This window comes from Salarias fasciatus, chromosome 23 (genome assembly GCF_902148845.1).
Source record: "Salarias fasciatus chromosome 23, fSalaFa1.1, whole genome shotgun sequence".
In the NCBI taxonomy this organism is placed as follows: Eukaryota; Metazoa; Chordata; class Actinopteri; order Blenniiformes; family Blenniidae; genus Salarias; species Salarias fasciatus.
In genome coordinates this window covers 14,226,813-14,515,170 of record NC_043766.1, presented here as the reverse complement: position 1 = coordinate 14,515,170, position 288,358 = coordinate 14,226,813, and the positions used below count along the sequence as shown (strand labels likewise).

The following is a 288,358-nucleotide window of genomic DNA, read 5'->3' as shown; positions in this document are numbered from 1 at the left end:
GAAACTGCTCCGCAATCTGATAGGCCAGCTCCCTGTATTACAAGAATTGAAAGGTAGAGCGTATGGAAGAGATTCAAACATGAACATCTGCACAAACTCTGGTTCTATTGCTGCAGAGTACGCCAATGTTAAAACTACACAGGAACCTTCAAATAAGCAGTCAATTGAACAGATCTCTCTTTTCTTTTCTTGCTTTTTATTCTTAAAAAGAAAAATTACAACCAGCTACTGTAAAAATATGCTAAATGAACCTTACCACTGGAAGGATGACACTCATCAAATATTTATATGATACTGAAAATAAAGCATGGTTCTCAAATTGCATTACTTTATGATTCTATCGTGCAGTTCCAAAGTACTCCATTTGATAAACACTCACTTACATAGTGAACATCTTTTAATTTTTTTCCTTTGAAAATCAGAATGAACCGTCTAGATGAGTTATATATTGGAAAAACACACTTTATATTTAAACCCTCTCCAGCTGGCTGCCATGACAACACTGACCTGGTAGGAGTGAGCACCAGGCAGAAGATACCATATGGCTCCTCTGACAGTTTTTGCAGCACTGGTAACACAAATGCTGCCGTCTTCCCACTTCCAGTCTTTGCACAGCCCATACAATCCCGACCTGTGTGAAGAAACTATTATTCACTCACTGACGCACAAAAACAACACAAAGGATATGATCCACTTTTACTGCTCTGAAAGCTGATTTATACTGAAAAACAATATTTTTCTGCAGTTCTTTAGGACAGCTTTGCAGACATAATGAAACAAATCCAGGCCTTCTTATAACAAGTCCTGAATACTTTAAAACACGTTGAGTAGAGAGGTAAAATAACTAAGACATGATGAGAGATGCAAAATATCAAGATGTGTGGCGTGATTTGTGTCTCCGTCTTGGAGTAGATTTGCTCCTTTACAGTGAAATTTGGACTTTTATTGAACTATGTCAGATATTTTATATCATCGTAAGATATCTTTTCTGTCAAGGTTCTTAAAGTTTAAAATGTATGTTTTTTCTCGCCTTGGGCAATTTTGCATCAGTTTAGTTCTAATTCTAATTTATTTTTGTGTGTGCCAGCCTCTTTCTCTATGGTATAATTGCATGTTATTTTTAGTTTGCTGATTAGTTTTGATTTATTTCGCATAATTTATGTTTGTCTTTGTGGTTTTCTGGTTGGTAAGAGCTGATGGTTTTGCATTTTCCTTTTGTTACGGGTGTTTTATACTCTTGTGGTTTGTATAATTTCTGTTGATTTATTTGTTTTACCTCGTCGTTTCCTTGCAGAATAGGGTTGTTCGGCACGGTGGCTTCTTTGAGTCCTATTTTGATCTTTGTGTGTCATTTCAGGTAATTTTTGGTCTCGTGTTTGATCCCAAGTTCATTTTATGTGGTTCCTTTACGTTGTTCTGAAGCCATTCTGGTTATGTTTGGAAATGATTTGTTCACAATAAATCAGCATCTAATAGCCGAGAAAGGGCATATCACTGACGCCGGCTATACAGAAAAGGAGTCAGGATTTCTCGGTTTTGTGTCTTTGGTGTCTGATGTTGAACAGCAGAAAGAAAATCAAGCATTTCACCACAGAGCTGCATCTTCAGTCAGGACTGCTGTTCCGGGTAGATCTGAGACAGCCGGTCAGATATTTTTATTCATAGTTTAAAAGCCCGCCGATGTATTTACAGCCGCATATTTGGTGTCTTACCTTCGAGGATGGGTGGCATGCAGTTTTCCTGGACAGGAGTCGGCTTGTTGATTCCCAGCTGTTTACACTGATTTATCAGCCAGTCCGACAAACCCAGGGACGAAAAATCCCCCATTTTAGATATATGCGCACCGCCAAAGCCTCGATGGTAGAATCTGCGTCGGTAACACAACAAATTAAAAGCTAAAACTCTTTTTTTTAAATACTATTTATGTGTGGAGTCGCAGCTCCTCGTGCTCTCAGCGGTCGCACGTCGATTACGTAAGGGTCTTACGTCATCAGTACCGTAAAGAAGGCATGCTGCTCCCTGCTGGTCAAAACCGGGTCATAGCAGGGTCACTGCATGGGCCGAGCGCTCACTTACAAACATCTTCAAATCCTACTTATTTGACTAAATATATATTTAATAATGATATATTAAGGTTTTGAGCCTAAATGCATCAGGGATGTTCTTCTAGAAGATAAAACATTCAGGACCCTGAAGCCCCCATCAGTGCTCCCAAAGTCAGAAGCACACATATTTCAGTTCCTACGTTTTTTACCTGTGGAACATACTTCTTGAACACCAGAGGACTGCTCACGATCCTCACATCTTTTAAATTAAGCCCTAAAACACCATTATTTGTTCAAGCCTTTCATTAAACAGTACATTAATTTAGACCTATTTTATTGCTTTCACCTTGATCAAGTTTTTGCTTTATTTATCTTTTCTTTCCTAATTGCTTTGTTTTAATGTATTCAACAATCTTAATTGCTTAATATAAGAATTCTCAATTCCATTATTTGAACATCTTTTCGTTGTGTCCTTGTAAAACACTGTCAGTTATCTTGTGTGTAAATTATGCAATATAAATTAATTTTCCTCACCTTGCCTTACAAAGGCCTGAAAGGAACATCACATTTTTTAAGCTTTTGATTTTTTTTTTTTTTTTTCACATTTTGGTCATCTTTGTATGAAACTTTGCTTGTTTTGCTTGTACGCTTTGTTTCAGCTGTAAGCTGCAAACCTCAGATTGCAAGTCCACCAATCTTACCTCTAGATCACGACAGCTCCATGTTGTCTGAAAGCCTTTGTATATCCATCCGTCATTTGCAGAGCTTTATCCATCTCAGAGTCACAGGGTGCTTGAGCCAATCAATGCTGAAAGAGGGAAAAAAGCAGGGTACACCTTGGACAGATCATCAGTCCATCTTAGGGGAAAGTCAGAGACAGACAAACATCAACGCATTCTCACCATAGTGAATTTAGGGACATCAATCCATCCATCCGTGTTTGTGTGTGTGTGTGTGTGTGTTTATCACAGTCGATTTACCACAAAACTGCAACTCACTGATTTTTACAGAAGGTTTATCATATCTGTAAGTCGCTTTGCAGTGAGCTGTGCTCATGTGATATTTTATAATGTGTGTGGGTGCACATTTATCTGAATAGTGAGAGGTTGTATAAGGAAGGAGTAATGTCTCACTGTGGAACGGCAGAATGCTTGACTGAGCAGTTTTATTTTTTAGCATTACTTATTCATGTTGCTATCTCAATCCTTCCTGATGTAAAGTCCAGACAATATTCACTGCAAACAAGCTTACTTAAATTTAAAGATGTGCTTCTTCTTAAAGGCAGTGCCTCTGATGCAGACAGCACCTTGGCTGTCTCTCTGTGTATCAGTCAGTAATTGTGAATGTGATTCCGGTGTCTGATTCAGCTTCTGCTTGACTTTTAAACTGTTAAAGGAGGGCATTTCTCCCCCAAGAGGACCCATCTGTGTTGGCACACCAGGTTGCCAAAGGTGATTAATGCCACGTGAGTTAAAGGCAAAAACCTGAAGGTTTAGCTCTGTCTTGCCTTGGCCATCCAGCTGTGCTGCAAACTACCTCAGACCAACAGAGAAGTGCCCTTCTAAATGAGCACAGAGGGTGTTTGCGTGTGAGGCAGAAATGTTATGATTACTGCTACTTCCCTGCAGTACAGAAGAGTTATCAGCTGCATTGCTTTAACAGGCCACTGAGCAGCATGATTAGTGCTCCCATTGCTCTTCCACTACATTTGAGTCTACATTCTCTCATGTTCTTACCATATTCATGCAAATAAATCATACATTTTAAACCAGCTCTGACTCCAAATCAAGGTCTACATAAAATGAACGGATAAACAGTGTCTATCTCTGACCAACTTTTGATTTGTGAATATGGTAATGAAACTCTAATCAGATGAAACAAATGGGTAAAATATCTTCCTCTTCACAGGGCTTCACTTTCTTTGAACAGTAAAGAAATCAAAAGCTATTTTAGCACGTTTCTATGAAATATTATTTTATTTGGAATTTGTTAATGCACATTTTGAATCTGCATTTTATTGCTCATTGTTGATGAAAGGTTTAATTTGATTTCAAGAAGGAAATAAATTAAAAATGACAGTCCTGGTAATTATTGGTCTGATGCATCTGCACACAGTGTTTTAGAAAGGGGCTAGTGGAACAATCGGATTATACAAATTATATGGTGATTTTCTCTGTTGATGTGGAGGTGCCCGGCATCTGTGCCTAACATACAAGTCGTCCCTCTCTGTCTCTCCCTCCCTCACAAACACGCACTGCAGGAGGTTTTAGTTTTGAGTGGTGCCAGTCCGTTGGCCATGTCCATATATTATATTTCACATTCTGACATTCAGTAAGAGGGTTGCACCCAGGAGGACCCGCTTTGTGTTTTGCCTCTGTCCGTCAGGTGGCGCTGAAGAGCTCCGGGAGCCCACAGTTACAGAGTTGAATGGGATCCCAGTGAGATCTGCCACTAGGGCGGGAGAGGAGCACAGCAGCACCCCGGTCCTGAAGGAGATCTGAGCCTAATGCTCTCAGCTGTTCGACTTTTAATCGACAGTACTTCTTCTCCCTGGCCGGCAGAGCTGAGCCAAACGTTCGCGGTGCGTAATTACGCACGGAGACGACCGATCCGCGGTGTTGCACGCCTCGCAGACCCGCGGACAAAGGCAGGCAGGCAGGCTGGAGTACAACAACCGACTTGAGCGGAGAGGAGTCCTGCTGGAGGGGAAACTGGGGGAGTCTGGAGTCGGAAGTGATTTTCCTTTTGTTTTTTCTTTTTTTTCTTGGAAATGTAACTTACGCACAGGATTTCAGGGAAGCAAGGAATCGTTTCGGAGACCAGAGGGAACCGGACAAAAGGAGTAAGTTAGAAGAGTCAGTTCCAAAAGCAGCATCTAGATCTTCGGAGCATGGGGTAAGTTGAAGGTGTGTGCCTGAAATGCCATCTCTGCCGTCGGGAATTGTTTGCTAGGGATGGTGACAAACTAACCGAGTTTAAAGTGAACTTTTATTGCCTGTTACGTTTTGTCTCTTCTTTCCCTGAGCATGTGTTTGGTCCCACTCAACTGACTCGTCCCTCATACACCAAATGGTTTTGAACAATCTGTTAGATCATCATGAGTTCACATGTGACTCTGTGATCTTTCTTTCTTTATATCCCTATGGACATCACCGACAGGGGCTTCCTCTGCGTGTGCACGGCACAGCCAGTTGACCTAGATCCATTAAAAGTCTCGAGTCCTTCTGCTAGAAGGTCGAAGTCATTTATTGAAACATCGTGAAAGCATCATGGTGAAACTCTTTGGCTGCAAAACAAGCTCTTTGCCTGATGCCAGTTACTCTTGGAACACATCCAGGATGAATGTCGCAGGAGTTCCCCAGTTAGTCTACTTTGCAAAGCTCCCGGTCTCTCTCTGTCGTATGTTGAATTATACATACACACCTCGACCCTGGTTCCAGCACACCTGGACTCTCGCATTACTACAGGGTTTACTGGCACCCTCCCACGTGGCAATTAAAGTTAGATGGTAGTGTATACCAAGACGACTTTTGCGTGTTTTGCTCATAAATTCAATCTGCATCCGTTATGCTTCATTATTTCCTTCATTTTGCATTTACAGCTTAATTGCTTTAACCATTTTGATATTAGGCAATTAAACCTCAGCTGTTCTCCACCTTATGGTCACCGCATTGCTCCAGAAACTGCATTTATTAGTAATATTTGTGTTCAGTATGATGCGAAATGACAAAATAAACACTCTCTCACTCTCCCTTTTTGTTTTTTCCGATATAAATTGTTCAAGGACTCAGAGTCCTTGCCTATTTCTTGAAGAGAAAAAGCTGTGTGATTACATTTCTCTAGAACCAGTGAGTCTTTCTCTTAACGGTCACAGCTTAAAGCTTTTGTCAACCTTAGAGAAGTTAATGTTGACAACAGTGATGAGCGAAGTTGCTACAATTCAGAATTGATTCAATTTCAATAATCAAGTAATGTAAATGCATGTAGGCTTTGAAATGTACTCAGTGTGAAATTGTTGCTATTTTTGGTAGTTTTGAGTCTTTGGCTGAAAGCTGAAGACAGGCAGTGGAATATTCGTATCCATAAATCTTACCTTACACTCTCTGTCATCATATCAATGATACAGTTTCCACCTCTTTTCTTGGACTTATCTTCTAGTGCGGTTATATGTCCTAAACATATTTGTGTGTTGTGCATGAAATACACAGGTGGAAACACAAAGGGATGTCTTGTCTTTGCAGTATTTCATTTAATTGTCATATCAGTGTTAAAATAAAAGGAGAGAGAGAGAAATAAGTAATTATTAGTGAGTATGGATACTATGAACTTACAGTTAGGTGAAATAGATTTTGTACTGTGTTGCCGCCTCCCACCCCCACATGTGTAGCCAGTCGTTTTCTGTCCTATTTTACATTTAATGGACCATATCAGTCATGCTGTACAGAGCGCCTGCTTGGAAATGTGTTGACAGCCCAGCAGAAGTTTGCAAATTGATGACGCATCCCAGTTGGAGTGGTTTTGTGCCACAATGCCAACATCAAAAGCTAAAAGTAGATGCATTTATTCAGGTGATTTGAGAAACAAACACTCCATAGCCTAAAAGGATTCCTTTGACAGTAGCAGCTGAACCCACACCTGGTCGGGTGCCCTGTGTTTGATCCATTCACACCGGCAAAGCCTGAACCGACCGTCGGCTCTGCTCCGTCCCTCAGTGGGAAACAGATGCGGCAGTTCGCTCACCTGTTCCAAGCGAGAGTGAAGCAGAAGGGCAGGATTAAATCACAGGGCCACTCTGAACACTCGCACAGAAACCTGCACAACTCCTGATAAACACACACAGCTTGCAGCTCTTCTCCCCACTTGAAACGAGGAGGAGGAAAGTCTTGATTAAGTGCCACTTCAGGTCTGTAAACAAAATGAGTGTTAGTCACACACACACACACACACACACACACACACACACACACACACACACACACACACACACACACGTTCCCCTGAAACATTTAACTTGTGCTGAAGTACTTATCTTTATCATCTCTCTCACATAAGTAGAAAACAGTTGTCAAGCACCAAGATACTCAATTTAGGATTGACTTCTCTCTTTCACACCCTGAGGGTAAATACCACACACGATTTGACGTTGGCTGAAGCCACAAATGAACAGTGCTGGCCAGACAACGGTTTTATTTTCACTGTCAAGACAATGTGAATGTAACGGTTAAGAAAAATAATTCAACGTCCACAGCACATCATTCACTCTCTTAACATTGACCAATCAGGTGCTATAAATCCATCCTCCAGGTGTCAGTTTGGTTGACGAAGAGGAGGAGTGTGGAGATGAATGTGCTTTTAGAAAACTTGTGATAGAAAAACAAAAAAGACTTCAACTTTATAGTAAACTACACACCCCGATATTTTTTTTTTATAAAGGTTTTTGGGCCAGAATTTTCCCCATAATTTGTGTTGTCATGATGGATCTATTAAATAAATGCAACTTGTGGTAACATCTGGAGGAGCCTCTGTGCTAAATGCTGTTATCATATAGTAGCTGAGTCTTTTCTGGGTTAGTGAGGTGAAACAAATGTGAGAGGCTATTGCTTTATAATGATGATGATTTTTAGAGTTTGATTAACTCTTGAGTCTTTTTTTTTTTCTGATTGAATTTTGTTCAAATATTTGCTTGATGTGCCATTATTATTATTATATGAAAGATCAGCACCAAAAGAACAAATCCTGAAAAGCTGCACAGGTAAAACATCTCACCTTGTGACTCTTTCTTCTTGTTCTGCTGCAGAGGAGTTGTCTGTGACCTGTAAAATGTACCCGATACACCGAGAGAGGTACAAACACGTTGTCGTCTCTGTGTTGTGGCTCTGCATGATACGGATGGGCGACATTTTCATGGCATTCATCTCTTACCAAATAGTGCTGAGCTTCAGATCATTGTTATTGGTGTCATTCCTCAGCAATACGTGCTGAAATGCTAATGAGTGGAGGCATTTATTCATAATTTATAAGTGGATTTAATGCAATTAATTAGCTGTAAAACAAAGGTAATGTAAGATTATCTTAATATGAATGGAACTGCAAAACTGGCATTGTGAAATTGGTGAGTCTTTCTCTCAATGCATTTGGCACCTGTTCGATACTTAGAAATAAAACATCAGGTATTGATATACTGGGGATCAATCAGCCCATCTCTGATCCATTAATAATTTATTTGACTTTGAAAAAGAAATCCACCCTCATCTCATCCCCATGATTTCAGTTCTTCTCTCAGCATGTGTCGAGGCTGCATCAGACTGCGAGATGTGACTGTGGAGGTTTCATGCTTGTCATGATGTGCAGATGTTGTCAGCACGTTGTCCTGCTCTCGTTGCCATTGCCTGGTGTGTCTTTTTCCGTGTTGTCCTCTTGTGACTCGCTCTCTTTCTGCTGGAATGCTCCATATGCAAGTTGCCATTTAAACTGTTTATTAGAGCATTGTGTTTTACAAATTCTCGGCATGTTTTTGCATGTCAGACCAAAGTGTTCAAAGCAACTACAGCCGCCAGATGCATGCTGAGGTCAGAAATATTGGATTTATCGTGCTTTGGATTTAATGTAAAGCATTGCCAAAGGGAAGGCCACATGGCGCCTATAATGTTATCGTGGTTTAATAATCTCACAGTAATTCACAGTTGGATTATTACACTTAATTTATTGTACCTTTTTTTTGTGTTGCAAAAAAATAACTTTTGCTGTTGCCTGTTGAAATTACACATTTCTGAAGTGCCAGTCTCACTCTCACATTTTATTCTACTGGTGTTGCAGTAAATTTATGTGAAAAACATATTTCACACACATTAATGTGAAGCTCTTACCTAAGAGTCTCTGATTCTGTTTTCCTTAAATTACAAGTCACACATCACGGAGCTGCTCTGAGATATTTGATGATAAACGATCTGTGCGTTCAGTCAATGGGAAAAAAACGGCGAAGCTTAACTGGGATCGACAAACTCCACAGCCAATCAGAGTAGAGGAACATTTGTCCCACTGCTACAAAGGTTTCTTTTACAAGTGCTCAAAACTCGTTATAAAATAAACACAACTATAGTACTTTTACACAACTACAGTACTTTTACAGGTGCTCAAACCCTTTTCACCCAAAATATCTCCATAGAGTTGAGCCACTTGTTTCAGTAGGTTTTTGAGGAGGAGGCTCATCTTCGGGCTGCTGTCAAATTGAATGAACTGGATGGAAAAGTGGATGGGTTTCACAGGGGGAATACCTGAAAATGAAACAGTTAAAGTGAGAGGCTGCAAAAGGAAGTAGAATACTACCGAATGCTAGGCATTTTCAAAATTACAGAGGTTCATTGTTTTGCCACATTTAATCGTAATCTGAGTATCTCGAGTTTGAGATCGAACAAAATTTGTAGTTCATTTAAAAAACAACGGTTTGTTGCATCTTGTTGCATCTTCACCCAACAGTAGCTCAGATGGTAGAGCGGGTCGTCTCATAACCGGAAGGTTGGCGGTTCGATCCCCGCTCCCGCAGGCGTAAAACTGTCGTGTCCTTGGGCAAGACACTTCACCCACCTTGCCTAAGTATGAAAGTTGTGAGAGTGAATGGTTGGTGGTGGTCGGAGGGGCCGATGGCGCAGATTGGCAACCTCGCTTCCGTCAGTCTACCCCAGGGCAGCTGTGGCTACAGCAGTAGCTTACCACCACCCAGTATGGAGTGAATTATTCATTCAATGCAATGTAAAGCGTCTTTGAGTGTCCAGAAAAGCGCTATATAAAACCAATGCATTATTATTATTATTAATTTATGTAATTCTGGTTAGCAAAAGCCACTGGAGAGGGTCTGTTTAGACATACAGCGTTCTCTTGTTTGTCATTTTTTTATTTCATTTGATTTTTCAATTTGCACTGAATGTGTTCACCTGCTGTAACCTATGATAGTCAAACACAACAGCACATAACCCTTTAAAATGCACAAAATGGTTATTTCTGCTGTTTCATTTGAGGAAACATGAAATAAAATGTGTCCTGATGTGTATTTGTCTTTGGGTTATGACTGCTCGGCTGTTTGCTAATTTGTTTCCTGCTGTAGTTTCATGCTGAATTAAATTGGATCTATTCTCTTCTTTCAGAAGCACATGCAGGGGTTGCATTGCATACTTCTGCTCTTGCTTTTCTTATAATATGTTATGCCACAGAGTAGGTCACAGTATGATAATCACGCTACAGAACTGCAATGGGCACACCAAAGAAAGATGTTCTAGCTCAGGAATTAATATAGCTATTCTATTTCCATTCTATTTGTGTGTGGTATCATTACGGTGCTGTGTCCATCTGCAGCCGAGAGGACGTCCGAACTTTGCTTGCAGTATGAACTTCAGCCGTTAATCTGCAGGATAGCGCCTATAAAAATGTGTTGACTGTCTCTGTGTCCTCCCGCCGACCAAGGGGAGAGCAGCTGCCCGGTGGGGAGAGGAGCCTTTTAATTGCGGTTTGGGAGACATGCACAGTTGCATTAATCACCGCTTGCCCGGGCTCGCTCTCTTTCTATCAATTTCATTTCACCTTGTTTTATTGGCATGAAACATGTGTTTAAGCGCGGGTGAGATGTTTGGACGAGTGACTGGCTCTCTCTCTGCCTCTCTCGCTGACCTTCATGCCCTGAATATAGAAAACACCCCAGCCTTGTGTCACCTTCGCAGTTTGTGTCAGCATTGAGTTATCAGTCACACTCCTGCAGGAGTACCTGACCTTCACATAAGTGTGCTGCTCTTGTCCGACACTACCAGAGCTCACAGTGTGGGCATTTTGTCAAGAGATTTTATGGTCGAAGCTGCTCGCTCGATGACTTGATCAAGCACTTTGGATTAAGGGAGATATTCATTAAAGCAATCTTGTAAAGCTTTTCTCACTTTGTGCCAGAGTGGGAAACCCGTCCACTGTTTGTGTGCGGCTGTGGTTTGTGTTTCAGATATAGGGACTTGCTGAGCAGCTGTATGAGTTAGCGCTTCCCCTCGTGCTATTTCGGTGCGTAGTGGTAGCGGGTCGTGTTGCCTGCCCACCAGACACTTTCGCTAGCCTGAGAAAGGTGGACGACACAAGAATGCCAGCTCTCAGAGGTCCGAGGAAGTAGACCCTGAAAAGAGAAGTGCTGTCAGAGGAACAAAGACAAACAGGACAAAAGAAACAGCAAAGTAAAGACACCCTGGAAATCCAGAAGTAGCCAGAGGGTGTAAAGCCACTGCAGACTTGCAGTATAAATGCCCCGACGGTGGAAAACTATGCTTAGCTCACTCTGAGTTTCAGACCTATTTTACATACATGTAGCGATCGGCACAAACTGGTAATTAAATAGTCGAAATTTAGTTTACTTAATTTACTTCAGGACAATGGGATTACTACATAAATAAGCCTGCACATACTGACGCCAGCTTCTTGCCGTCCTTACTATAAATGTAGCTCTTCTCAGTTGGACAATACGTGAATAATTGAATGATTCTGGGAGTTGTAAGTTTTTCATGAGGTTACTGGGAAGCAAACGGTTCTTCTACACATCACTGTGTCCCTCATTCGAAGCTGGATTAGATTTCTTTCTCTGATCGCAGACTGTGAAGTCTTGAGAAATGCAAGACTTCTTTCCTCCTCCTACAGGTGTAGAGGTACAGGTCACAGGTATTTAAACTTCAATTGATGGATGCATTATCAGTTTGAAAATAACACTATTATGACAATTTTTTTATATCTATCCTTTTGTTACATATTGTATATTTGGAAATTTTGAGATTTTTATCTTGCATCTTCTGCGATGTTTGCTCTGGAATGGAGAAGCTCTCAATACCATTGTACATTATATAATGATAAAGAGCTTTTTATTCACATCTAGGTATTTTAAATGAAAATAAAACTTCTGATAATGTCTTTTTTTAATATTTCTAGTCGAAAGTTAGAAAAGAGTGGCAGCTTTATATTGTAAAACAAGAACAAATGAAAAATATAATTCAGAGATTGAACTCCCTCTGAACTAGAATGAAAGTCAAAATTGTGTGGTTGTATTTTGTACTTACAGTAAGTGTATTTGAGGACAGTGCTGTTGTTGAAGGGTTTAGCACTAGGCTTATTTGTAGAAGGGGTCTCTTCCGTCTATATATTTGCCAGAATATGTGTGTGAGTTTGTCTTGTCTGACTTTTCTGCGTTCGGCTTGATGTTCTGGTGACCTGTTCAAATTGCTCCTTGTATTTCATCAGGAGGGAATTGGCTGCGACAGGCTCCAGTTCCCACAATGCTTTCCTAGGCGTAAAAGATGGATGAATGGTTTGTTTGTTTTATTTGTGCAGTACGTGACGGATCTATCTGTTCGAAGAACCTATGAGAGAATACTTTCTGTACAGGCTGCTAGTTTACTGACTTATCCTATTGTATGTTTTAATTTGGATAGATGTTATTTGTGACACACACACAGGATTTGAGTTAAAACAAATTGAATATGGCTTTGAATTGTAGTTAACTTTCTACAAAGCCCCCTGCAGGTGTTTTCACAGTGAGAATATTCCCGGTTTGAGTCCTGTTGGGGAGGCTTTCTGTGCTGAGCTCCCATGATGCTCTCAGACATGTATTTTCTCTGAGTGTACCCGTTTCCTCCCACAGCTCGGACAGCTGGTGACAGTAAAAATTATCTGTAGGAATGAGTGTGTGTGTGTGTGTGGCTGTGTGTCTTTCTGTGTTTGGTGTCTGATGGACTGGGGACCTGACCAGGGTGTGCTTTTCCTTCACCCGTCGTCAGCTGGGATCAGCTGTAGCGCCCTGCCATCCTGAATTTGTAAAGCAGTGTAGAAGGTGGATGGATAGACTGACTGATGGGGCTGCAGACGGTTTGGTCTCAGCTGTGGTTGAGTGAGATCAGGCTGGAATTATTTTTATTTAGGATAAGGATTTAGTATATAGTATTCATATAATTAAGTTGTCAAAGTGTAATTTCATGCTAAATGTCATTTTTACAGAAAAAAAAGGATTTCTCTTGTTATGATGGGGTGAGAAAGAGCCAAAAAATATTTGTTCAAGAGACATTCTCTCCTGAATCTAAATTAAGTACAATGATTTTTTTTTTTTCTTAAATGGATGCAGTATCCTTCCCATAGCTCTGTGTTGCAGTGACAGCTTTTCTTTGGTCCTTTATACCGTGAAACAGCCAATCACCGCAGTCACTGCTGTTCACGCGTATTTTGCCAAAGTTGCCTTAGAAATTAATCTGTTTGTGAACTCTGCCCTGAAGAATTAAAAGCCCTGAAAGAAATCACAGAAAAGCACTGGACAGGGTCACACAGGCCCAACGCCTTCTGCTTTTACAGCAAGATTTCATCTTTCAGGTTTTGGTAGTCAGTTGGTGTACTCCTTCATACAAGGTGTGTAGCTGCACCCATTTTGACCCCAACATACTCTCCTAAATCTCACATGCTTTCTGCTTTTTGTCTGTCCATGTCTTCTAGGTACAATGAGTATGATTTTTGGTGCTGCATTCAGCTCTCTTGCCCTCCCCCCAAGCTATTTACAGCCCACACAGCTTAAAAGCTAGTTTATTGGCAGTCTGGAGAGTAATTTCTCAATGAGCGATTGGCCGGCTTTGACTGCACGGCCGGACGGGAGGCTGCAGCTTGTGTTTTCCAGATCAGAGATTCAGGGTGGTGAATGGGTACTGAGGTTAAGAAGAGAGATGAAGAGAGCAGTGAGAGAGGATTAGAAAGAGATGACTTGGGGCAAAGCACATACAGCAAAGCCTCATGCTGTGTATGTGTGCGTGCGTGTGCGTGTGTGTCTGTATGTCGGGACAACGAGACGCTTCAGTAAGAAAGGCTTTTTAAAATTCAGACTGAATCCCACCCAGTTTGTTCTTCACTCACGGCTAAATGTCAGTCTGGAGAAAAGTGAATGAAAGTGTCTGTATAGATAAGTTTAAAGTTACTCTTATTAATGATAGATGGTCATTTAATTTCATTTAATATGTGTAAACAGGGCTTGACACTGCTGTATTCACAGGCCACTGTGGTAAGTGGACCACACATCAAAGAGACACAGAGAGAAATCAGCAGTTATGTCACAGTCTGGTACTTTTATGAAGTTTCACTCTTCCTGTTGTTCACCTGAAGGCGGCTTTAACTTTGACTTGAAGGCAGCAAAAAGAAGTTTCTCATGGAATAGAGTAATTACACAATGTCGTTCTTATCATTTAGAGGTTTGCTTAAACAAAAAAAAGGTAAAATTAATGTCTGCCCTCAATTAAACTCCTTTTTTTTTTCTTCAGTATTATTGTCAGTTTCCATCTAAGTAAGTTCAAGACTTGAGATTCAGAAAACTTTATCCAAAGCAATGCAGTTCATTTGGAAGCAAATCAAGCTTGCACACACAGTGACCATACTCAGGAAAGGTATCGTGCTGTATGTCAGATGTGATTTTTGTCCCAGTGGAGATAATGAACCATTATCGAGGATGCCTGACCAATAATTTGAAAGCGAGCATGAGCGCTTGGAGGATGAATGCAGTCTAAGTAAAACCTGCTCATTTCCACATAGAACCATCGTGCAAGTCCCTCTGTTTATGGCCTTTTGCTGTAGGCAGCAGTCAAATTTACACACAAAAAAAAATGCTGTTTTAATGTTTCCCCATCACTGAGCGAAATGTACCCGTCCATGTGAATGTGAAGCTAAGGAGGAGCTTGCATACTCAGCAGAAGCCTCTCCAGGAGCCGGGCCGTGGGAGGTGACACGCCGTTTCTTTTGCCCAGGCCACATTTCGTCTGATCTCTCATTGTACATGAGCACCCCTATCCTCAAAATTCATCTGAATCCTTCATGGTGAATTAATTAAAGATGAGGGCTGAGTGTAGCTGATGGCCCGAGGCCTGCGTGCCTCCTCCTCCTCTATCTGGTGTCACTGTTGTGCATTTGAAGGGGATGTAGGGCAGAGTTTGTGGATTAAAGGAAACTTTCAAGTTCACTCAAAAGCTCAGAGCAGCTATTTTGATCTTCTATCCTCTGTGTAAAATACAGGTTATCTTGTTCCGAATTTTCAATTTTTTTTTTTTTTTTTTTGGAGGGGAAGTGAGGCTGGCTGACACTGCATTCCTATGCGAGTCAGAGGTGATGGACTCCCACAACCTACTGCTAAACAATAATAACTCATTTTATTCATCAGCACTTTTTAAGACACATGAAAATATATACTATTACTATATATTATATAAAAATAGTAACGAACATCATTTAGCATGAGCATGCCTGTTTTAAAATTTGAGTTTGAAAATGAATATTAAGTGTTCAGGGAATGAAGTTTGGTGTTGAGTGGGAGTGAGTTCCAGAGGTAAAGCTGAGTGTCATCTGCATAGCAATGACATTGTATATTTTTTATATGGAAAATATGGCCAAGGGGGAGGAGATAGATCATGAAGAGGATGAGACCTGGGCCAGAGCCCTGAGGGACACCAGAGGAGAAAGGAGATGCTGAGAAGTCCAAAGATTTTAACTGAATGAACTGATTGTTGATTGCTCAGTAGTCTGATGGATGCCAGTCAGTTGCAGGATGGATAAGTCTGCAGTCAGCTGCAATCAGGTGGTCAGTAGTGACTTCGATGAGGGATGTTTCTGTGTTGTGATGGGCTCTAAATGTTGAAAAATTATTGTTGGCGAGGTGAAAGTGAATTAGAGATGCTGCTGCTGCAGACTTGTGCAGTGTGCAACTATAAAAATGTGCAGAAGTGAAGATAAAAGTCTCAGAAAGTCCTGAGCAATGCTGCTCAGATTTGAAGTCTGTGAATTCACCCTAGTTTCTCTGCTGTCTCAGATCGGAACTGTCACTTCTGTGTTTCAGGTTTTGTCCATGTGTTTCTTCCTGTTTTTTCCACTTATGAATAAAAAAAAATGTGTGTGTGTGTGTACATACATATATACACATACATGTATGTATGTGTAGCTGTTCTGCTTACATGAAAGTGTAGTTGTGGAATTGGCAGCCTTGACAGAGTTTTCCAATAAAAGACAAAATTTCCCTTGGGTCACTAAAATGTTTCAAAGAAAACTGCTGTTTGCATTTATTCCAAGACAAGCAGTTGGAGCAATTCAAATTACAATACCAATTTTGTGTAATATTGCTTGACTCCTTGCCATTGCTTACAAAATGAGTAATTGCCTTATAAGTTCCCCAAAAAAAGTTGTTGAAATTGTTGGCCTGTTGCTTTGAGTCAAGCCTTTACCATATAGTACAAAACTCTAATGTAGTTTGTTCGTATTATTGACAGAAATACAGCTCTGGGTCCAGTGTCTGTGCTTACCAATGATGTATTGATTAAATTGCTACAAAGCTGATGTGACGGCTCAAAATGTGCAGTGAAAATGTGCAGTTTGACTTACACTGAAAGGTCAAGTATGTCAGTGTGAGATATCTTTTTTCCCTGCAGTCTACGCATACAATTGTCTGAAGCAGAGAAAGCACAGGAAGACAAGACTATAAATTAGATTTTTTTTTTTCTGTTCAAAGCGTCTGTTGAAGGGTTTTAACCTCAAATGGAAAAATAAGTGTTCTTTGCGGCCGTAATAACTCTGTAATTTGATTCACAGCGACCAGTTCTGGGAGGAAGTCATGGTGAAGACACACTTTTGCAAAAAATTTAGGGGGAAAGTTTCCTTAGTTGTGAAATGTCATGAATTTCCTGTGGTGGACGCATTAAAAATGAATGTTTGCTGTTTTGTTTAAACATGAAGAAATTATTTTGAGCGAATAATTACTGTCACTCTCAAAATAAAACAGTTTTTATGTTGGATTTCGAACGAATACTTAATCTTACGGCATTGTTGCCATAATTTCAGATGTACATTGTTATTTTGGGCGGCTGTGACTCGATTGGTAAATTATTCATCTCCTAATTTTAAGGTTGCTGGTTTGATATGCTGGTTTGATTCCTTATCTCTCCTTTTCCTTGAGCAAGACACTGAACCCCAAAGGATTCAGTGCCTTTCATCACATTCACCTCAGTTGGTGTGTGTGTGTGTGTGTGTGTGTGGTTTGCAACATGTTTTTGACCGCTTTGATTACTGATGTGTAATCAGTACACCGCGCTCTTCATTCATGCTCAGATGAGCAGCACGCTGTGTGTGAGTCTGCTGGAGGGGGAGGGAAGGTTGGATGTATGTATGACCTGGAATGGATGCACAATAATTGATCCACATGACACTTGTATTTAGGTCTCACAGCAAGCTATCATCATTGTCGTGCTGCATGATTACAAAGCGGTGGTGGGCACCTTTGTGCTTTTTACACACACAAACGTTGTGCTGTAATATTGTAAATATGCATTCATGAGCACAACTATGATTTACACAGAAGTAAATGTTTTGTGTATATTTACAGAGAGAGAGATTAAAACAACAAACAAAAGAAGCCCAGATGATTTACAGTCACAAGATCGGAGCGCTTCCTTGTTAGTGAGCTGTTAAGGAAGAGGGAACAAAGGGAACTGAAAGCAGAGTATATGACATGCAACAAAATGCTTTATGGAAAACACCCAACCACGAGTCTACCGGCAGTGCTGAGCAACAAGATCTTTACTGTTTTATTTGTGCAATATTTAATGATTTTACATTTTCAACATTTTGCTGCTAATATTTCTTTTGGGTCTGAGTCTGAGAGGGTGTGAAGGACCCTATGTGAATGCAATGATTTGTTATTAGTATCCTTTTGTTTAAGTATTGCTTTCCAAAGTAAACTCCTGCATTTTTGACCAAAACGTGCTTGAACTTGTATGAAATTTTGCAAAAGTAGTGCACAATTTCATCATCACTCCACGTGCCTGGCAAAATGGCTCCATAGCGCCCCCTGCAATTTCAAAAATGTGTAATGTCTACCTATATCTATGAAATCTGGTAGACATATGTGGTACATCGGGCTGTGCAAAAAAGCCTCTTGGACTCATAATGGAAACTCAGCAGGAAGGCTGCTATTTGGCATTATGTGTGAAACAATGGGTGAGACCTAGATACCTGAAATTTGGCCAGTTGTAACAACAGACATTCCTGATGAAAAGTTACAAAATTGCTATTTAGAAGTCGAAGGACGTGACCATGACTGCCCTCTGATGTTTGGCCTTTGGCATCAAACAGGGAGTACTGGCTACCTTTCATGTTCCTGCTCCAATCTTCCTCAAACTTCAAGACAAAACTTCAAAATTATACCAAAAATGACAAAGAAGTGGCTTCCTCTGTTTAGTCAGTGAAATTAGTGTTTAGTCATTTTCATTAATGTCATCTGTCTGCATCGCTAAAACTGTTGATTACTTAATTTAATCTTTTACTCTTTTGTAATGTAAAACTGCAGGAGGCAGTTTGAGCTTGATTATCATAAACAACAATTTCCTGAAGTGAGGAGATGAGCAGGACTTTTGTTTTAATGACGACAGAAATCAAAAGCAGCGGATGAGCTGAAAAATAGACTCAAAGTTTCGGTGTCATTTTCCCAGTAAAAGTTTTCATCTTAAAGTTGGGCAAAGCATTAAGCTGTTGCTGTTTTGGAGCCTGCTCTGTAAATTCAGGCCTTTTATTAGATATGAACGTGGTAGCTTGTCATCTTGTCAGGATAGAGACGTTTGGGTAATAGCGGTTTTCTGGAGCTTTAACTTTTCACTTGTTTATGCCGCGCTCCTTTAATTTATTTATTTTTCTGAATACTACTCAGGCTATCGGATGCAAGCAGCTGTCTCCACCCAGTCGTGAAAAGTTTCACTCTAGCAGCACCTGATTTAATTAAAAGCTGCACAGATTGATGTTAATTGGATCAGGAATGTGTGCAGAACAATCTAATGCACTGAATCTGCTACTTTTCACTGCGCTGCCTAGTTCAGATGAGGCTTCCACGATTTACTGCTGCGCCATGTCTTTGCTCCTCAGGAGGAATTTAATCCAGTCTTAATCTGCTTGTATCATCCAACGTTGACGTGATGCATCCAGTCTGAGCTGATTAGCTTGATGGGCTTTTCAAAGACTGATGTCGGGACGGCCAAATGAATGACGGGATATTAATTTATATGTGATCCGCCGTGATGGCTGGGAGCTAACGTGCAGCCGCTTATCACTCATAGTTAAGATAAAAGATTTGATGGGAGGAAAATCCTGGCAGAAACTTCTTTTTTTTTGTTTGTTTTACTTGCTTGAAGGACTATTGCCCTACTGTCTTTTTTTAACTTTCACTGTTTGCAGCAAAGTCAATCGGTTGCCTTTCTTGAGTGTAATATTTCACTTTCATGGTGCTGCTAATTAGTATGATTTATAACTGATGTTTGGCAAAAAGCATCTTATCTCCTGATGGTGAGTTGTAAAGTACAGCTGCAAACCTCAGATCCTTCCTGAGCATGTTTTTAAAATTACTATTTTGCAAAGTTGTAACCACTGCATCATCCACTGAGGGAACTTTGGTCTGTTTCTGCCAGTACAGTGTACAAAGATCCACATTTACAATTTCCCTCTGGATTTATAAAGTATTCTATTTCTATTCTATTTATATCGGACCATCTAGATTAGAGCAATCCCAGGTTCTGCTAACAAGCAGGGTCAAACCAGACACCCTCTTGCTGTGAGGCCATAGTATAAACCACTGCTGCGTCATCTGGCCCAAGAGTTAAAAGAAATGGGAAAATTTAAAACATATGAGTATTTTACTGAAACTGTTTTTCATGGGAAAACATATTTTCTTAAGTGAAACTCTTTGAAGTGTGCTGCCCTATGAGATACTGTACATGCAAGTTTTAATTTATTGATTCAACAGTGATAAATAAGTTTGATTACCTATGTATGTTTATGTTTGATTTCTGTTGATGGATTGCACAGTGTTATTACCATGTCTGTGCTTGCTGTCTGTATACTTGATAAATTGTTGCTCTGGTGGTTTCGCTCAAAGCCATTTTGCAGAGTAGCAGCTAAATGTGTCAGAAAGGATGAGTCACTTACTGAAATGTTGAGTGTGGGACATTTGCCGCTGCAAAAACTGGAGGTTTTCTAGTTGACTGAAAGAGGCCGTGATAGTCAATAAACGTTAAGGGAGTTTATTTTTTCAAAAAGATGAAGTTTTCTTCTGGCCAAAGGATTTACTGGTACAAGCTTCAGACGAGTGTTGGTTTTCTAAATTTAAGCATATTTTGGATTTTCTGCAGCTTGAAGTGACAGAGACATTTTCCAGGAACTGTGCTTTCCCCTTGAAGAAGCAGGGTGATGCTTTTTAAATAATTTTGCCACTAAGTTTTTGAAACTTCTTTGAGGTTACTGTAAACATTTTGGAAATATATTAAAAAATACCGACAAAATATGTTCTCAAGTAGAAAAATCCTGAAGTCCTCTTTTGTTTATTCTCAGTGGGAAAAAAAAAAAGCTTAAAAAAAATGAGAGGCAGTTCGAGGCCACATTATTACAATCACCTGGAAAGTAAAAACAATCACATGGATTCAGGATGTTTACACAAAGGATTTTTTTTTCATTTGCATTCATCCCTAAAAGGACCTGTATTACTGTCCTATAGGACAAACATGTTATTATAGCAAAACGGGAGAAATTTTAAGCTGTTACGTCAAAAGTTTAATTTGTACTACGTTCCCTCCAGTGTCTTGTTTACGTTCTTCAACAGTTTATAGTAATCATAAAAAAAGCAAAAAAGAAACCTGAAACGATGGCACTCGTGGTATTATGTAGTGCTATGTTTGAAAAGCAGAATTGGGCTGAGGGGGACCAGCGAATGTCTGCTGATATTGAGGGATCATAACGTCTCAGCATCTCTGGGAATGTCTGTTTTCCAATGTCCGGGACGATGTGGATTCCTTCCTGATGGTGGAACAATGGCCCAGCTTGTCACACTCAGTTATTGAGAGGACAGAAGAGCTTAAATGGACTTCCACATTTGATATTTTGAAGATCTTCAAGTAAAGTAGTTCATTGATATTCTGTTGTTTGCACTGAATTCGATTTACATTCTTATCTGTACACAAAAGACGCATCAGACCCGGTATAATGGAGCAATTCATGCCCTCACAGAGATCTTTGTGAAAGGGGAAAAAGGTGGCAGTCAGTCAGCAATAGATTCCACTGAGCCAAACCACCGTAAACTATGTGGATAAAAATTGTATCTAAGGAGTTCTTGTGTTCTCTGACAACAGCTTTGCATAAAATCAATAGTCCTGCTTTCTGTTGGTGTGTCCTGGAGGGAACTATCTTTGAAATCCCTTTTCATTTCAGCAGTGAAACAGTTTTCCAACCTGGGTGAACAATGGTTTAGGAATTAATAGCTTATTTATAAAAGCCAAGAAAAAAAAAAAAAAGGTAAATCCAGTCCTGAAAAAACTTTTTATTCGGGTTTATGATATTTATAAACAAGATGTTTCCTGAAAACACCCATGATTATCCTCAAATGTAAGAAAGTTAAACGCATGTGTCGCTGCAGCTATCTTGGACTTGAATGGTACCTAAATCTGCTTTCTTGGCTCTGCTGCTATTGTGTATTGTTGAGTGTAGCTTCAGCAATCCCTGCTGGAACAATAACAACTATTGTTTGTATGCAAATGTACAGTAATTCCAACCAATCCCAGTGGAAGCGGTTGTTCATATAGCCTACACTGACCTATATAAGTGCTTGTTCCTCAAGCTTAGACAAAGGCCGAGGCCTCCTCCCATTATACATTATCCTCATTAATGTCAGTGTATAATTGTCCTGCTTTGGGAACAGCTCATTGCATACATTGACACCATGCAGACTCTATTAGCAGTGTAATGTTGCATGAATTCACCAAAGCGCTCATGTGGTCCCTCGATGTTCTACGAGCCCCTTATTGCCGTCGGTCCCTGCAGCGACTGTAGTTTGTCTTCAAAGAGAGCGGGACAGCTAATTGGAGCGCTAACAGTTCCGAAACCTTCAGCTTCATTTGCACCAGTAGCTGAATGGAGCATCAATGACCTCAAGGTCTGCTTTTTTTAAACTTTATTTTTAGATAGAACAGATAAAAGACATAATCATTGATGGTTTTCTGTTGCTGTTAATGATGTGTACAGATGTATTGTCCTTTTGGCTTTAATCAGTGTGGTGATGAACAAAGACTTTGTGTATCTTTTCCGTTTTTGTTTGTTTAAAAAGTAGCTGTGTATGCATTTGTATATTGGCGTGCTTCATTACGTTTTCACATGCAGGAGCTCATTAACTCTTATTAATTCAAGTATATTGCTGTATTTTAATTAATCGACACCATGAAATTCGCAGCAAGTCGTGTGTGATGTAATCAGATGGGGATTAATTTAACATTTGCAGAAAACTAGCTTACACAACTTTTATTGAAGTAAAGTATTATGTTTGTTGACAAGCCTGACTCCCATTCAAATTACAAAGGAACATAACCAGATTGACAAAACCTCTGCGCATCTTGATTTTACCAAACCCAATTTTTTTTTTCAAGCGTGTCTCTAAGGCCGAAGAAGACACTCGACATGTGGGGCGAATGCACGCATGCCAGTTCTGAGGCAACACTTGTGCTCCCGGTGTACTTTGGCCACTGCTGTGACTCTACAATCATTCTGGAGACATACAAAAATTTGTTGTCTCTTTTCAAACATGTTGGTTTCACTGAAAATGTGAGACATCATCATCTTTAGTAATCCTGTTTTTATTACCATCTCATTTCACACTTTGTCACATCTCTTTTGGAGCTGTGGGTGTATTAATGAAATTAAAATTGCACACGGAAGTAATAGCAGAAGACCTACAGCCCACAAACACTACTTTGGTGTACTTGATGATCCTGACAGTTTTTCCATATTGGCAGTGATTGTTCATTTCTGTGACTCATATGCAAATAGATCAAGACTGGTACTGCAAATTACAGAGTTAGAAATGTTTGGGATAATTTAGGGAAATTAGCCATTCAAGGCTTGAGTTTTATAATTAAAAAATAGTTGGGTTCAGACTTGAAGTGACAGCCTGACGGGTTTCTTTTTTGTACATTTGAAGCCCTTGAGGTGAGTTTTTCTCCAGAGAACTGGCTCAGCTGGGAGACTCGCATCCAGAACCTTTCATGTTTGACATGACCTGAAACTCACCTCTGTTTGTGTGACAGTGACAAGTTTGACCTGAGCGTGATACTGAATACACACCGAATGATCGATAGCACAATACTTTAACAAATTAGATGTTTTGCAGCAGATGATGAATGCCTGTGCGCGCGTTCACTCTCGTTCCTGCGAAGTGTTTCGTCTTTTCCACTTTCTCTCTGTTTTCTGTTTTCCCAAAACGTTAAGGGAAGTCAGTGTGTCATTGTCAGATGTATTTCTGGAGAACTTGAACCTGATATTTTTGAGCTCAATTGCAAAAACAAAAAGAAAAAAATGCACATCTTTAAAAATGTTGTCTAATTTTTGCCTCTCATTTTATTAAATATGTTGAAGCTAGACTCCAGTATTTAGAGAAATCATCGGCTGGGATATTTCTCCTTTGCCACTGAGAGCGAGTGTCTCTGGAAAATAGTGACTTCCCAATAATAGAAAGTGTCACTACTGCCATCATGAAGATGATAATAACCCACTGTTTTGTAAATGAATATGACAAAAAGTCACCTCAGGTATTTTTTTAATTTATTTTTTGTTCTGTCTTGTCCTTCAAAGGGAGCAGCCCATCTTCAGCGCCAGAGCCCATGTCTTCCAGATCGACCCGGCTACGAAGCGTAACTGGCTGCCGGCCAGCAAGCATGCAGTCACCGTGTCCTTCTTCTACGACGCCAGCCGCAGCGTCTACCGCATCATTAGCGTGGGCGGGACCAAGGTGGGGACGCAACACGTTGACACACACACACACACACATCTGTTAGTGAGATAAAGTTGTGGTGACATGTTTCACGCAAAGATATGATATTACACAGCTGTAGTGGCCATTGTGGGAAATACCCAGAGAGATAAGTGTTCATCAGCGGGTGCTCATGTGTGTATGTGTGTATTTAGGTCTCCATGAGGGAAATCATTCCGTTTTGAAACGGAGACATGGTTTATGATTAGGCTTAAAATAATGTTGGGATTAGTCAAGTGGTAGTTATGAACATGATGAGGCTACAGGTAATGAATATTTAAAATTAGATAAAAACGTGTAAAAAAAAGGTCAATGTCATAGAAACATAACGAGTGCTTGTGTGTGAATTATCATAATCAGGGCAGGACATAAACCCAATTATATACACTGAGCCATAAGGATGCATTTTGCTTTACAGACCAAAAGAAATAAATAATTTTTAGGTTACGTTTACAAAAGAGTTTGACTAAAGGCTAGACACAACAAAACAGGTACTCATTTCTTCTGTAGTGAGTTTACAAAAAGTCTCTCTTTTTTCGTTTATTGATGATTTGACTCATGTTTTGTTTAAATATTGAATTGATTTGTGAGTGTTGATGCAGCTATACACACTTCTAAGATTTGCTACAAATCTAGATTTCTTTACCATATTTAAATTGCAAGAACAAACCAAATGAATACTAAGCCTAATAAAAAGTAAAAAAAAAAGTTCAGTGATCCAAAGATCAGCAACAAATGAATGTTGTGTAATATGAGAGAGTCTTATGCATTATGTAGCTGTATGCTTTGCAGCACTTTGATTTTGTTGTACTCCACTTGTATTACTCCACTTGCTCTCCAAAGAGATTGCACTGCCGCATAACGGTCTTATAAGGCAGTGTATTGTTATTGTTTTGGGGAATAAAATAAAGTCACTTTAAATTGAGGGTTGGGATTGGATTTTGACAAGTCTTTTTTTATGATTACATGAGTTCTTGGCTCACTTTTGTCTTGTGAGATTCCTTACATCAGTGAAAAAAAAAAATAGATGTGTTTTCTGTTTGGCTGCCGTGAGTGAAAATCCATTAGTCAAATGTTCACGCTGTCTGTAGAATATTTATAACACGCCCACGTCAGTAATGCTGCAGCAACATTTAAGCAACTGGAACTCCCAAAACTAACAAGATATACTGTTGAATGAAACTCCCCTCAAAAAATATGCTCTTTGTTATTATAAACCACTCGTGCCAATTTGCCGCACAGAGACTGAGGTTTTTGGAGAAGGGACTAAAGAAATCCTTTGACAACAAATCCATTTTATCAGGTTGTTCACTGGAGAATATTACTGAACAGATCATCGCACACCACAACAAGCTTTTCCACTTAGTTTTCCCACTGTCTCCCGGGTGTTAAGTTATTTTGTCTTTTTTGCTCACGTTCTTCTCCAGCGGTTTCCCATTATAGTGGATGTTTGACTGAGAGCTGTAAAACGTCACATGCTGTAAATCCCCCTTTATTCCAACAGTGTAGTGTTAAAGAATGGCAGCAGGGGTGCCACCACCAAGTACCTTTAAAAACACTCAAGATCACTATAGGCATAACTGGTGCAACAATGTGAAGATGTCGGCACCATTGGATGGGTCCTGGAAGCATGTCGCACTTCCTGCCCATCTACCAGGCGGCGTTATAGAGTTGATGAGAGCTTCACTGTGATCACACAAGTTTCAGTACAATTGAAGCACGAAGAGCAGAGTTCCTGTTTCCAGCAGGTGGCGCGATAGCCGATGGTCATTATAGTCATACTGATGAGATCAGATACAGACTCCGATGCAAAGTGTAAAGTTTGAGGCGGATTGGACCATGTTCAGGGTTTTTACACTGCACTTCTTGTTTCATGGCAAAACGTCAAACTTCTTGGCGTCGCCAGGGCTACACCCTCTAGATTCAAGGTTTTGATATCTTCTGCTCACCAACCTCTTTTCTGTGAACAAGGCAAATCAGAGGTCATTTTCAATTACGCTCTAGGACAAGTTCACTCCAGAAAATGTGTAAATTCCGGCCAAAATCTTCCCATCTTTTTTAAAACAGCCAGTTGCCTTTGAGTTTCCGTGACACACACCCCGGACTTTTTGTGCATCTTGCAGTGTTACATGTGTACTGAATTTCATAGGTGTAGGTGAAACAGGATACTTAATGTTGTAAATTTTGCAGGTGGCGCCATTGAGGCCCTTTGCCAGTCATGTGTTATATGTATCCCAAAATACCTCAATACTCATTGGTTCTTATGTGTTTCATTCAAGTTTGGTAACTTTTCAAGTATGTATAGCCCTCAAAAACGTGTTTGTTTGCTGGGAGAATTTTTCTGAGCTATTCCAAGAAGATCCTTCTTTGGTGTTCTTGGACTCAAATCCTCAAAAAATAAATTTAAGAGTTTGTAACAGATCAACAATATTCAGCATGAATAGCCCTGGTTAATAAGATGTTGGGTGAGAGGGAATCCCTAAGGAAGTGGGACAAGTGGCTGAAGAATTTGGACCCTGCTGTGGTCAGTAACACATTTGTCCTGTTTTCAGTTGTGTCTTAAGGGATAAAATAAATAAATAAATAAATAAATAAAAAACATTTTATTGCTTTTCTTCACTGTGTTGTTAGGCCATCATCAACAGCACCATCACCCCTAACATGACATTCACCAAAACCTCCCAGAAGTTCGGCCAGTGGGCCGACAGCCGGGCCAACACCGTCTACGGCCTGGGCTTTTCCACAGAGCAGCAGCTGCAGCAGGTAACACGGCGGACACACACACACACACACCACACACACACACACACACACACACACACACACACACACACACACACACACACACACACACACACACTGCGGCAAAACTCAAAGAAGGATCTTCAGAGAGCTTGTGGTTCATTACAGAATGAAAGAAAATGATAAAGGGGGGCATGTAGAGGACAGGAAATGGATCAAAGTACTTTTCTCACTTTGATTAGCATGTCTTGTATCTACAACTGAAGCATTTAGAATATATTCATTCACATTTCACTCACAATGTGTCCTAAAGTAATATTTCACCTTTACTGTTGTACATTCATTACACTCTTCCTACCTGTAAGAGAAGCTTTTATTCAACACAAGCCTCAGCAGCACAGTGAGCTTAGAATATTGAATCTAAGATAAACAAGCATTCCAGGGGAGCTTGGTTTGATTAAAACCTGCTTTTGTGCGTTTGTGGTGGAAATTTGTTGACATATTAAAAGCTGTTATAATCATGAGTGAAACAAATTACAACACCCTATTTGTAATTTGGTATTCAAAGATCTGTTAACCTTTTAAACCACTCATCTTGTACAGCTCAGAGATTCAGACCAGGATCCTGTGAGATACAGGATTCTGTTGTATTCATATAATCTCAACACAGTTTGCCTCCAATGAAACCTGAACACACAGTGAACACTATATGCCTGACTGGACCACCCATGCTATGTATACACACCAACACCAGCACAATGCAGCACCCCCGCCCCCCTGTTTTTTTTTTTTTCTTTTTTCTTTTTAATCATGCATCATTTTGCTTTACGGCAGATTGCCATCAGTGTGTGTGAAACAGAAATTAGTTTCTGTGGTTTAAATCCTGCTTGTCTAAAAAAAGTTTTAAACTGTTTAAAGTACCACCGCAATTTAGTTCAGAAAAAAGCTTTTTTTTGAAACATGCAAGTCTTGATCCGTAACTGTCACTGATATGTGCACTCTGCAGCCCATGCCGATTTTTAAAAAAGGACCATTTGAATTCAGAATTAACCTCACTTGAAAATAAGTTTTTTTCTCTGCTTTGGTCAAGACCAGTGAACCTCCACCCAAGACTGAAAGCAATTATAAAACATTACCAGATTTTGTACGGCTGCTCATTGACACAGTGGGGAGCAGTTGTCTAGCCTTGTAGTGAAAATACTCATGATTCAAGTCCGTGCTGTGCTTAAAAGGTTTACTGTGTGAAGTTTGCATGTTCTCCCTGTGCATCGGTTTTCTGGTGATGCTCCGGTTTCCTCCCACAGTCCAAAAATATGCATTTGTGGCTGATGGATGGATCAGTCAATGGATTAATCTGACATCCTATCCCCCGAGAAATAAATTGTTAAGCTACCCCTGCTGCTAGTCTGGATTTGAGAAGCAGCATTACACTGAGGATACATATATGTTAGAAATAAAGAGAGGAGAAGCATCACAGTGCATGTTTCCTGCTGCATTAAGCGAGTAGGTTTTCCTCAGAGGCAGTGAGCATGACTTCCCTCTCTTCTTTTTCTTCTCCTGCAGTTTGCGGAGCAGTTTAAGGAGGTTAAGGAGGCTGCCCGTCTGGCCAGGGAGAAGTCCCAGGAGAGGTTTGAACTGGCCAATCCTGCGCTCAACATCGCTGCTCCACAGGTGAGACATTGCTGCTCTGTTTTATACCCTAATTAAAGAGGTTTCTGTGTGTGTGTGTGTGTGTGTGTGTGTGTGTGTGTGTGTGTGTGTGTGTGTGTGTGTGTGTGTGTGTGTGTGTGTGTGTGTGTGTGTGTGTGTGTGTGTGTGTGTGTGTGTGTGTGTGTGTGTGTGTGTGTGTGTGTGTGTGTGTGTGTGTGTGTGTGTGTGTGACAAAATCTGGAAGTTTTTTTTTTTTTTTCTTTTCATCGTTCTGATCAGGACTGAGGTCACCACAAGATTTTTACCTCAGAAAAAGTGTTAGTTTGTACTGTTTTTATAGCAGTTTTATGAAATTCACATTTTTGTCCTTAATACATTAAGAGTAGTAAATTTTCAATTTGATGCAACAAAAAAATTATGACATGTAAAAGTCAGTATTTTTATTAAATCATTGCAAATCCTTGACTGATTAAAAAAAAAAAAGTGAGAAGGTTGTAGATTTTAGGTTTACTTGCCCTCTCTTTGGGAAACAGTGGTTGCTGTAACGCTGATATGATAACAGAACAGTTTTATTTCTACCAAATACAGCAGCCTTTATTTCTATTTTAATCATATACAATCATAAATTCATCAGGGATTAGATGGATCCCAATCCATTATTCTCCCATCGGTTCAGTCCATTAAAAGATTTCATGCATGACAAATGGAGCTGAGAGGCGAAAAAAGAATGTCTGTGCTGAAGGTGTTTAGAGGGGCGGTAATAGCTTGGACTGAGAGAAGAAAGAGGGATCAGGAGAGTAAGATTGGAGAATAAGGAAAGCAGGAGAGCTGAATCATTTATAATTGAAGGAAATCTGGCTGCTGCTGAAAACACAATGGAAAACTTTTATTCTGCAAAGTTTGGAGATTTCTTAGTGAAGTTTCTGAGTCCAAGGATCAAGCATAGAGAGGAGGGTTTCTACAGAACTTAAAATATATATTTCTTCTTAGAGAGACAAACATTTTGACTTCAGCCCTAAGTTGAAGAAACTAGTACAGAAGATCGATGAACGGTTGGTTTTTTTAAATTACGTTTGTAGTTACTACAAACTATAGGGAGCATGTTTAAGATTTAATTGATTTTATCATCAGGCAGTAGAAATGAATGTTTACACACCTCACAGAGAAGGAGCCCAGACTTACAGCTGTTGCAGCTGCACCGAAGACAACTGCAGAGCAACAAATGCAATTTTTATTGGATGCAGCATTAGAAAACACCCTCGAGTGCAGAATGAATCTCCACACATTTTATACTGTTTTACCAGAAGAAAAAAACAGGGAAATTATTTTTAAGTATATATTTTCCCATACAGATCAAATTTGTTCATAACATAAGATTAAAACGGGTTTGTTTTATTTCTCATTTTATGTGACGTTTACCATGGCTGCATGGCGCTATAGAGGTTTTAGCATTCTTGCCTGAGTTTCTCTCTCTGCGCTGTGATGGACTGGTGACCTGTACAGACTGTGCCTTGCCTTCGCCCATAGTTAGCTGGGATTGGCTCCAGCACCCTGCAACCCCAAGTTTAATAAAACTGGATTAAAGGAGTAAATGGGGTCTTCACAGGCGCATGCCAGACTGTGGTATTCAAACTGTATCGAACATCACAGCACAGCACGTACACATCTTATCAAATGCTTCTCCAAAAGGGGGCGAAGTGCTTCTCTGTGTGTGGCACTGGGTGTGAATGTGGGGCGTGAGAGAATCCTCACTAAAAGCCACTCACCAGGTCTGGGAAACTGCAAAGTCACGCTGCTAACTGCGACCTTAAGCTCTGACAAACTCAGATAAGAGCTGATGGAGTGTCCTATCTGCTTATTTTAGCGAGGCTTAGAGAGAACACTCCAGGATATAACAAAAGTGAACATCCGCCCTGAGAAGGTCACGTAAAAAAGATGTCAGAGAATAAACTGAATGATAAAAATCACACAGTAAGACATTGTTTTAAATGCTTTCGTGGGATTTTTCTAATGAAGGGGTCTTGCTCAACTGTGCAGCAGCGACAGAATCCCCCCCATCAGAATATCAGCTCAAAGTGTGGCTGCATTTTAATTTCAAGCCAGTATTAAGCTGTTCCAGGGGAAGTTGTATGATTATTGAAATTTAAAATTGATTTCCAGAATAGATTTTGTGATTTGGCCCTTTCTCAGAAATACTGAAAAAGATAAATTGTTCACATTCACAAATTTGTAGTTGCTGTCTGCTATTTTGATATTACAGTGAAGCACACAGACAATAACAAAAACGGCAAAGATGGCCTTGCTCAGGGTGCAGTGTCTTTAATTTTCAGTTTGTCATTCTCAACCCCTTTTACATCCACATGGTGTTCTAAAAAGCACTCAAAAAAAAAAAACTCAGTTTGATCAGAAAAATAAATTTGAGAGTGTTTTCATATCTGAGGTTTTTGCTCAAAATGTTGAGCAAAGTCATTTTCAGTTTTTGGTATTGGAGTCTTTGTAATTTCTGTAGTACACTTCAGGAGGTCATGGAAGCAAAACATTTCTCTCCGTGCCTCTAAATAGGCACAATAATAAAGGGAAATACTATTAAAAACTCCCCAAAAAAATCACAAGCAGCCATTAGTACAGCAGATACTCAGGGGAGGAGTCCACATTGCTGCGAGCGCTCGGCCTCAGAGAGAGGAGAAAGGAGCTTCCACAAACCTCTGCAAAAAGTTGCAAACACAGCAGACACTAACAGCACACTCACAGGGGTCCTCCACGGTTCCCCATTACTCATGTCCGTCTCTCGGATGAAGCATAAAACCAGCCAGTGAGAGCTTAGAGGGGTTTCTGTGTTTTAACGGGGCTGCGATTTGTGGTGGTTGAAGTCAAAGCAGTTCCGTAGCTCCCCTCTGTTGATCTCTTTCCACCGCTCATCATTCTGACCTATCAAGCCTGCAGTGAATGCATTTGAGGTATCTGACAGTCTGGAGCTCCAGGAGAGGATGAAATGACTTCCATCTTGACATTTGTTGTTAATCCTACAAAAAAAAGACAATAAAACTGCACAGAAAACACAAGTAACCTGGATGTTAACTATATTATTACTCACATAGCAAACACTTTGTTCAATATTTCAGAGGTCACGCTCAACCAAGTGCACCAAGAGGTCATTTCATAACTTGGCAGCTGCAAAAAAGAAAATAAAAACTCAGTTTAGTTTATTATCTAAATAAAAGAACGTGCTGCATTAATTTTGTTATGTCACTGGAATAGTTCAAGGTTGAATCGGGCCGATGATCCAGACTGATAGGAAATAATCATCCAGTCATTCTGCTCATGCTCTTTGCAGTCCTGCAGGTACATGTGTAGTTTAAACGCTCTGATAATTCAGACCTCGTGCATGTTCGTTATGAAGTTTTTGTTTTGTTGATCTTCAGACTCAAAACACTCGATGTTCGAGAAAAATAATTTAACAACTTTGAGCAGTGGCCGATCTGAGGAACGCGTGAATGTCTGTCAACCTAATACCAACTGGTGTGCCAAATGGCTGCTCGGGATGAGGCGTAATCAGATTTGTCTCACAAAGTCTCTTTCCAATATCAATATCCTCAAGCTGAAGTACTGAGAACAAAACATTTGCAGAAGTGCATACAATCATTCAACTGCAGCAACATGATTAAAAGAGACAGTTTCTACTGTAATGTTAACACAACAATTAATTTCACTTGTAGTGACTTTCACAAAAATTGGGTGTTTATTCAGATCTGCAAATGACAGGATTTCAAATTCAGAATTTTCTCCAAATATGAAATATTTAGTATCAAAGATCCTTTGAGTGAATTCCTGCCGTTGTAATGTAGGCTGGTTAAGCTGAAAGTATAATTAATGTTATAGCTCTATTAGGAGCAAACAGGGAAAATAAACAAGATTGTGGATATTTTTCATGCAAATTTTAAACAATCAAATACCTGTGAACCAGTCTGTAAACAGTTCAGAGAGGAGAGAAGATGAATCTAGCGATGAGCTGTGGTCACATTGCAACTTTTGTGAATCGATTTTATTTGCTGTGATGAGAAGAGAAACAATGCAGAAAGGACAAGCAAAGAACACTGAGATACAGTTCAGTGCAGTTCAAGAAGCTTTGTGAAAAGAGAAAGTAAATTATCGTGTTTGCACATGTTCTCTGTGTCAATATCACAGTTCTGGCACGTTCACCTGCGTGAATTGGAATTCTTGCTTCTGCATGTTACTCTGCCGCCTGGTCAGTTTTTCTGCAGGTTTTACATCATATCGTGCACAGACCATTGCTACAGGAACACCACCATGTCCCTGACATGTAAAAATCCATCCTCTATATTGTTTTATCCCAGTCATTGTTGTGCAGGATGGGAGCTGATCCCAGCTGAATATGGTGAAGGCAGGGTAGACCCCAGACAGGCCGCTCGTTCATCACCGAGCAAACACAGAGAGACAGGCAACCGCACACACTCACATTCACACTGACAGTCAATTTGTACACACCATGAACACCATGCATGTTTTCAGATTGTGACTGGAACCAGAGTGCCCAAAGAAACACAAGAACAAAGCATGAAGTAACAGAAAAGACCCTAAACACACAATCAAACCAGAAGTGTTTTTAGTGAGACTAGGGTGCAAAAACATGTCGCATCTGAGAAAAAGTGGTATGTATAAAATTGCTGAGCAGAGAAAATTATATAACGGGTTAAAGGGTATAAAAACAAAACAATTGGACTCCCAAAGGAGTAAAAACCTACCAACAGCTTTTGTTTGTTTCTTTAATTGTGCTGTGGCTAAACTGTTAATAGAAGATGTAAACTCTTGCATTTGATATCCAGGAGCAAACACAATGCAGGGGTGAAAGGTCAGGGGTCAGTGACATGCCAACAAGTAGAGGTGCTATATGCTGTTGCCATGGCAACGAGAGACTTGCTTCGATTGTAGAATAGGAAAATGAAAGGCTTCATGCGGGAATATGCTGCACTAATTCTTGGACATAAAAGACAACATGGTTAATCAATTTGTAAACCTCACTGACACACACACACACACACACACACACACACACACACACACACACACACACAGATACACATGGACAGAGCTGCAAGGTCACAAGCGAGTGAGCAACCTCCACTGATTCCTGGATAAGACAGCATCCATTGATTTTGTGCCGGGCAATGAAGGCAGAGGTGTTGTTGTCGTTATTATCACATCTCCTCAACCCTGGCTCGCTCCTGCACGCTGTAAAACACACTCTGCTACCGCCTGAGCCCTTGTAATAGCGAAATAATATCCAATCAAAGATCCTGCTGGCTTCGAGTACATGAGCCAGATGCATATTTGATGTACAGCCAAGAATCAAATGACAGCCTGAGCCTGAATGTTCACCACTTAAGAGCTTCATTAGAACTGTCAAGCTTTAATAAACATTTTCCAGTTTTTGAGAACTATTGAACATTTTCTACAAACAGGTGGTCATATTCCACCTGAGAGTTAATCACTTACGCAGCATCAAGGTAGTAAGCAAAATGCAATGCTTCAGTCTACGTAGTGTTGAGCAGAAAACAAAATATTCTGACAAACTTTCAGCTGCTGGTGGTTGATACGCTCATAGAGAGAGCCTGCAGTTTCTCCCCAGTCTGTCAGTAGGTTTTGCAACACCTCCACTTCACTGGTCAGTAACAGTCTACAGTGTTGCAGAGCTGTATCTTGGCAGCCTTGGGCTGTACAGAGCACATATTCTGCCTCTGATATGTGGATGGCAGCAGGGGATCTGCATGCAGTAAAGCTTCAGCTTTCAGGCTTATTTGCAGAGCTCAAAGATAAGATGAAGCAGGAGATTGTGAAGTCGGTGAGATAAGGCTGAAGAATGATAAACAGATCCCACTATAGAGGTATCAAGTGCTGAGAAAATAAACAGACTCGTGCAGCACATTGAAAGCCATGAAAATGTATTTCAGGGTGCTTAATTCAAGGCGACCACAACCACAGTAAAGCCTTTAGCGGTTTCTGTGAGAGGATGTTCTGCACAGCATAACATAATGTAACTTCACTAAGTATTCTCAAATGTGAGGGAGACCATTAGTAGAGAATTAATATGTCAAAATGGAGACTCTCTACAACGTCAACATTTTCCCCTTTACCTTTAATTTCTATGACAACTAAATCAGCAATCAGTTGGTGCAGTTTTTATTTATCTAAATAACAGCTCCCACTCACACTTCAGTCTTTGCCAAATTCATAAACGGTTACTGGCCATCAGTATTTTTTTGGTTAAAATGTATTTTTATTTTTATCTTTATTATTATTATTATTATTATTATTATTATTATTATTATTATTGTTATTGTTTTTGTGGCATTTGTGCACTTAAATTTGTGCTCTATACATAAAATTAAAAAAATCATGCAGGGAAAAGGCATCCTCTTGACTCCCAGATTTTGGCTGCTGCTCTGCCCCCACCTGAAGCTCTCTGGCGCCCCCAAGAGGAAGTGTGCCACCCATTTTTGTAACACCACTATTGGAAAGATAATGCTTTTATGTTATATTTCTGAATTGTATATCACAGACTCACTCAAATAGCTTCATGAGTAGTTGCAAAGTTGCTCTTTGCATTTTTTGTCCCAGAAGACTTTCCATTACCAACGCTGATGGCAGGATTGATTGAATCGGCCTCGAGAGTTCAAATATATTGGATATGTCCTGTCAAACAGCATTCACTCATCTTCTACAGCCAAATCCCCGGAAACAATATGCAAGGTTTTGCGGTTGATGAGTCCATCACAGAGCAGACAGTCTCACAATAAACAGTGTCTGCACTTAGTGTCATATGAATGTTTTTTCTACTGACAAACTGAACCGAATTGGCTGAAGAAAACCCCGGCACAGCCAGGGTAGTCATTCTTCCTCCACATCCAGAAAGGTTTGGTACAGACTTGGCCCAGCATTCTTCTTAACCTTAACTGCCAAGTTTCCCCTGGGTTGAGTTGAGAGGTCACTGTGTGGGACTGCGAGCAGCAGCAGCTCCGAAGTTCAAACCCTGCTCTGTTTTCTCCAGGCAAGACAATGAAATATTTCCTCTTTTAAATAAGGAGTCGGCATTGTGTTTCCTGAGATGCATTTCACTTTGGATGAAGGCATTTTTATGAATAAAACACTTTAATTTAGTTGAGACTCAGTGTGTGTGACTCCTGATGTGTTTGACTTCATCTGAAAGGGCAGCGTGGTTTCCAGAGAGTGAGCGGCTGGGAACCATAGAACTACACAGTGAACGGAAATGAACAAACATTAAGAAATTACCTCCCTGTCAATAAATGAGCTGAAATCACAGCGGGACGCAGGAGCGGTTTCCTCCTCTCACAGAATAACAGCTGCCGTTTGCTTGCACCTGCTGATTGGAGCTTTCTGCCTTCGCAGCCTCCTCCATGCATGATATTTTCTGCAGAGACAGACAGAGAGGCACACTGAAATGCAAAACCATCAATATCTGACAGTGTGTAGTTTACTTGGTAGGACAGATACTTGAAGAGAAGCCTCAGCGTACACCTGAGCGGTATGGACACATGAATAAATGAAGCAGGTTTTTGGTTTCAATGAAACACTGAGAGTAGAAACAGGAGCTTTACAAAGCTAAAAGAGCAAATGGACTGATGCTGTGATAAATAAGTAAACAGCATAGATGTACTTAAGAAAAACAGTGCTGCAGTCATCAAGAGTAAAGCTCTCAGGAAAGCCGTTTAATATTTTAACTATCTGGAAATCCATTGATTGTAAAGAGAGGCTTCCCTCACAACCCTGAACAGTATTTAAGTTGTAGATACGGGGTGGTTAACAGCCCTTGTTGAAATACAACACGTGCAGATGCTCACATTTGCTCACACATTACACATGCTTTTGCTTTATTTTTTTTAAATGTTTAAACTTTTAAATGATGAAGGATGAGAAAACAATTGTAACTGTCTCTTATTTTTGTTGCTAAGCTTATTATTAAGTTTCTCGGCAAAGATCAAACATTACAAGTGAATGGAAAAATTGTCATGAAAATACACAGGATGTTCAAGTTATTCTCATAATTTAATGTCAATGTTTTTCTCTTCTTTTTCTTCCTATGTCTGATGTGTCATGCTACGCGTTGATCCGCCGCAGCTCTCACAGGTGAGTGAATACACTCCACTCACCACCGACGGAAACAAAATACAAAAATAAGTATCTTGCCGAGCGTGAGAGGCCTTGCTTCGTGTTACACAGCATATTGTTCTTAATAATTTATCCAGAGTCTGATCAAAGTTGACTTCACAGCAAATTTAGCCTCAGAACTCAGCCGCTGTTCGCTACAAAAGAGAAAAAGCTTTGTTAAGAACGGCATCAACAACACCAAATGAAATCGATTCTGTATATTTTATTTAGATTGTATAGGAACATTCCGCCACTCCGCTAACTATCATCCTTTGCGTGATCTCCGCAGTCATGTTCCTCACTGATATCGCACGTCTCTATAGGGCAGAAGACTCACAACTCCTTCTAAAAGAGAAATATCTTTTGAACTCAAGCTCATTAGCCATTGGTCGTTCGCAGGTTCTTGTTCCAATGTCTCTGGCTTGTTTCTGCTCGTCCTGTTAGTGAACAACACGCCATAAAAAAAACTGCTGTAAATTTGTAATCCCATTTATGACTTAAACATGATCCACTCTATGAATTATTCAGGGTTACACTCAGCCGATCCGTTGGCTTTGGGGCCAAACTGGAGTTGTATTTGCTTTGATTTTTCCTGCTCTCTGGTTCCTTCCTCTGGACACAGAGCTCATTCCATGAGCCGGCAGAGTCTCTTATTTTCATATCCATCCATAAGAACGGGCCGAGAGCTGTTGGGCTATATATGATAAACCGTTGTCCTCAAGAGAATACAGTCAGACTCACTGAAATTATTAATAAAGGCTCTTTCAGCGGTAAGTGCAGGGTTGTAATGCTTCAACAAGGGACTTGGTCATTCAAGTTCAGGCTCATGTTTCCCTGCAGAAAGAAGAAGAAGAAAAGAGGCAATGGCTGATGCACAAATACTGCTGAGCTAATTCATGAGCATGCTTTTAAAAATGAGACGGAGCGGCCTTTTAGCCCACAGCTTCAGACTGAGGAAAATGGTTCACAAAGCTGTGTGACGAGAAGCTTGAGCCCTTCTCCTGGCAGACGGCAAGAAAAATATAAAAACAGACTGGATAAACCCGGCAGAAGTCAAGCCATCTGTGTGTACTAATACTGAGTTCAAAGTCTTTTTTTTTCACCTGGGAACGGAATAGATATTTAAGTTAAAAATATCCTTTTCAATAGTATTTTTTTTAATATAGGCAATCACTAGTCACTGCTTACTACAATCAGTGACGGCTATAGTGTGAAAAGCCCATCAGTTCTGCTCACAAACACAAAGATAACAGTGAAAGGATAACAGTTTATATCCAGTTCAGTTCCCAGTGCACTTTTTGCAAAGTTAATTCTGTGAATGGAGGAAAGAAACATAACAAAATGTAAAATCTAATAATATAAAAAATACACATGTAATTCATCATGAGATCTTCAAAAGCAGGCATTGATGCTATTGAAAAATGTTGAGTAACATAAAATAGAAACATCCAAATTACATTTTTATGAGAGATAAGAAAAGTGAACACTTGTAAATATTGTAAATATGTTTTAATGGTTAACGACAGTATTGGCCTAGAGAGGTTAAAGCAACAAGGCAGCGCCTTGAAAGTCAGGGTTTGAATTCCATTTGCCTGTGAATCCCTCTGAAAGTTAGATCAGGAAGGGCATCTGCCATAAAACTTGTGCCAAATCAAACATGCAAATCACAATCTGCTGTGGTGACCCTGTAAGCCACCAAAAGATGATCATCAGCATCAACACTTGAAAGCAAACCAAGAGCCTGATGATTAGATCTCTTTTAGCAGTTTGTTCCAAAGACCTTGGAAAATTAATTGAATGGTTTTAATGTGTTGATTTGTTGCTTACTTTACAAGAAATCCAAAAGAATATTGAAAATGAACCTGTTATGGTATAATATAATTGTTTATATAGTTAAGCTATCCTTGTCTTTATATGTTGAGGCTGATAGGACGATAAAGCGAACTAAAGAAATAAAAAAATGTTGGTATGAACATCTGCTGATCCATTACATTTGATTAAACTGCATCTGCAGATGAAGATCAAGTCTGAGCGTTGAAGAAAAACAGCTTCCTTTTATTTACTTGTGTCAACAAATACATGCAATTAACAGTAATTCATTTTGTCAAAGCTTTAGCATTCAAAGATTTGCCTGAGGCAAATTTAAAAAACAACCGAATCCCTGTTTAGTTCTATATTGAGCTGCAGCACTTCCTGGCCTTTGGTACAATGGTTCTCATAGAACTGGTGAGGGTTCGGGTCTCCCCTGGGGGGCACCGGAGAGCTTTGGGGTTACACAGCAAAAGAGGAAAATTTGTGGGTCAGGGGAATACTTTGGCCCAAGTTTTTTTTTGTTTTTTCCTTTTTTCATTTTTGAAAAGAAATTTAAGAGAGGCGTGGAGAGTAAAGGTTTTAGTTTCTATTCATACGCACATTTTTAAAACTAAATGTTTTATAAATGCAGCTTACATTTAGGAATTGTGACACAAAGCATGTGTGGCGGGAGAGGAGAGTCGTGTCATGTGAGTGGGAGCCTTCTTCTGATACTTTGAAAACGCCTGTTCCTGGACAGATGTGTAATGTATGTAATTTCTCAACAGATGGACCCTGCATGGTGATAGCAGCATGTGCGTAATTTGTATGCACATGTAAACACCAGATGAAGCCTTGGAACATGTAGCTGTGTTTCAGTCATTTCCTGTTGATTCAGAGTCCACTCAGATCTCAGAGGCTGCACAAAAACAAGGGAACTGTGCTTCGCTCACGACTGCTCGCTCTGCATGGAGCCTGTTTACAGGAGCCCAGATGGGACATATCAAGCGCTGGCAGGTTGGGCTGCCGATACCTCTGTGTCTTTTCCATTTTATTCTGGAGAGAGGCATTAATGTGGAGATTCTAATAGACCAGTCATCAGGCCTCTAAGACAAAATCACAAAGATCAATTCAATTATTTGTGCGGAGTCTTGTATAAAAACCCCAGTCACTTAATTCTGACCATGGGTATTCGTGCAAATAAATGCCACTTAGTACATCAGCTCTGAAAGAAATCACGCGGTGCAGACAGTGTACTCATTCCACGCTGTGCTCATGTCCTCCAATCAGGCAATTTCCGTTGAAGGACTTCTGTCATCCTGTATGAGACCTGCAGCGCAGCTCTCAAAGACTCTCAGTGAATTCCCAGAGAGTTTTTTTTCCTCTTTATTGGCTTTTGAGAAACACCACTCACAGATTAGCTGCTGATTTCATGTTGCCTGTGGAACAAAGCTCACATCCTGTCTATGTTGCTATCCCCGATTCGCTCCCGTGTTTAGGAGCTGTCGGAGGAACGTCATTCTCCACCACTGCTCACGGTCAACGGGCCTGGAGAAGAAAAGCTGTTTCGCAGCAAGAGCGCTGAAGTGGAACTGACAGTGGAGAAAGAAAGAGTCAAGAAGATGCTGTCTGAAGGGTAATGACTCGCTCTGCTCTGCTGCTTCATAAGGTTGTTTGTGCTCGTGCTCAATCCTGCAAAGTATGGGTTTTTTTTTTAGTGCAATTTGGATAATTGCATCATTTTGTAATCAAAAGCCCAAAAAGTCACAGTGTGAAGCTTCACAGATGATTTTCTTTGTTGTCGATGATTCTTAGGTGTCCTTTAAAAACATCTTTGAGTTTTGTCTCTGTCAGTCAGGTAAACAAACACTTTGAACATTTCACTCTGGTCCAAAGTTGTTGTTGTTTTTTGTTTTTTTTTATATTTGTGCTAATTTGAGCCTGGGCAGTTATGAAAATAGTGAGCTGAGAGCTAATGAGCAGGAGCTGAAATTCTTCCTCTTCTTTCTACTTTTTTCTTTCTTACTGCGTTTACGTTTCATGAAGCGAACGATCAATGAATTATTTACGAATGATGCCTCCTTTATTACTTCAATTTTCTGAGATAATGAAGTCAGTGTTGTGTGCATTCAAATATAACTGAGAGAAGAGTTTTCACTTATGACTTCAGTTATTTTTAAATTTCATCTAGCAAATTTTATTATCAGGAAACTATCCACAGATTGCACAAGTGCTTTTCTAACACTGAGTGAGGAAGATAACATTTTGATTTGATTTGTTGATTTTTCTTTTTTTCCCCCCACAAAAGGATAATCACTACTTTGGAATAAAATATACCTGTTAAAAAGTAACATCATGTTCTGGCTTATAAAATTCTACGACTCTTTTTATTTTATAGTGTCCTTGCAATGTCCAGAGTTTCACTGCTGTCAGATAAAAGAGGCTCTTTGAAGGTTTTGTTGTGGTCCTAAAAACGTTTTTAACTGCTATCTGTGTTTTTATCTTCCTGCGACTTAAACAGCGTTGTCGGCCATTCAGGGTGAATGTGAATTTGTGGACATGCAAAAGAGGAAGGAGACGTCCTAATTTGAATCAGAAGACACTTGGAAAAGTTGCATCTCAGATCACTTTCACGCTTGTTCAGAAACATGTTTCTACATATACATGAGTGGCTTTGTGAAAATGTGTTACTTTTTCTTTTCCTCAGTTCTGTATAGACTCAAGAAAAGATTTCAGAATATAATTCTTCACCTAAGTACAGCGGTTTCAAGCTTTCCATGAAATCAAAACAATTTGATCCGACAAACCGCCAGTCATATTACCTGAGTACATTTAATGGACTGAGGCGCTGAATTCAGATCCTGTTGTGAAAAATGTTTGAACAGTTTTCAGTTTTCTATTTTCATCATATAAGATCTTAGATCTTGTAAGCTTGATAAAATCAGAACAAAAAAATTGAAAAAAAAAAGGGAAAAAATTGTGCTTTTAATTAAAAAAGCTCTCCTTCAAAATGACATGGATTTTAAGTTTATAACCTCATGAACAAAACAAAACAAAAAGAAAAAGAAAAAAACATGACCCCATTGACATGTAAAGTTTTTTCAGTTATAGCTTTGTGGATTTACTCTAAAAACAACTTATCCTGTTATCCATCCAGGAACCTGACCTGGTGCCGACAACGACAACCAAAGTGTTTCTTTCTCTCTTCAGAGCAGCTGCTTGACAAACTAACATCAGAAAGGGAAACAAATTCTTGATACAGACTCATTTTCACTCGGTAATTTCAGGTGTTTTTTTAGGGCATCATCCTAAAAGTAATAAATGATTATTATCAAAACTTTAAAGATGATCAGTTTCTCCTGAAATTATTCACTGGAAGTGATGCAGACATATCCAGACACATGCTATGTCGATAGATTTTAGCAGCGGTCTAATCTTGTTATTGATCTTGGCCCATTCGATATAAGCAGGTGTGATTCTTGAGCCTGTTGACAAAAGCAATAAATTCAGGGACTACGTTGTCAGATTAAAATAGGATGTTTTTAGTCTATAAACTTCAAGAAACATAATATGAATAAATACAATTAAAATGACACGATTTTCAGAAATTAGATTAAAATTTGCAACGAATTTCAAACATAAAGTCTACTGGACACAGACAGCGATATGAATGGACGACAGATTTTGTTTAAACACGGGAAATCATTAGGAACCCCCTGAGTTGATGAATGGACGGCTGAGCTTGGAAAGGTTGCTGCACATGAAAAAATGTCTTTCAGGATGATTGATAAGTGACATAAATATGAAAAGAAGTGGGGCAGATACATCTCAATCATCAGTACATGAGAAAAGTGCAGAGGTGTAAATACATCTGTGTGAAACATGACACACACTAATGTGCATATTCTTGTTAAATAAGTTTACATGTTCTCTGTTTTTTTTTCTTCCTATTTTATTCTTGTATGCTTTCAAGCAGCAAAGTCATAGGGCTTGAGTTAATGGTCTCCATTTGTTTTTGTGGGTAGGGGGTGTGGTCTGGGGTGTTAAATGTTCATACAATTAATTGATATTTATATATAATTGTATTATGTTAATGGAAAAATAATAAAAAAAGAAAAAGTCTCCAAAAAGGAGAAATCAGATGAGAAGGAACAGTGTTGTTCACAGTGGAGGGTTGGAAACGATCAATGTAGGTGGTTTGAAGAAAAAAAAACTAAATTAAAAAACAAATTAAAAGAGGCACAACTGAGGGCAGAGGAAATCCTCTCAACCACCTTCATAATTACGCCCTGAAAAAAAAAAAAAACATCTGAAAAGGATACACCAGCGATAGTGGTAAATATAATAATACATGAAACATGTCCACACACGTCACAGATCCAGCACTCGTACGTGATGCCAGGAATTCCGGTGAATATATATTTTAATGCATTTGATGAATTGAACATTTTTTGTACATCTGAAGGAGTGGTAAACCTTAAACAAGTTTACTCTAGGGCATCACATTACATTAGTCCAGGCCTGGAAAAGAATGTTTTGCTTTCCTGGTGAAATACTGGTTCTGCGCAGCACATTTCTCAGCTTCTCTTCTTTTACAAGCTCCAGGCCAGCTGGATCAGGTGTATTCAGCCAATCACATGTTAACTGGGTCAAGTCAGATCGCTTTTATTTATGTAACCTCAAATCACAAGTTTGCCTCCAAGGCTTTTACAATCTGTGCAACACCTTCTGTCCTTCAGACTGGAGAGACATGTCATGTACGGGAAATATACGCAGAACAGCTCCAGTGGTGTTCAAGTTTGAGGTAACATTTAATTTAGAACAAGCAGCTGACACATGGAGTGCTGATGCCTCAGATCAGAAATATTAAAGCTTCCTTTTAGGAGATGTACATCTGTTGTCATTCCAGTTGAATATCTCAGATGTATAGTCAGTGTTAAGCATGAATTTGAGGTAGCAATTAGAATATTTCAGGGAAAATTAAAAACATTTCTATATTTTAAATGAGTAATATTTCACATTCACAAGCCTGCTAATGTTTTAAAAAAAACAGGCCTTAAAATATTATTTTCAAAAACCTGATGGGAACAAGCTTGAGAACCTGCATCTGATTGTTCTTTTTCTGTTGAGATTTCAGAAGGCAAAACTGGGCATTGGTGTGACAAAAAGTGGTGGAGTGAATGAGAAATAATTGTGGAGAATAAAACCGATCTCAAGTACCGAGCATGAATAATGCACAAGTAAATACGTGCATTTACTTTTGAGCAGCTTCAAAATGTCCTTGGTGAACGGATATAAAGAAGAAGAACAATTGTTGGGGGATACAATGCTATAAATCATGGAAAATATGGAATCAGAGATGGGCATCTGCTGATTTTGCTTTGGGATGGTGAATAGAAATCATTAAGTACTGTATATTTCTTCAGAGAGGAAAAGAACAGTCACTCTTAAGCTTCCTCTCATGTTTCTTTGTCAAAAGCAATCACATTAACTGGCACAGTCACAAAGCTAGAAGAGTTCGTTTTCAGTTCTTAAAAAAAACATAACAGATGATTAACCAGAAAAGCAGTGATGACTCACTCTAAAAGCCTTTTCGCACAAAGCAATAAGTGTGTTCTGCCTTAAAATCAAACCACAGGTGGACGTTTCATTTTAGAGTATGCAGCAGACCTTTCAGAAACATTTTCAGGCTCTTGAGTCATAGTCCAGGCTTTTGACTTTGCCGTTGTTAAATCTGTACGTATACATGCTTTAGTGAGCATGTGGGACCGGAGTGGCACTGTATTTAGTAGCTCATAATTGTCTTCACATTATGGCTGCCATTATTGATCACTCAAGCCACCATTTGAGATCAGGGAGCGGAAAACACAATCCTCGGCTGCTTCACAGCCGATTATCCTAATAATTTTGCTTTATGGTCGTTGTACCCTTACGCAGACTTTTCTCTCTTGTTGCTATGGTGAGCGGTTCTATGGCTGCAGAGCTGGCGTTGTCGTCTTGGTATAGACTCTGCTTCCTAAACTCCGTCTTCTCGGCGGAAAGGTTTCTGGTTTATGAAGCAGCCTTACTGCATCCTGACCTTTTCCTGTTGCACAGGGCCTGATTTATGCTCCCCAAGAGTGAATAAAGCCGAGTATCTCACTGTGCTGATGCATTTATCACATTGTACCCAGTGTGATCATGTTGCAGTGTTTCTGCAGGTTAGATGCTAAATTTTATACAAATAGAAAAAGAAACACTCAAAAACTTAATTTGATGACTAATTAGGGTGTATTATATTGGGAGATTATGCAGTCTGACTATCATGGTAATTATTGCACTTAGCAGTGTACTTTAATGTCAAAGGACAGAGACAACAGTACGCTCCTCTCCAGTAAGTGGAAGTGTTTGTTCAGGGAAGCATTGTGAGGCTCTTCTGAAAGGTTCAAGCAACAGAAAGGGGATGAATCACAATATTTCACCAATAAACTGAAGCTATCCAGAGAGGCACTGACAGTTTGTAAACCTCTCCGACACTCAGTTATACAAAGGCTCCATGTTCAATAGCTTAATTCAAACGGTGGTTGCAACACCACATGAATACGGTTTTTACACTATTTTCCACAGTAGCACAGCGTCTTTGTTGCTGTCCTTATGTGTCATACTAATTTCTATTACAGAAGCAAAACTTAATGGTTTTCCTGTGTGGAGCCCTTCATGTCTTTAGGCTAATTTTTATTTGGTGCCAATGAAAATTCATCGAGCAGCAAACTCAGTTTTTGTTTCAGTGTGTGGAGCGCAAACAAACTACAACAAATATAAAAATCTTTTCAGTGATTTTTTTTTTTTTTTTCTCCCCAACTTTTCCTCAGGTCCATGTGTGAGATAAACTTGGAGGCTGAACTCTTCACTCTGCAGGACAGCAATGCCAAGCTGGTGGCAGCGCTGCAGGAGGCAAACAGCAGCGTGGAACAGTGGAAGAAACAGCTGGCTGAGTATCAGGAGGAGACCGACCGCCTCAGAGACCAGGTGACCACAGCTAGACGCTACTCGGCGAAGCAGCACGGCGTGTTGTCAAAATGTGCTGCGTTACCAGCTTTCACCGTGTCGGTGAATAATGAATGAGGAGGAGATGATTCTATTATGTTCTTGTTTGGTCGGTCACTTCTGTCATGGCTCTCCTCCAAATATTTGTGGTCAGGATTGTCAACAATGAAACAGAGATCAGTGCTGTTGCTATAGATACCTGGCGTTTGTCATGTCTTCATCAGAACTGAGGATCTGATTGAGGATGTCTTCATGTTGTTTTTCTTTAGTGAAAGGCAAATTGTAATCATAAGACTGTCACAGAAATAAATGAGAAGAATAAGTAAAATATGGCATTTCAACAGTTGAAGACTGTTTATAAAGACTTAGTAGGAGTTTCAAATAAAAATCATCCAACTTCCATAGGAAGAATTAAAAATAATTAAAGAAAAAATCGCTACTTGATGGGAGACAAAGTATATGTAACGTGAGAGGTGGGACAAGCAGAGGCGGCCCTCTAATTGAGCTCATCTTCTCTTTCCATAGTGGTCAGGATTGGAAAATTCAGACAGCAACATTGCGATGCCTTTTTTTTCCCCCCATAAATTCATTCATACATAAAGTATCACAATAAAATCCCCTGGAGGACCACAGCAATCTGCAGATGCATTTTTCATCCAGCCCATCCTTTCCTGGGATATTTCTGTTGACAGGATCCCCTGATAATCACAGGGCCCAAATGCAGACATTTCAAATTTAATTTAAAGAGAGAAAAATTATGCCCTTGGTCAGGCTTAACAAAGCCTCCTCAGTGCGACAAATTTAAATGCTGCCGCAACCTGGTCTGCAGCAGAAACCATTATCGTGAGTGACAGAAAGCCAGCCATTTATTTTTAGCTCAAATTGGGCTTTCTTCTGTTTCATCTATCTGCATGAGACCAGGTGAAGGTTACTCCGCTGACTACAAATGCACACATCGAGCTGCATGCACGCTGTAGCAAAGTCAACCAGGTGGCTGTAAGTAGAACAGGCCTCCAGGGTTTGAGGGTTTGGCAGTGGGGTGTTTTTTTTTTTTTTTTTAGGGGGTGGGGAGGGGGCACAGGACACCCTACACTGCCCACCTCCTCTCTTTCCTCCTCTCTCTGTCCTCCTCTCTCTGCCCCACTTAGAGGAAGAAGATAAATCACTGTAGGAGCAGAAGGAGAGAAGTTGGCTGGCTTTCCCTCCCCTGTCACACTGTCAGCTGCAGCCATGTTTGTGTTCATCCACTGCAGAAAGGCTCGGGGTTCATTTTCTGGGTCTCCGCTTTGACTGTGAACTCCGTTCAGGTTTAATAACAGCTGCCAGACCCATCGGCCCATGTACTGAATTAAGCTGCAGCGTATCTGCGATAGTTTGCGTTTTGTTTTGTAGCTTTATCGGCCAAATCTTTGACGTTGTTTCTGTGAAAAGGACAAGGTTTATAAGAAATTGTGAGACTGCAAACAACCTGATGAAAACCAGAGTACATCATGAACAAATGTAGTCAGAAAATTGTCTGTTTGCGGAGTACTAGTTGATAAAATAGTTTTTCACATGATAGCTGTAAGCGCTTGTGAGCGTAGCTTGCTACATGTAGCATTGCTACACAGGTTGTTGTAAAAATACACTATTTTTAGGCACATAATTACTTAGAACAAAAACATTAAAGGTGACCAAGTGGCAGAAAAACTTCAACAAATAAATGAAACCTTCAACATGTGCAAGAATGATTTTGTTGGTGAGTACCATGAATTCAACAAGGAAACAAATCTTTCCGCTCTTCACAGGTTTTACTTTATAGTGTAGACGAGTACACATTTTCAACTAAAGTGAGATTCGTAATGTGTGATTTTGTGTGTTCTTGCTGCTTCAGTTGCCACATATATAACCATTATCATAAGCAGATTTTCCTATTGGGAGATGAAAATCATCCTGGAAACATTTGTTTTGAAAACCTTTTCCATTGTCATCTGGCTTTCTCTGTTCATACATATTTATGTGGAGTTGGTAGAAATGGGGCTGCTGCCTCTGGGGAAAGTGGCTCTCACACAGAGTGGATGATACAAAGAGGCTCAGTCCTCTGGGACGCTGTGGACTTAAACCTTCTCCCCTCAATCTGGGGCTGTTTTCTTAAGATCAGTTTGAATACAGCAAAGACCAGGGTACAATATCTGAAGTACTTCTTTTAAAATGTTTATTGAACAAGTAAATTAGTAGAGGGAAAGAAATGGAAATAAATACTGTCCTGGAAATTTTTTTTTTTTATATAATCATTGCACTGACATTTACATTTCATAATGTCAGCTCCTGCATTCATTTACAGTTGTACTAAATCCACAAAGCTGGGAGCAAGAATGGAAGTAACTGTTCAGGGACGAGATGAGAAGATCAGATAGCGAAGGCCTTATTCTCGTAATACATACACCTGTAAATTAAAATAGGTTTTGCTCCATCAGAAATTGGCTTAATAATACAGAAGAAGAATTTCCAAGTGACTTCTTAATAGTTACTAATGATATTGAAATAAAAAGAGAGGACATATGATCCATAACATCAGTTCAAATGGCTGCAAGGATTAAAAAGTGGGATTTAAAATTATTGGGGTACCTGCTTTGCACTTTGATTATTTTTCACTTGTGTATTGTGGAAAACATTGATATTATAATAATTATTTAAATATATTGAGCGTGTTCATGGTCAAATCATTAGTGTATGAATTTATCTGAATGTACTGGAATGCTGTAAAAAGCTCCTGCCAATCAAGTATTGTCTATTCAAGGACAAGCAGCAACATTTTTGAAGTCTTCAACATATTTAAAAACTAGAAATTTGCTATAATTCAAAATTCAACTAAATTTCATAAGCTGCATGAAAATCAAATCAAACATCACCTGTGTTTTGCGTGTGGGACATGTACATTTAATTTTATCTTCAGCTTATGTGACTTTTCAGTTTTTTCCTCGACTTTTCCTCCTAACTAATTTCATTTGTGCATTTGATATTTTTTCTTAAATTGCAATCTTTTTTTCAGTGCTCTCTTTCCTTTGTGTTGTTAATTTTATATCATAATGTTTAGTGTGTTTGAATATCAGTTTGATCCAGCTTCAGGCATCAGCTTTACCTTTCCTTCTCACAGCATGATTTTTACTGAAATTCTGTGTGCTTCAAATATCGTTTTGTCTGGTTGCTAACATCGGTAATTTAATCTCATGCTGGCCGTGACCTTTCTGTGTGGAGTTTGCATGTTCTCTGTGTGGGTGGGTGGGTTTCCTTCCTCTGAGCTCTCCGCCTTCCTCCCACAATCCAACTGTCCACATGCGAGTGAGGTTAACTGGTGACTCGTACACGTTTTCAATCTTTGTTTGGACTGCAGTTCCGATTTGAAACACAGGGTGTCAATGCTACTGTACTTACTGTGGGATTTCTTCCTAAAGAAGTATGTTCACTTAAAAACTGCAAAAAAACAAAAAAAAAAAAAACTAAATTCATGTCTTCAACCATTTATTTGACATTTACATGAACATTTATTTTATGATTTAATCCACTTCAGGTAAACAAGATTTAAAGAGAAAATTGAACTGTCTTGTGAACATATGCAGACAGGTGTGTCAATTTATAAACTGTATAAAATGATATGCAGCACCATTGTTCAAACAAGGTGGTCTTGTGGCTTCAGGCTTTATAAACACTGGGGACACAGTTAAATCATTTTTCACCTGATTATTGATGCAGCATACGAAACACTGCACTCATCTGATGTTCTGACGTGAGGCTGTCCTGGAGGGGATTGAACCTTTCATAACAATCATCACAACAATCGTAAATTTTATTTGTAAAGCACTTTATATTTCACAGTCTCAAAGTGCTACAATGCACAGACTTAAAACCTTCAGAGTATTTAATTAAAAAGCCTTTTTGAACGGTAGGTTTAACGCTGTCTCTTTTAGTGCTTTGCTCTGACTGAACGAACGCAGTGACGGCTCTTGCAAAGTGAACCCCAAACTTTAAAACCCATCGTGTTCAGACTCCAGATGCTAAACAGTTTGTCCTTGTTTCATCAAACTGTCACTCACACTCAAGTCTTCGACTTTTCTATTAATATGTTAACTGTGGGGAGGAAGTGGGTCAGATTGAGGGAAAAATATTTTTCATCAAAATCTTTTGCAAGGTCACATCCCTCCATCAATCAAAAAATAAAATCTCCAGGGCGAGCGGGTTCAGGACTGTGCCTGCTGGCAGTCAAACCTTTTTTCCACAGAGGCATTGTGAGTGCACATTCTGTTTACACGCTCATGATATGGGAAACTTCCAGTTTAATGAGGACAAAATGAAATCAGATAACCATTAAGGAGAAAGTGGAGATAAAGATTAGGGTTGGGTGAGACTGACTCCTCAGATTAGGCGACAAATTTAGTAATTATGGCTGATTTCACATCAGGCCTGTCTGTATGCAATAGTCAAAAGTGTGTGTGTGTGTGTGTGTGTCTGTGTGTGTCTGTCTGTCTGTGACTGTGTGTGTGTCTGTGTGTGTGTGAAGGGAATGTCCTTGATGAATTTGTTCATCTTCAGGGCAACCAATGCTGCTAAAAACTCAGCAAGCCTCGACTAAATAGTCTTTTGTCAGTTATGAATAGGTGATAATGTGCAGGTGGGATGGTGGTGAACCTCTGTTGCTTCTCCCTTATTTGCATCAATAGCAATTAATCATGTGTGTACTTTGTGCATTTGCCGTTTCAGTTTTGTGTACATGCATACGTGCATGTGTGTGTGCATCTCTGTCCAGTGTCTGAGTTGCTGCATTTGTGTCTATGTAGTACATTTGGGTTTTTTCACTGCCTGTTCTCGGCTCCGGTAAATGGTTCATCATTGTTCTGTGGATTTGAGACCTTTAACGTGTCCATTCGATTTCCACTACAATGAAACACATTCTTCCCACTAACATAATTTTTGCATGCTGTTTCTTTGATACCTTTTGAATATCAAGTTTCTCGTGTTTCGCTATCAGCACGATGATTCAAAAAATGTGTGTGGCACCATGAGACCTACACTGTTCATACTAGTCATATTTCACTGAAAGTGAATCACACAAAAGCTCCGGAGATCAGTTTAATAGAAATATCAAGGGCACTGTTGCAATTTAGTGGTTTTCATATATTTAGTCTGCTGCTAAATTTAATGAAAAAAACCTTCAATTTGAAGCCTTTTGAAAGGAAGTTTTTGAAGTTTTTAAGAGCAGCTCTTTTATATTAGTCTCTATTATATTTTGTTATATTAGTTTTATTAGAATACGAATAATGTTACTATTTTCAATATGATATTTTACATTGTATTATTCCTCTCCATCTTTCACTCAATCTGTTTTTGAAAGACAAATACTAAACCTGTTAAGATAGCGCTTCAATATGTCAGATCTCTGAAGCATACGCAGCTCTAGTGTCATCTCCGAATCATAATTTGATTCCTATCTCTGCTTATGTGTGCTGAAGCAGCCTTTTGCAAAAAACTGAACCTCCGATAGTTCCCAAAATTAAGTGAGTGCCACGTGGGCCAGGCTTCGCCATTTTTATATGAATGAGTGAATGCAGTTATTTCCAGACAGCTGAGAGGCACAGATGCCACGCATCCCAGAACTGGGTAAAATGGTCTAGAAAATGATAGATGGATGAATCTGTAATGCCAGCAATGAACAGTGAATTATAACACTTTTTTTCTTTTCGTTTTTTTTAAATCCTTACTCTTTTCATGTTCATCGGGACTCCCGGTTCGATTCCTGATCCTGACCTGTCCGTGTGTTGTTAATGTTTCAGGTGGCTGAACTGGAGGCCCAGCTGGGGCATCCTGCTGCTGGTCAGGCTGGTAAAGAGGATCTGAGTCGATCAGTGGAGGAGCTGGAAGCCCTGCTGAGCACTAAAGACCAGGCAAGACACAGAGCTCCCACACGGCACTGAGCACACGCTACATTTATTTTGAAGCAAACTTTATCCCAATTTAACCCAAAGAAAAACTACATATGTAGTATATTGCCGGAAAAAATCCTCCAAATATTATGTGATAATTATGCAAAATACAGTAAAAAAAAGTTGAGGTGTCAGCTTCTCTAAATCACGCTTTAGGTTTTGTCATGAATTATTTATAGTTGAGTAATGTTTTTTTCTGCTTTACCCTAAACAATATAACTTGACAAAATGTCAAAAAATACAAACAGAACTGAAGAATTGTTATTTTACAAGACCTGTTTTACACACTTCATTCAAACTGAAGTGTTTCAGTCCACAACCACAGACGAATGTCACAATAGATGTCTTTATGTAGGGATGTCTTTGTAATTCTTTTGTATTTAAATGTATTTTTTCAGGAAATCCACAGTCTACAGAGCAAAAAGACAGATGTGAGTGAGTTAGAGCGGGAGCGAGAGGAGGCTATGCAGAGACTGCAGGTGAGAGAGTAACCATTATTGACAATGTGCTTTTCTTAGAAGTTGTACATGACTGCTCTGAGTTGTCAGATAGTTTGCACAGAACAAGAGCAATGTAGTTTTCACTTTTCAATACATACTTGTGTTATAAGGAAATGTCATTCAGATAGATTTTTGGTTGTTTTAATTTATCAAATTTTAGATTTAGAGCTCTTTATTTACAACACAACTCTAAATTATTTTTATTTTTTGCCAAGTACAATATTTTTGATTGATTGATATGAGTTACTGAGTTACTATTGTTTCTTCATTATGAGAGACTTTTGCTGCTGTTGTTTGCATCCGTGTTGAAGAACAAGGTAACCTTTTTCATTTTAGTTAACTGCTTTGAATTTTAAATTTCATGAAAGTATTTATACACAGTCTTCAGCTGTTGGAAGTGTGAAACAGATCATTTTACTCTCAAGATTATTTATCATTTTAATTTAGTTTGTAATTATCAGGTTTACTCTCCTCTAATTGTCATTTTATCAAAGCTTTTTTTAAGAAAAAATAAAGAGGTGGTCTCTGGCACACACTGGTCTGCTGTTGGTAATGAAATATTGATTTATATTGATAGACTTGATATGATGCATTTTATTAAGTCCCATGTTGAGGTCTCTTGCAGTTTGAAGGATCTAGCTTGTGTCATAAATATAAACTTGACCTACACTTCTTTCAGTAGCAGAAATCTTTATTTACCTGCTTGTCCAACTGGTTAATAATCATTGAATGAGATCCTACAGTTCAAATGTGAAGCGTTGAATCAGTGAAGGTAGGTTGTGGACTTCAAGGAGAAACCAAACTCTTATTAATGCCAGATATTATACCTGATGCATATTGCATAACTTCTATTAGACTATCCATCAGTTATAGCAAGTGTGTCGACTGTGAATTATGTATATCCACATATAACCTTTGTTGTCCTTGTGTTCATTCTATAAAGAATTCATAGGTGTGTTTTGTGTACAAAATTACCAAATAAAATACAAATCTTCTCATTTAAATTTCCCATACAGTTATTTGGAAACAAATAACCCTGAGAAGTGTTTCTGAGAGAATTTTGTTGCCGTCTAAATCCCGCTTAAAAACTAAGCAGCCCTCTCAGTGCAGATGAGATTCTTCATAGTTGAACGTGCCTCCCTCCTGCAGATCTTTAATCCTGCCTCTGCTGCAGTTTCATTGTGTTCTGTTTTACAGTCCGTTTAAAATTTCAGTTTGCAAAACAGAGAAACAGAACCATGCTACGCAGAAAACATGTAGACATGATTTGAAGATCTCATCACTGAACTTGCTTTAGAAAATATGAACATTTGTGGAGAATTCCCTGATTTCGGTGGCTTGAGTATCTTGTGCATTTTTAGCATTGGAATGGAATGGAATGCTCTTTATTGTCATCGCAACAAGTTACAGAAGTTACAAGTTGGATGCATTGGTTGCATTGTGGATGCAGAATTGATCAGTGGGTTATTCGCAGATGTCCTCTCCGTAGTCTTCCACTGACAGTGTTTCAGTTTCTTAAGTTGAACATGGGAAATACATGAAATTTGAAATTTGGCTAGCCATGCTCACCAAGCATTTTGCAAACACGTTCACTCCCCTTAATCGGCTTTATCCAAGCCACACTCACTAGTCACTGGAGTCTTCTGCAGCTGACTTTGAGCAATCTGAAAGTTTCATCCTGATCAGCAAGCCGGCCCATCACCCCACAAACAAACAGAGACAAGCAATAATATGCACCTACAGGCACAATTTCAAACTAACAATTATGTCTTTCAACTGTGGAAGGGGCGAGAAAACCCATCAGGACAAAAAACCATGCATAAACTCTGCCAGTCGGTTCAGACCTGAACTCGATAGCTGTGAGGCCACGGAAATGGACCTAATTGGTTATAATAGCAGATGGAAGTATTTTAATAATTGCTTCTCGTCTGCAGGATGTGGAGAGACGAAACACCGAGCTGGAGGATCGGATTCAGATTGCTGAAAAGACGCTGGCCTCCAACCGAGAGGAGCAGGCACAGGCGGAGAACGAGGTCCGACAAGTCATTGAAGCTCTCGACGACAAAATCTCCGACCTGAACAACCTGAGAGCGAGCCTGGCAAAACTGGTGGATAAGTAGCTGGAGCAGGTGTTGAGGTGCATCTCCATAGCCGGGCCTCATTTCCCCCACGCCGCCTTGGTTTGTCTTCAGCCGATGTAACAATTCTGATATCGAAGCAACGTGGAAGGAAACTCTCTGGAGTTTATGTTAATTTGAAGCTTTATTTTCAGTGAATCTTTGGAGACAATATCATCATACCAACACATACTTACACAAAAGGTTGGGCGAAATCAAAAAAGGCTTAATTTGAGGAACTTTTGAAAGTGATATATTGATTCGTGAAGCTGAACACAGGCGTATAGGAAAAAAAAAATCTTTTGTGATTTGTTGCTCCACCATATATTTCGACAAACTGAGCTTTAAGTTAAATTGTTCTTGTAGAGGAGGACCCTCTTTCTCTGTTTGAAGACAGAGCAATTGAAAGACCCCCTTAAAAAACAGTAAACAGAAGCTACCAGCTTTTCATCTTTCAGTGATCATGAAGTACATATATCTAAGGGTTCTGAAAGGGTGGTGTTATTATTATTTTGACACGAATGATGGTATCGACACTCTGTTAGCAGTTAAGCTATGAATAAATAAATTGCTCGTGTTTCACCACTCTGTTCGTTTTTCTGTAGAGTTTAAATTCTCAACCAGTCAAACTTGTCTGACCACAGACTTTAAAAACTGCTATAAAATTAAGACACATAATTGACCTGTGCTGCTGGAAAGCTGTTGAGAAGTGAACATAAACCAACCAGAGCCAGAGTGAGTTAGAAAATGACTTCATCTTTAATGGATAGAAAAAAACAATAGCAGTAAATAAGTGATTTTTTTTTTCCAGCCCGGTGTCCATCAAACTAAAAGCCAGAAATGTCCATGTAAAAACACTGTTGAAGTAGTAAAGTTTTCAAATTTAAGTTTTTGGAGGTCTACCCCGTCGTGATAATTAAAACATCAAACTACTGCACTTTGTGATCCTTCCTATTTCTTTTCTTCTTCTTTTTTTTTTTTTCTAACACTATGGAGATGCACCCTTTAGGGTCAAGGTCAGGTTAAGGACATATGCAGGCAAAGACCCTGAGTAAAGTCAGCTCCAGATCGCCACCATCACCTGGACTGGCTTCACTCATGCAAGAACACAAACCAACTCAGAGATGCAACAACCTGCTCCCATTCTGTCGTCTGAGAGTTGCCAGTCTACAGTCATTTCTGTTCGGGCCTTAGGAAGACCACTCTTTCTGACCACTTAGTCTATTATTTGTGCTCATGGATAGGTTATTCATCTGTAGGATGGGAAATAAACAACGCATTTCAGACGTAAATGCTGCAAATTTCATCCTGGGGTTGTTGAGTTTGCACTCTCCAATGTTGTCTGATATGCAGGAGAATCAGCAGCGGAGAGAAAATACGCAACATGTCTTTGTGGTTTGTGAATGGAGCTGCTGCTTTTCCATCCTAATGTTGCTGAGATTACACTTAATAATGTTTGTGCCAAGTTTGATTTTGTTTACATTTTGTCATGATTCACACATACAAAAAAAAGCAAAAAAATCCAGCTTGTTATTTGCTTCTTTTTTGGTTAAAAAAAAATAGAAGTAACAACCCAAGAGAGAAGCTGCAGAGCAAAAATCACTACAAGGGCACTGCATGAGCTCTGCAGGGCCCCCGTGTGTGTGTGTGTGTGTGTGTGTGTGTGTGTGTGTGTGTGTGTGTGTGTGTGTGTGTGTGTGTGTGTGTGTGTGTGTGTGTGTGTGTGTGTGTGTGTGTGTGTGTGTGTGTGTGTGTGTGTGTGTGTGTGTGTGTGTGTGTGTGTGTGTGTGTGCGCGCGCGCGCACACTTTTCAAGTTAAAAAGCACAAGTGTGAGGTAGTTCTAGTAAATTGGTACTTAATTGACTTGTCCGCCTGCTTTGTATGTTAAGTTCTAATGCACAATATCTATTGATCTTTGCTTCACGCCCCTTCATGAGTTATTGATTTCTCCATATGACAGTAATTTAGGTACAAATAAGGTGCAGCTCTTTGCAGCTGATGATGCAGTTGCTACCAGAATTGTAATAGCAGTTCAAAATGTGAAATATTGTCATGTAATACACTGCATTATAATGTATTGGCAACTCCATTTATTGCCTTGTAAGGGTTGTAATATGTTTAGCTAATTGTGTTTACATTATATGCATCATATAAACAGCACAAAAAGTAAGATTTGTGTTCGGTAATTTATTCTTCTTTTTTTTTTTTTCAAAAATGCTTCTTGGCAATAATCTCAAATGTTGGATAGGCTGTTTATTTTTTCTTTAAAATGGTGTGACATTTGTGGGATGAGCAGAGCTGAGCATGTGGACACCCATTAAAATGTTCTTAGAAATATTTTCTACTTATTACCAGCTTATTCTGTGACTATATTTTTCCTTGTTTCAGTGGCTTGTATGAATCCTCACTAATGAATAAATAAAAAACAGTTTTCACCTAACCACAAGATCCCTGGTGGTGTGCGGACGAACCCATGCAGTCACATCAGCCTGTCACAAACCGGGGCATTGTAGGGCTTTTGGGCAACAAGCAACCCTTTGGTTGTTTGTGGCCATCCTGCAGGAGGTCAATGAGAAATAAGTAAAAATTTTCTATACATAATTTAATATCAGTGTTTTGCTTGTATGTTGAAGCTATCTATTTATCAATTGATGTTTTGTTTTTGTTGGCCAACAGAGGCTATTGTTACAATACACACCAGTAGGGTCATTTATGGTAAGAAAAACAAATCCCATGTAGAATCTGGAATATTTACAGAGAAACAGGCTTGTGCATACTTCTTCAGAAATTCAAAGGTAATTTTTAACCATTTATTGTTCCCCATAATTGAAATGTAAGCGGGCTTTACTAGTTGGAACACACTGAGAAATGTAAAAGGAACTATAGGTTCTCAGAATAACAAACTACTTTCCAATAAGAAAATTTTATTATATAAAACTGAAGTGAACCTGAGGACTGTCATTTGTAGTCTGTTAAGTTGCTACTCTACAAAGTTAATTGCCAACATCTGGCCAACCTCTTCATCCTCACCTCTTCCACAATAGGATGACGTCCGATTCTTCATCCAGCACTTGTTGCAAGACACATGCAGTTCTTCTTCTCATCCCACAAATGCATGTCCCTTATAGATGTCTTACATTTTAAACTGGAAATAAGTACGTTTTCTCATGCAAATGATATGACCAGACATACCAAGGAATGTCCTACTGTTTCTGCTTTGCTTAGTTGAAGTTTGGGTTACCTTATTTTGAAATTTCAACATAGGCATCCAACTAATTACCCAAGCAGCTTTAACAATATAGTGATGATATTTTAGATTTTGATACTCTCAGAACTCAGCCCCTGTACTGTCTGGTGGTTGACATCAACTGCTACAAGCAAGTATCACTAGGTGAGCAATAACTTTTCTAGCATGAATGCCTGTTAATAGTTAATGCAAGTCATGTGTAGATATCGGAATCTTAGCAAAGTCTGCTGCTTGACATTTTTGTCATGGCTCCACGAGATTACAATAGATCACTAACATTTACTGACCTTGAGGAAAACGGAAGCTTCTCTGCACCAGCTTCACATGGTTGATATCAGGAACACTTTGCTTTACAGTAGTCTTATTCCAGTGTTTGATAACTGCACAATGACAGTGTGAGTGCTGGACCATCCAGAGATGGCCACTTTCTTTCCCCAAGACTGATTTATTGTGCTACATTACAAACTGAAGGCACACATTGTGTTGTAACTGTATGAAGAATGTGAATTTAGCTCGTATTATTGTTCAGCAAAAACAGATTAAACAAGAAATGCACCTCTCATTTCAGACTATTTGTATACATACTGGTGAAATTTGTTTTCTTGCCTTCATTTGTGTTGGGAGGATAATTATTTGCAGCTAGTCACAAGTTTGGACTCAATGCTTTATTTTCCTGTTGAGTTTGTGATAAGCTTCAGTTTTTATTTGGGAATTATCAAAGTAAAATTTGAGAAATCTCAAGTAAAGCAAGAGTAGTCATGAATGACTGAAGGACCTTGCTCATGTCTCAGAAAATTTTAATATCCTTTAAAAGCTTTCCTTACATTTCACTGGAAAAAGGACATCTGTTGTTGCTTGCTGTGAGAAAACAGTACCAAAGATGCACCACCGTCAGGCTGAAACCACATAACTGGAATAAATACCCTGGACAGGATGTCACTATATTTTAATGTCATTTTGTCAATTATATCTGCTCATTCATCAGCATCCAAAACATTCGACCTTTCAGTACCACTCAAAATACCTCAGAATACTTGAGTTTGTTCAGGTTAGTTTCAGTCAAAAATGTAGGTCCTGAGTAAAGGTTGACTGGTGTTTTACAAGAGTTCTTGAATCAGTGGTCAGCAGCTGCTCTTGTGGGGTTTGACAATGTGAGATGAGTTGCTTGTATTTGTATAGAATTGTTTCAAACAATAAAACTCAGTCACACAAAGCCACTGTTTGGTTCTTGTCTAACAATGAAACACTATGGGCTTCTGTTGCTCATTACATTTTTAAAAAAGTTAGATTTAGTAGGAATATTGATGAAAGACCTCAGATATTTAAGTAGCAAATGGCCGTTGTTCCACCTTTTGATATTTTTAAGAAATGTGACTGTACTTCAATGCAACTACAACCTGTCAGTTTAACCAACCAGCTACAAAGGGAGAGAAACTGAAACCAGCAAAGCTGAATCAATTTTGGAGAACAGCTTATTTTCAATTACATGTTTGCTGTGGCATCTTGTAACTTAAAAGGCACATGTCCAAAGCCACCTGATGCCAATTTTTAGTTTTCATTGAGCAACATTTTTCAAACACTAACAAAAAAGATAATCTTGTGCTTTGGGAGCTAAAAGGCTTACCACTCTGTCCTATTAAGAGATTATAAATTAACACCTCACACACACAAAAGACAAGCAGCATGTTTTTCTTACATTTATTTTAACACAACATGACACCAAGTGTCACCCAGCCAAAATGTTTACTTCAGCTTCTTCTTGGGGCGGAGGTTATTGGTGTGGCCACACTTCTTCTTGCGGCAGTTGACAGCACGTGGGTGCAGACGGGCATAGCACCTGCAAAACAAATGTTTGGTTATGAAAGTTAACACAGCACAAATACAACCAATCTTAAAAATTTAAATTCTGAAACTGATTTTAAGAGGCGATGAATCTTGAAAATACTTTATTTTTATGTTGGACATGAGATAAATTATATAAAGGAGGAATAAAAACGATTTAGTTAAATTTAAGTCCAAGCTTGAAAGTGAAGTGTGATTTTGACCACAATCCTCTTTAACCAGACGTTTATTCAAATATGAAAATCATACAGTTCATTATTTGCTTTAACCCCTTGTGGGCAGACCACACTTCCCCTGTGAGCTATCAAAGACGGCCCAAATTTCACGTCATCAGCACAGCTACATCAAACGGTCTCTTTGAATGGACATACTTGCGGCAGATCATCTTGTCGCAGTTGTATTTCTGGGCCAGCTGCCTGAGAGAAGGCTCAATGATGCCACCACGGAGACGCAGCACCAGATGAAGAGTGGACTCTGGTGGCAAGACAAATTATCTCTTTGTTAATATCTAGTCAACATATTCATACTGGAAACACCAGAAGTCTGTTAGTCGAACCTAATTTCTACTCAACATGCTGCACAACGAAGAGCCATTACAACACTGATAGCAAGCAAAAAATACTGCTGAACAAACACATTAATTGGTACAAAACATTAAAAGACTACTAAAGCGTTTGTGAAAAGTATTTATACATATGGAGGTGTCACTCCTTCAATAAAACAACAAATTGTCATCAGTTCTTCAAAAAGTACATCTGACCCCTTAAAATATGCTGCTTACCTTTCTGGATATTGTAGTCGGACAGAGTGCGCCCATCTTCCAGCTGTTTGCCAGCAAAGATCAGACGCTGCTGATCAGGGGGAATTCCTACAAACAAAAAGCCCGTTTTTAATTGTACTAAACCAAAACATGACATATTCTACAAAGTCTTCCGTCTTTACGGATGTGCTGCTCTTAACAAAAGTAAATGTCTTTCTGACTGGCCAAATGATACATTAAGGATCCAGACAAAAGATCAAGTTGTGTAGCTACAGTGACACTAAACACCTTGGCAGCTCTCCAGATTGTTCAATTAATTCGCTTTCCACAAACACCTAAGAATTGCCTCAAAAAAATATGTGACTTAATTTAATTGAAGAACACACAGCAGGTAAGGACAGAGAACGTGAAAGAAATCTAACAGTGAGGCATTAGCGATAAACTTTTGAAATTATAGCCCTAGGGAACAAATACTGTCGTTCCGGTTTAATGCTGCCTCTTACAAGTAAAGACCTTAATTTAACTTTGGCATGAGCGTTCTGATCGAGACGAACATAGTTAAACAGGAACTCGTAGCTAAGGTGAGTTTTGATCGAGTTAATTGTTTTTTGTTTTACGCCAGCAAATACATTCCGAACACAACAGCTTACCTTCCTTGTCCTGGATCTTGGCCTTGACATTTTCGATGGTGTCGCTGGGCTCAACCTCGAGGGTGATGGTTTTCCCCGTCAGAGTCTTCACGAAGATCTGCATTTTTGCAGGCTGGGGATAAGAAAATGGAATTAGCTTCCAGCGGCTAGCGCGCTAACTGACCGCACAACACGCACATCATCAAGTCGAGTCACCGGAACAACCCCCGCCACAGAAACAAAAAAATTCGTAAGTCATACACTGGTTTGGACTGTATTTCCTAAAAATATGTAAAGAGATGACAGTATTTTATACTTGTCGACGGGTAACTTTACAGCGGATAATGCTAAATAGTGGTCTCGGCTCGGGGCCTGGCCACATGCGTGTCTTTAACGCGGCACTACATCGCATTAAACTACTCTTACTGGAACCCAAGTTAGCTACCAACACACGACTGAAACAAGGTGCTGCTACACTACTAACATGCAACAGTTTAACGCGCATATAGGTAGTTGTCTTATTTAATTGAATTAGTTCGGGGTCTGGACGGAGCGCGATACCCACCGTGCTGCTCGCTGAGCCTCAGAGAAAAGAGAACGGAAGACGGTGACGCCATCTGACGTCACTTCCATCCCGCCCAGCATCGAAAAAATGATAAAGTTCAAACACTTTCTCAACCCAACGTTTGATAAGAAAGTATAAGTGAAAATAAGATTTGTTTATCTTCCAAATACCCATTCTTTAACTGTACCCTCTTATTATTTGACCTCGAACAGTGTAAAAAAAACGCTAATAAAAATAAATGAATAAATAAATAAATAAAAAACGCTAATTTAAAACAAATGTGGATAATAAAACTCTGCATGTAATTATAATTTAATTATCCTTTCTCTGACAATGTCTTATTGGGACGATACTTGTCGAATTAGTGAGTCACATTTCCAGTTTTGAGGAGCAGCTAAATAGATGACGAGAACACTTCCCATTCGAAATGGTGCTTGACTGACACCTGCTGTTGAGAAAGTGGCAGCAGCTTAGTTTTTCACTTGGCGTCAAGTGAAGTTCGTCTTGATGTTGAGAGTGGGAGTGAGCTGTATCTTAGGCGTTGGAAGGATGTAAATCTCAGGACACATCAGCAGTAGTGTACTTTTGAATCAGGGTGTTTTGGTCTATCAACATTCGACACCCTCAAAGATGGCCAGCTGCAAGGAGACCAAGGCTGAAGTTGTGCCCCATGCCAAATCATGAGAATTTCCTAGTATTAAATGTCACAACCCACAGGGCTATGCAAAACAGGGGGCATCCTTTTCCCTGACTCAAACTGAAGGACTGAGGTTCTCAAGTGTGGGTTGGGGGATTAGTAAGCTCATCATGTTCGTGATCTCTGAGCTCAACCAGGTCCTTCCCTTTGGTTCATGTCTACTGGCTTCTTCTTTCGGCCACATCAGAGATCACAGATACTATCCGGATTCCAAGATCTTTATGTAGCTTGATGGTGGATAAAGCCAAAAAAACCTCTGTATCCCACTTTAATCAGACAGACTTTTGCATTCCAGCCTCATAGGTTGAGTTCTCATCATTGGTGGAGTTGTTTTCTCTAGCTGAGCCTTCTCCCTGCCAGGCCTTCTCACCTCGTCCTTTATCCTTGCTTGGCAAGGGAGACAGCCTTTGCACCTCTTTGTATGATGTTGTGACCTTATGCCAGATTGAATTATTTTGCTATAAGGCCAAAGCCACCTCTTTCCAGCTGGACATGCCTCACAATGTCAGTGTGCCTCAGGGTTGATGCAGCCTGCTGCACAGCATCAGATGGTATCCATTTCTGTCCAGTTTGAAGTCACCTGAAATCTCACTTTAGAACGCTCATGCTCTTCACTGAGACTCATGAAGGGAAGGTCAAGCATTCTTTTGACCTAGAGACTGATGTTAATGAGACAGAGTGGGACTCCGAGCCATTTTTTCACAAATCATGGTTCATGCCATCTTCTCCACAGTTGCTATTGGGACTCCATTGATTGTTAGTGGCAACATTACCCAAGGGAGAAGTCCATGTTGCAGACACCATAGCTTGAGCTTCCCTGGAAGTTGGGTCTTGTTGATAATTTCCAGACCATTGGTGATATTCTGCCTTTGGTGCTGTACTTGGTCATTCTTATACCATCTACTGAGGCTTTTGACAGGTTACTCAGACACTGTTGGTATTGGCTTGTCATCCTCGGAGGGCTTCCATTTTTTTTTAGCTCTCCCTTATATTGAGATGCTCCATGACTTGTTCAGTTTGATTGCCAGCTGGGCTCACTTGATGTTTTGCAAATAGCCAAATGTTGCATGCTGCGGTTGCAGTCTGAGTGGTCATGTCATCCATTTGTGCTCGGATAGGCGGACGGTGGATCCCATTCTTAGTTTGTTCACCCCCCACCACCCATCTTGAGGCCCTGTTGATAATCTCGATAACCATTGTAAGAGCCACTGTAACATATTCAGTTCGGTGCTTGTTGCATCGTTTAGGTATTGGATTGATCTTATAGTTTAAATGAACATGTAAGTGTGGAGGCAATATTTTATGTTAATCTGGTGTCCTGCCTCTAGCAATCAGCTTGATTCTCCACAGGTTGCTGCTGCCTGCAAGGCCCGCAGAGGGGCAGGCTGAAAGCTTATTTGTTAAGGTGCTGGATTGGAGGAGGAGTTCAGTTGAAAAAAGTTTTTGACCGTGCAGCACGAGCTTGGAAAGAGAGCTTACCTTAAGGTGATTGTGGATTCAGACAAGGGAATATTTTGGATCTGGTAGTGGACCGGAAACATTTTGATTTTTTGTAAAGCCTTAAGTTGTTCGTTTTTGATCTGAATAAACCTTCTGTCAAGCTCAATCATCTCATCTGGATTTCTGGAAGCACGCGTCTAAAAACACGACCCCCTCCCTCTATGTGGCCGTAAACAAGATTTTGGAAAAACCTCAGGGAACGGCCACAACAACCATTGTGGATTTCAAGGTTGAAAATTGTACAGCCTGACATGGTGTGTATTTCTACATGGTGCACAGATGTTGCAAAGTCGGTTGCTGTAAAGCAAATTTACAGGTACAGTAGGGTTTTACTAGAGAAGTGATAGATGATCAAACATGGAAGAAGTTGAAGAGTTCCCAGAGGAGGTCATGGGGAACTGATCCTAAAGGCATTAGCCAGACAAAGAAAGATGACATAGAGGTCCCTTTTGTGACTTGGATTTGGTGCCAGATGATACTGCAATGCTCCAAGCAACCAGAGAACCCAGGAATGACTATGTTCTATGGCTGTATCCACATACTTGTTCTTCTCCAGGTTGGTAAACAGTTTCTGTGTTATCATACTGAAAAAGAATGAAAAAGCCAGATGGGAATCAGGTGCTCCTGCATCAAGAATGATTCTCCGACCCTCCTGCCACTTGCACTGTCCTTGCTCCTGCTCAGTCAGCCTTCCCATCCCTTCCAGGCACGAGTAGTTCCAGAGCTCTGATCCTGGGTGAGAACCAGTTAGACTGCATTCTGGAGGAACTGTTGCGGGTGAGAGCTGCACTTCAGGCTCCGATCCTCCAGGCTCCTGCCTGTAGTCTCCGCCTCTGCCTCCACAGACTCAAACTGGTTCCCGTTCAGTCGATCAGCTTCTCAGCAGCTCTGACGGGGCCTATAGGATTGCTGTTGAAGCCTGCCTTTCAGCGGCTCCAAGGGGGCCCAGGACGATGGCTGCAGCCCATCTTACAGCAGTTCAGAGGGGGTCCCAAACGATGTTGGTTTGCTGCACCCCCTAAGTAAGAGGCCTCTGTTTCATCAGGGTTGCCCCTATATCCAACTTTCGGAGGTGTCCTGTCTTTACAGAAAGAGTCCCACACAAAGCAAACCCTGCAGTGCCTTATATTAAAAATTCACAAACATATGTATCTAGTCTCACAAGATGTATGAATAAGAATTATGCACTAAGTATTACAGAGAGACCTTGTTCTCCTGTGTTAGTTTCTGTGCTATGTTCCTTCATCACATTTCTTCACATCACAGTTAATTTAAGATCAACACTCATTTAATAAATTAAAGCAGTACTGGACAGAGGGCAGAAATTACAGACAATTAGTGTTCATGTACAACTGTAACATGACTGTGCTTGAATTCCATTCAGTTACAACAGATAAAAGTACAGTTGGTGAAAACATGCTTAAGTCCAACTTAACTGTTCTACTTCTTACTTATTGATGCATTAGTTACTTTTAGATTTTGGATATTTTGTTGCACTGTCAATATCAAGTATTTTGACTAAGTTTACTTGGATAAAATATCTACCTTTACCTTTCTCAGCAAAATAATAAACTGTAACAACTACAATAACATCAGTAACAACAAAGCAGAGCTGTTCATACACAGGGCATGCACAATAGCAATTTATGAATTTAATGGACCAAAAAAAGATCACATTGAGTAACGGGTGTTATACTTGAAATGCTATTTACAATAATACACAATTTGTTACTTTCATCATTGCTAAAGATGAAATTCATCTTGTCTGCTTCATCCTTACTTTTTTTGGAGACTATATCCATCCATCCATCCATCCATTTATATTTGCATCTTTAATAATGATTCTTCAGAGAAGTGTTCAAATAATATCTTGTTTTTTGTTATGCTTCTACTTTTTTTGTCTTGTATCATGCCAGCAGGGAGCATTAATTAATCATAGTGTGCTAGATGCCTTGTCATTGCGATTAGGTCTACTGTGGAAATGTCAAATGCAGGTACTAGAAGGAGTTTAGCCGACAGTGTGAGGCAGTTACAGTTTCATCATCACCATATGCCACCAAACAGAGGCTACCATGGTGATACACTGTAACATTCAGCTGTAGCCTGAGACAAAGACAGATTTTTTAAAGAGAAAAGGTAATGCAAGGAGGCCACAGGTGCTATCCAGTATGACTGCAGTTTGTGATGTGGGAAAAGAACCTCTCCATTGCCTCTATCCAGCCAATAGTGGCCACAAAGATGAAAAGAATTCAGAAAGCATAACTAAAGTGTCATTTATCTCTGATCAGAGCTGCCCTCCAGCAGCTTCAAAGTTAAACTTTCACTTGTATCAGTTTTAACAAAATTGAAACATTTTCTGTTAAAGTATGGATTCACATTCAAATGATTTGAATGTTCTCTATTCAAAATCCTTTTAATGTATTGAAAACAGTGAAAGGATCTACGAGAGAACCCTGAAGAATAACATACAGAAAAACTGAAAGTTACTTATTTTTCTCTAGAAGAAGGGGAAAGACATCATAGCAGCATCTGCTCTCCTATCACAACAATGCGATTCAAGAAGCATTTGTCCAGAGCAGTGCAATCTGTGAAAAAAAAGTAGTTCACCTTCAGTTGTTTCTGTAGGTCATGAGCCATTGTGATTTTTGCAGTTGAAAAAAAAAAACAGCTGTGAAATGAGTATGTGTACATATATATATATATATATATATATATATATATATATATATATATATATATATATATATATATATATATATATATATATATATATATATATATATGTGTGTGTGTGTGTGTGTGTGTGTGTGTGTGTGTGTGTGTACACATACTCATTTCACAGCTGTTTTTTTTTTCAACTGCAAAAATCACAATGGCTCATGACCTACAGAAACAACTGAAGGTGAACTACTTTTTTTTCACAGATTGCACTGCTCTGGACAAATGCTTATTTATATATATATATGTATGTATATATATATATATATATATATATATATATATATATATATATATATATATATATATATATATATATATATATATATATATATATATATATATATATTCTGGGGGGAAACTACTATCATTAGATGAATAGATTTGCTGTTCAATGTTGTATAAAGAAGCACTTGAACACTGATATTTTTAATTTATTTAATTTGATAAAGGGCAACAACAAACTGCTCAATGTAAGAGTACCTGCTACTCAATACTGCCACCCAGAGGAAACATATGGCAATGCATATAGTATTAGTTCTGAACTCCAGTCCAGACTAACAGGGAGGGTTGATATGAGGAAATTGGTGCAAAAGTTTTTTCAGTTTAAATATATCAATCACAAATATTCCACTTATACTAAACAGGCCCAGAGGTCAGTTGAGCTGAGAGTAGAAACAGCTTTTGAAGGTTATGGGGTAGATGTGCTGTGTTTACAGGACATTCAGGTGGATGGAAAGTGAGGCTTGGATGTGTTTATGAGCTGTTCTAACATGGAACAGAAAGCAAAGAAAGTGGGCTCAGGATTGCCAAAAAGTATGACCTTGTCAAGAGTGTTTTAAAGGTGAAGAGAATTTTAGATTGTAGTGAATGAGGTCAGTATATAGTGTATGCTCCAAAGACTGGGTCTGAGAAAGTAGAGCAAAACATAAAACAAACAATAACAATACATGTATTCAGGTGCCTCAGCACACAAACAGTGGAAATGTGGAAATGTTTTGTGGAGATGGCAGACCAGCTTTGTCAAAGTTTTCACACAGTTTAAACTCAGACCCTGCATGAAAGTGTGGTGTGGGCAAATTGTGAGTGTCCAGAATAGAGAAGTAATGAACAAATCTTTTTGAAGGTTTGAAACTCTTCTCAATATTCTACTACCTCAAACATGCATTACATTAAACTCTTCTGGTTAGCTGATTTAATGTAGATTATCATCCAAATAAACTTTCTGTGGAAAGACTGTGGAATGAAATCTGAATTGACGAGCATCAGTGTACCTTTTGAAGAATGCTGCTTAAACCAGGTGTATCATCTACTTCAGCGTCTGACTGTGGAGACTGGTCTGGTTTATCTGCCACCCTGCTGTTCACTGTACGGGTGGTCATCTGAAAACACAAGTTTTACATTGACGTTTGAGAATATCAAATTGGAGAAAATAAATGATCAGTTTGATGATAACACTGAAAAACATGCAAACTGTGTGAAAGGGCAAAGTCCTGAAGAGAAAGGTATACCAGTGTAAACCAGGCTGCAGAGAAAAGCATCTAGAGTCATTTTCAAAACATTTTTCCCACCCCAGCCAAGATCTGTCAGATACCTCGATTGTCATTTAACTTACGGGTATGGTCGAAGGAGGAACAGAACATTCAACAGTATTCAAAAAACCATTTCAGAAGACAGCTCACCTAAAACGTAGATCCAATTGGACATCTGCCAATCAAATACTTGCTAATAAAGAATAATTCTATACTACCTGCACTAAAACCTGGCAATACCAACTGTATGCAAACCACACCTCTGTGATTTGCAAGAATTTGCATTTCTCCAGATGGCCTAGCTTCTAGTCACCCTACCTAACACGCAGAACTTGGTAAACAGGAATAAATTGAACAGTGTAAATCAGAACATTGAGGAAATCCAGCATCACTGGAGTGTCAATCCAGAATCAGCTTGTGAGATTAGATACTAGAAGATACTAGACTGATCGGGGCTAGTATGGAAGAAGAACACTTTATATCTGAAGGGGTCATGGAGAAGAACATTTGAGACACCAATACCTCCTTCTCTCTGTCGCAAACCCATAAAGGCAGAGAGAGAGACTTTTTTACACAAAGCACATGTGCTTCCTGGTGTTATTTTCTTTTTACTGAATGTGTGTGCTTGTATTTTTAGTCATAGTATGAATTTAGGTTCATGGAGCTTAAAGACTACAGTCCATTCTATGTATTTATTCTATCCTGTCCCTCCAACTGGAACAGCAGAAAGCCGCCACCTCTGAGCCTGGTTCTGCAAAGGTTCCTTCCTTTTGAAAATTAGTTTTTCTTTTCCACAATCACTTGCTCATGTGGAACTGTTTTTCTCTGTAAAAGTGCCAAGAAATTACTGCGTTGTCCCTTGGCGCTGTATAAATGAAGCTGAATTAAATTGAATTATTCTTATGTTTACACCTTTTATTACCTCAGGAACCATATGAGATAAACAAATTATGTTTGGTGACACATCAGTCACATATTCAGTTGTATTATCGATCTGTGGTCACCATAGATATTTAACAATTAGATTTATTCATTTAAGAAATCACCTCAAAATCAAATTCTAAATGTATTTAGCCTCTGGTCTCTCCCAGACAGTGAAATTCAACACCACTCCTTGAAAAGAACACAATCATGAACACATCACTTGAACTAAAACAAAGACTAAGATTTCGTTCTTCTTTGATGGCTAAAAGAAATGCATTAACTTGATATTTGTTTTCCTGTGTTTACTTAAAGTTAGACCTCTGCAGTCACTTTAACAATAGGATAGCGCAAATATTTTCTGTACAAGTATGAGTTTCGACTCTGTGGAGTCTTTTTTTTTGTTATATTTAGTTATAACTTATATTTAGTGATTTTCAAGATGTTTATGATATGACAATGATAAGACCGGTTTTGCAAACAAAAAGTTTCTAAAGTTTAGATTTAGTTTGTCATACTAAAACATTTGACCGTGCAGGATTACTACTGCAGCAACACATCATCAGTAGAGTAAAACTAACCTGTCTCACGACGGCCTAATCCGAGCTCACGTTCCCTATTAGTGGGTGAACAATCCAACGCTTGGTGAATTCTGCTTCACGATGATAGGAAGAGCCGACATTGAAGGATCAAAAAGCGACGTCGCCACAAGCCAGTTATTTCTGTGGTAACTTTTCTGACACCTCCTACTAAAAATCCCAAAAGTCAGAAGGATCGTGAGGTCAGGCCTTTCACGGTCTGTACTCATACTGAAAATCAAGATCAAACGAGCTTTTGCCCTTCTGCTCTGTCTGATGGTAATACAGTGGAACGACACTCAGCATCAAGCTCTGACACACCTGACCTGCTGACAAAAAGCTACCGCTCCATCAAATCATCATTTCTCAACCACAGCGAAGAGCAGTACTGCAAGAAAGATGGAGAAAGGATCAGATCAGTCAAACAGTTGTCAGGAAACATTTTAGGAGGATGAGGTGATGGACTGGTCTCACACAGCAAATTTTCCAGTGTTGAATTAACTCTGAAAGTGTTAAGAGTGGTCTCATATATACACTGTTGTAGTGTTAAATGTAAGTGTTAAAATATACACTTTAAAGTGTTCATTCTAAGAATTAACACTGTATAGAGTTAAATAGGAACACTGGTCAACAGAGAGGAATATTAATATAACTCTACAGAGTGTCCGCATTAGAAAATTAACACTGGTCAGTGTTGAGATTTTAACACTACAAAAGTGTATATATGAGACCACTCGTTAACACTTTCAGAGTTAATTCAACACTAGAACATTTGCTGTGCAGATCATGGCTCAAGATCATTTTAGCACCACCCATGCCTAAAAGTACATACACGGTTAAACATTTGAGCATGCAGCACCCGCATGGCAACCAGTTTTTGTCTTGTTTTTGTATGGATTTTATGAAAGTTTGTGATTTGGATTGTGTTGCATTGAATTGGATTGTGTAATTGTAGATTCCAAATTAACATGGACCAGTCACATAAATTACATGTTGCAGAAAATGGGTAGAAGTATGGGCATGATTAAACACTGTAGAAAATGGATTCCACAATATTTGGCCGAACAACTAGTTCAGTCATTAGTACTTTCTCAAATGGATTATGCATCTGTTGTGTGGTCAAATACAAGTGAAAATAATTTGCACAGGTTACAAGTTGCCCAGAATAAAGCAGCACGCATTGTGTTGGGTTGCCCTTACAGAACCAGTGTAACATTAATACACAGTGAGCTTGCCTGGTTGATGGTAAAGAGTCAGCTGAAATATCATTTGTTGACACTAATTAGAAATCTTATTATAACCAAAACACCAGAAATTATTTATCGTAAATTATCATTCTTTTCTAATGTTCATAATTATGCAACTCGTCAAAGTAGTAATGTGAGAGGCTTGCTCCCTGTGTGTAGAAGCAGTCAAATGCAGCGCACTGTTGTTTATCGGGCAATGGTTGCATTACCTCTTTTCTTATTGTCGGAAACAAGCAAAATATTATTTCAGAAAAAGTTTAAACTTTTCCTATTTACACAATGATCTGATTAATTTTGTTATTGTTATGTATTTTGCTTAGCGCTACATGTATGTATTTCCATTACATATTTAAAATGAGCTGTATTATGTTTTGTACTTGATGTTTTATGTTTTATATTGTGTGTCCATAGAGTTGGAAAATAATGGGATCAGGATTTACATTGGGCTTTCATATTCTGTGTGTGTGTGTGTGTGTGTGTGTGTGTGTGTGTGTGTGTGTTCTTGTATTTCTATCCTTGTCGGGGCCAAATGTCCCCACAAGGATAGCAAAACGTGGAACGACGTGCCTTGTGGGGACCTTTTTCCGGTCCTAAGTAGGAGAAACAGTGTTTTCTTGACCATGTTGTTGTTACTGAAAAAAGTAAAAGTGCAAAAACATTTCTTTAGGGTTAGGCTTTGTTGTGGTGTGGGTTAGGGTTAGGGTAAGGGTCAGGGTTAGGGGCTAGACATGAATGGGAGTCAATGGACGGTCCCCACAAGGATAGAAATACAAGACTGTGCGTGTGTGTGTGTGTGTGTGTGTGTGTGTGTGTGTGTGTGTGTGTGTGTGTGTGTGTGTGTGTGTGTGTGTGTGTGTGTGCGTGCCTATATTATAATTAAATGTATGTAATGAATTTGAAAAGACCCCAGGAAGAATAGCTACTGAGATTTCAGTGGCTAATGGGGATCTTAATAAATTAAACTAAACTAAACTAAACACGTTACATGTCAGATTTATGTAATTTTGCCTGACGGGACGCACTCGCTGAGATTTTTATTCCTAGCCTGTTTATTTCTGGTTAAATAAGGTTTAATGAGTAAGCCCACAAAACCTTATTGTCAAAAAGGTCTAAATGAAAAATTAAAATGTTTTTTGAATATGCTGCATATTTCACACATCTGATATTTATGCTGGTTCTTGATTATTTTCTCTGAGACTTCATACTCCTTGTCACTGTGTGGCCTTTGCAACCCTTAAAGTACCATGTCTCATGTAATTTTAAAGTAATTCATTGACGAAATGCATCAAATAAAAAAAATTACATGTCAATCATTATCACAAACACTTGACATTGACAAAATCCACTTTACATAACAATTTTGCCAACATTCACAATTTTACTTGTCAAATCCATTTTCAAACTTCTGCATTCATGTCTTTCAAGAGGAAACATACAGCATGTTTCCTTAATGTCACAAGTTTTGACATTATTCTCAGGGTAAAATAAAGCAATCTGAAATTTAAAAAACACTTTTATTTTTACAGTTCAACTATCTTATTAATCAGTCACACAGACTGTCCTCTAAAGATGATTTAAAAAGTAAAACTGAGAACTCTTTGTACAAGTGAACAAATACGGACAAGGTTTGTTGTGTAATTTATTTGTGGACCTTTGGCGTGTCTTCCAGCTCTTTAATTCATTGAATTTTAACAAAATTAATTTCAGCTGTCCAGTATGCATTCAGGAAAAGCCACCATGTCATCTGTCGTATCTTCTCTGTGTGCAATTTATACAAATGTTTACCCTGAGCAGTGTGAAATGTTGAAGCTGTGTGCAAGTTCACATTTAGCGGTCAGGTGGCTTAAACATAAACTCCAAGCCTGGGACACCATCATTAGGTTGTAGAGGCCACCTTGAACTGAACTGCCCTACTTTCGCTTGCTTGTATTGCCAAGTGCCGGAGAAGGTTGGTATCTGTGCTACAAATTTTTTTCATTCATCCTTCAAGCATGAATTACCACAATCCTCCATAAAAACAGTCTATGTTGTAGCAATAACAGCCTTGACCCCAAGACACAGGCTCAGCTGATAAGAGTGTTGGCATCCAGGCAAGCAAATGTAAATAAACTGAATCTGGAGTTCACCAACCTGCTGAAACTGCAGCAGTCTGGGTTTGAGCTGGAATGTGAACAGAGCAACAACTTTGTTAATATTCATTTCATCTACAAAAGACACTATGTATTCATTGTTTATTGCACCTAGAGACAAGAAAATGCATTTGAAGCATACTCTTGAGCCATCTAAAATATAAATAGTTTTGGTCAAGAGATGCCCTTTGGGCTTCCAGTAGATAATAAACAAACTGCTTCCATTAATAAGTAAGCAAGCATTTTATGCACAAAATCATGTTTCTGCTGCACACCAATGACATTGCACATTTAAACAATGCTTTTATTTTTTTTGGGGGGGAGATTTCATTGCATTTTTCATTACAAAGGGTTGGTTGTTGGTTTTGCACCAACTTTTTGAGACAGTGAACTTCATTTAAGATTGAAATATACAAAATATGGCACAACCTGTAGACTGATAAAGTACTTCTACACTGAAACGTTTGTAGTTGCCATTTTTTTTATAGGTTGTTGAGCTATCCCTTCAGTCTGACCTCCTGCAGAAGAGCTGTATAGCCTTAAAAATATGGACAAATACTTGGGTCAAGGAACTTGAAATTTATAGTTGTGACAGGTGCCTACAAAAGTAATAAAAAATAAAATAAATTTATTTACTTTAGCATTGAAATGTAAACCATGATTATTAGTACAAGATCCAATACAGGCATGAACAGGTTGTGTTCATGATGAGATGAGATGAGATGAGATTTACAGTATTGTGCATGTTAAAAAAATAGAAGAAGAAGAAGAAGAAGAAGAAGAAGAAGAAGAAGAAGAAGAAGAACTTTAGTGAATGTAAAACTTCTGTGGGAACAATGACCTCTAGGTAGCCCGGTTCAGGGCGTCGTCTGCTCACTCCCCCTTCTCCTGTGTGATAAAGTAAAGGAGGCGGGCGTCACTCACGTGTGCCCCCCGTCGTTGGGGTAAAAGGCAGAGCCGTTGCGCCTCACGCGCTGCCTGCTGCCTCTGTTTACAAAGGCCGGGCTTTCATTGAGCAAACAGTCGGAGGGACGACGACGCAAAGCCGTTCCGTCTATAAACGACCACAACACAGGTGAGTTAAAGGCTTAAATAGCGACCAAAGCTAAAACGCTGGCCCGGATATTCCATCTCATTGCTTGTTACAGGATTATAGCATGTGTTCATAAACTGGCACACCTGAAAATAAAGTCAAACACATGACTTGCACAGCATGTGGATGCACGTGAAATATCAGCTACATGTACATGCTGTTTTATGTTTATTTTGCTTAGTTTAGTTTTTACTATTATTGTTATTGTTATTGTTATTACATTCTTGGCTGACAGTGGAGAGCCTCTCAGACCCTATGATAACAGCGAAAACTCTTCAAGATCTTTGTCTGGTCAGTTTAACTCACACTTCACATTCAAAGGTCATTGTACAGTACCACATGAAAGAGAGCTGAATAACCCACGTTTGTAATTAAACGCAATAAACTTAAGAAAACCTATAGTGTTTGCATTTTTGCTGTAAAGTGAATAATATGCTTGCATTTGCTCCTTGGTCTTATTGCGTTTCTTCCTGTTCTGTCTTTGTATGCAGCGATGGGCTCCATTAAATCTTTCACCCTGGAGCTGGATGGAGCAGGTCATGCAGTGTTCACCGAAGGGGAGGTGGTGTCCGGTTTAGTGGTCCTGGAGCTTCGCAGGGACACCAGAGTGCAGTCTATGAAGGTGCAGGGCAGAGGGGTGGCTACAGCACACTGGCTGGAGAACCGAGGCATGAACGCTGTTCATAATGACTACACCTCCAAAGTCATCTATTTGAGGAAGAGACAGCATCTCATCAGAGGTTGGTAATAAGAACTGCATATGATAATGGTCTGCTTGAATCATGCATTCAGTGTTTTGGTTTTAATCAAAACTGTTGTAACTGCAGTGTATATCATGTTTGACAATCTATACCACCATCACCACTTTTTCTTTTTTACATTAAGATTTTCAAACAAAATGTAGCTCTTTGCAGCTTTGAAACTACTGTATTATTGCATTGATTTAGCAGATGCAGGTGCTGGTAACCACTCACAAGACTATTTGATTGAGGGAATGTGTTTATCTTTTCACTTACTGCATCTGATTAAAATATACTTCTTTGTGTAGCTTTGTTACTTATACAGAAGCATAGGGACAGTATTTTGGGATGCACTGCAGCTGCAGAATGAAAATGGGTCACTGTTCTGAATGATGTGGTGTTAAACTGCTGATCACCACTTTTGTGTGCCAGCTGGTAGCTATTGTGTCTTGTATTCACTAGAGTTTGCAAAATGAAGTCACTTGGGCAAGACCTGTTGCATGGAAATCTTGGAGAATGATGAAATACATTGACACGAGACAACAACATATTACAATTAAACACAAAAACTTGATAGAAATTAACTTTAGATACATAACATATTGTTACCACTTCAGAAGTCTCAACTTGCAACATGCACATATTCACATCAGTATTAATGGCTGCCATGCAAGGTGCTCACACACCATCAGGTGGGGGGCTTGAGCTAACAGCTGTGGCTTTCAAAGATGAGTCTCTTGTCCTACTGAGCCACAGTGACCCAAGCTGCTTTACTCGGGGCAGTAAACTGAAATTCCTCCAGGGTAATTTTACCAGGGAGAATAGATTTAAGACCCAGGAATATGGGTCACGGCAGTTTAATAAGTCACCTATAGACTCTTTGGTACTGTTAATGTTTCATTGGATCCTTCGAAAACCTTTTTTGATTTGACTGATTTGCAAAAGTTCTTGAAGTTCAAAGCAGTGGAGTTTAAAATGCTGGTTCAATGTTGGTATATTTGTTTCTTTCATCTCAGATTACAAACTGATCTCTTCCAGGTATTTTCTCACCATGAAAACTGCAGATTGCACGTTTAATAGAAAAGCAAGCTGTTATGTATGGGAATATTAGTTTTTAGATAAGCCACACATAGCTTATGCCACAGGACATCAGAGTGGAACTAATAACATTTTTATTATTGTTGAATTCATGTATTTTTTGTGGGGGAAAAAAACGTAATGCACCAATTTACGCTGGCTCCATTTGCATGAGAGTTTTGATTCCCCATTAATTCAGAATATAAATGAAATACTCTTTCAAAAAAAATTAAATGAACTAGTGAACACCTAATTCCAAATGAAAATGACCATTCCAAATTAAACTGCAATTCAAAGTAAGTGGCTAGTTTCTTTTGATTTTAAGTCCAAATTGAATACTTCCTCCATCATGCCTTTTTGTCCAATTTAAATTAATTCTGGTTGTTATGGCCGTACATGTTTCAACGTCTCAGTACATATTTGCAAATGATTAAATTCTAGCTCAGTTTCCAAGTGAATCATGTTGATCTAAACTGGTGGATTGATTCTTGGTCTCATGGTTGTTCTAGCATGTCAGCATCATTTCATTGTATCAGCCATCACATGCAAAATCATCTGTTCAACTGCCTAAACCAGTCAAGAACATATTGCAATACCATCAATACCGTACATGAATCTGAGCGTCAGGGGCCGGACCAGGAGGGTGAGGGGGTTGACCAGTGAAGAAGTGAACTGTGAAAATCCAGCTTTATTTACAGCACTGCAGGCTCCATACAATTTTCCTCTGTTTTTGTTTGTGTTTATATCAAAGTATGTTGAACTCTGATGGATAAAAGTTACTTTTTGTGTGAAAAAGAATAATTACAATTTCCTTGGCAGAATGAGAGTAATATGTGAAACTTGAAGGTTTTTTTAAAATGCTTTTTTTTTTTTTTGCTTCCTCAGTTTCATATACAACATGTTTTCTGTTAGTTAACCCCCCCCCCCTCAAAAAAAAAAAAAGCACAGGAACCCTTGTGAATGAAGGACTGGACTCAGACTGAAAGGTTGAAAGGTACATGAGGGATATTTCAATGTTCTACTGCCTTAATGACAAGATATCTAAACATTTTGACTTGCAGAGCTCACACAATGCCAAACGGATGAAGCATTTTGAGGAAATTTGTTTGAGAAAGAACTTTTGGTTTTGACACCTGAGTGAGCAGTTTTGGAAGAGATATGAGCTTTAACAAGTGAACCGTGTAGTTTTGCTGAACCGTCCAGGTTGTTTTTGACAAAAGCACTAAGAGTGTTGAGAACATCCGATCTGTTTGGAGAAATGAGTCAAAGCTGTTGAAGCAGGGTCTTTGCATTTTGGTGGCACTGACTATTTGTATGGGAAAGAAAACTTTCAAACATGAATGAACAGTTTTGGGAGGGATACGATCTTTTGTAAGTGAACTATGGTGTTGTGAAGAACTGTAAAACTGTTTTGCCAAATGATGAGAGTTTTGAAAATGGAATTTCTGTTTCAGGAAATGACTGGAGAAAAAGTGAAAAGATTAATATAATGAAAAGAGTTTAAGGATGGAAGCATAAAAATGTGTACCTTTTTTTAAGCTGTAGCATCAAAGTTAATCAAGAAAGAAAAAAAGAAAATAGCAGAAACTGAAGTTGTTTTCTTCTGGTAGATGCAATTAGGTCACGTCCACCCTGGCATTGTCAAAAATTTATCTACTGGCCTGGGCTTGTCCCGAAAAGAGAGGTTGTTCTTGTTCACAATTTGAGATTGACATCAGCTGATAAACAAGAACTTGATGTCATTATTGGGGATGTTTGAGACACGGTTGTGTGAGAGTTCCTATCTATGAAACATGTTGACATTTAACAGTACGTTTTTTAAACTTGGGAAGCACATAACAATGACAACTCTGCGTATTGTTGATATGTTGTCTCCTTTGCTCATATTACTGTAATAACAATGATACTAGGCTAGCTCCTTCAAATACTATTCCCATGTAAATGTGAAGGAGAAAATACTTTAATTCCAAATAATACAATTCTGAATAATTACTATAGAATTTAAAAACATCATGTAATCATGGCCAGTGTTAGAATTTCTTTTATCTTTATTTTATTTTTAATGAAATAAATGAAAAGGTTAAGCTGTGTTTCCTCTCTTTGGCTCAACGAACAGTTCAAGAAGTAAAGATATGTAGATAAATAAAGGAGCAAATAAGTTAAGTCAAACAAAAATGTTCAGATGTTTTTGGATTTTTGGATGATAACTTCATTCTTGCAGCACTGAATGATACAAAGCAAACAATGTTAACATCTGACAATTTTTAACTTGGTGACGATATGCTGTGACAATCTTCAGACTTAGCAAACAATTGTAAAAGATATACTTTAAATGTTTTGGCTCAATCATTAATGTACGTATATATTGTTTAAACTATTAGAAATATAAATATGAATCTGCTGTAGAGCTGTGGGCTTTACATGCTTATGTATGTGTATGCTTCAGTGTTATCTTTAGGATCGGTCCATGAAATAAAGGTGCTAAATGCTTTTGCAAGATGTGAATCTGCTGATATACTTCCCACATTCTTTCCAGTGTCACCCCACTCCACCCATCCTTGAAGTGACAGAGCCTGTCTGCTATTATAAATGTTAAAAATTAAACATAAAGTTATGTTGACTTGGAACAGTGGCAGCAGAAAATTAGGTGGACAAAGGAAAAGGGAAAGATGGGGAAAAGAGAGGGTGGGGGTGTATTGGTTAGGGTGTCTGTTTTAAAAAATGCAGGCCACATCACCATGGCAATGGAAAAAACAAGGCATGGCTGACCCTCCCCTTCCCAGCTTCCCTCTATACCAATGCTGCCAGCTGCTGCTTCGTTCATTCAGCAATATTTGGCCATTTTTCTACTTGGCTGTTTGTTCTCAGCAGTAGTATTTATTTATCTATTTATTTATTTTAACCAGTTTTATGGTTTTATTATTGTTCTTTCTTTTTTGCGGGGGTGGGTGCCCTCTGGCTTGTAAAGCTAATGTGGTTGCTGTAGGCTTTAAACCTTGGGGAAAGGTTTGTCTTTCCACAGAAAGACCACTCTTTGTTCAATTTTATTTGCTCTTTGTATTAATATTTGGGCTAGTTGTGTACTCAGCAGCTCACTGGCTAAACCACAAAGGTCACGCAGAATGATGAATGTGTGTACTTCAGTCTGCAGCAGTGGCGAATATGTTTTCAAACACGACCGTGTTAATAAAACAGCCATGTGCACAGAGGACGTGATTATCAGGCCCACCATACTTCGCAGAAACCCTCATCATCCTCTTATCAGTGTGGATGCAGAAAGCAATTGAGCTGCTGGGGCGCTGCTCCGATTTACCAGCAGGTGGCGAGCTGAGCTTTGCCTCATACAGACCAGCATTTCTGGAGGATATTGGAAGTAAACAGAAGAAGGTGATACATTTTCCCAATGTACAAATTCAGCCAAGGCGTTTCATTGACGTTTAAGTTGATAATGCTCTGAGCCCTCCCGTTCCTGTCTTGTTTTGTACACTTTTCAGCATCAGAGTTTTTCTAAAGTTTCACAAACACCTCTAACAAAAGTTCTGGCTGAAGGAGTATCTGATTAAAACTTGAGTTGACCCACTGGTGGCAGCATAGAGCCAATTCTCATCGAGGGTAACAAAGGAGTAAACAACTTTGTTTTTCCCAGAGCAGACTTGTATTTTGCCTGGTGTGTTTGAATGGGAAGTACCTCACCCAGCTTAGAAAAGAAGCAACGATCATTTTATTTGTCGACTGGTGCATAGTTTTGTGGAATCTTTTAGTTCATAAGTTGTTTAATGTCTCGAGAGAATATTAAAAGTGAGTTAAACCTGTGAAGAAAGGTTTATAAACAATTATGCACCATTCAGGTGATGCGGAGATTTCGCCGTGGTATCGCGATGGCGTTACTCCCCTTTTCAGTTGTTTTTCATAAGTTCATTTCTTGGGGTAAAACATTCACACACAGACAAAGCTGCATTTCCATATGTGGCTGAAACTGTGTAACGCAAAGTTCACGGCGACATATAAGCAGCGGAGTAAACAGCTTTATTCCAGAGTGAAACCTATTTTCCCCTGACCTGTGCACGCAGGATCTCTGCCACACCGAAGCATGCTCAGTAAGCCTGTTTTCCTCTAAGAACCTGTAACCATCAATCATCTGCTGTTTTCCTCTGCGCTGTCTCCACACCCAGCATGCGTGTTTATTATGTTGCTTTCAGGTTCAGTCCGGATACTTGAGTGCTGTCGAGAACAACCTCACACCAGAAAACAAAACAAAAATGATACAGTGAGCTGACAAAGTTTAGTTTTGCATAATAAACAGGATGACAGTGTAACCATTATACTATAATGAACCCACGTTTTTATTTGAGTTTTTTTCTTTTAAACTAGACTGTGACACAGTCATCTGGTGTTAATTTGACTCGCCATGTCTTAATATTTTAACATCCAATACTTGGATTTGCCCTTGAGCTTATACACAAGTAAAAGCCCAAGGGCAATGTGAGTAATTAACACAAAAAACACTGAATTGCAGTTTGTTTGTTTTTTTTGGTTGGAATATTGATACTCTTCACTGCTATGAGTACTGTGTCCAGTGTTCAGGTTCAATCCGGTAAACACTTGTTGCAGTTGCGGCTCTCTATCTGTCATCTTTAAAACCTATCTGATAACTTTTGGTGTGTGTGTGTGTGTGTGTGTGTGTGTGTGTGTGTGTGTGTGTGTGTGTGTGTGTGTGTGTGTGTGTGTGTGTTGAATATACGAAAAGCATCACTTCAGTGATATGAAGATGAGTGTTAAAAAGTCGGAGCCGGGGAGGGGTTCCTGAAGGCACCACCCCCCAGCCTTGAAACCTCTCCCGGTTCCTTACATAATAAATTCAGAAGCTCCGCCCACTTTCTCAGCCCAATAACAGGGACTCTCCGTCTACTCTCCATACTTTGAGCTTTAAACTGGTGAGGGAGACGTACCTGCCGCATTGAGATTCTTCTCCATCACTTGTCTACGCACTACGAGAATTAAGGAAACGCTTTGCCTTTGAGAGGACTCTGCCTAAAAACAAAACAGAAAATGATTTTCGACAAGTTGAAAAAGTTTGACATCGTCTTCGACTCCCCGGAGCTGGACTGTCCTCCAGTGTTCAGCAGCGGGGACGTGGTGTCCGGGCGGGTGGTGCTGGAGCTGTGCGGGGAGAGTCGGGTGGACTCTCTCAAGCTTCACGCCGAGGGCTTCGCTAAAGTGCATTGGACTGAGTCCCGGTCGGCAGGCTCCAGCACCGCGTACACCCAGAACTACAGCGACGAAGTGGAGTACCTGAACCGCAGAGAGGTGCTGCTGCAGGCAGGTCAGTCCGCTCTGCAGGCCGGTGATGGGACAGGGGGCTTTGTTTCTGTGAGACCTCCGTCCTTTCATTAACCAGCTCCCGAGCGACTGAAACGATTGTTTTAAAGTGGGACGATTTGTCGGGCTGGTTGTTGGTTTGTTGTTTTGATACAGCACTGGAGACATAGTCGTCCAGATTTATTAACTCAGACCTTAACTTGATTTTGAAAGTAGTCTTTAAGCTGCTTGTTTTTTTCCCTCACATTTGACTGGAACTACTTGTAACCTACAGTTTCATTTTAGAGGCATACATGTAAGTGTTCTAAACTTTATTGCTTCACTTATCTTTTTATATACTTTACCCAAGCATTACCTTGCAAACACCCACTCGTTAATTTACAAAAATGCTCTACAGGGCCCTGTCACTTGAACTTGTTTGGCTTTACCAAATGACAAATTATAATATTAGTTATAAGACTTTTAAACTTGTAAAAATATATGTCAACTCCTTAAGAAAGGGAGGGAAAATGCTATTTACATAGGACATTCCCAGCATCTGCCCCAGGAAACATTACTGACACCCACCTCTCTTCTATGAAGCAATTCCTGGGTTGTTTTTCTCCTCTGGTGTGGGGGAGCCTCAGGTTCTCTGTCTTCATTCATTGGGCAGTGAGCTGTTTTGGTTCTCAAGAGCAGACCGGAAACTCACAGTCAGGGCTTTGTCAATTTCCATCTGCAACTAGCTTTCACTTGGTCATCTGTTTGCAACTAACCTTATACAAACATGGCCCAAAAATGCCTATTGACTAGTTCTGTGGAGTTTGCATAAAATCATGTGCATTAAAAATGCGCTTGACCTACAAAGAAGGTTTGACAGTGTTGCTATTGTTTGGATGAAATTGGAACATCCAGCTCGCTTAAGAGTAACTCAACAAACGAAGTCTGTTAAACACAAACATATGTTAGTGGACCTGTGCAACAGGGGAGTGAGAAAAACAGAGCAGCTGAGACGGGCTCCATAACATCGCTTGAGCAAAACATGTTCTCAGTCAGCACAATGGAGCAGGAGCCGCCCCTCTGAGTAAGCACTGAAGCCATGTGATTGCAAGTGAAAGAGAAGTTTCTACCTGAGCAGCATCCACGTTTGAAAAGTTTATCTCTCCCAAATCAAGACTTGAGATTTGCATGGGTTTTTTAACTTTTTGGCAGGATTTATTGACGGTGTCAATAAATTTGTCAGTTGATCACTCAGTTTGTCAGGTAATCAGTTCACTGACAAATCCACTGTCTCACTGTGTTCCATTCATCGCTTGATATGGCTCCTCTACAGTCTTACGGATTGGGCTTTTTCTCAACTTGATGTGAAAAATAGATAAACATTTAACTAACATTTTTACATTTGTTTCCCTTCTTGTTTCTCAGATAATGGAGAAGTGACTGTCCTTCCAGCAGGCAGACATGAATTTCCCTTCAGCTTTCAGCTGCCAGAAGAGACGCTGGTCACCTCCTTCGAGGGAAAACATGGCAGTATCCGTTACTGGGTCAAAGTGAAGCTGCACAGACCTTGGGCCACTGTTAAGAAAATCAAGAAGGAGTTTACAGTCATTGAGCCCATTGATATCAACACACCTGCTTTGTTGGTGAGAAGCCTAACAGTAATGTTTTGTGACTATTGTACATTTGTCGATGATTTTCAAATGTTTTAAGTTGCGTATCTTATTTGACTTCAATTTATAGGCACCACAGGCTGGTACAAAAGATAAGATGGCACGAGCATGGTACCGCAACTTTGGACAAGTGTCTCTAACTGCAAAGATTGACCGCAAAGGCTACACACCCGGTAAGTGTCCAGTTTCTCTGACTTAATCTCTAAAGACAGTTTGTTTTTCTTTAGTGTTGATGTTATACTGGAAGTGTTTATGTTATACAGGAAGCGTTTGCCATTCTTATCATGTTTTTTTTTTTTTTTTCCTTTTGCAGGTGAGGTGATACCAGTCTTTGCAGAGTTTGACAACTCTACGTCCAGGTCAATTGTGCCCAAAGCATTCATAACTCAGACGCAGACATTCATTGCCCGTGGTACCATGAAGCAGAAGCGCTCAGTTGTGGCCACACTGAATGGCGACTATGTTGGTGCCAGATGTAGAGAGACCTGGCACGGTCGAGCCATCAAAATCCCACCTGTGGGTCCATCCATCCTGCAGTGCCGCATCATTAAAGTAGAGTACACCCTCAAGGTATGTTTAATAAACAGCTACTCCTTTGTCAAGCAACTGGATTATTCATTGATTATTCTCCTTATAACACTGCATCAATAATCACAAATAACAGTAATTGTGACAGAAGTTCTCCTTGCCTTCCACCAGGTTTGTGTTGATGTTCCTGGAACGTCCAAGCTCTGCCTTGAACTCCCTCTTGTCATTGGCACCATCCCTCTACATCCGTTTGGCAGCCGTACCTCCAGCGTCAGCAGCCAGTACAGCGTCAACCTGGAGTGGCTTCGCATGGCCATCCCTGAGCAGCCGGAGCGTAAGTGTCCTCTCACACCGCTTTAAGTGTGAAGTTAACATCTCAACAAGAAACCTCATAAGTATTTTGTCATAAACGTTTCAGAGAGACTGTTTTTGCTATTGATGTTCCTTTGTGTTAGATTTTTGGTTAATTTTGAATTTCTTACTGCTACATTACCAAATAAAACTTTTTGTTTAATAGAAACTCATGACAAATGAAACAGTTGTCCATAGTTCAAAAGCTGTAAAATGTGTTATGTGGGAGGGTAAAGAGTTTTACTGGCACCGGTGACTCAGCTGTTTAGTGTTTGGACCTGTACGGCTCTGCTGATTCGGGCCAGAAATCTAATCCTGCCTGTTTCCCTGCAGCTCCTCCAGAGTACAGCTCTGTGGTGACAGAGGAGGAGGCTGAACAGCGCAACAACGCTATGGTCCCGCAGCCAGCTGAAGACCTGAGTGGGATCATGGAGCGACCCCTCATGGCGTTTGTCCAGGAGTTTCGCTTCCGACCTCCACCAGTTTACAGCGAGGTGAGTCAACAAATACTGGAAACAACCCTTGCTTCTTTCTTCTGATTACTGAGTTTGATTGGCACATCAAACTTCTCTTTTGTTGAGATATTTTTTTAAAAAAACTCTTAAATTACTGGGTTTTTTTTGCTGAAAACGAAAGAATATAACTGAGTTGTATAATAGGATGTACCTAAGAACAAATCATATTAGTTTCTGCTTGGCGAAGGACTGAATTATCTCGTCTCCTCACCTTCATCTCATGTGTTTTTTTTCCTTCCTCTCTACAGATTGACCCCAACCCTCAGCCTCTCAACATCCGACCTCGCTGCATGACGTATTGAACCATGAAGCCTGCCTGAGCGTCAAGCGGATCAATGAAAGAAATGAAGAGATTTGTCTTTTTCTGGATAACATCTCTCTGATAAATAGCACCTGGTTCCGGCCAGTGTTGTTGAGATGGACTGGAGCACCACAGAGAGGCCGGAAGACGGAGCTCACAGGAACTGGATGATAGCGGAGGAGCTGCCATTTAGATTCTAGTTCAGAAAAGTGGACACTTTCCTGTACTGCAGAAACAGAGAGAGAGAAGCAACTTCTCTGCATCAGTTCCTGTCCTCCTCAAGTGATTTTTGGCTCCCACCAAAGCGAGCTGCATATACCTCCCAATCAACAATTCCCTGTCTGGAGAGATTTTTGAAATGTAAGGACTTTGTGACTTACTGCAAGGTGGGGGTTAGGATCACTTGATATTTATCAGGTAGAGAGTAGGAGTTGTACCTGGTATTTAAATGTTAAAAAAAACAAATATATATGCCCTTGACAAGCTGACATGTTCAGAAGAACATTGTCACCTTTGACTGGCATATAGAGAAAAGTGCAATTATTGTCTGCAGTTATCAACTTTCCTTTGTCTGGCAACGGAGTAGATTTTACCAGCCTACATTGTTATGCAATTGTTATAGCTCAACAGCAATGTGCCTGTCATGATTTCTACTGTTACTTAAGCACATACTGTATCTAAAGTTGTCATGGTGGAACAAATGGGTCAAATAAGTTTTTTATGCATGCAGGTAACAATAAGTAAAAGGGAAAACAAGTATGCCTTAACTATCTGCAGTTGAAGATTTCACGAGGGTTTAAAGTCTTCTCTCAGAGAGCTGCATGGAGCTGAATGTATTCTGACAGCAAAAACGGATTGTTTGTGTGGATTAATTCCAAGAGTGGTGTTGTGTTATTTCAAGGCTCAAGGCACTGAAATGTAAGACAGCTGATTTTCACCAAAATGACTAAGTATGTTGCAGTGTGATGATGGAGCTACACAGGCCCCGTGGATCAGCTCTCCCAGCTGATTAAACAAAAGGAGGAGATGACGAGAACCTTTTGAGCCGAATGGACTGATGCTTTCGATAGGGGCCAGGTGCCTTGGTGCTGTGAGGTCAAGCCTTAAAGCTGAAGATGCCACTGAAATGTAGGGACAAAGAACATTCCAATAAAACTGACCTGAGGATAATTTTTTCTCCTCAACTTCCAAAAAATCTTCAGGAGTATCAAAGTCTTCAGGGTCAGATGTGCAACGTTAGTGGCACGCACTGAGAAAAAAAGAAAAGATAAAAAAAGAATGTATTTTTATACAAATGCAGTTGATGATTCACAATCTTGCCAAAGTTTTGTAAATGTCTTTTTCTAATTAAATAAAACAAATGAATGTTATTCTCCTCTCATGTTTCCTTCAAACTTGATAAGCATGCCACCTAAGCATTAATTCATCTATCAGTTTAGCAATTCATACACACACACACACACACACACACACACACACACACACACACACGTACAGTCAATTTAGTGTCATTAGTCTAATCTCAAGTACACAGTACTAAGTTCAACTGTAATTCTCTCCACAACTGATATGTGATCTGTTTTCCATATATCTGTTTGTTACATGAACGACGGTTCTAGATATTCTCGTGCTAATGAGATTTAGAACTGCTTAGTCCAAAACAAGTGTATGTTTTGCTGTTTGAGAATCGGTCTTTGTACAGGTGTAGAACCAGGCAGTTTCTAATCATATTTGCCACTGTGTTGTCCGTAAGCTCCAAGTGTTATGAGGGAAACAAAAGAGGGCCTCTGCAAAGCATATTGCATGCCAGTGGATTGGTCTATTGTGTTTGCAAGTGATAGTCAAAACAATCTCCCTTGATGAGGGCAGGATTCACTGAAAAACAGGCAGAGCTCAGCAGACCCAAACAGCAATTACAGTGCTAGTATCTTGCACTTACACAATAAAGTTGATTTCAATGGTTGATCACAAAAAGGAAAATCAAAATCTAAATGTCACATTGACTGCTACTGATCAGTTTCTCGAGTACTGTCTTGTACTTCCTGAGATGACTATTCAACAAGGATGGGAGGAAAGAAACAGTGAAATGCTCTGCTGCACAAAGCTGCAACCCTTCCTGAACGTCAAGCTGAACAAACTGAGATAATTTAGCAAACTGTGCTGATGCAGAGTGGAGAAGCATGGAGAGTAAAGTATTGGCTTCTGGATAAACATTTAATTCTTGCTTTATAGTACTTATGCTAAGAATTAAGCTGTGTTTCAGTGGAGAAGACCACAGAAGTTACACTGTAGGGACAACCACACCAAGGGGAAATTTAGAGTTACTAATTAACCCCACTTGCATGTTTTTGGATCGTGTGAGGAAACTTGAGTACCCAGAGAAAATCCAGCCACATATACAGGGGGAACATGCAAATTCCACACAGAGTGGCCCAGCCAGCATTTGAACCCAGACCTTCTTACTGTGAAGTGAGAGCGGGAACTACTGCGCCACCTTGTACCCCGAACCCAAATCCCTCACAGTGAACGTATGGGTGCCATTCTGATTGTACCCAGTGTGAGTCTGAGCTTGAGAGTTTATTTCAAAATGAAGTTTGTTCCCTTTGAGAACAAAGGTTTTCCTTCAGGTAGTTCGATTTCCTCACATGCGGGAAAGACCTTCATTCAAGACCAGCATGTGTAGTCCTGGGTACACAACATACAATGTTTTGGCACATTATTTTATCATGAATGCAGACATGTGAACGATTTCAAGCATGTCAGTGAAATAAAAGAGAGGAAACCAAAGAAAATTGAGCTTTTGTACAACATATTCACATGCATTTATATTTCAAATCCAAATTCTTGAACGACTGAAGCTTTCCCTGAACGCTTAATGTAGCATGTGGTCATTTGCGGTGTGAAGTCTGAAAATGAGAACATGAGAGAATGGTCCTCTTTGTTTCTTTCACAGACTGAAAATAGTACTGCAACTCAGCCTTCAACCAAGAGCACATTCTCTGTTAAACGTCGTCAGTCGTTCTCAACTGGTCTGACATTGGGACCCATCATCCCCCTCCACTGATAATACACATTCGAGTCACTGCCACTGGTTAAGGATCAATGTTCTAATGATATGAGGTGCAACATCTGAAGAGAGCAGCTGTGCAATTTTTAACATTGGGAGAAAATCAAATATATTTTTTGTCGTATTGACTTTTTGTCACTAAGTCCATAACTCCTTGACATTAAGATTTCAGGTTTTCACTAACATTAACAACAACACCAACAACAAATCATCGATATTTACAATCAAACAAGACACATGCTATACTTCAGTGTTCCATTTTTACGAACAGGAACATTGCTTTGACTAAATTCAGTGAACTTTTTACATCATTAGTGTAACTGAACATAACATTCGTTGTCATTAAGGAAGTAAAAATTCTGACTTAATTTAGAACAACATAATAAATATAGTTGTTCAGCTTCTCTCAGCATTAAGTAATGGGTGCATTTTTTTTTATCAATCTGAAGTGGGGCAGCACAAATGTCTTCCTACATTAGATGAAAGTCAGATTAAATAAAGCTGAGTGAGTACTGAAATAAGACATTTAACACTGATGTCTTCTGGATGTTGGCTTCAGTGACCTTAAAGTAACCCTGTGTTTTTTTAACTCTTCCAAACACAAAGAACAAAGCTTTAGGATGTTTGACATCACACACACACACACACACACACACACACACACACACACACACACACACACACACACACACACACACACACACACAAACACACACACACACCTGTGTTGTTAAAATCCCGTTAAAAACATATTCATTAGCTAGCTTGTTTACCATACCACACAACAAAGTTGTGAACCATTACCTTTGAGTGATTCAAAATGTAATCATATACCTTCACCAGCCACAGCTTAATCCAAAAGGTTTTACAAAGGAAAATGCTGGTCTCCACTTGGCACATGTGATTATGACAAAGTTGTTTAAAGCAAATGAAATAAACAGTTGCAGCCCAAGAACCTTTTGTTTGGTAAAAGTAGACTCTGGGCACAGTGTTGACCTACTTATTTCAGTTGACTGTTACTGCAGTAAAAGACTGCTTACAAAATTATTTGAATTATTATCACACATCCCGTGTCCTGTATTTTTCATAATTAGAATATAAAAGTGGATTATTGTGCTATTATTACAGTGGATTTATATACAGGATCTATGGTTCCATGAAAGTGAGTAATTGGAAACATTTAATACTTGTGCCTGTGAAATGTAGTGGTGTTGCCTTACAAATAGAAAGCAAGACACTTGTTTGGGAAGTAACTATTGTGCTACTTCAAATAGTCCTCCTCACAAAGTCTCTCTGAATAATGTGCAGTTTGACTTTTTCCCTGCAGTGTTGCTGTGTGTATTAACTGGGCTGTTGTGGGTCACTCTGTTGACTGATTTTCTCAACGATTTAACTGAAGTTACATCATTAGCTAGGGGAAGAAACTAGTCTATAATATAGATATTGGTGAGCTCTAAAAATGATTCATGAAACAATGAAATAGAAGTGATACAGAACAAAATATGTAAATGGAACTAGAAACATGTATGCAGCAACAGACACCCTTAATAAAGATGAGCTTATGTGGATTGTTTTATAGGTATTAGGAGATTAAGGATGCATGCTAACATTAATGTTACTGACAGTTTTCTTGTTACTGACATATTGTTTCATGCTGCTTTAAGGAAGACAGGGCTGTCCTGGAACAGGAACTGTGAAGACGACAGGGTTTTTTTTTATTGCTGAGGCTAACCATTTACTTGGTGATGAGGACAGAAAGAAATGATGACACTGCAGCTCTGCAACTGCTGTCAGAGAGATAGAGACATCAAACACTTAAGTAAACGTACCTTTGTTAGTATTTTCTAAGACGCAACCAGTTATTGATTCATTACTACCAAAAATGTGTTGTAATGTAATGATGAGTTCTTTCTTAACAAAAATTTTGAAACATTGTCCATAATCAGGTAAAAAAAAAAAAAACCAGAAGTGCCTAAAGACCTGTTCTGCATGTCTGACTTAAAATCTAGGCCACAAGACACCTAAAGGCAAGTCTGGAAGTGTGCAGGTCACAATGTGTGAACGTGCCGTGACTATTGCTTCTTTTATGGCACAACTTGATGATCTTCATGAGAAAAATGTATAACAGCAACTGTACATAACTAAGAGAACAAAGAAGAAATCCAAGGCAAAACAGACAATGATGTCTAAATTCAAATACGGGGATATGCTTGACAGTGTTTTGAAAAAAAAAAAAAAAAAAAAAACCCAGACAGAAAAGACTTAAATGTGTTTCAGAAACTTCAATATTTACGATGAGCTGACTTAACAGTTTGGAGGCAGCAATGTACACGTTCACCATCATATATATTATTTATGTTTAACTGAAATCACTTGCTGCTATTCTTACATACTCATTAAAATATAAGTTCCTAAAATGCTCAAAAGTCTGAAAGAGACTGAGAGTGCAGTAAAAAACATTTTCCATGCTGCTGTAACAGACCGGCTGTGTTAGTTTTCTCAGTGGTGGATGCTCTTTTGATACTTGGCAGTGTGGATCATTACTCGACCAGTCAGGGCTGTTTGTTGTTGTGAATGTAACGTGAAACTTCAGTATTCGTAACTCCTTTTTTTTTTTTTTTTGGTTTAGGATTCTACCATTTTTATTAGCAATTTTGATAAATTTAAAGGGATACTTCAACATTTTGGCAAATTGGCCCATTTAGCACAATTCCTTAGTTATTTCAACAGCATACTTACTTTTTTTGTGAGGGCGACCTGTTGTTTATTCAGAGGTGAGTACACAATGGAAGTGGATGGTATTTTTGTTCCCCCTCGTCAAACTCATCAAATACACAATCCAACAACCCCAAAACACTTTGGTGGACACGTTATAATCCGCACATTCACTACGCTGTGGAACACCAACAAATAATATTGTACCGTTATGACACTGAAGCAAATACTGGGAACTACTTTTTCTTTTGAAATCACTACGCCCAGACGCCATATTTAGTAAGTAGTTCCGTCTTAGCAATCTTCGCATAAACAACTCAATCTCGTAATTTTGCATTAATATTTCACAGCTTAGTGAATGGGGGAAAACTGAGACGTGATAAATTATTAAAAGCAGATTCTTGCCAGGCTCAGCATGGCGGAGTAATGACTGCTGCTCTGACTTCACAATAGTCTCAAAGTTAATTTTTTGCTGGGGTCTTTCAGCTTGGAACGTGCACGCTGTTCTTGAGCCTCCTTGAGTTCTTTTTCAGCTACTCCAGCCTCTTGGCACAATCCTAACAACACGTGTTGTTTTATGCAAACGCGCATGTGTGTGTGTGTGTGTGTGTGTGTGTGTGTGTGTGTGTGTGTGTGTGTCACTGTCTTCCTGTGCTGAAAAAGCTATTTGTGCAGCAGAATAGCTGGTGCGAGAGATTCCAGTTCCTGGAATTGTAATTTTGTTGAAGTGGATACTGACGATGCATGATTGAACAGAGTCAACTAATGAGCAAAAGATGTGTTTATTTCATTTTAGGGAGTCCTGTTTCTACTGACAGCAAGTCTTTAAGTTAAACCAGTTATCTGAATCAAAATACACTTTTTCCCACAAGTCATTTTAATGAGGCAAATCTTGTCATTTGAAAACGAACAATACGGTAAATAAAAATATTTTATGTAGTTCTGTTAATCAGCACATAATTGCTCAATAAAACCGACAAAAGCAAACATTAGTGAAATACGAGTTGGCATGCCACGTAGTTGGCATGCCACGTCACAGAGTTAAAAACATTTGCTTTTAATAAAGCTGTTTGGGAAAGTTAGTTTTATAATAAGAGCTCTGTCACAAATTTTAATTTTTTCTATAATAATATTCTGAAAAGCAACTTGATAAAACAATATAGTAATATAGTGATATACTCAGTAGCCCCCCCAAAAAAACAACAACAACAAAAACAACAACAAACAAGCAATCAAAAGAAGAAGAAAAAAACTAAATTAAGCAATTTCTGATGCAGAAAAAAAGCATATAAACAATAAAGTATACTTGTGTAATAAAACAGGTTGGCTTTATTTCTACAAAATTTGCCAGAAAATGACTCACAGAAAAGTAGATGATGCAGCTTTCACATTGTTGAAGAAGGTGATGAGGAAGTGCATCATATGTAGTAAGTCCAAAGACGTCAATTTGTGTTCCTCTTTCTGAGGGTCAAATTGTTTCCCAGCTTCCTGATGCGAAAATCCGCCCTCATGAAGCACATCGAATCATTTCAGGTCGGACAGTTTTTTTAGGAGCGAAATAAAAAGTTCAAAGAACTTATGAAGTTCACATAGTCAAAATCAGTTTTGTTTGTACACCGCAGTCCTACTAAGAGCTCTCCTAATCAATCCAATCCCCCTCAACACACACACACACACACACACACACACACACACACACACACACACACACACACACACACACACACACACACACACACACCTGTGTTGTTAAATTCCCGCTCAGCTGATAAATGGATTGTGAGGGAACAACAACAACAACAACAACAACAACAACACAATTTCACCTTGAAAATCACAGTCAAAATTGAGGCATGTGAAGAATGTTGCAAAACATATGGCATCTGTGACTTCAGACTTTCTTTTGTAACTGAAAATATTGATTCTTTCTTATGCTGACAGTTGTCTTATACAACTAGAATGTATGTGGTTGTTTACAGAAACACCAAAAGTACACTGTGAAATATTAAGTTAAAAACCAATCAAAAGAGATTTGAAAAAATTGTTTAAAATATTCTCAACGATTGAAATCGAAATCATGTTTGACGACTTTCTTTTTCATTTCATAGTAAAAGCAGTGTGTGTTTCTAGGGCACCTTAGCTTTGCAATGAAAAGAATGATGGGTTATGTGGATTGAGGAAGATTGGATTTCCAGTCATTCAAGTCTCACAACTCTGGCTCCATACTGTTCAGTGGAATATGAAAACATCATCGTCCTCTTCATAGGTGATTTCCAACATCTCATTAGCAGCTGATGTTGTTGTTTCCTGAACCATATAATAAATGTGATTCAAAACAGGAGAAATGTGTTATAAAGAGAAATATAAAGACAACAAGGATTCCAAGGATTTTTATCTCAGCTATTGTGTTTCCCCTGTAAGAAAAAATTTAAGTATACACACATTTAAAGTTTAATTAAAGTGCAATATTCATTGGACATGGATATAATCTATTATGTGACTGTATTATTGAAGATTGTTTATGATGCCTTAATAGAAACTTGTAACTTTTGCATGTTCCTCAAATTTACTTTTTTTTTCTTTTTTTGATGATTTCCATGGTGTCATTTGTAACTGTGATGGCTTGTTTTGAGACAGTGAGGTGAACAGAACACCTCACGTCAGTCTTCATCTCAGGTATTTCCTATCCACAGGTAATTGTGCAATGAGAAATGTGAAATAACATAGCGATGTGTCAGACACTTTCGGTATCAGCTGCTTTCATATGCTAATGACACAGAATGAAAAGAAAATCAGAATATGTCTGGGCAAAGACCACACGTTAAAATACCCAGCGGGAAGTAAGTCATCCCGATGGTTTGTCTGTGGGTGTGCGTTTGTGTGTGTGTGTGTGTGTGTGTGTGTGTGTGTGTGTGTGTGTGTGTGTGTGTGTGTGTGTTCTCGTATTTCTATCCTTGTTGGGGCCAAATGTCCCCACAAGGATAGCAAAACGTGAAACGACGTGCCTTGTGGGGACCTTTTTCCGGTCCTAAGTAGGAGAAACAGTGTTTTCTTGACCATGTTGTTGTTACTGAAAAAAGTAAAAGTGCAAAAACATTTCTTTAGGGTTAGGCTTTGTTGTGGTGTGGGTTAGGGTTAGGGTAAGGGTCAGGGTTAGGGGCTAGACATAAATGGGAGTCAATGGACGGTCCCCACAAGGATAGAAATACAAGACTGCGCGTGTGTGTGTGTGTGTGTGCATTTCATTTTTTCTTTACACTCCATTTAGGATCAGTCTTGACCTACATTCTTGACAAAACACAATAGAACGTGTTTTGAGTGGCAGCAGACAAACCAAAACAGAGCAGGATTGATTTTCCTTCAGCTCTGAATGTCTGACTCTGACTGAAACGATCTATTGTCATCTTGTTTGCTTTGATCAACAGGGAAGAAACGCTGACCTCCTATCTCCTGGTTGCAGCAGTTGTCAAATAGTCGGACGTACCAAAATGTTATTATACACGGGATGTGATGCATTAGTGACAGTTTTCACTTGAATCACATCGAATCAGGATACTTTATGTACACATGTTACACCAGTGTCACACAACTAATGCATGAATGCTGAAAATTCCTTGAGAAATTTGTGACATTCCGAGTTTGTTAGAGCCCAGGACTTCCGTCCGTCTCCACCCAGTTCTTTGATTCTATACTTGATATGAAAAATGCCAAAACACCTGACTTCAGGTTAATCTAAGTATAGCCAGATGTAATGTTCAGCGTGCTGAACCTTAGGGAAAAACACACAGGACGGTCCCCTGAGTATTTCGCCCCGAAAGGATCCCAATCATTCATGCAACAGACCTTTTGTTTCATGTTCCTCTGGGCTGGGCCTGCCCCAACAGATAGGTTGGGCTTCATTTGCAACTGGGCAATTTGGTGTTGATGTCAGCTGCCAACCGAGAGCTGATATCATTATCAAGGATATTTGAAACACTAGAGTGGGAGTGTTGGTATCTCTGGAACATGTTGATATGTTTACATGAATTTTAGCAGAACATCTTAAAAACTTGGTGCACTTGTCTCAGGGACAAGTGTCACAACAGCCTGATGTGCAGTTAATATCGCTGTTCCCTTTACGTCATCATGGCAGTGTGGTAATAAAAGTATATATCCAACACATGCATGTTGCATGGTACTTGTTAAAGATTTGTATCACCTCTATGAAAAGAATTTACAAATTTGTTGTGCTTGGAACTGATTTCACATCTCAAAATTGATGTGTGAATGCAGTATAACATTTGCAAGACAATGATGTGAGACAATTTTGATCTTACTAACACTGGGTTTCTGTCTGGTCCAGCATTCATTTTATCATTTGTTGAAAAAAAAAAATACAATAAGAGTTCAAAAAAGTGCTCAAGCTGCTGGATGAAATTCACATTGACAGGCTGAATGCCCCTTTAGTGGGGGAAAAAAAAAGAAAAAAAAGAGAAAGAACTGAGAATAATTTGATACCAGCACAGTGACTGCAGGATTGTTTTTGGATATGCAAAACAAATTGTTGATGTTCAGACTTTTTTAAGAGGACCTGCAAAATAAATAAGAATGGGTCCCTGTCTGAATGGTTTGACATGTTTTGTTTGCTCTTATGAAATTCATTTATAATTTGTTGTCCCTGAAAGAGACACAGAAGCTGTATAGTCACCAGAGTGAGTTTCATTTATAATTTCACACCTAACATCAGTAATGATACCAGGAAACACCAGCATAATTCGATGTACAGTAGCATAGACTTAAAGTGGTCCAATGATGCCTTGTTCTAAAAAACATATTTGCAAGCTGTGATGACCAATTTTACGCACAGCTTTAGCAAACACTGAAACATTGAAATAAATGTCAAACTTTAACATGATCAATTTTAATATTCACAGTTTAGTGTCTAGCTTCCAATCAGTCAATTCGTTACCTGCACAGAGAGAAGTGGATCAGCTTACAACTCCACCATTTACAGACCTCAAGCAAAATCAGAGTAGGTTCAGAGGGTTTAAGAGCAGAGAGCTGCGCATCAGCCTGCTCCCAAAAATATTCTGGAAGGGGAAAAGTACCATGCTGGAAACAAACAACATCCCCAAACAACGTGCTATGAGAGCGACTTTGTTTAAGCCCTCTCAGGCCCCGGGGCCGGACAGAGTGGAGTGAAATCAACTTGTTGCTTTGTGGTGATCATGATCTGTCTCTCTTTGTGTGAGCCCTCTACAAAGCTCTTTGTTTGTGAATCTTCCTCAGTACAAAGGATTCTCCACACTGAGCCAAAAAATGCCTGACGTGATGACTTTCAGCAAATAAATGCCCTATATTTTCATGCGCCATCAGTGCTGGCTGCAGCTGCCTTGTTGTGAAAAGGAGAGGAAAAGACTGATGATAGTCATGTTACACCTGGCATCTGTAAGACTGATAACACTCAGAAAAACTTTACACGCATGTTTTTTTCTACTTTTAGATGAATGGTTGTCCATAATTGAACGTGAGTGTGTGTGGCTGTCCGTTTCTCTGGGCTTGCCATTTAATGGAGTGGTGACCTCTCCAAGGTGTATTCTGCATTCGTCTATAGCTCGCTAGGCTCGGCTCCAGCGCCGCACGAATATGAACTCTATATGTGAAGTAGTGGTTAGCACTCTCACCACACAGCAAGAAGAAATATTCTGAAATAGGGTGAGTTTGCATGTGTTTACTACTCCAAATCTAATGGACTTGATTGATTGATTCCTTTCCTTTTGTAACCTCATTCCTCCTTCTCAGCTGTGAATTTTTTGATGCTTGTCGGAGTTTGTCCCATATATTCCATTTTTCATTGCACAGCAAATACAATTTAAAATACAGTTTTTAGTGACTATCAGCTCATATCTGCTGCCACCATTTCATGCACTGCTGAGTGACATTATTGTTGCCCTTAGAGCAAAAACGGGTGCTTAAAGACTTTATCAAAATTTGGTCCAAAATCTAGTATTTGTGCAAAATGCATGCTTATTGGCATGGGCGTACTTCCACTCTTGTCCTGTGCAGCAGCACATGTGGCCTGTCTGTTTGGTGGAGAGAGCATGAAAAGTGGTGCTCAGGAATGTATTTTTCTTGGAATGAGCACAAGATTAGCACGTACTGTAGCTCTCTCAGAGCTGCACAGGACGAAAACAATGGTGGGGGTAAGCTGGTGAGACGAGTAAGTTTTGACTTGAACGTATTACTCAATCGGCTTGCTTTCCACTTCACAAAGAACACTATGTGCCATAAAAAAAACGCACAAACAAGTCAGATGTAAACACTCCTCAAGTAGGACAAGTGTGTGTGGCAGAGCTGAGTCTGATATGGTGTTGAGATGTATAGAAGCAGGCAGTAACTTGAAGAGAGTTAAGTTAAAGTCGAACCACTCGCCCACACTCCTTTCCATTCTACAGTTGTTTACATTTACAGTTAGACATACACGCTTGATTATTTGTTTGATTTTTATTCTCACGCAACAAAATACTTGTTTGATCAACACTAGTTTGGATTCTATTAAACCAAACTGTTGAATCAACTCATCCTAAACAGCTGCTGAGATGCTCAGCAAGGCATCTAATCAAATTAACACTGTGGAGCTGGCCTCAGTCCCAGAGGGGCCAGGAGGTTTTTGTTTACCCACCATATCCTTGATTTGTTATTACAGTCATGTTGATGTAAGATTATTAATCCGACCACATTTTATTATTTCACGCTGTGAGCATTTGCTTTAACACAGCAGTGACACTGCCAGCTGCTGTTGTGGACAGTCATGGTGGATTGATTTTGATCTTTTTAATGATGGCTTGAGGTAATGTTTAGAGCTTTTAAGTGGATTTATGGGAACAACAAATGAAGTGATTCTGGTAGACATTAGGGCTTTTACTTCAATCAGGGGTAGTATCACAGAAATCAGCGATTCACACTACATCTTTATCATTTCAAAACAAAAAGGAAAAATTAAATCACTTGAAATGTTTTGGTTTGTCTTTTTTGATGAAATCTGAAGCAAGGTGAATCATTACAAAAAAATAAAAGCACAGTTTAGGGTAGCACTTTCAAAAGCAGGTACAGAGTAGTTCAAAAAGCAGATCCATGCTAAAACATAATCTTTCATCAGTCAATACAAGCTGAGCAAAACATTGGAGTAATTTTCAAGTGTATAAATAGAAATAGAATTACTACATTGTTCAGTGGCTCAGATGAAACACAGGGTGTATTGTGACATCCCTGTCATATGTTAGCAGGGCATTAGGGTGAAATGATTTCAAGATAGTGAGGGAGATCAGTGCTAAGTACCTTCTGCTCATTAATTGCACATTACTTGCAAAACACTCCCAACTGGAAACTTCCGAGATTGCACATCAGTGTTATACCATTATGCAGAGGAAAATTCTAACTATCTAATACTAGAAACCCTCATGTGAGAGGATCACGCAGCTTTCGGCCCTGACAGACACTGCCTGCCGAGGCGACTGTCCGGCCCGTCTGACGGACAGGCAAAATGCCGGCCCAACAAAACCCAGTGGCTAAGCTGGGGACCATGGCCAGGCAGGGTTCTGAAAAATCCTGCTGAGGGGTCATTCTGACATCTGGACAGACAGACATGCTGAAAACAATACATCCTCGCAAACACTCCTCCTGCTGTAATTAAAGCGTCTTCATGGAATTCACAGCATAATGCATCATGAAGACAACATGGACCAGGTTTTTCTTTTTGCTTTGTGGAAAACTTCTCAAACGTTTACCCCTTTATAGCAACATTAAAGTTTAATCTAACCCTGCTTTTGAAATGCCTTCACACTTCATGTCATGTTCACGCCAAGCTGCTTGAACAATTCCTCTGACGTTTTGATCCAAAATTCTGTAAAGTGAACCCTTGCTTCAGATACATTGCATGCACAGACAAAATGTAAAATTCCCATTACAACACCTCAAAACATGACTAATTAAATTGTGGCCTTCTAACTCTGTGGTGCAGGTTACTAAATACAGTGTGATTGCATTGTTGTGTGTGAGCAAACACTTTGCAATGATTTCAGATCATGAAATGACACGTGATCCTGGTGCGGAGATCCCGGTTTATCTTCCTAAAGGTACGCTGTGGGTGTGTTTGACAGCTATTTTTCATACTTTCCATCTTGATGCAACATTGACAGTTGTGCTTCTGGCACTTGAAGGCAGTCTGACTATTCCCTCTGGCCCACAGCATCAAGAAAGCATCTTCTGAGGTCTTGTGCTCACTCAATACTCTGCGTGAGAATTGCTGTGGAGCATGATATGATGATCAGCTCATCTGCCACAAACAACTGCACTTTGTTAAAAATCACCAAAATTGTGTCTTAGCCATATCTAGATAGCAATGTACAACCACGTGATTGGCTGATCTGATATTTGCATTAATAAAGCAGTTAATGGGTATCCCCAATGCTGAAGTTGGTGAGCTTTTTTGTGTGTCTGTGTCCATGACACTGTGTTGTTAAACACTGTCAGTCACCTTTTTTGTTTGTTTGGTTCAGATATCTACAGAAAAGGAGATATTCTTCAGTTGGATAACATGTCATGGTTTTGTACTTGAACATTTGCTGCACAGTCACCACATGTTCAAGTGATGCCAGAGTCCATTTATGTGAATTGGTGTAGCAGCTGTTGACATTCCTGTGAGAAATCAAAAACGGGTTCCTGATTTCATGCCCGAACATGCGAGCTATATAGTTTTCTGCCTCGTCTTGTACATTAAGTCTTCTTCGGCTTACTATAGAATTTTTCTCCAGTGTGCCTCAGGTTCTACGAGCCTCTGTAACTGCAAATTTCTCCATGGTGAGATAAATAAAGTCTATTCTATTCTATTCTATTCTATTCTATTCTATTCTATTCTATTCTATTCTATTCTATTCTATTCTATTAACTCTTCATTCAACTGTGTACTGGTTGTAAAACACATCTGGAAAAACAAGACAAGACACTGTTTCTCCGAATCATGTTTTTAATCATTTTCACATCTTAAAGTTCATCCTCCTTTGGCCGTCCCTTGAGAGGAAAGGCTATCCTGGGTTCTGACGTCAGGCTTCATGGGTAAGTAAACAGGGACTAATCGAGGGAAGAGCCTCCGCATAAACAGAGCTGTTGTTGGTGTCATTAAAAATTACAAGGGACAAATATGGACTAAGATCAAGTTTGGGGGTTTTAGAGAAAGATAGAAGAATTTGAACAAGTGCGTTAGTTAAGTATTTTGTTTATTGCTCCACTAAAAATGTATCAGTAGAAAGAAAAATCCTTTCATTTTTAAGCTTGTTCTTTTTTTTTAAGACAACATTGAATCATGTTCAAAAGCACTACATTACAGCAATGCCAGTTGTATTTACTTGCAGCAATTAAATCCTGGCGAGATGCTTTTATGAAACACTTTCACACTGATTCAATAGCATGAAAACTTTTGAAAAAACAAGTCAAAGAAATCAGTATGATTATGACACAGTCACAGCATTTATTGTACATTACTTAATCATGTTATAAAACTAAACATTTACATATATGGGTGATATAGAAAACATGGAAAGAAATAGTGCACTCCCTCCCCTGAGTGTTATGCTCCCTCAAGGAAATTATTTGCAGCACCAAAATTTCCATATGAAAGTCACACTCATTGTAAACAAACTGAAAATTACAAGGTTGGTTGCTATACTTACTTCTAATCTAATGTTTCCACTGGCACATTGTGCAACTCCTTATCAAATTGTGGGTCATTATCAAGAAGTCTTTGGATCAAACATGAGATCATGACTAATTTATCTAATGTTCTAAGTGGCTGATGTCCTAGCCATCCTGTACCTGCAGCAGTAAAACACTAACAACATGTTTTGGGACTATTCAGCAATATAAGTGATAGCTATGCATTCAAACAAATTACTAAGTCATTAGTCAAAAATCTATATTTACTACTGGAATGTGTTTGGACATCCCAGACTCCTGACTCAGTATGTTCATTTGGAGTTGTGAACTTGCCTACATGAGTGTGACTCTGCAGTGAAGTGTTGAGTGTGCAGACATATCAGCAGGTTTTACACTGCAAGCCTGAGGTGTTTGATCAAGCCTTTGTCCACAGTTTAGCCAAGGTGTTTTCTTGACATATAACTCTGCCTTATGGTGACACCCACACTCCGAGCCTCTCTTTGAAGACATGAACGCAAGTGTGACGGCGTGAATCCACCTTAATACAGTTTCTTGCAAAAAAAAAAAAAAAAGATTGATATGACTGTTTACATCTGGTATTAAGGTGCAGTCACTGGTGGAATAATGATTTAAATAAATGAGCTTTCAATAAGGAAAGATCAAGTGGAAAAATAAAGTCGAAGACAAAAGTTCAGCATTTATTGAATTTATTTTGAGGAGAGTCATTGCTGACAGCACCATGAACATGACCAAGAAAACAGTGGCACGATTAAGAACTCCCCGTTGGTGGTTGTGGATGACTGAAGAAAGAATCAACGGACTCTAGGTTTGACCTGACTGCCGACCTGTCCTGACTGCCGTGGGGAAAATGGGGCTTGTAATCAGACATAACACAGAGAGAAACAATACACGAAAACTGAAGGGTTCAGTGGCTCTTGATTTTACCCTTCTAAACTGCAGAAAGACTGTTAGATGAAGTTCAAGGTGATTGATAATGATATTTTATGGCCAGTGGAATGTTGGTGGGATTGATTGATGGGAAAGCAGAAAAGACCTTTGTTTCTGAAAATACTGTGAATTTATTTATGATGACTAAACATCTAAAACATGACATCCATTTAGGCTTTCAAACACTTGAGAAACAGTTGAGGTAAGAAAAGATCCTCTCTTGGTTATATATTTACCATCACTGTTACATTCCAGGCCAAACTGACCTGCTGGCATAGTTAAACAAATTCTGCCAAGCAAAATGTTTTTCTTTCTTTTAGTTTTATTTGCAAAACACATTTGCATAATACTGCTTGGCACATTTTGACAGAGACAAGAAAATTGGAGTTTACATGTTTCTTTTTGAAAATGAAGGTTTTCTTGGGGTACACTTGTGTGTTTAGATTTAGATTATTGGCTTTTCTTTCTCTTTAAAAAACTGTATTTTCATTGTTGTTGGGGATTATTTTACCATTTATGGCTGCTCTATTCTGCCCTTTGCACCATCCAAATTTTATCTTAGCTGCAAATGATGCAAAAAATATTCAACAGTATTAGTGTAGAGAACCTAGAAACCATTTCACTTACCTCTGTTTTTAACACTCACTATCTCAGGTGGTTTCCTCTTTGTGCGAGTCATGAAGCTTATAAACTCAACTGTAGAAAAGCTATAAAGTTGACTGGTCTGTGAAATTTAAACAACCCGTGGAAGGAGGAGAAGCAGAGAGATAAGGGAAGAAAAGAGTGATTTAAATGAGCCCTTTACGACTGCTGAAGCCTTGATGTCAAACACACTGTGTTTTTTATCATTACCAAACCACAAACCCTACTTTTGGTGAAAAGAGACATGCAAGCTGCAGCCCGACTCTGGATCTGGTCTGCAGTTTTATCATGTGAGCGGAGAAGGATGAAAGCAGTTGTTGGTTGTACATTTTGTTCTGCAACCACAGAATTTCAAAAGGAAGTACACAGTCACTTCACGCTGTGCTGCACAAAACTGACAAGAGCTGGCAATGAAAGAGACAGCTCTTTTTAAAAATGAACTTCACATGTATGTTTCTATTCTTAAAAAAGTAACATTTAAAAAAGACATAGAGGGCCTTCTCAACAAGAACTGTATTAAGGTATCCTCACAAATCTAAGCATTTTTATGTGGATTATAGCTGCCAGCCTCCTAAAATAATAAGAAAAACAGGTGTCCTAGAATGAGTGGTTCAGTGTTATTCTCACATGCCACAGCCTGAAGGTATTTGTGGATTACTTAACATCTTATCTTGAACAATCTCTCTGTCTGTCCCACATGCTGTTGGGATCCTCCGACCCTTTGCAGCTCCAGCAAAATTTACTTTATGTGGCTCAGAGATCTCATCCACTGTTTACTTATTTACAGCACCTCAGTACAGATGTGAAACTGAGACTCTGAGCTGAAAAATCCATTCATCAAAACATTAGCAGAGGGAGCCCAAGGAGGCCGATGACACGGCTGTCATGCTGCCCATACCAACTCTGAAGATTTAGTGGGCGCTTTCCATGAAAAACACAAGCTGGAAATAGATCCCAGATGATTTTATTCATAGAAGAACCGTCCTCTGAGTATTTGAATCACTGGCATGGCACATATGTTGCGTGTATATGTGCTTAAATTTAGAAATTATTGTGGGAGGAGATGCAGGAAGGATCCTGCATCATATCAAGCACAGCACAAATACAGTACAGAGTACAAACCTGTATATTTTTCCTTTTGGAGACTGCAGTCATTTGATATTCTTAGATGTGGGAAGCTCCTCATGGTGCTTTGCAAGCTTGACAAAAGTGAAACTGAAGGTATTTTCCATTCTCAATGTTGGCAGTGTATAGCAATAAAATTAGTCTGTGGTCAGAAGTTTCTCTAGGCGAATGGTTTGAGATCAATTGAATTGTGGGACGCCTTATATCCTGAGTCAAAGACACTGTCAGGAGATCTCTTGCTGTACGCAATAAGAGGAAAATAATGTATTTACTTTAAGTCTTTATTGGAACGTCTTGAGACCTGACTCTAAGATACGTCAGTCAGGTTAGGTTTTGATATGTTATCAGTGCTGTAACTCTGAGCACTGTGATAAGGTTAGTTATTGTGTGACTGGTTTAACCAGCACAATCTGAGGCTGTTCTCAGTGTTTTATGATTACTGTTGACAGTAACACATCACAGAAGTGAGGAATTACTTTTGCACCAATACTCGTAGGTAATTGAATACCGTTATTAGTACATCAATAGTTGGGCTAAAGAACTTAAGTTATTGAAGCTCACTTATGTTACTATTTCACTATACTCTTGTTTAGTGGAGGTAGACTCCTTTAATAATGTTAAACTAACTCAGTTTGTCTGACAATATGAAACATGTGAGGCACCATGGAAACAAATAATTCTGTATAGGGGACGTCATGGAAATGTGGTCATTACGGTGTAACGCATATGTAATTACACATTAAAATGCACGTAATTACGCTATAATGAATTAAATGTTAAAATGCATGTAATTACACTGATGCGCATGTAATTACGCTGTAAGATGTATATTATTACGCTGTAAAACGCATGTAATTACGCTTTAATGCATATGTCATTACATGTTAAAATGCATGTAATTATACTGATGCGCATGTAATTACATAGACGCATGTAAATATGCAGATGTATGTAATTGTGTGAATGCTGAAGGCATTCACACGATTACATTCCTCTTCTGACTTTTTCCGCCGTTTTTTGGCACGCTTCTCCTCCTACAAATTTTGTCCGATTTGAACCATTCAGATATCAAAATGTGCAGCTTTTTAAGGACATTCCGGCTATGTTCTGGCTTTTTAATATCTTTTAAACTTTTTGAAATATTTCAACTTTTGTGCAACTTTTTTCCCCATGTTAACGGATGGAGCTTTTTTCAAACTTTGGAACCTTATAACTTCTTCAAATCTTAACCGATTTTCACCATTCAACTTTTAAAATATTCAACTTTTTAAACCCTTTCTTCAACCTTTTTAAACTTGCTCAACTTTGTTCAACTTTTTGAAATATTTCAACTTTTTAAAATTATTTTTAACATGGAAGTGGATGGGAAAACCCTTCAATTGACCTTTGAACTCCTTCAACTTTGACCCCTTACAACTTTGTCATACTTTGACGTAGACAAGTCATTTTACTTGCAAAATGTAGGCATTTTTGTCCTCTATTCAGGTATGTTATATCATGTCCAGATCTTTTACCAAATTTAAACTGTGAGCTTTCAAGTACGGAGAGAATTTCAGCCATATTCGGAGTTTACAATGGGTGTGTATTGGAGAAGCTAGAGTGGGAGAGTGGCAGTTAGAGTGGGGGAAGCTCTCGATTTTGACCAAAAAAAAAATTCTTTTCTCGTCCGTACGGCCACATTTCTGTCTCAATCTGCACAATAACCCCTCAAAACGTAGGCATTTTTGTTATGACCCGTACAATTGAGTCACTTTGTCTCTATCTCAAATGGTTCTCTCTCCAGCTGCATTTGTTTGAGGAGAGTGCAGAATTTTCTCCCATCCGCTCCAATGCATTTTGGAGAGAGATTTTCTCGCTCAAATCCAAAACTTCACTCATGTTCGCACCATCGCCGTGGCTGAATGGATGATCCTACAGACATGATTCCTGCACCATTAAATTCACGAAAGACTTCTGAATCTGATTGTGTGAAAATCTTTTTCAATTTCACCTCTGGGTTCTCGAGGAATGACATTTCCTCAACCATGTGCACTCCATAAGAACTGCTGATTCACTGTCATGGCTGCTGTGCGGCTGGTCTCCATAGCAACAGACACACCTGTTGTGCTGACTGCTGCTTGATTAATCTGGATTTTTCCATTAAGACTGGAGCTCTATTGATCCTCTGTTACTCTGACACTGACTCCACTGCTGTTTACTGCTCTGTTCCACTTTTTCAACTTTAAAGGTATTTTAAAAATTTTCAACTTTTGACTTTTTTTTTAAGTTTTTCAAACTTTTTCAAGTTTTTTCACCTTTTTTCAACTTTTTCAAACTTTTTCAACTTTTTTCAGCTTTTTTAACCTTTTTCAAGTTTTTTCAACTTTTTCAACTTTTTTACACTTTTTGAACCTTTTGAACCTTGTTCAACTTCTTTCAACTTTTTGCAGTGTTTTCAAACTTTGTCAACCTTTTTCAACTTTTTTCTGCTTTTTGCAGCGTTTTGAAACTTTTTCAAAATATTCCAACTTTTTGCAGCGTTTTCAACCTTTTTCTACATGTTTCAACTTTTTGCAGTGTTTTCAACATTTTTCAACCTTAGTCAAGTGTTTTCAACTTTTTGCAGCGTTTTCAACCTTTCTCAACATTTTTCAACTTTTTGCAGCGTTTTCAACATTTTTCAACCTTATTCAACTGTTTTCAACTTTTTGCAGTGTTGTCAAACTTTTTCGTTTTTTCAACTTTTTGCAGCGTTTTCAAACTTTTTCAAGTTTTTTCAACTTTTTGCAGCGTTTTCAACCTTTTTCAACATTTTTGCAGTGTTTTCAAACTTTTGAACCTTTTTCAACGTTTTTCAAGTTTTTGCAGCGTTTTCAAACTTTTTCAGGTTTTTTTCAACTTTTTGCAGTGTTTTCAACCTTTTTCAATGTTTTTCAACTTTTTGCAGCGTTTTCAAACTCGTTCAATTATTTTCAAATCTTTGCAGTGTTTTCAAACTTTGTCAAACTTTTTCAACCTTTTTCAATTATTTTCAAAACTTTTTCAACTTCCTTTTCAACCTTTCTTCTTGAACTTCTTCTGCATTACAGTTTAGCATTTTCATCTCAGCATTCACACTTGCAGTTTCTTCAGGAACTGCAAATTTTTTCTAGTTACAATACTGTTATGCGCATGTAATTACGCTGTTATGCATATGTAATTACGTGTTAAAACGCATGAATTGCACTGATACATATGTAATTATGCAGACGCATGTAATTACGCTGTAATGCATATGTAATTACACGTTAAAACGCATGTAATTGCACTGATGCGCATGTAATTACGCAAACGCATGTAATTACGCTGTAATGCATATGTAATTACACGTTAAAACGCATGTAATTGCACTGATGCGCATGTAATTACGCTGTAATGCATATGTAATTACACGTTAAAACGCATGTAATTACACTGATGAGCATGCAATCACGCAGACGCATGTAATTACGCTGTAATGCATATGTCATTATGCGTTAAAATGCATGTAATTATACTGTAAAGCATATGTAGTTACACGTTAAAATGCATGTAATTTCACTGATGCACATGTAATTACGCTGTAAGATGCTTGTAATTATGCTGTAATGCATATGTTATTACACGTTAAAATGCATGCAATTACGATTTGATGTGCATGTAATTTATACGTTAAAAAGCATGTGATTGCGCTGTGATGCATATGTAATTACATGTTACAATGCATGCAATTACACTGTGATGCACATGTAATTACACTTTAAAACACATAATTACGCTGTAACGCATATGTAATTACACTTTACAATGCATGTAATTACTCTGTATCATGCATGTTATTACAAAGAATATAAAGAAGGAAGGGATGGATTGTATGCCCGTATGCTAAAATGATTAATCCAATTCATCATTGCATCTTATTAGTCTCAGTTAAGGAAGGGTGAAGGCATATTAAACCCCAAAAACAAATGAAGGTCCACATGGGTAATATGGTTAGTCTCTACAACCATGAAATGGAATGAAATGTGATGATTGGATAATAGTGCAGGGAGCTTTTGCACAGATCAAAGTATAAACAAAAAAAAAAACTATTAATAAAATGAACAAGACTATCTCTATGTAAGATGACCAGTCATAATATGTTCAAACACAATGGATCATACTGTTTGTTGCACATTATTTGATTAGGATAAACTCTTCCACATATTCTTTGCAATGTGGGATACAGACCTGACTAGTCCAAATTCACAAAGGAAAAGAAAATGAAGAGTGTGTGCTATTTTCCATGTCTGTCAGATGCCATCCTCATTGTGTTAGATCAGTAGATGTTAATCAGTGTTCACATCATGATTATGCATGTTTTTGTATGTGCTGCCCATACAATTGATCATCCTAGGAAAGAAGTCTGCTACACCTAAATTTTTTGTCGTGTACAGCAGGTGCGTCACAAGGTTTTAAATTCAGGGAGGGCTTAGCCCCCAGGAGATGCACAGGATGTGAGCGAACATAGTACACATGCTCAAAACTCTACAAACAGCTAACAAAGACTGAGAAATTATGCATTATTATTTATGTTTGTTTTCTTAATACAGTACAAATAAAGGTTTGCAGAGTAACAGTGTGTTCACAGCAGCAGTTCTCAAACTGGGGTCCCCTTTACCCCCAGTAGATAGTGAGTCAGAGCTTTGGGGTTTGTCAAAAATCATCAAATTAACTGATAATAAATTAAACACCTTGCGCCAAAAACAAACTAATCACTCCCACCACCGCTATGGACCAATAAAAACTCTGACATCATTGATGCATATCACTTAAAAAATCTGTCATCCATTGTTTGCATCACACACAGCTCCTGCCAGTGACAATGAAAACATATTAAAATAAGCCTCTTCATCAAGTGGTGCTGAGTCTAAACCAGCAGAATGAGAAAATATCATGACCTTTATCTGGATTTTGGTTTCATCTAGATCAGTGACAGAATAATAATAATAATAATAATGCATTGGTTTTATATAGCACTTTTCAGGACACTCAAAGACGCTTTACATTGCATTATTCATTCACACCATACTGGGTGGTGGTAAGCTACTGTTGTAGCCACAGCTGCCCTGGCTGGGGTAGACTGACGGAAGCGAGGCTGCCAATCTGCGCCATCGGCCCCCTCCGACCACCACCAACCATTCACTCTCACAACTTTCATACTAGGCAAGGTGGGTGAAGTGTCTTGCCCAAGGACACAACGACAGTTTTACGCCTGCGGGAGCAGGGATCGAACCGCCAACCATCCGGTTATAAGACGACCTGCTCTACCAACTGAGCTACCAAGCCAAGATGTGAGGAGAGTCTTCAGCTGGTAGCAAATAAAGCCACCGAGTTAAAGCAGCTCCTGATTACCAGGAGCCAGAGTTCAGAGGAAAGAGTGAGGAGAACATTAGCCTGAAAACAGGAATGGTGAATTTACTGTAACTTCAGAAAAAGCTCAGAGAGCTTTTTACTGGATGACTATTACTTTTATGTTTGTCAGTTTTCTGCTAATGATTCAAAGAAGTGGCAATAAGAGTTGAACCACTTCAGAAGGTTTTGAGCTGTTTTTTTTTTTAAACAAACTAGTTTCATTGGTACTGTGTCAGTGTCAATACTGTTAGTAGTAATTTGAAGATGAAGGAAACATGGTGGTATGAAGCTTCAGAACTCCACACTTTATTTACAAGTGCTGCACAGAGCATGTCACTGCACACACTAACTAGTTAACTCCTTAACTTCCTGTAATCCAGGACCCCACTTGGACACGTGAGCTGACCTCTGGCCTGCCTGACTAAAACATAATAATCAAAATTACAGCAGTGGTCCTGTTCTGAAAGCTAGAATAGCTCTAAATGCTATGAAATGGAAAATGTAGCTTAATAAGACTTTGCCTGTGTTTTGCCTGTGTTTAAAATGATAGTAATTATATTGACATTACTCCAATTTAATTTACTTAACTTCATTTCTACTACACAGAACTTAAAAATTTGAGGTCTGAACATTCAAAAAACAGATAATTAATTTGGCATTTGGGGTTACAAACGGCAGATTGTGTTTAATTAACATGAGGATTATGAGGAGTCCTTGAAAAATGGTCTACACCTTATAGACCCTGGTCTATATTGCTAAAGCCATGTTTTTATTTGTCAAAGGAAAAGCTTTTGATTTACTAATAACATGGGACTTTCTACTGTTAGCTGGAGCTAACAGCCATTACTAAAAGCAGTGATCAATACTTACTCCATTGAAAAACTTTCTTTTGTCTTATATCTAATGTTTCATTTGGCTCTGTGTCTTTGAAACTCAGGTCCCTTTTCCCTGAGCTAAACAAACAAACAAACAAACAAAGAAAGCAATGAAAGGATGGATCTCTGACTCAGGAGTGGCTTAAAGGCTTGTCTGTTGAATGCACTTTGTCCCAGTAAGTTAATTAACAGGACGTTGAACTGGTATTGTGAATCGCTGCTGTGAAAGCTTGCAGTATTGTTTTAATCAGATCTGCATCTGTGAACACTCGGCAGTAAAATGACTCCTCATTTGATAAGATTAACCATGATACAGATCCGTGGTGTAATGGCAAACCCATTGTTTCTTAGCATAAACACACAGCTGGGTTTTCACAACAACTCTTTGGCACAGTTCATGTAAATTTATTTTAAGTCCAAGAAATCAATGACCTGTGATTATTTTTATTTTACTCCAGAATTAATGTCACATCATATCTTTTTTGGTTTTTTTCATAACTGAAGAACAAAACAAAAAACCTGCAATGCTTTTCTTCCTGGTTCTCATTGCAGCGCCTGAGTTCATCATGGGTCTGAATTATGCTGTAAGCTATAATTCATAAATACCCTTTCTTCTTTTATTTGAGCTTCGGCCTCACACTGAAGTGGTTCATTTCTGAGCTTCTTTTGTATGGCGTGTGTGGAGCAGTCGGCTCAATAAATAACTGTATTCTTTAGCTTATATCAGTCACAAACCAAGATAACCAGTACTCTGAAGCTTAATTTTAAAAAATTATTGAAGCTGCTTCTGCATGTTAAATAGTTTATGAATATCGTGCAACCTTGCTTTTTTTTCAGTTTTGTGGGAGTCTGTGAGTCTGTTGATCCCTTCCAGAGCTACAGACTAAAGCTGGATTCCAGTACAGATGTTTACCGTGCCTTATTTAGACTAATCTCAAACTTTCACTGCATCACTGTGATGAGGCTTTGTGTGATTTGTTGCCTGATTTGCTGCTGCTCTTCCATTAACTTTTACCTCCTGCCCACATGAGGCCTCGGAGTTGAGGCAGCAGCAACAACAGAGTGTGATGTCAGAATTGGAGGGTGTTTTTGTTCAGCACAGCTCCCCGGAGAGGATACGGTGTCGGAGGTTTGCACAGACGAAAGGGGGTTGTTTTTCGTGGAACCAGTGCAGCGACTTTCACTCAGAGAATGGTACTCAAGGATGTTTGCCTGTTTCTGTTTCAAAACTCTGTTCAGCTTTTGGTGGTAAGAAGAATCATCGGCATTTCGTAGAAAGAGAAAAACATGATGAGTAATGACTGTAGCTGGGGGTTCCAGGGTGGGCAGACAACATATGAGAACAATTTCAACAACAGTCTCAATCATCTTCGTGAATCAGGGAAAATGCCTCTCACGATAGATACACTTATGATTATCAGAGTTTGTGAGAACATTTTTTCATTGAAAATTTCTGGTGATATTTTTTTTGTAGATAAAACAAAAGTTGATTTGAAGGTCCGTAATACTTCCACAGACTAAACAATTGTGTCAGTTCTGTGTTTTTCTCCTCCTGATTCATGCTGGGGTGTGCATTTCTTCGACTAATGCGGCCTCACACTTTTGGAGACTGGATGTGACTTTGTGGAATTATGGCCTCTTTGCTACCGGGGGGACAGGGTTAAACAGAGGACAGTCTCTCTCCTCCCTCATGAACACAATCCACTGGACCACTGCTTCTCTCTGCTCCACCGCCACTCCCACCCACCCCACAGGCTTACAGCAAGCTGCTACTTCAGAGGAAGTCCTGCTGGTCCCATGTCAGAGGGCAGCAAAACATGCTTTTCTCTCAGATGGTGAGCGTGCAGGGATGAATCCGACGCCAAGAAGCTCCTCGTGTTCGTTCGTCTATTCCACCCACACAACTCTCTCATCTATTTGTTTTTCATTGAAAGGAAAACTGAAACCTGTTGAGCTTGTTTTTCCCCTTTTCTTGGCTGTGCGCCCGCTTTTAAGGTCCAGGTGATGATGAGCAGGGAGTCATCTTTCAGCAAAACAAGAGGTGGATCGCAAGGCCAAGGGGAGGAGTGGATAGGAGCAGAGGGAATCCAGCGCATATGATTTTTGATGACTGCAATTATTTTGCACCTTCATCTTTGAAACCGGTCCGACCGTCTGTCAGGATTATAACACATTTGTCTGTGTTTGCCAAACAGCTGTACTGGTGTTTGTCACCTCATGACAAAGAAATCAAATAGAAGTTGGGAACATGCTGTACAAACATCTATCAAGTTCATTGTGCTTAGCATTGGGGAGGGCTTTGTTTCTTTATAGAATATCTTCCTTCACATAAAGTCTTGCAGTTAATTAAAAAGTATCAACATGAAATCTGAAATATAGAAGGAACAGAATCCAAATAATATAATTTCAATGTCACATCTTCCATGAGAGGTACATAATAGAAATGTTCAGTAATTTACTGTCTATTCTCAATACAGATGACAAAAATGAATATACACTATGACGTTTACATGTGGTCAATTTGTTTACCAAGCACACTTAAAAGAGTAATTAATTTCATACACCAACTGAACAAAATTACAGTGTGATTATGATGGTGTTGAATGAGGAATGTATGAAGAGAAATAGGACTGACATGCTTAAGCCACCTCCACAAAACAAAAAGTTGTTTATCAAACAGGATGTCACCCCTCTCACTGTTAGGCTGGTCACCACTTTCATCCTGTCTTTGATATTTGACTTTCTCTTCTGTTTATGCTGCGTTCCTTTCTGTGTGGAGCAACCTTAAAAGGAATTTACCTTAGTGATTCTATTCTATTCTATTCTATTCTATTCTATTCTATTCTATTCTAATTGTAACTGGTTAAATTTGTGTCCTGTGTTGTTTAAACTAAACAGACGTCTCACATTTACTTCAGTAAACCAAACTTGTTGATGACTTTGTTCTCTTCTGTTGTCTCCAGTTGCTGTTCTGCTGTTTTAGCTAGTGTAAGTAGAGTAAATACTGGTGAACATCGGGTTTTGTTGAGCAGACAGCTCTTCCTTACACATGTTTATTCTTACTTAAGGTGAATTTGCCGTGTCATTACAGCTTTCTGTGAAAACTATTCGGTTAGATTACCATTTGTATCAACAGAGGCTGCAGTTGTTGCTGTTTGGCAAAAATGACATGCTTTAACTTGCTTTACTCATCAATTTGAAAAAAATCTTTTGAATAAAATCTAGTGAACGTTTGTTGTCTCTCATTCTACGTTTCTCACTGCTTTGACTCTCTTCAGGCAATAACACTTCTCCTGATAAGAAAGTTTCGGTATAAGTTACAGGAAGATGTTAAAATATTTTTAAGCACAGGCTTTTTCTGAATGATTTTCCCTACAATGCTGTAGGGATTTTTTTTTTTTCTACTTCACCTGGAGGTGGTTTTTCCTCTGCTTGGTTTGACAGTATGTGCTGAAAATGTTCATGGATATTTCTCTGAATGCCAGAGGGGTTTTGTGTGCTGTAAAGATGAAAGCTGAAATGAGAAACAGAATTCTGGCACCAGCTGAAATCAGCACGGCAGATAAGACAAGGGCTTCTCCAAAATATCATGAACCAGTTTTATTAGATGTTTGAAGTGTAATGGAGGGTGTAAATTCAATGTCTCCTTTATTGTCAGCCAGAAAATTCATATGTTACATTGCATTTCCTGTTAGCAGTGTGCGCTGAGGTATTATCGTAAAATGACAAAGAATCAAAAGTCATACATTATTAAACTGTATGGAAAATATTGATAGGATAAGGATTTTTCTTTTTTTTTTCTTGTCGAAAAGCCTGTAGAGTAAATAGCTGAAATGTCACAGCATGTATGTGTCTGGAAGCTCTGTAGGGGATATTTTGGGGAAACACAACTGGGAAAACAGATTCAACCCCTAATGTACCCCTGACACCCATCCACCAGAATCCCATGGGAAACCTCACTGAATCCTCCGCCTCCTCCTTCTCCTCTCTGCTCCAGCAGCCAAAAGCCCAGCTGGAGAGTCAGGAGGTCACTCAGCTGATTTAATCCCTCACCCAGGTCACAAAAACACACAGCACTGGACAAATAACTCCGAAATTTTAACTCAAGAGTTAATATGCTGAAACTCACTGTTTCCAGCGTGAAAATGCTTGTCTTGAAGCAGATGGTAGAAATAAAAGTTCACAGCCACTCTCTCTCTCTCTCTCTCTCTCTCTCTCTCTCTCTCCAATTTGAGCCTTAAATCAAGCTCAGGCTATTCAATCAATCAATCAATCAATCAATCAATCAATCAATCAATCAATTATTGTATTTCAGATTTTAAAACTAATGTCAATAGAAAAATTGTAAGAACAGAGATGTTTGAAAAGGAAAAAGTTGGTGGAAATTAAAATTTTGTCCAACCTTTATTCTCACTTTTCTCCCATCACTCCAACAGTTTTAGAATATAATAACAGCTAGCATGCAACAGTTTTCCTGTTTTTTTATTGTAAAATATGTTATTTTATTAAATATAAACAGATATTTATGATATTCTTTGAACTTTCTTTGGGCCACCATTTCATCTTTGTTCACCCATTTAACTCCTTTACATACATGGAATGGCCTTTTTAGTAATTTAGACTCATTGATCATTGACATTTCAGCCAGATATTGCTGCCACTGAAGCCGACCGCAGCGTTGCAGCATTTACATCTGTCCTGCATTAGATTGCGACTTGAACATGTTCATGTTGTCTATCAAAAGAACGGGAAACATGTTCAGTGCACGCAGCCCCCTTTGCAAAATAGCTGCTAGAGATTACATAAGGCATTTCTAGTCACGCAACGCTATAGCAGAAGACAGCAATTACTTCCTGATGGTGGGGTGACAGTCAAAGAGGGGAGAAGTTGTGGAAAAGAAGAGGGAGGGAGAAAAGCCTCTGAGAAAGATGGGCTGAGATGGATGAACAAGACAAGTAGAAAGGAATTAAATTTGAGTCCAAATAAATTTTAAAACTTAAATATTACTTTCCTATATCTCGTAGGGCAAATATTGCATCAAAATTGACAATTAGTACATCTGTGCTTGCTAGTTTGCTTTTCTGATGACTATGAGGATTGGTACATGTTGTTGTACGCATCTGAGTTACAGTGAGGACTATACCTGAAACCAGTGAAGCATGAGAACGTCTGTGTCACAGAGGGCTTATTGTGTTACCGTATCTCAGATCTGAATTCTCCAAAACTAGCCAGCTGAAGAGAGTGAGTGAGAGAGTGAGTGGCACAGCCTCTCGGATGAAGGACAAAACTGAAAGCAACCAGACGAATCTTGCGGCCTCAGTGAGATCAGTTTGTGCTCATGTGCAGAGCTCTGACGTTTGAATCACCCAAGAGAACAACAGATACTGGGGGGGGGGGGGGCAGTTCGCCAGTCTGTCGCAGGGCGTGCCATGTCCAGTAAGCCTATATTCAGTCTAAATAGATCAAGTAACAACACAATCATTACAACTGCAAAAGAAAGAAATGAAAAAAGGGCAAGTAGTAAATACCATGAAAATCAACCAACATGCATCTGTTCAGGCTGTTTGTCATAACAGAGACACTCAATGGAAATATGTGGATAGTGGACATTACTCAACAAGCCAAAATACATTTACAAAAATAGCTCATACGTCTGAAAAGTGAAAAACAATGATAATAGAGTTATGTGAACAAAACCCACATTGTACTGTTTTACAACAGGAATCAAATGTGAAATGTCTTAAACCTAGCTCTAACTCAGTTAGTTTGGTTCAATTTTCATGAGTTTAATCAATCATTTTTACTATTTTACCTCTCACAATTTGTTGTGGTGGAAGTGAATTATATCTGATCTTAGAGTGACACTGCATGTGTGAATGATCTATTTCAATGTTTGCATCACTTCTGTAAGGTAGATAAGTAGCTAAGAATATGAGTGAGACATATACCGAATGGTGGTTCTTGAATATTTAGATTTAGACTGAGAATCAATTTGTTGATTCCCTGCGGACATCCTGCATTTACCCCAGCAGTGGGCTGCTATGGGGAGGTGCAGCATCCAGGGAGCTGCTGAGGGTCAAAGGCTTTCTTCAGGGACTCACAGTGCTTGTGTGAACCCAAGACTTTCTATCTCGAGGCCACTGCAGCCCACTGTGCTTCATTTTATAGAAGTATTCGATGCTCTTTTTAAAAGGTACATGATGTGTGATGTGGCTTTTGCTACAGTGATGGAGGAGCGGTAGTTCCTGGCTAAAGTCACTTTCACATGTCCTCACATGATGCACATCTTCACAGTCAAATACACACAAATGTACAAGTTCTTAAAATAAACTTGCGCAGCAAACAGGAATGCCCATGCTAACATGCCCCAGTTCAGCAAAACAATTCACCAACACGTGCACACCCAGAAACGGTGCAATGGAACAGGAAGAACGAGCATCAAACATCAGCCCACACATGCACACACACACGCACACGCACATGCACACACACACACACACACACACACACACACACACACACACACACACACACACACACACACACACACACACACACACACACACCAGCTGTCTTGAGGCTGCAGACATTTAAGTGCAATAGCACATGGAGGATGTGCGTGTCTCACCACGCGCCAGTGTATGTGTACACAATTGTTGCACTTTTTTTCCCCTCTATCTCTTTTTTTTTTCTACATGGGCGGTTTCTCTGTATCAACCAGTCTGAACCAGTGTAGGTGAGGATTAATAAGTTTTTGTGCATGTGCTACTATAATGTGCAAGCAGGCACTTATGCATGCGTGTGTGTGTGTGTGTGTGTGTGTGTGTGTGTGTGTGTGGAAAGTTGCTGGCCCAGATAGATATATTTGGAAAAGAGAAGTTCCCTAGTAGCCCAAATGCAAACATACAATATCACTCCCTGAGGTAGAGTGTCGGTGCATTTCTGAGGTTGTCCTGTGAAATGTGCAGAACTGAGCTGATTCACCCTGCTGATACTCCCCTCAACAGCGAGTAACAATAAATCTTTTTTTTTTTTTTCTAATGACATTTGCCAGCTGCAGTTAGCACAATAACAACTCTGACCTCTGTCCCGTTTATTGCAGGCTGACTTTTCTGACTTCAGGAAAAATCTCTCAGACAAGAGCTATACATGACTAGCATGCAAAAACAGCATTACACAGTGACATGGACATTGTGCAGGAAGTTTGCATGTGCTGCCTAATTGTAACACAGTTGCACCCAATGTCTTCTTCCTCCTGTGCAATTACAACTGTTTTAACAGAAGTTAGTTTTCTTTAATATAAGTGCCAACTTTCTATTTGTATGTTTTTTTTCCATGCTTGTGCACACTGTAGGTTTTTATATTGATAAAAACCAGCTATTGCAAGACTTTAAATGACAAATTTAAACATATTCAGGGTTTCACAAAACTCTGGTCAAACTCGCTCTTAGCATCACACAGAACAACAAAAGAGGAAGTGAAACTTAAAACTCTTTGTGTGCGTGTGTGTGTGTGCATGTGTCTGAAGACAGAGACAGCTGGGAACAGCAGGCCCCGCCCACTGCCCAGCTCCCATTGGCTGTGCTGTCGTCATGCACATTTAATAAGAAAACAAGTTGCCATCAGCCAATCAGGGCGAAGCTAGAATTTCCCTGAGCGTGCCAGAGCATCTTATCTGTGGTGACATCATAGGAACCTTTAAACTAAACCACATACCAGGTTTAAATGGTCTGATCAGGAGAGCACACCTCAAAGCGAAACAAAAAACAATCCAGACTGCAGTGTGTTTTCACTGCCAGCAGCCACAGTCTACATCTTACCGGCTTTGACTTTATAACAATGACACCTTGTGGTTCAGCTTACGACTGAGATCACTATCAGAAAGTGTTTCTGTATGGCTGTCATTGGTGTTTCTGGGATCTCACAGAAGAAGCAAGCTCGTAAAAATTCTTTTTTATTGAAGGAAGGTGAGAAAATTATTTTTCCTGTCTAAGGCTGCAATGTTGCTTTTTTAGGAGCAATTTCAGACCATCATAGGCAAGAAAGAAAGGAAAGAAATGTGTGAAATTCCAAACATATATGTATTTGATACATACATACAAACAAACATGAAGTCATCTTGAAAGAAAGTAGATTTGAGGGCCGAGAGGTCTGTTTTAAAAGTTGATTCATTGTGAGAATTGTAGTCGTAATGTTAATAAAATAGCAAAAACAAATGAAACCACTCTGAAATCAGAAGCCTTTGTCAGATAACAGAGAAACCAGATTCAGTGTGCAGAGTACTAGTGAGCAGTTCCTCCAGGTGAGGTGCAGTCTGTTTGTCACCCAGCCACTGGGTGAGAGGTCACTGCCAATAGGTTTTCTGAGAGACATAACTTTTTTCTTTTTGGTTGATAGCTGATAATTGCTTAATAATAATAATAATAATAATAATAATAATAATAATAATAATAATAATAATAATGATAGTAACAAGTAAATTAAAACCACAACAGAGCTAAAAATGTAAAAAGATCAAATGCATCATGGTGCAAAGACAGATTTAAACAGAAGCTTTTTAAGTCTGGATTTGAAGAGGGGCAGAAAGTCAATATTTTAGATGTCAAGTGCGGTGAAGGTCCACAGGAGGATTTTGATCATTATTCTGAATTTGACCGAGCACTAGTGGAACTGTTGGAGGACGGGGGTGATGGGGTGAAATGAGGGCATCCTGGATATGAAGCGGGCAGCAGAGTTCTGGACCAATTGGAGCTTATGGAGGGATTTGTGAGGGACACCAAAGAGAAGTGAGTTACAGTAGTGGATACAGGAGGTGCAGAGGCTGTGGGGACAAGGATAGCAGTGGTGTGAGGGATGAGAGAGGGGCAGGTGATTGGTGTTATGTAAATGGAAATATGCAGACCGAGTAAGGTGACTGATGTGGGAGTGGAAGGAAAGAGAGCTATTAAGGATGACACCCAGACTCCTGACTCAAGGGAAGGGGGACACTGAGGAACCCTCTATAGTGAAGGAGAACCTCTCAACTTTAGACAGGGTGGATTTGGAGCCAGTAAGGAGTAGTTCTGTTTTGTTACTGTTCAATTTGATGAAATTGGAGGTAAATGAGGATTTTATTTCTAAGAGATGGTGGGTGAGGCAGGAGGAGGGGAGAGTGCAGTTGGGCTTAGTGGATAAATAGAGCTGGGTGTCATCCATGAAGCCGTGAAAGTGGATCCTAGATATACAGAAAATATTACCAAGTAGAAAAAGATAGATAATGAGGATGAGGGGCCCCAGGACAGAACCCTGAGGTACACCTGAAGTAACATGGGAGGGCTGTAAAGTGAGGGATTTGAGTTGGATGAAATGAATAAGGCCTGTAACCAGTGAAGGAGACATGAGTAATACCAGTGGAGGAGAGTCTGAAGATGAAGATGGATAGTAGACATGAATCAGAAGCCATGAGGAGGCCATTAGTGATCTTGAGGAGAGCAGTTTCAGTGCTGTGGCGGGAATGAAGCCCATACTGGAACTGTTCACAGCAGCTGTTACAAGAGAGACGTGAATGGAGCTGAGAAGCAACAGTTTTTCTCTAAGATCTTGGAAATGAAGGAAAAATAAAAGATGAAACAAAGGTTATTGAAGTCATCCAAGTCTAGACCAGATTTTTTTCAGGATGGGGCCGATGGATGCAGATTTGAAGAAGGCAGGAACAACTGCAGTATTCTAGTTTGAAGTCGTGGTATACACGTTTAAAGTTGTGACACAACTTATGAACTGTGTGACCACAGTCGCCATCATGCACAGTGCGTCAAGCTCTTGATGGCCTTCAGTCTCTTTCAACAGGTTCCGTCAGTCAAATTAGTTGACATGTATTTTTTAAAAGGAACATGTCAATGGATGATAAATGCCTGCTGAATATAATATACAGATTTCTGCATACTTCAAAGCCATTAAGTGTTAATATGTCAGTGGCAGCTACTTTGAGCTGATGGCAAATCACATGGCTGTGCTTAACTAGATAAATCCAAATATAATAAATAACTTTTGTGTTTGCACCTCTGGAGATATCTGAAAAACATATTTTAGGCATGCTAAATGTGTAATATTATCTTTTGAAATGAGTGAAAAGTTGGGGAAATTGTTTCAGCAGCCAAGAGCATGCAGCATAAAAAAAATATTCAATTCCTCTCTTGCCTGGTGAAAGCAGAAAAGTGTTTCTTGTTATTCTGTGCTCCAGGTAGATGACTCATCTGCATGTATGATGGGAGGCTCTCCTCCCTATCGCTCCAGATTGCATATATAAAAACAGAGATTTCTGCCCTTTATTTGGCCTTCAACTTTCTACTGAACTGACTTTGTGAGGAGAGCACTTTTTCTCGGAATAGACTGTTTGTGTGTCATGTTTATGCTTTCATTTATTTCATTTATTTGATACAGATGTGTAGTGGTAGCATGCTGAAGCAGTTTCCTGCATTTTCTTGACATGTTGCTACTTTCACAACAGATTATCAGTGCAAAAAATTGCATACTGAAATTGAGTACTTAGAAAAAACAATCTGTAAGCTTATTTTGTTTCAACAAATAAATCCATCAGTGTTCCTCAGAGGGGCTTGAAATGTACGTATGCATCAGTAAAATATAAGTAATGAGAACATTTTCACCGGAGCAAAGACACAATGCTTAATACACTTCAAAGCATTCAGAATGAAACAGGTAAGTGAAAAATTTGATGGGCATTTTGATCATTTTCTCTTTTAAAAACAGATTTCTCCCTGTGGTCTATGTAGTAACAGTATGTATTTTAAGGTGAAGCGCAGTGTACCTATTACACAAATCTGTGTTTTCTATAGGTGTGAATGATTGTGTGTGTCTCTCTGTGTTTTCCGCGTATTAAAATAATAAATTTTACAGCGTGTTTTCCTGCCATTCAGTCAGTGTTAAGTGAGGATAGTATCAGTTGCAGTGACTCTGAATCTCCTCCATCCTTGATATTTTTTGATTCATTTTCATTCATTTGGAAAGAGAGTTTGACTTTCACAGACAATACATTTAATAGGCTGCTCTCTTTCCCGAGTAAAGTCACTTTTACCTGTCTTTACATTGTATATTCCTCTGCATAATAAATGTAGGGGTTGTCTCTTCTGGACCACTTTTTTTTTTAAGATGCAATGATGCGTGAATATCTATGTGAACTTTGAAAGACAACAACAGACAGGTGTTAAATTAGGATGTTTCTTGTCCTTTCGGTTTTAATTTGTAGCTTACAGTATGTCTTTCACTTCAGCATTCTTTCCTCCATTGTCTGACTTTTCCACATCTTTTGTGAATCTCCAATAAAAGCCTCCGTTGCAACAGCTGTGTGAGTCATGTTTATTGTGTTGCGATCCTTAAAAAAAAGTTGGGAATAAAAACATTTATATTTACAATTTTATAAATTAACTTAAATAAACAGAAAATTAAAAAAAAAAACTTATTTCAAAATCAGAATCAATGTGAACTAATGATGCATGAAATTCTGCATGGTATTAATTGACTTTGCCAGCTGATCTGCTTTAGGGAAAAAAACAAGAAAAATAAAACTTAAATACGTATGCTCCATGAAAAGAAATAGCTGATGAAAACTGCAATACTTGGAACGACCAAAACATATTGAAAATGACTTTATTACATAATGATGCCTGAAACTTGCTGGACTGAAAATTGTAAACATCACAAAATGTAATTCAAACATATTCATTCATTCACTTTAATTAGTTATAATTTAACTCTCAACTTTTGTTTTGTGAGTGGGGTGTTGGATAAAGAAAATATTCGGTGTTGAACAACAATGAAAGAATAAATTAATTCCATTTCATGGAGAAGGAGAAAAGCTTTTCTGTGGGAAAAAAAGATGAAAAATCAGGAAGTTTCACTTCTATTTCAGGATACAACAACATCTGTGCTAATTTCAGGAAGTGATACCACATTCTCCCTTTGAGAAACAAGGAGAAGGAGTACCTTCAAAGAAAAGGGCATCCTTGAGTGAATATTTAATAGGAAGTTGGCCCACAAGTTGGCAACTCCTCAACAACAGGAAGAGACCTTGAAAGCATTGTGTTCTCTTCCACAGAGACAAAGCCTGAAGTCATTTTTACTTTCCCAAACAGGCTTTCCACTGGCCAGTCTGCCACTTTCACAGTTGGAGACATTTTCCAGGATGAGATGCAGTCAAGAAAAACCAGGGAAGAATTGAAAGGATTTGAGTTTTTCAAGTCACATGGCAACCAAGTGTGTTGTTATTTTCTGCTTTTATTTATTTGTGGATTGGAAAAGTCTCAGAGCAAAGAGTGAGTGGGGAATGAAGGAGGAACATCTGTGTGATTCATGGGTGTTTTCGCAAAGTTATTCCTGGCAGATGTAACAACAAGACAGAACCATTCTTTTAAATGATGTTCAGACTGGACTTGGTTGAAATAAAACTAGGAGGGGACTTGGGATGAAAAGTTAAGAGGGTTTTGAAAGCTTCAGATGAGCTGGAGAGGTTTTAGTTAAATAATGATATTTAGCAGTGTCTATAGCTATGTCAGAATTAGTCAAATTAAGCGATTTTGATGCGTGAATACACTGCCAATGAGATGACGATAAGATGATATGCACTAATCCTGGAGTGTGTGTTTGCACATATGGAAGGAAGGAGTCGGAGGAGGGGGAGGCGGGGAGGGGGTGATGTAGCTCTCAGCACTGGCTCATGCCGGTTCGCACTGCTTCTCACTGGCCAAGCACCACGGCAAGGTTGCGGGGTTAGTGGAGACGCCGCTGGCGTTTGGGTGGAAGTCAGTTGAGGGGGAGAGCTGAAGGGGAGGGGGGCCTTCAGCGTCATGACTGCCCTTTGCAGCATCGGGGGTGTTTGCAGGGGTGCCAACTGAAATATGAGGCAGATATTTACTAGAGGAGAGTGCATGCAGTGGTCATCATCTCTGTGCAGAATGAGGGCTGAGCTGCGCAGCATGTAATGTGAATGCTGGTTTTGACCATGACATCGCCGACAAATGCAATAACGGGAATAAATGCACAAAGAAGCAGACAAGTGTATCTCGATCATGCACCGACACAAAGCCTCCATATTACCGTTTGACCATTGTCAGCGATAACATTCTAGAAGCTGACTTTGATCAAATCTGTTGTGACCTAACTATGTGTGGAAGATTGTGCAAGGAAAAGTTGTTTTTCAGAAAAGGAAAGATTAAATGATGGTCACTATACTGACTCCTGGCTAGACACCGATTTGACATAATTTTCTCTTCAATTAGAGTCTTTCACACCCTCTGTATCTGATATCTGTGCAGTAAACATACAATAAATTACCAGATGACAGGTTTTTTAAAAATATATTACAAAAGGCTCTAAAAATAGTGAGCAGCAATGCAATAAATCTTTCAGTTTCACGAGTGCACGTGTACTGGCTGCAATCCGCTGAATTGACTTTCGAGGAGAGTCAACTGAGGAGGGTCAGTTGCACAGCTGTTTAACTCAAACAGCACTATAAACAGCAGCAGCAGCGCTGTTGTGTAAGGTCAGCCTTCGGGGCAAAAACAGGCTCTGCTATTTTGTTTTCTCAGACTTTCAGGACTCCTCTGCACAGCCCAGAGCTTAAGTTGATTTCAAGTTTAACTTTAGCTTGGTACCACATAAAGAACTAGGCTAGCTTTCTTGTCATGCCCTCAGGATTACCCACTCAAAGATGAGCATGAGCGTCCGCAGCACCGATGACAGTGCAAACAAGGATCCCGCTGCCCCTCCGGGAATGAGAAGGATGTCTCATTATGAGTCCAGGACTCAACAACCCCTCTTCCTACTTCCTACTCCAAACCAGGCGGACAATGAGCGAGTGGCAGCATTTATCAGAGGTTTATCAGACATGACAAAAAAAAATCCAATGGCACTTTGTTTAGGATATCTACAAATAGTCAAAAAGATTAAAGATACAGTTTCATGAATCTTGTAATGTTTCAAGTACCGGTATACTACACTTTGGTCTGTGAAATGCTGAAGCAAATAAAGTCTTTGGAAAGTACAAATCTTTAAATTTTTTTTTTTTTTTTTTTTGTATAAAAAGTTTTAATAGGATGATCTGTACATAAAGCAGAACAAACAGACTGAAATGGCAGCGGCACCACATGTATGTTGGATGTTACAGTGATGCCCTCGGAGCACCTTTCTTCTTCAGGTGTTTATCTTGCTGACCCTTATTGTTGCCTTTTAAGTTAAAGATGGAGCTGAGAAAATTAAACTGTTGATCTAAGAAATCTGAAGGCTGTAAAGACATTAATCATTCAGTTTTCTGACCAACTTATTTCATTTTAACCATCAGACTGTTGTTGAACTGTGCTTGCTCTGGTTCCTCTGCCTCCCTTCCCGGACTAAAATCATGTTTTTACTTGTTCACGTGACAAATTTCAGTCGCACGTTAGAACATTGTTATAAAATAAGTTACACTTACAAAACACAATTGTGCAGGAATAAAAAATAAGAACCAACTCTTTAGAAACTATAAACAAATCTTTAAAATTTAAATCGCAGCTTCCTGGATGATTGAAACAATATGCTCTGTAATCCAAGTAAAGCTTACTTGGGGCAAATATTGTCCATCCGCCACAGCTGAAAATCTGTTGTCGCACCTGGACAGAGATGAGGTAGTACCATTTAGTTTTTCCATTGCATAATGTTCCAGCTGGATTTCAACTATGTTTGTGTGTACACACACACACACACACACACACACACACACACAGTATATATATATATATATATATATATATATATATATATATATATATATATATATATATATATATATATATATATATATACACATATATATGTATGTATAGAGAGAGAGAGAGAGAGAGAGAGAGAGAGAGAGAGAGAGAGAGAGAGAGAGAGAGAGAGAGAGAGAGAGAGAGTAGGCGGATAAATGAACTCTGTAAAACTGAGGAGGTAATAGGGCCTTAGGTCCTGACCAAAGAGACGTGAAGCTTGGCAGCAGTCTTACAGTGTTCCACAGATGAGGAGCATAAAAACTGCTGCTTCTCCTGAGTCTGGGAACACTTTAGTAAAGTTCTTCCTGAGGACCTCAGTAGTCTGGATGTATGGTATTCTAGGAGCAAATTTAAGATGAATTTGGCCTTAAGACCATTCATAGATTTATAGAATGAGATTTTTATTGTCCGACACACAGGCAGAGATTAAAGCAGGTGTGTACTGGGCTCCACCCTGTTTGTGTTGATGAGGACTCTTGATGAGTTGCAGATATCTCACAGATTGGTTTTTTTTTGTTGTTGTTGTTTTTTTTTTTTTTTTTACTGAAACATGTAAAGACACCATTGCACCCTGTTGTCCTCGGTAGGTATCATACTCATGTTTGAGTGAGTTTTCCTGATGGCATAATGCAGGCTGGCACTGTATGGAGATAATTTTGTGTCTTTATTATTCAATCAATCAAAAAAGGTTTTGCAAACAAAAAAGAGAGTTGAGACCAAAAAACATAAAGTTGCAATCAAAAAATAAAAGTTCAATCAAATAGAATAAATCTGAGAACAAAATTATTTAAGTGGCAACCCCACCAAATTTTTTTTGACATCAAAACAGAAAAAAGCTTTGGTTTTGAATTGTGAAGTTTTGCTTGCAAGCTCAAAAGTTTTGGTTTTGAATTAAAAAGTTTTGGTTGCAAATTCAAAAGTTTTGGTTACGAATCCAAAAGTTTTGGTTGCGAATCCAAAAGTTTTGCTTGCGAATCTGACTGAACCCAGTGGGCGGGGCCAACACTAGTGGAAGAGAGAAGAGCTCCTATTGGTCGCTTTGACCTCGCTCCTCCACCGCCTGTCTCCGCGCTGTTGCTGCTGCTTCCGCATTGGTAAAGGCCAGTAGATATTACAGGATTATTGGCAGTTATCCATGCCCAACCATGGGCCGAATTTTGTCCCGGTTTTCTCCTCCCGAATGATGCCAAAGGTCTGATTGTCAGGAGTATGTAAATGAGTTCGGGTCCGATCTTCCTGTAGTGTGCGGTGTGTTCCGAGAGGTTTTTTTTTTTTTTTTTCCAATCGGAGCCGCTCGGGAGGCGTTGGAAGCCGAGATCGTAGATAATGAACATGTTTAATATTTCCGTTCGCAAATCCTGTGGTGTGTGGTGCCCTGCTAGACCATCAGCTCAGAGCCGACCTGTCCACACCCTCAGAATAAAGCTCCCTGATTGGCCGAACAGTTCCGTTTTGCTGAGGTGTTGAAAAAAAAATCCCCTCTCAGCTGTCAGAGCTGGAGACATGAATATATGTCTTTGAAATATATTCACTATATGACAGTGAAACAGAAAAGCTAAGTAGTGCAGAAAACGAGAGGTTATTCCTCAATAACTGTGTCGCTCCTGGATGAACTGTATTTCATTCAGACCCAAACCCAGATCTGGTTCACTCATCTGCAGCTCGCCAGTCCTGCAATAATCCCAATGTTTCAATTCATCTCCATTATTAACCATCACGAAAGAATTGCAAAAACAACTTTCTGAGGACTTGGACGTATAATGAAACTTTTTCCTAATCAATGCATTTTAATTCTGGTCTAAACCATTCAATCTGGGGACAAAAAATGATGATTTTTTTAAAAAGTAGCTTGTCCGTCACAGATTGCGATAACTTATTTCTATACTGTTTCTCTCTGGAGTGAAACGTAAAAAAAAGAAATAAACACACATGAATGAGCTAAATTATTATCAAATACGGGGTACATGATAAGAAAATGATGTCAAACTACATATGTTCCCCTCGTCTATACTGGAACATTTAAACTTTCTGACAGTAAACACTCCGTGCTGCGCGCGAACGGGATGGGGGGGGGGGGGGGGGGGGGGGGGTGCTCTGAAAGAACTGAGCCAATATGAATGAATGACGTGAGGGAATAAGCTCTCCGCTTATTATTAATAGTGGAGATGAATGTAAACACAGGACTGAAGGGAAAACGCTCAAAATCAAGTTTGACTCCGCGAGATTTTGAAGAGCGAGGAGCCGATTCTCTAATGAACAATCTTCTCGTGTGTTCCACAGGACACCACACGCTAGAAGATCAGGAGAGGAAGATCTGGTGCGATCTGTCCTCTGTTGTCTTCCAGTGTGTGGTCTCTGAATCGGGGAAGATTGAAAAAAGCCTGCAATGTCTACTGGCCTTTACCAATGCGGAAGCAGCAGCAACAGCGCGGAGACAGGCGGTGGAGGAGCGAGGTCAAAGCGACCAATAGGAGCTCTTCTCTCTTCCACTAGTGTTGGCCCCGCCCACTGGGTTCAGTCAGATTCGCAAGCAAAACTTTTGGATTCGCAACCAAAACTTTTGGATTCGTAACCAAAACTTTTGAATTTGCAACCAAAACTTTTTAATTCAAAACCAAAACTTTTGAGCTTGCAAGCAAAACTTCACAATTCAAAACCAAAGCTTTTTTCTGTTTTGATGTCAAAAAAAATTTGGTGGGGTTGCCACTTAAATAATTTTGTTCTCAGATTTATTCTATTTGATTGAACTTTTATTTTTTGATTGCAACTTTATGTTTTTTGGTCTCAACTCTCTTTTTTGTTTGCAAAACCTTTTTTGATTGATTGAATAATAAAGACACAAAATTATCTCCATAGCACTGAATCATCTGGACCCTACTTGGAAGAACTCCATCAGGTTTGAAGCATTTCTCAAAAGTCCAAAAGAAGTTGTCAATAACCTTAATGAAGAGGAACATGGTAAAGTAAGCCATGTATTGAGGACCAAAACACAAAATAAAGATTCAATTCCTTTTCCCACGGTTGGAATGGGGCCTGAAATAAAACATTTTATTACTTAACAGTCCTTCAGTTTGTTTCTCCATTAGCAGGGAAAAAAAGGCCCGACCTTTTTCATGGTCTCAGGAACAGTCTTCCTCTGCATTATATCAAAGCAGTCTGGATGAATGACAATGCTCATGGTTCCAGGATGTGCAGACAAAACAGGGAGCAGTGTCGCTGTCAGCTCTGCACTGTTGTGTTAGCCACAGTGCAGTTTTCAGTCTGTTACGTCAGGTGATGAATTTCCCTCTCAGAAGAGAGCCCGCTTTTCTCGGCCACAAAAGAAGTTTGTTGCACTTATCTGTCTCGTGGCCCTGAGTCTCAGTTCTAATTTTGGGACGACTTCTATGAAGTTTGTTTGTCTTTTCTGCATGTTGTGTGGTTAGTATCCCTGAGTTCTGAATGCAGCGATCTGAACTCTCACACATTAAGTGTGAGACACTCACACTTCAGTCCATTCACATGCCCCACGCCACACATGACGTTTCTCACGCAAATAAATCACTTGGCCGTTGTCAGGATTAAAAAAGATAAATAAATAAATGTCGCGACAGTGAAATCGCTAGAGTCTACATTTGACAGCAGCAACACAACACAACTTGTCTTGTGCTGTGCGATAAAGGGGGAATATAGTTTGAGAGAAATTTTTAATAATTTACTGTCTGTATTTCACGTATTCGTGTTTGAAGGACCGTCTGTGTGTGGGTTGGTGATTAAGCAGCAGCCACATTGACACCAGACTACTACTGTGAGGTATTTCATAATTAAGCTCATTAATAATTTTTGTTTGTTCGCTAGTGGAAAACAAAGCACTTTTTTTAAAGCAATTATTTCTTAAATCATTATTTTTTTTGTTAAAGACTGGATAGTGTAGATCAGAATGAAAACATTCGTCTACATCAGTCCCTCTCTGGACTGTTTTCAAAAGCTGAGAACCCCGTTCATGGTCCATCTTAACACACATTTCATACAGAGCCAAGGGATACTAGCTGTTCTGCAGACAAACCTCAGTTGGAGGAATGAGTGTAAGAGGCCTCTTATTTATTTTCTCACTGAGCTGACCTCTTAGTAAAATCAGACCAAAGCCCAGACTGGAATCGATGTTTTTGCTGTTTCAGTAAAAAGGTTGCAGATGTTTGGCTTTTGGAGCCTCAGGAGCTATTTCATTCACTTTCAGACATATGTATGGAATTGTTTCAGTCAGTTCTACAGTGGGATGTTCAACATGTAATCCCACGAAATATAATCCATGCCATGCAATGATTCAACCTTCTTTCTCAAGCTGTTTTATCTTTTCCGCCATTTTGTCACTGTTGCTGTAGCTGGCAGCATTGGCAGCTCTGACGATGTTCTCTGTCTGTGTTTTGGAGAAAAACAAAAATGAGCGACAGCAAAGTGCAGAGCGGAGAGCGAAGAGGACGCATCTGCACAGTGACTGCACACCACTTTTTTTTCTTTTTCACTTAAGTTATAAACACATGTGGCGTTAATATAAACATGTGAGCGGGCCAGAGCATAAAAATAACTTCTACTTTTCAACATAAGGGTCAAAGTTGAGGAGGTGAGATCTCCATGTCTGATCAGCACTACAGGTAGCCTTGTTCCCCAGAACACTCACAAGAATGATCATTGATGCAAAGGAGGATGGAAGAGGACCTGGAGGGCAAAGTGCCTCTGCTGAAACTGAGCCTGAGTCTCCAAACTCCTGTGAAATGTTAACAGCCGCTGGTGAAACACACAGTCACACACCTGAACACACCGTCTGGCGACACAACAACAGTCACACACCTGAACACACCTCCCACCCGCCCAGTCAGTGGATCACCGTGGAAGCACAGAGGAGTGAAACTACAAACCAGTGTGCCACTGGAAGAAAATCTGCAGGCTTGTTAATTAAGGTGGAGTCTTATCTAAAAATCCTCAAATCTCAAGGAGCGCATGTAGAAAAAAAAATCTAATTTTCTCTTGCTTCCCCTCCCCAACACCTCGAGTGAGAAACGTCATGGGGGAAAGCTCTGAAGACAGTGTCAAAACAGGAGAAGCAATATTGCACCATCATAAGACTACGACAGCAATATCATGTACAAGAGATCCGAAACAAACACACAGGAGTTAAGGTGTAATATACACAATCAAAGGTGTGAGCTTGTTGACAATGCATGCCGTGTCCACAACCAGCTACAACTCAGGCTACAACACTGACAAATATTGTTTGCATACACTGGCATACTGTATATAAGGTGCATCTGATAGGTTTAGATATATGTACACATAGCATCACATACTGAAGTATACCCTGTAATGCCACCAGTTTGAAAAGAAATTAGAAGTAGTGTGAACGACTCGGCGCGCCGGCCGTTTTCTGAAGAGGAGAATCGAAGCTGCACTGGAGCGACTGCCCTAACATCACCCAAACGTCTGACTGCCGCCCACCGTAGTGTTCAATACTGCACCAAAAGGTAAAAAAAAGTCGAGGTGAGGCTGTTGATTGGATGCTATGATATGCCGATAGGAAAGTGCCGTTTAGATATTCCTTAAAGGAAAAACAGAAACAGATCGAGCTTGACAGAAGCAGCTGCTCCCAGAAGTCCGCGAATCCACCAGCAGGTCGACGGAATCGCCGTTTTAAAGGCTGAGGTGTGTTTTTGAGGAGAAGTGGAAGGAGACGGACTAAACACATTCAGGAGTGTATTTGGGGCTCCTCATCCTGGCTGGGGTCTACAGGTCGAAGGATGAATGGACAGCCAGTCTGTGGGATGCAGAGACAGGCTGGGCCAGATTTTGAGCCACGATGTCGTAATCCAATTTGATAATCCAAAGACCAGGGCTGGTGGACAGGAGAAGCAAGCTGGGAGCTCTGAGGACAGTGTGGGACAAGGAGGTAAAACCACCTCCACTACTCTGTAACCCTGGCCCTCATATCAGAGTGGAGGAAAGGCTGGAGGCATTCAGAGGTCACTGCCCATTTAGGCAATACATGCCTTCCAAAACAGCTAAATATGGGATAAATAAAAAACTGGGCAACATGTGATGCAAACACCATTGAACATGCAGGTTTACACTTGAAATCCAGTTGAAGGAGCCCCAGAGAAGAATCAGGGGAAAATTAAAATGTTATGTTTCAATGTCATCTAAAACTATTGTTGTATTTATTGGTCTTTCGAAAGCAGTGAAGTGGTGAAACAATTAAAAAAAATGTTTGAATATGCATTTTTTCAGAGAAAAACAAGCGAATTATCCTAATTGAACCACTACCTGTGAGAGGTAAAGAACACCATTGCACTAAATATTGAGAGAATAGTTAGTAATCGAGTTAATAATGACAGACTAACAATGATTTTTAGGATTTTTTTTTGGTTTTGGACATCTTTTGGATAGATAAACATGCACCGGGTCAAATTGACCCGGGAACATCATTGCTGTTCCTAAAAAATGAACATAATGGGAGGGTTAAAACCAAACAAACAAACAAACCAACCAACAAAAGGTGACCAAAATATATTTGAAAGCCAGAGAGAAGGTAATTTTCTCCCTAGTGCTATGAATGAAAATTAACAAAAATAAATAAATAAATAAAACTGATAGTTAATTCTGAGGCCTTTTGGATAAGAAGATTTGTGGTGTTTTTGTTCCCATCGCTCCCTCAAAGCAAGGAGTCTGGGTTTGGATCCCTTCAATGAGAATTTGTTCATGTTCTCCCAGATCATGCATGAGTATGAAGGTACCACAGCTGTCGTCTGCATTTCAGAGACGTAGGTTTGGTTTGATGGCCTACCTGGGATCTGCGTTGCTTTACGGCCTGCATGAAGCCCATGTGAGGCTTGCTTGCATAAAGCGGATGGAAGGAGCGATAGGTGATTTAAAACTGCTCATGCTCTGCACAGCTGGCTTCTGTCACATGCCGTAAAACCTGAGTCAGCACAGACTATTTACTGTCCCTCAGCACAATGGACTGATGACTGCTCTGCATGCAGTCAGGTTCCTGGCAGAGTTATGGGGTGAGGTCAGGGGTCAGGAGTCTGACCTCTCACCTCGTCCTCTCCCATGTTTCAAGCATCCAATCACAGCATCTCTTCCAGTAACCAGGAGACTCACAAACAAGATCTGTCTGGGGCCCTGTTAGGTTCCCTTGTTACAAGCAGTTAGGGACAAACACCAACCAATCAAACTGATACAGAGACAAAGTCGTTGCTGACCAACAAGGTACCTAAAAATTGCATATTCTTTCCACAAACCTCCCAGTGCTAACCTTTTATTTTTACAAACAAGACCAGAGATGCAGTACAGAAGCTGACACACAACAAAGAGCAGCCACCTCTGACCTCTGATGAACTCTTTAAGGTTGGAAGCTGAAAGGATGATCAGCTGCACATCATAGCCTTATATGAAGTTCATGCATGTGTGAGAAATTATCTATCGGTTGGCAAGATGATTTATTTCTATTTGTTGTAATGTGTATATATATTTTTTTAGGAGATACCTCAAAATAGTTGCATACCATACCTGTCATGATGGTTTATGCATAAAAGCATCAGCATAAAACACACACACAACAAATCGCTCATCATTTCATGAAAGTTTGCATATTAATACACATTTACTGTTGATATGCTGTCAGAAAGTTGGGCTTTTCTAACCTGTTCCCACAATGCAAGACTTTCTTCTGAGGTTAGTGAGTAACTTGATTGCCTGTGAGTCTGTGTGGGATTGTTGACACACGATTCATTACTGTCCCAAATGAAGTGTTACCATAACACAAGTCTGTTCGAAGTGTGGATATCGTATCAGTATAAGCCATGCCAGCTATGGTTTTCCTTGGTATTGGATCAGATGGGAGATCTGAAGCATTATCGCTAACAGGCCCTGTTGACTTTTGACTGCATCCAGCCGTTCAGATGATGGCAGGACAGATTCAATTTTATTTACACAGGATATTTTTATGAGCAAGTGTATCGCAACTTGTTTGCAGCATTTGTGTAATACACCTCTCTGAATTAGAAGCCGGGGCAATCTGCCAAAAACTGAGTGCAACCTGCCATTGGGTTATTCCAGTTGCTCTGCAGAGCGAGGATAGGACTGTAATGGCTATTAATAGAATGTGTCTGATCTCCAGCAAAGACTGAACCCAGCGTTAGCCGGTCCAGGAAAGTAAGTTTAGGACTTGGCAGCCTGTTGACTCCAGTAATAGTGTCTCTTGAGCTTTATGAGACACAGACATCAGACATGGTTTTTCTCTCTGTTAGATTTTTAGTTTCATGTCTATTTCATTGAGTCTGTTTTTGTTTGTCTCCCGAATTGACTCTCTACTCAGAAAATTCATTCCCACCACATTTGTACAAATATTTAATTTAATTTGTTTCCTTTATACCCTTTTGAAGCTTTCATAATGCCAAAACAGGAACATCTGTGTCTGTACATTCAGTAATCATTCAGATAAAATGTGATGCGTTTGAGGTGCAGCTGATCAATGACAATATGTTATATTTAAATGACAAGAGTGTGCTTTTAAGCTTCTTACTTATGTCACGTTGCTCATGATGTTGCAAGATTCAATGTGCAGTGTTACCCTACAAAACTGACCTATTCTGCAATCTCCAGGCTCTTTTAAATTTTAGCTGCTTTGTCTTTTGTTGAGAAGGAATGTTGATTTTTGTATTGTCCTTTGAGCACTGCGATGGAATAAAGGGTGACATTTATGACTATAGCAATCCAACTGTTCAGCTTGTTTTTCAGTGTGCTACCCTTGAAGAATACAAGCTCAAAACAAGTAAATTCTACCTGATTTATACTAATTCATTCTTTTCTTTGAGACATTGAGTTAACGAAGCGTGAGAGGAGACAAAATGAAGACAAGACTGCGCAAGATTTTACACCATTAATGTATGGACCTTTAGAAGATTTTATAGCATATTTTTAATCACATTCTAAGCTCAGTTATATTGATGTCTAATTAATTTCTCAAATAGCATTGTCTCAATTAAAATCTTACTGGTTGTTTGTGAATTGTGTGATATGATGTTGAAAAAAAAAAAATCATACCCTTGTTTTCTTTCATGTGTATTTTCTGTTATGACTGGCCCATTCAGGGAAAAACACATTGCTGTAAAAGAATAAATAAATATAAAACTAACATAGCAGATAATTTGTTTCCATAAATCAGAATTTTCCATCTACAGCACTCTCATACAGCTGGAGGAGTGTTATCTGGACATAATGGCTGCATCAAAGGGTTGGGCAGTCCCACCAGAGGCATGTGTAGTGCTTCACTGTCACTCATTTTTATTCTTCCAGGACTCCTCCTGCTCTCTTATGTAACGCAGGGGTACACAGCTGAGCGTCATTTTGAGTCCCAGATCTTACCGACATCCCGACCCCTGCCCTCAGTCTGCTGCAGATCTCTTACACTTCCAAAATGACAACAAGCACATGACAGAGCGTTCAGAAAAAAAAAAAGAAAAAAAACCCAAGCTGGACTGAGTCAGAGGAAAGATGAGGAGGAGGAGGAGGAGGAGGAGGAGGGTTGGTGGGAGGGAAGAGAGGAGGGGTATATAGCTGCGCGAGTCGGCCTGTGCTGGTTCAGACCGGTTCCTACCCTCTTCCCCTTCCACAGCGTTTCTTGACTTCTTTGTGCACTGTACTTTTCTTCATGCTGCCTCTGATTCTCTACTGTTTTTGTCTGCTCATCACTTTTTTTAGTCTCATTCCTCCGTCTTCTTTCTCTTTGACCTAATTTCAGTCTTCCTATTATTTCTCTTCAGGAGGTGACTGGCAACAAAGTTCAGTCAGTAGATGCTTGCATGTAGTTTTACTGGACAACAAATTGTGCTCTTCACATTTTAAAATCCAGACCTGGTGCTGGAGATTTTTGTTTCATAATCCCCCCCCCCCCCCCCATCAGACTCTTTTGGGATCTGATAAACAATTGTGAGAAGGTCAAAAGTATGTGTGCCTTGTGTGTGAAATTGAAGAAGCAGAGTAAATCTGTCACGACAAGTATGACGATAAGTGTCCTGACAGAGAAAACACGAGGAGTCCTCAGTGCGTATGTTTCAACACACATCACAAAGTATCGTCTTACCAAATGTCAAACACAGCTATCAGTTACATCTAAAATGATTTCTTTTTTCCACTGTAGCATTTAAGAAAAACTACATAACTGATAGTCTTTTTGTTTTTGACTGCCAAGTGTTGAGGAGGAGCAGGAAATGGTTAAATCGGCTCCACGAGGCAGCAGATGTCAACTGTGAGAGGCTGAACAAGCTTTCCGGCCCGTCGTCAGTGAGCTCTAACACAAAGCCGCAGTTCACTCATCTGAGATAAAAGACCACTTTCAGACAGTTAAAATCAAGGCGGATTTTAGCGGTTGTAGATTTATTTATTTATTTATTTATTTATTTATTCATTCATTCATTCATTCATTCATTTATATTTCAGTACGGCACATTGTAATATCAAATCATGAGTCTTCTCTATGAGAACTTGCATTTTTAAAGTTTCAGTTTTGAAAAGTGAGGAGAACCAACAGTTACCACTTTGGAAACTTCTAGACCTTTGTCTCTGAAGAAATTAAACCAGACGATGGAACTGAAAATTTCAAAGTCCTCATTTTTCCTGTTACTTTCTGAATGTTCTGCAACCAGTGACTGAAAATGTTGAAAAATAAACCTGTTTTTAACTTTGTTTATGAATGTTATTTCCAGGATCTCATTCTGCAGTCATGTGGACAAAAAAAAAAAAAAAAAAAAAGCTTTGGTAACAGAGATTCATCTGATAACTTGACTTACTAATTAGGGCTTGTTTACAGTCTGTGTAGAGTAACAAGCAGATTCACCACCCTGACAAGCAAACACATCATGTGATTATTTCATTGACTCGCTTCACTTATCACAGCACCAGACGTTCCTATTATAGTACCAGTTATGATGATGGTGTTTTTCTGGCTGCCCTAATAGATACTCTGGTCAGACTTTGGCTGGATTGACTGAACATAGCACTCAAGAACACAGCTGTGAAGCTGGCAGGTCACCCAGGTTTGGACACAGGTGATTATCATCCGGGAGGATTACGTGAAGCCGTTCGTTGCGGTATCACTGAGCGTGAAATTTCAACAGTTGCAAATTGTGTTTTAGAAAATGTATCAGAAACTAGTGCTAAAGCCATTTAAATGAACGTCTACTGTGTGCTTAAACGTTTAGTAAATGTTTACAGTTGATAACGAGAGTAATCCACCTGTCGGTTTTGGTTTGCTTGTAAAAGTACTCTCTGCCTGTTAAAGTCAGATGCGAGTGTGCAACATGGATGTTTTTACAACTAGCTCAGCACACTTTGTTGAGGATGTTGCACATTGTCTTTAAATCTTTTGGCCCAATGTTAAAACAGTCAGCATTAAATGAAGGCTGCAGATGTGATGCTGAAGCAACACTTACGCATTGAGAAGAAATGTGCAAGATCTAATTAACATTTTCTGCACTAACAGCATTTATTGACAAAATTGTAATACTACACACACAGATTGCAACGTTAATAAGATACAAGATGTTTCTGTGAGTGGCAGAAAAAAAAAAACCACAGAATCACTCAATGTCCAGGTGACATTTTAAATAACATTCTCTCACCATAAACATCAATAAAGGTCTTATTGCAACCTGGTAATTTGAACTCTTCACCTGATGGCAGGCTGAAAAAAAAAACTGTTTCTTGGACACCAGAAAGTACATTTGATACACATAAAGAAGAGAACAGAACAAAACCATCAACTATCAGAGAGTTATCTGCTAGAGATATCAGCCTGTCTCTGTGCTGAACAAAAACTACTTAGATAAATGCCCAACAAGTGCAACTGGTGATCACAGAGTTATGATTTAAGTAAACACAGATTGTTCTTTCTTTAAAAAAATGTTCAAAGAAAAACATCTGCTGAAAATAAGTACTTTCTTACTACGATATAGAAACTCAGATACTTTGTCCTGAAAGGGAGAATAAGAACCGTGAACAATTACTTATTTCATTTATGATTTATTTATTTCCTATTTCTTTAGCAGGTGACTTCGGCTCAGGAGGTAGAGTGAGCTGTCTCTCAATTAGAGGGTTGCAGGTTTGATTCCCCATCTTTTGAAGTGTTGAGATACCAAACAACATATATTATTATAATATAGTATTATTACTGTTACTACAATATGAAAGATGTTTGATTTGAAAATCCATGAAAATTATGTAAAAGTGGCCACACTCAGGCCTTCATTAATGGTATGTTAATCAAACTTCAGTCCTAAATGTCTTGTAAGTGGTGTATAATACAAGTTTGCATGTCTTTTCAGTCAGGGGAGTCTAAGTATTACTGTAAAATCATACATTTTGGTTAAAAACCTGACAAACAAACCAAACACCAGGGGAGATTTTGAGATTTTGCTCAAGTTCCAGACCTTATTATTATCATTACTAGTATTACCTGACTTTTTCTATCAAATTCTCAAAAACTTGGTTTTCTAAATCCAAGTTGAACCCAGGAGGAACCCCAGGCTCTTAGCTGGAAATTCAGAAACCTGACAGACAACTCTAGACCTTACATTAAGTAGTGGAGGGATTGACCAGGCATTGAAGCGGTCTATACATGGTACAGTGAACATGATCAGTTCAGAACATCATGTCCTCTCCACCATGGAGCTGTCGAAACCCAAACGTCACATTACCACCTCTGCAGTGGTACAGCAGCAGAGTCTGTGAGCGCTGTATATATTTTTGGAAGAAGCATACATACAAACAAAAAGACAAATTGACTGACTGACTGACTGACTGATCAACCACAATTGTTACTAAAACAGTAACTTAGATGTCTAATTTTGAAGTTCACTGTACCAAAATGAAATTCCACAGCTTCAGTTTTTAGCCTGAAAAACACGTGCAGCAGTCTGAAAAGGATTGTATAACAACAACGCACAAACAAGAAGGCTATCAGAGTACACAATGAAAAACAAAAGAGTGCAATTTGATTTGTATGTGCTGAAGAGAGTGAAATTTAAGCATGTAAGTTTCCTTCTTCGGGAGCCCAGATACCTTATACCTCATATGTGGTCCGGCTCTAAAGAGTGACAACAAAGTCAAACATAACTTGGACAGTTTTATAATATGTTTTGTAAGATGTTATTCTCTAGGCTACTGGAAGTCTTTCCAGCTGAGTGAAAACTGACCGTATGTGTGTCATCCGGCCTGGACGATGAAGGTAATAGCAGTGGGAGGTGAGGGGAGGGATGTTGCCTTTAAAACAGACTGCTGTGTCACACGGCTACATAGTCTGCATAGCTCCCTGTTTAGAACCTTGCCCTCGTTCTCCTCTCTTCCTCCTCCTCCTCCTCCTCCTCCTCCTCCTCCTCCTCCCACCTGCGGCTTTCCACTCCACAGATACCATGTGGGGCTGCTGAGTCAGAGTTGAAGTTGTCCGAACTGTCTGAACTCCCAGGTCCACATGTTAAGAGGAGCTGAGGTGAAACTGTTGACCATCGCTGCATGTTCACTTCTTTATATTAGCAGAGTGAAGGCCATCGTGCCCCCCCCCCCCCCCCATGTCCACTGAACGACAGGTGATTTGACAGGGCTGATTAACTTTAAATTATTTCAGGGAAAAGTTGTTTATACTGTAAGATGTTTTAATTAGAATTAGAAAAACTTAATTTTTCCTTGTCCATCCGTTCATCTTCTAATGCTGCTTTTTCCTGCCCAGGATCACTCAGTGCTGGAAGCCCCTAAATATTAGCCAATATTAGGTTCATTTTACATTATACAACTTGAATTTGGCTGCTCCTCACAGAGGATATAAAACATAAATAAAAAAAATATATATACAAAAGCTATAGATAGCATAATTTATCTAAAGATTCTGAGGAGGTAGAATCACATACGTTTTCTGAACGCCCATTATACACATGTATAAATAAGAGCAGTTTTCAAGTACATTTTAGATCATGAGGTTGGCTTTGCACCAATACTGTAATTTGGTTTGTGGGCGGAAAGCATGCTTTATCTATAGATAGTGTTTTATGTCAAACAAACAACACTCACCTTTAATGACACACAGTCATGACCTCGAGGCAGTGGCAGGTTTTTGATTCGGGAGTTGCCCTCAGATGATTAAGCAGCTCAGACTCTGTCATAACCCCAGACCTCAGGCTTCTTCACCGTTTTGTTATCCAAAGACGAGCAGCTGCCAGTTTTGGATCTCCTTATCTCCCTCCAATCTCTTTATCTGAGAGCAGCTCAAAGCTTCAGGTGAAAATGAAGGGCTCATTATTTTCAGTGACCACGCAAAATCTTGCCAAGGCCACAAGGTCATGAAGATAACATCACTTTGTTGTGAATATGCCTGTTCAGCCACCAGCCGCAGTGCAAAGAGGAAACCTGTGAACAATGATTGCTGTGAAGAAAGCTTTTCTTTATTTTTAAAAGTCATTGTTAAGACAAAAACATGTTTGTTTACTTTTGTTTGGCAAAGGAAGAAATTGCGGAGTAGAAGTCCTGTCATGGTCATTCATGAAATGAAAAAGCACTGGAAGAAAAATAGAAGAAACTTATAGGTCAGTCTTGATTTCAGAGATCACAATATGAATTACACAAACTAATCAAAGTTAAAATTAATGAATTAGAATCGAACAGCAAGAGAACAGACAGAAAGAAATGCTACAGAGAAGTATTTCATTGTTATATCTCTGTATTCATGTAGTACATTTCAAGAGTTCAAGGTTTATAAGTTTCCTCTGACCTGATACAAAGACCGATCAGTCTCAGCATTAGAGGCAGAACTTATTCACAGTTTGTGCAGCTGTGTAGTTTGTGTGTCACTGTAACACAGGTGCATTTATAAACCAACAAATTTATACACAACACGAAACAAAAAGCTGTTTTTTGTTTTTTAAATTTCATGAAGAAATAAAAAACCTTATTCTTATGACTTGAATTAAATACCCCCCCCCCAAAAGAAAAGAAAAGAAAAGAAAAGAAAAGAAAAGAAAAGAAAAGAAAAGAAAAGAAAAGAAAAGAAAAGAAGAGGCTATTCTCTAAGTTATCTTCTAATGAACAGTGGAGTGTACAGACTGGACAGCTCCAATGTGGGAGACCAATTCAGAGACAAAAGTCACTTTTCAAGTATCGGGGTATTTTTACAGGCCTCTATACTGAAGGCAATGCAAATGAAATCAACAAGCTGACTCTTGTTATCTAGGGGTCAAAAATCACCACCGCCTATTAATAATCAATGCTCTGGAATAAATGTTCTCAACTTATTGGAAACCGCTGAGTGATGCAAGCGGCCTGGACTCAATGTTGCAGGACAGGGTTTTGGGCATCATGCATCCTTTTTAAGAGGCGAAAGTTGAGGAACGTGTGGCCACAGGTCGACCCCTGCTGACAGCCAGCAGCTCCAAACTGGAGACCGGCGCGCCCTCTAGTGTAGAAAACCTGATAGAACAACAGAAACTATATCCAAAAAGTGATGCCCAACTTACAAGACCCTGAGTTTCGGGGCAGGAAATTATGACTCATCCAGGTTTTTATGTCTTTAACACAAACTTCTATTTTGACACGCTGGCCAGTGATATTTGGTTTTACACATAACAAATGAAAGTTATAGAGTGTTTCCTGGTGATATTCCCTTCTGGAAGCATGTATAATGTGGACGAAGTGGAATCTGTCTGCTAAACATAACTGATGTGGGACCAAGTTTTTCTATCAGGCAGTTTAGTCTAAAGTTATGCAATAAAAAGGTGAAATCGCCACAGAATACAAAGGCCAAGTATGACTTTATGATTTCAGTTAAAACCAACTCAAATTTGCCTTTTCACAGCAAGTTATGGTGACATAAAGCACACTCTAAAGTACCCACACAATGGCCCCTCCATCTATCCCCCCAGATCTCTCCGAGAAAAAGTAAAAAAAAAAAAAAAAAAAGAGTGAACAGTGAGACAGAAGCAAATTGATGGAGCAGTAAGACAGGGTTCAGTGGAGCAAGAAGCTGTTTTTTATATTGGGGTTTTCATTTCGTCAACATTAAGCTTCCCTCAAAGTCCGAGAGCCAGACGCCCTACAATCACATCATATATGAAAAACCATGAGGTGACCTTGTGTTTACCTGTTTTAGGTTTAACACTGAGGGTCTCTGATGCAGAGAAATTGTTTTTCGAAAAGGGATGAATAAATGATGAAATTGTAATCAATTAACTCGATAGAATTTACTGATCACAAGAGGTCCCTTGCCCTGCGCGTCATGCTGGGAAGGAGGATCCTCATCTCATCCTGGATTTAAGTTTCGTTTCTGCTCCTCATTGCTTCTCTCCATTGCTGCAGCTCGAAGAGAAGGTAAGACTGAAAACGTGTTCATTTGAATTTGTTCTTTTCTGAATCAAGTCGTTCCGTGAATGTTTACGCTGAGAAATTATTGAAAATAAATACATAAACGAGTGAAGATAAGAGAAACGTAAAGTGGGTTACAGTGAGTCATGCAGACCTGCAGGGAAATCGAAACTGTTCTCAGCCAGTAGGACTGATTTCTTTCGCTCTGTTTAGATGTAATCGTTTATTATTTATTTTCTGTGAGTGTTTGCTGAGACAGCAACATTGGGAAGCACTGTTTGTATTTACCTGTTTTATATCACATGGAGCTGAGAGAATAAAGGTGAAATGACACGCTGAGACGCTCTAGAATGTGACTGGAGAGACTTCAGTAACTTCAATAAAATATATTTAAACTGTGTTGAATGGACAACAGTTCACATCACAACAACTTGCTTTGCCTTAACCCAGAGGTGCTCCTTTGAAATCATTTTGAGTCCATTGAGTGTACAGTTGGTTTAATTTGTCTTTAATGTGCGTAATTTGTCACTTCGGGTTTTCTAAATTATTTTTCGGAAAGGCAGTGCAAATTGACTTCTGTCTTTCAAAAGCTAATACTTTTGCACAAGGTCTACACAGTCTATTGCTAATTTGTTGTCATATGGTACTATACCATATTTCAAACATATGGCAGAACAGGAATAAGTTCTGATTCCATGCACTGTGCATACACGCAATGCATTTATTTACTCTTCAGTTAGCATTCATGCTAAATGTAAAGGGCGATTAATAGTGTATAATTCACAAGCATTGTGCTAAAACATTTTTTAATCAACTCACACACACGCACGCACGCACACACGCACACACACACAGACACACACCACTGCATATTGTATGGCTAAAATTATGTAGCATTAGTTTGAATTAATCTTTATATAATTCTGTTTTCATGAAAACCTTGTATTTTTTTTTCTTGTCATGTGTTTGTTCTCTTCTTGTTCCTCAGGCTCAAACACCACTGACCATCACAGGTTTACAGATCAGCAGTCCACGATGAACCCACTGCTAACCAGACGGCAACAGAGAACAATCTGCTCGGACATTGGAAATGTGAAGCTGAAGCTGTTGTATAAGGCCAGCATCCATGGCTTCACTGGTGCAGTCTTCCACCAGAGATGTGACAACCTCTCTCCGACTCTGTCTGTGGGCTACAATAGCTCTGGTCATGTGTTTGGAGGCTACACAGCTCAATCATTCAATCAGTCTGGACAGTACATGCATGATAACACAGCATTTCTGTTCTCCTTCAATGGAAAGTTCTGCAAATATCCAGTCGTTACTCCTGCAAATGCAGTGAAAATGGTTTCTAACAGTGGTCCATATTTTGGAGAGGCGCTGGTTCTCATCTATGGGAATAAACCAGTAGTTTACAGCGCTCCAGGAAATTATTACAACTTCAACGCTGAGGAAATGCATGGTAACAATCTCAACCTGACAGAGTGTGAAGTCTACCAAGTGGAGAGTAAGTTCATCTAAGTGAACAAAGTTCAATTTGTATTGTTGAAAATAAATCCTCTGCTCACCATGCATGTAGCATCACAGTGATTCACAGGATGAGGTGTTGCAAATATATGATTTATTACTTCGAATCTCATTTTCCCAAGCCTGGTAGAATTTCAAACCATGCAGCTACTGTGGGAAGCAATTTGAATAGGAATGTCTCTCCATTGAGTCAGTGAAGGAAAGTATTGAAGTAATTGAAAATAGGTTTTAATTAAGATTTTATTAAAACTTAAATTTAACTTACTTCAATGTCAAAGGACATTTGGTCACCATTCATTAGAGCTATAGGGCTATTGGTGACTTGTTTCGATAATTCTCTACAAAATTCATTTGAAAATACAACTCATAGCAATTCTTTATAGGAATAAAGGATTTATTATCAGTGGTAAATGGGGGTCCTTGTTTTGTTTACATTCACTAACAATGCTGTTTGCTCTTCAACAGAATCTGCAGAACTGGAGAAGCCATGGAGGACTATCGTCTGGGAATCTGAGTAAGATGACGAGAGCTACTTTCTCGTGCATGATGATTTTAAACTTTTTTTTTAAGCAACCATTCTCAAAAGTTAGAAAGAAATATTTGATTGGCATGCTGCTAGGTTGAAGGTTTAATTTGAAGGTTGATGTGGAATATATCAATCCGGTTCCTTCAGCCACCTGCTGAAGAGGTTTTTTTTGTTGGTTTTTATATTGTAGAGAAAGTAAAGTAATCACCTATCACATATGTTTAGGACTCTCTTTAGAAGGACCAGCTCAGATAGGATGAATGATAAACCAACTACCCAGAAACAGTGAAACAAAGGAGGTGGCAGGTGCATTACTCGCTCTCCACTGAAGAACCTGCACAGTGAGATGGGCTTATTTTCTTGTCCCAATTTATGAATATGTTAATAACATAAATGGAATATTTTCTGATGGTTTATGTAGTAGAATAAAATATGAACATCTGATGATTTTATATTTGAAATAAAGCTGCATTTGCAATTTCAATAAAATTAAGGAACTGTGAATGTGAAATTGCTAATCTGTTTACAGGCTTCAAGACTCAATTCTGCAGCACTTCAGAGTTTTTGTGAATTATTTTGTTTCTTATTGATATGTTAAAGGTCTGTGTTTCAAGTTATTCTCTCCATTTTCCATCTTGGCCAGTGAAGGGTAAACTTGTACATTAATCCCTTCATTTGTGCATTATTTTGTCATTCACTGAAACACTTTGTGTAGTTTGTCACAGTTCACTTGCAGTGGTCTGTTTTCAGCTGCTCTCTTTCTGAATGTAATTAATTTAAAATGCTCATCACAGATATCACCACTGTGAAAACATTCTCTCGAGATTCAAAAATGTTAAAGTGTCTTTATTCTTTGTTTCTACAGGAAGCGGAAAGAGCTGATCGAGCGCATTCAAGCTTACAAACCTCTGATCAGCTCCGTTTCCCAGGTTCGGGTTTTGCTCGTGGGACCAGTTGGAGCTGGAAAGTCCAGTTTCTTCAATTCTATCAACTCCGTATTCAAAGGCCATATCACCAGCCAGGCCATATCTGGCTGCGCAGCCACCAGCCTCACCACTCAGGTGAGTGTCTGAGAACTCATGATTTTCATCTCTGGCTGCTGATAAAAAAAAAAAAAATCGTCTTTTTTTTTATGACCTGATGGCATCACTGTGTACCCGACAGTTTCGCTCGTATTCTGTAAAAGCTCACCGTGATGGAAAGCCTCTGCCGATCATCCTGTGTGACACCATGGGACTGGAGGACGCGAAGGGTGCCGGTCTCGACATAGACGACATCATGAGCATTGTTAAAGGGCATCTGCCAAACTTTTATCAGGTACTGCATTTGTTCCATTGAAAATTCAGTTGAATATCTGAAAATATTTCTTTAAATGACTCAAACTTTCTCTTTAAACATGTGACTCAGTTCAACCCCACATCTCCCATGAGCTCAGAGGCGAGCAACTACCGCAAGTCCCCGGAGCTCAAAGACAAGATCCACTGTGTGGTGTATGTCATTGATGCCTCTACGATCTCCATTATGTCCACAATCCTGGAGCTGAAGCTGGATATGATCCGCAGGAAGGTCAACCTCCTTGGTCAGTAGAAATTAAATTCATTGTACCATATGTTCCGCACTATAAGGCGCACCTAAAAGCCTCTAATTTTCTCAAAAACCAACATTGCACCTTATAATCTGGTGCTCCTTTTTTGTGGAAAATACGATAATAAAGACCACCCGGTTGTCAGTCCGTGTTGTTTTGACTACGATTCTCTTAATTTTTTGTGGCCTGATCACATGAGTAAACAACCTCTGCTTGCTTTGATGCTAAGCTAGCCAGTTCAAACACAATGGCAAACATGAAGCGTCAGGCACATTATCCACCTCTAATCTGTCAGTCACAATAGTCACACAATTTGTCCTCCAGTCTCCCAACCGGGAAGCAAGGTGCGTGGCTGCACAGCCAAGCCAGCGGAAGCTCCTTTACGAGCAGCCGCCAGACAAGGGGAGCAGCTGGCCAATGGCCGGCAGCCCGCCCGCCACAACGCTTTGAGCAGCATGCCGGCAGCCCGCCCACTGCGACGTGTTGAGTGGCCGGCTGCCGGCCGACAGCCCTTCGGCCGCGACGCGTTGAGTGGCCTGCTGCGGCTGAGCTGTGGGTGGGGGACTTCACTCAGGAGACCAGCCGGGCTCAACAGCTGACTGGACCCCAGTTTTTAAGAGGGTTGGACCAGTCGTGGCCGCGCGCTGCGCTGCATGTCCGTGAAGACGAGCGGTCCTCAGTCAAACTTGCTTTGACATGTGGCTTTACTCACTATTTAACACATTTCAACCGAGAAAGTAACTACCCAGGTTGCCGATATGTATTTCGCTCATACAGAAAGTGGATGAATTTCTTTTTGCTCCCCTTTTATACTGGAATGGATACGATCGTGATGTTTCCACAATGTTCCTGTTCGGCAGTGTGGGTGCACACATCTTTAAAGTTACCTTTAGTGTGGACAGGGAAATAATAATAAAACTGGCTATTATCTGAGTGTCTGAATGAAAGAAACAATAGTATATGCATCGTTCAATGTGGGGGGGGGGGGGGGGGGGGGCATGGGCAGGTGACACTCATTGAAATGTATTAGTTTAAAAAGAGAGGCGTGGGACGCGAAAAAATTGTGCAAACCGCTGCTCCTGGACATGATTCAATAGATTAATTTACATAACTCATATCACAAATTGCTGTGAGACTGGGTTGTCTATGTGCCTTATAATGTAATGCGCACTATATATTAAAACGTTTTTTAAAAATCCATTCATTGACGGTGTGCCTTATAATCCAGTGCGCCTTATAGTGCATAAAATATTAATTTTCCAGTGTGGGTGAATTCTGTCTGACTTTTAGCAGTCACTAAGGAAAGTACGCTGCATTTTCTTCTTGGGTTTCTCACATTGAAATTTGAAAGTGGAAATAGGAGACTTAATATACACAACTGAACATGGAAAATGCCTGAGAAGTGGTGGGAAGTTTCACTGCCTGCATCAGTGCATGAATCCATTTCCAGCAACAGAGATGTTGAAGACAAATTGTATTCACCCAATGAACAAGTTGTTATCTGGACTGAGAAATGCAGTCATGGAACATTTAAAATCCCTGTACACACAAGAACATGCAAACTCTAAACAAAAATCCATTGGTCTGGAATCAAGCTGTGATGCTCTTGCTGTAATGCGAGAGTGCTGTCCTCTGCTGTGCAGCTCCCTTTATTCTATAATTTTATGTAGTGGTGTCTTCACTGATCAGATTTGCTAAAGGGACATTCAGAACAACTACACACTCATGAAATAATTGTTACTAGACATAACTACAGTTCTACGAGTGTGTGTGTGCCCACCTACAGGCGAGCACACCTATTGTTAACTCCTCTTGGTGCCAGCCAGACACTGAGACAGACCAAAGCAGTTGCCGCGCCAATACTGCCCGTGTGATGGCGCATGCCATGCCCCTCACCAGGGGTATATAAGCCGGGTGAACCCCTCAATCTCCCTTCTTTGAGTCAGCTCAGAGGAGAGAGGCAGTCCAGCTGGGCTTGTAGGTAGGTGGGCATGCACACACTCGAAGAACTGTAGTTACGCCCAGTAACTATTATTTCTACTTCGTGTGATGCTTAGCCCACCTATGGGCTTCGCTATTGGTAACCACCAAGGTGGGGACCGTAGGGATAAATGTACCCCCAGCAGGACAGGCTGACAAGATTGGTGCGGGAATAAAGGAGCAAAGCAGGCCGTATGCCAGGCACCACCCACAGAGCCCCAAGACACTGAAGTCAAGCGCCCTCGCACCGAGGTGTCGACCGTACACATATCAGAAAACAGTCGTGACGTAACGACAACAAAACACACACGCCGGGTAAGGCCTCGACAAAGCCCACCCGGCATGCACCAGGGTCCATTACTGCAGCCTGTATTCCCCGAGGGGAAACAGAGCAGCCAGTGAGACCAACAAGCAGTCTGCTTAAGCGACAGGATCCCTGTCTCCGCTCAAGACTGACAGAGCCACCGAGTTCTTGCACATATCCATGAAATATGACCACACAAAGGTGGACGCCGAAGACCAGGAGGCAGCCTGACAGATGTCACCCACAGTGACCCCTCTGCACAGAGCCACAGATTCGGAGACTCCACGTGTGGAGTGGGCCCCGATCACTGCCGGCGGAGGATGGTTCCGTGCCTTGTAAGCTGCAGCAATAGCACCACCAACCAAGTGGGCAAGGCGCTGGGACGAGAGTGGGGCACCATGCCTCCTGGCCCCAAAACCCCCAAACAGCTGGTCCGTATTACGGAAGCTAGCTGCACCACATAGCAACGCAAGGCCCTGACTGGATACAGTAACCGCAGCCATGCCTCATCCACTGACAAGCCCGGCGGAGTGCAAAGTGCCCTGATCCGGATGACGCGTGACCGAAAGTCCGAAGTAATCACTTTGGGGGGAAAGGTTGGGTTGGGCCAAAGATGAACCAGTCAACCATCCTTGCTGAATGATAAGCAGGAGGAATGGACCAAAAGGGCACACAAATCACCGACTCTTTTGGCCTGAGGCCAAAGCCAAAAGGAGGGCAGCCTTAAAAGACAGAAAGCGGATGTCTGTCTGTTCCAGAGGCTCAAACGGAGGTCCCCCCAGACCCTCCAACACAGTGTGGAGGTCCCATGGGGGAACCACATGCCTAGAGGAAGGCCTCAGCCTGCACGCGCCCCGGAGAAAATGCTTCACCAGCAGATGACTGCGCACTGCGCAGCAGAGGAGCAAGGAGGCGGGTTGGTGGGAAGGTGCACAGGAGGCCCGGAGGCCACGACCTGTGAGCCAAGGCATCCACCCCTGGAGGAGGGTCGCCTGACAACCTGAGCGAGAATCAAAGTGGGCACCGTGCGTTCTCTGCAAGGTCGGCCACGGGGCGGCCGAACTTGTGCCACATCTAGGTGATTATCCGGGGTGACAGGCACCACTCGTCAGACATAGAGACATCTTGTCTGTGCCGACATTGAGCGGAGTGGCCGAGAGTGCTGCCCCAACCCACAAGCGATGCATCCGTGAACACCTCTACATTGTGTGAGACGCAACCCCCTGCTGGAGGTGATCCGGGTTCATCCAGAATGCGAGATCCTCCCATGCCGAGGGCGGAACAGGGACCTTCCTGTGTCTGTCCTTCACCGACAGTAAGCAGAAGCAACTGAACCACCTCTGGAGCCTCTGCATGTGAAGGTGGCCCAGGCACACAACCGGGTGGGCTGCAGCCATCATGCCCAGAACAACCCTCACCTGGTGGACCCACACCAAGGGTGACGTTGTCAGAGTCCGCAGCAGGGACAGAAGGGCCAGTCGTCGATGTAGGTGAGGATTCTCAGACCTTGACGACGGAGGGGCTCCAGCGCAGCCTCAATGCATTTGGAGAAGGTGCGCGGAGTGAGGGAGTAGCCGAAGGGAAGGCGGTTGTACTGAAAGCAATGGTCTCCGATGGTGAACCTGAGAAACTTCCTGTGCCTCAGCAGAATGGGGATGTGGAAATAGGCGTCATTGAGATCGACTGACGTCATCCAATCCCCGGGGCGGATGCTTTCCAGGAGGTGTTTGACCGTCAGCATGCGGAACCTCCTGGTGGTCAAGTATGAGTTGATACGTAGGTCCAAAATAGGTCTCACTCCTCCTGTGTCTTGGGAACCAGGAAATAGGGGGAGTAGAAACCCGTGTGTGCCTCCTCCAGGTCCACCATTGTTATTGCGCCCTGGCGCATGAGTGAGGACACCTCCTCCATGAACGCAGCTGTCCCGGATGGGCAACTGAGCCGCGTGCGGAAGATGCCACAGAATATGGGGGGGAAAGCGCAAACTGCAGGGCGTAACCGCTTCTCAGCATCCTGGACAGCCAGGGTGAAAGTGGGCCTTGCACGTCTCTCCACGTGTGGAAGTGAAGCATTAGGGGCTGCACTGCGTTCACGTCCAGGAACACCGGCCTGCCCGCCGTCTCGGGACAAAGAGGCAGGGTGTCTGGTAGGGGTGTGAATCTTGGACCGACAAAATGGTTCGATTCGATCTCGATTCACAGGCTATGATTCTATTCAAGGGGCGATTCATAAAAGATATTCAGCGATTCGATCTGATCCGATTTGATTCGATTCGATACAAATTGACAATTTACTGTGACTCTCAGGCACTCTGTAACTTAGAGAGAAAAACAGAAATTAAACTTCAAAATAGCTTTTGTTTATTTTTTTGTATTCAGAGTAAACCAAAACAGACTTCAACTACAGTAATTCAACAACTTCAAACTCTGCCTGTACTTAAAATACAATACCAATTAAAAAAAAACGAAGGTATAAAAAAATTGAGAAAAAATAGATTAGTACAAAATAAAATAAATTAAAATAAATAAATAAAAATATAAATAAATAAAATAATGATAAATATAAATAAATAAATAAAAAGTGGCCCGCGAACAATAATATCTGGCCCACCAGATGATTTTAAGAATCTGAGGCACCTGCTTCACAGAGTCAGTAACGCCATCGATTAACTTGTCACGATCCAGCTCCTCCTAACCGTCCTCATTACCTTTGAAACACATTGAAACTCTCTGATTCAGTGAACAACCTGTGGCACCGTGCATCATCGTGCTGTGTTCGGGGACACTTAGTAAAAGCGTCCTGCTGCGAGACGTCGCAGTCAGATGTTAGCTTAGCTGTTAGCCACCGACGAACTAGCTTGATTTAAACGATTGCCTCATGTTCCAACATCAGTCGACGGGACGCATCTCAACTTCTGAGATGGTGGAAAGACGATTTAATTCGGGACAGAACGGGAAAGGTGTTGTTGACGGACAGTTCAGTTCTGACAGGAACGGTGTAGCGGCGACTTGGAGAGAATGAGGGGAAACATTGTTCTGGTATGTTTAAGTTTTGGGTTTAGCGTGGCTGTTTACTATTCTGCTTGTTATTTAATCTTCATCTTGTTGTTTAGTGATCATCGTGTTGCTCTAGGATGCAGCTGGTGATGGTCGCTCAGCTGTGAGGCATTCAGGTTCCAAAGTCACAATCAGGATCTTTTCAGATCAGAGGTCTTTAGATTTGAGACAACTTTGATACTTTAAGAGTAAGCAGTAACATGGTTGCGACATGAGATGCCGTTTTGCGCTGGAGACAGCGTTTATGTATACATACTGGGCACAACATGTAATTGAATGTAAAAAAATCGATGCGCGGGAATAAATCCGGGCCATTGGACCATTCTTAATGCATCTGAACCGATCTCAGCTCCGCGGTCCGATCCAGTCGGATCTTTTATGTTACAAAAAGATAACCAATCAAAAATCGATTATCGTTACACCCCTAGTGTCCGACCAGCCCCTGCCAATACATGGCAGCCGATGTAAACGAAAAAGCCACGATCTTGAGCCGCGTTGACCCAACGGCGCTGTCATCAGACCTGGGCAGCAAGGAAACACCACTAGACTACTCTAATGCGCAGGTATCGTCAGTCATGGACCTGGGGCGGTCAAACTCCCCCCGACTCCTCCGCGAGCCCAGCGGAGGAGGTTCGCTCAGTGCTTCTGGCCTGGGAGCGTGCAAACAGCGCAAGAAGGGGGGCATCACTCATCCCAGCAGAAGCCAGCCTGGGACGCTTGGCAGCATCTCCAGTCGTCCCTCTGTTCTGCGTCCCACAAACGCTACCGATCATACGTGCAACAGCCGGAGCAGATGAAAAGGCGCCCCTGCTGACCTCAATATGCCTCTGCGGCGCTGCAAACGCCGTTGGAGAGAAATGTTCAGCGCTCCAGACTGGTGGTATGTGTGTGTTTGGGTGGGGGGTGTCCAGATCGCGTGAGCGGGGGCCTGTCACATGCCACCACAGCAGAGGTGGTCAGCTGGTCCTCTCTGCCCAGGTGCCGCGGGATCCCAGGGGGTGGATTTCCTTCATTCTTCAAGCCGACTGCCCATGTCATGGCTGGAGGTGGGGAGCGAGTTGCTGCGAGCCTCTGGCCACTGCCTCCAGGCCGTTGATGATGACCTGGATGTCGGGGCCGAAGAGAGACGATGTGGAAAGGATCAGCCCCAATACGCTTCTCTGATCCTGGTCAACGAGGGAGGAGAGGCTGAGCCAGAGGTGTCTCATACCAAGCTGAGCGTTGGCCATGGCATGTCCTCCGTCGATCGCGATGTCCCGGCACATTCTCATCAGGACCTCAGCTGTGTTCTGGACCTCCGAGATGTCCTCCAGTGACAGCTCTGATCGCTCGTGGCAGAGTTTGTCGATGGAGCCTAGGAGGAATCCTGTTAGCCAACGCAAACACATGATTGCCGTTAGCATAACAACGGTCCAGAAAAGTAGCCATGTGCCTGTCTGTCTCAGAGAGCAGCATGGGCTTATCGCCGGGCCAAGGAGTGGAGGTGGGCAGCAGGCAAAGTCTCACGGAGTCCTCGATCGTCGGGACACCTGAGACACAGGCCCATCCATCCATGCAGGAATATTCATGGTAGCCTTTTGCTGGCCCCTTGGTGGCAAGAGGCGCGCCCCATTCACGCTGCACGTTGTCCTGGAATGATGGCACCGCCAGGCAGAGAATCGTAGTCCTGGCCCTGGACCGGGACTGGGACGCCAGCCCCAAGGCGAAGTCACGCGGTGCTGGCTGAGGCAGAAGTGTGGTCTGCAGCGGAGGTGAACAGAGCCGCGAGATGCTCCACCGGTTCGCAGCGGGAGCTCAGGCGGCTGGGCCTAGACATGGTAGACATGGAATCGTCGAGCTGCTCAGATCTCCCAGGAGAGCTCGAGGAGTCACGGTGGCTTCCCTTATCTTCGCTAGCTTCGGCTCACTCGACCAAAGCAAGAGCGGGAGGTAAAGTAGCTTTGTTGTGGCCTGAATCCCCAGATGCGGAAGCGGGAGACACGGCTCCCATGAAGGCAGCCTTGTGCTCGGCTTCTTCCAGCGGGAGAAGGAGGCAGGCTGAGCAGGAAGTGCACTGGGCCTGGTGCTGCCATCCAAGGCAGGTGAAGCAGTGGTCATGTCGGTCCCTCTCGTGCAGCGGCGCGTCGCAGTTGCGGAAGGTGAAGAGCCCGACGCCGGAAGGCGAGTCATCTTGGGCGGTCTTGTCCGTCTTCTCCAGCACGTCTTTGTCTTTATCTTTATCTTGCAACGATCTCATCTCAGGAGCTGAAAAAGAAGGGAGATTGAGGGGTTCACCTGGCTTATATAGCCCTGGTGACGGGTAGAGATGTTCCGATACCATTTTTTGCCTTCTGATACCGATTCCGATACTTTTAACGTGGGTATCGGCCGACATCGAGTACCGATCCGATACCTGTATATTATAAAATAATACCATGACTCGCCTGCATGACTGTCACATGATTATTACTGTGGTAAGGCCTGGCTCAGGTTAAACCCTCTAAAACATGAATCAATACAGCAAATTCAAGCCATTTATTTTTAAATAGAACAGTATAAAAAACAGCAGTGCAAATACAACTGAACTAAATCAATCTAGGAATAATTATTTTCAATAACTTAAACTGCAGCCCCAATATTTTTAAATTAAAGGGAATTCAAATAGAACAATAAAACAGTAGTGCAACAACAACTTAAAGGTGCATTAAGGAGTTTTACAACCTTAAAAATACTTATTTTACACCATAAATATGTCACACATTTTTAATGATGTGTACAATGTGCCCTGACAAGTATCTCTAACAGCATTAAATTGTCACTTGAAAGTTGCAGTGCCGGTCCGGCACCAGAATTTTTTGGGGGAGAATTTAAAAGGAATGACGTAATGCACGCTCCGGCTGGTTAGGTTTCGTTTTGTCCGCCATTACTCCGCCAGATGATTAGTGAGCAACAACTGAGCAGGATCTTCCAGAAAGTAAGAAAAGACCTGCTTCTTGCACTGCCACAACTCCAGCACAGACTCCACCAGGTAAAAGTAACTTAAATTTTACTTGCGCGCTACTAAACGAGTGAGGAAGGAGTTCCCCTCTTTCGTGCACGCGAGCCACAGGGACGAGTTTTTCACTAAGCTGCATTACGCCCAAGGCCTGCAGGGGCGCTGTTTCCAATAAAACGTGCAAACTCCTTAAAGGTGCTGTAGGCAGGATTACCTTCACAAGATGGTGATTTGACCCATCCAAGATGGCGATTTGAAACCCGGAGTCGTGCCCACCTTGGGGTGCCGAGCGGGGCCGGCAGTGTCGCTGCCGTCTGCACCAGCAGGTTGATTCACCTGTGACCTTTTCACGGCGGGCCTGGGGTCAAAGCCTTTTTTTAAGAACTACAGTAGAAACAGACAGTGTCCTCCAGGGAGTTTTGATGATGTTATGTCCGATGAAGCAGGTAAATATGCGGGCCTGGACTTCCTCGTGTGCATTCACGAGAAACAGAGCTTTAAAGCGGTGCCCCCTTGACCAATCAGGATAGAGCCTCAGGGGCTCTTCTGATTGGTCAAAGATACCTGGAGCGGTCGAGATTCCTTTTCAGCTCAGAACAGAGACAGATGGAAACGCTGCGCCCTCGCGGTAGTGCAATTATGCTACACTCCTAAAGGATTATCAATGGATACTCTAACATTTAATCCAAAGAAAACACAGAAAAATTAGCATTGACTAGCAAAATCCTGCCTACAGCACCTTTAATGCACCTTTAAATAAATCTAGAAATATATGTTGTTGCATTTTTAAATTGAAGTGCAGACACAATATTGTAAAATGAAGTCATTTTGATAAAACAGTATAAATAACAGTAGTGCAACAGTAACTTAATAAACAAATCTAGGTTTTTTTTTTAATTCCGGTGCAAACATAGCATAGTAAAATGAACAAGGCATTTAAATAGGACAGTAAAAAAATAGTTCAACAGCAACTTAAAAGATTACTTTCCAAAATGTAATAGTCCAAAACCAACCTCTGAAGTTACATTCAAAAAATAAAAATCCAAAGAGCAGAAGCTGCAGTCTAAACAAAAATATAGGCTTCTTTAACGGGCGCTGTACATCTGTCGCCTGATCCATTCTTCTTCTCAAGAACAGCAAGTTACAGTACAGTGGCACGGCAAAGAACTGTGTCAGAGCTAACGACCAGCAGATGGCGGTAGTGCAACCAAAGGGATGCAAGCTGCCGTAAAACATTACAGAAGAAGAAGTGTCAGCACTAACGGAGCTAACGGTAGCTAACGGAGCTAATGGAGCTGAACAGTAAATACATTACTAATTTAATTAATGACGTGGTATCGGATCGGTGCCTGGACTCCAGTACTCGCTGATACCGATGCCAGCATTTTCGGCAGTATCGGCGCAATTTCCGATACTGGTATCGGAATCGGAACATCTCTAGTGACGAGCATGGCATGCGCCACCACACAGGCAGGATTGGCACGGCAACTGCTTTGATCTGTCTCAGTGTCTGGCTGGCACCAAGAGCCCGCTGATTTGTCCTCATACAAACAGAAACTTGCTTCCTTTACCTCCCGCTTGCAGTCCGCAAAGAAAGCTTTTTATCAGAACAAGATCTGTGCAGCTTCTGATTCCAGAAAAATGTTTATGGCGTTCAATTCCCTGCTTTCTCCTCCAGCTGCTCAGCCGTCCACTGAGCTGACTCCTGATATGTTCGCCTCCTTTTTCACTGAAAAGGTGGCTGCAATCAGCAACCAGTTCTCTGAGCCTGACCAGCCCAGTCAGCTCAAACCCACTACTGCGCCTTCTCTCTGCTCGTTTGCTCCTCTGAGTGAGGATGAGGTCTCCAGACTTCTTCTGAGCTCAAAACCGACAACATGTCCTCTCGATCCAATACCCACCAGCATTCTGCAGACCATCTTGCCCATAATCAAACCTGCAGTCACGCACATTGTCAATTCCTCCCTGGAAACCGGCATTTTTCCTGTTACTTTTAAACAAGCCCGCGTCACCCCACTACTAAAAAAGCCTCATCTCAACCCAGCCCAGGTTGAAAACTACAGGCCAGTCTCACTTCTACCATTCCTGTTGAAAATACTGGAGTGCTCAGTATTTAACCAAGTCTCTGAACACCTGCGGAACAACAACCTACTTGACCCTTTTCAGTCAGGCTTCAGATGCGACCACTCCACCGAGACTGCACTCCTTTCAGTCACAGAATCTCTGCGGCTGGCAAGAGCTGCTGGTCAGTCCTCTGTTCTCCTGCTGCTGGACTTGTCTGCTGCCTTTGACACCATGAACCATCAAATCCTCCTCTCCTCACTCTCTGACCTTGGCATCTCAGGTTCCGTCCTGTTGTGGTTCAAGTCCTACCTCACAGGCAGATCTTTCAGAGTGTCATGGCGAGGGGAGGTGTCAAGGTCACATGGCCTATCAACAGGGGTCCCTCAGGGGTCGGTGCTTGGCCCCTTACTCTTCTCTCTGTACACAACTTCACTTGGTGCAGTGATTCGCTCCCATGGCTTCTCCTACCACTGTTATGCTGACGACACTCAGCTCTTCCTCTCTTTTCCACCTGACGACATGACAGTCTCAGCTCGAATATCAGCATGTCTGGCTGATATCTCCACCTGGATGAAGGAACGCCACCTTCAGCTAAATCTGTCCAAGACTGAACTCATGGTCTTTCCAGCTTGTCCATCTGTCCAGCCTCAGATCAGTGTCCAACTTCACTCGAGCCTACTTGTGCCTACAAACTCAGCCAGAAACCTGGGTGTCATGATTGATGACCAGCTGACCTTTAAGGTTCACGTGGCCTCAGTTTCTCGGTCTTGTCGTTATGCCCTCTACAACATCAGGAAGATCAGACCCTTCCTGACCCAGCAGGCCACACAGCTTCTGGTTCAGGCTCTTGTGATATCACGCATTGACTACTGCAACTCTCTTCTGGCGGGTCTCCCTGCATGTACAGTCAAACCTCTACAGATGATCCAGAATGCAGCAGCACGTCTGGTCTTCAACCAGCCCAAAAGAGCTCATGTCACTCCTCTGTTGATCTACCTTCATTGGCTTCCAGTTGCAGCCAGGATCAAATTCAAATCTCTCCTCCTGGCTTACAAAACGCTAACAAGAACGGCTCCGGCCTACCTGGATTCCCTGATCCAGGTCTACTCTCCTTCACGCCCTCTTCGCTCTGCATGTGAGAGACGTCTGGTGCTTCCAGCCCAGCACGGCTCTAAATCTCTTGCCAGACTCTTCTCCTCTGTTGTTCCCAAATGGTGGAACAAACTACCTAACTCGGTGCGTTCCGCCGAGTCTCTTTCTACTTTCAAGAGACAATTGAAGACTCAATGGGCCATTTTCACAGCTCCACTACTTCCTGAAGTTAACTGTGCACATTCATTTCCTGTCTTGCATTATTGGCCAAAATGATTAATCCAGGTGTGTCTTGTTGCAGCAGTCTAAACCAGACACACCTGGATTAATCAGTTTGGCCAATAATGCAAGACAGGAAATGAATGTGCACAGTTAACTTCAGGAAGTAGTGAAGCTGTGAAAATACCCCATTGTTCAGAGAACACCTAGGGTCCTAATCCGACCCCATGTTCGGGGAAGAATAGATCAGGTGTTCTAAAACCCAGCACTTATGTACCACTGACTAAGTTGACACACACACACAAAAAAAAAGGGGGGTAGTGGCTCCTCTTCTGCAACTTGATGGCAACTCCCTTGACCAATCGCACTTGAAGCAATTGAAGCATTTACTAAGGGTTTCTTTCTTTCTTATGTCTATATTCTTGCTTGTGTTGTACATCACTTTGGACAAAAGCATCTGCTAAATGAAATTGTAGAATTGTAGAATTGTAGAGTTACCAATAGCAAAGCCCGTATGTGGGCTAAGCATCACACGAAGTAGAATCCATATTTTCACAGTCCATGCGAAAGTCACCAGAAATACAGATGTGCTTATTGATGTCTTATATTTGCAGGGATTCCTCAGCTGATTCTACTCACTCAAGTGGATGAAGCCTGTCCTTTGGTGAAAGAGGACGTGAGAAACATTTACAAGAGTGGCTACATCAAGGATTTGGTGAGGAGACTGAACAGCTAACCTTAAATTTTGGATTTAAATGAAACTGAAATCTGCCCTCATCTCACTTTTTGTGATCCAGATGCAAGATATCAGCTCTCAACTCGGTGTGTCCATGTCCTGTATCGTCCCTGTGAAGAACTACAGTGAAGAGTTGGAGTTGGATGTAAACTGCGACATCCTGCTGCTCAGTGCCGTTAATCAGATGCTCTGCTTTGCTGACGACTACTTTGATGAAGTCGGTGACCGGATGAGCAGCCTTCGTACCAAAGTAGAGTAGGCAGAGTTCAGTAAATATGAGGGAAAGAAGGATCCTCACAGGAGATCTCTCTCATCTCTGCTGTACTGTGTTGTCAGTGTTGTGCTGCGACGGCTACAATAATCATACACAAACATTTTAAGCTTAGCTCTTAATGCTGGAAGATGCAACGTCTTCAAATTACTTCTGGGACTTCAAAATGGAGGGGCAGTAGCTATACTCAATAATTTAGACGTTTACACTTGTAGTCCGATTGCCTGATACAGAAAATAATTAAAAATACTACTTTTGGTTAAGTTTTTATGATGCTGTTATTTTGTTATTATGATTATTAAAAACACTTTGGGAAGTAACAAGGTACTTTACTCCACAAAGCATCACTATCATTTAAAGTGGTGGGGGGTAATTTCTTCATTATTTGACAGTAGTGTGGTTTGCAGTGACTCTTCCTGACTGTTAGCAGGTGCAGCGCTCAGACCAAATTTATATTTAGGGACCGAGCCCGAGGGCGAGGTGGCCTCAACTGAGGCCACCTTGCCTGAGGGCAAGGCCTCTATTGTTCTTCGTTCGTTTTTTTCTTATTATTATTATTATTATTATTATTATTATACTCCTGGCGTCTTTAAATGCAATTTTGACCCCCTAAACATGCACGAAAACTCACCAAAGTTGGCAGGCACATCCAGACTCGAAAAAAATTTTATAAAATAAAAAAATTAACCCCGTCTGCTCTCTAGCGCCACCTACAAACTAGCACCTTCAACTAGCACAACCGAGACACAAGAAATTCTGCACCCCTGTCAAGTAGGAATGTCGTAGAGAGATGAAACCAATTGCTGTCATGTTCAACTCATTAAGATCTAAAAATCATCCATTGACACCCTTGACCTAAATCCAACAGGAAGTCCGCCAATTACCTTTCAAAGTAAAAGCTTCACGCAGCTGTTTTACAACACCATTTATTGTAGAGATGTCAGAGTAGTGCGCTCTGATAGAGGAGAAGTGTCTCTACAAAGGATGTGATCAACTTTTTCAAAAGTCACACGGTTTGGATTTTATTAGCCCTTCAAAATAAAACTCACATTTTTGAAAAAAGGGTCGCCATGGCCAATAGGAATGTTTTAGAGAGATCAAACCAATTATTCACACATTCGTCTCGTCGAGGTCTACAAATCTCTCATTGACAAAAAAGACCTAAATCCAACAGGAAGTCCACTATTTCCCTTTCAAAGTAAAAAATCACTCCTCATTTAAAAATTATCTCCTCCGAGACCGTTTGTTGTAGAGACGTCAGAGTGGTGTGAAATAATAGAGGACAAGTTTCTCTTCCGACATTGTTAAAAACTTTTTCAAAAGTCTCATGGTGTGGATGCTGTTAACCCTTAAAGCTAAAAGTCTTAAAATCCACATGAAACACTACAATGGTCACTACTGCCCAAAGAAAAGCCGGAGAGAGATAAAACCAATGGTCATGCGTTAGTCTCACAGAGATCTAAAAATGACCAATTGACACCGAAAACCAAAATCCAACAGGAAGTCCGTTATTTCCCTTTCAAAATAAAAGTCACATTTTTAATAAAGCGGTCGCTACTGCCTGTAGGAATGTCGTAGAGAGATCAAACCAATTGCTCATATGTTTGTCTTATCAAGATCTAAAAATCATCCATTGACATGCATTACCTAAATCCTACAGGAAGTCCGCTATTTCCCTTTCAAAGTAAAAATCACTTCTCATTTAAAAATTATCTGGTCCGAGACCGTTTGTCGTAGAGACGTCAAAGTAATGCGGCCTGATAGAGGAGAAGTTTCTCTACAAAAGATGTGAACAACTTTTTCAAAAGTCACACAATGTGGATTTTATCAGCCCTTCAAAATAAAAGTACCATTTTTCAAGAAATGGTCGCTACGGCCCACAGGAATGTCGTAGAGAGATAAAACCAATTGTTCACGCGTTCGTCTCGGTGAGATCTAAAAATCTCCCATTGACACCATTCACCTAAATCCAACAGGAAGTCCGCTATTTCGCCTTTCAAAGTAAAAATCACTCCTCATTTAAAAATTATCTCCTCCGAGACCGCTTGTTGTAGAGACATCAGAGTGGCGCCAAATAATAGAGGACAAGTTTCTCTTTCGACGATGTTCAAAACTTTTTCAAAAGTCTCACGGTGTGGATGCTGTTAACCCTTAAAGTTTGAAGTCTGAAAACGCACTTCAAACACTACAGTGAACACTGTGAAACGCACGAATGTCGCAGAGAAATAAAATTAACATGGATGAATTCGTCTCATCGAGATCTACAATTTACCCAGAGATATACCCATACCTAAATCTAACCTCTTGACCTACTTAAGCCATATATGGGCATAGCAGCTGGCCCCACTGATCTGGGACCTGCTGTAAAACATTCTGCATGTTGTACCTGCTTTCCACAGTAGATGGCGCACCGTGACCACAAATCACACATGACTGAAGCAACAGTGCCCCTGCAGCAGCAAGCCACTGAGGAAGCAACACTTGAAACACATTGGAATGGTCCAAACAGCTGTCACCCTGCAGAAATATCACCTGAAACACACCATACACCTGAAATCAGTCTTTAACAGGTAACAACAGGTAAGAACAGGTAATAACAGCTTCATAATTTCGGGGTAAACAGTATTAGTGGAAGCATGTACTTCGTTTCTAAAACTATAAGGTCAAAATTCCTTCAAAATAAAAGCCCGTTCACAACAGACAATGAGGTCAAGTCATGAAAATGGATGTTTATGGAGGAGCAAGATGGATATATTGGTGTCAGCTAAACTGGCGCACACATGACTATCAAAATAAAAGCCTCACAGCCCTTCAAAATAAAAGTCACTTTTTTTTAAAATGACATTTTTAACAAAGCAGCTTCCTAATTTCAGGTTAAACAGTATTAGTGGAAGCATGTACTACGTTTCCAAAATAGAAAGTCATAATTCCTTCAAAATAAAAGCCCATTTACAACATAATGAGGTGAAGTCATGTAAATGGATGTTTGTGAAGGAGCAATAGGATATATTGGTGTTTGCTAAAGTGGAGCACACATGACTATCAAAATAAAAGCCTCACACCCCTTCAAAATAAAAGTCACCTTTTTTGCAAAAAATGACATTTTTAACAAAGCAGCTTCATAATTTCGGTTTACACATTGTAAGTGGAAGCATGTACTACGTTTCCAAAATACAAGCCCAAAATTCCTTCAAAATAAAAGCTGATTTACAACAGAAAATGACGTCAAGTCATGAAAATGGTTGTTTATGGAGGAGCAAGGTTCCCAGTGACTTGGACTTCGGTCATCAAGGTACAAGGACGACCTCAGTCGGGCCACCTTGCCAGAGGGCGAGGTCCCGTCCAATGCCGCTTGCGGCTTTTAATTACAGGTGTTTTCTTTTTAAGTTTCATGTTTTTAGTTTTGCTCTTTGCGGAAGGTTAATGAGGCACAATGTGTGTTTGTTCTTTGCTTTCTGGTATTCTCCATTGACCCACTTAATCGCTTGAAATTAAAACTGAATACCTGTAAAGTAAATGTTATTGGATGATAACACTGAAAACGTAATTCTGAATCTTGATTTCCACTAATGACTTTCTGTACATGCTACAAACTGGAATCATTAAACATTTCTATTGTACAAGGCGTTGATGAATAAAAGCTCTCAGTGTGTGAACAAAGAAAAAAGCTGAATTTTATTAATGCAGTTCAAACAGTTACTGTACAGGAAACGTTGAAGTCAGACTGGCGGAGAAGCAGCCCCTCTCTTGTGTCTTGGACGCAAATAGAGGCTTTTGGCAGGTTCGATTGGCACCAGAGTCAGCACACTACACAACGTTCATAACCCCTTTCGGACGCTACGATTTCAATAGACTTCCTTTTGGAATAGCCTCAGCCCCAGAGCCCTTTCAGCGGAAAATGTCATTGATCTTAAACGGGTTGCCAGGAGTGGTTTGTCATATGGATGACATCCTCATTTGGGGACAGTACCAGCAAGAGCACAACACGAAACTTCACACTGTGCTAAACAAACTACAAGAGGCCAGTGTCACATTAAGCATGGAAAAATGTGAACTGAGCAAGCAAGAGGTAAAGTTCTTCGGACACGTTTTGTCTGCAGAGGGAGTCCAACCTGACCCGGACAAAATCAGAGCTGTCAAAGAGATGAAAGAGCTGTCAAACATCAGTGAAGTAGGCAGCTTTTTAGGGATGGTCAACCAGTTAGGTAAATTCATTCCTGGACTGGCTGAAAAAGACAAGCCCCTAAGAGACTTGCTGTCAAAGAAGAATCAGTGGGTTTGGAGTCATGCGCAACAAAAAGCATTTGATCAGCTGAAAAGTGAACTGATTTCAACACCTGTTCTCACACTCTATGACCCAAACAATGAACTGAAACTGTCAGCGGATGCCTCATCTTTTGGACTTGGAGCAGTCCTTTTTCAAAAAGAGGGTGAGCAGTGGAGACCTGTGGCATACGCGTCACGCTCTTTGACGGAGACAGGGCAGAGGTATGCACAGGTGGAGAAAGAGACGCTTGTATTAACGTGGGGATGCGAAAGATTTAAAGAGTCTCTCATCGGGAGACATTTCTCATAGGCTACGTTCAGACTGCAGGGCTTATAGTCAGGACCGAAAATTGAAAAAGCCCCTTAGAAAACAACATGGTAGGCATTTTTGAGGAAAAGCATTTTAAGCATTGTTTTTACATGATTTTTTAGTGCTGAATCCATTTCTGCCGGTTGCCCAGCTGTAAAAGTTACTGTTTAGTCATAATTATTGATTAATTAGTATAATGAATATATTAATCGCCCAAAGTTAGAAATTGCTATTAATTTCCTATTTGTTAATATTATACATATGATTGCTTGGTATCATTGTAAAGAGGACCTTCTAGCCTTTAATTTAAGCCCATATTTGCATTTTTTTGACAAACACAGAGGTCACATGAGCTCTTTAAACTATAAATTACACACATTTTCCCACAATTTTCGCATAAACTATATAGTTTATTTTATCCCTGTGGGATCAAGGGATATCACGGACCCAGAAGCCAACAATCTCAATACTAAATACAGGAAATGTATGATATTTCTTTGTGAGAGGCTATTGTGAGCCTTAAAATAGCAGTAACCGGCTCAGGCCCATTCACCTCCATTCATTCTTTGCACCAGTATTATGTAAACAAAAAAACCCACACCAATTGTTTAGATGTAATGATACTATTAGTAATATTAATGCAATGACAATCAAAGGCCAAGTAGACATTTTCCATCCTTGTAATCAGTAAAATTCACTGAAGATGGCAACTAATTACAAATATAAATAGTAATGATTAAATCAAAACGGCATTACAGGTTCTTTGTGATCATATTTTTTTTCCTTAAGTGCATTACATATTCATGCAAGCGTCACTTGACTTTCGGCACTGACAGGATGCAGTGCATGGGTTTGGCTTACAGTTGCACCGGGCTGTCTTCCATCCAGTTGTGCAGCCACAGGTCACTAGCTCCTCACAGCATCTGGAACTGCAGGCAACGACATGAGTTCAGGAACAAGCACGTTGTTCTCCATCTTCCATCCCATATTTTCAGGGGGTGGCAGCACCAGGTACTGCAAGTGGGCCTGTCACCAAGCCAAAGTCTGGAAGTGAACATGATGGATGTGAAATTTCAGAGCGTCTCTGGTGGGTGGCAGTCTCTCTATGGTCATGCCTTTAACAAACAGGCCCAAACGGACTTCATTGATGTTGTTTGTGTTGTTTGCATCATATAATTTACAGAAAAACATTTCTGCATCCATGACGGTGGAGTCAATAAGCTCAGGACCTTCACCAAGCCCCTTGAGTAGATGGCTGTGCTGTCTAAATACATTCTGGCAGGTCTTCTTCGTGTGTCCTGAAATGTATGATGTTGAGTCACTCCCACTGAGTGCATGGAAACCTGGAAGTGGCTCAAGAACCTCTTCATCCATCTGCAGCTTTTCTACAACTGCACGGATGGGGATGTACTTTCTGTCCTTTGCTGTCCCTGCTTTCATCCAGATTTGTTGGCATGGCATTCTGTGGAAGTAGGCGGTCAGCAGAATCAAGACATCGGAGTCTCTCTCACAGTTGGAGTTGAACTTCTCAGCATTGGGGTTGGAGTTTTTCCACATCTGTTATAGAAAGTTCCTTTATACGATCAATTGCTGGATGGTTGTCTCTATCACAAAGTTTGTGTCGTGCCTGTGCAGCACCTTTTATTGTGTTAAACCCCTGCTGTCCTCCTTTTGATAACTTTTCATTTTTTGTCTCCTGACAGATGAGACATTCTTCTAGAGCTAGAGAGTGGCCAGTCTCCTTCAGAGTGCCAGCAGCTCCATGATCACCCTGAAACAGAAATTATAGTGCTTATTTAGCCAGCTTGTTAATGTCTTCTTCTTCTTAGTGCTCCAGCGAGGGTCATGGTATCCCGTCCCGGTGCGTTGAGCTGACCAGATGAACTAGATTTTTCCAGTGCTGGCGGTCCTGTGCCAGCTGCTCTGCATCCTCCACAGCAGCTCCGTGTTGTTGGAGGTTGCCCGCAACAACGTCGAGCCATCGGGTGCAGGGTTTCCCTTGTGGTCGTCTCCAGCCTGAGGCCTCTGAGTCAAACTGGAGAATGGCTCGTGTCGGATGTTCTGGGAGTAGACGAAGGCCCATGGCCCAGCCAGCGGGTGCGGCTTTGTGCGACCAAGGAAGATGCTCGGGGCTGGCCTGTGCGGGCTCTAAGCAGAAACTCGCTGGGGCCACCTGATGTTCTCCATGGTTCTAAGAGCCCTGCTATCAAAGCCATCGATTCTGAGGCCAGACTGTCATTCAGGGGCCACGTTTCTGAGCCATATAGCAGGATGGAGAGGACAGCTAATTTGTAAATCCGGAGCTTCGTTGTGCGTGAGATGGTCTGGTACCGCCAGAGTGGTTTCCAGAGGGACTGCAGAGCAGGTGCTGCCAGGGCTCGTCTGCGGTCAGTCTCTGGTTGTAGATCCCCGCTGTCTGTCACCATGGACCCCAGATACACAAAGTTCTTGACAGGCTCTACATTGTCGCTCCCAATTTGCATGGGAGGTGGATTCACCTCGCTAGCTATCTTTAATCAATGGAATTCACTGATTTCAAATAACTTAGTTGATTTACATAAACACATTCATCAAATAAAAAACAAGTGTTAGTTACCTAAGATGGATACCAACAAAGTAATGAAAGCTGTCAGCATGCATGTTGGACTCTTGTCTGCAGTAACTCCCTAGTCGGGTTCCAGGCTCACAGTAATCCCCCAGATTGTAATAATATGGTGATGTTATACATTTTCTGAAACTCCATTGGCAAGTCAGTATTTCAGTATCTGTTTTTTGTGTCTCTGGTATTCCTAGGTACCACAGGGCTAAAACTAAGAAAATAATTTGGGCGGAATTTGTGAAAACAAATATGTTCTTTGTGGTTTGAGGAGCTTGAGTGACCAGCATGTGTGCCAGGAAGGTTGATAATTGGATTTAAATGAAAGCTAAAAATGTCCTCTTTAAAATAACACCAAACACAACATTATTGAACATTGGGAAGTGCCCTAACTATGAGCCTAAGCCAGGATAGGCAACGGTGTCTAACACCCAAATTACCATGGAAGGGGGATAACTAGGAGGAGGAAATATAGAAAATCAGGGGCCTTATTTGAAGGGCAACCAGTGGATTCTTGTTTGGGACACCTTGAACTTTCAAAAAATGCTGGTTGCCCACTTTTCCTCAAAAATGCCTACAGGGTCACATGATTCTGAATTTACAGCCCAGTCTATTAATGCTCAATTCGGAATTTTTTGTGAAATCAGATTTTTTGGCGAGTTCGTTCACATTTACAATAAAATGCGACTTGTATGTGATCTCCCGTCTGAACTTAAATAAAACCCAAAAGTGTACCGCATACGCAGAAGAGGACATAACGACGTCTTGCAGCGAGCGCTTCAGTGTTTGCGGAACCCACAACAGCATACAGAATCTGTAGCTTTTCAAGTGTTGATTAGTTATTTAAGAACTGATCAAACACCCATTTTCAAATTGAACATTGAGCAATCATTTCAGCGCAGCGCTTCTAATCAATTGCGCCGGGCTCCTTCTGTGTGTGTGTGTGTGTGTGTGTGTGTGTGTGTGTGTGTGTGTGTGTGTGTGTGTGTGTGTGTGTGTGTGTGTGTGTGAGAGAGAGAGAGAGAGAGAGAGAGAGCACACGTGAAGTCTCTGCAAAGAATACACTGCTTTTTTGCAGGTATTACGGTAATTACCCTGCTCACATGAGCAAACAACCCCTGCTTTCTAAGCTGCTATGCTAGCCAGTTCAAACAGAATGGTAAACATGAAGCTTCAGGCACATTCTCTGCCTCCAACCTGTCAGTCACCTTAATCACACAATTGTTCTCCACTCTCCCAGCCGCGGAGCACGGCCCACGGCTGCACAGCCGGTTGACGTGGGAAGTGGCTGGGTGCCAGGCGGCAGCCTGCATGCCGCAACTCCAAGAACAGCTGGTGTTGTGCCGAGTTCTGCATGCCTGCCGAGATCTGCATCCCCTGCTTAACAGCAGTTTAGGGGGGGATGCATTATTCGGCATGACACATTTTGTCTGTGCCGAGATTTGCATCCCCTGGTTTTCTGGGGCCAAATAAGTTCCACGTTTACATAATTCACATGGTTTGGTAAACGTGAAACTTTTTTGCCCCCCTCAAAAAAAAAAAAAAAAAAAAGAACAAAAAAAAGGACATGCAAATCTCGACAGAGATGAAGTGTGTCCTGCCGAACAATGCATCCCGCTCTTAATAAATGCTATGGACATTTTTAGATCAGACACAAAACACGTTACAGATTCGGGTCAAACAGAATGGTAAACATGAAGCTTCAGGCACATTCTCCGCCTCCAACCTGTCAGTCACCTTAATCACACAATTGTTCTCCACTCTCCCAGCCGCGGAGCACGGCCCACGGCTGCACAGCCGGTTGACGTGGGAAGTGGCTGGGTGCCAGGCGGCAGCCTGCATGCCGCAACTCCAAGAACGGCTGGTGTTGTGCCGAGTTCTGCATGCCTGCCGAGATCTGCATCCCCTGCTTAACAGCAGTTTAGGGGGGGATGCATTATTCGGCATGACACATTTTGTCTGTGCCGAGATTTGCATCCCCTGGTTTTCTGGGGCCAAATAAGTTCCACGTTTACATAATTCACATGGTTTGGTAAACGTGAAACTTATTTGTCCCCCTCAAAAAAAAAAAAAAAAAAAGAACAAAAAAAAGAGAAATACATATTGGCAGTCTAGGTGGTTACATTCTCAGTTGAAATGTGTGAGTAAAGTGACATATCAGAGCGAGTTTGACTGAGGATCGCTCCTCTTCACGGATATGCAGCTCAGAGCGGCCACGACTGGTCTAACTCGCTTGGTCACCGGGGTTCAGCCAGCTGCGGTCTCCTGAGTGAAGTGCCCCACCGACAGCTCAGCCGCAGCCGGCCAGCCGCCGGCCGTTCTCGGAGTGGCAGCATGCATTACGATTGGTCAGAGTTTTTACTGTCCTTTGGCCGCTACAGTTGTCAGATTTTTTCCACACCTTTTTCCGTCCACATAATGTATTGACTTCTCCCAGGGGGCAAGGAGCATTTCACTCAGTATGAATAAAAGTGCTTTTGGACAACATCGTCTACCCTAGCTTTAAAGGGACTTAAGGCAAGATTTGTGAAAAACTACACATGCATTTCCACTTTATTCAATGCTAATGGGTCGTGAAGCATTAAAAACCTAATATAACAGGCCAATCCGCGTATCTGTCTGCTGCCTTATCCAGGCTGTGTGCCAAATAATTTGTTGCTGTTCGGGGTCCGAATTTCCCGCGCAATCGTGGGGGTGTGACGTAAATTGACGCTGTATGCGCGTTGCCGAACAGGAAGAACATGGCCGCCGTGGACACGGACTCAAACACTGCTGGGATCAGGGGCGGGCAGTGTTGCCGACTTGGTGACTTTCTCACTAAATCTGGCAACTTTCCAAAGCCTCTTTTCAACTTTTTTTTTTGTCAAAAGTAACTAGCGACAAATTTAGCTGCTTTTTCTGGTGCTCTTTGTGACAGGACGTCTCCGCTGTCCTCAGCAAGCAGCGGGTGCTGTGTGAGCCCCTCCCCGTCCCAAAGCACTCACAGGCGGCCAGTCTCAGCAGCGCTCCCTGCCGAGTTGGGGCCGATTGGGTAAACGGCCCGGAGCTGCTCCACGGCGGCGACGGGAGAGCTCCAGCAGCCGCGGCCTGCTTCACGCGCCTCCGTGGTTATGCGGCGGGTCCCCGCGCGCTCCGCGGCCGGCACAGAGCGCGTCTCCGCCCGGGAGCGGAGATCCGGAGCTGCCGCGCCGCGGCTTGCTCCACGGAGGCGCGTGAAGCAGGCCGCGGCTTCCACGGGCCGAGTGGAGCTGCCCCACGGAGGCTGACGGGAGAGCTCCGGATCTCTGCTCCCGGGCGGAGACGCGCTCCGTGCCGGCCACGGAGCGCGCAGGGACCCGCCGCATAAACACGGAGGCGGAGAGGAGCTCCGCGACGGGTTTAAAAATGAATCGTTAGATTAATCAATGCATAGAAGAACTATTTCCTAGATTAATCGATTACAAAAGTAATCGTTTAACGCAGCCCTATTATCAGCGTTATCTCGTGAGTCAAAAACATAAATAAATAAAAACATGACCGAAGCCGGGCAGGCACGCGAATAAATATTGGATATGCGTTTGATTCATGGAGGGAACTTCAGCTGCATTTGGGAGTGAAAATAGATGCTTACAAAAATAACATAATATGCGCTGTGGTCCTGCAGTAATCCGCGACGTAGTAAACAGCATGAGCATCCCTGGTGCAGTGCTGTGAATATGGACATTCTGTAAAATGTTTGTGCGCGCTCCCGTGCTGCCTTGGCTGGTGGCTGCAGTTCCCCACAGCACCTATCGCGGCAGCACTGAGGTAAATTTTGAAAAGTTGCCTTAAGTCCCTTTAAATGTTCTGAAGTTCTACAAATGTGTCGCTTGTATACTGGTGCCTAAGAACACGACAGAGACCAGTTAGGGGGAGCGCGAGAGCAACAGTTGCATAGTCCTGCTCAAAACACCACTCCCAGCTGATCACTAGTCAGCTGCACACTCTATGGGAGGCAGAGAGAGAGCGAGAGAGAGAGCGAGAGAGAGAGCGAGAGAGAGAGGGAGAGAGAGAGGGAGAGCAAGGGAAAGAATCTCTTTACTGCCACAATTTCATCAGCATTGAGCTTCCTCAAAGTTAGAGCCAGACAGCACCCTACAATCACATTCTATATGAAAAATCATGAGGTGACCTTGTGTTTAGAGATCTACCTGTTTTAGGTTAATGCTGAGGGTCCCTGAAATTGTTTTTCGTAAAGGGATGAATAAGTGATGAAATTATAATCAGTTAACTTGACAGAATTTGCTGATCACAAGAGGTCCCTTGCCCTGCACTGCATCAGGATGGGAGGGAGGATCCTCACCTCATCCTGGATTTAAGTTTCGTTTCTGCTCCTCATTGCTTCTCTCCATTGCTGCAGCTCGAAGAGAAGGTAAGACAGAAAACGTGTGTTAATTTGAATCTGTTCTTTTCTGAATCAAGTCGTTCGGTGAAGTTTTACGAAGAGAAATTATTGAAAATAAATACATAAACGAGTGAAGATAAGAGGAACGTAAAGTGGGTTACAGTGAGTCATGCAGACCTGAAGGGAAATCGAAACTGTTCTCAGCCAGTAGGACTGACTTGTTTCGCTCTTATTAGATGTAATCGTTCATTATTTATTTTCTGTGTGTTTACTGAGACAGCAATATTTGGAAGCACTGTTTGTATTTACCTGTTTTATATCGCATGGAGACCAGCTGAGAGAATAAAGGTGAAATGACACGCTGAGACGCTGTAGAATGTGCCTGTAGAAACTTCAGTAACTTCAATAAAATATATTTAAACTGTGTAGGATTGACAACAGTTTACATCACAGCAACTTGAATTGGCTTAACCCGGAGGTGCTCCTTTGAAATTAGTCCAGTGAGTGTACAGTTGGTTTAATTTATCTTTAATGTGCGTAATTTGTCACTTTGGATTTCCTTAATTATTTTCCGGAAAAACAGTGCAAAGTGACTTCTGTCTTTTGAAAGCTAATATGGGAATCTATCAAATACTTTTGCACTAGGTCTATTGCAAATTTGTTATCATATCTCAAACATATGGCTGAAATAGGAATGAGTTCTGATTCCATGCACTGTGCATACACGCAGTGTATTTATTTACTCTTCAGTTGGCATCCATGCTAAATGTAAAGGGCGATTAATAGTGTATAAATCGCAAGCATTGTGCTAAAACATTTCTTAATCAACTTAGTAGATGTGAGAAGCACACACGCGCGCGCACGCACACACACACACACACACACACACACACACACACACACACACACACACACACACACAAACATCACTAGTCACTAATGCGTATTGTATGGCAAAAAATATGTAGCATTAGTTATTATTATTAAATTATTATTTATAATTCTGTTTTCCTGAAAACCCTGTATTTTTTTTTCTTGTCATGTCTTTGTTCTCTTCTTGTTCCTCAGGCTCAAACACCACTGACCATCACAGGTTTACAGATCAGCAGTCCACGATGAACCCACTGCTAACCAGACAGCAACAGAGAACAATCTGCTCGGACATAGGAAATGTGAAGCTGAAGCTGTTGTATAAGGCCAGCATCCATGGCTTCACTGTTGCAGTCTTCCACCAGAGATGCGACAACCACTCTCCGACTCTGTCTGTGGGCTACAATAGCTCTGGTCATGTGTTTGGAGGCTACACAGTTCAATCATTCAATCAGTCTGGACAGTACATGCATGATAACACAGCATTTCTGTTCTCCTTCAATGGAAAGTTCTGCAAATATCCAGTCGTTACTCCTGCATATGCAGTGAGAATGGTTTCTAACAGTGGTCCATATTTTGGAGAGGCGCTGGCTCTCATCAGTGGGAATCAAAAAGTAGTTTACAGTGCTCCAGGAAATTATTACAACTTCAACGCTGAGGAAATGCATGGTAACAATCTCAACCTGACAGAGTGTGAAGTCTACCAAGTGGAGGGTAAGTTCATCTAAGTGAACAAAGTTCAATTTGTATTGTTGAAAATAAATCCTCTGCTCACCATGCATGTAGCATCACAGTGATTCACAGGATGAGGTGTTGCAAATATATGATTTATTACTTAGAATCTCATTATTTCAAGCCTGGTAGAATTTCCAACCATGCAGCTACTGTGAGAAGCAATTCGAATAGGAATGTCTCTCCATTGAGTCAGTGAAGGAAAGTATTGAAGTAACTGAAAATAGGTTTAAATTAAGATTTTATTAAAACTTAAATTTAACTTACTTCAATGTCAAGGGACATTTGGTCACCATTCATTAGAGCTATAGGGCTATTGGTGACTTGTTTCGATAATTCTCTGCAAAATTCATTTGAAAATATAACTCATAGCAATTCTTTATAGGAATAAAGGATTTATTATCAGTGGTAAATGGGGGTCCTTGTTTTGTTTACGTTCACTAACAATGCTGTTTGCTCTTCAACAGAATCTGCAGAACTGGAGAAGCCATGGAGGACTATCGTCTGGGAATCTGAGTAAGATGACGAGAGCTACTTTCTCATGCATGATGATTTTAAACTTTTTTTTTAAGCAACCATCCTCAAAAGTTACAAAGAAATGTTTGGTTGGCATGCTGCTAGGTTGAAGGTTTAATTTGAAGGTTGATGTGGAATATATCAATCTGGTTCCTTCAGCCACCTGCTGAAGAGTTTTTTTTTGTTGGTTTTTATATTGTAGAGAAAGTAAAGTAATCACCTATCACATATGTTTAGGACTCTCTTTAGAAGGACCAGCTCAGATAGGATGAATGATAAACCAACTACCCAGAAACAGTGAAACAAAGGAGGTGGCAGGTGCATTACTCGCTCTCCACTGAAGAACCTGCACAGTGAGATGATCTTATTTTCTTGTCCCAATTTATGAATATGTTAATAACATAAATGGAATATTTTCTGATGGTTTATGTAGTAGAATAAAATATGAACATCTGATGATTTTATATTTGAAATAAAGCTGCATTTGCAATTTCAATAAAATTAAGGAACTGTGAATGTGAAATTGCTAATCTGTTTACAGGCTTCAAGACTCAATTCTGCAGAACTTCAGAGTTTTTGTGAATTATTTTGTTTCTTATTGACATGTTAAAGGTCTGTGTTTGGCCAGTGAAGGGTAAACTTGTATACTAATCCCTTCATTGTTGCATTATTCTTGTACATTAATCCCCTCATTTGTGCATTATTTTGTTATTCACTGAAACACTTTGTGTAGTTTGTCACAGTTCACTTGCAGTGGTCAGTTTTCAGCTGCTCTCTTTCTGAACGTAATTAATTAAAATGCTCATCACAGATATCACCACTGTGAAAACATTCTCTCGAGATTCAAAAATGTTAAAGTGTCTTTATTCTTTGTTTCTACAGGAAACGGAAAGAGCTGATGGAGGGCATTAAAGCTTACAAACCTCTGATCAGCTCCGTTTCCCAGGTTCGGGTTTTGCTCGTGGGACCAGTTGGAGCTGGAAAGTCCAGTTTCTTCAACTCGATCAACTCCGTATTCAAAGGCCATGTCACCAGCCAGGCCATAGCTGGCTGCGCAGCCACCAGCCTCACCACTCAGGTGAGTGTCTGAGAACTCACGATTTTCATCTCTGGTTGCTGATAAAAAAAAATCCTCTTTTTTTTTTATGACCTGACGGCATCACTGTGTACCCGACAGTTTCGCTCGTATTCTGTAAAAGCTCACCGTGATGGAAAGCCTCTGCCGATCATCCTGTGTGACACCATGGGACTGGAGGACGCGAAGGGTGCCGGTCTCGACATAGACGACATCATGAGCATTGTTAAAGGGCATCTGCCAAACTTTTATCAGGTACTGCATTTGTTCCATTAAAAATTTAGTTGAATATCTGAAAATATTTCTTTAAATGACTCAAACTTTCTCTTTAAACATGTGACTCAGTTCAACCCCACAACTCCCATGAGTTCAGAGGCGAGCAACTACCGCAAGTCCCCGGAGCTCAAAGACAAGATCCACTGCGTGGTGTATGTCATTGATGCCTCTAAGATCTCCATTATGTCCACAAACCTGGAGGAGAAGCTGGATGTGATCCGCAGGAAGGTCAACCTCCTTGGTCAGTAGAAATGAGTCCAAATTCACTGTATTTATTCTTTAGCATGGGTGTGTTCTATCTGACTTTTAGCAGTCAGTGAGGGAAGTACAGCATATTTCCCTCTTGGGTTTCTCACATTGACATTTGAAAATGGCCATCAGGAGACTTAACATACACAACTGAACATGGAAAATATCTGAGAAGTGGTGGGAAGTTGCACTGCCTGCATCAGTGCATGGATCGGTTTCCAGCAATATTATTCACCCAATGAACAAGTTGTTATCTGGACTGAGAAATGCAATCACGGCACATTTAAAATCCCCGTACACACAAGAACATGCAAACTCCAAACAAAAATCCATTGGTCTGGAATCAAGCTGTGATGGAGAGCGCTGTCCTCTGCTGTGCAGCTCCCTTTATGATGTCTTCACTGATCAGATTTGCTAAAGGGACATTCAGAACAGCTACACACTCATGAATCCATATTTTCACAGTCCATGCGAAAGTCACCAGAAATACAGATGTGCTTATTGATGTCTTATATTTGCAGGGATTCCTCAGCTGATTCTACTCACTCAAGTGGATGAAGCCTGTCCTTTGGTGAAAGAGGACGTGAGAAACATTTACAAGAGTGGCTACATCAAGGATTTGGTGAGGAGACTGAACAGCTAACCTTAAATTTTGGATTTAAACAAAACTGAAATCTGCCCTCATCTCACTTTTTGTGATCCAGATTCAAGATATCAGCTCTCGACTTGGCGTGCCCATGTCCTGTATCGTCCCTGTGAAGAACTACAGTGAAGAGTTGGAGTTGGATGTAAACTGCGACATCCTGCTGCTCAGTGCCGTTATTCAGATGCTTCGCTTTGCTGATGACTACTTTGATGAAGTCGGTGACCGGTTGAGCAGCCTTCAAACCAAAGTAGAGTAGGCAGAGTTCCGCAGTAAATATGAGGGAAAGAAGGATCCTCACAGGAGATCTCTCTCATCTCTGCTGTGCTGTGTTGTCAGTGTTGTGCTGCGACGGCTACAATAATCATACACAAACATTTTAAGCTTAGCTCTTAATGCTGGAAGATGCAACGTCTTCAAATTACTTCTGGAAGTTAAAAATGGAGGAGCAAAAGCTATGCTCAAATATTTAGACAATGTTTACACTTGTAGTCCGATTGCCTGATACAGAACATAACTGAAAATACTACTTTTGGTTAAGTTTTTATGATGCTGTTATTTTGTTATTATGATTATTAAAAACACTTTGGGAAGTAACAAGGTACTTTACTCCACAAAGCATCACTATCATTTAAAGTGGTGGGGGGTAATTTCTTCATTTTTTGACAGTAGTGTGGTTTGCAGTGACTCTTCCTGACTGTTAGCAGGTGCAGCGCTCAGACCAAATTTATATTCATTACAGGTGTTTTCTTTTTCAGTTTCATGTTTTTATTTTTGCTCTTTGCGGAAGGTTAATGAGGCACAAGGTGTTAATAGAAAGTATTGTTTTATCTGTTTGTTCTTTGCTTTCTGGTATTCTCCATTGACCCACTTAATCGCTTGAAATTAAGACTGAATACCTGTAAAGTAAATGTTATTGGATGATAACACTGAAAACGTAATTCGGAATCTTGATTTCTACCAGTGACTTTCTGTACATGCTACAAACTGGAACCATTAAACATTTGTATTGTACAAGATGTCGATGAATAAAAGCTCTCAGTGTGTGAACAAAGAGAAAAGCTGAATTTTATTAATGCAGCTCAAACAGTTACTGTACAGGAAACAGTGTTGAAGTCAGACTGGCGGAGAAGCAGCCCCTCTCTGTGTTACTGGACGGGTGTGACAGCAAACTGTAAACTACACAACACATAACGCCTGTAATCGGACTCAACGACTGCTTTTAAAACAAATTAGATTTGAGTTTCAGTGGATTATAAACTGGCAGCTGTTTTCTCACCAACAATAATCATCAATTACAAAATACCTTTTAAACAAACAGCTTTCAAATAGTGTTTTAAATGTCAACATTGTGTTAGTGCACGTAATAGACAGGGTGCTCTTTCGAACCTGTCTGCAGTGACCATCGTACTTGCTTCATAATTCTTCTTCTCTCAGACTGACCAATATGAATAATAACCAACAGTCAAACAGGGATACGGCCAGAAGATGCAGAGACACTGCTCCTTTCTGTTGGATCTATGAAGTTTCTCCAGTTCTTGACGTCTTTACTGGTGAGCTCCAGGAGGAAATGTGTGACATGCTGAAAAATATTCAGCAGATGTGTCGGGTATTGGGGCCATTCGTGGGCTCTGCGGAGGGGGAGTAGGAGGGGTAGGAGGAGTAGGAGGAGGGTCTTATGGCACAGCTGAAGCTCTCTGACAGTTCAGGTTGATATCTGTCCTCTCAGCCGACAGCTTCAGTCATCAACAGAAAAGGCAGCCGTGTGAAGAGGAAACATCTCAACTCTAGCAGGAGTTACAGCGCAGAACACTTTCTCTCTCACTCTCTTTCTCTCTCACACAAACACACACACAGACGACAGGTTCGAGTCCAAAGGCTAACTTGAGTGTCAGCCAGCACGAGGGAGGAAGTGGTTCCGTGCTGCATCCATCTGCCTGTTAGCACAGGGCTAACGTGCTCATGCTACAGCAACACAGAAACCCTTTATAGGCTGAACAAATCAACCTTAACTGCAACGAGCAGTATCTACCAAGTACAAAAAAATATGCACAATGTTAGCAAACCTTTTTTTCTTTTCTTATAAAATAAAACACCGCCTAATCCATTGAGAGTTTTTTTTTTAATCTTCAGTACAGTTTCCTGCTCATCTTACTTAAATATTTTTGTTTTTGAGGGCAAGCCCGTGCAACAACTGGGGACTGATAACTTCTCAAACCGATGTGAACATGAAGTTACAGTGAATATTACCAGTATGATTCAGAAGTTTGAATATCATGTTATCAAATTAGAGCTGCTTAATGTGACACAGGTGGTTAAAAAAAGACGATTTTTAGACAAAAAGGGAAAGTGGGTTTTGGCACAGTCCTTCAAATGGCTTTAAGACTGTTTGGCAATTATGGAACAATCCTGAAGCTCAATGAAATGATTAATGTTTAAATTGGGACAAAAAAATTACATTTACTTCATGGCCTCTGCTGTCTTATAAAGTGCAATTGTCAACTTGAATGTGCTGAGTCAACATGTTTTGCGGATGTGGGTGTTGCTGTGCCCTGCATAATTTCACATGATGGAGATGCGTGCACTCCATTTTCTCTGTGTTCATTTTTATTCAACTCGGCGGAAGAATCAACAATTTACAATGGCCTTTCTTTCAGAGCGGAAAAACCCACTAATGGTATTTTTCAATGAAACATCTGCGACTAAAACAAGGAGTTCAATACAAACAAATCTACTAAGAAACTAATAAAAGTTTAAAAGAAGCTTTTTTTATAACTTGAATATATTAAAACATGTTGAGTCTTGAAATGCTCATGAGGACAGGCGTTATATTATTTGTAAGTGGTTGATATAAAATTAAGCATATCAAAAATCAAAATAAATGGAAGAGACACAGATAACTAGCACAGCTGTGCTTGGGTCTTTTCTGATCAAAGATAAACAGATCAATGGATGTATGATCAATCATCATGAGCAGGAAACGGGATTTGAACAACAGGTCACTGCGGGCCGTCACTTTGGCTTCTCAGCTTTTGGACTCGACCTCATCGATAACACACTGTGCTTCGGGCGCCTTCGACGGAGGCGACATTAACTTTCCAAACAGTAGAAAAAACTTTTACGAACTCTTCCTTGTGTTTTTTTTTCCATTTGCTTAAAGAACTATACAAGGTTATTTAATTAAAAAAACAAAACAAAAATTGGTATATATAATATGACATTATTGTTTACATTATATTACTATAAAGAAATACAACTTTTAATTTAAAATTGTGTGCCATATTCCTTTTTCAGGTTGTCTGGAATCACCAGCAATGTAGAGGGTTTGTGTAGTTTGCTAAATTTCCAAAACAGCAAAGATATGTTACCATTGTCAGGTAGTTTTGCCACTTTCATTAAGAAAGACAACGTCCTAATTGTCAGACTGAGTGCAGGCTCACCGTTAAATCAGGAAACAAAATGACACACTGATAACTGTTTGGATATCTCTGCAGTGGCAACAGTTATCCACATGAGGGAGGTATTTGGCCCATGAGACAAATTCAGTCAGGTATGTTGAGTGAGCTGCGACTGCCGAACTTCACATGAGGCCTCAGCGAAGCTTCGCCCTCACCTGACTCATCATCTGTGAAGCAGCAAGGGCTAAGGTAAGTTCACTCAAAGCCAGGCGGCCATTTCTCCTCATCATCTTTTCAGCTTGTTTGAAGTTCGTGAAGCCTGTGAGCTTTGCTGTCTCACCTGTTGGAAAAACAAGATCACATTTCTCCGCCACTTGCTTGTTCAGCTCGTGTTTCTCATGCATGCACCCTGCAGGGGAAACATAAAGAGTGGCGGGGGGCGGGGGAAGGGGCGGGGCAGGGCGGGGGGAATCGTCTAGGCGGGCCCATCCTTCGGAGAGGACGGGGTCTGTGATGATGAGCTGGAGGACGAGGACGCAGAGCTCTTCAGAGAACCCAGAGTCTTGCTGAGCCAGGAGTTCTTGGCGGCCTGGATCTCGTTCATCAGGACTCCTCGCTGATGCTCCAGCTCCTGCAGAGAAACAAGGCCGGCAGGCCGCCACCATGAGGACGAATGAAGAGGAGGTGAGCTTTTCTCAGCACTTTCCATGGTGTCCAAGCTGATACAACTGAATATGCTTAACAGACAAACTAAGTAATAACTTAACACAGTAAATCCAAGACAATAAAAAAAGGTTTTAGAAATCATTATTCAAATTCAATTAAATATATTACAGAAATATATTGAACAGTACCAATAAATTTAAAAACAAATATTTAAAGATACTTGACCAAGCAGCTGTTTTTAGTATTTTTTTCTGTTTTTAGTTTATTTTATTTCTTTATTTTTTTCTCTGAAGTAGTTTTAATCACTGCTGAGATATATTTTGGCCTTCACGGAAAATATCAGAATGCTTGAATCAAAAGGGGCAAAATCCTCCCTGTCTATTCAAGGCAGGAAGTAAAAGAATAAATGAGACATTATTTTTCCATTTGCCTTGGTGAAATATGAGAATGGATATGCCTGTGCAATTACGCCGTGTTGCGAAGAGGGATTATTCCTGTCGTTGGTTTGTTTCCTGTGAGGAGGCGCTGCTGACCTGGATGCGACACTTGGCCTCCACCAGCTGTAGTTTGGTCTGTGCCAGCTCCAGCTCCAGCTGTCTCAGCTGCTCCTTCAGTCCGTCCTTCTCCTCGTCCAGCGGCTCTGTGGACGTCCTGTTGCTGCCGGGGGATGAAGCCTGGAGAGAGCCCAGCGTGCTGAACAGATCCTTGCAGTGGTCGCAGCCCATGATTTTATTCTGCAAAACCAGAGAAATCGCAAAGTCATTCAGCTGCAGGAAACACGATGCAGGTCCACCCTCCACACAGCTCTGAGAAACGTAAGTTGTTCTTTGACAACCGGGTTACAAGTGTCTCTCTGATCAGGAAGGAATGCACTAGTACTGCCGAGTTGTCCAACGGTTTGGTAAATCCTTCTATGTTTTCGTACCACCTCAGCACATTAATCAACAAATGTATATCAGGTTATTAGGAGCCCTAAAGGTCTCAAGAACTGATTTGTATTTTTTTCACCTTCTAAAACTAAAGATACAGCCATACGGGGTTAGGAGCATTCATCTCATATTTAGAAGGTTGATCCTGAAATGAATTTATTTATTTTTATCTCCCTTTCTTTTACTCTATTCTGGTGTCCTGTAATGACACTAAATTTCAAGTAAATGTTTGAGAGGGTTTAATTAATTCCTAAATTATACTGAAGTGTCCTTTTCGAGAATTTCATCTGCTAAAACATCTAATATCTATATAACATGATGGTGTAACCAAGAGATTCGGAATCAATGGCTGTTTCTTGTCAGTTTATCTAACACAATGAAAGCAGGGGCACGAGTCTACGTGATGATTTTAAATGAACATAAAGGCAATCAGTCAATCAATCAATAAAATATGGCAGGAGTGTGTATAAGAATATGAAGCAGAAAAACATATTTTGGAAGGAAAAGAGACAGTCCTTTCTTCATCCCCAAACTGATACTTGACCTTGCCCAGAAAACATGATTCCTGGCTAAACAATGTCAATTCAAGATTTTGTGTGATATCATATAAAAAACAACGCATCTGATGTAACTGCAAAAGAAAAGCTTCGATCACTGAAGCAACACTTTGTGCTTCCTGTTAGAAATCTGGATGGCTGCTGCTTGCTGTGCATTTGGAGTGAAGTCTCACCCTGACAATGTCGAGCTCTTCTTTAGTCGCTGCCTGCTGTTTTTCCAGCCTGGTACTCAGCTGGGAGCAGATCTGAAGCACATAGAGAGGAAGAACCGTTACATGTGACTTGACAGGCTTTATTTCTCAGAAGACGTAATTTAACTCAGATAGCAGGAATTGACCAGCAGATGGGAGCAAACATCCCAAAAAAGCACCAAGTTATTTTTTCTTAGAGTCTTTGCTGTCGACTTCCTGTGGTCTGAGAGCTTCTACCTGCACCTTTCTGCTGAGAAAAGCTGTGGTGGAGATATTTCTGACGACAAACTGGAAAAATGTGCATTAAATGTGAACTTTTCTAGGATGTACTAGTATTTTTTCCACCAGAACTGAAAACAGAGTGAAATATTTGAAGCTCACAGTATTGATCTACTGGGATGCTTTCATTACACTGGTCCTGGCCGACTGCAGCAGATTCTGCTACTCGTGGCCCCTTTACTGTGACGAGATCGACACCCCTGCTCAAAACTAAGAGAAATATCAACAACCGACCTGTTTGTATTCTGCGATGATCGCTGTGGTTTTCTTGATCTCCATCTCTGCTTTCTCCAGCTCCCTCCTGAACACTTCCTTCAGCTGGGGAAGCCAGAACAAGATTACAAAGTGATAAATGACAATAAATCTATTTGATTTTCCAAAACAGCAAACATTACACTTGATCGAGCACGGCATGGTCCCATCATAAGCAACAGGCTTCATTTTTGCGGTCAGAATTGATGATTAATTGTGAGGGCGGCGCAAGCGTCCAACTACTAGTACTGAATTTTTTTACAGCAAGCTGGATTTGATAGTTGGCTGGGCACGTGCACTTATGATGTATTTGAGCTCTTGCTATTTGGATGGTGGGTTGCCAAAATATTCAGGCTAATTACCTTGATTGTGGGATGGATGGTGGTACAGCGGTTAGCATGCTTCCTAGTGAAAATATCTTGGCTTGATTCTCTCCGGGTGTGTGATCCTAGCATTTGAATTGCTGACTCTTAAAGCTTGTTGGTGTGGCTGTGTGTGTGGACAATATGTCTGTCTTTCCGTGTTACCTCTGTCTTTGATTTACAACCTCCCCAGAATGTACCCTATTCTATGCACAGAGTTACCTGGAAAGGCTCCATCATCACAACCAAAAACTTGAATAGAAAATTATATTCCAAAAAGTGTCACATGCATTTCACTTTGCATCTAATTGAAAGAAGTTCAGACATGCAGGGGTGAGCAGGAGTCGGATGCTACCTGAGCAGTCTCCTCCTCCTGCCGCCTCTTTTCTTCCTCTGTTTCCACCAGGCGCTGCTTGGTGGTCAGCAGCTCTTTGTTCAGCACATCGGCCTTGTCTTCAGCCTGAGCATTCGAACACACAGAGATAATTTCATCCCGAATTTAGAACGACTGCACAAAAAATACCACAGTGCACAAACATTCAGCCCGTACATGAGATGCCTCCATTGTTGCAGCAGTCAGGATACATGACATTCACTGCAGCAGCTGCTCAGTGGTTTGATATCAGCAAAGGTGCAGATGTGTTTTTTCTGCTTGCGACTGATTTTTTTCTCTCTTCATTTCACCTGTGTCATTATTTTTAACAACTAACAGTTTGCACAGGAAAAGCTGGTAGTTGCACATTTTGAGAATACCGAGAATACAAGGAGAGCATATTAATCTTCTGACTGTGTATCTTTGTTTCATAACAACCAGTGCAGCTGAGCATCATGCTGAATTACCTGGTCCAAGTCATTCCGCAGAGCGATCTTACTGGTGACCAGCTCATGTGCCAAGTCGTCATTTTCCTGCTCCAGTCTCATACTGGCTTCCTGAAGACGACGGTTCTCCCTCTGCAAACATAACACAAACAGAAAGATTTTGTGAAGTCTGGAGGGCCAGTGCAGTTTTACAGATTTATCAAAATCACACATCCAGGAATGTAATCAAATGAAAAATGAGAGGGAAATTTTGATATAAAATGATTATACAGCTGTTATTTTGTTTTTTAATCAAAAAAAAAAAAAAAAAAAAAAAAAAAACTTAACATTTCACAATGCAGCTCCACTGGCCCTGCGCACAAACCTCACACACTGGTTCCTGGCCTGACCTGAAACATTGCCTGCTCTGAGGTTTTCGAAATTAGATTTGCCCATGTCAGCTGGAAGTATAATAAGACACTTTCTACGATCTCGAACCGACCTGGACAACCTCCCATTGCTTTTAATTTGAAGGCTTTTTCTTTTCCATGTCGCTGAGAGTGCATGTGCACACCGGGCGTCGGTATAATCCTCTAACAATTCAGAGCTCTGGGCCCTCCCTGCCTCAGGTTTTCACTAGAGACACTGGGAAATGACCTCGCCTATATATATATGTGTGTGTGTGTGTGTGTGTGTGTGTGTGTGTGTGTGTGTGTGTGTGTGTGTGTGTGTGTGTGTGCGCACGTACACACACGTACGCACACACACTCACACACACACAGACCTCCAGGTCCCCTCTGCCCACCATGAGTAGAGTCTCATGACTGTTAGTATAAACAGTCTCACATGACGACCGAGCCTCCTCGGTGTCGCCAGGCTCTGATCAGTCATCTGACTCTGATATCTCGCTCCTTTAACAATGTTTACTATTTCTCCCATCGATACAGTCATGTATTTTATATCCTGGTTGACATGCGTACATGGAAAGGTTTGTGGATAATCAGCCTGAACTGGTGTAGTGCACAGTCTTTCTGACACTCATTGAAAAAGCTGTTGGAAAATGTCTCACGCTGATGAGTCCATCAGTCATTTAATGCCAGCTTGAATTTTTCATATTAAAATTAAATGAACTTTTAACCAACATCACAGATGTAAGCTTTTATTTGGCTGGAACAACGAAGAGAAAACTCACAGTATCTTTGCTGGTGCGAAATCTCCTCAGTTTCAGCTCTTTGTACATGGTTTTTTAGACAAATTGAACATTGAAGTTGCTACACAAGTTACATCAAAACCCCTAGCTACTCAGCTCAACATGCTAAACTCATATTAGTGTAAATTAAGAAATGAATTTTCAATTTTCAGAAAAGCTCAAAATAGACATTAGCACAAGAATGTGTACATTAACCCTGGTTTAGGAATGGTCATAGGAGCCGAGGCAGCTTACCGAGCTCCCGCCAACAGTCACAACAACGTCTTCATACTGAGCTTCCAGTCGCACAGACTGAGCTTCCAACACATGATCCTGACACGAGTTTCCTCTCTCTGTCCGAAACTTCCCAGCCTCCCCTCTATCTCTCCCTCCCTGCCTATCATGTCTTTTCCTTTGTTAATGCCACCCTCCCCCCCCACAAAAAAAAGTAATAAAAAATAAAAAAAACATGAGTTGAAATAAAAAAAAACTAAATCAAAACTTAACAGTCGTACGGCCAGAAACACTGGGGACAGATTTTACACAAAAGAAGGACATGCGGTGAACACGCAAGACGCAGATAAAACTGCACAAACGGCAACTAAATAAGCCAGGCACATGAAACCATACAAAACTGATGCAATAAATAAAGTCAAACCACACAACATGCAAATGTGCAGCTACAACCCGTAAAAGCAGCAGCATTCCCGTTTTTCGTCGTCTTGCTCTGTAGCACTGTAGTTTCCACTGTTTACAGAGGAGCTGGCTCGTTTCCAGCATCTTATCTACAATAAATGTCTTCCTTCCTTTTCTCTAAAACTCATACACCCACAACTAACATTCTGCCTTCAGGGAAAAACAGCCATATGTGTTGGCTACTGGGATTGTCTGAGAGGCACTTACTACACAGATATTATTATACATTTTATTCACAAATTTTCTCAACAGTTTTAGTCTGTTTGAGGACATTGAGAAGCTTATCCATCATATTCTATTGTATTCTATTCTATTATATCCATTTGGCCCACATACACCTCTTCTGCTGACAATTAACTAAAACAAAAAGCCAGGGTGAACAAAAATCTCCGAATTAGTCAGGGATCTTACTGGTGTTACAGGAAAGCTTTATGTGCCTGTTAAATTCTCTTTAAACTGAGAGAGCCATTGATAACAGTAGTATTTTTCAATTCAAAGAGGTGTTGGGGGAAGGGGAGTTAGGAATACATACCGCATATCGTACCATTTGATGTTCATCAGTACAACTGTTCTGTCATGGATGTTGACTTTACAGAGGTAAAAAAGTTCAGTTCTATTTCAGATGATCAGAGAGATTTTTAATGAACTCCATGTTCACTTTTGAGGCTGCCGCTTGTAATACAGTTGAACTGGAATATTAGTGCAGCTAATGTCATACAGGAGAGGGGCTGAATACAGACAAAATAAAATTAAATTTATTATATTAAAACTGCACAATCCTTAATTTTGAGGTTGTATATTTAGTGGTGTCGGCCTCAATTTGCATATTTTAAGGTAACAATATGACAAAAACAGCCACTTTAACATAATTTTCCTAAATTTGTTGTCATATTATATAAATATATCTCATATTTCACCGCGGTGCAGCTCAAATCCTGCCTTGCTTTTCAATCAGTTCATTTCTTATTGAATGAATGAGTGTCCAACCTATTCGACAGCAAACAGAAGCAACTGCACGTCTTTTGATTCCTCTTTGTTCAGTCATTCTCTTTAAATGATTTTAGCAAATCATTCTGACAGGTTTTCACAAATAGTGATAAATGGTACGTGTGTTAACAGTTCATGAGGAATCACACAGTGGATGAGATATTGAGACTGGCGATTACAGACTGTAACAGTGAGGATACTTTAGGAATGGAAAAGATAGAAATTGTGAAAAGCTGAAGAAGCAGATGTGCAGTCTTTAAATATCTACCTTGTTGCTTACTTTTTCTACACCGTGACAAGCACATCTGATCAAAGCCCCTGCAGCTTGGCCCAAAAATAAATTCTGATAGATGTTCAGATCCGTGGTAATAAAAGTCAGAAGTGTCTGTGAGTGAGAAACGGTCTTTCAAGTCAGAAGAATAAAACCACAGTTTGTCAAACCGAAGCTGTGCTAGGAGGACAATGTTTCTAATCTTGGAAACAATGTTCATTTCACCATAACCCCCCCACTCAGGGGGGGAAAAAAAAAAAAAAAAAAAAAATCCTCTTGAAACAACTTTCAATTCTATTTTACGACTCAAACCAGGAAGGTAACAACTAATTTCCCATTTCCCTGTTAAACTATAGATGACAATACAGTGTTACTCTTCCAAATTCAGTCCAACAAGTTACTTAACTACAAAAATTACAACCTACTAAAGAGTAAATTCCGTCTATACTGCATAAATACTTTTGTGTTGCAAGTGAGATTGCAAAATGTACCACAAGTGTAAATGTGTTGCAACACCAACAACAGCAACGAAGATATCGATTATAAGAACACGCTGCACATGCACTCTGTTCACATGACAAAACAACAAGGTGTGATGGATATTCAACAGTAACAGTTCAATTAAGATTAATTACACATGTATATTGGGCTGTATTTGAGAACTGAATTAGGCTCTTATTGGATGTTAAGTAGAATGTTTTTTTTTTTCAAACAGAGAAAAGTTATTTCGAAAGGTATTTTTTGGTGAGACACCCACACCTTGTCATAGTTTAATTGAAAACAGGCAGATTTAATTGTTCCAGGATACATAGTTTGTTGACTGTTAAAAAAAAATAAAAAAAATAAAAAAATTACAATTGTGTAAAAACTAAGTGGCGCAGACATGCTGAAATTTTCCATTTGTCAAGTTCTCAGTTGAATCAGTGCATTAAAACATTTTTCAAATTATTATCCTCCTGGACTTCATTGTGATGAATGAAAAAAAATGCGCAGCAACAATCTTTCAAGAAGCTGCACAAAACACTCGCAGAGTTAAAACCCCCACACACACACACACTGAATGTAGCACATACTTACATACACAACCCCATATTCACAACACAACCCCATATTTTTGTGTGCTGTAGCCTACCTGGTATCGGTCGATGGGGTCTTCATGCTGCAGCTGGCTCTCTCTCAGTGTCTGATAATCCTTCTCGAATTTCTTCAGCTTTTTAGTTGGAACCTGGAAAAAAACAGCAGATTTGTTGACATTTGTCATTTAACAGCCAACATTGGTTGTTTGCGAATCTGAGTGTGAAGAGGTTTATGTTTTTCATTACTAATGCCATTTATTGTTTTAATGTTTTCAACTCTGTGCTGAAGTGTCCCTCAGTTTAGATCGACACTGTGTCTGAAAGTTCAGAGGTCAGCTGGGATCAACACTAAAACCAACTTTCAGAAACAGTTATTCACATAAAATTATAAAATCATGATCAGGAACGGAAGCTGAGTCCCGCAAAGACGCGGCCAGTTCAGAACTAAGTGACATCCAGCAGCAGCACTGCAGTATTGAGGCTGTGCTGAGCAGTTTCTGTTTCCTCTTGCATAATCTGATGTTATCAATGTTAGCGATTGTCGTGTGCAGTACTACTAGTTCACCGAAATGGTACAAAATATCAGCACAGCATGTTCACAACAACAGTGCAGTCAGCGGGTGCTCATACCTGTCAACTACCAGTCCACACTGTGCGATACACTATCACCAAATGAAACAAACACTATCAGGAATAAAGTGATTTATTTTCCAACGCAGAAGAAATTCAGAGAGGCACATACACTTACATGTGGTTGGTAAAATGCAGTTTTAAATAACCAGGATAACTGTGACAAACTTCAGCGCACAAAATACCACAAGCAGTGAAAACATCCCAAATAGGAACTGTGCACTTTGAACAGAAGAGCCACGAAATATAAGACCAGTCTGGCGACTGACTGAAATTTCACTGCAAGTGCAGAGTGTGTGTGTGTGTGTTTCAGATGGGGGAAACGTTAGCTCCCCTGTGTGGAAACGGCGTTGCTATAGCACCCACCATCAAGCCTGGGGATTTGAGGACAGTATCCTTCACATGACCTGTCCTCTGAGACTTGAATGTGAGTGTTTAAAGACTGCTCGTTCACTGGTTGAGCCTAAAACTTACTGTGTTCCAGTTTCACACTTGATTGCAACTGTGTGCAGATTAGTTTTTCTCATAACTGCTTTGATATAAAGCTGCAGAAAGAAGACACAAATGGAGGAATGATTCTGAATCTAATTCTCTACAGAAATGATGCAGGATGGCTTTCACTGTTAACTTCTGGTTTTGGTCATCGATGAAAGCGATCACAAAATTGAGAACATAAACTCCGAGCAGTGATCCTCTGACAGTAAATGTCTTCTACTACATGATCTTGAATTACACGCACTTGGTTTGTCATAACAAAATTTAAGTATACCCGAGAAAAAACAGATAATAAACTGTTCCATTGTTATTATTTTGGAAGCACAGCAATCAAGCTACACATACTCTCACACAAAACACTAATTTTTGTATTAAATCAAGAGAAGCCACAAACTGGCTTTTTACCCAGTATCATAAAGCATGACTACTGTGGTGACTAGAGCCACACGGCAAAATCTGACACACAATTCCCAGTTGATAACAGAACTTAATTGTTATTTGTGTGGGATGAAAGAGCAGTCTGGAATATGCTGGCTGACTGTTAATTGCTTTAACAAAACAGAACAATGCAGATAAATTGAACATGCTGTGTTCTCGTTCTGGACTGCTGCACCACAAAGCCTGGATGTCTGACTTTAATTCACGACGCAAGTTTCATTTCTTTATCACTAATTGCATTTTCACATTTCATTTCTATTATGTTGTCTCACTCGGGAACAGTGCAGGTAAGATAACCTGGATGTATGTATTTTTGTGTCAAAACTGTTGTTTTGTGATTCAGTACTTTCTTTGTGTCGACTTGTCATGCCTTTCTCTTTGCTCTGAAAATTTGCTGTAATCAGAGTGTTAAATGTGTAAGCACTGAGCTGTCTGCTGTTTTGCACACTTTTTTTTGGCAAAGTTAGTAATTATTTGCACAACTGACAGGTTATTTTTTGTGATACACACAATGACAAGGAAATGATAAAAATGAGAGGCTTCCTCTTGTATGTATATGACAACCTCAAAACGATAAATTAAAAATTATTTGGAAGTGTAACACACAAATCAATTAAGAGATTTTTTTGAGCATTTTATGACAATTTATGACATGATTTTATATTTAAGGTTTTATCCCTTTGTCTTAAACTGAATCAGGGTCACAGGCTATTAAGGTTTTACACTCTGTTTTTGTCCTATCATTCTTCTCACTATTCGCCTGAAACATCTGCACCGTGGACATGTTTGACAGATCAGCGCTGGTGATTACACAAGCTGCTGCTCTCCAACACCCCTAAAACACACAAACATTACAGCACGGCTGTGCAATGAAATACAACCCAAAACTGAGCTTACCTACCTGTAGGAGGTGTGGTCATGTCTCAAACATACAGTCCTGCTTGTAGCTACAATCATGCAGGAATCCCAAACTCCACAATCTTTCATATTTCCCACAATTTCTTAATATTACATTACTTAATATATGACTAACTACATACTTTCTCAAGTTCCCGGACATTTGGATTCTTTTTTTTTTTTCATCATGTGCCTGATACTTTTGTTCATAGTCTGTATCAGTTGTTTTACAAGATAGGATAATTTCGCCTGAATAAATGCTGACATTCCTGATTTCAATAGGAGGGCGAGAGAGAGAGAGAGAGAGAGAGAGAGAGAGAGAGAGAGAGAGAGAGAGAGAGAGAGAGAGAGAGAGAGAGAGAGAGAGAGAGACTTGATTAGCAATGAAATTCCATGGGCAAAGTTAAGATACAGGACTGTGAGTCGTGGTTAAGGCTACTTCAGTTACACATGGGGCTACTATATACGCATACAGCCAGGCATCATCTTATGTCAAGCTCAATCTCTACGGTGAGCCTCAGAGCTATTTTAATGAACCGAGGTCCAATTTGAAGTGCAAATTAGGCTGTGAGGAGCCGCCTTGAACGGTGCGAGGCATTTTTTTTTCATTCCTGACCTGAATCTCTACAGCAGAAAATGGAATGAGTCCCAAAGCTCAGAGCTCAAATCAAATCACAAACTGTACAATTAGACAAGTTATTATGCCACAAGAAAGACACTGCAAAAGTGTGTGTGTGTGCAAGTGTGTGAATGTGTGTGTGAGACTTTGTGAGAGAGACAGAGAGGCAGATGGATACATGGAGAAGAGTGATCTGCCTTTACATAAAGAAGCAGTTGAAGAGTTTGAATATTTAAATAAGGACAATACCAAATGGACATCTGAGGGAAAACCAGGCCACAGACTTCAATTATCCACGTGAGGCAAGCACACACACGCCATCGCACACACACAAAGCCTCCATTGATTCCAAATTGATATCAGTAATTGAAACAAAGTGACAACCACATGGACTGACTGACACAGCTCTGCCATCACTAATGTCTGACGTGCTTTCCGTGGAAACACAACACACCCACGCACCCATGCGCACACTGGTGTGAGACATCTACTACATGGAAAACATTGTGTACTTTCTTTTAAATATGCATTTTCCACCTGTGTTCAAGAACAAACCCACCAGAGTTGTCCGACACGAAAAACAGCAAACAAGCAGCGGCATCAGATGAAAAGACAAACTGGATTCACCTTTTTCTCTAATCCAAAAATTACAAGTGATGCTGGTCAGTGAAATTAAAACTAAACAAGCTTGACCCTAACCCCGAAACAGGTCCAAAAAGATGTGAAAACAGACCTACCACTGGTCTGAGAGCTCGCAGAGGTCTGGAGTGAGCTACTAAACGAGTCAAGGTGTCCTCTTCACCAGGCCGGTCGACGACGTGAGCATCGTACGCCACCATGATGGACACCTCCTGCATCATCTTGACTCCTGCTCACTCCCAGTAGCCAGCAGGAGGGCAGGATATTGAAGGCGGAGGGAAAGTGGTGGAGGAGGAAAAGCACGAGAGGAGCGCGGCTGACAGGTTTTGTTCCTCTCAGAAAGTGGAGGAGGCGACTGGCTGCCTTCAAGAGTCCCTCAGGAGCTGAGCCCGGCCCACCGAGAGGAGGAGGAGGAGGAGGGGGAGGGAGCGGGCAGTACAACACACCTGTTTGTTTCTCCCTCTACCTCGCTGTAACGCTAGAAGTGTGTGACAAAGGAGGATGAGTTTGCTATTTCTTTCTTCCCAGTGAGCGACTACTTCCCTCCCTCTACTCACTGTTTTACTCATTTGTACCGCTTTCTTCCGCCCTCACTCCCTCCCCTAATCTCTCTCACTCTTTTTAGGTTACAGACTACAGGGTTTTCTTTTTTTCTGTTTCCTGCTTCTGGTTTAAAAAAAAAGAAAAAAAAAGAATACAGATAAAGGCTTGTTTGACTGAGTGCGTGAGGTTGAGAGCGATAGGAAGGAAGTTGTCAGATCAACCACAGTGACTTGTCGCTCACAGTTGCACATCGTTCCAAAGATAAAATCCAGAACGCAAAGTGAAAGCAAACTCAAAGCTGTCTTGGGCGATGCCTAAACACTGCAGCATCCTCACGACGGACCTGTCAAAGTCTTCCGTGTGATGGCAGCACTTGCCTTCTCTTAAAAGAAATGCATCTACGAGGTCAGACTCTGCCTTCATGGAGCCGCGTACCATTTGAACTGTTTTTCACACAAGTGTGAAAATTCTTATTTGAGAAAATTTGACATTTAAACAGTTGATATTGTTTGGTGAAGAATAATTTTGGATTTCTTTTTTTTCCCTCACAGGTACTTTTCTGATGTTAGACAAAAACACTGGTCAATAAAGTGGAAAAGATGTTGATGAGCCAATACAGTTACTTTGAAATTTAAAGCGAGTTGTTCACATTTCGCAGGTCGAACATAAATTACAGTTTTATGAAAAAAAAAAAAAAAAGATTTGAAGCTATAATCTCAACTTTATGAGTGCTGTGGCATGTGTTAACCAGGGTCGTTACAATTTGAACAGATACCAGTCCAGACTTATTGAGAAAAGACATAAAAATGTGTTAGGTGTAGGTTTCTGTGGAAAATAGCACCAAAAAAATGAAGTGATTTTATATCACTAAAATACGAAATCGTCAAGAAATCCAAATCCAAGAGAGGACATAAACACAAGGAAAATATAATTCATGTTACATGTGATATTGCACTCACACAAATTTCCATACTGACAATCCACAAACATGATGCCTCCAACAGCTGCTGCCTTATCTCAAAGTTAATGCTCTACTAAAGACACTCCTAAAATAAACAGCCTGATGAGTGCTAAAAATGGTGAGGAAAAAAACAAACTTTGATTCCGATTTTCAACCACACCGTTGGGTAAATAATAAAGATTAACCTACAAATAAATATACCTGAGTGCATTTCATTACTATCATTCAGACAAGATCAGCACCATGAGCACATCTGATGAAACAGAATCACTGAACATTGTCAGATCTGCTGTGGGTCCAAACTACAGTCAAATGCAGTTGCAATGGACTTAATGAAGAACATGTTTATTTTCATGTGGACCTCCACAGTAACATTGATCTCACCACACATTCATATTTTAGGGTGTAGTTTCCATCACTGTTGATCAGAGCTGCTTTACAGTCCAACTTCTTCATAATATTCTGCTCCTCTTATGTGTGTCAGTCTGTGTGGCTACAGCCCCTCCCGATATAGTTCAGTCAAGGTCAAAAATCAACCTCAATCAAAACATAAGCAAATTCACACCTGTTAACCTTTATGGAAAGAGACTTTAGTACAGATGTGTAGCACCGGTGAAAATATACTTGAATTGTACATTGAGTATCTCAACTAACACACAGAGGTCAGACATGTTTCTTTTTGTAGCTTTAATTTACTAATCATTACGAAAAAAAAAAAAATACAACACTGTAAACAAAACAAGTCAGGGTTGTCATTAGACAGTCACAGGTAACTTAAATGAAAGAAGTCTTCAATTGGCAACAGCTGTCTTTGCAGCTCTCACTTCATTTTAGGCTTTTTTCCTGCATGAAGTTTTTCCTATCTTTCTGCGCGCGCGCACACACACACACACACACACACACACACACACACACACACACACACACACACACACACACACACACACACACACATTCTGTTGCATTCACTTTAGTTTGTTGACATTTTGACTTTCTGTTGGAGGGATTTGGAAAAAGAATTATTAACCAATGAACCATTGAGAAGCAAATTAATGTATGACATTTTTTGTACTATTTTCCTCAAAGTCATCACTCCAGCTGTGGTCAAGAGGATTTTAAAGAAGGCTGAGAAATTCAAATTCTTCCCATAATCCCCACCCTAAGGCTAAGCCACCCTACTACCCGTTGTGTTCATCAAACCAAGGTGCCAGTGAATTCTTTCACTGTTTTAAGCAGCTTATAGAGTTTAGCTGATCCGATTTGAACGTTGACAGGGAAAAATATGTAAAAGGGGAGAAGAAAAAAGAAGTGTGCTTTATACAGGCTGGATTGTCCTTTGTCTCTACTGGAGCACAGCTCGTCTTTCACACAAAGTAAGTGCGAAATTATTGTCTCTACAGGCTCCATTTATCGTCATGAATGAGTAAGCACTAAGTATTCAAAGATCTCACCCCAAGTCCTTGACCTTTTTTATTCCCAGACTATAGTGTGTTTTAACTGCAACAGAATCAAAAACTGAAAACATGGTAAATAACTCAGGCAGCAACACTCCATGCAGTAAAATATATATTTCTCCAAGTAATTAATTGAAGAAACTGAAGCAACAACCATGCACAGCCTCAAAACTTATTCTCATGGTGGTCAGCAGGCTGCCGTGGGATGATTGACATCCTGGAGTTTACTCAGGATTAATGTTCAATGGCGACTCAATCAACACCAAACTCACATTCCATGAGTTTTTGTTCTGAGTTTATGTGTGGGAAGGCCTGTTATAGCTACTTCAAATCATTGTAACAGGACAGTGTTACACAAAACATCAGTACCTCCTCGATGTAGAAAAAGTCAACTGAAAGAAGATGCTTTTAGGCTCATTTATGAGATGAAAAAGGAGGAACGGAAAGTAATGAAATTAAAAACACTCAATGACCTGGGATGTGTTTTGTGTAACAAAACGCTTTTCGTGAAGTACTATAAAAAATAAAAAATCATTCAGATATACCGTATTTAGATTCATAATAAAAAAGAAAAGGAAGAACAAGAAAGGATATCACCACCAATCAATAAGCAAATTTCCGGCTCAGATTTGGATGAAGCTCAACATGATGGCATGTTGTCAGCGCCGTGTACTGGGATGCAGAGAAGTGGAGGACGATGTGGCGTGGCTGACACACCATCTTGTTGGTCTCAGTGTCATGATGTGATATATTTAGATCTGACATGATGTGACAGGATACATGAGTTCGCGTAGTGGTGTGCAGTCTGACATGTTACACTCTGATGTGATGCACTGTGATGTGTCAGTGAGCTGGCTGCAGTTTGACAGATGGTCTGAGGCAAAACAGAGAAAACTGATTCCCTTTTTTTTTATTATTAGTTTCGGCCTCACTTTTCTCTCAGATTTCCTCTGAATTATGCAATTAATACAGAGGGAATATTCAATTTTAAAACTTGCAAGAGCAATGTATTCAAAAATAAGACCATGGAGGAAAGAAATGCATACATAGTCTGGAGGTCCAGCTCAGGTACCGGGAGTTTTTGGGTAGCTTGTGTCATTTTCTCTCAAGACTAGGATTTAGTCCGTCACCAACAAGCTGACAATTCCAACCATAGCTTCTAAAAGACCCAAAAATCAATGCCCAGGTCAACTTTGATCCCTGTCTATTTCAAAAAGTTTCAAAATAGAATGGACATATTCCCAGTTCGGTTGACATTTTCATTACCCAGCAAAGCTAAATGTGCTTTACACCCCTGAATCAGCTCAAAGAACAGAAACTAGAGTTGCTACGAAGGAGACACAAGCTGCATATGCATTGTATAAAAAAAAAAATGGACATGCATGATGAGCTATCAAACATTTCATACCATTTCCAAGAATGAAAAAAACTGATTGTGAATTTGATGTGAAAATAATAAAATATACTTGAGTGGTATCTTTCCTGAGAACAAACTGATACCGGGCCCTCAAAATTGATATCTTAATAAAGAGGAGGGAACTGTCTGTGCATGCAGCAAATCTAGGAGGACTTAAAGCATAAAAAGTTCCAGCTTTTGCTTGAGGACGTAAGATTTATGTGTGATCAATAGTACTTAAGTATTGAACAAGTTCAAGATAATTTAATGAATCGTAAATTCACCTAAAGTGCTTGGAATTGTAGCCTTTCTTGTTAGTGTGCTTTTTTAGTAAGTTGGTTTAATTGCTACAAGCTCACGGATACCAACATTTCACCAAACTACCAAAGATAAATAGTGAGCATGCAGAATGTCCTGAATGAAGAAAAATGCAGAATTGCTGTACATATGAGAGGATATAAGCTAATGGAGTAATGTGTCCTGCCAACAAGCTCCAGAGCACAGCACTGCTTTATTATCTGATCCCTGACTCGAATATCCAAAACATTAAAACATGAGCCGCATGGAGAACCAGAGAAAAGCTGAAGGCACTGTGAGGGGCCGAGGATGATTATCTTAGTCCATCTTTCTCTGTCAACTCTCTGGTTCCTCCATCACACACCCTGCTTATACTGCTTGTGGTCTCTGGTGACCACAGCACATTCTCCAAATGCCAGCAGCCTCTTAAAGGTCAGAAGGAGGATGATAACACGAGTGCGCCCCTGAAAGAATCACCTTGAAAACATTACCTTGCACATTTTGGAGAAATAGCTGATTGTTATCTATGTGGAATTTGGTTCATCTACTGTGTTTCACAAACAGGAACTATATAAAGACATACAACATTATTCTAAACGGAGAAAAAAAGAAGCTGTAAAGCATAACAGCAAACAACACAAATTAGCTGCAGGTTAAACTTGTTTGCTTCCCCTCTCTGTCAAGCTTTTCCAGCACAACTCAGTCCCACTCACAGTGTTCAGGTCATGAAAGTTTTCCTCTGCAGTATTAAGTGCTTTGTTCTTTTATGCTTTGTGTTAGAGGGCTGTTTCAAAAATGTTTTGGAAGCACAGACAACAAGACAATACCCCCGGTTTTAGGAGGTGAAAACACAAATAAGAGAATAAATCTAAAGACTCTGTACATCCTTTTGGGACAGGTGTGATGTCCAACAAAAATGACAGAAAAATAACCTTTAACTGGATGTCAACTACATGGAGAAATAAGTCAAATTAAACATTTTGGCAGGCAGCAACAGTCTACACTTCTGTCCCATTGATTTTTACGTGTTTGTATTTCAGTGGGAGTCACCAAGGCAGGAATGTCTTATCTCCAGAATGATGTGTGTCTTTTTGTCCAGCCCGGGGGAATTTTACAGTGCAAACATTATGTTAAGTGTTTGTGTGAAAAAGGGATTTACAGTTAGTTTTCAGAAAAAGAAAGAAGAATTTTTTTTTTTCTTACCTTGATGTTGCATGCCTGCTCCATAAGCCTTCGAGCATTCTCTGCAGCCCTGTATCGCTTAGGGAGCTGAACTCTGAAGAACTTGAGAGCCCCTTCGAAGTCTGCCTGCAGAAGGTCTTCTTTAGATGTCTGGAGGAAGACATGAGTGGGTGGGCAGAGATGGAGGGTGGCGGGGACAGACAAAACATGAGACGGTTACCAACAGTCACACTCACAGAGATTCTTCTTAATGCTTTTCAATAAAAAGGCAGTTGACTGAAAAATCCAATTAATACTTTGAAAAGTGGAGGCCATCGTTAGTACTTTGAAAACATACTGATAAAATGGAACAAATGAAAGACTTTCAATACATGTTTTCCTAAATACAGTGCAAATAATAAAACAGTTATAGTAAAAATCTGCTCTTTACATGAGAGATAACAGTTTTGAAACAGAATGAACCTATCTAGGCCATTCTTAAACTCCCAATCATCGTTTGCTAATGTTGAGGTTTTATCTTACCTTTGTCATGTTTCTTGCTCTGAAGGGAAACAAATAATCTAACATTTTTCTAAATTTGTATTTGTTCCCTTCAATCATTGCAAACATGCTTACCTGGCATCTGAAATACAGGCAAATAATAGTCACCCACTCTTGATGTGTTTGCATCTACAGCATTTTCATTTTTGCTAATTAATCATGTGGCAAAGTTTTAAAAGCATGTTTTCTGGAATTTTGTCAGTAAGTATTCAAAACCAAACCGATATTGCCATCTTGTGGTGTAAAACTACACAGACGTGGGCAACAATTCAAAGAGTGTAAGACCACACATTAAGTATCATATAAATTTATCATATAAAGTTTTTACTGTTAGTTCTGTCTTTGGTAGATTGGTTTAGCTATGTTGAAATGCATTTTAAATGATGAAATGGAGGAATGTCAGTTCCCATAGCTTTTGGCTCCTGTTGAAAAACAGCTAGCCCTCACTTGTAAATAAAATTTCGGGTCGCCAGCAAAGTGGAGCACAATTTGCCACCTGTTGTTCAGTTATCTGTGGTCCTCAGGGATCCATATACAACCCACCATCACAAAATATGAAATTAATAAACAAATAGAGTTCTTTTAAGACATCCTTGACCTGCCAATATAAACAAAAGTCACATCATCATCCCTCCAAAACCCATGACCGTTGCTGCTTTAATTCTGCATTGGTATGCCTGCACCCTCGCTCTCTCTCACCGCCAGCAGCTTGGGGACGAAGAGCCGATGTCCCATCCCGAGGAGACCCATTACCCTGCAGAAAGAGTCCGGTGAAGCTTGGCTGCTGTGAGCTCCTTCTTCTGTCTTTCCCTCTCCATCCTCCACTGCCCTGTGCACCGCTGGAAGGGGCAGGTGTGGGCTAAGGGCCGGTATAGGGGAAGGAGACGGTGGAGGAGAGTGTGGAGGAGATGGTGGTGGGGTAGGACAGGGCGAGGGAGAGGGGTGGTCCCGCTCTGGGGCCAGGGTGGCAGATGACTCCAGCGTGTCGTCTGAAAGTCCCAGTAGGTTTCCCAGGTGATGGAAGAGAGGCGGAGAACGTGTACACTGACGGCAGACCGGCGGAGGTGAGCTGAACTTCTATAGGCCTTGAGATCAAACTTGTTAAACTGGCCAAGTCCTGGTGAACGATGGAGACCGACCTTTAGAGAAGAGACGCAGATACTGCTACAGTATCACAAGAGGCTGATGTTTGGGACGCCAACTTGGTGGAGCTCAGCTCAGCAGGCACAGTCTTCACGTGCAAGGCCTCTGACGTGAGCAGAGATAAATTTCATTTGGGCACCACAGAGTTCAGACAAGTGGACAAGATGATGGTGGGGGCCACTCAGTTGTGCCACTGTCAGAGTCCAGTGATGGTCTCTGGGTGCGACACGATAACAGTCAGAATATGCTGTATTGATGCTGTTTTCGGCATAATGCTGAGTGTTCAGCTACCTGCCAGAGTCACTCTGAAATCCAGTCACAATGCCCACTCTCATCTTCTTTTGGCTAACTCCTACCAACCAATTTCGATCCGGTACGCTGTTGCCTAGCAACAAAGCAGCCCAACACGTGGGCTGCTGTCTTGTCGAACAGCCCCGATGGCTAAGTACTCCACCTTTTTCTTGATTTCTCCCTCGTTGGCACACTTCAAAGACGCTGAGAAAATCCCCCTGAAGAGTGGCGCTACTGCTGAAGACTTGGTGCGTGTGAGACGACACATCAAAGCAGTCAATACAGTACCTTCTCGCCAAACAGGAGGCTGCTTCTTTTAGGAAGATGACAAGATTGTAGCTGTCTCTGACATGAAAAATAGCCTGAAATAAAATCAAGGACCAATATTTTATTTGCTTTCCTTCTGGGCAGGCAAACCAGACATGGCGGTTAGAAACAAGCTGTGGTCTGGTTCGCTTTAAGAATATGTCATTGCTGTGCATTCGGCAGATGACGCGCAGTGTGTTTGTGTTAGTTTATGGCTGAGTGGATGTTGAACTCACTGAGTCAACCCAGCAATGAATAAAAAGCCAGCTGAGAAGTGGTCCAAAAATGGAAAGTGTGAATGATCAGAGTCTCTCTCAGTCTTTTTGCTGCTCTCCTTCACTGAATTCAGTCAACAGCTCCAGCAGGGACTCCAACGACTGTTTCCCAGCAAATTTCCATCCATATCACTCAGAAGATCTTTAAGATGAGACGCTACTGAAAACAAGCCTTCAGTGAAAAGTCGCTTCCTCCAGTGAACAGCACAGGCTCAACGGAAGAGTGACTGCATGAGTGTGTGTAGCTGTAGTGTGACGAGTGTTGGTCCTGGCAAGCAGCTGGGGCGAGGCAAAGCAGAGAAGACACACTGTTTCTCATACACCACCTCTCTCTGTTTTTTTCCCCGCTCTCGCTGTCTCTTTCTTTGTGATGCTAATGGATAACAGCGAGCAGGGGCGACTCCGTTGCAGAGGTCTTGGTGGTGGGCAGAGGTAGCGTGTTGGAGAAATTCATATCCCGGCAGTAAAGAGGAGGAGAAGGTACAGGAGCACAAGGTAAAGAAGAGAGACAACGGAAAAGTAAGGCAGAAAATGAACTCCAGGCAGGCATCCGGGAAAGGTAAAAATGAAGAGAAAAAAAAACCCCAACAACAAACACAGAGCTTTTTTCCTTTAGGTCCAGACTGTTACTATTATAGCTTATGCTCCTGTTGTGATGTGGATGGCGATGGCTAAACTGGAGGGGGAGGGAGGAGAACACAGACTGAGGGAGGGGTGATGAGAGCGGAGAGCGGAGTGCAGGATGGGTGAAGGAGGGAGGGGGCCGCCTCGGGAGAGAATGCCGTCATGCCTAGCCAATGAGAAGCAGGCAGTGGAAGCCCCTTCCACACTCCTCCCTCTGCACATCATCATTTGTTCTCCATTTCCAACCAATGCATCCAGCAAAGCCTTATCTCTCTGACACACAGCATATATTACATATATTATTGTCACAGTATGGAGGATGGCTTTTCAAATCCAGCTGATGATATGATTCATGTAGTGAGAGCCTGAGCATACCTTTATGCCTGCACATTATTATAACTATTTTGATTTTTATTCTTTAATACTAATACTACTAAACAGGCATGTTTATTGTATTTTGTATATCTTGCAAAGATTTATTGAAAATGTAAAAATATATATAATCTTTTGCACAAACCATTTTTTCAATATTTTTGTGGTCCCAGAAATGTCTGCAAAAAAGTGAACTCAGGCGGACATTTTTTTCTAAGAATCATCTGTCAATATGACAAAGTATCATTGGTGTGTATCATTCAAATAAAAGAGAAACATAAAGTGCTTCTATTTTATCCTACAGTGACAAAATGTAAAAATGAATTAATCAACCGACATGAAAACTGCTCAAGAGTATGCTCAATGCTACAATAATACTTAAAATCCTTCTTCACCTTTCCCCAGCAGTACATTTTCTTCCGGTTTAGATGCAGTAAGTTTAACAAACTATTCATGTGAAACTGGCAATACGGTCCGGAAATTCAGCAGAAAAGATAAAGGAGAGAACAAATTGAGATGGTGTATCATTTTAGCATAGAGAGGTGGACAAAAACACGAGCCAAACACGTCTGTTCTACATCGACACATGAACATGATGGCTAAGCATCAATTCCTGTCCCAGCATGTCAAAGTTCCCACTGTAACGACTGCACACAAACAGATAATATGACAGTCTTTACTGAGTCTTATCGATCCAGCCCACCACAATAAGATCTGATAACATAACATAAGATGACATAACATAACATAACATAACATAAGATGACATAACATAACATAACATAACATAACATAACATTCAACTGTTCTCAACTCTGACAATAACAACATTCAGGCAGGCTTTTGACATTAAAAAGGTCAAGCAAGTAAATATTTTTGACCCGTTATAATGTAATGCGAAATGGGAAACCTTGAATATTGTTTAATCTTGATCTTGTTTTTTTCTTTTGAATTCACTCCAGACATCTGTGTTTCTTTCCTGGTGAACATCGTCACGTTTTGGACAAGCAGTTAGACAGATTACATATATTTGAATTACAATAGCCTCCATTTTTCATATTTAATTGCACTAAACCTGGATGTCCACTATCCTGCACTTTTTAAATGTGTCCCCGCTTCAGCACGACTAAATGTAATGTTGGAAAGTCGAAGCCCCTGATTGCAAGCAGGTGTGTTTCAACTGGGAGAGACCTAAAACAAGCAGGATGCAAACCCTCCAAGACCAGGCTTGAATAACCTTGCATGAAAATGACACTCAATTGAATATTTTCACCACCTGGTATGTTTGTGGGACGTTATGTTAACTTGTACTGTTCCACATCTTGAAGCCCTTTAAAAAGCACATATCCAGTTTTAGTTTCGTCATCTAAATTAAACGGCATCAAAATGCAGGGTGCAGTGTTGATGGCAGTGTTGCGGTGAGTTGTTTGACTAGTATAAAGTCAGAATGGTTTGTGTCATTTATAACAGTTCTCCAGTATTTCCACTTTGCCCAAAATGTGTCATTGCAAAAGCAAGCTGCCCTTTGTGACGCCATCTTCACCATTGAGAGCAATTTTCCCACTATCCTTCTGCAAACACTTGAATCAAGCATTTCAAAATTGATTTTTTTGAAGTGATCAACAAGAATGTTGGAGGTGCTCATTACCAATTTTTTTTTTTTTAACACTTTATTTCCAGTTTTGAGGGATTTTCCAGTTATTTAAAGTTGTGGTCTTCAACCTTTGATCAGCAGGTGAACAGTTTGTTTCAGACAAACTACTGTTTTCAATACATTGCCTGCTCAAAACATTTTGTTTCTTGTTCTCATTTCATCATTTCATCAACCGCAGGTTCGACTGGGCCCATCTCACATTATCTTGTCCCGGGCCCAGGCAAAGCTGTCTGCTGGCCTGACAATGGCAGTGAGGATGAAATTTCTGCAGTCCTCATATCACAGTTGCCCTACACTGGTTAATGCCCATTCACCCATCTACTCATCCATCCAACCATCTTCTGTACCGCTCCATCCTGTTCAGGGTAGCAGACGCTGAGGACAGGCACTCCGCTCATTCACATTCACAACTAAAGGCAATTTAGGGACACCAACTAAACTTTACAAATCCAGTCATAGTAGATGAGCCGCTCCTCCCCAAGAGGCAGGTTTTGATATGACCGCTAGAGGGAGACAAATGCTTACGACCAAACTACTCTTATGACCAAATGCTCCTGAGACCAAAATCACTTACTGAAAAAAAAAAAAAAAAAAAAAAAAAAAAGAAAAACTTAACAGGAACTTCTGAGATAATTTTTGCTTATTTTTAAGCGAACACATACAACATTTGTACACCACTGACTGGAAAAAGCAAGTACTAACCTTGAGGAGGGCCAGGGCAACATTGAAGATTATGTTCAGTCCCTGAAAGAGAAAGGACAAATAGTTATTATTACAAAAACACAAGGAACAAAATTATGAGGTGCAAGTGATACCGCAAGTTTCAAAACAATAACTTATATTTGATCTTTCCTGCATAGGCTACATTTATTTATTCAACATAACCTTTAATATTACAAAAAACTTCCAATATCCTGTTGGGGCTTAGATGCATTATTAGAGGGTGCCGTGTTTATTTAGCCTGGGATATTCGCTTACACATAGTCAATAGTTTGATCCAAAACTACCTGTGGATAAAGTACCACTGTTTTGAGACACTTACAAAAATAATAAAACATATAGAAGACATATGTAAAGATATGTAAGGTATTTGAGAATAAAAAGGAACATATGAAAACCAGAGAGTCTTAAAAAAACATGTCAAGTAGAAACCTCCTAAAATGTGACTGCTAGAAATATGTGAAGAAAATTACAAGCTTTTTAACACTCTTTTGATATTTTAGAAAATATGTAACAGAAATTCCTACACTGTTGCCAAAATTGTGTGTCCATACAGCAACTCTGATTTAATTTACTGTACAACAGATCAAAAAGGTGATTTATAGCTCAGGGTTCATCATTCATTTAAATTAAAAAAACAACAACAAACAAAACAAACATAACCCATTGTTTCAGAAGCATATACACAGCATATGGATATAAAAAATACATGAATCTTATGTTAAGATGCATGTATCAATCAAAGTAAGTTTAACTATCTGTGTGCATCATGCTGCTTCATTTCACCTCTGCACACATGCATGGGCACTGTGACAGTGTGTTTCTCCCTCATTACTTATTGATGTGACGTCTTGCAATTTTGGCACACAAAGAGAGTGAATGTAATACTGATGCTCTGCATGGGAACACCCGTCCCACTAGTCTCTGTGACAAACAGTTCACATGGCAACACTGTGCTAAAAATATCCAGATAGCTCTAAAAATAACAGGAGAAAGAGAAAAGAGGGGGCGCTCTGCCTCCACCCACCTGCCATCAAGACAGGCCTCAAGATGGTGCTACAGTGCAGAGGCAAGCTCAGAGGGCCATACGGGAGAAAATAGAGACAAATCTTCTCTAAACAAACACATTTGGAGAAGATGCAATCATGGGAAGAAATGATTTGAATGTACAGCAAAATGAGATGAAGTAACAGACGGGTACAACACAGGATATGAGACTCAAAGAGAAAACTTCAGAATCAGCTGCTAAAAGAAATGCAGCAAACCACAAATAACATATGATTCATCTACATTTACCTTGGTGGTACTAGATGGATTGTTGCACTGCACTAACCTAACTTCTTCTTGTGTGTCTCAGCAACAAATATACCGTAATCTATACAACCGTTTTTTTAAGGTATGACAGCCATGCAACAAAAAAAAAAAAAGAGTATACTTTGTTCATGTGACAGTAACATATCTAAAATATTCAGTATTAACTTACTCTCATGATTTAAATTGTAATTTATTAAAATGAAGTCAGAATTAAATTAAAAATCTTGACTGACATAATGATATATTCATCAGAATAAGAAAAAAAGATTTAAAAAATGGACAAACATGAAGAACAAAAAATAGCAGCAACATAAAGTAAGTAATATGCTATGAAAGGTATATGAATCAACTTGGTTTAGAGTTAAAAGGAAAATAAAATCAAGTTAAGTGCTTAAAAGATATTGAAAAAACAGAGTAAAAAGCTATATTTTTTTAATGAATACAACAATGAGCAAAATGATAAACAATAGAAACATGACAAAAAAAAAAAAAAAACTGTGGGGAGATATGATGTTGGAGAGAGTTGTGAAAAGGCAGACTGTGAGGGATGGAAGATGAGAGAGTCCCGGTTTGATTTGCAGACTCTCATCATACGGCTCATTGGGTGAGAAAGACCTGGGAAACTTTTAATTGTTCTGCCTCAAGCCAATGGGGAAGCAACGCGGGGAAGGAATGGAGAAAGTGAGAGAGGGACGGAGGTGGAAGGAAACATGCAGAGGATCTGACTTCAGTGTTCCTTCAAATAAAAACTTTATTGAAAAGACAAATGCTAAAGAAGTTAATGAAAACTCATGTAACCCACAGAGAGACAGAGAAATATCAGAGCGAGAGAGAGAGGGAGATGAATTTGGTATAAAAGTTGGCATGATCTTATTTTTGCAAGGAGTGACGGCAGATAAAAAATTAATTTGTTTGAAGAATAGGCTAATCATTTGGCACAGTTTAAATGATCTGGATAATATGTGTTAGTTAAATAGTGCTTCTTTCTTCATCTCACACAAATACAAGTGAAGACAAAGCCATATGTTCCCAGTGCTTACTCACTTATTACTCACCAGTTGTGTTAAACTGGACAAACTTTGTCTCATCTGAGCCAACTAAAGGTTGTGTTCAGCTCTGCCTTTGTCATCAGGCATCATGAACAAGACACTATAGATCAGAGGGTAAATTAACACACACGCACACACACACACAAAAACAAAACAAAACAAAAACCCTGGTGGAAATAACACTCATGCCCTTTGTTTGAGTGCTGGTTGTGGACAGTTTGTCGTTTGGCGCTACAGTCTGATGGTCCCAGGGCATCATGAGGGTGCACAATACACAGCTTATTTCAAGATGAGAAATTGTGGTGATAACTCTCATTGTGGCCTAAAAAAACAATCTTGTGTCACACAGCACAGATTATTTTGCAAACCAGGGATCATCAACCTTTTTGAGGCGGAGCTACATCAAGTGTGCCAGGTAATATGGAGGGGGATTTGTCACAGAGGTCTTCACTAATTGTCATCGTTACTGATAATAACTACTGATATATACATGAGAAGGGCCAGACTGCTGTTATCAGTGATTTATGGAAGGAAAAATACTGTATATTTCAACATGCATTGGTTATTTTTTGGTCATCTCCGTTTAACATTTAAATCAGCGAACACTGATTTTGTAGTAATTAGGTGTCTTTTTTTTTCAGGCCGGAAGTGAGACATGTTATCTGTCCTGACCACTATTTTCAAAACAGAGAGTTTATCAGGTGCCTGAGGGCACATGAATCCACTCCTTTGTTCAAGAAACAAACAAAATTCCTCGACCAAAAAATGAATACATATTTGTTCATATTTATGACAGCATTTGTTTAAACAAAACTGTAAAGTAACCATTCTCAATGATAGTTCAATTTTCCTGGAACTGCTGTTTCGTCATTTGTTTGCATTTTTGTTCCTTTTCACATTATTGCATTAATGTGCTACACCCTTTGTGTCTTCGCTCTTGTTGCTCATGTGTTCTCCTCTCTCTTCGTCTGTCAGCAGGTGATTGACTCCAGAGCCACACGTTTCTGATCTGCAGACACTGACCCCTCCAACCTAGCCAGTATGTCTAGTTTGCTGTTGTTCAGTACTCATATTTTCTCTCACAGCTGCCCTCACACCCCAACTGGTCGAGGCAGACGGCCGCCCACCTCCGAGTCTGGTGCTGTGGGAGGTTTTGACAATGTCGTCAACGCTTGCTCATGGGGGAATTGCTGGGTTTCTCTCTAGAAAACCATACGGAGTTGGCCTCGCCATGCAACGCTTCCTCAAATTAAAAATGCTATATTTGGCTACATTGATAAAATCGAGGTGAACTGCTTTACATCTGCTCTTTGTTGTCTCTGTTATGTCAAAGAGAGGAGATTGTGGTGATTTTTAAAGACCAAGTTGAGGAGTTTGAGAGTTACAAAGTACTTGACAGAAGGTAAAAATAATTCACTATGTGACTAGTACGGGGTTGTGCAATCCTTCTGACATCCAATTGTTGATGATATTATCATGAGTTGCTTACTGAAGGTTTACCTTAAATGCTTTTATCTTGGAGGCGGTCTTGTGCATTGTCTAACAACTGCCACCATCCATTTGCGTCCAGGTATTTTGTTCTTACAATTGTCATATTTATCTCTTCTCTACCTTTTTTGGTTTCAGATGGTTAATCCTCTTTATACTAAATAAATACCTTTCCGCTTCCTTCGGTTAAATGCAGTGTGGTGAATTTACCTCGCAGAGCAGCAGGTCCGTGATGTGGAACACCATGCAGAGGGGGAACTTGGCAGTGAAGAGTGTGAGGAACCACTGGGAGGCATACATGTGTGCCTCCAAGTTCAGCTCCTGAAAATGGGACCACAGGTCTGGAAGTTGTTCCTGAGGCAATGGGAACAGAAGCGACACATGAGGAGAGAAACTTGGAAGAAAACTCTGTGTGTGTGTGTGTGTGTGTGTGTGTGTGTGTGTGTGTGTGTGTGTGTGTGTGTGTGTGTGTGTGTGTGAGTGAGAGAGTGAGAGAGAGAGAGAGAGAGAGAGAGAGAGAGAGAGAGAGAGAGAGAGAGAGAGAGAGGTCTTGCTTGTCATTTTAATTTTACATTTATATCCCATAATCAAGCTGTGTAAATGAGATAACATCTCTCATAAAAAACACATTCCAGCAAAGTGAAGTTATAAATCACACATAACCATTTAGTAGTGCATCCTAACAATCATAGATGCTCTTTATACATCGCACAAATTGCTAAACCTCCAGTGAGTAGATCAAATGAAAAGAGGCATTGATAAAAGAGGACATTTAATTCACAAAATATGCAAATCTGTAACAAGCCACAAGTCAATGTATTTTAGTGGAGTGCTGCAGTCGATTATATATAACAGAGTACAACAGTTCAGAGCTGGGACAGACTCTAATACCAACTCTGATGAATGTAGAATACAGTTCCTACATTCAGGCTCCACTCTTCTTTGTCAGCAATTCCCTTAGTGATATTTCATGTTATTGTCTTGTTTTTCTTTTTTGTTAACTATGATTTTGAGGCAGACATATGGGCTCAGGAAAAAAATGGTATAGCTAATGCGTAGATTCAATCAATACAGCATTGATTCAGTACCAATACAAACCCCACTGACAGCCAACACTTAAGTTGACACCCAGGGTACAATTAGCTGAGAAACGGGAGGGATCTGCTCTGTGATTGACGAATCCCTCCCGTCTGATGAATTATTTTTATGGCGAGGAGGATGAGTCAACCAGAGGGTTGCAGAGGCAATGAGAGCAGAATTAGCGGAGCGATATTTAGAGGCTATTGATTTGAAAGTGGAAGACAGCAAGGTAGGTCTCTATATGTCTGCAACTGCCATATCTGTTACGCTTGTGGCTGTTCACCAGTGTTTATGCTAGAATTTTGACTTCTCACATTTATGTGACATTCAATTCTAAAACTGAGAATATCAACAAAATAGATCCTAGTTTTTAATTCTAAAAAATTCCATTCATTCCATTTGATAAAATCAAAGGAAATAAGGCATGCTGGGAAAATCAAGTTAAATGTGTGAAATTTAAGTTTCATTTCAAAATAACTTTAACTAATGTTTAGTTTTACCTAAATGTGTATGTACTGGTATTTGAGTAAAAGAAAAAGAATGATTGTGGACTTAATCCCATTGGTATTGAGGCAGTGCATGTTTAATCACACTCATTTGATTTATTAGATTCTCATATGTGACCAAAAACAACGAAGCCAGAAAAAAAACATGTCAGAACTAACATGTTTTGGGAAATGCTCTGTACAAAATTATGTCACCTCCCTTTTCTTTCTTGAGTATTTAAAAACCTTTTATAAGTGTATTCATTACTTGTGCCAACCATGCATTCAGTCAGGATGGCATGAAAGTGCTTGTGGGATGTCTGTTATGAGAAAAGTGAAAGTGTTATCAAATCAAATCGTGTAAATTAAAGTTCCTTGAGAGTAGCTTGCACAACACCAGCGGGGCTGACATGAATTGCGCGGCATTTAAACTTATGAAGCGGACAAAGTAACTTGATAACGTTTTTCAATTTTGAGCTGTAATTGTAGTGCCCCCCGAGGGTGAATCGTTTCAATTTCTGCCACTAAGTGGTGGGAATTAATCTTCAGCTACCATCCAAGGTGTCAGAGAAAACGTGTTCGGAATGAAGAAAGACAAAAAACACATGAAAGCAGATTTTCTGCTGATGGTTTTTTTTTTTTTTTCGACATGCAGGCATTAAACGAATGTGTGGATTTGTTGAGCATGAATCGAATCGATCGGAAAGACATAACCTCTGGTCCATAGGTTTGAAAACTGAAGGAATATATTTAGGCAAATTTACTGGGGAAGGATTCAACTGAGATTCCCAAGATGCACTGGGGCAAAAATTTATCAAGTGTATAGTGGAAACATTATATTCATGACTCACCCAAAATCTGCACCTTAAGTCAGTTCAGGCATAAATTTGATGAACTCCACTAACTACTGGTGTACTGGTCTATTGGAAGGTTGCACGTTCGATCCCCATATCTTGAAGTTTCCGAGAACAGCAAGCTGTGACTGTTACTAACATTAAGTGCTTCGCAGGCTGTTAAATCAGCAGAAAAGTGCTATATAAGTGTACTTCATTAATTTATTCCATTAATTTATATGAATTCTCTTAAAATGGAAGAGGTATTTTTCAAGTTTCCACATGCATAAACATGCCGGTATATTGTTCAATAATATGGCTCCAAGAGGCATACTTTCTCTAGAAAAATGTCCCAAGTCTAATGGGCAATGTAATAATTTAAACTGTGAAACCATCATGACATAATTCATACTATAACCTACATCAGCCATAACATTATGACTACCTGCCAAAATATTATGATGCAGTTGGTACCCTTCTTCTGGGGGGGGGGGGGGGGACAGCATTGACCTGTCAATGCATGAACTCTATTACTCTTTTAAAGGTGTGCAATGATATCCATCTCATGTCAAGCAGCAGGTCCAGTAATTAAGGCATTTGTGGCCTTCCTATGCATTAATGAGCCTTGGGCCCCTTTGACCCAGTTGTCGAGTTAAACGCTTTTTCTTCCTTTGATCACTTATGACAGGTAATGACCACAGCAGACCAACAGCACCTCACACATTTTGCACTCGTGCAGATGTTCTGAAATAGTGTGGATTAATGATGCACGAATCCAGAATACAAGACTTGAAACACGAGTCATTTAATTGTTTCCAGTCGTTCACTGACTCGTCCCTGCTACTGCAAGCAAAACAACTGCAAGGAAGAGGCCTCATGCCATGTCTATGATATACGAATGCTACCTTTAATGCATTTGTATAATATAATATGTTAGTTACTAAATTGTGGGAAAGCCAACTGTGGTTTCTTGTTGAGTCAATTCCTTTAATTTATTGAGTTTATTGAGCAGATGTGTTTATTGATGGTGTTTATTGAACAGATGAAATATGTATGGGTTTGAGAGAGACACAGTTTTCCCTTTGAGAATTTCTCTGTTGGTTTCCCTGTTTTAAAAACAGAGGTTTTAGCAGTACAAATTAAGTCAGCAAAGATTGGGAGTGGGTGGAGCTTCCATTGCTCATCATTTAATGGTTCCAGATGGTAAGCACTGGTATTTTTTCCATATATAAGCTGCTTCTTCACCAATCACCAACTGCAGAAAAAGTACCTTATAGTCCAGAAAGTATGGTCTGCAGAAATCTATAAACTCATGGCGAGTGATTTAAATGACTCGAAGACTTGATTATTTTCATCACTACTGTCAACCTTTTCCAACTCACACAATCCTTGAAAGCTAAGTGATCCAGTACATCCTTACAGTTTCTTTGTTACCTTTCAGCAAACAACTGCATTATAAACAACTATTATAAAGAATTGCACCACTGACCTGCATCAGCCTCTCCAGCTGGTAGAACTTGCAGTGAAGATCTTCAAAGTTGTTTTTGTACAGAGCTCTGAGTCCGTACTTGTACATGATATTCACCAACACGCAGAAGGCCTGCTCCTCTGGCATCTGAAACCAAACACACAAACATACGATAAATAGTGAAAATATCACCTTTCATTTCAGACTCAACAAAATACAGTGTCGATTTTCTAAAGTCTTGAAAACAAGAAATATTTTTTTCAGCTGCCATTGCAGCTGGAGTACAAGACTGTGATGCAAACACAAAATAATCAACATTTGTTGTTTAAAGTTTTGGTGACTTCACACTCTTAAAAGATAGACTGACACTGTTTAAATTCCAGACAGCCGAGTATGAAATAAGTGAATGTGTGAAGGACACGAGGGGACAAACTTTATGTATTTCCATGTGCACAAAATGTTTATGCTTCAAAGTGTGTGCTTTTTGTTGACCGTGTGTGTGTCTTGTTTGCATGGATGAAGATAAGAGGCATGAAAGGAAACCTAATTTTTTTTTTTTTTTTTTTTTTTGTGTGTATATGGGTTTATTTCTCCTCTCACACACAAACACACAATTGCAGAGGGGGAGGTGATATTTAATCAGAGTGACAGTATGTGTTTGGGGCTGAATGGGCTCCTGCAGGTAAGCCTGAAACCCTATTAATATTCCTGACATCTCCTCCATAACCTCTCCCTCCTTCTTCCTCTATAACCTGTCTGCCCGCTCCTCCTGCATAACCTCTTTCTTTTACTGCTCCTGTCCCCTTTATCTCTCCTTCTCCTCTGCTCCTTTACAGCCTCCTCGTTTATAACCACGTCCTCTGCCCTGTACTCTCCTTCTTCACATCTTCCCAGAGAACTCATAGCTCTTTTGTGTGACTCTACCACCTCAAACTACCTCCTGGTGACCTTTCCCCTTCTCTTCCCTTCCCCGCCATCTCACTCCTCTTTAACCTCTGCCGCCCTTGGCTTTTGGAATTCTACCAAACTTCCATCACTCACTGCAGCACTTGGGACGCCGCCTTCATGTGTTAACTCACCTGTCTCCCCTCCATCTGTCTTTTAATAACTTCCTCAAAACGAAATAAATAAATAAAAAATAAAGAAAGAAAAAATGTTTTTTCATTGCAACATGCAGATAAACAGCAGAATGGAAATCAAAACTTCCTATTTGAAAAATAAGTACATGTAAATGTGTCTATAATTAAATAATTTACAATTCACTGGTTTATTTGTATTATTTACTGAAAGCACAGCAAAAACAACCATTTCAATCATGAAATACATCTTTTCTGTTCTGCCTACAGGGCCAGATTAGTACATCACAGTGCCCTGGGCAGATACATTTAAGGGTCCACTAAGAGACACTGGGAAAATCCACAAAGTATTACTCATGATCATCTGCATATTTCTTTGATAACTGATACAGTTCAGCAGTTTGCTGTACAAAATGTTATAAAATGATATGTGAACAAAAGAAAAAATATGAACAGGTGTGGTCTGATAGGCAGGAAAAAGTCTTCCATTAGGAAAACAGTCTCGTTCATCTACAAATCCCATGTTGATTTATCCCACTCTGCAGACATTTCAATGTATGGCTTGTAAAGAAAAAAAAAACAGTGATGCTTTAAACCAGCCAAGAGTCCTGCCCCACAAAATAATCATCACAATTTCATGTTTATTGAGCCTGAAAACCAATGCAGCGTCTTCATGTCTGGTTTGGGTCTTTTCAGTCTGAGATCTCAGCCAATGAAAATCTGGCTACACTGTACATCTGCTTAAAGCAACTCCTTCTGATGCGACAAGGGGGTTTTCACCTATGAATTGTTAATAATTATAATTGCTGCTTTTAATATCATATTTTAAAAATGTGCCGCCACATTGCAAAATGTGGACAGACAAAAGAAGTTCAAAAACAGATGTGACATCCTTACACCAGCCATATACAAAGAGCAGCAGCACATGGTGTAAAATGGATCTGTAGGTTTTCCCGTCTTCTTTTTTTTTTAAACTGTGCTTTTAGATTGTTGTATCTGCCATACTCGTTCCTCATAGTCTCATTACTTTGCCTCAGTTTGTAAAGTCCAGGTTCAAGGATTCATGTCATGCTGATTGCAGTTTCAACCAAGACCTGTATTGCAGTGAGTAGGTTAAAACCCCATTAATCTTTCCACCACTTCTCCATCTGTGATGACAAATCTACAAACAAACAATATCTGAGAAATATTTTGCCTGCTATATTTCCTCCGCCACAGCTTTCTCTGCTTTGTCACCCACAGTTGAGGAGAGCTAAGGGGACCCATGCCCGTGTTGCCATGTTTTTTTAATGTGATCCTTTAGAAATAGGTCAAACAGCAGTTCAGGCCAACAGTTCTTTGTTTCCTAAGAATGTGATCTCCAAGCTCCCAAGAAGTATCTCCTTGCTCAGCTTTGTACTGTCTCACAGAAGCAGCGTACACTTAGAAAACACAGCATATTTTGCCTGTGCTTGACATTTTTTCCCCACTATCACCAATCGTCTATCTGGTGATTCCAATCACTGAATCCTGTCATGAATGCATGATGACGGCTTTGACAGAACAAGTGTTTACAGACACTGCAAGACATGGAACCAGTAAACTGAATACATTCCCTCATAACGTTTAAATTATTCTGGAGATATAAAACAAATAAACAGTTGACAAAGGGTATGTTCAGCACTCAAGCTTAGGTCTTGTAGCATAGTGCATGTAGCTCATCTCCATGTCTCACTCTTTATAGTTCAATACCACTGGTTTTCACCTAACTCATAGCTAGCTCACCTAACACTTAACACCAGCACAACATTTCACTGTCAGCTTTGACTTATCTACTGCCGTCATTTTTTTGAGATGACTTACTTGTAATAAAATACATCTCATGTTAGGAAAACAAGTCTCAATTTGTGCACTTTGTTTTTTTTTGTTTTTTTTGACGTTTTCTTTTCATGTTTTCAGCTTAGCTGCTTTTTTTCATCGTTGCATCTGCTCAGGCGGTAAGATGCACACTGTTAGACTGACACAAATAAATGGATTTTGGATGATTTCTATTTTACATTACATTCATTTTTTTTTAATTCAATAAATCACTGCATAGATTTCAATCATCATTAAAAGCACTGGACTGATGTGTATATGGATGAGTAACTTACATGCAGCAGGAGTACAGCAGCAAGAAATGACTGACCCTGACAGTAACCGATTTCCTCATCGTAGACGGAGTAAGCCTGGAATAAAAGGAAAAAGAAGGAATCAATTTAGGATCTGTCATCATAAACCTTTAGTGATTGACAAATGTGACTGCATAAATTATTAACGTATTGATTGCATATCAACAGACAAACAAAAATACATTAGAATGAATCTACACTTCCACTGTATTCAAATATTGAGCACAGAAGCCCTATAACAATGAACTCAATGCAAAGTACACACAACACAATCCATGCATTTTTCTCTTCTCCATTGTCAGAAAAGGGCTTTTGCATAACTCAAAACACAATTCCATCACTGACAGTTCAGACAGACATTCAGCAAATATAGCCTTGGGCTGCCAGCTTCAGGCAGAGGCGCAGAACAGGCTGCAATTTTTTCTTTTTAAGGTATTAATTTTCAGATGTCAAGTCACTTAAGTGAAATTAAAAAGTTCTGTGCAGCTGCATCCATGGTCCTATTTGGTGCAAAGGAGCGAGGTCAGTCTGGTAGACACACGAAGCACCTTTTCATACACTGCCGGGGGGACTTTTACCGAAAGGTCTGGTGAAGTTTTTTCTGTAAGTTGTCTGGTATATGATCAGACTGTAGTAAGGATGTACTTTTAAACTGAGGTGGTAGCCCAGTCAAAGCCAGTCAGTTGAAGATCAACTGAAAAAAAAATCTTGTATATTGTCTGCTCTAGGTTACAGAGGAGTACACAAAAAAAAGAATTATTATCAATAGCTGTGTTCATAACATACATTTTTTCTGATATTGTGAGCTCGCGGTGTGAAAATGTTTTTTTTTCTCCACAGCACCCAGATGCATTTCAGAAAGAACAAGTTGTCTACGCTGTCTGATTGTGGGAGCTAGTACCTTGTAGCTCCTGCAGTTAGTCCCATGTAATGTAATGTAAAGGCTGTCAGAACATCAGCTTGTACAGCTGACATTTCCCAAGAGCCAATTTTGCTCAAGCACAGTCTGTTTTTTTTTTTTTCCCTAGAGGAATTTGCCTGGAGACAGTGGCTGTGTCTTTGGTTTTCTCTTTGTCAGTGTCAGTCTCGCTCTCACTTCTGCAATCTATCAGGCTTCTATGCTCAGCATGCTGTGCTCCGTCCCTGAATGTAATAATGCCACAGCACTTTCAGAAACACATTTCATAAGGACAAGCACAGCAATGACTAAAGACTATATAATAAAAATCTGACAATCTGAGCTTGACTGTTGCACACTTTTACATTTGTTACTTCAATATCTTTCAATGAAATGACAAGAATTTGCCTTGTTGAAAGAAGTAAGGCTGCAGCATTCAGAAGACGAGGGATATGCATCAATTCAAATGTTCACTAAATTTGTATTAAGATTACACTCAACCTAGTGAAAGCAACATGTTGTTCAAGCTCCTCAGAAGTCAAATGTATTTATAGCTTTTCCACAGATAAATGCAGAGTAAACACACTCATGTCACAGAGAGGGGGAGCTCATAATGTTTAATCATGGTCAAAACAGGAGAAACACTGGGACTGAAATGTATGAGGAATGAAAATAGAGTCAGAAAAATGGCACCGATATAGTTATGGTTTTATATAAAAGACAGCAGCAGAAGTATTAACTCTGACCGATGCCTGTGGCTTTGTTGGTATTGCAGGTTGTCTTTCAATAGCAAGGTTGCAAGTTTGATTTCACATCTGAGCCCATGTGTCAAGGCGTCCTTGAGCAAGACACTGAACCCCAAACTGCTCTGAATGGATGGATGCTCAGCCTTGCACGTCAGCTGCCTCAGTTGTTGTGTGAGAGTGTGTGTGTGTGTGTGTGTGTGTGTGTGTGTGTGTGTGTGTGTGTGTGTGTGTGTGTGCGTGAGTCGATGTGTCTAACAATGTAAAGTGCTGAAGAGGTGGAAAAGCTCAAAGTGAAATCCATTTGACTCATTGTGCCTTGATTATGCTAAGACACACTCGAGTTTTAATTTCTTACAACACAGGTATATGCAAAACTGCTATACAGCAGTATTGTGAGTTTTTTTTTTTTTTTTTAACTACCACAGCATAAAAATCCTGACTATCTAACCAGAGAGGATAACCTTCAGGTGACCATTCAGGAGCAGAGCTGTCTCAAACCAGTTGTGTGCTGACACACCTCACCAATCATGCTAATGAGCAAACAGACATGCCTTTGGACAAAGTAAACAAAGATCCGTGGCTTGTTGGGGTGGGGGTGGGGATGGGGTGAGGGGCAAAAACCATTGGACAGACACTTGTTTACCAGGAGAAATCATAAAGATTTTCTCATACAGCTTCTACATCCTTGCAAGTACTAAGGCCTGAAACGCTTTCACACCAGATGGCAAACAGAATGCTCAAGTGACGATGCTTCAATCCTTTATTAAGATTAACCACCTCTACTGAAGCGTTAGTGTCCAAAACTGTGATGCAAATCCAAATGCGAATGGAATTTTGTGAAAATACAGAATGTAACTTTTCTTCATTTGGTGTGTTTCATTCAGTTGCTTTCTAGACCCGTATTTGAACTTACTGAGCTAGCTGTGGTTCAACATCAACCGCACAGAAATGGTTTCAGCCAGCTCAAACTGTGATGGACACGCTGGCTGTAACAGTGGTCAGACCTTCTAATGTTGGGTTAAAAGCGCGCCTACTGAAAATGTGTCTGAAAAATGAGTGCAGACTTCCAGAGCTCCACCACTGATCTGTTCAGCTAATTTGGGGTTTGATGTGGAGGTAATGGGGAAGTCTTAGGGAGCTGTCTGGAGTGTAATCTACAAAGTGACATGCTTGATGGAGTGTGGCATTCACACGTCCCAACTCGGCTGGGAGAAGTGCATGCAGACAGATGGATGGGGGAGGCCCTGGTGGGTGAAATCTAAATTTGTTAGCCTGAGCAGATAATAGACTCAGAAAGGAGGATTATTGCAATTTTATCCAGACTGTCTATTTTCTTCTGACCACAGAGTTGACGGAATGATCTGTTCATACATGTAAAGAGGAAATGTCTTTCAATGGTGTACAAGATTTTTAGACTTCATACAGAAAGGGAAATGGAAAAAGTATGACAGGGAGAGTGACAGCAGCCTGGGCGTAACATCAAAGCATGTTATGTGAAAATCAGCAGGGTTCCGTGGCATGGAGCACATGAATGAACCGACTGAACATTTTACCGCAGAAGTTATTAAAGAGATACAGAAATGATCTGAATTGAAAATAGACATATATTTTCAGTTTGTTTTTCTTTGTGTTCAGTGGGGCAAGCTATGACATTTATCCTGGTTATACAAGAACTAATTTCCCAGCTTAGGCATCTTATTTTGGGTGGTTATCTATGAAAACACAGTAGAGGGCATTTGAACATATCCATAAAAGTGACTCAACAATAATTTAACTAACTGGTATGGCTGATGCTTTCATAATCAATTCAAGTGAATGAGAAAATATATGAAATGTCCACAAATATTCAGTCCCACCATGAAACTGCATGGGCTGTCTATTACGAACAACAGAAGGTATGTTCTCCATATGGTTTCTCTTTTTCTCTATCTCTTTCAGTTTGATTATTCTGCTGCTTTCCTAGAGTTGATAGGCATTTTTTGTTAATATGGTTCCTCTCAACTTTGTCAAATTCTGCAGTTTCAGCATGTTTAACTATGAACACCAGCTGCTTGGGTCTTTGCATTGTAACACTGGTCATCATCATAGAGTTTAAAAGAATTAATGAACCAGTTTTAAGAATTTTTGTCTGGAGTAAAGTAAGAAGCTATCAGAAAAATAAAAACACAGAAGATACTAATTATCACAGAAATAACTAATGAGATATAGTAGTAGTTCAAATACTTTGTTACTGGCCACCTCTGTAGACAGGGCAGGAAGAGGAACTTGCTCTAACAGAGAGGCAGCCCTGCATTTATAGCAACATGACTGGGCTCCCAGCTGGTGATCTGACTTGCTGGATCTTGGATGTTAAAGGATCGAAGTGCCAGCATGGCCAACTGTGTGAATCCCAGTTTCAGCATTTCAAGAAGCACTCAAGCAAATGACTGTGGCCTGCACTCAAATGATCATCTGCTGCCAGGGACACATGGTTTTGTACTAGAAATGCAAACGTAATTCATCCCCGTGTGAAACTACTAACAATAGAACCATAGGGATGTGGTGGACTATCTTCATCCTTGGGTTTAGTATCCGATCACATACTTTTATTGTTTATTCAGCCCAAAACAGGGGCTGTGACTTCATGTGAATTTAGAAGATATTTTTATTCATCTTTGGAGGGTCTCTCAATCCACACACAGGTAGTCAACACAAATCTGCAGCAACAAACTTTGCTTCATTAGCATGTTTTTAGCACTTCAGCAATTTGAAAACCCTTGACATCATGAGTGATATTCACTCATTCACACAAAAGTGTATTTGCCCCCAAATGTCAAGGAGTCAGGGTTCAGAGTCTTGCCCAGAGATACTTTTGCCAGATGAAAGGTGGAGCTGGGGATCAAACCCACAAACGTAAGACCACAGTACAACCTGCTCCAACTAAACTGCAGTCAAACAAAAAGCCGTAGATCCGAAGATGAAATGTTACCGAACAGAGCTTTGAATGAAATGTATTTTCAGTGAAGAAAGCACCCGACTCATATGACCTTCACAGATAATAAAGGCTAGGAAATAAAGGGAAAAAAAAGAATAAGAAAAAAACTCACGGCATTTTACTGAGTGGAATATGAAGATGAATACAAACTTTGTCCTGGATACTCTAACCGGCTCATGCCTCAAGATCCAGCCAACCTTATCAGTGGCTAATCTACATGGATTTGCATACAAATCAAGGCTGGCTTTCCACTGACCCAGTTTGGTTGGGGCTGAATGTTAAACCTTCCTGACAGGTTCTCCCAGAGCACTGACCAACCACATGATTCAGAAACAGAGGACTAAAGTTTCATGTAATCACTTCCAAACTAGCTTACATCTGTAGAAAACACCCTTGTAATAACGTATAATGTATGTTATTATTATAAAATAAAAATGTATAATGGATACCAATAAAGCAATTTAATTATGGTTTGTAGCAAAGAGTGTCCATTAAAAACATAAATGAATCATTTTCTCAGGTTACTCATTCTTTATACAATCCAAAGATATGCATAGTATGTTGATCGGTGAATCAAAGTTGTTATATTTTTGAATGTGTGCAATGGATTTTGTTCCTGCTGATTCGGCGACTTGTCCACTGTGGACCATGCAATCAGCTGGGAATGGGTACAGCTGCTGAAAACCCCAACTGTGAAAAATAACTAGAAGATACATAGGTGGACATTATTGCTTCAGTTCCACAATTCTAAAAACATCAACAACAAAAAGTAAACTGAAATTATGAACTCCTTATAATTCAAATTGTGAAACACATTTTGACAAAATTTCAATAATAGATTTTTCATTATGCATTTGCTTGTATATTATATCTTTTAATATATGGAAAAAAAAAACTTTTGTTTTCATCATAATTTGGAAATCAAAAAAACAATCTACAAAATGTGGTTTGCCCACAACTTTAGCAGATTTCTAATTTTGAGTGTCATTATTTTAAAATCCATGCCTTATATTCAAATTAGTCACAGCTGCTGAGGGGCAGAAAAATTAATCAATACATTGTTGAGCAATGTACAGAACTTGTGCATGTGCTGAACCTCTGCAGTTTTTCTAAAAGGAACCTATCTGTCAAAATTAAGACTGCTTTTAAAACAATTTATATATAGATATGATTGTACACACACACACACACACACACACACACACACACACACACACACACACACACACACACACACACACACACACACACAGGCATGGCCAACACCTGCCTCCGTTGCTAGATGAGAGGCCCTCCACACCCCCGAGTTCTGGCCTTACTTTGCAGATCTTGTACAAAGAATCCTGTCCATCTCCATCGGAGTCCTTGAAGTAGTCATGTGCAGGAAATGTTCGGTGGATGTCTCGTGTGATGACGCCTTCCTGAGCAGAGTCCTGAAACACACGAAACAACAAAACAGAGTTACTTTGAATGTGTAGCTGAACAAAATATTTGTTAACTTAAAATGATCTGTTGGCTGTTTTTTCATGAACTACACAGGACGCTGGCATGGCAAAGGAACAAATCACTATTCCCCCAATATGCATTTTCTTAAACATATTCATCTGATTTTTTTTCTCTTGAATACAAAACTAAGTTATCTGCAATGTGGACATTTGTCTTTCATTTGATCAGCAAAACATGTCATGAAACATGCAATCGAAGTGATTGACTGTATCAGCCCAACATAACTTGATATAACAACACAACAGCTATAAAATGCTAAAAATGCAAACAAAGCAACAATTCACAGCCCCAATACAAACCAGAAATGTAAAGTTATGCCATTGTATGTGTGTGCATACACACAATATTTGTCCCGTTACTGCAACACCACTCACTGGTTTCAGTTCAATTCAAAAAATGCTGCAGCATACACACACCAATACATCAAACATGGCTTCTTATTTTGCAAAGCACTTCTCGCTCAGCGATTTCTCCGTCACTTTTTCTTCTCCCTCTCTCTCACACACACACATGCACACACACACACAAAATCAGGATTGGAAGCACAGCATTCTCTGACAACACGCTGCAAGAGGCAGATAAACCAACTCTGAGCCTGACTAGCCTTGATGAGTGTTTTGTGTGTATCAGATGCAGAATTGCAGGGTGTGTGAGTGCAAAAAAAGATTAAAAAAACATTTTGTCTTTCATCGTTCTGTTTTTTTTTGACAGTACAGAGAAATACGGAATTTAAAATAAAGAGTCTCAAATGCTCCCCTAAGATGACTCTATTCTACTGTACTTGCTGGTCGTACCAGGGTCTTTGATGGATTTTCTTTTCAACTGTTGACAGGACCCTGTCAGAGTGAACGAGTTCGTCAAAGCAATGCAACTTAAAACTTCAACATCAGGCACTGGAAGATATGCTAAAGACGAACACGTGTTTTCATGTCACCTTTTAACCCCAGTTCAGCTTGATGGAGAACTTGTGAGGAAAATAGGATGATATATAATCAGCCATAACATTATGACCAACCTGATATTACGTAGGTCACTCTGCTGGTATCAAAGCAACATTGACCTTTGATGTGTAGACTCCACCAGACCTTTGAAGCTGTGGTGAGGTATCTGGTACCATCTTGAACCATGTGCGTCATTGAAACTTGGCCACACATTACTCTGCCACTGTTTACACCTTTTTTTCTTCCTTGAATTACTTTTGATATTTACCAACATATCGTAAAAGAGGTAGTTTTGGAGAAGTTTTGAGTCAGTTTTATAGTCATCACAGTTTGAATATGGTAGAACTCACTCAATTGTCACAACTGCTAATTATTCAAGCTCTAATGTTTGAGGATGAAACACTAACTTGTGATTATTTATGAAGGGCTGGCATACCACCCGTGAATAAACACTGAATGAATAAATGACATGGAATTTCTCGTTATCATCATGGGTCTTCTGTGGGTCCTATATCTGAGTGGCAGCGCTTTCAGTCGCAAGGTTGGTTGTTCGGTGGCGTCACATTAAATTTGCATGATAAGTCAGGCCCATTCATCATGGAACCTTTTAGTAGTCATAAAGTTCTGGCTGACTCTCTCTCTCTCTCTCTCACACACACACACACACACACACACACACACACACACACACACACACACACACACACACACACAAAAGTTGTTTAGGTTAGCGCAAGGTTGGCAGCAGCAACAACAAGAAAATCCTACTTTCTGGGTCAGTGATTTTGAGATGCATTACCACTTTGCTGTTCCATTTGTCTCTTCCTGAAAAAAAGCCTTGTACAGCACTTCTAATGTAAAATGTTCTGATAAAGTTACTGCCACCAAGATTATAATATTTTTTTTTTTTTGTTAATTGATTTGCCTATGGGAGAATAGTAATGCTATAGACATATATTTTCATGTCCCTGGCAAGACACTAAACCTCAAGTTGCCCCTGAGGTTGTACGAGCACCTTGTATGTCTGCTGTCAGGATTGATGTGGGTCAATGAGACCAACCACAAACGCTTAAACCACTTAAGTGGCACAACGTGCTATATCAGTGAAAGTCCACTTACCACATCTAATTTACCTGCTATACAAAATATACCTGATCTGTCTACACACAATATCAATCACTTAAACACCATGTGTGTTCATATATACTCATGCACTTCACTGAAGTATAAACATGTTGTCTTAGCATATTTAAATCATTTCGAACACACAGCACAAAATACATTTTACAAATCCACTGTATATTTTAGTCAGAAAAAAAAAAAACATTTAACATGATTCCATATTTACCATGTTGTCATATCCTACCACATTTATTTTTCTATGGATATCAATAAGAGCATTTAGTTTAAATTCTTTTACATATATTCATGCCATGCACACACCAAGAAATTACATGGAAGCTGTTGGCAAGAGTGTATGTAATGCGTTAATAGGATTTGTAGTGAGGAGGTGGTGTGTCGTTCTGTGCATTATGTGTCGCAAATGGAACCTGTGGTTGTGCATTGTGCTCATGCAACAATTCTTTTATCACAATTTTCTTAAGCTGACAGTGAAACTAACCGTCAAAAAAAGGGGTTTCACCCTTTGCTGCAAATAAAAGGTGGCACAGCCAGATGCCGTTAGCAGTGTTGTTGACAACAGAACCATTCTGCACTTTGTGTGTTCCCTTTTCCTGTATCCGTGTGAGAATCCATGGTTGGTCAGTCTAAAGTGTCTGTGGGAAGGCAGGCGCGCCTGCTCCTGAAACGGACTATCAATCAGCTCAGGGTGTGTACTGCCTTCCACCTAACGTGAACTGAGATGGACTAAGAGTCCCTGTCACCAAATGAGAGAGAAAGCACTCAGAAAAGATGAATAAGTACAATGGAGTAAAAATCAAAGCCATAGTAACCGATCGACTTGTAATTTTGCAAATTAGCTTGCACTGCAGTTTTCATTTTCCTCATTATATTTACATTACATTCAGTTCTTGAAATATTTATTTTAATACAGAATTTTATATAATAAATACATATTAAAATCTTAATTTTAAATGCCATCTATTTCTTCTGTATAATGATTTCTTGTGAAAAATTACAATTGACACCCCATGCACATAAGCATTACTAATTTTTCAAAAACCAATCAACGTACTTTCCTAACAAATTTAAAGATTAAATGATTATTTCAATTAGTCATCCCATCATTAGTAATGTAACATTTGTGACATTGTAATTACCATAGCCACACAAGCAAGGACCAGGATGTGGCTGACACTGAAAGTTGTAAACACTTTGATTTAATAAACCATGCATGTCTCTGCTAATTAACAGCCTCATTACTCAAAAAAACACCCCCCAAAAAGAGGATAGCATGTCCTCCACACGGCCTAATCCCCTTCCTTCGTAATATATAATCTTCCTCTTTTCTCAATTTCCTCCTGTGTCTTTTCTTTTATCCTTGAATTTGTTGCTCTCCATTCTTTTGTTCTTTCATCTTGCTTATCTTCTCCATTTCTCCTTGTACATACTGTCTTGTTTTTAACATAATCTTCTCTATCGTGTCTTTCATGGCTCTGTTTTCTGTCCTTCCTCCAATCCTCTTCAAAATTGTTTTCCCATTTCTACCTCTACATGTGAAAGCAAACACGAGGACATTTAAGCACTACAGTGTCAGTGTGTGGGCTTACAAGACAAGCATTTTTTTTTTTCTGACAGTAATGGCTCACAACAATCTACTCAAACTTTTTTTTTGCAAAAACACCACACAGACAGAGAGAGAGAGAGAGAATGAGTGAGAGTTACAGGAGGAGATGACCATTAAATCAACAATCTCCCCAACACTTAACATAGAAAGAACGAGTCAGTTTCATGGTTGTGTACAGACAGTATGCAGTTGAAGATAACATGCAGCGGATGAGCCGTGTGCAACTCAAGGTGACAATATAAGCTTGTTAAAAGAATGAAAAAACCACAGTTGCTATGTCTTGCCTCATTCATTTTGCTTTACTTTAGACTCCACCTGTGCAGAAATCCTCTGATTCTTCATATATGGTGTGAAACAAGAGTCATATACACCTCGTTTGGATGGTGTGCAGAGGTGTGTCTGTGTGAGAACGAGCGCTGAAGTTTGCAGGTCTTTGATCTCTGCAGGGAGGCCAAGGTGTTGAGGAGGAACTGTAGCCTGATCAGCAGCATTGGCTCTGCATCACAGCTGCCCCAGTTCAGTTTCAATGCTGCACTCCATTGCACAAGCATACAAACAGAATTAACCCTTGCTCTACAGGCACAACCCTCCAGTAGACTCTATGCAATTAAAGAGTCATTCATGCGCTGAAAAAAATGGTTGACGACAGTTTCACCTGTTTCCTTCAGTATAATGTACAGTAATGAATGTCATCCCCCTAACCATGTATGACACAGCTGTAGGGCTCCATTTTAAAATTGTATATGCACTGTTACAGGTATAAGTAGCATAATACAATCTTACTCCAAGTCCATTCAAAAAATGTTGGCCGTCAAATTTCCCAATTTACACAAAAACACTCACATAAACACCAATAGAGAAGCCTGACATGCAATTAGTTAGCCTACCATTAACAAAAGCCTGATTTTCAGCATCTTGCTCTAGGACACTTCCAACACTTTATGGAGAATTTTTTACAAAGAGATTCAAAGGAAGCAGAAAAGAAATACAAAAACACCAAAAACTTAATGCAGTTTATAAGGTTTAGCAGGAAAGAATACTGTTGTGAAAAAATAAAAAAAAAATGAAAAGGAAATGGAAGTGGTATCTAATAAATAACATGGTTTAAAATTATTGTGAACATCACTGAAACATTTCAGTCATTTATTCATCAGTGTTGGACCAAACAAGACAGAAGAAACCTCTGATCCATCCCTGGACTGGAATGATAATCCTATAGACAAAAACCTAAGGTTCCTCACAGCAGTGGAAGAAAAACAAATCATTTACACTGTAAATAAAGGCAAGGAGAAAACATCTGCTGATTGAAATAACCTTGATATGAAAATAGCAAGAAGGGTTTTTTTTTTTTTTTTAAACCACTCACTTTCATCTATAAGTCATCATTCCAAATCAGTACATTCAGAAACAAAATGAAAATAACTAAAGTCATGCTGCGGTATAATACTTGGGATCTACGCCACTTCGCAAAGTACAGGCCTGCTTCCTTTCTACCACAGTTCTCAACAATTCAAGAATTAAATAAGGAATAGCAGATTAGACAGACTAATAATAATAATAATGATAATAATAATAACAATAATAATAATAATAACAATAATAATGATACTGATAGAATCAATTGAGGAAATCAGTAACATTTTAAAACTGTCCACACTTGGAATATTCATCGACCTAAAAACAAAAAAAACCTCAGACACAGTTAACCATAACATATTATTCAACAAAGTGTGACAGAATGGGATCAGATGAACGGTTCATACAAGGTAAAAGTTATCTAGAGGACAGGAGGCAGTTTGTGAATCTGGAAAACTACTCTTCATGCAGGGTGAACATTGCTTGTGGCTCCCAGGGGTCAGTACTGTGTCCCAAACTCTTCATCCTTTACATAAAAGACATCTGTCATTCCTAACATTTTATTTGCAGATGACAAGCATTTTTTATTCAAGAGGGACTACAGGAAGCACTGAAGAAAAAGTGGTCTCATGGGGATAAATAATCAAAGAACTCTAACAAAACTAAATTAATGTTATTTAGGGGTTGAAAAAGGAAAACTCATGCAATCATACAAAAAGATTGGATTGATACTGTGAGAACTCATCGAATACAAGTTCTTGGCGTAATACTAGATGAAAAATAAACTGGAAATCTCATTTTGGACAAAACTCATGAATCATTTCAATTGTCAGTAAAGCAAGATACTTCCCATTTCATTAACATGACCATATCCAAATTATTGTGTAGAGATTTGGGGCAATACATACAAATGTAAACTGCATTCACTGTTTACTCTGCAAAACAAGGCCATACCAGTTTACAGAGATCACATGAATACACTATTCCTAAAGTCCTAAAGGGGCTCAATTTTACACATCCACATGCCCACCTGTTTTAAAAATCGAGTATTTCTCATTGAGGAGTGAAACATGGAACCGATTGACCGAGGAGTTGAGCAGTGTCCAACCATGTAGCAATTCAAACAAATGGTGCTCACCAGATCTAGGGACAAAACACGGTGGAATGTACACTGGGTGCTTTTACATTCTGAGTATTTATCAGTTAATTACTTTTTTATTGCTTTTTGTTTTGTTTATTTGAATTTATGACTGTGATTGGAAATTGACTAGAATATTTAATAAGCTTATGGTTCCTTATACTCCTTTTCAGCCATGTTCAATTTTCATTGTTTTTATTTATTTTTTTTAATGTTTGAAAAAAATTCAACACTATATCCAACACTTGCAAATTACACAAAATTAACTGTAGGTCTGTGGCTGCTGTGGATCATTCTGTGGGTGGCAAGCAGTCTTGAAATGACAACATAATCCTGCAATACATACTTACTGCCTTTTTCTGAAAGGCAACCTATTAAAATGCTCCTGGCTTCTTGGAAATAATGTGGCATTTATGAGCCTTGTAAGTGTAGGACCCGTCATGTCTAACTCACATTGGCATAAATACATGGGGTATTTTGAACAGTGCACTGCTGGACGGGAAAAGAGTCACTGTTTAGATTGGAAATCACCTTGTATTTTGTATTAGTTGGTTTTTCTAACCGTCCAACAACAATGAACTTATAAAGATAGTATTTGATTCAGATGCTTGAAAAGCTCATCTACATAAATTCAATGTTTTTGCCCTCTTTTCTTGTTGCTTGAGAATCCCATAAAATCACAGAAAAATCCGATAAACCAGGTCATCATACTCTAATAGTATAAGGAGCTGGACATTGTCACTGAGTGTACTGACAGAAGCAGTCACCTCAGCATCATCACCATCCAAAGGATATTAACCTAAATAATTTTTCTACAGCTGCCACAGGTGAATCAGTAAAAAAGACAGTCAGGGGGATCCAGAGGGCTGTAAGCGGGTGTTAACTTCCAGACAGGGGGTAAAAGAAGGACAGAGGATCTGTGGCTGCGATAACAGCCAGAGTAAGCGAGGCAGCATCTGAAGAAGGGACAAAGCTATTGTTGCTTGCAGGTAATCCTCCACCACACCGGAAAAAGTCAGGGGGCAACCTTGACTGTAAATATACAGATCAAACAGAAAAGGTTGCTGGATACGTTATGATGGGCAAAAATCAGGGCAAACTCTTCCCAATGAGCTGTGCTACAAAAGTGGAGGATGAGGGCCTGCACTGAAGACACAATGCATGAAGGCAATCCTTATTGATGTTTTTTCTTACAACTGAAATTTCAGTGCAATCAAAAACACACATGTATTACATTACATAAGACAAGATGAACATAAGACATACCGTGCCTTAAAAGTGACACATATTTAAGTTGAAAAAATAGAGTAATTCGTAGGATTAACATATGAAAAGATACAATACTGTTTAGCAATCAACAATGAATTTACATTACATGCAAGTGTATGTGCCCTTTTTTATTTGCATTGTGTGTACCTGTCAGATTTATCCTCTGGTGGTTTTTTAAATGAACTAGACTGAGTGAACGTAGGAAAACAAGACAGAAAAGGAAAAGATAATTACAAGTGAAAGGAGAGAATGAGGTGAAAAGCCAAGGTGGAAGAGACAGGTGATAACGAATAAACAGAGTGAAAGAGATTGAGAAAGAGATAGATAAAGAGAGGAGAGTGAGATATGTACACAGAGGGGAACAAGAGGCTCCATCTAATTGTAGCCTGGGGGCTTGTTGGGCAGACGGTCCATTACTCAGATCTTACCTACCTACTTAACACATGCGGCTAAAAATAAAAGTGCTGAAACGTCAAAACCTGCACTCCACCTTTACATTTGTCTACATCCAACAGCATTTCATTTATCAGGCACGTCTGAAGCTGGCACAGGTTAAATACATACATATATACATAAATACACACCCAACTTTGCACAAAGGGCCATTATATACCAAAAGAAATACACGTAAAGATAAGTAAAACTAAAGGCCATTTTCCCTTTTATCTCCCACATGGAGAAACCCTGATTGATGGCTTAGGAAATACCTAAACAGTGTGGTGTGTCAGATGATGGAGTAACTTGGACCTGTCCTCACTGTATCATGGCAGCTAAAGCTGACAGTGCAAGGACAGCCACGATGCTAAGCGAATTAGAATACTGCTTTATAGAGCTTTATAGGAAGCCACTGCTCTGGATGATTGGTGTAAGGACCTACTGAAGTTATTATCAACTGAAAATCTGACCTATACTCATGATAATATCAGTGGATTCATTAAGACGCTGCAAGCAGTTGTGATCATGGTGCACCCAGCTGGTTTGTACAAAATAGGAACTGGTGTGCCTGTGTATCAACAATATGTTATTATGGTTATGTGTACCAGTGTCCTGTTTTATTTTTGTGTTGGTCTTCATTTATGTATTTATTTATTTATTTATTTATTTATTTATTTGGTGTTGTCATTTTGTTTGGTATTGACTGGAGCCTTCTGCTCGTTTTGTAAGTAAAACAGGACAAAATAGTATGTACAAACAAAAGAAAGCTTGCGATCTAGTTAACTCAATGTGGGTGAGAGCCTCATATCAAAAACTGTGTAAAAGCTGACACTAAACTGCTTCTGCAGTATTTGCAAGGAAAGATATAAGAAGGCACTTGTTAAAGTAGGTATATTTCAAACATGTATCCCTATAGTGGGACTGCTGAGTTAATTTATACTTGAAGATGATTATGATTAGGATGAAAAAAAAATCATTCAGAAGTGACATGATTGAGCTGGCATTAGTATTTCCTGTCCAGGCCCCTTGTTCTGTCCTGGCGATGAGGCTCTGCTGGCTTCCTATATGTGGCATGAAAAGAGAAAACCAGGGGACCATCATGGCCACTTGTGACTCACCTGAAGCCAGCTGGTTTTTGTGACTTGAGAAGTTAATGAAGTTGTGTCATGCTGCCAAATGAAAAGTGTACCAAGCTGTACCCCTACGCGAAATCCAGCACACAGAAGTGCGGCACAGTGTCCAGACTCTGAGTGTGTCTCCCTACCAACCAGAAAATATTACATGTGCAGCTTTCAGAGCATGAAGAACACTGCTGCATTTCCTTCACATCACTTGTAGACTTCATACACAAGTAATGAGAAAGGTACATGACTCAAAATGTACATAATTTCAGAAATTCAATGAGAATATTAAGTAACGCAACACAATTTCTGAGGTTTTGTTGCACGTATCAGTGGAATTAAACACTTTATTCATCCCATTTGTTATTCAAACATGTATCTGTGGGTGTCATTGTATTAAAACTGCTTGAAAAAGACTGAATTTATTCTTGTAGGAGATCAATGTGGATGCTTGTGACACCATGAGTCACTCATCAATGAGACATTTGACGCTAAGGACAAATGATTCAACTCTCCCCCACCCGCTCCCTGCACCAAGGATAAGATAATTTCTAAACAAAAATATGGTACAACTAGTTTTTCACAGCACAAGGTCAATACATCAACATTTAGCTTTAGAAACACGTCCATCAACAGCATTGAATCCCGTCAAAACCTCTTTGAGTTAGATAATGAGCCACCTACCTCCTCTCATCCTCAGGCTCTCTGGATTAAATGGGTAGTTGAACACTCTAAACGTAAAAAATAACATATAAATGCCAGAATTCTTATAACACCATTACAGAGAGAACAGCGAGCTCTAAAGTTACCCATCTCTTTTGACAGTGTTATGTAACCCCCGGGTGTGGAAGGGGCCCATGGGTGCTGGCTGGTGAGCCCCCTCAACAGGGAGGCAGCCACGCTTTACTAAACTGATGAGGCAGGAGCAAAATATGTCGGGTTTAGACAGCTAAATGCTCTGAGCTCACTAAATCCTAAAGTGACAGCTCAGCCCATCAAAGATGATACTGCTAGTGTTAAAACGCTGGAAGAACACACAGAGGCAGGTTGCCCAGTAGTTAGACTGCATGTGCAGACAAAAACATAAATGTTTTATTTAACTCTAACAACTGATTTGTTTGAAATAGTTTCAAGTGAATCAGATAACCTATTCAAAAGCTGGAAAAAAAACCCCAAAACATTTTACATTTACATTTACAAATTTACATTTCCACAATATGCTCTCAACATCTGGCTGTACTCAATAAGCTGGCACACATGCTCAGCTATCTCACTACCTGATCAACAATGGGAAGAACTCTGCCGGTGAAGGACATGCATAAGTTAAAAAGAATTCGAAAAAAGCAGGAGAGTGATGACGTGACAACAACAAATATCCTCCTCTGAGTCATAAATTTTTGGACAGACACAACATTTTTCTAATTTTGGTTCTGTACATTATCACAATGAATTTTGAATCAAATAATTTAAACGCAGTTGAAGTATGTCTAAATATCTAACGTTCACCTTTAATTCAGTAGGTTGAACAACAAGATTGCACATGTGGCATGTTTTGGATCATCAGCTGTTCCACATCTTCCATGCTTTTTGTTTTTCTGGACCTCATTCTGATGGAGGTTGACCTTGGTTTTATCGTCGTCAGGACTCCTTCCACGACATCTTGTCTTCACAGCAAAATTTTCCAAATGTAAACACCATACCTCACATCAACTCCAGGCCTTTTATCTGCTTAATTCAAAAGACTTCTCCAAACCTGCTCATGAAATAGCCTTTGAGTCAATTGGACGATTAATATTTTCTGTAAGCAGGTAAAAAAAACAACAACAAAAACCCTTAAACTTTTTCCATAAAAAAAATTTATGGAATTAACTATAACTTCCAAACACCAAGATGTCAATATACAAACATTCAACATTTTTTTTCATCATATCAAAAGAAATTGTTTTCTTTCCCTTCTTCAGCTTCAGGAAACCAGTATGGGGTGGCTGATGCTGCTATAGTCCCAGAAATAATCATGTCGTCATTGGTGTGGTATCGATAGTAACAATCCATCCAGCTGGTTTCACAGTAGGGCTTAATGCAAACATTCCTCTAAAGCCAATGACAAAAATCATTACAATGTTGTTTATGTGTTACCCATCTCAATATAGAGTCAAAGCCAGTTATTGATCGTATTCTCAGCGAGAATGCATCATCCCCTCCTTCTCCTCCCTGGCAATGTGCTGGATCAATTGAATGAGTCCAATGCACTTCGACAGCACTGTGTCTCTGATGGAAATGAAAGAAAACACAGGAAAGCTCTGCGTCGTCTGAGCTCTTCTACTGGGCGAGGAGGGAGTGGTGCAGTGAAGGCCATGTCAGAAGACAGCTGCTGTGCTGAACTGGCGGGATGGAGTGTTAAAGAGCACGTCTGTTAGGGAGCCGTAGGATCCCCATCTAGAAGCTGACACAAAGTCAAAATCTCTACACTGGTTTATGAAAATTTTGTTTCAATGTCAAGCAAGCATGATTTGCTTGGCTTTTGTAAAACATTCTTAAATGGAAGGAGAATGGAGAGAATGTAAGTTGTAAATTAAAAAGAGGTAGATAAAAAATTTGAAAAGAGAGACAAGAACCGAGGCAGATATAACCAGAGTGGCATCTGAATAATGGAAATCTCATTCATCCTCTGGATAGAGGGCAGGTCTTTTGAAACAAGGACAGTACTGAAAGTGACAAATAGCATAGATTCTGATGAAAAAGTGAGAAAAAAAAATAAAAAAAATGATTCTAAAAAAGAAGTGAAAAACTCAAAAAATTGATAGAAGATGCTATAAGAACAAACACAACCGCACTGGATAAACAAAGACCTGTATCATGTGCATCATGTGTAGAATAGAATAGAATAGAATAGAATAGAATAGAATAGAATACTTTATCTGTTCCCAGAGGGACGTTCTTGAAATAATCATTTAATAATAACTAGAAATGTTCGGGGCTCGGGCCCTACGAATGTAGCTGCAGTGCTTGCGTAATCCTATTGTACTATGGCGTATTTTACTATTTTTTTTGTATGATAAGCAAGTGATAAATTAAAAGTTGCACGCTTAACTCATGTAAACACAACAAATACAACAGCATGTCCACGAGAGGGGCAAGTTTTAACAATATGATTCACATTAAGGCTGTAAATTAGCAAGAATTTGTTGATATAATACCTGTCAAATTAGATTAGTAGTCATGCCATTTTGCTGCTCTGTAAACCGATTTTTCTATACATATATAACTATGTTTATAAAGTATAAGCAAAAATAAGCATGATTGTGCCTGTGAATAACTATGGATCACTAATGCAATCTATCCTCAGCCACTTGTACAAGAGACAAGTGAAACAGGCAGTAAGTTAAGCCAAGTCTGCTAATGTTAATGCTACACAGAGTTGGTCATATGTCATGTTGCTGTCAGATGGACTGAGTCAGTTCAGAATTAATGAGGCACTCCTACTCCCCAACAGAACTGCTCTTCACCAGAGACAACAGCTTTAAATGTGAAAGCAAACAGTAGCCCTTTGAGTCGGACAGAGAGACACTGCAGCGCTGCAACTCACCAACTGTTTGAACGCAGAATAACTGAAAGAAGTTACGAGCCTGTTTAAAATTCAGAAATCAAGTTGTGGGATTGCAATAACAAGTTGATGGACCAACATTGTCAATGCGTGACCAAATGGGTAATCATTCAACCAACAAGATAAATCCAACTAACAACAATGATTTGGGAAATTGACACAAAAGTGCAAAAAATATACTGTTCATGTAATGTTTATGTTCCTATGAAGGATTCCTCAAATCCCACAATTAGTTCACAATTACTCTACAAGTTGAGACATCCTGTTTCCTCATCAATGTTTACTCTCGTCATCTCCCTGGCATGTGAATCACATACTTTCAGTGCACTTGACTGTGTTCAGGCAGGCCATGGGCTTCACGGTGGTATTGTTGTGGTGAAAACAAAAAAACAAAAAAAAAAACTTATGAGCTGATGTGCAGCCCAGCAGTTTCTAAGCAATTCAAAGCATTGTCATTAACTTCTACTGAGCTATTGCTAAAATGAACAAATGAATCGCATCAATCATTCGATCAATGACTACATGACCTACAGGGCAGAATACACTGAATGAGAACATTAGGACAAAGTTTGGCTGATTGATTGATAAGATTGTTTTTTTAACCCTATAACAAGAAAATGAAAAGACAGGTAAAAAACCTGAGAAATGGTATCCATATGTTTCTGTAACAGTGCTATCACTCTGGTGACTCACCTGGACTGAATAAAGACACCTCAATTTTTTTTATTTTTTCTGTGGGATGCAGTGAAATAATCTGTTGTCTGATATGCAGAGTACGCAGCATGGTAATAATAAAAACAATAATAATAATTACAAGAAGAAAAACAGCTCCCCTTTGGTCCTTTTTTGCAAGCAATGAACTCTCTGGAGGCTTCCCTTGTGAGTTTAGGGCTGGTGGTGGTGTACATGTGCATGTACGTGTACGTGCAAATGTGAATATTAGTGTGCGCGTGCACTTTCGGGTGTTGGGGGTGAGATGGTTGTGCAGGGAAGTTGGAGCAACATCTGGTCCGCACGGCAGATTGCTAATTCATCTGTCTCTGTATTGCTGCCGTGGCATTTTAATGGCCCGGCTGGTTCTGCATTTTAATGAGCCAAGATGGGAGGGCATGCACACATTATGCACAGACGGGAGGCAAAAGAGTGAATTTCTACATTTCGCAGAGTGAACTTGGTCACAGGGAAGCAGGTTAAACACTGAAAAACAGAGACAGATGAAAGGTTAATAAGGCTGCACTTCTAAATCACGTTTTGATAAACAGTTTTCAGAAATCTTCTTTTGAACAAACATTAGGAGGAGGTAAACATTTTTATCCAGTCATTTATAAATTATAACTTAATCCTTGCTTCATAATAGCTATTAAAGAAAAGACTACTTGATGAACAATATGTAACATATGTAACATATTATTGATGAATAATATTTTAGTAGTAGTCAAACATGATTGCCAAATATTAACCGTTGTGAGACAGGTTAGTTTTACCCTACTGATGATGTGTTGTTGCAATAGTAATCCTTTAATTTACATTTATTGAAAAAACTGAAGGAAAAAAAACATGACTAATAGGATAAGAATGTCCTACACAAACTGAAAAACTGCAACACCAGATGTCTTTTACTTGCAGCTTAGTTGAGTGACTATTATAAAGTGTTCATTAAAAATTACTAGGGATGTCAAATGATTAAAATTTGTAATCAAATTAATCATAGCTTACAAATTAATTAATCATGATTAATCACAAAAATAATCACAATTTCCAACTATGTCTGAAATATGCCCCTTTTTTTCCTGTATTGCATTAACGAAAAAACGACAGGACATGATTACATATATTTAACACGTGATGTGTTTTATATTTAAGGCTCCAAATAAAATAAATATTCAAAAAACTAAAACATGCACACCATAACATGTCTGTGTGTCTGCAGTGCTCCCTCTGCAGTCCCTCTAAAGTTGGATTTTAGCAGGAGTTACATTTTCAGGTCTGTAACAAATGTACCACAAGAAAAGTAAAACTAAGAAATACCACACTCACGGCTCCCGACGCAGCATGCAAGCACCGTGCCGCACCACTCCGCGCGTCGCCGCACCACTCAGCGCTTCACCGCACGCCGCACCACTCCGCACGCTGCTCAATCCCTCCGCCAGGCAAAGCTGTCAGCTGGCCTGCTTGTCATGATGCGCATGCGTTAAATTGCATTAAAAACTTTAATGAGATTGATTAGATAAATTAACGCGTTATTTTTGACAGCCCTAAAAATTACATATCTTTACATATTTATTGCATAAACTAACTCAGACACATCTACATAGAAAATAAATGAAAATTGCTTGACTGAACTAAGGAAAAACAAAACTACAGTATAGCATTATATTACAGTTTCTAACTAGTTAGAAAACTGAATGACCGTCCTGCTCTTTCTCTGTTCCCCTCACACATGGTCAGACAGCATCACTGAGAGAGGTCAGTAGATAAAGTGCATCCCCACTGGGTATTTGACATTTTCTCTGTGTTGTGATCTTTATTGGTGGATATGAGCTGAATATCGGTTGTGTACAGACATAAGATCCCCGGGGACGGTTGAGGTTTAGTGGAGGGTGAAACACTTAGTGGATCTATAACAGAAAGTAGACACTGTGTGTGTGTGTGTGTGTGTGTGTGTGTGTGTGTGTGTGTGTGTGTGTGTGTGTGTGTGTGTGTGTGTGTGTGTGTGTGTGTGCGCGCGCGTGCGTGCGTGCGTGCGTGCGTGTGTGCGTGTGTGCGTGCGTGCGTGTGTGTACATGTGCTCGCTCCGCGCTTCTCGCATATCTTTCAAACTGCGGGTTACTTGAGTAAAAAATAAAATCAGGTGTAGAATTTCCTAAGTCGCCCACACACTGTACTTGGGGACATGATGTTAGAACTGGACAGATGTGAGTACTTTCTTTTCCGTATGCATTTTTCCTTCTTGTCAAATTCAAAGTGCCTCAGAATGAATAACGAGGTTATTTTGATGCTAATGCCACAGTCATTTTAACTGTGTCCTATTCATGAACTTCAAGTAAACTATCAAACCTAGTTACTTCTTTAGAATAGCCGAGTTTCCATAGAGACCCACTGCCTCCTTAAGTCTGATGTTCACTTGGGAAAATGAAGTGGAACAATGGAGCGACTCCAGTTGCATCCAGGGATTCACAGCAGTACATCACAAGCAGAGATTGACAGGGATACAGTGCTCTGCAACATTGTAAATCCTGATCTATATACCTCTATCTATCTATCTAGCTATAAAATTTGTGGTTTTGCAGTGACATTAGTTCTTTTCTTGCTGTCTGTGTACTGTTTCTCAATGCCGTGTCTTCAGATGTGCTCAAGTTTTTGATGAAGGGCTTCTAATGTAAACACACTTTTGCCAGTGAAAATAAGTACTGCTAGTTAAAAGGTTAACTAACCCTCTCAAACGATAACGAGTCGTCTGTTTGTATATACTATTTTTCATGGAACTTCTGCACTATGGCCATAAAATCACAAAAAAAAGCACATTTTTATAGTGGTTGGTACAACCATTAAACATAAATGAACCCAGGCCTCATAGTCAGAAGAGGTTTAGTTCACGGACACTTCGGAACTCCCACACTATTGAGCTAGAACACCCAACATCAGTTAAATCAATTTTTAAACCTTAGACCTAGCTGCATATGAAGAACGTTTAATTGATGTTTGATTGTCTTTGGATAAGAGTTTACAATTGGTGTTCTTATCAGTGTATTAACTCTGCAAGAAGAGAAAGTGCTTCACTGATATCACTGACACACACACACACACACACGCACACACACACACACACACACACACACACCCACAGTGTAGTAAGAAACTGAGTAATTCAGTCACTAACCTGAAAGGAAGACTTATTCTAGACTGTTTAACTGAGAAGAAAAACAGACTATTCATACAGCTAGGTAAACACTAAAATAGTTCCTTTGCATTTTTTTTTTGTTTTTGTTTATTTTTTTTCTTCTCCTACATTGACAAGAGAACCAAATCTGACATTCAGGGAGGAAGTCATTGTAACAGAGATGAACTTGCGATGAGTCAGTGGCTGTTCTTTACTAAATTACTGCCTAACACACTCTGGTATGCATTTATGGAAAACGCTGTCTTGAAGCAGAAAGACATCAACAAAAATAAGAAATATAAGAGAAGAAAGGAGATTGAGAATTAGATTGAGTCAGGGAAATCACTGTTGCATCATTTGTCCTCTTCTTAGGAAGTACTGAAGCAAACATAACAGTGCAAATTAATGCCAAATGAAATTACAAAGGAAGGAAAGAGAAAAAGTCTTGATGGATCAGAGAATTAGAAAATCCTTCAGTACTGAAAAGAGGATGGCAGCTTTTCTAAAGCCATTAGTTTAATGAGTTCCACTCAGTCACAATAAAATGCTTTTTGAATAGGGGAAAAAAACGACAGCAGTTCAAAATGTCAGCTGTGCCTGTGAGTTGTATCTGACATTGGTGATTTTGAAAAGAAAAGGATCTGTCACTAAGACGGATGGAAAAATACGCAGTTGCTTTGTCACAGGTTAATTGTGCAGGAATTACTTAAAAAAAAAAAAAAAAAATCTAGTAAGGAACATGGCCATTAGGATTCATGTAGGTCCTTATCAGTTCATGTGATTAAACGCCCCCCCCCCGCAAACTATTTTGAAAAAAACTTTTGCTTTAATGCAGGTTACTGACCTAAGTTGAAATTCATCAAATCCAGCAAATTAAAAAAGAAAAAAGAATGTCTATTCCATTGAACTGGTCATTGTGACATAAATCAAGTAGATTTGCTGCTCTTAAAATATTCAGCACTTCTGCCCACGAGGCAGGGAAAGGTTGGAAAGGTGGAGGCGAGAGCAGTGCATTTCAACCGACCAGTTTATTAATCAAAGGTCTAATGATTGCTAGTGTGAAGTTAAATGATCATTACAGGGCAAGTAAATCAATAACCACCTGCTCTGTGCTGCTCCCAGTGTGGGTGCTGTCAGTCTGAATGTTTATTCTTTTAGTTTATTATCAGAGATTAATTCACTTTTTCTTCTTGAATATTTAATGAACCATTGGTGGTAAGGTCAGAATTTGGTGCATGAACATGAAATCATGGATCGATCCTGCCCAATATCAACAGTTCAGTCCATTGGTATAAAAGACTGAGTGGTGTAAGGGATATATTTTGGCAAGTTTTTGGCCACTCAATAACTGAGTATTACAAACATTTCTTAATGCTCATCTTCTGATGGATACTTTCAAAAAAGGTGAAATGTGTCACAGAGTTACATTTGATATTTTTAGAATGGATGGCAGTTTTAAAACACGTGAGTGTTTTAGAATGTTTGACTTTTAAAATGTGTGAGGTTTTTAAAATGTCTGATACCTTGACAATATGTGAAAGTTTCAGAATAATGTTTTAAAATGAATGTGCAAGCTTTCTGTGGGGAAATAGTAATTTTTTTGTTGGATCCTAAATTTCCTAGTATTTGTCACATTATAAGATACAGTTGTTAATGGAGATTTAGTGATTTAATGGTGCACAGTTGCAATTAAAAAAAAGCTTTATTCAAAGTCTATTCATCTGAAAAAGGATGACACACCTTATTGACACTCAAGAGGACTGTGTTTTCTTTACTATCCTCAATGAATGTTTTTGCCTGTGACACTAAAACAATATAACCATTCATGAAAATAAATTATAACAAACAGAAAAAAATGTAGGTAAGGTAAGTGAAAGTATGGAGGTGGATTGTGTCCAGTGACAGGGGACTTCAGTTAAGTTACTGATGAAGTTAAAGCCACTAGTAAACCTGACATTGTTTTTTTTTTTTTTTTTTTCAATTAGTTATTTGGCAACTACTAAAATCACTGGACATACATCTTTCAAATGCATTGATGTGTGCATAAATATTATTTGACACTGATCATTACATACTGAATTACAAACAACTGGATTTGATTCCATGAACGAATGACAGGTATCAACCCAAAAAACTGCAGTTCAAGCTTCAAAATAAAAAATTTAGGATATACTAGATGTATACCAGTAGGATGAGGTGAGGACATACGAGGGTGTTCTCCTTATGCCTTTGCTTACTGCTATGATGCTGCATCAATAGCACATCACGATCGGGCCTGGCTTCCCCTCCAATTAGGACTTCAACAACCTCAAAAAAGGGTCAGCTGGTCCTTTCTCAGTCAAACGGAAAGAGGAGGAGATGAGAGACAGAGTGGAAATGGAAGGAGGAAGTGAGGAGAGTGCTACCATTTGTGGAAATAAAAGGGAATTCCTGATATAGCGATGGCTATGAATATTGAACAGGCCTGAATTGGAAGCTGCTCTTCGTTTGGTTTATGGATTTTGTTCAAAAACTACGCTTCAAACAAAGCAATGAAAGAAAAAAAAATACTAAAACAACTATTCTTGTTTTTGATGCACTAAAACACTAACTTCACTAAGATTAAGATAACATTGTAAAAACAGCTTTTGCAGGCTGAAAATTTTTCATATATGCAGACGATACACTGTGAATATCGACAAAACAAAATGGGACATAATGGTGCAACAAGTCCTAATACCAGTAACATAAAGATGTTATCTTGCAAATACCATTTGATTAGCCGTCTACTTCCTGAGACAAATGAATGAGAGCAATGCCTCACCACTTAGTCATTATAAATGCACTACTGAGATAAATACACAAGCCACGATCTGAAAATTAAATATTTACCTTTTTGCTTGACTTTTTGTAAGCTGTGGTGTCCTTTGTTCCAACTGTTTGTTGCATTCAGGGTTAGGATACACTGCAGAAAACCTACAAGGATACACTGCATGGCTCTGTGGTTCCTTTGGTCCCACATGCATATCATAATTGAGATGGAGACAGCCTGCGGGCAGCACTTTGGACAGATATACAGAACAGTCATTATGGAAATGATGAGAATCACTCGTATAGGCTTCATTTTTTTCTGATATTGCTGAATTGGAATTTTCATTCCATTCTTTGAGGAAAAAAATGCATGACCCATTCATGTGATGGGCTCATTAGACATTGAGAATGTAATAGATATTTCGCTATCCCTAGATTTATATTCCTCACGCATGCTGACATGGTGGTCATTCTTCAGCAACTATTAGAAATGCATTCCATTTTTTAAAATTAATTGGTATATCTTGAATAACATCCCACCATTCTGCTGAAGGGCATGACACCAAAGTTGTTTTAGGTTCCAGTGAGATAATCCCACAGATCCCCATTAAGGCAAGGGTTTAAAACAAAGTGAAAACAGTCCACACCTCTATTCATCCATTCTTTAAAAGGACAGTAAGTAAATATTTATAAAGAACCAGTGAGCAAAGTTGAATGCAAGATCACTAAAGCATGATGGCTGTTACGAAAATCAGAAATTTCACAAAAGCAATTGCAGAAAATCATGTGTCTGTTTTTTCCACTTTTATTGGGTTGGCAGCAACAGCAAAACCATAGACTTTGACAAAATTTGAAAATAAAAAAATAGATACTGTGTACTTCAACACACTCTCCTCTCACTCAAAACATCAGCAGCCTAGTTGATTTAACACAGATGGTTGCACAATACCTGTCAGAGTTTGTCTGAATTTTTTGGCTGTACAGCAGACTAAAAAACAAATACACACAATTTACATACAGGTTACTCATATACAGTATAGTGTAAAAATGTACAAACATAACTTATTAAATAAATACATAATATTCTGTAATTAAACCTTTTTTTTTTTTTTAATAAAATCTCCTATCAATGCAATTGAAAGTAAGATTACTTATTGGAACAATAATTGTGATTCTCTATTACTCCAGTTTGGTCAGTGTAACACAGACACATATAAACAATTAATCTCTTGAATATTACCTCAGTGGCTGTCAGACTTTTGAAATATTGTACCAAGTTACACATTTCACATAACCTGCTACAAAAAAGCCTCAGATGATTAATATTTGTGCAACTTCAAACCAACAACTAAAATGTCCTCTTTGACAGAAAAAAAATCATTTTTCTACATCATATGTTAACAACAGAGCTATCTAATTTTATGCTATTAAAGAATTTAGTTTTCTCTTGTTTTACATATTGATGTTGTCACCACATTGTAAAGATTATACAGCACTAATTAAGATGCTATATATCCTACTACCCAACTGCACTATGCTTAAAATCAGTACCAAAACCACAACTATCAAAATGTTAAAATAAATCATCATAAGTCTAGCATTTGACACAGCTAACCTGGGGGTCCCTAATGTTGTTTTTCATAGATTCCAGGTCATATGGAGAAAGGAGGGAATTCACTAGAATTAGACAAGTGAGCTGTGTCCTCCTACATGAACATGTAGATGTCTGATAGTATCCCTCATGAAGGCAGCAGTCAGTCAATGTCCATGGTAAATTGATGACTTGACCCATTACTGGTTTGAGTGGAAATCCTTCACAATGTATTACAAAGTGGACAACTTAACTGAATGCACCGTTCACTGTTTTCAGTGTGACAAGGTATGTTCACAAAGCTGGAAAATGTCTTTAAAAAGTGCAGCACGTTAATGTGAAATCACCTGTCAAAATCTTTCATTTCCCCTATTTTTCCTAGAAAATACATTTTTAGGCACGTATACAGAACAATCTGTAATGCAGAAAAGCTGCATGAAGCATTTTTTTTAAATATGAACACTGAATCAAACAAGTCTGTTGAAAGATGATGAGTGCTGATGGTCCCACTATGAACCATTCCTGTATCTTTCACCTGCTTTGACATTTTGTCAATAAATTGGTTCTCTGAATGCAAGAGCAACCTGTGGCATAAATGAAGACTGAATGAAGGGCAAGTAACAAATTGAACAGATACTTCTCTGTTCCTGATGATGAAACACTAAACCATGGCTAAAAACAACACAAAATAGTACTTACATTCATTAAGCGACAAGAAAGACTGGTGGAGTACTCATATGGGTCTGTGTCTGCTGGGTTTCTTAAGTTGCAAACATCTCTTCAGCACGTCAGAAAAATATAAAAACATGAAAGGCTCAGAGTGTCAGTGCCCATATAGGTTTGAAAAAAATCTCTTAATGCAGCTTTAAAATGAGGAATGACATACAGTTGCAGTTAAGCAGCATAAATAGTAACAGCAGTCACAATATCAAGGGGCTGCGGTTGATGTGTCAGTGTTTTGCATTAACAAATGCATAATACAAGCAATGCCTTTAACTGTAGACAGTCAACAGTCCAGCACGAGCAATGATTGAGAAAATGTACATCCTTAAAGGTAAAACGACTGGAATGACTACACTACTGTGCTGTATCAAAGGGTGAGAATCACGACCAAAGGCGTCTCGCAGATTTAACAAAACTTTTCATCTGCAGTTGCAAAGCAAATGCCCCAGATTTGAAGGGCATTGCAAAAAAGACAAGATTGGAGGGGGAAGACAAACAAAGACAAGAACTATTATTCTGCAGCAGCATAAAGTCACACTTGTTTTAGTACAAAACCCCAAACAAGCGATATATATGTATACCTGCATTTTGCACCACTTGAATTTTCCCTCCCTAACATAATTGTCTTTTGCTTGGCACAAACAATATAAAATCAACTTCAGAAGAAAAGACAGAAATTGGAGTGAAAGCATTATCTAATGAGTAGACAAACACACCAAGAAAACATCAGGAAATAACAGCCTATCACATTTCCATTACACCATGTGCAATTAGAGGTCACTTACATTTTAACTGCACCATGTACCAAAGTACCTACTGCCCTTAGTTGCCAGCTTTATGTGTGTTCATGATTTAATAATTGAAGTCATCCATATACAGGAAAGGACAGTTATGGACACACATTTTCTGGTCAGAAATGGTTGAGCACATGCATGAAACTATTGTCAAATTACTAAGAGCAAAATTTGGAATGTTAAATAATGGCGGGTGTCCTGGTACTTTTAAGCTTGTTGCAAATGTCCAAAGATTGAACATGGGAACAAAATGGTTTGGGCAGTTGTGTGCTGATTTCATCAATTTTCTGCCCTCACTACGTAGATCTCAATTTCAAACATGTCTCAGCTCATATATATTAGAAATATGCTGCCGTTCAGTCAGGCGTGCACCCAATCAATTCATTCCACAGTCAGCTGATACATAAACTTGCAAGTGATTAAATTAATACAATTTCATCAAAGAAAATCTCATACAGGTCACATGACTGCATAAGGTCATGTATTACATATGCAGATTGAACCATATCATTTTAAAGATTAATGATGAAGCCAAGGGAAGTAAAAGGCTCACTTCACATAACTTTCATTGAACAATTTTACCTTCATTTACAGGTTGCAGTACCACTTGCTCAGATAGATCATTTTTAAGTAACTGATGCAATGCTGCAATGCAGAATTTTCTTTCCAAATTTGTTTACACAGCATTATATTAAAAGGCTATTATAAGCTCAGCGCACATCACAAACCCACTGACTTACTGGCAAACTGTCCAGGGTATATTCTGCATTTCATCTTCTTTTAATCTTAGTGGCCTTAATTTAGATGAAGCAGGGGCGGGAATACTTTACTAAAGTTTAAAATGTTTGTTTTGGTAGTCTTGTATCATCACAAAAATGTGGTAAATATCCTAAGATGAGGACTATGCTTCTCCCTCCTGTGACAGTGAGGGGAGAAAAAAGTTACTATCTTTCTCCAGAAAACAATCAGTATTCAAGATGAGTATTCACTCATTTTTCATCAGCAGTTTAATGGCTGTAGTATAGCATACACCATGTGCATGCTGCATTGATAATATCCCCTTAAAACTCTTTAATACGTTTGTGAGCTCAACTAAGAGTAGATACATCTACTGATTCTAGTCATACAAAGAGCAGAGGAATCCATTAGGAGGCTAATCAAATAGACAACCACAAATTAGGCTTAATGGTAAGGATATTGAATGATCACATCTGATGTGTGAGGAAAAACTTCAAATCATTACAATGTTACGGTTTCAGCAATCATTTACAGTGGACAGGGGAAATGACAGACAGTAGCATGTAAAGATTGAAAAATTTTCAACAATATCATGAAATAAAAGCAACCACAGATCGCCCGTCTCTCTTCAAACCTGTTTGAACATTGCACCATTCTCCTTGAAAAGCTTGCAATGTAATTAACAGTTTACTGTCATCAAGGCAATGTCAATGCCAGCTGAAGGCTGATATAACAGGAGCTGTTTTCCATTTGTCGTATTCAGCCTTGATTCAACCCTGCTAATTTAACCATGAGTTAAGTAGCTGAGCTTGTTTAGAGCCAGAAGGTTATCCATTCATATAGTTTAAGGATTTCTCATCCTGTAAAAGCTATTCCTTCAGATGGAGCACGAGTTTGCCCTCTTTCTTGGCTTAGGCTCTCCAAAGTCCCGATCATCTGCAGCACAATGACTGAAGGAGCAAATAGTCTGCGAAAGCCTACGCATGCCGAGGCGGAAAACACTATTAGACAGACTGTAGATGACACAGTTACAAAAGCTGTTGCTGATGGCCAGCCAGGTGGTGATGAAGGAGAGGGCAGGGCTGTCCAGCACATGGGAGCTTTCTAGCAAAAAGTAAATGATGTAAGGTAGCCAAAGCATATAGAACACACTAGTGATGCGAAAGAGCACCATTGCATAGCGTCTGTCTGGTCCATGCCCTCCGTGATGCCCACCACTCCCCTCACCAGCCTCCATCTCCTGGCTGGGGAAACGCGCCCGTCGCTCGCTGATCTCTCTGTTATGTTGTTGACAAATACGGAAGATGTGGTAATAGGTGAAGCAGACCACAAGTGCAGCAGGTGCGTAAAGCAAGCACACAACGAAGCCTGTGAAGAGGGCAGAGGTGGGCCACGAGTGAGCACACCACTCAAAAATATCTCCATGATAGCCTGGCTTACCCCAACCAAAAAAAGATGGCAGGAAAACCAGGCTCGAGTAGACCCAGATGAGGGTGATGCAGCTTCGCAGTCGGCAAGGTGTCACCAGCTGGTTATAAGATAACGGTTTAGTTATGGCTAGGTAGCGATCAACACTGATACAGGCCAAGCAAGCCATTGAAACACTCTTCAAAACAGAGATTACATAGCTGAAAACCTGGCATGTGATTGGCTCTTGTACGCTTGCTGGATAGTGAAGCAAAGACAGGGTGGGCACTAAGCAACTAAGGCCCACCAGTAGGTCAGCGTAGGCCATGGTCTGGATGAAGTAACTGGTGGTGTAGTGGTGCAGCAAAGGGGCACAGTGGAAAACAAAGATCACCGTCAGGTTTCCAGTAATTATGAGCACAGTCAGAAGAACAATGACAGCAGTTTCTAAAATGCAAGCTTCAACTCCTTTATTCAGTCCCCAGCCTAGAGGACAGGAGTGGTTGGCGGCCCCTCCAGGAAAGAAGTCTTCATGGCTGCTGTTGGCAGTGAGCACTGGATCTGTTGTCAGCTCAGAGTGGTTCATTGTTCTGAGTGCAATCCAGGTGGGTCAGGTTTATGTTGTGCCACCCATAAGACAGCTGGTCTGAAACTGGAGAAGGACCTGTCTCCCTCCTGTTCTTCAGCAGGCATCCACAGCCGCCCTCAGTTCTAAAAGCTCAATACTCTCTCGAGCATTCTGTCTCACTCATGCTCACCTTCCTCTCACATAACTGGGTCTCAATCAAACGAACATAGACTGTAGGAAAATCAATACAGCCTCTGAGAGTGTAGGACAGCCCGCTCAGCTGTCCTTTGGTATCACACATGGTTATAGGGAAACAAGTCACAAGATAACTATCAGGAGAGGAAATAAAAAAAACGTATTCCTTCAGTAAACCCAGAGCGGAGTAGCATTAATGTTGTGGTCAGCAGGAGGCTGAGGGCATAGGCTGCCCCTGCAAGGGCAACAAGCAGCAATGAAGTGAAGGAGGAAACCACACAAGATATGACTGAAGTACAGTACAATGCTCCCCTCTCTTGACAGAGGTAAGCAGCATCTGGATGCTTTTCCCCACTTACAAAAAAAAGCAGCTTCTTGTGAGTAGCTTTCCTTGGTGTATAGTTGCATCCACTTCCGTGAATTAACAATTCAGTAGAATCCCAAGTTCCAATTTTCCATGGGTGCTACTATATTTACTGTGTAACAGCAGGCTTCCCTTATTTTGGTGGTCCTCCGGTCAGTGTCTGGAGCCCATGTATGCCCAGCTATTGTCTGAATCAAAACACAGACACGGACTAGAACAACATGGGGATCTCCGCAGGAGATAATGTCACAGTTCTTTCAGCACACATGGTGGTGGGGAAAAATGTGTTTACAAGGCATCAATGGACAGAATAAAGTTTAAAAAAAAAAAAAACATGCAGGAATATCAAAATATCTGGAAGAGTTCAGTCAGTAAAGTTGAAATCCACATGCGGGAACTTGCTTCTCAGCCTTCGGCACTGCAAGTTGTTAAATACAAATGAACACAGAAGTCCACCAGGTGATGACTGCGTTGAATGTAAAACTCCAATATAGGTATGAGAAAGGACTCTCCAGGAGCAATGAGAGGCCGGCTGAATAACTCAGTGCTCCACTCACTTTGACTCCTCAGCAATCCTGTGGCCGACGCTTGTAGAGAGGTATATGGGGATCAATCAGCAATGCACTTGTTCAGCTCATAAACTTGGTACTTGCCTTTTCTTTGAGATATTCTCAAACAGTGGGAGCACATAGTGCCATCCTTCCAAGTGCATAAGGCAACCATTGATTTTCTAACTTGCCTTAGTCCTTTAAAGTATGCACTCTGGGTAGTTGTGGTGCGGGGTCCAGTAGCCTCTGTCCTTTTTCCTTGAATACCACACCAGCACAGTAACAGAAGGGGAATCCACGGAAACCGTATGAAGAAAAGACCAAGTCTCAGTCAGTCCCAGTTTCAAATGCTGTCCTTTGCAGATGTCCCCTTTTAGTTGCGATGAGCAGGAAAGAAGCACATTTTAGTACATAAATCCTTAGATCCTGGCAGACTGAAGAAGACGAATGCTATGATTCTGTCAAAAGCAGTGACTACAATGCAAGAAAAAAAGATGACTGCGCTTGATGGAAATGAGTTAAATCTGCAGCGAGGGAAGCGAGGGGACGAAGAGTCCCTCAGCCCTGGTGCAGTGAGGAGAGATGCTGTGACTGGCTTACACTTCCCTCCCTCCCTTTCTCCCCCTCCCTCCCTCCCTCTGATCGCTCCAGCGTGTATGCTCAAGTCTCTCTATTTCCACACACACACACACGCACTCTCTCTCTCTCTCTCTCTCTGTCACTCTCTCTCTCTCTCTCTCTCTCTCTGTCTCTCGCTCAGCTTCTCGCTCATCGCCCTGCCTCCTCGCCTCCCAGCTGCACCTGAGGCTCTCTGCCACATTATCCTGTCTCTCAGACTGGCTTTCTCCCAGAGGTAAATTTGGATACATTTCCTATTTACATATCACTTATCATTCACTATGTATTTTATACTGACAGATGCCTCTTCCTCTTTTCCGATCTCTTCCCTCCTCTTTTTGCTTTGCTTAATCAGTTAAATCCTATATTTTTATACTGTTTCCCTTGTTCATCCATCAACACTGCAGAATGTTTCTTTAAAAAAAAAAAAAAAAAAAAAAAAACACACACCATTAAGCATGAAAATGGTGGCCAAACAAATAAAAAGAAAGTGAAGCTACTGCATATACAAATGTTACATATTTGACGACTCATTTTTAACTGTTTTAACTTTTTTATTTAAACTTTAGTTTTAACCGTTCTACTTATCAAAAAAAAAAACAAAAAAACTTCCCATTAATGGCAAAAACAGTCAACCTCAATGTGACCTGAGGGATTCAATACTAATAGCATACATTTTGAAATATGCAGGACAACTATAACGATGGTTTATGGGCTGTTTTTTTCTAACAAGGAGCATTCTGGTTACTTTTTTGTATCAATACTTTTACATAACCAACAGCTTAGCACAATTATACCTACTCCTTAGTTACAGTTGCCAGGCATTTCGGACAGTTGAGAACATCCTCAGATGATAAAAAGGATGAAATGACAGAAAACTGCCAAAGCAAAAAAATGGAATCAAAATGACAAGCTAAGTTTCGTGGCTTGGCAAAAAAAATTTTCAAAAAGAAGATTCTGCACAACTTTGTTCACAGTGAGTTTAATTTCTAGCATTATGTAAGTATTGCACTGATTAGTAGTGGGTGGCTACAAGTTGGACAGAATATGTTTGCCTGGGAATGAACTCTGCATGTCTCATGTGTGAAAGAAGGAAGCCTGATAAAAACGAGGCCAGTGAAAAAAGTAGTCAAAAAATTGGTGGTTTAAAGCAAAGAGATAACTCAACAAGCCATGTGACAGTTTAAGATTGTGACAGTTTTAAAATGTTTGATAGTAGCCTGGTCTGGCCCCTCCCTGCATGGTCACCCTGCTCACGTGTGACGCAAAAAAAAACTTGTTCCGACCAAAAGTTCCACCCCTTGTGATCACCTCTGTCAAACATATGGTCCGTGGGCCAGATCTGGAGCATCGAAGGATCCAGTCTGGCCTGAAAATTCTGTTCATGTAGTGGAGTCATTGTCACATTTTACTTACAGCAAGGTTAAAAGAGATGTTTCAAAGTATTTTGCAGCAGGATACAAAGCTTAAAATGGTCATGTTGTTGAAATTGAACTTATTTTGAAGGTATTACATTTTTCTGCATGTATTCTATTGATTTGGACTAAAACATTGGATTTGAGGATGTTTGTGCAGTATAGTGCCATTATTTCACTGGTCTGATCCACTCTAGTTTCTCCCTGAACTAAAACCAGTTTGACAAAGCTGGTTTAAACCCTACAAACCATTTTCTTTTAATGCAAATCACTTTTTTCCAACCATTTTTCTGGAGATTTTCTATGTTTATTTTGTGCAGCTGGTGGTTAATAACAGTGCTTGTGTTTCTCTCTACTGAAGATTTTGACCCAGAAATGGTAAAACTTTAAAGTGAAAGAAAGTGAACATAAATCAGGTCGATATCTTATATCAGCATTTAGAAAGAAAAATGTCTTGATGAATTTTAGGTCAGACTGAACTGCCCTCACGTTAGGTTACTCAGTTTATTCACTACCAAGTCATCAAAACAGACATAACTCACTTACTAACAAAACTGAATTTCTTGACCTGTAAAAAAAATACCAATGTCAAAAAGAGGAGGTTTTCTTTTTAGGTGGTTATTTTGATTTTTCAAAAGTGCAAAGAAAAACAGACAGAAAAGGGTACTAAAAAAAAAAAAAGAAAAAAAAAGAAACAATATGAGGACTAAAAAAAGTTCAGGTAGACAGCTCTGTCACTATAAAAAGAGCCAGTCAATGGAGATCTCTCAGCACACTGCTCTTTGCTGTTGGAGGTGGACACTGATGAAAAACACGACCAGAAGGCCACCGTTAATAATTCATTCTGCTCCAAAACAAAGCCAGCGGGGCCACTTGGAAACAAAGGTGGAGGCTGATTCACCTTTCCCTGCTTCTCAGCATCCTGCCCTCCTCCACCCCTGGGCCCCTGCCGAGTTCAGTCTCAACAGCAACATGTTAGCATAAGCAGGGCGTTTACGTCTACATTAAAGGTGTCTGGCCAGGAGGCTTATGCTGAGCACAGTCATTAATGAGGTGAAGTGTTACCACTTTAGCAGATGAGTGACCAATTAATTGCATAAAGTCTGGCACCCTTCTGGAGTGAATGATCACTGAGCTTGTTTCTTCATTTGATGTTGTGATATATTTTAATGTAAATCTTCTTCACTTCTCCTAAAACGTCAACGTTTGTTCAAAGGCTGATTAAACTATTTTGTATCAAAACAGTTATTTTGTTGTGAGGTGGATGAGTTTACTTTGATGATGGCAGACGACACTGGCAAGAAACAATAGCAGTTACTATATTCAGGATTAGGAGTCTGAAGTCTGCATCTGACCTCCAACATTTGTCTTGTTTTGGTGACACCAAGAAGTCGAGACAGAAATACAAACACCAGTGACGATGATTACTTTAAAAAAGTCAGGACGTTTCTGTCTGATAGGTGGCATCACAGTGTTTAACATCAATTTGGTAATCTTCAGTTTCTATTTCAGTGTGTAATATGGTTGTCACAATACTACAGTTAAGATTTGATGGAAGACAATATTTTATCTGACTGTAACTAATACAATATAAAGCAATTTAAAATGTTTAAATGTCCACTTAAAATTAACCAAAATATCAATACATATACAAATCCATTTCATAAAAATATGCGCAAATATTTGTAGTCATGAGCTCTATTTCACATTTCCATTAAACATCCCACATTGAATGTTCTGTGCAAAACAAAAAAATCCAATTGTCTTTATCAAACAATTAGCAATATGCTTCTTTCTCTGTCTTCTCTGTTTGAGTAGGTTCCTCGTGAAAGATACAATTAAATGTCCATGCCATCATGATATATCTAAATACCTGGGAAGATGAAATGTGAAATCCTTTCTCCTATAGCCCAAAATCCCAACTTCCCTGCAGGTGTCGGCTCACCCACACTTCACTTTTGGATTGACAAAAGAATTCATGTACTTGGTGGTTTATTCAGAGATAACACCTTGCCATACTTCTGGCAAGTAAGTACAGGATGCATTCAATATTCACACAAAGTGTTTTTCTGGGGGGTAATCACAGATTAGGCATTTTGGGTCTTCACACATCACTTCTTACTCTGCACACATCTCTTACAGTAACGTTTTGTCTATAGGCTAAAAAAAAAAAGATATTTTACAGAATCATTTTACTGACTTCTTGGTTCTTCTGTCACATGCCATTCACCAGACATCTCTCATAGATAGGAAAAAGACTTCAACAATCAACATATTGAGGATGACTAGCAGACAACCATTCATCTGATCAGGTCCATATCTACTTGTAATAGGTTGACAGAAACTCTGATAATTTAAATATGATTGACCACTCCATTTTGCCTCTATGTGCTGAGTGCAACTTAGAAAGAGGGATGTACCTCTACTACTTTTAGGAATGCAATCTCATATCTACAGTTTGTTAACTCAATTCAAAGGAAGTCAGTGGGATATTTAAATAGAAAATTAATTAGGACTCCGGGATTTACTCCTCGGCCTTCTCTGGGGACTTACATCTCACAGCATCACAGCTGTTTGAAAATATCCTTCAAGTTGCTTAAGAGTGTAGCTCTCACAACTGGATCAAAACACTCCTGCCAGTGTCAATCTCTGGTACAGGAAGATCTTTAATATCCTCCCTCCTGAGAGGTTACAAGGTGCGGTAAAGGCTAAGAAAAATTCTTTTTAAAAGTTCGGACACCTTTCCTAGATCTTGTGCATACATATCTGAAAACAAAGATGCTATTGATGGGCAGGCAGTTTTCTAAATGGAATAAAGTCTCCCCTTGCAATTCTCAAACTCAAGGACACAGAGTATAATAGGCTTCAGATGACTGATTACCCTCAACTCATGATTACGTACTGCAGACTGGAGAAAAACTAGAGTGGTGTTTCTATTTTATTTTTTTAAACATCATTGTTTTTGTCATCATTATAATAATTATATTGGTTAATTAGACTATTTTGCATATTTTGTTATGTGACTATGGTGGGTCTGTCGGATGGGTTGAGGTGGGAGACCATTCTATTTTTTGTATTGTCTTGTGCTTAGAAATAACAAAATGTGTTGGGAAAAAAAGTCCATGCCATTGGTGATAGAAATATCAGGATTTGTCTAATTGGGAATGCAGCCTGACATTTCAAAATGTAAAATTGACAAAGTAAACACAGACAGTAATTTGTTTCAAATAAACCAACTAATACTCCAAATTGCTCTTAATGGGCTAAAAGTCATGATTACTACATTGAAACTCAGCCTAATGACATAGCATTAGTGTGAAAGCTATACACTGAGGCTGTTTCTTAAAACTCTCACACTGAATGTGTGTGCACACAGAAGATACTCAAACTTATTTATTGAAAAACTATGAATTGAAAAGAAAAAAAATGAGGTTGTCATTATTGACAGTGCGTTTAGTCCCTAAATCTAAATGAGTCTCACCATGCTCATGTAAAACATGAAGAAGGTAGCTTTGCCAGTATAAAACAAACAGCAAAAGCCATATAAGCACACTATTAAGGCAAAGGATACTAGCATACATCGAGCAGTTGTGATGCCTACCTACACTCAGGCCAAACTGCCAATGTACTTTCAGAGACGCAGGGATAGTGCTCAGTCTGAAAAGGTAATACACCTCATTATACCAATCAGCTTCTAATTAGTGTCCATGAAGCCAAAGTGTTCAGGAAGCAAATGGAACATGTTGAGCATGAATACTTGGTAGTTTCTATTCTCAAACTGGATGGCTCGAAGTTCGAATTCAAATTAATGTTTAGTTGAAAGACAAATTACCGTGTTCATCCCTAGGAAGTGGTGCTATAATCTATTTAGAATATCTCATAGAGAAGCCAGTGATAGATAAAGTCAGACCAAGCCAGAATCCAAAATTGCCGTATCTGACTCACAATTAATTGAAAATCAATATTGTGGTTGTTGGGATTCCATACACGACAGCTAAATGTAACATCGTATTTTTTTAGCTGTGTAGTGCTTTTTTTACTCACCTAACACAAACAATTGCACTGAGTGAGATTTCACTGACTAATTAAAGAGACAAGCAACTGTTTTATCTATGCTTAGTTTCTCTTAGGTCTCCTTACTCTTTGAGAGCCTTGTTATAAAGTATTATCTGACAACTTAAATTGCTTGAGGGGAAAAAAATACATGTATTCCATTTCATGGGACCACTCTGTTCACTGACAACCCTTTTCAATGTGAGGGCTGTTATATGAAAAGATAGGTGTTTAGTGGGGCAGATTATTGCTGGTTCACTGCCTGGACATAACCTTTAGCTAGCACGATCAACAAACCACATCTAAACCAGCTTAGCAAACAGAAGTTGATATTTATGTAACGGCTATTTATCTATTGACTTCATCTTCAAAAAAACTAAAACTAAAAATCCTATTGTCCTTGAACCAGGCAGATCAAGAAATAATGTGTATCACAAATGAATCCATAAACCATGTACAGAGGGTCAGCAGGTCAGCATATTTTCACTTCACTTTTACCTTTCATTCATTCATTCAGGATACACCATGGACAGTTCGCCACTCCATCACAGGGCCAACATACACTCACAATCACACCTAGGGGCAATTTAGGGTCACCAATTAACCTCAGATCCATGTTTATGAACTGTGGGAGGAAGCCAGAGTACCCAGAGGAAATCCATGCACACACATAGAGAACATTAAAACTACAGCACACAGAAAGACCTGGCTGGTATTTGAACCCAGGACCTTCTCGCTGTGAGGCGAGAGTGCTAATGCTTTTACTTTTTCGGTTGAAATAAATTGATGTGAAGTATTTATTAAACAAGACATACTGTATAAAATGCAGGTCAAGAGTGATTTTTTTTTTTAAATATTTAACAGTACAGTGGAAATATGCAACATGAAATGATTCTGTCATTTGGCATCTGTTCACCATCCATTATACATTTATAGGTGACACTATTATCCCTTTAGGAGCTTCGAGTTGATTATGCTAAACAGTGGTTAAACTGCATCTAAATAACATGGTTGCTGTTACCATTGATCATGTTGATCATTTACAGAGTTAATAAACTAGGAGATACAAGTGAGAGCAACTCTGCAGGAAGGAGGAGAAAGAAGCAGGGCAGCACTCCAGCTGTGAGGTTAGTCGGTGTGAGGGCTTAGACAGTCCACTGCTGTGGCCGAAGACGAGGCTGTAGGCTCAAGTTCTTCATTGCAAGCTGTCAAATCACCAACACTACAGGGAGGGGTGTTTATACATCCAAGCACTCACTGCTGTATAGTCGCACAATTGCATATTCTGTATGACTTTTTTCTTCTTCTTTTTTTGCAACACCAAAAATTCTGCCCTAATCTAAAAGATTGTCAAGTACATATAATTTTATATACTGCACATGCTGTTAATTACTGTGTGAGTGCAAAATATTTTAAACCAGGTCAAATGTCTTGTCCTCACTGCATTTATATTTTCATCCAAAAACTCCAGTTAGGTTGTCAATTTAAATCCAAATTATGGCAAGAAGAGGAAAGCTCAAACGTTGGTTGGTTTTTCATTTCCCGATATAGATTTTCCTGAATCTGAGGATGAAAAGCAATGTGTCCTTTAATAGAGCCTACTGGTTTCCTGCTGTGGATGAGGGGATGCATTATGGAGACACAGATTGGAGAGGGAAGGGCTGCTGTGAATAGACCTATATTGTAAGCGTTGGAGAATGGAGGTGTTGTTGCTTGGCTGTACTGCAAACATGCAGTGCAGTTAGGTTAGAAGGTCCATTTCACTTCCTGATGGTTTTGTACGTCTCACAGTTACAACTGAAAATGTACCATGAGCCAATATATAAGGTGGGTATTTTTTGTCTTATTGCTTGATGTCTACTGGCATTCATGAATTAGATCACTTAAAAAAGCAAAATCAATGTGAGGATGAGTTATTACTTTTTTTTCTCTCATATTCAAAGAACTTGTATCACAGTTTTCTTTTTGTGACACACTGTAAGAAAGGTTCTTACACATTCTGATTGTGTGACTCAATACTCCTCATATCAATGCAGCAACTGAGAAAAGATATGCAGAAGAGTGACAATGTTAAATATTTGAACTGCCATGTACCCTCACTGTACAGTGATGGCTGCACTCGTTGCCAGAAGGCTGAAAAAGTAGTGAATTAAATGCATAAAGACTCAGCCACCTACCCAGGTTCCAATTATCCAAATATCAAGTACTTAATTAACTAAAGCCGAATGTTGAGACAAAGGTGAAAGGAGACCCAGGATCGTCATGGAGACAAATTCAAGCAAAGAGAAGTCCACAGACCCTTGCAGTTACCATGGCAGCCTATCTTATGTACATTGCACTCCATGTATCTGTCTGTATGTGGGTTAACAGCCGTGGGTGTCATATTATTCCAGCCTGCCTGCATGCTTGATGCTTCCTTTGATTGTACACACACGTTAAATGTCATTGCTGAGTTGGTAACGTGGCTGGGGCCTGACACACGCCTTGTTTTCCTACCTAAAGTGATATGTAAATAAGACTTGTATAGACTTTAATTTCACAGACAATAAGAGAAAATTACGCATATGCTAAACTAAGCGACATCAACAAAAGGCTGCATCCTCCACTTTGTCCTTTACCTCGTTGCAAATTATGTTCTCATTTCTCATTGTGATGCTGTTAGGTCCAGGACTGTGGACCACCAACTGGGAACCAATGTGTCATCAATATCATCCATCCATTTTCTACCGCTTATCCGGGATCAGGTCGCGGGGGCAGCAGTCTAAGCAGAGATGCCCAGACTTCCCTGTCCCCAGACACTTCCTCCAGCTCCTCTGGGAGGATCCCAAGGCGTTTACAGGCCAGCCGAGAGACGTAGTCTATCCAGCATGTCCTAAGTCTTCCCCGGGGTCTCCTCCCAGTGGGACATGCCCGAGACACCTCCCCAGGGAGGCGTCCAGGAGGCATCCTAAAGAGGTGCCTGAGCCACCTCAGCTGATTCCTCTTGATGTGGAGGAGTAGCGACTCTACTCCGAGCTCCTCCCTAGTGAATGAGCTCCTCACCCTATCTCTCAGGGAGCGCCCAGCCACCCTACGAAGGAAACTTATTTCAGCCGCTTGTATTCGGGATCTTGTCCTTTCGGTCTTGACCCAAAGCTTATGACCATAGGTGAGAGTGGAAACATAGATTGACCGCTAAATTGAGAGCTTCGCCTTTTGGCTCAGCTTCTTCTTGATCCATACCATTATTATCAAGACTCTATACTGATCATTTTTTTAATGTCATCACTTGCAGGAATTTGTTTTACGAGGGTGACAAGAATGGGATGACTAAAAGATAAAAGGCCACATCCTAAAAGATGTTCAGCAATATTCAATCTGAGGTTTGTGGTGAAAACCCTGTTTTAAGCTGGTGGTAACCATTGAATCCCGGGAGACACCCTGACCTCTGCTGACACACTGGTTGAGTTGTGAGAGAGAGATTGGTTTTTTGAACAGTCTGGAAATAGCTGGTTGAGCTTTTTTAAGCAGTGGGTTCAAGCGTGGCAGCACACCTTGGGCTTGTTCGGCTCGAGGGATATGAAAAGGTTGTTCAAATGTCACCAGCAACCCCTCAACCCGGGACTCCGAACACAGTGCTGTGTCAGCCGAGAAAGGAGTTATTTGTGAATGTCTCAGATGCCCTAAGGCCATGCTGTGTGTGTGTGTGTGTGTGTGTGTGTGTGTGTGTGTGTGTGTGTGTGTGTGTGTGTGTGTGTCTTGTCTTCAGTGATATCAAACTACCCAGCCATGGGCCACATGGTTTACCATGGATTACCAGGTTAGATTTTCCCATTAGCAAAAAGCTCAAGAGTCCAAAAATGTGTCTGTGGATCCTTACCGCAGGACATCTGGTGTTTCACAGCACTGATGCGACTCTTTAGGACCGACAGTCCAATTACTTACAATTCAATCAGCATTAGCGTTGTCACTGAGCCAAGACAACAGACATTAATAAGCTCCACATCACCTCCACCATTGCTGTCATTTGCTTCAGCTCCTTCTTTTGCCTCCCTCCTTCATCCTCCCTCAGTTCCATTCAGTTGGTGCAGCTATTAATAGCCTAGCTAACCGCCTATCAATACCATCACTACTCCAGCAAGACAGAATATGTGGGTGTGGCATAGCTGGGAGAATGAGAATAAATGATAAATGAGCTAAAGTGCAGAAGCTCAGTCTTATGTAACAAGAGCCAAGGAGTAAAGAAAGGGAGTGAGAAGAAAAAAACATGGCACAAAGAAAAAAAAAGAAAACTAAACAAAGCCATGCTGAGATATAGCACTAATCCAACATAGTCAGTGACTGTGACAAGGATAAGCTGAAGAATAACAAAGAAAAACCCTCTGAAATCATGGAAGAAAACTGTGCCAATAACGAAAGTTAAATATGGGAAAAATGTAGAAGGTTAAAGGTGAAAAATATAGAAAGGCGTGAAAGAAAACAAATCTGCCAGCTTCTGTCACATTTGTACTCATTCCTTGTGTACTATCTTTAATCAGTCACTACAGACTCATATATATATATATATATATATACACACACACACACACACACACACACACACATTTATATTTATATTTATATATGTATAAAAAGGTCCACAGACTTCCCTTCATCAGTTATTCTTTTTTCCATCTATCGCCTCTCTCTCTACTTATTGATTCAGGCAGATCGTTTCATCCACTTCTGTGTGGCAGAAAAAGACACTGTGATTATCTATGAAAGGGAGGATCTCTTTCTGCCCGGACTGCTTGTGCCAATCCTCTGTACTGTTGCTGCTGCTGCTTTGTGGTTCAGAGAGCTTTTTTACTTTACTGGTTTCCAAACAGCTTCAGGTCGGTCCAGGACTTTCATCCTTGTTTGGAAATTATAATTTTCACTATAGATATAGATAAAGAGCTAAGCAATAAGACAGCTACTGTTTAAAACAAACATCTAAAACAATATACATTTTAAAAGTTACATCTGCAAAAAACAGTCTGACAGAAAACTTAAGTATCAAAATAGTCAAGATTCGATGATTTATGGACCGATGATTTGTTCTCAACAGGTCGTACATCCCAGTGTACCACTAGTTCAGAGTTATCACCATCTGGTAAAATTACATGAAGCTTGAGTCCAATTCAGTAAATGATGATACAAAACAATGTGTTTATATGACTAACTCTAACACAGACACACTTCATTTACTGACACTGTACTCTCCTCAGCTCTGTCTGTGCCCCCTTTAGCTGTGACTGTGACTTATTTATTTGTGATTGCTGAGAGTCAAGAAAATATCATACATACCAAAAGTAATAAAGCCCACATATTTCACATTTCACCACATAAATGAATCAATTTTCAACAACTGTGACAGATAAGAAAATAATTTAAAACAAAAACACTAAAACCTCATCTTTAGAGGAAACTGTGCAAATGAACATTTGTGCATTATCTTCTACATCATACAGTATTTAAATTTATGATTATATCTTGAGGTAGAAAGTTACACTGACATTATGGGATATGCACATAGATGGTATGAATAGACATTGTTCCAAATTGCTGGGAATTCAACCGTCAACATCGCTCCCCAGAACAGTAGCGGCCATATGTGGTGTGGACACTGAATACTCATTCACAGGGTCAGTTTGCGTTATTTTGTTTGTTTGTTTGCTTTAGACCAGTCAAGTCCAGTTTCATTTATGTTACTGCTGTTAAGTTATTCTTCTTTGACAAGCTCACCTGGGTTAAAGATGTTGAAAGACAGAATGCTAAATGCCTCCTTTGTTTTATACATCTAACGGCTTGTGTAACACAGACAGCTGCTGATTTGTGAACAATCAAAGCAAATAGGGATTGGGTACTGCCCCCCCCCCCCCAAAAAAAAAGAAAAAAGACTACATAAGTGAATCCTGTAGTAGGTCAACAGTTAATATGAACAGTGTCACCACACCAGTGCTTCATATATACCTGTATGAATGCAGCTTCAATAACAATCGATGAATTGACACCAAGTAGGTTGTTGCAAACAATGTCTCCCGAAAAAGCAGCAGTTGAGTACTAAAGGTTCAAAAATTCAGTTTGGCTTTATGCAAGCTCTGTTGGAAGCCAGAGAGTCAGCACGAGCTGTAATAGTCCTGAGACAGCGCTGCATGAAATTAAATGTCACTACTAAATTAAAATGTGCGCCAACTTGACACACAGTTCAAAAGACCAACTCTAATGAACGGCAGTATCAGCGATGGTGGTAAGACGGATCACTGTGCACAAACAATTATGTAAAAAGGAGTCTCGTTTACTTTTATGACAGCAACCTGATCTCACCGCTATTCCCACAATGAATTGGTAGAATAAGGCATCAATACCATCCACAGAAAAGAGAGTTAAAATACTGGCAGCGTTCAGATTCAAGGTGTGCAAACTAACATGTGATGCATTATGGTAAGCAATTGTGTTAATATAGAGAGAGTGTATGTGTGTGTAACAGTGTTTAGAGTTTTTACACTGTTGTCATGTCGGCCTCTTTGGTAAGGACAACCACAAACTTTGCATCAGAGTCTGTATCATAAATGAAACTTCTCTGACGCAGCTGATGCCATGTGTATTTACCTTTGTGATGAGAATGCGGTAGTCCTCAAGCAGGTCATGGTTGTCGTGGCAACCAGCCAGCAGCTGCCAGACTTCAGCTCTGAGTGCTTCAGGAATGCCACTGCGGACCAATGAGGGCAAACCCTTTGGACGAGTGGACAGGTTCCCATGCCTGGTACAGTCGCAAACATACACAGAGAAAACCAACCGGCTGAGTTACACAACTTCATTATTTTGAAATGTGGTTGTACAGATTATGATTTTTTTTCTTTAATTCTGTGCTCCATGATGGCATACGGACAGTGGATACAAAAGATAAACGCAGTGCAGTGCTGACTTGCAGATTTACAGGTATCATACAGCCAATGAATAAAAGCCACAGGTTCCTCAAACAAAATGGTTAATTGGTATTAATGGTTATTATCTCTAAAGATGCCCCTGAAAAAAATAATTGGTTGTGATTCTTCTTCTTCTTCTTCTTCTTCTTTTGATCTGTGACTAACTATATCAAAAATACTTCTTTTTATCATTTTTAATATCAAATTTCTTTTCTGGCAAAAACTGAAAATGTTGATGCCTCAATATGATGGTGTTTCCTTAATATTCACTCAATAGAAATAACAACATGGGTGATCCATCAAATCTGATCAATACCATTTCCAATCTGAAGGTTTTCTATAAAATGTGTTGTGATACTTGTTGATTCATCAAGTATCACTTTTAAAAAGTTTATTTTGTGCTCCAGAGCCTGGCTCTTGATTATTCCTTCATTATTCGGTGCACTAAAGGCAAGCAAAGGAATTTCCTGATTGCCCAGAATAGTGCAGCATGTTTAGTTGTAGGCTATTTATTCATAATCTAAAGGAAATAAAAACCATGTTTGCTTCTCCTGAATTGAAGAAGAGGGGAAAAAACAAATACATCTCGCTTGTCTTGTTTAAAGGTGCATTAAGGAATTTGCACGTTTTATGCAAAACAGCGCCCCTGCAGGCCTTGGGCGTAATGCAGCTTAGTGAAACACTCGTGCCTGTGGCTTGCGTGCACGGAAGAGGGGAACTCCTTCCTTGCTTGTTTAGTAGCGCTCGAGTAAAATTTAAGTTTCTTTTACCTGGTGGGGTCTGTGCTGGAGCTGTGGCAGTGCTAGAAGCCAGTCTTTTCTACTTTCTGGAAGATCCTGCTCAGTTGTTGCTCACTAAGCATCTGGCGGAGTAATGGCGGACAAAACGAAACCTAACCAGCCTGAGCACGCATTACGACATTCCTCTCAAATTCTCCCCCCAAAAAATGCTGGTGCCGGACCGGCACTGCAACTTTCAAGTGACAATTTAGCGCTGTTAGAGGTACTTGCAATGAATATGTCAGGGCACATTGTACACATCATTAAAAATGTGTAACATATTTATGGTAGAAAATAAGTATTTTTAAAGTTGAAAAACTCCTTAATGCACCTTTAAGCATGAATGAAATACATGAGATTTTAAACACAGTCAGCTCTAATTACTTACTTGAAAACTAATCCTAAGATCTTTTATTCATATATCTATACACTTTTGGCAAAGCGATTCTTTTAGAAAGTATTAAAATTCCATTTAAATTTCGAATGTGAATTTTGATTTATTTTTAGTCATTTTACATTATAATAATATACATAAAATTTGAATAATATACATAAAACTGTGATTAATCACAGAACTAGGGTCAGGGTCAGCAAATGGCTCAGAGAAAAGAAAGAGGAGAGAAAACCCTATTGTACTGTCACTGGGACGTTGCTTTTTTTATCCCTGTGCAGTTCAGGTGAATTATGAGGATTAGATTCTTCATTTGAAGTTTGTAAATGTTACAGTTATCCTACTATGACCGTCTGTGTTCTGAACTGTTCAACTTTAAATGCTGGATGGTTCAAATTCCACATTTATCAGTGTATTCTAATGTGAAACTGCTCCAGTTGAGTTAGCTTCAGATAAAGCCATTTTTGTGCATAAAACTGGTGATTTTGTGTGCATAAGTTCCCAAATGACATCATTAAAAGCAATTATTTGTGGTCAGAGTTGTGACTAATTTGTTTGACGATTGACAGCACTTTTATAATTATTATCAGCATCAAAATTTTGTTTTATTGTATAATCTATTGGACATGCTTAACTGGAAACAAAAAATTGACAATTAACAAAAGTGCAATTTCAGATTGATTGCTTTATTGCTCACATTATTAAATACATCAGAGTACTCTTTAAGTGAATATCATATCAAATACAAATCTACTGATTATCAAACAAACAATAGCAAGTATATCTCTGCAGCATGGGACACTAGCAGCATTTCTACTGTGTTCCCACGTGAAGAAATGTTCCGCTTTTGAAAGCACACTGTCAGCTCTTTTTAATGATGCTTGAAATCTCATCATTATGCATTTATTGAGGCCATATGAAAGCCATTTCCTAATAAACTGCACTTCATTGTGCTGATGCAACAGCAAGAAAATAGACTTTGAATGCAAATGAAAAGCACACAATATATTATATTCAGTTAATAATCTGTACAAAAAAGATGTATGTGTAAAGTTTTGTGGTGATTTTGTGTATCTATATGTGTGTGTGTGTTTGTGTATGTGTGTGTACACACACACACACACACACACACACACACACACACACACACACGTATATGTAAACATTCACAGGGATTTTTTTTCTCCATCTTACACAAATTTCATCTAATATGACTTGCATACTTCATCGAGGTTTCAGCTTCAAGAGAGTAATCCATATAAACTAGGATGAAACAGCAAATAATGAAAGAGATCCTGGCTTAGTACAGCAAATCACATTCTCTATGAGGCAGGCTGTGCTTGATTTACTTTGCAGCATCAGTGTGTCACATCCTAGTGCTTTTGCACAAGATGAAGTAGCTAAAGGCTTTACTATTCATGAATTGCACTGTGATTCATCCAGTTGTGCATCTTTTTTTTTTCTCTAACCTGTACCACATCCTCCTCTATTACTGATTTCCAAGGTCTGTTCTCATCTCACTCAAACTTATTGTTTATGCTTTTCTCAGTGTTAATGTTTCTTTGGAAGACATACCATCTGCTCAGGATTCCTCCCCAGGACTCCAGTATTTTCTCAGGACAATCTTTGGAGACATCTCCTGTCCCACTGGAGAGCTCACTGTCACTCTCTGCAAAACACAGGACAAATAGTTGTTGCACATTTAGAACATGAAACTGATCATGTCTTACACCTATAAAATTTGCGAACATGATTTCCATACACAGTTACTCATACAAACAGTGCATCCACAATTAAACTGCATTTGTTGAGCTTCTCTTTTCACTAATTAAGTGCATATTCAAAGTGATAGGGCATGCAGTATAGACTAATTATCTTGGCAAGCTATGGACCTCAAGCAGTCTTACCTCATGAAATTTGAATAGAAATACAGTACAAATGAAAATGAGAGCCACACGCACGCACGCACGCACGCACGCACGCACACGAGCTAAAACTACTTTGTAACCTGTAAATATGAAGTCTGTACGTTTGTACTGTGCATTATTTTAAAATCTGCTCATGATGATACACACATAGCACATGGTTAACAACAGGCAGGGGTGCGTGTGGGGTGCCTACACCTTTCATTATTCATGCTCGCTGTGCTGATTGCCACTTGTCTACCTCACAAACCATCAGACTACTTGTGTTTGGATGCAGAAGCACTGATGACTGCGTGGCCTGCCCTGCTGCTGGAGAGATGAATTTATCTCAGCACAGACACGGTCAACGAGACCAAACATAGATGCAAAAAAATCTCACATTATAGAAATGTCAAGCACATGATGATGCTGTTTTAACTGATAGGTGTTTTCCGAAAAAGCGAGAGAGAAAAAGAACAACAACAAAATGTATCGTCAACATTTTTGTAATGATTTAGTAACTGCTTATTAAAAATTAGCTTGAATTGAAACATTTCCAGTGGAACACTCCACTGCTTTTGGCATGGATGAAACTGTTGGAGAGCCCATCACACAATGGAACAGTGGTTAGAATCCCCTCATACCAGCTCAAATACCGGCTGGGCCTTTCTGTGTGGAGTTTGCATGTTGTTCCTGTGTGTGCATGGGCTTCCTCTGGGCACTCTTGTTTCCTTCAACAGTCCAAAAACATGCATATGAGGTTAATTGCTGACATAAATTAGTGTGAATGTGAGTATGTGTGCTTGTCTGTCTGTCTCTGTCCTGCGATGGACTTGCGTCCAGTCCAGGCTGTATCCTGCCCTCGCCAAAGCCAGCTGGGATCGGCCCCAGTGCCATGTGACTCTGCACAGGATAAAGTAGTACAGAGAATGGTTGGATGGATGAAATATTTGGAGAGTTACAAGACTGTTATTTGTCTCTCAGTGGAGTCATAGTATAACATAAACTATTGCCTTAAAGGTTACTATTTCAGAAAACTCCTGTTTCCTGTGCAAAGTAATATATTTTTTTAGACACCAAGATTAAGAAAAACTGTTTGGTTAAAACAGTTTGATTGAACCCACTTAATTGTGGAGCATCTTCCCACAACTCTTTGATGTAAGTTCATGACTGAATAATTGAGGTAGATGTGGTAAACTATCCCGATAAAACTATGGGGACATTAATAGAACAGATGTGACTGCGAAGGATACGCTTACATTGAGGCACACAAGGACACAATGTAGATACAGTTTTAGTAACCGCTCAAAAACAAATAAATATTTTTTTTAAAATGTCAATAACAATTATGAAATTTCCAATTACCAGTAATTTGGACAATACAGCTATAATTATGGCTTTTCTATGTTGATTTCATAATTTTGATCAATGCAGCATAATATTTTAATTTCAATAGTGCATTAGGTTTGCAGAATCTAAAAAACACTGGACACGTTCATGTATTAATCAGGAATTATAAGGTTGTTTGAATACAGGCATAGGGTTTTAAAGATTTTGTTCTCTTGTAGAACAAAGTAACTACACATCGCTTTGAAAATTGCAGCTCGTTTACCGACAGAATGAGATAAATGTGATTTTAGAGAAAATTTTTATAGCATCTACAGTGGAGACAGTGAAAAATAGTTAAAAAAGATTCTGACTTCTAAGGACTCATTATTGGTTTGAAATATGAAAAAAGAGATGATGCTGTGTCTGGTATGAAAGCAATTCATTTTTATCATTCAATTCAAGGATGTGAAAAGCAGAGACTCAATAACAAAATAAATGTTTCTTGCCTTTGTCTTTGAAGAAACTGAAGGCTTGCTTGATTAAGATAGATTTAGACAATTTGTATTTTTTAAGGCTCTTAGTGATCCCAGCAAGATTGATAAGGAAAAAAACCATAAAGTAACACAACAGAAGCTGTGGAGTTCTCAGGGAACGGCACTGGGCTTTACTGATATCTTGAGAACAAAGCTCACCAGAAACAGCCCTTGTAAGTGTTGAAAGGAATCATTTACTCCCACTGAAGACTACGAAGGCCTTGACATTTATTAATGAGTTAAGATATTTTCCTCCTGCACATGCAGCCACTATGCTCAATGCACTGCTGCTCCTATACATCCTCACTGCCTCAGCAGGAGCTTTTCAGCACTTTATAAATGCTTGATGAGTCCTTTCAAATGGTCTGGCCCCAACACAAAGCTGCTGCCTCTGTCCTCAGATTTGCAAAGGCCACGTGGCAGGAAAGCGTGAGCCCAGTGTCACTACCAGCTTACCAGGTGATGAAAGAAACCGTGAAGACTAAGGCCAATACCTTTTACCTTTTAGTCTGGAAAGGAACTTCACACCCACTACCGGACTACTTTGAAGCAGTTGATTGACTTTTGTGAATGCTGTGTATGCTCAACTTATTGATGATGGTTTTATGATTTACTCTGAACTTCAATTTTGACTCAAACATTTTATTATACAGCAGTAAAGTGATTTAAGAAAACTGGTTATTATTCTGGTTGGCCTTTAAAGATTTGCCACTGGATTATTTAGAGATGATTATAATTTATGAAGCAGAAGAACCAAATCAATATATATACTTAAGTATTAAAATAATTTCCATGTGAAGATATTATTTGTACATGTATGTGAGCTTGACTTTATTTGAAACTATACCAAAAACCCCACAACAATCATAAAGCATGCTGTGAAAGAAAAGGCAAGGAAAGAGAACGTCGACTGCAGTCCTATTAGAGTGTCCATGGGGGAAAAAAATATCCACATGAATTGAATGTGCGTATGCACAGCGGTGGCATCTGTTCTTGGAGTGCATTCATTTCTGTACACAATCAGACTGACCTCCAGCTCCACAGCCCTGAGCGGCTCCAATTTTCAGCTCTGGGAGAGGAGAGGGGCATTATAGAAAGGGCCCTTTGAATGGCTCCCACGGTGCTGGCTGAAAGCTGTCACCTCGAGCCTTGGCGGCTGACTCGTGACTTTAGTTGAATCAAAGACAGACGTGGGATAGTCGCCTATAATTCTCCCGTTCTGTTAATACAATTTTGCGCTTCAAGGTGAAAAAGCAGAAAGCTGTTGGCAGGAGAGGAAATTAACTAGGAAAATTAAGATAAAAATCCTATGTTAGGTTTGCAAGGTTTTTATATTAATACATTTTTTATTTCATGTTTTAATTTTAATTTTTTTTTTTTTTTTAATTCTACACTTGCATTTTATTTTTTTTAAAGCAGGGTCAAAACTGCAATGATGTGTTTTGGTCACTGTAGTACATAGGACTTCAGACATTTGTCTAGTTTTAAAACATATACTGTAAGATAATATGAAGCGACCACTTGGGATTTACATTAAAAAAAAATTATAGGCCATTTTTCACAAAAAATTTATGATAATATATTTCAAGTGAAAAATATACTCTCGATTAAAATTTAAATTCCTACAGAGAAGCAAAGGTGCATGACACGGTGATGTTTAGATGGAGAAAATCTTAAGGAGTTATAGAAATATGTACACATCCACATCTGCACTCTCTGGTGCACTACTAGTAATTCCTAAATACAGAACATGCACTCATGGTGAGGCATCTTTTCAGAACTACAACCCTCACCTATGGAACAGTCTGCCAGAGGACCTCAGGGCGGCAGAGAATGTTCAAGTTTTTAAAAGCAGGCTCAAGACCCACCTTTTCAGTTTTGCTTTTAGCTGATTTATTTAGTTCTATAATTTTCCTCGCCAGTTTCACCTGCACCTAACCTCATGTTCAATTTTATTTACTGACTATTTTTTAGAATCTATGTGAGTGTGTGCTTAAGAATCTAGAGAGAATTGGGGGTTTTGATGGGGCATGGGCGGTCGGGTGGGCACAAGGGGTTGTCTTTAATTAAGTAAAACACTTAATTGTTTTGTATATGAAAAGTACTTTATGACAAAACTTTGATTTGATTTGACATAAATACTTCAATTAAATGAACATAAGAGTGTGCATCTTTATCCACACCTGTACAATACAGCATGAGGTCTGAACTGCTGCCAACTCTAATCTGCAAAACATGCACTACCAGGCCAGTGGCCAGCTGGACATGCCAGTCCTGTTTACATTACTGGGTTAAAACTGGGTCATGTTTGGGACCACTGGGGTCCTGCAGCCAGTGTTGGTGTCGCTAATGTTACTGCACTTTTTCCTCCATCCTTTGGACAATGCTGCTATTCACAGTAAATGGCCACTTTACTGTGGCTACCCACACACTCTGGTGAAATTGAAATTCAATAAATTAGCTGTTTTCATCAGGATGCAAAGCAGCCAGGTCATACCATCCAGATTTGTGTCATCTGTAGAGAAATATTGCATCTGGAATGAAGAAAATGTAACAGTTGTTTGATATTTTTTGTTATTTGCTTGTCTTTTATTTGGTCAACAAGCATGAAGTTTTGTCTCCACCAGCAATAATATTGAAATCTTTGTACTTTCGTAGGAGGTCTTAGTGAACAGCTTTCTATTGTAGATTCTTTTTGGTTCAAGAAGACTGTTTATTTCACCTCAAAAAGGGTCTGTGAGGGGTTGTTTGACACTGCAGTGCTATAAACTAACAAGCCCTAACAGGATTTTTGGCTTATAGCACTGCAGTGAAGCTCCACACGCTTGACACACAGCAAATACAGAAGCGTGCATAATCACACAAATAACTTTCCAAAACCCCCGAGATTGTGCCTGTAGCTTGTTGCTGCACAGAGTGTCGCACATAGACAAAATCTGTCGCAAAACACAGAATCACACCCATTTTACACAACTGAAATCACACGAATTGCCACATTCACTTACCCAAGAGCCATACAAACAATGTCAAACACACAGAAATGTACATGCTTGCTGGTGTTTATGTGCCTCAGCAAAATCAGACTTCATTGTTGATCAATGTTTGCTACCAAACAGTATCCACATGCATGTGACAAGGGCATGCAAAAGAAACTCCCAATCGATGTGTTGCTAAACCTCTATTTTATACTGAATATATGGACCTAAAATTTCATTTGGATGAGGCGCTTTTGTCAGTCGATATAAAAAACATGTTATTGAATATATATTACTCCCACTAAAAAGCTATTTACCAAGCGTACTCTTTTATTTACTTTTTTTTTTTTTTTTAACATCTTTTGAAGGTGCAAAAGGTATAAGCAAAGTATTTGTAATGGCATTTTCCTTTTTGTCTCCGTTGTTCAGTTGGGCAGCTAAGGCATACAACTGTATATGATTGTGAGCTTCTTTTCATACATCAACAGCTTTTGCTGTTGTAACAGCAATTCTTCTCCTGTTGTTGCTTTTTTTGGAGACTGTCATGGCTGCCTGACATAACCAGGTGGAATGCTTAGAGAGGTAAAGTTCCCCCAAAATGTGACCAAGTGTTTTTCAAATTGTGGGCGGTGCAACATCAGATGAGAGGACAGACCACAGTAATGAAGCGAAGACCCAAAGTGGCATTTTCCAATCAAACTTTGAAAAGCAAGCATTTAGGTAAAAGTTAGGCACACACGTCCGGTTTGATCTAAAAAAAAAAAACAAACAAACAAAAAAAACAGTAAAGAAAGCAGATAAAGACACCACAATACCTTCATCAGCCTCCTCTTCCTCAGTGGGTGAGACCAGTTGTCTGCTTTCTGCATTGTTTTTTTCTGCCTCTCTTTGAAGACTCATCACCTCATAGACGGCGTCGCTTTGACCCACTCTGTCAGGTGCCTGCTGTACACACATGAAGAGAAAAAAAATAAACAACTGTAGCGAATAATTTCTGCTTTTCTTAAAAGTTTCACTGGTATATATGTTAGCACAAAATGTTGTTCATTTGGGCGTGTTTGTCACCCTAACGGCAGTCAGGTTGAAACTGAACCAGATGTTATTGGTATTAATACTACTTAAATTCAAGAGAACAAAACGATGGGTCAGAGGGTAATGACAAAACAAACAAACTAAGAGAAAACTGAGTAAATTAACAAATTGAGTAGCTATGCCTTCAATAAATAAAGATTTTAAAAGAGTCCTTCAGCAAACATTATTGTAAATTAGCAAATGTTAATATTTAGTTTTAAGTAGTATCTCGTCTAAAATTGCAATTTTTTTTCATTCTTATTAATATTATTACTATTATTAGTATCTTCTCTTTTATTCACAATCCGCTATCAGTATCTTACTTTTTAATTTGTATTTGCAGATTTTGTTCCTTCTCAGTCAATAGTTATTAGAATTTGGAGGTGAGCTTTGTTTTTTTTCCATATTTTGAGTCAATGAGCTACATACGATTTGAGCTGAAACACATCCAATCATGTAATGATGGCAGCGTAGACACAAAAAATAAGCCAAAATTGCTAAATGTAGGAGTAAGATAAATTTGACTATCTGGAAATGAAATAAGGTGCTTCAAGACAGAACAAGCCCTTAAAAATCAGACACACCCTAAATCTGACATAAAACAAGAATAATCCTTGGAAAAACACAACAAAAATAAAGCTGAAGTTCATCAGTTTTATGTGTAAGTGAAGAAGATCTATGTATTCAAATGAAGGAGGTGGTAAAAAAAAGAAATTGTGAATGCATGGTGCAGAAAACTCTTTGGTGCTTTAGATGATCGTGACTGTTGGGGAAAAAAAAGACAACAGGGCTTTATATTTTATAGGTGAGTGCATCACCTCTGCCAACCATCTTCAGCAAAAACTTCCCCGCAATATTATCTTTTAATTAACACTTAACCACAGCACCAATCCAACACTCTTCCATTTACTGAAGAGATAACTAAAGAGGCAATCAGACAGACAAGTCAAACCACCACTGTTAATTACCCACATGCAAATAATGAGAGAGAGCCTCTTATTAGCTTCAACAATACTAAGCCTCGCCACACTCCTCTGCTCTGCCACCTCCCAACAGTCTACTAAGAGGAATACCTTATTTAACAGGGGGAGGAAGCTTATAGCTTAACTATATCTTTTAAGCACCTGCAGCACCTGCTCAGGGGGGAGGTGTCCCAGTGTTGATGAGAGGTATGAGAGGATGCACTATTTCTCAGCACTTCTTCATCAAATAAACTTTGATAAAATTCAACAGAGTAATATTGTCAAGTGTTTGTCATTAGACAGAAAAGTGTTAGTGGTGGTGTTGTTGTGGGTGGGCGGGGTCTTAATTTGGTGTAAATATCAAGGTACCACACATCCAACCATCCATCCTTTCAAAGTTGGTTTGGCATAGGCTAAAGCTGATTCCAGCTGAATACTTAAGGCAGTTTACATATACATACATGGTCATCATGGTTTACAAAGCACAACGTCTCCTCACACCAACACCTAAAGGCAATAATTAACCTAATTAGCATAAATATCAAGCTCTCTATGGGTACCCTATCCTGAGTTTTTCCATCGTCAAAGCTTGTATTTTCTAATGGTCTACTAAGTGTGAGTGCGTGTGGCTGTCTTTCTGTGCTGTGAGACCCTAAGTTGGATCAAATCAATATAAACATGAATGGATGGAACATAAAGATCCTTGAATAGCCAAGAGGAAGATGGATATCCACACACCCACAGGGAGAACATGCAGACTCGAGACAAGGGAGCCTCATTATGTGACGTGTGAGTGCTAACCACTGCATATTGTGCTCATCAATACTGGATTATGTAAGATTGTAAAGGCACCATTTAAAAACACTACACATGTGGTGAGACAGAACAGTGAAATAGGGGAAGGGAGTATCTAAGGGCTACATGAAGATTCAGACAGTGGCAGCTTGAGAGAAAACTGAAGACAGCTGATGATATCTTTGTATCTTTCAGCCCAGATCTTCAGCTTGCATCAACCAAGTGTTTTAGTTCTCTAGGGTACAGTATTTGATGGGTCAGTGACACATGGCGATGCCTGCAGGCTGCCCACCCTGACCTAGTCTGTTGTTCCACTCATTCTCCAAGCTGCATATTCACTTGGTCCATTTGTTATTGGTCTGTTTGGAGAGACTCCACTGTTTTCAGAACTGGTGTTAACACTTCAAGCTGTAAAGCTGTACAGTTATATCAAAACACATTGATGGCGAGTATCAAATTGCGAGATAAAATCAGTGGAAACAATATAGCAGGATAAAGCAATCAAATTCTTAAAGATCACTGAGCTGCAACATTTTGATGGCTAATTTTCACAATATTTTCAAGCCTTGATAAAATTCGGTTGAGATTCATCAAGATTTAATCCAATGCATTTGTAGCTATATTAAGCAAAATGTTTTAATTGGGTTGTTTTAGATTTCATTTTTGAAATCATGCAGTGAAGTATTCAATGAACTAAACACTGGATAGGTAAAGTATGCACGTTTAACTTTTTTTCAATAAAAACAGCGATATATCATTTTATTATTCTTCATATATTTGAATGAAATTCAATGGAGAAGTCACTGTTTAGAGTGACTGCTAGAAATAAAAATGTACAAAATAAGTGCTTCATCTATAAAGCCAAATTGTGCAAAAATCTGTCAACTTTTAAGGTGTTATTCACTACTGTCCATGAAATGATTCAATACAGCTATGACACACACAACGCATGAGAAAAATAAATGATGACTAGATCAGAAAATATCTCCAAAATATTAATTCCAAAGTGTCAAACCAACACAGTATCTGCACGTTAATTTAAAGGCATTGTTTCAAGTAATTGATTGAATTCTTTACAGGATTTTGTTGATCTCATTTGCTTCAACACTGAATAAAATGATCAGGTTGTTGTGCAGTTTGATTTGCACCACAGATACTGTTTGATTCAATCAATGGATCAATGTCATAATGCTCTGCACTGCAATACTGGCCATTTGTGACATGTACACATACAAGGTCCCACATACAACTTTTGGCAAAAGTGTGCCAGTAATGAAGATGGATTTGTTAACTGAACTCATTCACCTTGGTGAGTTGATGCAATTTTTATGAGACTGTAATATTAAAGAAGAACTCTCCTTCTTCAGAATATCAGGAAGAGAGTATAACATACAGTTGTGCTCTTAAGCTTACAAACATACCGGATCATAAACAGGGTAATGCCAACTCCTCTGATCGGAAATTCAATAAGAAAGAGTCAATCTAATCAGAAGTGTTCATTTGACTCAATCATCATCAAATCAGTGTTTCAGTGGATCACATCTGGTCTTTATCACCCGAGCTACTGTCAAGTGACTGTACATCAATTATTTATAGGCCATGGGTCAAAAACTAACTTGATAACACATAATTCATCAACCAGAGAGAAAAGCTTGAGCCTATGTTTAATTCAGATTCCATGGGAATTTAAAAGGTTCAGTGGAGTTACCTGTCTGAGTTTGAGGTAGAAAGTCTCGCTGAAGGTCTTGCGACTGAAATACCAGAAGCGTTCATTTGATGGGTAGACTCTCACAAGGGTTTCCAACAAGAAGCGAACTGGCTCCACCACTTCCGTCACGACCAGGTCCACGGCAACCGTCATGTATACCTGCTTATCTGGAGCAGACCAGAAAATGAAGCAAAGCAAGAGAAAAGTGTCATAAGGACGAATTAGTGATATGGAAATTATGTGGTTTGTCTATATTCCATCTAGAATGAAGGAACCCATAAAATGTCTCTTTCAGGAAACTTAAGGGTGACGGATGAATTCCGTTTCCATTACAGTAAGCAAAACTCACCAAGAAAGGACAGTGGATAAAACCCCATCCCCGATAAACATTACTTTCAAAAACAGATTAAATCCTACTTTGTAATGATTTCACCTGTCATCGGTGTGGCTGAGGCTGAGAGGGAGAAAATCAACCGTGTGTATACTGCAGGGCTGCCACACCCTCTAGTGGATAAATTCTAAACTAAAGTTGATGAAAAATATCTATGTAGATGTTATGTTGGCTGTTTGACTTGTATCTTATCCATCCTCCCATCTCCCCATATCACTTAAATAAACAAACTGTAGTTTTAGTTTTCAAGCAATAAAACAGAGATATTTTGTTTCGAATGAATCTTATTTTTAGTTTATGAATTGTTTAAGAATTAAATTACTGTCATTATACAGGTGAAAGCATGCTTTTCTGATGCAATAAAGTTTGAAACTTTCAGACTCTCAAAGTCAATTAATTTGTTAATATAATACTGTAGTAAAATACAAATGTATCTGAAACATTAAAATACAATGGAATAGTTCATTTTTATCCCACACTTTCATTCAGACAGCAAATTCTCCATTGAGTTTAGATTTATCAAATAAACTGAAACACTCAAATTGAATTGGCTTTATTTAGTGTTCGTCAGAAAACCACGAAAATCAAAATGACCGCAGCTCACAACACAGAATAATTCATATTTAAAGTTTTTTTGTTGTTTTTTTTTTAAAGTGCAATTTTACTAATTAAAATTGCTATGTTAACACTGTAAGAGAAGAACTTAAGCTGACCTTTGGGTGTGTCTTCATTCAGAGGCTGGAAAGCAGCAAGGTTGGGATTCCATGTTCCCGTGATGACGTACGCCTTCCCATCAGAGCTCTTCCCCATTGATTCCTGAGAAAGTGTCAATTGAGCATTTATTTCATAATGATTTTCCGGTTTTTACAGGGAATTGCAGAAAATTACCCAAAAGAATACGCAAAGATTCATGATCTCTCTACAAACACACACATAATAATCCATTTTGTATTTTCTATTGTAGCCTAAAGAAAGAAGCACAGTAACCTTACAGTCATGAATAAAATAAGTATTTTTCTGCTCACCATGTCTAGCAGATGCATGTCACTGTTGCACACCTTTTGTCCTGGACTCAGCAACATCCCAAAACACCTTGAGGGAACACACGGGTGGCAAAAACCATAAATCAAAATTCACAGATCACTCTGGAGAGATATATCAGCATTCACCAGCAGAGTGAGTCACGTAAACAATATGATGGAAACATGGTTAATTTATGGTCATATACGATATCAGAATGCACAGAAGTGAATCATCCCCAGCTCTGGTAATGTATTCTTATAAAAACAGTGAAACAAAGAAAGAACTTAGTCAATAAGAAAAGCTATTAACTGACCAGTGAAATGAAGGCAGTACCTATAGAACCTGTGCGCCACAATAACTTCGACTGGGAAGTTGTAAAGGTTTCAATATGATAAAGCTCAAAGTGTTGTATTGCTGCGGACTGTACTTCAGCACTGCAGAGGGCCCAGATAAACGGAGGCTGACCTTACCAGAGTAAGGATGCAAGAAAGCTCAAACAGCCATGCCTATTGTGCTCTTAGTGCTGTTTTATTACCGTAAAGTGACATTATCTGTGAGTTGAAACTGAATGAAAAAAGGCTTTCAGACACTTCAAATGGTCTCTTCAGCTTCACACTAGAGGTGCCATCTGTTTCTTATAAACATTACATAAGAACAGACTCATACTAAGTGTTATGCCTGTAGACTCCTCGTTTTATAAAGCAGGGCTCAAGTTTCTTTCCAAATGCCATTTGTAAGCCTGAATCGTCAAGTCTTTCAGGTAAGAGGCAATCCTTCTAAATGAGGAAGTATTCAGCTGCGCACAGATAAGTACAGCACATAATGTACTACACCCACACAATACATGATGCAGAAGCCAACAGTGCTTCAAAAGAATTACTGACTAAGACTAAGTCTATTATGAAACTGAATAATTACAAAGAGCTGTCAAACACATGCTTGAGCATTTCACTGGGGGATCAGTTCCAGATACAATGGGGGTTCCAACTGATACCAAAAATAAAGCAGAGGGCAGTTGTCTGTCTCACTGTGATAACAACGAGATGCAAAAGGTGAGGATGGAAGGGGGAAATGATCCAATTTTTCAGAGTTGGTCAACCACATAAACACATGAAAAGGTGGGACATGAGGAAGTTTAAAGACATAAAAGAGTGCCATAGTTTATTTGTTGGCAAATTACTTTAATTGTTTCATTGTTGGGACACATACTTTGCTGTCGCAACTCATTGGATGTTTGCATCATATATGTTTTTTAAATTATGTTTTTCATTTGGAAAATGAATGCAACTTATATAAAGAACGTTTATAACAAGGCTTTATTTTTCAAGCAGTGTTCAATATTATAAACTAGATTAGATTAATTAAATTACAGTACAACGTGCAACCGAAGGATCCATAAAATGAAGGAGAGAAATCTGGGCTTGAAGAGCAGGATCAATTTCAGTTTTATATGTATCGCGCAAAATGCTGTGATTTAATGGCAAACTCCCCCTAATCAGAAATTCCCCCGAAACTTCATTTGAGTTTACCGTCGGGCTCATGGAATAATAACAAGAAACAAGAGAAGCTTTAGCTGCAGCTGAAGAAACCCCAGTCGCAAGCCTCCTATTTGGATTCTCTCCCAAAACAATTTGAATTAAGAGGTAAATGTAATAAATGTAATGAAACACTTACAAAGGCACTTTACTACACAGACACCATTGTATTTTGTTTTATTTTTTTTTGATCCTCACCTCTCAATACCCAGCTCCTTGTTGCACATCTGCTGAACGGAAACTACAACCTTCTTCTGTACACTCTGCCGCAGCTTGAAGTAGAATTTATCTCTGTCCTTAGGCACAGCACTGCAAAGAGAAAAAAATAAAAGCATATAGGTACAGTGTGTGAGTGTGTGTCTCTGATAAGTTTTAAAGATAAGTGCTGTGCTCCTCACAGGTGAACTGTAAAAGCCACATACAATCTTTCACAGCACATTTAAATGTTTTTAACTGTCACAGTCATATCAACAGCTCTTTGTTAACAAGAGAAAAAGATGTGGGTTTGTGTTTGTGTTTATGTGTCATTTATCATCTGCATGTGTGGACCATGTACCTGTAGTTTCCTTTGCCATCATCCTCTCTAATCTCCAGTGAGACAGTGAAGGTGTAGAGATCACTGTCAGGCGGACTGGAGGACGATGTGTCTCTGATGTCTGCTGGCCGTGAAGAACGGCGAAAGGCTGTTGAGAAGCTGTACAAGATACGACTGACCTGTATTGAAGAAAGAGAAGAAAAATGCAATGAATGAAAGCAAACTTTACCGGACATACAATGCAGGTTTCTTAGGAGGAGGAAAAGAGGAACAATATAGCATGATGAGAATGTAATGAAGAAAAAAAAAAAAGTCATAAAGACACAAATAAACATCAGTACAAACAAAGGATAACAGTGTCCTCTGCTGGTTTGGTCAGGACTTCAACAGCAGTATTGTCAGTTCATTCAGAAAATGCAATTTCATTAAAAAAATTGGATATAATTAAAGTTTTGAGTACAATTACAAATTATGAACCACAGTCATCAGAAAACTACATGCAAAAAATGTTTAGTATATCAGCAGATTGTAGTTTTTGTCAAAGCTTTTGCAGTACATGCACTATAACTAGAAACCAAGACCTCAGCTTTTAACTTGTTTATCTGAATCATCAGTGAAAAGTGTCTTAGCCTCATTTTGTTCTTATGTTGATTAAATGTATACATAAAGTTCAATTTCTAATCCAATAGAAAAATCTAATTGTTGCCCTATTAAAACAAATTAATCAAAATATTTGAAATCTTTCCACTGAATTGTTAAGAACGGTATTCCATTAGTTATGAGAACTACAACAGCAAAATCTCAAATTATATTTCACATCAGATCATGCATAAGATCAGATGTGCTTTTTTAGTTATCACATTTTTTTTTTCATGTTTGACAATTTTTGAGTTTTTGAAAAAAGGAAATGAAATGAACTATTTGTGTTGACTACAAGTTGCACCCTATCCTTCTTTTAGAAAAAGTGCCCTAGAAAGTGTCACCCCAAACCAAAGGAAAGTACTGATCTCTTAGCTCAGCTGTTCAGTTGCTACATAAACCACTGCGTTAATCCCAATCGCACCAGATTGAAACTTTGGAAGTACGGTAATTGTGAGAAACTATTTTAATAAAGATGAGCAGACAATAGATATGAGCGGTGAAGAATCCATTCACTCACTTACCAAACCATACACCGGATAGAACAGTAAACAGTGTAAACATACAAGTTAATCATGTTGGTGGAGTCCAAGGCCATTAAAAAAATAACAACGTGCAACTGACTCTAACGTAACTGCAACTCCTTATAAGTTAACAGATTCAGTAACTTCATTCACAGCACACCTCTATCTGAACATTTCTTCATTAAGTGGTTTATTGCAGAGTGGAAATCATGCAGGACTACAATTTGCACTGTGAACTGAATTTATGTAACTCACAGCCTCTTTGATGTGACAGGAGAAAACGTGAATCTGGAAGTCTTCAGAACTTCTGTAACTTTCGGTGAAGGAGAAGCAATCGCTTTCGACCGAGCCCTCTCGGCCACGAGCGCAGAATAGCACCTTGTAGATGGGGAACGAAGCAATCTCTGTACCTGATGCCTGGTCCACGATCCTGGGGAAAAGTATTTCACATTAATATGGAGATTCTGCTTTGGACTAGACTACATTTTGTTATAATGACATTTATAAATATAATAATACATTTAGTTTATCAACTTTTCTGAATTTGTGCATGAATACCTGAAACTATACAGTTTAAACGAATACTCTGTGATGATAATCTGACTTTGAAAAAAACTGTGAAACAATGTTCAGCCACGCTCCCATTAAGTAACCCATGTCTTTCAGTTTTTCTCAAACTATTTCATTTTGGTAAATAAATAAATAAATAAATAAAATTTGAAAAAAAAAAAATTGAAACTATTTATAAGATCTGATCATTTCTGACGCATCTCAGTTATTCAAGTTCCCTTTTCAGTAATGACTCAGGATGACTAAAACCTTTCTCTCAACTCCTCAAATTGTACTAAACTTTAACAGCATTTCCTCTTTTAAGATTTAACAGACAAAAAAAACATGCATTAATTCACAGTAAATGATTTACCAAACAAGTAGTAAGATAGCAAGACACACAAGTTTACATTCATATCAAACACTTGTGTTTTCTACAAGTGCTTTTAACACATCTGTGATTTATCTTTGTGAAGCTCACACAATATACTGAACCATATGCCACACAGTCCTAAATTTAAAGTGAAGGGACTGAAAATATAGAAAATATACACAACATATCAGATTTTGAATGTGGGACATTTCACTATTTCATGAAAAATATTAATTTATTTTTAAAAGTGACTGATAAGGGCCATGATTACCACTGTGTAGCAGCCCCTCCAATTTTTAGTAACTGAAAACATTTTGGAACTGAGCACACCAGCTGCTTGAGTCTGGTGAGGGTTCAAATGAGCTCAACAGCCTTTAGACTTTGTTACAAGATTTCCTTTCATGATGCTTTTAACTTGTAGAAGATTCGGACGGCAGGTGAAAAGGTTCAGCACCCAGACCTGCCTACTGTGAAGCCATGCTGTATGCGGTTTAGAGGTGTTGTCTTGATTTATGCAAAGCCGAAAAGAGACATATGGATGGGAGCAGATATAACTCTGTAACCTCAATGCACTTTGAGCATTGATGGTGACTTTCCAGATGTGTAAGCTGCCTACACCATTGGCAATGAATACATGCAACTTCACACAATCAGGTGGTGTTGGAAACAATAAATTATTGCCTATTGTTATGTTTTACACTTGATATTGTCACCTGAAGTTTGTGTAACCTTTCTAAGACATTATTGACATGATATATAGGTTATGCTAGAAAAACCCTCTGGTATAAATTCAAACTGCTGGGAAAATGAAGGTAGTTTCTCATGCTGGGTCTGTGTTTCCCTCTGTCAAGTTCATACTCAGAGTTTCTTTCATTTGTCTGGCTGACCTGACAGAACCGTCTGGACCACAGGGGACATGCAGGGTGATGGGGATGGGGATGGCGCTCTCAGCCCGCAGTGTTGCCATAGCCCTCTGTGCTTCCGCTTCATTGCGGGGGGCTTTGACCCACGTGCAGCCAAGGTAGGACAGCTTGTTGAACTGAACACTGTCCTCCTCCAAGACTGCAGCACTGGATGGTGCTGGACATGCATCTGTGGATGGACAAAAAAGTGCCGATATTGTAATGTTGTTCTGAAAAGTTGTTCAGGAAGTTTGGGGGGGGGGGGGTCTGAAATGACCTTTGATCTACAACTTTTACACTGACAAACAGGAAGCAGAACAATGAGAGCAGCAGCTGGACTTCCACTGCTGACAGGCTCAACACCAACTTAAACATTTCCTCTTAGTGCAGTTGTGAGAAGCATGGTATGGGTGGGAAAAAAATAGAGCATATTTATAATATAATTGTGTGATGCGAGTTAATGGATTGTTGACTAAAAGCCAACATTTATGTTTTAGGTGTCAATTTAATTTTATGCTCTTTACACCCTACTTTGTCATCACCATTGACAGGATATATATAACATGCAAATATTATATATATATATATATATATATATATATATATATATATATATATATATATATATATATATATATATATATATATATATATATATCTACAGACCTTCAATAAATATAATTGTAAGTGATTATGAATACATTTATAGTCATAAGAAGGTTACGCACAACTAGGAACAACTGATTGAAAAAAACATACAACTTGTGGCACAAGGTGGGAGTCTGACAGTCATTTTAAATGGTAATATCAGGGTTGTAACTCAGATAGCTTCCGTGGTAAATTAATATAAATATGCAAAGATCAATAGAAGTGGTATATTTGGAGTAAACTAGGTGCCTTGTGAGAAAAAAAATGAACAAAATCATATTTAAACATGAATTTCACATTGCACTGACATAAAACACTTTATGTTGTACATTTAACATACTTAGAAAATGATTATGTAAATTAAGTGACTTAGGATCATTTGTTATCATGTTTTATGTTGTACTCCAATAGTAGGGGACTATTCATGGTAAATGAAACTGTTTAAATGTGATGATAAATGTCTGATATCATGTGATGTTATCAGACCACAATGTCATATCAAAATGTAAAAACCATGGTAATAAAATATTCTGACAGAATTTGTATGGTTATTGCAGACATTGGCAGAAAAAAAGAAAATCTATTGAAATTTATGATTCAGATTAAAGTGTGAAAGAGAAACTGCAAGTTTTACCTGAACATAAAATGTACATTTACATAATTCAATAAAAGATGCTTATAAACTGTTCAAATTACACAATAATCAACAAACGTAGAAAATTAGTTGTTGATCAGCAGTATGGAACACCTGCATTTAATGATTTGGATAGCTGGGCATATGCTTCAGGGTGTCTGTGTAGATGTCTGTTTTTTTGTTTTGTTTTTTTATTGCAAACACGAACAGACAATACAGATAGACAGAGACATGCAACATGACAAGCCACACAACAGAAAACAGAGAGGAAGCAAAACAAAACAAAACAAAACAAAAAACTAAAAAAAAAAACTAAACAGCTAATGAGTAAGCTATTTGGTGTGTATGATGTGTGTGTGTGTGTGTGTGTGTGTGTGTGTGTGTGTGTGTGTGTGTGTGTGTGTGTGCATAACCTGAAAAACATATACAGTCCAAGTACCACATATATAATTGTATTTTATCTGTAAGCCTTAATATTCTAAAAGGGTAAATTATGAGTGTCATGTATATGACACAATGGGGTGTGGGAATGACTTGTTTTTATATTTCTGGCAGGTGTGTGTGTGTGTGTGTGTGTGTGTGTGTGTGTGTGTGTGTGTGCGTGCGTGCGTGCGTGCGTGCGTGCGTGCGTGCGTGCGTGCGTGCGTTTCTGTGGTTGCTCTCTGTTCTGGTGTGTTTCTGTGGTTGCTCTGTTCTGTCCGTCTCTTTCTGACTATCCCCCAATCCAACCAGTCCAAGCGGATTCCACAGCCCCCACGTCTGGTTGAACTGGAGGTTCTTCTCCTGTTTGCTCATATGAGATTATTTTTATTACCTGACACAACACAACAATAAGCAAACCACTGCTTTAATAAACAGTGTTGAATCCACGATAATGATAAATTAGAACTGAAATATATTTATTACCTCTGCCAAGGAGGTTATGTCATCACGTCGGTTTGTTGGTTTGTTGGTTGGTTGGTTGGTTGGTTGGTTTGATCCGGATCACTGTCTGGATCCAGGAATTTTTTAAAGGATTCTTTATCATTGAGAGATAGGGCAGTCTTTGACATAGTTGGGCATAACTCAACAATAAATGACAAGGGGGCTTAGTAATAAATTAAAGTGTAAGTTCTTCAATGACTAACAGATATCAGCTGCTGATCCAGATCACGGAAGTATTCCGGATACCAGGATCCAGAACAGACAAAAATAGGGGGATTCTGGAGTGTCAGTCACTGTGAGGCAACACATTGAGAGATGAACATGCAACAAACAGCTTTCTCCCATACACTGTTTGTGTTGGGGAGAAATACATTTTTTTTTATTATATATGGTGTTCTTGTTGGTGACTGATTTGAGCTGTGGCGGAGGTCTGCGCTCTCTGAGTGCCAAATTCTAGTTATTTATCTAATGTATATTACATATGATTAAAAAGTACACACAAAGAACATACAATTAAAGGGATCAAAGAGGGCTTCCCCCATATATTTTCATGTAAAGTTCAGTGTGACGGCCATTTTGTGTGATTGTGACAACATAAACTGAACAGAATAAAGTAATTGTTTTTTTGTTTTTTTTTCATTCAACTGAGGATTTTCTTTGTGAGTGCATTTGAAAAAATAATCTTTAAACAGTTAATATTTTCAAATCCTAAAACATGCTGTTGGATTTTTATCAAATTTAATATATTTACCCAAATCTGATTCCATGGCATGTTGTTCCTTAAAGCTATTTCTATAAGTTATGCATACAATGTTTTGTAAAGGTTTTAAGTGGGGTGAAAAAAAACAACAAAAGACATGCAGCTTTAAGCTCCCCACCAGGAGAAACAATGACTGGAAAGAGACCAGAAGGACGGTGTGGAAGTGGGTACCTGCAGGTGGAGCCTCCAGAGGTGGGCTCTCTGGTTCCCTGTTCTTCTCCATCTTTTCCAAACTGCTCTTCTCTATCTTCACATCATCGTCATCGTCGTCATCATCATCATCAGCATTATCATCCAACACTTCTTCCATGGCTTTTTCAAGCTGTTCACTGCCGTTCAAAGACATCTTAGAGAGGAAAAAAAGGTTTGAGAAATTATTTAAGGGGAAAAGAGATATAGATATATATGAAAGATATATATATAAAGTAAACTATTTGTGTAAACTGTTTAAGCTAGATGGGTGTAGATTGAGGAATGCCGTATGAAAATGAAGAATGAAAGACGTCCTATTGATTTCTTTGGGGCTGACACAAGGTTATTGACTAATTTCTGTGTGACATGGTTTCACAACCCAAGTGGCTCTGACCTTGAGTCTCGGTTTGCCCTCAGATCCCTGTGGCGACCCGCCAGAACTGGTCTGCACAAGAACAAACTCCTCACTGGTGACGGTGGCCACGGACTCTGTAGAGCTGCTGACTTTGCCTGGTGAGGAGCTGTCATCCATGGCTTGCTGGTTTATTCAAGTTCAGCTCAGGAGACTCGGGATAAAGTGCTCCCCTTCCCTCCTGTCCGCCTGGCTCTGCAGCCTGTCGGTTGAACAGACAGAGCAAGAATATTCAGGTCTTGTTCTGTGGTTTATAAGTAAACAGTGATTATGAATAGAAGTGAGTATCTATTACAGATAATCTAAGGTAACTAAAGAGCCTGATTACGATGAAAAGTCCTGAAAATACATATTTTTTAAAGACTGAATACAAATACATACAAGCCACCTCTCGTAGTGTGAGGAAGAAAGTCAAACAACTTTTGGAAATAATGTTTAATATTTCCATCTTTTTGCTAAAAAAAAAAAAAAAAAAAAAAAGAAAAAGAAAAAGAAAAGAAAAAGATACCTAGGCAATTTGTGAAAGTAAACTCTGTTTCTGTCAGTCAATAGTGTGTACATGTAAAAATGAAAAACACCAGTTTTTCCCCAATGTTCTGTTTTGTTGAGGGATGAATGGGTTCTGCACATTGTGAAAATATTGCAACAATTTTGCACTATGGGTTTCAAAATTAGCAAATTACTGTAACGTCTGATATGTGAACTGTCCCTGGTTAACCCTGTGAAGCCTGTTTTAGAGCCTAAGGGGGTTATGTTATTATGCAAATCCTTCAGACTTCAATATACCGTCTTTGAGCTATTGTTATGCAGTGTTGCTCTAATGCAGACTTTCCATTCTGTCTGTCAGTACACAGACACACAAAAGACATACTAGATTTATATTTGCAAGTTTAGCAAAAACTGTTGATCAAAACATGTTTTTTTGTGTTCATTGGAGATTGCGTTTTTCTGCTCAACATGCGATAGGTGAAATCACCAGTTCCTCTCTAAAGTGCTTTACATCAGCCAATAAGTGCACTAATTAAGGATTCATATTTGCACAGTGCAGTTGGCTGATCATCCCCATCACCCAAGAACACCGAAAACCACCTCTTCAACTTTTCCGTCTGTCATTATGTTGGGTCTGTCAGCAAACTGAGACACGAGCATGCAGGTAAGAGCAGGGCCACAAAACAGCTCACTCAGAGTGACAGAGGCTGCAGGCAGGCGAGAAATACGGACACACAGCGACTTTAAAAAAAAAAAAAGAAAAGAATCTTCATATTGATTTAGCAAACCAACTATATCAATATGAATGGTATTAGGGCTGCGACAACAAGCTTGTTTACTGATTTTTGAGCAAAGAAAATCGACTTAAAAATCGCAAAATAAAAAGTATGGTATTCTTCAATATTGAATTTTAGGAAAAACACAATTTCGATATACCACTCAGTTTGATAATCAAATATTTAAAAAGTCTCACACATTTTAAGACTGTCATACGTCATAAAACTCACACATTCTATAACTGTCACATTTTAAAGCAGATCCTGTCACGCATGGAGATGGGGCTGTTAGCTTAGCCGCTCAGCATTGCTGGGAAGGGCGCAGCCTCAGCTTCTGAGACATGGAGGGGAGATTGGGGCACTGTGCATCCCAGGATGTGTGGTCACCCTCCTGCTGAGGTACACAGCTGCAGCAGTTCAAACATTCACACATGTTGCAAGGGGCTGCTACCGTGCTGTGTTCAAACTTGGCTTGGCTTTATTCCAGCCACATGATGGGCTCAGTGTGGAGCAGCTCTCTTCATCATTGGCTAGTCATAATGTCTGTCAAAACATGGTCGGTTCGGAGAGCCAACGATAAATGAGATTTGCTCCACCCAGCAACATAATTTGTTTCTCTTTCAATATCATTGGCTATTCACATTGTCTGTCAAAGCGAGGACGAATGCAATCCATCGAAAACTCTATCGATCATGTTTCATAATGTCTATCAAGGAAAAGTTGTTTCATAATATTTCTTTATCTTTTTATTGGCAGCCCCTTTTGAAGTTCCATTTCACCAAGTTCACACTTGCAGATGTGTGTGAGACAACTCTGGCATGTCTGTATCAGTCCATTGTCTGTACTTGTTGCATCCTGTTGGCTCAGTAATTTTGTTGGGATTTGGGTGTGTGTATACCACAAATAAGGAAGCTTTCATACACGGTCGGTTGACACACAGCTGTAAGCAAGCTCATATCCACCAGCTACAACTTTTACAAAGAAACCTTTCTTTGTTCATTTTGTGACTAAATCGCTCATCGGTGTGTTCCTTTACATATCTCTCTGTGTGATGGACTATGACAGACTGAGCTGTTGTTCGGGATGTAACCAGTCTTTCACTCAATATCAGCTGAGTGGCTTCAGCTTGTATGACATGAAATTGGACAAAACAGAAGATAAGTAAATAGCTTTTTTTTTTTTTTTGGAGCGGGGCGAAAAAGCAAAATATCAAGAAAAAAGTAGTAATCTCATGCCTGGATCTATCACATTATTCAAGTGATGAGGCAAAGAGAACACTGATTTGCTTCATCAGTTACTGGCAGTTGGTTGATTATAAGTTTTACTTTGGTTGCTTTACTCATGCATGGGTGAAGAACATTAAAAAAAATGTAGTAGTTGGAAGGCAAATAGCTGCAAAAGAAAGGCAGCAAAGGAAAGTCAAAATAAAGCCACTTCTGGAGTGACAAGGAGACAATTTCAAATGAAACAAAAACCGTCAACATGTATTTGCTCCTACATGGGAACAGCTCATACTAAGGACGGACACACACTCGCACACATTCACTCACGCAGACATGATTACATCCACACAAAAGTATTCATTCTTGTTTGAGCCAGGCAACATCTATTTATGCGCACGCGAGCACACACACACACACACACACACACACACACACACACACACACACACAAACACACACACACTCAATAAAAGCTGCAGGGTCATGTGCTCATTTCACAAATTCACAATTATTCAATTATACGGCATGAAGCACAAAACTGAGCACACATTTTGACAATGATACATTTGTGGGAGCAGCAGTCTCCACTGTGGAAAGGGTGGTCTCTTCCCATCTGGCTTTTCACTTAAAGAGTGGGCAATACAACATCATTACCATGCAGTCATTGCCAGCTTGTTTCTCGAGCACAGTCCCAGTTGGTAGTTTGCTACTAACCACTGCCTCAATGGAAAGTGTGTGCCAGAGTGGTAGACAGACTACACCCAAAGGAGTTAGGTTAAAATGCTGCATTACATTTGTAAGGGGATATGTGTGCCTGTATGTCAGGAATTGTCCTGCTGTCCTGTAATAGAAACAATATCACGAGCACATAGGTCTGCAACTGGTGGCTCTGGAGAAACATGCAGCATTTCAACATTTCTCTAGTGGCTCCCTGTAGCTTGCACAAAATGTGACTTTTTTTTTAAATGTTTTTACTTTTTGGTAATTATTTTAAATTAGCATTTTTTTTCTCTCATTTTGTTTCACAGCAGACACTCATAGGTGTTTTTCCAATCTGAAATGACAAGTAACGGTATACCTGCTAACCATGAATGAATCAAAAGTAGAATATTGCCAGAGGAGAAAAATAGTATTTGTGCCCCCCCCCCCTCCCCCCCCCCCCCTCCCTTAAGGTAGTGGAGCAGTGGTGGCCTCTTGACCCCAAATGCTCCTTTAGTGCTGTACTGTGGCAGTACAATGCTCCCAGCATCCGTAGTTAATGTTACAAATACAAAGGGTTAAATCTGGCTAAAAGCAAGAGGAACAACAGAAACACACAGGTACTATTTGGCTGCAAATTCCAGTTTTAGATATTGGTTATAGTTGTTTTTTTTGTTGTTGTTTTTTTTCCTACCATCCAAGAGGCGGCAGTTCCATTTCAGTGTAAAGTTGAAGTGAAAGTTAAGGAGTGCTGCAGGGCAGTGACTTGTTGGGACTCAAAATTAGGAATATCCAGATACCGCCACAACGACAAAACATTTGGACATTCAGGTCCACCCCTAGAACACTCCAAGACCCTTCTAGTTCCAGTTCCAGTTTCACTGTCCAGGAAAGACTATTTCAGAGACATAAATTTGTCTCAGTAGTGCCACAAACATTTTTCATATAGTTTAATGTGTTAACCTTATTGTCTTGTTGCATGTGCAGTTTTGTTCCTTAAATAAAGTACATTTTCAAGCTTCAGTGTGAGATTTAAACTTTGTTAATTATTAGAAAGAGTCATGACCAACGGTACCTAACAAGCTGACTGCTGATTTTCGTTAGTTGTCCCAACCCTAGTGCAGAATTCATATAAACCTATTAACACTGTCATTCAAAAAAATGATAGATTGGTCAAACGTTTCTAAAGCTTGAGATGAGCTGGTGATGCACCGTCTTGCAGCCTATCTGGTTGGAGCAATAATTCATGTATTTGGTTTGAAGTAATGTCTGCTTTATGACTCTGCAGACCTTCCTGTGAAGTGCAGAGCTGAGACAACCAACTTGCTGATTTCACAGAGTCTCCCAAGGTATTTTAACACAGCTGTGCTGCTTTTAGTTCCACAATCTGTGGCTGTTTGGGCATGAGTTATATTTCGAGTTGAAGCTGTTGTGTTAAAGCTGCATTTAATCACCACTCTAACACGCAAGAACAATATAAGGTAATTTAAGGACTGAATGGCAGTCTGTATTTTAAAGTGACATTTCCTATTGTAGTGATGAGCTTGCTGTGCAGGCAGACCAATGCTAAATGAACTCAGTGGATACACACATGTCCTGTGCTTTCAATTTACAGAGTGGCAATGTGCTAAAAGCCAACTGAGCAGATAGAACAACACAACACAGAGAAACCCATTTACAGATGATAAAGTATAATAAGATTGTTGTTCAAGTTATGTGTTGTGTGATTCCAGTAACTACCTTTAAGACAACACAAAAGTAATATATGGTACCTATCATCCTGGTTGTATTTATTGTTATGTCAAGTCAGAGAACTCTTGTCTCTGACTGTGGGTCGATAATGTCAGTTAAATATATACGGTGAATTCAGGCAGTAAGGCACTTTTATTTTTCCAATTAAATGAATGCAAAAATTACTTCGAGGTTTAGGTGATCATATTAACATTCTCAACAAAAACAAAATTAATCGAAAATACCCAAATAAATATGTATTGAAAAGCATCTGATGATACCATTCATATCACAGGGGCCACAATATGAAGTATCATAATATAATTCAGTCTTATGCGTGTGCACATGATCAAGATGAGCTGCTCAAGTTCAAACAGCGCATGAGAATGGGACACAAAGGTGATTTAAGCACGTTTGAGCTTGGTTACACATGGTACAAAAACATTCACACCAAAAACTAGAAATAAGAATGTTGGAAAATGTTGTCTGACCTGATGAGCCGATTTCTGATGGCACATTCAGCTTGTCCAATCAGAATTTAGTATTAACAACCTGAAAGGACACTGTGAGCGTCTTATTATCACTTAACTATCGTTTAAATGCCTACCTGTGTAACGTTCTGGAATATGTCTGTACTTTTATGACTAACATGTACCCATCTTATGATAGATACCTTCAACAAGCCCCTCATTGCAATCGGGCACATGGCAGCAAGGATACATCGAAACCATACAAGATGAGGACCAGGCTTGAATACCTCTACAATAGTGTAACTTTGAGCTACGGTATAGCAAGATTTTTTTTTTTTTTTAATTTATCATGGATGTGAGGCTGACAAATATGCAGAAATTGCAAAATGGTGTCATGTAAATATGGATCAAAATCTCTGAGGACTACTTTAAGCACTTTGATGAGTCTGTGTCATCAAGATTTAAGGCATTTCTGAAGGTAAGATTGGGTCCAACCAAGTAATAGTACAATCTGCTTGATAAAACGGCCAGTGAGTGTTTATAAAGCTGGCTGTTCATATATAGAGTTACATTTTCTGTTTCGTACTACTACAGAAGCAGAAAGAATAGACCTGAAGCAAAGGGCTCTGGTCAGCAGATTCAAGTGTGAGTCAGACCTCCATTAAAACGTTAATCATCTCATTATACAGAACAAAACACAGTCAAATTAGATTTATTCACCTACTGTCATTAACCTGTAAAAAAGATGAGCACTTTACTACTGTTTGTTTGCTCTACAAGCAAAATTACAAATTAATAAGAGACGTACAAAAATACAATTCCTAAAAACAGGAACGAGTTTGAGTGCAGTAGAAAACTAGATCAGATGAGTCTCAATGAGAAAGTGACTTTTGCTGTTTCAAAACATTATATTCTTGAGTGTGATCAGCACTGGGTCATTCTGAGAATATAATATAATCAACGTAATCTAGAACAGCAATAACAAGGGTTCATATTCTATGTCACATCTTGGCCCCAGCAGTCAAAACCTTTGTAGTTAGTGTATTGGTTCAACAGTTAGTCCAATTATCTAAGTTACACTGACTGACACAAATAATCTTGCCTCGTAAACCAGCCCCGCCCACTCCTCATCCGCGTTTGGATTTTGGAGTTGGGCTCAGTCTGGGTAGGAGCTAATAGAAGGGGATTTCTCTCGGTCGTGAAACAGCCGAGCCAATCAGCGTTGCCGCTTTTTGTTTTCAAATTTTTGGGGCAAATTCCGGTGGCTAAACCGGAAGCGACGCCATCACTGCGCGTAGAGGAGATTACGGACTTTAACTTTAACCATTGTCTAAAAGCTGCAATAAGTAAAGTTACAGCCAAAATACCAAGTATTACAACAATCAAGCAAGAGCAAGAGTCTGCGCTTGCTGAGTTTCTTACAGGATAAAATGTTTTCGCGTGTAGGGAAGCTAGAGCTAATGAGCTAATGCTAACCCTTAGAGAAGCTAACGCATTTTGATGACGTATTTGTTTTTAAGCGCTGATTGGCTGTAGTATGCTGTTAGTCGAAGGAGTAACCAACACCCCCTGCAAGAAGTTTCTATGGGCTCCTATCCAGACTATGCCCATTCCAAATCCAAATGTGGATGAGGAGTGGGCGGGTCTGGTTTACAAGGCAACAAATAATCGCAGTTTCATCTCAAATTATAAATTGAAATTGTCTTCAGCAATTGCCACTGACTTCCTGTTACCTCTAAAACCGCAAACACGGTCCATTCACTATCATGTTTAAATACAAATTACCATCTATTGTGTGAGAAGTATACCAACTACTGAGGAGGAAGTAAGATGCTTTAGCCTGAAGTAAAATGTTGTGACAACAATTACATCACACAAGGTGCAGCATACAATGCTATGTACAAGTTACACATTAGTAAATCAGATGAATCAGTGTGAAGGATAGACAATTTATTCCTGACATACTGGTTAGTTCTGTAGCTGCCATTGTGATATTGTTTGTTATATCAACACCACATGCCAAAGTGGCAACTCTCAGTTAAGGGACATGACAAATGAACCTCTTGTTTGTGCCACTATTTAAACCTGGCCTACATCAGACTAGAGTTGCGTAACATTGTTGACACAAGCTGCTGCCAGCTAGCCAGGTACAGCAAGGCACTGTGTTTACATGTTCCCTGTATTATTGATGCCAGTCTATATAATGAGGACATGCAGGAAAAGAGCTGTAAAAAATGTGTTTGTGAGAAAAGGGAGGATGTTTTCAAGAGGTTGACAAATAATTCTTTCTCACTCGCCTTTAAACATTGATTTTACGGTAATTCACATTCATATTGCTATTTACGTGGGTAAAAACACTGATAATCTGAGTCCAGCTTTTAACTGTGAACATCTTTCTGTTTTGGTAATTGCTGAAAATACATAACCACCAAAACGTTTCTTACAGCATCTCAATTTTCAAAGTGACTTTTTTTAATTTTATGCAATTCTAATGAGCATTTTCTTTTTACACCCCAACACACCATCTCCTCTTATCCATTATTACTCGACAAGCTGGAAGTAACTTATTCATTTCCATAGCTACATTTCTGATTGACCTTTTCTTTTCCTAAACTACAACACAAAACTTACTGTATCCACAAAATAGATTTTAGGAAAGAAGCAAAAGGTTTTGAAAAGGTAAGTGCAAGGTCTGTGAGCTCACATAATACCATATGAAAGGATCCACAGATATATCAAAGCAGCAAGCCTGATCAAGCAGAATGAATCGATGAAGCTACTGAGACAAAATGGGTAAAACATCTTGTAAGACATATAACCAAGTTCAGTTGACATAATTCAACCTGTGTTGAGATGCCCCCTACATGGACTAACAAGAACATGCATAAAGAATTTTAAAATTTTGTTCTGTGGGTTTTGAACAATAAGAGGCCCACTATATCGTATTACAATATGCTAATATAGGGTTTGGACAACTAGTCATAATAGTCAACCACGACGAGGTAGTACCCGAATAGTAAACTGATTATCTACTAGTTGATTACTCAGATAATTCAATTGGCATGCTTTTCTACAATTTAAGATCAAGTAATTAACAAAATAAACATGCTAATAAGTGCCCAGATGATGTATGTTTATGGTTGCCATGTTTGTTTAACTGAGAGAAGTTAATATATGATAATATATAATATACATCGCAGGACTAATTTAGCAGCAGTGAGCATTGTCTTCACTTAATGGCTTTGAATAAATGTCTTGCATGACATCTAGTGCTACAAACACTGCACTATAGTTCATTGTGTGCAGTGTTCTTACTGCAGATGCAATTTTTGCAATTTCGTTACATAACTAAAGTAAATTTCCAAGCTTCATTGCTTAGATTTGAACTTTGTTATCTATCAGCTTACGAAATTAGTCGACTACTACTAGTATCTGATAGTTGATGATTTATATATATATATATATATATATATTTTTTTTTTTTTTTTTTTTTTTAATGGCAGTCTATCGATTGTATCAATGAGGATGAGCTCCGTCAATCTCAGGGCAGATCATGGACAAGCCAGGGCGAAGTTTTTATGGAGGACCTGAGATGCCCAGTCGACACATCCCCCTTCTCAGCCTCGCTGGTAGTGTCCAACGGAAGGAACTGGCCCTACAGTTAGTACCAACTTGGCCACAGGAGTTGCTGGATGGTGCCGCAGTACCGGAACCAACCACCTTCAGGGCTTCACGCCGGATTTTTCTGTAGGGGGGGTCTCCCTTAGCCTTTGTCACTCCCGTGATGACCACAAGTCAGTGGCGCTATTTTACCCATAGCTGGGGGGGTTGCGACATGCAGACAGGAGGGGAGACAGAAGTCGAACCAACAACCTCCCAATTGTAAGACAACTGCACTCCCCACTAGGCCACAGCCGACCCTAATAATACATGACTTATTGACATACAAAGAGTCAAGCCTCATACACTGCCACATATTTAGGTATGGCGTGTGAATTGTAACTCTATTTGAAAGGTTAAGACAGCCTGTTGTCTTGATGTCATCTCAAGACAAATTATTACCAATACACAACCTGTAATCCTGTGACAACCACAGCCACGTTGCTGCTGTAATGCATGGATATATTAAAAAAAAAAAAAAAAAACAACTGCATGCCTTTGAGGTAAATCAAGCTAAGTCAAGCTTCTAAAATTAAACATGAATACTAAGAAAAACAAGGGTCACTTGAAGACCCCATCAATTCAGCTTTAAATATTCCTATTTTACCCCACTGTATGGTTGTCAGTGTTGCAGGTCAGAACATTGTGGTCCCAGACTAAATATTTGTATTTCAAGTAACTGCATGTCTCCTGTGTTATCTCCAAATGATGAAAAAAAAAAATAAAGGACCCACAAAGAAAATCGTGCTAGCTTTATTATTAATAATAATAATAATAATAACATGTTTATTATTATTCTAATGTTATGAACCTCAGTAGACACTGGTGATGATGCTGTCACATGTCTTCAGGCCTGGATGGAGGCTCTCTTATCACCATAAGCAGGAGGCTAGCTTCTTACTTTAAACAAGTTTATAAGGGACCATTATCAGGCTAGATGACATTGTGAGAGGTTTCCGTCAGAAACGCCTCCTCATAGCTGCCAAACACATAGCCTGCAGTCATGTCAGGCTGACATATGCCTCAGCTCAGTTAACGCCAAGCACAATCACACACAAGATAACAGGCAAAAGCCAAAATACTGAAGCTAGCCGAAAGCTAACTTGTCCGCACACATCCTGCAGTTGAGTTGTCGCCGCGGTTAATAACGCCACACGTCTAGCACCAGCAAGCACCGCAGACCAGAGGATAGCAGTCTCACCAGGTGAATGCAGGAAGTGCCTCTGTGTAATAAGGTGAAGCTGAAACTGAGTTTGGCTAACGCTAAGCAGCGCGAAGTCCACAACAGTTGGAGCACTATTCAGCTCTCACTCAGCAGCGACACCCCACCCCGGCTTCGGCAGAGGGGGAGAAAAAAAACAACAAACCAGAAGAAAAACAGCATGTCAGTCCTCACGGTGTCTAGTCGTGAGTGTTTAGTGAGCGCAGGTTTTCATAGCAGAGCTGTCAACTTACTTGTCTGGAGCGGAATGTAGTTTTCTACCTGCTCCGTGTCACAAGAGTTGCAACGAAGATCATGTGTGTTGAAGATGAATCACTCGGGAGTTGAATCTCACGCCTTCCTGGTTGGGCTCTCGGTATTGTGTTGCGCATGCGCAATCCTCCAGTAGCAGTGAGGTTGTAGTATGGAATCACGAGGCATCAGCACACAAGGCGCTATCGTTTCATTGTCACTCAGCAACTAAAACATTTACGCCTATATTTTTTTTAGAACTGTCGTTTTCCTTATATCCATCCATACTACTTATCCATTTGGGTCTTTGG

At 39.7% G+C, this 288,358-nt stretch overlaps 8 protein-coding genes across 13 annotated transcripts in view; 4 read left to right on the top strand and 4 right to left on the bottom strand.

Annotated features, from left to right (window-relative positions):
* The window catches only part of ddx49 (DEAD (Asp-Glu-Ala-Asp) box polypeptide 49), a 7,460-nt gene extending 5,510 nt beyond the window's left edge, over positions 1–1,950 (bottom strand). Inside the window, exons 1-3 of the mRNA XM_030083101.1 lie at positions 1,713–1,950; positions 508–631; positions 1–32 (exon numbers count right to left, since the gene is read on the bottom strand). The exon at positions 1–32 is cut by the window's left edge and continues 54 nt beyond it. Coding sequence (XP_029938961.1) covers positions 1–32; positions 508–631; positions 1,713–1,827 — 271 coding nt within the window. The 5' untranslated portion in view covers positions 1,828–1,950. The remainder of the gene's footprint in view (positions 33–507; positions 632–1,712) is intronic.
* A 2,557-nt stretch (positions 1,951–4,507) lies between these two features.
* homer3b (homer scaffold protein 3b) lies at positions 4,508–60,313 on the top strand. 3 transcript variants are annotated; one of them, XR_003930430.1, is made up of 12 exons: positions 4,508–4,940; positions 7,843–7,888; positions 23,721–23,877; positions 26,530–26,661; positions 28,204–28,311; positions 36,445–36,453; positions 39,765–39,901; positions 45,117–45,273; positions 51,099–51,209; positions 51,647–51,727; positions 53,683–58,161; positions 60,297–60,313. XR_003930430.1 is itself a non-coding variant. In XM_030083033.1 (11 exons), exons 2-11 carry the CDS (start codon positions 7,866–7,868, stop codon positions 53,866–53,868), a joined length of 1,101 nt encoding a protein of 366 aa, XP_029938893.1. In that variant the 5' UTR covers positions 4,508–4,940; positions 7,843–7,865; the 3' UTR covers positions 53,869–58,317. The 3 variants fall into 3 exon arrangements, 2 of the variants coding, with proteins under 2 accessions (XP_029938893.1, XP_029938894.1); XM_030083033.1 differs by lacking the exon at positions 60,297–60,313 and having other exon boundaries at positions 53,683–58,317; XM_030083034.1 differs by lacking the exons at positions 7,843–7,888; positions 60,297–60,313 and having other exon boundaries at positions 53,683–58,317.
* LOC115381560 (ubiquitin-60S ribosomal protein L40) lies at positions 58,798–60,972 on the bottom strand. The gene is made up of 5 exons (XM_030083035.1): positions 60,910–60,972; positions 60,366–60,477; positions 59,737–59,823; positions 59,327–59,429; positions 58,798–58,950 (listed from the first exon to the last, which is right to left on the bottom strand). Exons 2-5 carry the CDS (start codon positions 60,466–60,468, stop codon positions 58,857–58,859), a joined length of 387 nt encoding a protein of 128 aa, XP_029938895.1. The 5' UTR covers positions 60,469–60,477; positions 60,910–60,972; the 3' UTR covers positions 58,798–58,856.
* Positions 60,973–73,801: 12,829 nt separating this feature from the next.
* arrdc2 (arrestin domain containing 2) lies at positions 73,802–85,174 on the top strand. Of its 2 annotated transcripts, none has more exons than XM_030083185.1 (7): positions 73,802–74,064; positions 81,865–82,082; positions 82,180–82,282; positions 82,423–82,679; positions 82,809–82,971; positions 83,322–83,482; positions 83,752–85,174. In XM_030083185.1, exons 1-7 carry the CDS (start codon positions 73,818–73,820, stop codon positions 83,803–83,805), a joined length of 1,203 nt encoding a protein of 400 aa, XP_029939045.1. In that variant the 5' UTR covers positions 73,802–73,817; the 3' UTR covers positions 83,806–85,174. The 2 variants fall into 2 exon arrangements, with proteins under 2 accessions (XP_029939045.1, XP_029939044.1); XM_030083184.1 differs by lacking the exon at positions 73,802–74,064 and adding an exon at positions 80,054–80,464.
* A 54,165-nt stretch (positions 85,175–139,339) lies between these two features.
* On the top strand, positions 139,340–156,198 carry LOC115381903 (interferon-induced protein 44-like). Its single transcript, XM_030083537.1, has 8 exons — positions 139,340–139,420; positions 140,403–140,918; positions 141,404–141,452; positions 142,330–142,525; positions 142,629–142,781; positions 142,872–143,043; positions 155,353–155,453; positions 155,536–156,198. Exons 2-8 carry the CDS (start codon positions 140,450–140,452, stop codon positions 155,731–155,733), a joined length of 1,338 nt encoding a protein of 445 aa, XP_029939397.1. The 5' UTR covers positions 139,340–139,420; positions 140,403–140,449; the 3' UTR covers positions 155,734–156,198.
* Positions 156,199–166,933: 10,735 nt separating this feature from the next.
* LOC115382265 (interferon-induced protein 44-like) lies at positions 166,934–172,696 on the top strand. 2 transcript variants are annotated; one of them, XM_030083965.1, is made up of 8 exons: positions 166,934–167,307; positions 168,349–168,864; positions 169,350–169,398; positions 170,281–170,476; positions 170,576–170,728; positions 170,819–170,990; positions 171,520–171,620; positions 171,703–172,696. In XM_030083965.1, exons 2-8 carry the CDS (start codon positions 168,396–168,398, stop codon positions 171,898–171,900), a joined length of 1,338 nt encoding a protein of 445 aa, XP_029939825.1. In that variant the 5' UTR covers positions 166,934–167,307; positions 168,349–168,395; the 3' UTR covers positions 171,901–172,696. The 2 variants fall into 2 exon arrangements, with proteins under 2 accessions (XP_029939825.1, XP_029939826.1); XM_030083966.1 differs by lacking the exon at positions 166,934–167,307 and adding an exon at positions 167,535–167,628.
* On the bottom strand, positions 172,686–288,155 carry rabgap1l (RAB GTPase activating protein 1-like). Of its 2 annotated transcripts, XM_030083963.1 has the most exons (26): positions 288,050–288,155; positions 277,529–277,748; positions 277,114–277,288; positions 273,962–274,166; positions 272,408–272,582; positions 271,011–271,168; positions 270,653–270,763; positions 268,922–268,988; positions 268,610–268,712; positions 267,506–267,672; positions 263,785–263,914; positions 257,804–257,897; positions 254,742–254,892; positions 215,649–215,762; positions 209,694–209,768; positions 206,507–206,632; positions 202,830–202,973; positions 198,751–198,792; positions 192,865–192,993; positions 183,349–183,441; positions 179,116–179,226; positions 178,631–178,735; positions 177,896–177,979; positions 177,365–177,436; positions 176,239–176,439; positions 172,686–175,670 (listed from the first exon to the last, which is right to left on the bottom strand). In XM_030083963.1, the coding sequence occupies exons 2-26, from the start codon at positions 277,664–277,666 to the stop codon at positions 175,515–175,517; spliced, it is 3,126 nt and encodes a 1,041-aa protein (XP_029939823.1). In that variant the 5' UTR covers positions 277,667–277,748; positions 288,050–288,155; the 3' UTR covers positions 172,686–175,514. The 2 variants fall into 2 exon arrangements, with proteins under 2 accessions (XP_029939823.1, XP_029939824.1); XM_030083964.1 differs by lacking the exons at positions 192,865–192,993; positions 198,751–198,792; positions 202,830–202,973; ... (14 more) ...; positions 277,529–277,748; positions 288,050–288,155 and adding an exon at positions 187,109–187,536.
* gpr52 (G protein-coupled receptor 52) lies at positions 239,813–241,843 on the bottom strand. Its single transcript, XM_030083967.1, has one exon. It carries the CDS (start codon positions 240,952–240,954, stop codon positions 239,839–239,841), a length of 1,116 nt encoding a protein of 371 aa, XP_029939827.1. The 5' UTR covers positions 240,955–241,843; the 3' UTR covers positions 239,813–239,838.
* Positions 288,156–288,358: the final 203 nt, after the last annotated feature.

What these genes read in the sequence shown, in the direction of transcription:
- homer3b (XM_030083033.1), top strand. Translation starts at nt 7,866, where the DNA reads ATGTACCCGATACACCGAGAGAG. An exon ending in TACCCGATACACCGAGAGAG is followed by an intron (nt 7,889 to 23,720) that starts GTACAAACACGT and finishes TGTCCTTCAAAG; the next exon opens with GGAGCAGCCCATCTTCAGCG. An exon ending in TGCTGAGCACTAAAGACCAG is followed by an intron (nt 51,210 to 51,646) that starts GCAAGACACAGA and finishes GTATTTTTTCAG; the next exon opens with GAAATCCACAGTCTACAGAG.
- LOC115381560 (XM_030083035.1), bottom strand. Translation starts at nt 60,468, where the DNA reads ATGCAGATCTTCGTGAAGACTCTGACGGGGAAAACCATCACCCTCGAG. An exon ending in CGACTACAATATCCAGAAAG is followed by an intron (nt 59,430 to 59,736) that starts GTAAGCAGCATA and finishes TCTTGCCACCAG; the next exon opens with AGTCCACTCTTCATCTGGTG. An exon ending in GACAAGATGATCTGCCGCAA is followed by an intron (nt 58,951 to 59,326) that starts GTATGTCCATTC and finishes TTTGTTTTGCAG; the next exon opens with GTGCTATGCCCGTCTGCACC.
- arrdc2 (XM_030083184.1), top strand. Translation starts at nt 80,191, where the DNA reads ATGATTTTCGACAAGTTGAAAAAGTTTGACATCGTCTTCGACTCCCCG. An exon ending in TCAACACACCTGCTTTGTTG is followed by an intron (nt 82,083 to 82,179) that starts GTGAGAAGCCTA and finishes TTCAATTTATAG; the next exon opens with GCACCACAGGCTGGTACAAA. An exon ending in CATCCCTGAGCAGCCGGAGC is followed by an intron (nt 82,972 to 83,321) that starts GTAAGTGTCCTC and finishes GTTTCCCTGCAG; the next exon opens with CTCCTCCAGAGTACAGCTCT.
- LOC115381903 (XM_030083537.1), top strand. Translation starts at nt 140,450, where the DNA reads ATGAACCCACTGCTAACCAGACGGCAACAGAGAACAATCTGCTCGGAC. An exon ending in TGAAGTCTACCAAGTGGAGA is followed by an intron (nt 140,919 to 141,403) that starts GTAAGTTCATCT and finishes GCTCTTCAACAG; the next exon opens with AATCTGCAGAACTGGAGAAG. An exon ending in ATCTGCCAAACTTTTATCAG is followed by an intron (nt 142,782 to 142,871) that starts GTACTGCATTTG and finishes CATGTGACTCAG; the next exon opens with TTCAACCCCACATCTCCCAT.
- LOC115382265 (XM_030083965.1), top strand. Translation starts at nt 168,396, where the DNA reads ATGAACCCACTGCTAACCAGACAGCAACAGAGAACAATCTGCTCGGAC. An exon ending in TGAAGTCTACCAAGTGGAGG is followed by an intron (nt 168,865 to 169,349) that starts GTAAGTTCATCT and finishes GCTCTTCAACAG; the next exon opens with AATCTGCAGAACTGGAGAAG. An exon ending in ACTATCGTCTGGGAATCTGA is followed by an intron (nt 169,399 to 170,280) that starts GTAAGATGACGA and finishes TTGTTTCTACAG; the next exon opens with GAAACGGAAAGAGCTGATGG.
- gpr52 (XM_030083967.1), bottom strand. Translation starts at nt 240,954, where the DNA reads ATGAACCACTCTGAGCTGACAACAGATCCAGTGCTCACTGCCAACAGC.
- rabgap1l (XM_030083963.1), bottom strand. Translation starts at nt 277,666, where the DNA reads ATGGATGACAGCTCCTCACCAGGCAAAGTCAGCAGCTCTACAGAGTCC. An exon ending in AGGGCAAACCGAGACTCAAG is followed by an intron (nt 277,289 to 277,528) that starts GTCAGAGCCACT and finishes TTCCTCTCTAAG; the next exon opens with ATGTCTTTGAACGGCAGTGA. An exon ending in GGAGGAATCCTGAGCAGATG is followed by an intron (nt 254,893 to 257,803) that starts GTATGTCTTCCA and finishes CGACTGTACCAG; the next exon opens with GCATGGGAACCTGTCCACTC.